The 288,358-nt window shown below is 40.6% G+C and overlaps 3 protein-coding genes across 12 annotated transcripts in view; 2 read left to right on the top strand and 1 right to left on the bottom strand.

Moving 5' to 3' along the window:
• The first annotated feature begins 64,608 nt into the window (after window positions 1–64,608).
• NRBF2 (nuclear receptor binding factor 2) lies at window positions 64,609–79,069 on the top strand. The gene is made up of 4 exons (XM_041475347.1): window positions 64,609–64,761; window positions 74,931–75,015; window positions 76,423–76,463; window positions 77,532–79,069. Exons 1-4 carry the CDS (start codon window positions 64,708–64,710, stop codon window positions 78,246–78,248), a joined length of 897 nt encoding a protein of 298 aa, XP_041331281.1. The 5' UTR covers window positions 64,609–64,707; the 3' UTR covers window positions 78,249–79,069.
• Window positions 79,070–85,384: 6,315 nt separating this feature from the next.
• On the bottom strand, window positions 85,385–245,285 carry JMJD1C (jumonji domain containing 1C). 10 transcript variants are annotated; one of them, XM_041473225.1, is made up of 27 exons: window positions 244,950–245,282; window positions 193,358–193,522; window positions 141,678–141,791; window positions 124,591–124,696; window positions 119,744–119,868; window positions 118,346–118,489; window positions 118,042–118,228; window positions 117,007–117,956; window positions 116,290–116,388; window positions 113,048–113,220; window positions 110,539–112,730; window positions 107,776–107,977; window positions 105,883–106,097; window positions 104,790–104,942; window positions 101,914–102,003; window positions 100,462–100,589; window positions 100,066–100,279; window positions 98,497–98,711; window positions 97,942–98,220; window positions 97,384–97,552; window positions 96,886–96,976; window positions 96,648–96,778; window positions 95,431–95,553; window positions 94,255–94,394; window positions 91,846–92,022; window positions 86,619–86,750; window positions 85,385–86,286 (listed from the first exon to the last, which is right to left on the bottom strand). In XM_041473225.1, exons 1-27 carry the CDS (start codon window positions 245,088–245,090, stop codon window positions 86,197–86,199), a joined length of 6,945 nt encoding a protein of 2,314 aa, XP_041329159.1. In that variant the 5' UTR covers window positions 245,091–245,282; the 3' UTR covers window positions 85,385–86,196. The 10 variants fall into 10 exon arrangements, with proteins under 10 accessions (XP_041329159.1, XP_041329123.1, XP_041329143.1 ...); XM_041473189.1 differs by having other exon boundaries at window positions 116,290–117,956; window positions 244,950–245,283; XM_041473209.1 differs by lacking the exons at window positions 193,358–193,522; window positions 244,950–245,282 and adding exons at window positions 142,692–142,753; window positions 146,828–146,873 and having other exon boundaries at window positions 116,290–117,956.
• Window positions 245,286–263,547: 18,262 nt separating this feature from the next.
• REEP3 (receptor accessory protein 3) overlaps window positions 263,548–288,358 on the top strand; it is a 36,862-nt gene continuing 12,051 nt past the window's right edge. The window contains exons 1-5 of the mRNA XM_041473705.1: window positions 263,548–263,660; window positions 280,027–280,099; window positions 283,699–283,775; window positions 284,274–284,394; window positions 285,697–285,810. Of these exons, the coding sequence (XP_041329639.1) occupies window positions 263,629–263,660; window positions 280,027–280,099; window positions 283,699–283,775; window positions 284,274–284,394; window positions 285,697–285,810 (417 nt within the window). The 5' untranslated portion in view covers window positions 263,548–263,628. The remainder of the gene's footprint in view (window positions 263,661–280,026; window positions 280,100–283,698; window positions 283,776–284,273; window positions 284,395–285,696; window positions 285,811–288,358) is intronic.

The raw sequence follows: 288,358 nt of genomic DNA, 5'->3' as shown, positions 1-288,358 counted from the left end.
ACAACATGTCTAAAAACACACACAATGTCAGAGGAGGAATGAAATGTTGCTTCCCCCTCCTTCCCCAATCTCATTACAGGCTAAGGAAAAATAATGTATGGAGAATAATACTTCACCATCTAAAGAGTTTTTCTGGTTTCTAAATCTAGTGAAGAGTCATTGTATATTTTGACAGAAAAATGGATCAAAATAATAAAGTGAATACAAAATTATATTGCTGTCAATAATTTAATTTACACAAAATAGCACTGTGACATGGTAATTGTTATATATGATGCAGCATTCAGTATAATATTTGGAGAATGCATTATAGAAAGTCAACATTTAACTACTAAAATCAACTTACATAATCAAAGCTGTCAGAGAATCTTTACAGTTTTATATTAATTTGAATGTAATTTACTGTAGAGGTGTCATTCTTAGAGGTGCTTACAATAGTTAATGATCTCTGCATTTCCATTATAAGATCCTATTTTCAAAGGTTCATCACTTGGTCTTAAGAACTCTGAACCCTCCGGCACATTTTCCTTTTCCTTACAAAAACTCTGTTAGACAGTTTAAACTTTTCTCCCAGAGCAGACACTGTGGTGGCTTTCTAAATTAATTTTGAGGATTTGCTAATTTGCTGCTTGCCACTCTGAGATCTCAGAAAAAGAAGGGTTCTTTACTGAATAAGTTATTACAGTTACATTTTCTTCTTCCATTTTCCTGAGCACCTTACTCCTCAGACCATTTTTCTTGCTGATATGTCTAAGTATCTTCCAATATTGCATCCAAGGCTTCTCCATCATTCCTTCACTCTTTCCTGTTTTGCTGCCTTTAAGCTTTCTTCCATGTCCTTCTCCTCATCTCAGACTTTGACTCCCAGCTCTGTTCTATGTCTTCTCAGAGGCATCCACATTTATTCTGGCATCTGCTACTTCCATGGCACCTGTCAGTCCATGGGCTCTCCAGGCTGCAGCCTGTCAGCCTCACAACTTTTTTCAAGCTGCAACCATAATTCACTTTTCCAACTCATTATAAGTCCAACAATTAGTTTTGCTCTAGCAAGTACATTTCTCTCCCTAATCCTTCAGGCTTGATTCCTATCAGACATTTGCCATCAACCCACCCAGACCTGCTCTGTTGGTCGGTTGGTGATTTCCAGTTTGCCAGCCACGGGAACTATGCAGCCCTGAGGTATTAAAGTTGTTTTCCCCTGCCCTAGGCTTTCTGCCCAGGGGGTAGGACATTGCAAATCAACTGCCCACAAATACCTTGTGCAGGTCAATTCCAAAACCAGAATTTGAAAGGCAGATTGTCAAAACAAACCTATTACCCATAGTGAAACTAAAACTAATCATTACCTTACTTTGGTAGACCTGCTCCAGTTCATGGCTCTAGTTTTCCCAAATCCTGCTCAAATTCACTGATTTTTCATCCATGTCACACAGCTGTCATAGATCCCCTAGCTTTCTGCAACTTCAGTGTTATTAGACCAGACCCAACATGCACAACTGCATCCAAAATGCAAATTTTATTACCATGTAAACATTTAGATGTACACAGACATAGTTTTGTCACTTATCCAGGATCTCTTTATTTTCTCTACAAGGAGAAGAGCTTTTTAAAATATTTGGGATGTTCCACTTTAGCCATTCAGTCTTTTTATGGCCACTTTTGTCCATTGCCCACACTTACCCAAAACACTTCCTTCCTTTTTTCCATCACTGTCATTTCAGTGTTTGAAAAAGATGAACATATTACTTTCTAATAATTCAGTGATGGAATAAGATGGAAATCTCCTTTCCCTTACATACACTGGAAGCAAGATTTGCAGTTTCAGATAAAAAAAAATATCTGTGGTTTACCTATCATGTTACTGGAGGTGGAAACTGTTCCATAGATGTCATGTTGTGATGATGGACTTGATTCAAAGGAAATGTGCTCATATTTTGACTGCATAGCACTGGTGACTGACTCAGCAAGACAGTTAACAATGGAAGTATTCTGTTTGTTCAGATTCATAATTTAGTGATACAAAGAAACTCTAGAAATTACTTTTATTTTTCCCAGTGGATATCCAGCTGGACACAAGAAGAATTAGTGTCTGAATAAATTATATTTTATAGAGGCATTTGACACACTTCAGATTTTTATTCTGGTTTTGGGCAAAAACCCTGGAAGACTGACGACAGCATGGACTACTGTCTGAAAACTCCGGATGTTATTTCATCATTCTTTGTGTTGAGGAAACAGAACTGGAAGATAAAACTTTAATACTGTCAGAAAAGTCAGCGACTGTACGGATCTCTTCTCTGCGGGATGAATGGGACCTGACAAACCCAGGAGCTTAGAGGATGATCTTCCAGACTGGATGATAATTCTTCCATTTTCACTGTCCCTCAGAAGAATCTACCAAACCCGTTTATCTTCATTCAGTATTTTTACTGCTTGAATCTCAATGAAGAGGTTTTCCTCTGATGTAGGTAGTCTGTTACCAAATGCCTGCTCTCCCGAGGTTGACGCCCACTTCATTCAAGTATTCCTGGTGCAGTGGGGATGTTAGTGGCTACTGGCTTGCAGCCAACATCCCACACGTTTCCTCCGCAGCAAAAATGCCTTAATTCTGACCCACTGCCTTTCAAGTAGATAGTGGAAAAAAAAAAAAAAAATCAGTCACAAAGAGCTTTGCTTTTATCTGTATTTCCCCTTCAGAAAGATCTGAAAAAAACTTCAGATATTGTTCTTTTCTTTTTGAAGGTCCACGGTCAGCAAGGGTGAGGCTTGGTGCTGCTGTTAGAGCTTGAGCCACAAAAGAAGCCAAAGGCACTCAGAGAGTGTGTTTGTAGATTTGGGTAGAGGAGTTTGAAGCAGGGTAACTGCCGAGGGGCCGCATCGGTGCCTGCCGTTGTGCCAGAGGCTGCATCCAGCACCTCTCCTGCTCAGCAGCTCTCCTGAACACCATTCCTCCTGAAACTGTCACCTACAGTAGGAGCTTGTTTATCTCAGGCAGGGCACTGACAAAAGATCAGAAGGGACAGTAGTTTTTGGCTCTCAGCTGAAGTTTTCCATCCTCATCACAGATAGGAAGAACACTGCTGACCTTACATGAAGCTGGGGCAGGGTGTGCTGAGCCCAGCGTGTGAATGAGCAAGAGGAACCTGTACTTGCTCACAAACCGGGCACGCTGCAGGCCTGAGGCTTTGAGATGTGACCAATTAAGCAACACACACCCATTCTTAGACCCACAAAAGCCAAACACATAAACGGTTTTAAGACCAGTGCATGGAAAATGGGATCTAGTGAAACAAAGCTGTCCATTTCCTATCTCCACTGCATATAATCCTAAGTGAAACAACACAAACACGTCTTATATTTGAAAATCTGGCCAAGCAGAGGTGAGCAGAGGTCCAGCAGGGCTCACAGGGGAATGTGGAACCCAAAGTTACAGCACGAGGAGCACTGGAATCAGAAAGCAGGGAGAAAAAGCTTTTGGCAAAGCAATGGCAAACCATTGAATTCATTTCCAATGGTGTTGTCAGGATGCAAGAAAGATAAACTACTCTCTGAGTTAATGTTATGTAGTGAGAAATATCTGAGGGAAGACATTAAGAAATAGATATAAATCAAAAAGATACCGGGAAAGAAAACCCCACAGACAACTACAATCTGGGAAAAATCACCAAGTGAAAGGCAGATGGCCAAATCTTGTGATACAGATAGAAAGATAATCTACTTGGTTCAAAAGAACAAGAAAATCTGGATGGCTAGAAAGAAGAGAGACAATTAAATGGAAAGAAAGGAATTAATTAAAGTAATCATTAATGCTGACCTCGCATAAACAAAGTTTCAAAGATTGTACACATGCTAATTTGAGGAGCAGGATGGCTAGAGGTATGGAGACAATTAAAAATATTCATTCCTCTATACCAGGGATAATGGTAGAATCTGAATGGAGATTAAAAGTATTTGGTACTGTTCCAGTGGATTATGATCTTGGAAAAATAACATGGAAACAGATGTGGCAATACACTGAATTTAAGGAGAATTGCAAAATGTACAGATGATCTCAAGGAACAAAACTAAAACAGTAAAATGAGCATAGGTTAAAACACAAGCTGCAGAAAAGTGACAGCAGGAATGATTTCAGGAAAAAAAACCTAGTATAGGTAAATTGGATAAAACAGAGGAAAGGCTGGCAGCCATCATCACCATGACACTTGCATTACATCTCACTTCCAAATGCAGGGTCCAATCTGGGAGAAGGCAAGAAGCAGAATATGCTCTTTATAGGGGGAAAAAAGGCTTCTTTCTTTTGTAAGTTCCTGTGTCAGTAGCCATTTTATAGGGCTGCCAATCATGGCATATCAACTGAAAAGCCAGATCATTTTCTAAAGCATATACCTTCCCAGAGAAAGATTTTCAAGTTGACTGTGTACAATCCAGCTGCTGCTTTTAATCTTTCCCTGACAACAGTAGTTGTTTTATTACTTTGACAGTCATTTTCAGCCCATGAATGGTACCACAGTCCTTGTAAGATAGGAAAACTCTTTTGATCTATAATTTCATAAGGTTTAGCAATAGACAAAGGATTTTTCTGGTATACTTGATCACACACTTGCTGAAGTTTAGGCCTAGAGCCAATAAAAATGCACTGAGCTACCCTTTTGGAGATACACAAAAATATTTCACAATTCACCACAATTTTTGATGAATAATGATGGCCAGAAAAAAAAAAAAAAAAAACCACAAAAAAACTTGTTACAAAATACCATCTATTAATAGAAAATTAAAAACCAGGTTACTCCTGAAATAACTTTGATACATTGCCACAATCATTTTTTACTGCCATACTGCTTTAATGTAGTATGATCTATAGGATAGAAAATATGGATGCAAGATAGGCTAAGTGCAAAGAAGGAAGGTATTTCAAGCTGTCTGTAATAGCTAAGAGAAACTGGGAGAAAACTCAGGCAGACAGAGTAGTTTTCCAGCATAATGACTTGTTCTCTGCTCTACAACTAAGAACTGCATATTTTGTGCAGTCTGAAATACTGTATAAGCTCTAAAAGAAAATGTATTTCCAAACAAGACTAGAAAGCCATTCAACAACCATTCAGAATGAAAAAGCAATTGAAAATTTAAAAATCTGTATTTTTTATTAGTACAGGCTGCAGTACTTTGAGCACTTACACATATGTTAAACTTCTCACACATGTGCATCCCATTTTCTTGTCCAATTCCTATTGGAACACATTCTGCTTTTCCTTATGTATAAGGAATTAAACCAGAAAACGTTTCTGATATTCTGAAGTATAAGGACAGTGTTTCCAGGAGAGGCAATAATTTAGCAGCAGTCAGCTGAATATGAAACTACCTGTGGGGAATATTTAGATAAGGTGCTGCATTGAAGTCAAACTTCTTTGAATTCCATCCTTCAAAAAATCTATGTCCATTGGCATAGCCAATTTCCATAAAGACATTCCTTTCTAAAAATCCACACTGGGCTTAAAATTTGAAGAGTGAAAAGAAACAAATCTCTTTTTTTGCTGGGTGCAGTTAGAAATCAGTCATCTTGATACTTAGATTGATCAGAAGGAAATTAAGGAGGATTAAAGGATAAACAGGAGTGACTCTTCCACTCCCTGCACTGTTCAATTGTTGACATCTATAGTATTCCTTAAATAAGTGTTTTTCAGTTGACAAAAACATTGGATTTCATGCCTTTTGCTAGTCAGCTTCTGTTTATAATCTCTTGAAATTTCCACAGAATTCCCAAAAATCACATTTTCTGGCAAAATACCAGCCTCACTCCTACAGTCTAACATTCAAAACACAAATACTTTGCCTCAGTATTTTCAGATAAACCATTTAATTTGGTGCCATTAAATTATTTTAACAAAATGTTGAGATGCCTCTGTGCAATTATTAAAAAAAAAAAAAAATCCTCACGATCAGCTAAACTGACCCCAATGTCACTGACCTCAAGAAATCAGCTCTCAATGCAAGCAGAGATCTTAACTTCCGTTTCTCTCATTTGTCAGATCTCTAAATGAAAGACTCTTTAAAGGGTTATCTTTCTCTAAACACTTAAAGTTGTATTTTTAGCCCCACTGTTTTGGAATAATGCACAGCTCTGAGCTTTGCGGATGCAAGATTCTTCTTTCCATTCTTTCCTTCAGATTAGGAAGACTCAGAGAAAAGAATTTGGCCACTGTTGTTTGCTAATTATGTTAAGAAGTGCCTACAGTACATCAACCTCTTGCATCAGACCATGCTTGGAATTACAAATTTCTCAGCATTTGCTCACTCAGTCCTAAGTAACTGAATTATTCCCAGCCATTAGCAATTCCTGGACTTTCCCTTTGAGACCTCAGTCCACTACAGTGGGAAAGACAGACTTACTTCAGGAAACACGGCCACATGTTTCTGCATCCTTCCTGCCACATCTTGCAAAATGCTTAAGACATTGTGCAACAAAAATGAATGAAAGTTTGAAAGCACAAGCAGAGCTGTGCTCTGATAATCCATGCAAACTGCAGTTCATGTAGGTGTCAGCTCTGGGTACTGTAAATAACTAAGAGGTCTGCCTGGCTCCAAGCCCTGCTGGAGGCAGGAGCAGTTCCTCCCTTCAACTCAAGGTGCAGGTGTTGACTGCTCCCAGCACAGCAATGCCTGGGGAGTTTCTGCTGCCCCAGACTGCCATGCTGCAGCAAATCATTGCAAGTCCAAGGCAGCAGCTCTACAAGCCTGCAAGAACTTTGTGCAAATAGGACTGGTTATGTTTCAGGAGGCACAGAATACCCCACCAGTACCATTTGTTGTCTGTAATCATGTTTATTTAACTGATGATCTACGTCTGCAAAAGCATCAACTTCACAACCAATTATTCATCAAAAACTTACCTCCATGCTTTCTGTTTCCAGCACAGACTTTCAGGATATTTCATCTAATAAATCTGATGCAGACATGTATAAATAAACATGGCATTACACTAAGCTTGTTAATTGTGCACCAAGATACACAATATTAGAAGTACACCCGGTACTGGAGCTCATGGAAGATGAGCAGGCAAAAAAGGAATTATTATTATCTACATGATCAGAAACTTCAATTTGTTTTAGATTCATCTGTTTTGGATGTTTTGACTGAAAATTGTATTAATAATTTCCAAGTTGTGACTAACTGATTTAAAATATGATGTCTCCATATGATATTTCAACATTCTGCACATTCTACCTAAGAGCAATCAGACTGAAGTCTTTCTAATGCAGTGTTGTGTCTCTGTTAATTTGTAAAATACAACTATTCCCTCATCATTCTGTGTGGGACAAGAGAAATACTAAAGAGCTTTTTGCCTTAGAAGAAGAAGAAAGAAAGAAAAAAGGGAAGTTTTCTCCTCAACAGCAAATAAAGGACCCAACCTCTTGGCATCAGTTCACTGACTCAAATCATCTCTTGGAGAAGGAGACAAATGCTGCCTTCTGAATTACAGTCCGAGTAGAAGCTTTTCTGCATAGTGAAGCAAATCAGAAACATAAGGCCCTCATTAGCAGAAACAGCTTTTCCAGGAACAGAATAGTGACTGGGAAATCATCTGATTCCTGGATATCCAGCATTTCAGCCATCAGCCCCAAAACAAAAGGAAGGGGGAGGCCAAGGGCCCTGGCACAAAGCTGTGCTCATAAGGACTCTGCTGCAAAACCTTTTCCAGGCACTTGTAGGACAGTATCTGCTTTCATTTGGGCTCAGCACCCTTGCAGCTCCTCACCTTCCTCCTTGATATGAGGGCAACTTCTGCAGCAATCACATTCCCACACCTCTTTCTGAGGAGGAAGGATACTTGTCTTCCCCTGGCTTCAATGTCTGAAGTATCTGCCAATATCAGTAGATGTTGGCACTGCTGTACCAAAAGGGCTGTTGCAAAATACAGGTCAGTGTTCTCTGATAATCCAAGAAATTGTACTGCTGAAAAGGAAAAGTTTAAACAACCAAATAATGACTTTCATAGCAAACAACACCCTTCTGCCTCAACTCTCTGGCATTCTTCCAGCAATCAGTCCTGGGCAGGGTGTTGCAGCATCATTCCAACTTTTGACATGAGCACTGTCAATAGCCCTTCCTTCCAGTTCCTATCTTTTCCCTCAAATCAGAAAATGCTTTGTGTTACTGGAGACAAGGAAGCATCCTCCTCTGGTTAGAGATGCACTAAGTATACAAGGAAAAGAATGAAGAATCAAAATTATGTCTACCATTTGTATCAGTTATACATATGTACACACACATATATATGTAATTTGTATGGATCTAGCTTCTTATCCAAAATTTCTTACATGTAAATAAGACCATTTGGATTGTAGTTTGGGGCAGGTGGTTTCTCATGCAAATACATGAGGCTGTATTACAGCTACAAATGTTTCTTTTGAGCACTTAACACTGTAATAGTAAGAAAGTATCTGTGCAAGCCTTTTACAGGTGATGTTCTTAAGCCTTGAGTTAGTTTATTAATGTTGCTAAACCAAATGGACTGAAAGAGTTAAACCTCATGCATTTTCTATGAGCAGTTTGTAAACAGAGAAAATTATTGTCCTTGATAAACTGAGCATCAATATGAAGCAAAACCACGTGTTCAGAAAAATTTCAGCAAATGAAGTAATATTGTGACACGTATTATGGCCTATCAGAAAGGAGAGTATATATATATATATATATATGTGTATATATATGTATTTATATGTATATATACATATATATTGGTAACAAGCTTCCAAAGCAAACTGGATACGTAGCACTGACAGTTTTGGGGGTTCATCAATAATTTGTGGAGGAAATTGCAGAATTGATATTAATCTTGCCCTTTGACACTTCTTGCTATGAGATTTCATTTCATAAATATTCCTTGAAAGAAGAGGTTTTAAAAACCAGAATGACCTGGATCCCCAGCGGTGAAAGGTGAAGTGGGCTGTATTTGGAATCACCGCTGCAGAAAGGGAACACCTCAATAAATGCTCTGTGTGACCAGTTCTGACAGAGGGTGGTGTATCTGCCAATGCAACCTACATTTTTTATGCTAGTACAAGTCAGAATAAATATTATCTCCCCTCATGTGACAGACCCTTGATAAAGCAGAATTGGCCTGGAAGATTAGGAGTATGTGTCAAACACAGATAATGGGGGAATCCCTTTCAGCTGCAGCACAGCACCTCAGCAACCATAACAAGGCCAATTTAACGAGCCTGCTGGTTTTCAAGAGATATTAATTGCAGTCCTGTCACATAAGATACAATTCCAGATAAAATACGTAAAAAGGGGGAGAAATTGGATTTCATTCCATTTTTGTCATGATTGTAAATTTTCTTGCAGGACCACGAATCTTACCACTTCTGATCTGAATACCCTAGATGGCTGGCACACTGCAGTAGAACAACATTTATTGTTACAAGTTATGTTGAACACCAGAAGAATGTCAGGTTTTCTGCAGAATCTTTCTACCACTATGATTTTTATTCTACCCCACACATTTTGTTTGCTTGTTTCTTTTCTAAAAACACAGAAAGCAGGCACCCAATCATGTGTCTCCACCAACAAGGATGCTCCCTCATCTCTCACCAGTCCTATCAAGATTTTATAAATGTTCTGCAAATGTCCCATTTGATACTTCCTTAGGTGCACTCTCAGGCTTACAGATGAATATCCATCCAAGGGTTGTGCTGGATTGATGTACAAATTATCTTCATGCAAGTAAATTGGAATTCCCAGTTCAGTGTTTCAATAGTTGTATCTCCATTCAATCAGTTGTCATAATTGAATAAATGTTCTCTGCTTGTGCATTATATAAACTTTGTACTGCCAATGCATGTGCTCTCAGGCCAGGCTCCTTCAGTCAAGGGAGAAGGTGGACCTGCCCTATGCTGGATGCTGCTGCATGGCAGCAAGGGTGCTCTGCCACATTGCATTTTCACTGGAGTCAGAGCAGCTGCAGGCTGACCCCCTGGATGTGGCACGTGCTGAACAGTGGGTGCTGCCTGCATGTGCATTGCGGCACTAAACAGGTCTCAGCCACCAAGCTGCTCATCTTCTTGTACTGAGGATTTTCCATTAAAATCAATCCTAACTAATACATTGTCACTTTTGTGGATGTAATGTGTTTCTGAATGAGATCTAAGTTGTCTTCTAACAGTGACTACGTTTGTGATGAAACACTGACTGCAAAGTTCCAATGGCAGTATATTCAACTCTAAATATTCCCAAATTATATCAAGATGGGAGAAAGTTAGAGAAATTTAATCCTTACTCTTAATGCTAACATGAGGCTAGAATAGTTCAATTTCTTTAAAGATACTGCAACAGCAGTTTTGCAGAGAATTTTTTTGCTAAATAGAGGAACCTTTAAAGCTGTTCATAATCCTAAACCTCTTGTCCTGGCAGCTCCAAAAACTCCCAAACCATAACATGTATCACCTGTAAACATACCTTGGTCATCAAAAGGTTAATTTTCTTCTCATGACTGAGAAGGAAATAGATGGGAAAAAAACCAAAGATGTGCTACCTTTTCTATAAAAAATATTAATGGCATTATTTTATTTTTCCAGCAAGGAACAAGGATGCCCACAAAGACAGACTTTTGGGAATATTTAGCATTTATATAGGTCTTTACATGAGAGATTACCTCAGACTGTTTAGGACGTGATAAAAACCCAGAGTCTAAAGCTGCTCACTTATGAAGTTCAGGGAAGCCAGGCTCACCAGCAGAGTGGTTACTTTAAGGGACTTTGGGTGACACATCAGGCAGCTTGCAATAAAACTTTCCTTTCATACATTGGTGCTAGCAGTAAGGTTCACCATTTTCTGCTCAGAGCCTTCATATTCAGGAAACACGGAACTGAAATTCAGCCAGGCACACACAACCCCCAGAACTGAAAGCATGGTCTGTCAGCCAAATGACACAAAACACTAAAACACAAGTTTTAAAGTCTGGTCTTACTCAGCAAAATATTTGCATGCTTTTGGACACATGTCCAAACTACAGCATTTCCTAAATGCTATCCTCAAGAAGTGAGGCCTCACTTGGCCTAAAGATGCAAATAATGTACTAACCTGAATTCTCAAAAGTATATGGGAGTCCCAATTCATATTTTGTTTAAAGTCCCAGCTAGAGATTATCTGCATTTCAGGAACCTCAATAACTTCACAAATTCTGTCCAAGGAGTTTAATTTGCTTCTGAAAAGAGGTGCTTTAATGATTATAAATATACAATTGACAGTAATAGAACCTCAGCATGTAATCCAGCACCTGCTGGGCCAGAAAGCAAGTCTAAAATGAGCAGCTCTTTGCTGTTTGTATGGAAATGTTCAGATCATTCCAGGTGACCCTGTGCAAAGATAAAAGGACCAACGGAGTTTTTGTACGCACTATTTTCTGATTGCAAGAAAAAACCCAAAATATCCAGATGTGAGAAAATTAACCAGCAAAATTATCAAATAATCATGATTTGGGGGATGTTGTTGCTGTTTTTTAAGATTTCCTTTAATAACAAATATTGATATTGTAGGATGGTGCAATATATCATTTTATATCTCAGGATATTTCAGGGTGTAGACGCCCTGAAATATCCTGAGATTATTCAGTTCATTTTTCTGAAAACTACGATATATAAGCTACATATAAGCTATATATAAGCTACTTAATTAAATACAGGAAGTTATCTTCTAGCAAGCCCCTTCCACATTCTGAACGTGAAAGAGTACACTAGAATATTGATAGCCCATGCAATATTTTAATGTTGGAAAACATATCAGTTTTCGGTAATGAGAGGGAGTCATCAAGAAAAAGAAAAAATAGAAGAATGAATACGTGAACTAATTTTGATTCTCTTTTGTACTGTCACATGGTGAGCAAATAAGAGCCTCACGTACGTGAAAGCAGCATTTGCTCTCTCTTGCAGGGAGATCACTTACCCCCGAGCTGGGATGGGCTCTTTGCTGTGACCTTTGTGAAGCCGCCCCCGCTGCCCCGCAGTTAACACGTTCTGAAGACCCTCCTTTGTCTCTGTGCCTCTGGTCACATACTAGCAGCGGCCTCTGCTACACTGGAATTAATTAAACAAACTGCTCCAAGCTTTAATCTTTTATACAGCAGCCAGTGCAACAGAAACTATCTCAGGAGTCACATATTTGTACACATCCACGATGAGATACGTGTATGAATGTGATCTACAAGCCAATTGATATTTTCACCCTGTTCCATGATAGCTGCTTCCTAAACCAATCAACCATGAGTAAAAAAATAATAGCAAGCACAGATTTGTTGTCTTATATTGAATTTCAATGATCCTGATAAAATCCACAACCACACAGAAAACAAGTCTCTCAGTACACAGAAAATTTCAAAATCACCAGCACAGAACTACCAGACAAACATCTAGACTTCACCAGATCAGGGTTAAAATGCCACAAAGTGGTGTTCCCCCACCCCACAACCCAGGCAGGGAATGTGAGATGGTATCAGATGAAACCTAGCATTTTTATATGGGTTTCCACGACATCTGAAACCCCTCAGGTGAGCACATAATTGACATCCTCTGGGCCCTTCAGTTTGCTCTTCCTCCATGGCACCAGCTCTTTGGGACTCTACAAACAGCAAAAACTCACAGCAGCACCTGATGCAAGGTGGCAGCTGCAACAGATAACATCTCGTTATTGGTTTATACACTCCAGCCTTCCAGCAAACATCTCCAGTTCTCAGATCAGGCCAAACCCTTCCTTCCTAAAGTAAGAGGTTAGTGTCCAGGTCAGCACTGAAGAGCAGCTCTGGTACCCTGGGGTATGAGATTTTACATGAGTTGGGGAGTGAGTGTGAAAAGCGTTGTTAGTGAGTCTCCTCTCGGCTACCTCAAGGAAGGTGCTTATTATCACCAGAAAAATTAGAATATTTAAGCCCACTATTTAAAATGCAACGACTTCAAAAAGATAAGCTACAACTGAAGTTTTCAGCAGCGGCTTTCAGAACCCCACCCTCAGCAAAGCAGAAAGAAAAGAAATGGGAGCTCAGCACTTCTCACAAAATAGGGCTGTGTAAAACCCCCAGGCCAAAAATACTCTTCAGAGATCCTCAGAGAACATAAAAGATCAAAACTTCAACCTCAGCCCTGTGTATCTGAATTGCTAATAGATGCTTAGTACTGACTCCATCTGCAGCATCACACAATGAGGATTAGAGGTAATCATGTTTTTAAGGAAAGGGAGTGTTTCACGTTGCCAGAAGCATCTTCAAGACTCAGATTCAGAATTATGATGTTGCATTTTCTGTCTTGCCCTGAACAAGGTTTTCAATGATCAGTTTATGAACAGCTGCACCAATACTGCACTCCTCTTATGTGCTAAAGAACACTGGGACATTGCAAAACTACAAAGGCTTGTCCTGTCCATTTAACCAGCATGTCACATGGAGACAAAGCATAATGCAGCTCTGTGAAAAGTCCACCCACAAACTTCATTTCACACTATAAGAATGAGGCACTTGAGTTCTCTGTCTTCTTTCTCTCACAGGAGTTCACATGACAGCAACTTAAATATTTTGGAGACTTAAGAATACAGCCTTTCAAAAAGTTACCTGCTTAAAAAAAGTAGTCATAAAAGGTATTTTGGTATTTCTTTCTTGTTCAAAACCTTTGTATTCAGTTTGTTTTAAAATGTAGATCAGTACTGAACAATAAAATGGAGTAGTTGTCATTGAAGAGAAAAGCTGTATTATCTTATTAAAACTTAACTCTATAGAATTAGAATCCACAGCACTTTGAAGGGAATTAAAATGCTATCACTAGAAATATATTTCTTTTCATTAATGAAACATAGTGTCTTAAATTGCAAGCTAAAGTTTAAAAAACACTGCAGTATTTGTTATCAAATAGGAGACCTTTATTTTATCAATTAAACCCATAACAAAACCCCCATTATACTGACCCAGCAGTACCAAAAAGGACAACCCCCCTTTCTGCATGCACACTCATGCACACATACAAACACACACTCCTTTTACCCAAACCTGGCAGAAAAATCACACAGCTCCAAAGGGAGAGGCCAAAGCAACAAACCCAAATATCAACTGTTAGAAAAAGATATCCCTCAGCAAAGCTGTATTTGGAAGACAGTGTCATGTTGTTAACATTCTGTGTTCATGGAACTACACAATCACGTAGTAAAAAGAAATTAAAAGTGAAGATTTAAAACTATTATTTTAGGACTCTATTTTCCCTAAGCAGAGATGTAGGAAATAGTGAGGACTGTAGTAAAGAGATCAAATATTCCTGGAAGAAAATCTTTATATAAACAAATGAATCGTTCCTATTTGGTTTTATACAGATTTTATAAGCCCCAAAATAACCCTTTTAAGCATTTAATTTCATAACTAATTAATTTTCTGCAGTGGGGAACTACAACAAACTTGGAAACATTTTCTTAAATGAAGAGACAGCTGTTGGCTCAGATTTCCCAACACTGCTCATCCTCAGCCTCAGGATTCACTGACAAACTTCGCCACTGATGTCCCCATGCAGCAGTCTCAGCGAGGCCAACCACCTGCATTTACCTTGAAAAAATGGAAAATATCCTTCTGCAAGGCAAAGGGGGGCCAGCGGCTTTATGGTAATACCAGCAATTAGTCCAGTCCTATAACACACACTTGCCATAAACTCAAGGTGCTGGCAGGGTGGATTCAAGGACACAGATTAGGAACTTTTGTCTAAATGCACTTCTTCTGGTTGTTACCCCAACAACAGTTACACCCAGAAATGTCTTTAGCTATGCAAAATTAGCACAAAATGTAGCATTTCCAGTAACAGTATGAAGAATACTGACATCAGTTGTGGTCCTGCTAAGTCAACTGTACAGATCCAAGGGCCCTGCTTTGGTCACTTAGTTTAAGCACAGGCACTGCTCCTTTGATTGTACAAGGATATTTGCCAGATGAAAAACTGCAGGAGTCAACGGACATGCATGTTGATCTGGTACATCTTGGTTTTTGGTAGTGGGGGCCTGCAGGGGTAGCTTCTGTGAGAAGCTGCTGGAAGGTCTCACCATGTCCGACAGAGCCAATCCATGATGGCTCTGCAGACAGATACACTGCTGGCCCAATTAGAGAGGTTGGTAATGGACCTGTGAGGACATATTTAAGAAAATCAAAACAGCACACATGCAGTTCCTTCCCCAGGGGTGGGGAGGCACTGTGGCCACCACCGCGGCCACCGCCTGCCAGCACGGCCCATGGCAATACGCCACATGGCAGCCACTGCCATCTCGGCACGGCCTGCAGCGAGCCTTGCCTGCCTGGCCAGCCCCAGCCGTGCCAGGGCAGCAGGGCAGGGCTGGCAGTGGCCTCTCCTTCCCGGCCCTGCCTGACGAGATGCGATGAACAGCCCCAGCCCCACTGCCCGCTCAGTGCTGCGGGGCCGCACGGCTGACAGCGGAATCACAGCCAGCGACTGTCCGCCATGAAACCTAGACAAGGTCAGCTTCTCAGCACTGTGGGATCCTGCAAGAATGTTTGAATTGGTCAATTTGTTGGCAATGGTACCTATAAGCAACAGTTTTTCTTCTAATCAGAGAAGTGGAGGAAGTGAGGACACAAGAGAGAAAACAACATAGAGGCACCAAAGTCAGTGGAAAAGAAACAAGAGGAGGAGGTGCTCCAAGCATTGCAGCTGTACCTGTTTTGCCCTTAGAATGCTTTTCTCCCAGTCCTTAACTCATAAGCCCTTCATTAATTTTTTTTCCCCTCTCCTCTGCTCAACTGTAGCAGGAGAGGCTAAGTGAACAATTTTCATGGGTGTCTGGCATTTGGTCAGTATCAAACCACAGCAGTATGCCAGTCCTCATAGTCAGGAGAAAGAACCACTTAAATGTCAGGACTAAATGAGGTCTTTAAGACCCATCTCTATGATATGCAGGTGAGCGCAATGAAGTTACGGTAACAAACCTTGCACAGATGCAGCTGGAGCAGGGTATGGCCATTGGAGCCAGCTGAAAGCTGCAGACAGCCAGATGGGAGATCCTCCAGGCAGGGTAATCCCACCCTCAAGGAAAAAAAAAATAAAAAAAACAGAAAACTTTGGCATTACCAGGTGCAGCTTTAAGCAGGTGCCAGCCTTCCTCAGCTGAAGTAATTGAACAGAACTTCAGGAATGAAAAACAGCTTACCCAGGTACTTCTGAAAAATTAAGCTAGAAGACTGATGGCAACAGGATAAATCACAGTTCTGCTGCCTTCTTAGGATATCTTTTGGAAAACAAACCAGTGTAAAAAATCAACAAACTGATCACCACTGAGCTATTTTCCTCATGACTACATGACCTACACAATTCAAGGAGGGATAGTGTTTCTCTGCAACCAGACTGTTGAGAAACTACCCTGCAAATAAGAACACTCTCTCTTCATTGCAACTGGTCTTGACATTGACTTTATCATGTTAATTAGCCAAATTCAATCCCAGTGTTTGCTTGAAAGCAGCAAAAACATATGAACATCAACTATCAGGTAAGTCCATGAAGCAAAAATGCTTTGATTGTCAGTGGTACTCCCTGTATCAGCTACCTTCTTGTTTTGGAAAAAAAAAAAAAAAAGGAACCTCTAGGGAAAGAAAAAACACCACTGAATCATTTGACAGAACATATTTCTCAAATACAGCAAGCTCTAGTAAAATCACAGCCAAAGAAAACTGGCAGAGGATTTGGCTGTAGCAAAGACACTTGTCTAAGTATGAAGTTTCCCATACTGTGAGTTCTGAGATACTGGGCATCACCTATTGTACCCCTATTTATGAAGGGTTTTGAAGCAGGGGAGCAGAAGAAATGAGAGCAGCATATAAATGGGAGCCAACATATTTACAAGGACTATATGCTGCATATTAGTGTCTGCAGAAGATGTATGGAAGCAGACTGAATGGGTACACAGGAACATCTGCCAAGCCAAGCACAGAAATAACAGAAAAATATAAAAATCCAATTTTGAATTCTGTGTGTTTTTTATAAGCACCTTGGTGATAGAGGCCCCAAAGACAGGAAGATCTTGTGTCACTTTGTAAACATGATTTTGATGCCTTTGGAAGACACTGGACTGGTCCAAAAAGCTTGGGGAGGGCTTTCACCTACCTTATTTTACCTCTATCTTTCTCACATACATAGTCAGTCTCATACTGCTTTACAGCCAGTTGCTTATGTGCCATGTTTGAGTAGCTATGTAATAGAACAGGACTGTTCCAAACAGAGAAGGAACACGCATGAAGATACAAAAGGGGATTGCAGGGAATGGGCATGAAATACTCTGTGCAGGCTTGCCTCATCTCCTGGGCTGCACTTTCCCTCAGAAGCTGGAGACCTGCTTTTTCCTCCTACAGCTCAGGGTGCTGAACTTCCAGCAGCAATATGGTGTTTTCCAGAACACCACTGCTGCCCCACCTCCTTTCCTGAGGCAAGATATGCCTTTGCTACTGACTAATTGATTCCTAAGAGCATGAGAGCTGAACAATATATACATTTACACAAACTATGCTATAAAGTGTGTGAAAGCAAAGCTTTGGTTCAAAGGCAGCAGCCTCTGAAGGAACCAGATGGGCCCACGAAGAGGTGGAAATTACCAGCTCACAGAATTCAGCATCATGGTGTGCATCTCTGACTAAGTTCACAAAAAACTATCTCAAGATAACAAGGGTTTATGAATGTAAAACCATCAACAGCACAGCAATAGGCAAGAAATTTGATTGTAACCTGCAAATCAAACATCAAAGGTCTTACAAGGCCACTGATGGCAGGTGGACACAACATGAATGTGATATTGTATGCCTAATATAAACAGATCTCTTAATCTCTTCTTTCACATGCATAAGTAACTCACACTGCATGTAAATGTCATATATCTAGTAAACAATTCATTTAAAATCATTTATGAGCAGCTTAAAATGTATTTTAATTGTATTTTTCTAAAGGTCAGATAATGCAAAGAAGAACAGATAAAAAGGATCCAAAAGCTTACCCAGGTGATAATTTGAGTATCCTATTGATAGCTTACATAACATAATGGTATTTATAAACACACAAAAAAAAAGCAGTATGTAAGTGAGAAAGAATAAGTAATGTGACAGAATCAAGATTAAAACTCAGGAAATTCCCATTAAGGCAGTTCATCCCAAGTTTACCATCGTATAAAACAGCATAAGAGAGTTTACTCTTGGGTATACAGTATACAACTATATCAAACAATTATAGCATAAAAGTATAATATTCTATTTCCAGTACAGATGTGTCAAGCCATTGGCTTTGGCTCCAGATCTGATTTTCACTCCCACCAGACTCTGGGAAAGGCCACATCCTATGTTTTGAACATGTCATTTCAGGACATAACATGAGAACTAGTTATGAAATTCACTTTCCAAAACCTGCAGTACTCAGCATAAGAGGAATTCTGAATTTACAACACTACCTCTATTGTATAGCTTGTCAGGCAAGCTTGACTTCAAAAGTTGAAGGTCAGGCCAGGACAAGCTGGTCCTTGTGATGTACCTGTGACAGTGTCTGGTGTCACATGTAGCCTTATGCCTTAGAGAGGTCACACTTTCAAAAACTGCTTGCATTTTCCCTCCATCCCTAGAGAGCACATTAAATGCACACACACCATGGCAAATTCAGCTTAGCAATAGAAGCTAACAAAACATGAAAAGTTATTACTGGTAAGCCCCTAACAGGAAAAATACCATCTTCCCCCCAGCCTTCTTAATGCCATGCTGGTGTACACACATGGACATATATCTAAGATAGTTTAGAACAGTTTCAAAGGAAATGTTTGCCTCTACTTTTTATTTGTTTTATTTGTTGTTGTTTATTTGTGTTTGTGACCTACATTACAGGACTGGTAATTTGAACAATCCAAGAGGTTCTCTCTTTGGGGAGGGAAGAGCAAGACATACTAAATGCAGTGTACATTTACTATCTGCATAGGGGCTTCTCACACCTTGTCAGATCTTCCTTCTCATTTGACATGTCTCTATGATCACAGGTTGTTGGAGTAGGTAAGAGCCACAGCAAACAACTCCTGTAATTATTGACATGTTTATGCATCCCAAGAAACTACTATTCCCCCAGATTTCCAAGAACATTCCTGAAAAGCTTAGTCTGAAAAACAGATAAAATATTTTAAACAAAAAGAAAAATGTTTGTTGCCTCCTTGCAGCCTGGGCAGGCTCTAAACACTTGGAGATTTTGTATTCCTGCCCAACAGCCTCCCTCAAGGGCAAATGGCTTTGACATGTATCTGACAGTTCTACCTTCTGCTCTGACACCTCAGCCTTGTGCAAGTGCAGGGTCAATGTCTCCTGGCAAATAGCTGTGCTTGGGCCTGCTGATGGAAAGTTGTTCCCTGGCTGGTGCTTGGTCCCTGGCAGCCTGAGGAATGACTCCATGATGCCATGTCCTGGTCCAAATGTCTTCAGAATTGGTGCAGATATGTGGCACAGCAAAACAACATTGTGCTTGTCCCATCTCACAAACTGTGAGTAACTGAACTATTCAAGTTACTCCTTCTAGCCTTCAGAGCAATCCATCAAATCAGAAAACTTATGGATGGAAAGGTTTTTGTCCAGGGAAGAGAACTGGAAAGAAACATTGGAGCCAGAAAGGTATTTTCCCCCAGGCCAAGCTTACTTTTCTCCTTTTTATTGCTAAATACTACCACTGCAGTGACCTAGCACGTTTCTGTGGCTCTAGTTTAGTGGCTTTTGATCTTTTACACTAATGGTCTCTATTTTATAAGATGGTGATAGAAAGTTTCATCCCTTTGGAAAAGAAGGAAGAAGCTAGATGGACATTTTGTGGACCAGTCAGAACTATGAGCACTTGGCAGATTTTGTGGCCTAAGATGACACATAATTATACAATTTTTAATTAATTTTAAAAATGTTACACTCAAGTAGAAAACATACTTTCAAAGAACAGTCTCAGATACTACAGGGAGAGAAAGACAAGTATACAAGCAAGGAGAAAGATATAGAACCTGAAAAGCCACTTGAGTAAATTTACTCACAGGATCAGTCACACAAACCAGTTCCTGAACTGCCTATTTGTGGATCACATGCATACTACTTGGGAAACACAGATAGCAGCTAAAATATTCTTCCCCAAAACTGGTCAAGATCGTCGTCTGCTGGATGAGGTTTAAGCTTGTGCTGAGCGCTTAAAAATTACAGTGATTATTTTCAACAAAAGAATTACATGAAGAACAAAAATTAAAGGCAGAAAGAAGCTCCTAGATACCTGTAATTCCAGATGTAAAATAATTGTCTTTTAGAAAGGATACACGTTACAAAACCAGCTTTATTTGCTTTGCTATTTCACAGTTTTATATTTCTTATTTTTTTCACTCACCTTGTGAAGAAAGAAAAAGTAAATGAAAACAAAAAGCTGATCGTGAAATACATTATGAAATATGAAGAATCATGGGACCAACTGACCACTCCAGTGATTAGGAAAACTGTAAACTATTTAAAGAGAGCAGTTTCCACTGCTCTTCATTAGAGTCTGATTACCTCAGCCATTAACATTTGGCTCTTATTATGATGATTGTGAAATACTGTTCACACTAATGGACAAAAGAAAGTTGACATGGCTATCTTGATTAACTCATCAATAATAATTTGGAATAATTTTTCTTCATTCACTGGATGAATCATTCACATGTGCTTTAATAATGCACATTGTTGTATAGTAAATTAGCCTGAAGATTACCCACCTCTGGGAGCTATACTGTACTTCAAAGCATTGCTCAAAAGATATTTCAAATTTGATTTTACTTTAAAAAAATTAAAAAAAAAAAAAGAAAGGAAAGATCAGAAACAATTACTTCTTTTTAACAGTTCAGTACATCAAGACATACAGTCCTTGAGTTATGTAACTGTGCTCAGTCTTTAAGCCACCAGATACTCAATATGTAAAAAACACACTCCCCACCTATTTGCATTCTTCTTCAGAGACTAAAGCAAAACTCTTGTTCTTCATAAGACAAATATAAATATTGAATAATGAACTGACTAAAATGAAGTAATCCTTACCTAAACAGATAAGAATATAACCAAAGTCCACCCGTCTCTTTGCGGATCCAGCTTTGCAAACCTCCACTCACATGAGGTTTCATAGGCAATGTGACTGTGAACTCAAACCCTGCTCCTGGAAGTCAGTCCTATCTCCATGCAAAAAGCCCTGAGAAGTCAGCCTTTTCCTGAGGATTATCTGTGCAGAACAGGAGGTGAGGCACTTCTGGCTCTAAGCCACGCCATGGCCCCCATAGCAGGTGATGCTATGCCACCTCAGCTCTTTGCAGCAGCAATTTTCACATGCCTCAAACAGGTAACTCTGTGAAAATGCAGTGACACACACCTCCTTGCAAAAGCCAACATCAATAGTCCAGATGATTCTCAACATTCTCAATTCTCAGTTCCCTTCTCACTGCATCTTATTCCATTTCTTCTCCCAGAATCAACACTTCATTTCTGAAGGCACATCAAGCAGTTGTGTTACCTCTTAGCTCTTTGCTACCTGTTGTAATTGGACCTCCAGAGCTCTGAGGAAAGGCAACTTGCTTCTTTCACCTTCTGGGCTGCACGCCCCACCTGCCAGCAGCAACCACCCTGAGTCAGGTATTAATAATCCTGTGCCCTTGCCACAGCCAGTGGCAGAGGGTCAGGAAGAAGCTAAGACAGTAGATGTATATATAGCAGCTTCCTAAGCCAGGCAGGGCACCTTTGCATTTACTAAACATATTTTCTTCCATTGATTTTTCTAATTGCTTCTAGAACATGTAAGCCTGTAACAATCTACAGCATCCCATGGTGGTGACTTCCAGAGTTTAACTGCACACTGTGAGAAAAAGTTACTTCTTTTGCTTGTTTTCAGTCCACATCCTGAGGGTGTTTTTTAATGGCTCCTGGGAGTTGTATAAGGGACAAGGAACAGTAATTCCCAATTCAATTTTTTCATGGATCTTACAGCTTTCTGTAATCCCTTCCTCAATTCCCTCTCTTCTGTGCAGAGAAGTGCTAGCCATTCAACTGAACTCACGGTTAACTGCAATGATCAAATTGTTTTTCTATCTTGTTTCCTGCTCCTTTCCTAATTTTATGTGGGTTTTGCCTGCTACTGAGCACTGATTAAATGTGTTCAAGAGCTGTGACAATGCCATCATGACAGTAAGCAGTTCAGAACCCATTACTGTGCATGCAGCATCAGGTGTTTTCCCCATGTACGTTAATTTAATTTAATCTGTACTGAATGTCATCCACCTTTTTAATTTCCTAGACATTCTATAGGATGAAACTGTTCTATGTATCTTTTAAAACCTTAATTCTTTCAATATCTTTAGTTAACTGCTCTAATAATGTCACATCAGTGAATACTCTCACTACACCACCACTCACCTTACAAGTGATTATGAAGATGTAGAACAGCCAAGGACTAGCACTCATTTCCAAAGGACTCTCCTGTGAGGTCTCTTCATTGAGCAACCTAATAATTTATTCTTACTCCTTGTTTTCTACCTTTAATTAACTCCTTTATCCACATAAAGTACTTCCATCTTTTACAGTTCAGCTTCTTTAGGAAGCTTTGGGGAGGGACTACACTAAAAGTCTAAAACTGGGGAAGAGAAGAAAGGAGCCATAACAAACCACTTTCATTTCTTTATCTCCCATTTTCTTTCTTTCAGACATGCATCTTGGTTATAATCTGCCACAAAACCAATCTTTTTGAAGACTGTTATATTTTCTCCTTTTGTAAATGGTCATTCTTAAATAGCAAGGTTCCCAGGGCCTGTTATACAAGATACATATTGGCAACAAAATCACCTAACATAATTTCATTAATTCACCAGTTGCAAAACTGTTTCACAGGATGGAAGTTGCTACTGGGAATGGAGAAGGAGAATAACATTTGTTTGACAGTAAAGATTAATTGGAAAATGAACTGCATAATGGATGCTTGCGGAGGAATAACTAACATAATGGAATATTTGGGGTATTTTCCTCTTTATGTACAGTAAATAATCTATATAAATCCCCCGCTCATAGAGATGAGCATAAATCCTACATAAATATTCAAATACTTTTTATAGTTACAATGGGAAACACATCTTCCTGCTGTTTCCAGCTGAAATAGCGCTTATGTGCTCTTTTCTCTGCGAGCTTTCTGTGGCAGCTATTTCAGCAGGCCGAATGTGCTGCGGAGCCAGGAGGGCAGCTGTTCATCTGGTGCACATTCCCAGCACAACGGCTCCAGCAGGAACATTCACACCTCCAGCCAACGCCATTGGCATCGAGGCTGCCAGCAGGATCTGGGAGATTTCCGCTCTTTCATACACCTATCGTATGACAACGCTTGGATCGTGTAGGTTTGTCATTTCAGGAGGCACAATTCAACGTCTCTGGAGTGTGTTCTCAAAGCTCAAAAAGAATATAAACAAAGGAAATGACATGTGGTTTTACGATCATGGCTATAAAACATTTTATCAGCTGAGGGACAGTATTTCAAGCTGCAATATATATTCATATAAATAATTCTTAGTTAGCTGGGTAATTCTCTCAATTTTATTAGATTTTATTTATTCTAGATGCTTAACTATTGCAGGCCAGTCCACTTTGGGTTGGGATCTTGCCTAAAAGCTGGACATTGAGCCTAGAGAGACAAAAATACTTTTTTTGCTACCATCAACCTCTAAGATTTGCAGAATGAGAAATAATTTCATTCTCTCTTTTTTCCTGAAGTCTGAGGAGACAGGTGCATTGAAAAGTCATTACAGAGGGAAGGGGAGAAAAAAATAGTGAAATTAAGACTTAGATGTGTAATTAGGGGTTCTGATTTTTAAAAAAACCAAACAACAACAAAAAAAAAAAAAAAAAAAAAAAAAAAAAAAAAAACAAAAAAAAAAAAAAAAAAAAAAAAAACAAAAAAAAAAAAAAAAAAAACCACCAAAATCACAAACCAAAGGCACTGAAATTCTTACACTTAATTAAAATTTCCCATCAAAATCTGTATCCTTTACACAAGAAAAATACAATTTTGAACAAAATTCTCTTTTCCCTTTGGATATCATTTTGACTGAAAAACTTTCATGAGTTTTACTGAGTCAGAAAGCAGACACCAGTCACGGTGTGTGTTTCCCTTTTCATCATTATAGGAAGAAATATTTATTGGACTGCATGAGGACTATTTCTATGTGATAGAATTATTTCTATTTCTACATTTCTACTTTAATATTCTAGTATTTTATTATATAGAAATAGTCCTCATGCAGTTCAAAGTCTTCTAGGGACTCAGCTAAATACACTTCCTTTTCTTCACAAATAAGCACATTTGCAAATCTTCTCTGGGACATATTTTTTGTACATACATTTATGTTGCATTGTTTTCTTGTTCCCAGAAAGTAACTGCCCATAATTAACAAGCCTAGTACTTTTTTATCCATATCATACTTCTATTAAAAATTCCAATATCATATAGTTAACAATGCTTAGTGAATCAATTGTTTTCTTTCATTATTTTATTTGAGAAACCAAAAGTTGTACTTGCCATCATCATGAAAGTCAAAATTGCTTGAACAGGGAGAACACGTAAGTATAAACTTTGTGAACAGTGAGACTGTAAGAATGAATAAAGACAACCAACATTATTTGCCTGCTCCAACCCACAGAAATGGTCTATTACATAGAGTAGAAGCTATTTATATACTGATGCACATGATACACATTAATGAGCTCTCTTGGGGGTTTATGATCATAAAAGATATTGCTAGAAACAATGAAAATAACTGGGGGGAAAATTATCCTTGAAGTAAAATATGAATAAATGATTTCTTTTTTTCAGTATATTGATTGAGATGTTCCCATTTGTGACAAATTCAGTGCTATTTACAACGTATAATTTGGTTGACAGTAAGAGGTGAGAGGATTAAGTACCCTCAGCTCTCCCATAATGTGGCTGCACTGTTGAACCACTGCCACAAAAAGTCAGCTCATGAAGTCTATCTGGACAAAACCAGTTAAACTCTCTTTCCAAAAAGATCTTATTTTCAAAAAGCACACCACTATAGGAAGGATAGGATATAATTTCGATGCTACTATTTGGCTCTCAATATCTAAAAAACCCTCACCAGGATGACAAACACACATGACAATATTCTTCTATATATTATAGATGCATATGTGTGTGTGTGTAAAATAATTTATTTTGATCATGTTTAAAAATTGAGGGGACTAGGATCCATGGCTTTTCTTTCATTTTGAAGCATGACACTCCTTTACTATTCCAGTATCCTTCAGATACAGATCACATGTGACCAGATCAGTTCAGATTTCATCTGAGTGAAGTCTTGGGCTCTGCATTATAGGAAATATCCAAACACCAAAAATAGCTGCTTGAACCAGAATTAATCACAGCACCAAACCCCACTCCCCAAATGGCTTCAGTGACAGGAGGTTTGAGGAAAAGCATCTAATAGATGGATCAGAGTGCATACTTGATTTGTGTAAAAAGAGGATGCCATGTCACCTGCAGCTATATGTTAATATATCACATTTAGAGGGCTGTGCTATTATCAACAGAGTAGAGCTCACTGTACAATACCAGGCATATTAACAGCATTAATCAATTAACAAAAACATCAAAAACAAAACCAAGAACTTTTGAAATTGCTCAGTATGTACAGGTTCTCTGACATAAGCCAGAGTATACTTAATTTTGTGTATTTAATGTAATAATAACATTTCTATTATTCTTTCTATTTTTAAGTTAGTATTTGCTGCCTCTACTCAGCTTGCTTTGTTGATCTCTTTTTCCCTGGTACTTTTTTTCTATGTTTTTAAGTGGTTTTCTTTTAAATCAGGCCTTTAAAATATTCCACAGTATCATCTTCAATCAGAAACATAACGTCATTTTTCAAATAAAACCTTGGCAAATTAGATACTCTTTATGGACAACACATCAACTTAATTGGCATGGTTTTAAAATTAACCTACCTTTCACTGAAAAATGTAAAACCTCTGCTTGCATACAAAGTCCAGCTGATTGTGCAGCTTGGTTAAAAGACAATAATCATTACAATAGTGTGAAGGCATATTCACATTGTTTTGTGATGAAATAAGTAGAATTTGAGTAAACAAAAATAATCATAAAAGGAAAATGTTAATGTTATAAAGTATCCAAGACAACAATATTACTCAGTCATTGTTTTTGTGTCAGCTCCTGAGGCTGCAGGGACCGTCTGGTCCCGGCGTGGAGGCACCACTCCTGGCCCTGGGGAGTCCCCGCTCCCCCACCAAGCACAGAACTGGGTGCAGTAGAAGTGGATGCACCCCGTGCTGACAGGCTGATGGAGACCCCAAGAGCCAGGATGACTTCTGGCTACACCTCCTGGAGGATCCTGCCTTGGGAAAGAAAGAGAAGATGCCTGCTGCTCCAAAGAGGGAAGGTCCCTTGCATCCCCAGTGTCCCTGGCTCCTGCCTTTTGCTGACTGCTCCTCTGTGCTGGCCCTGGGATGGCAAGGGAGGGGAAGCACCAGAAGGGTGAGAGGTCCTGTGATAGCTGCCCCATGCCACCATCTCTGTGACTTCCTTATGCTTCATGAAAACAAACTGCAGGCAACCTTGTCGACTTTATATGAAGGTTCCACATGAGCTCCAAAAGAGCAAGTCTTTTCTACAGCACTGTTCTGAGAAGTGTCTATGAAGTTTTGTTACTCTCTAAGCCTATTTATTGATTTTTATTAATTTGTGTCCTACAATAAACAATAGTTGCAAAAGACTAAAACTACTGGGGTATAGCACAAGTCAATTATTAACTGGCGAAACATGAATACTATGAGTGACAAGTGTATTATAGACACGTTATTCTGATAATGCAAAATACAAAGAAGGCCTAAGACTAGAACTGCCAAAGAAGGCTCCTTCTGCATGTGACTCAGGCAACTCCTGCAAGAACAGTCTTACTGATTGTCAAGACCTGACTCTCAAGACTTCCTCCTGCTTGACTTTTGGTCCAACGCCCCTGTTTTGGGCTGAACAGTTATGTGGGTTTGCAAAAGCCAAAGGGTTCCCGTTAGCATATGCACAATCCCCATCTGCGGAGGTGGGAGTGCTTCACAGACACAAACTCTAAGAGGGCTCTGCATATGCAGCCAGGTGGGTGAGCCCTTTCATAGCAACAGCCAATAGTATTATCAGGTCTTGTATTGATATTAAAAGCCGTGTGGATTTTGGTGTTTAACCACAAGATGCTGCTCCTTCTTAGAGACAAGTGGAAAAGTCCACTTTCATTTTTTTTATTCTGCTAGGTAGCAAATTTAGCCTTGCTGAGAAATATTACACACTTCTCAGAAGTATGAGCAAATAAACACTCAACTTGTTTAAAAAATCTTAATGATTTTTAAAATTGCTTTTTCCATTTTTCCCCCTTCATTTGATTCACTCTTTCAGCAGAATTGAAGAGCTGCTGGTGCAGCTTAGAGCAGCAGTTGTTGGCACATTACCTACCACCCATGCCCGCATACTTGGTGTGGACACGGGACCGTGGACAGACTTACACATGCGACTGCTGGCCCGTCTGATCCCTCCTCCCTCCCCCGAAATGTCCTAGCTTAGGCCTTGGGACAATAAAGGGCAGGCAGGCTGCTTTTTCACTCTTTGAAACACCCCCGGAGAATCATTCCCAGGCAGAGGAATGCTCACTATGGCCGTACCCAGTAGAGCTAGAATAGCAGGTCTGCATGACAAAACTCTTCTCAAAGCTATCCCATTCACCACTGCTATTTGCTTGCCTTGGATTTCTTGCCTCTCACTTCCTACATATGGAGAAGGGGTGGAGCAGAGCCCTTGCGAATCATATAGTGATTTGGCCAAACACACCAAAAGAAGGCCTTTTCTTTGCACAAAAATTGAGAATGTTTTTAGTTAAACATATAACCACCTAAGCTACTGACTGCATCTTCTTCAGGTTTCAGTAAGTCTAGCTGCACAGCCCTTCAAGCCTTTTCCACCCACAGCTACCCACCCTTTCTTAGGCATATAATAAAACAAACAGTAAACATGCAAACCCAGAATCCTTTCACCATGTCACTCAGAGCTCCCCCATCACATTCACAAGTCTGCCTGTCAGAATACAGCTGCTGCGTTTACCTGAATGTTCAGAGTTTGTCATTTCATAACTGGAGGCTGTAAATTACAAATAATGCAAGTACTAAAATCATAGCCCAGTGCCAGCTGCCTTGTGGGAGGGACTATAAACTCTGCAGCCAGAGTAAACAGCAGGATACTTTGAGTGACCACTGCTTCATCCTCCCACACGCATCTTATTCATCTTGTCTCCTTTTGATGACATTAAAAGCTGCTGCAGCATAAAAAGAAATATTAATCTGTAAGAGAAATATGAAGAGCAATTTAATACTCAGGCTAGCTAACAGATCTGGAACCATGGCATAGCTGTTACTGTCATCAACTATTCTAACTGAGCATAAGTTTCAGTAAGTTATGATTGTCAAGGAATACAGAAGTGGAGAAAATACATGGAATTTATATGATTTTTCATGTGACCCAAAGAGGTACAAAATTAACCATGCTTTATTAGATGGGGAAAGAGTTGCATTTAGGCCATGTCTTGTGCAGAAGACATAAGCAAAGTTTAAAAGAGCTCTCTTGTTTTCCACAGTTTTGAATATTATCATTCTCACTTCTCAAATGGTATTGAAAATTATTATTACTTGATTTCATCAAATAGTTGGTGCAAATACAAACCAGAAGTTGAATTGTCCTCATCTTCCAGGCAACATTTTATCCTTTATGCACAAAGCAGCCAGGCAGGTGTTTCTGAATGAATAGTGAAAAGCTCTGCTTTTAAGCCTGTAACAGGGCTAGTCTGGACATATAGCAAGGGACTCCTTACAAAAACCCTCCAGCAATCTCTGCAAAAGAGCTGATTCCTCTGTTGGAGTGACACAAATTCACTGAGCCTAATATGCCTACTTCTCAGCATTCACCAGTGGGACACCCAAGGCAGGCCCACAGTTACCAGCCCAGTTAGATCCTGGTAAGGAAAAACCCCATGCAATCTTCAGAAGAAGCCGAAACAAAGGCTCAGCAGCCAGCCATTGTAGCTTTAACTAATCAGAGAGAAACCACCTGCAGGAATACCCCCTTTTCTGTTTACTCCCAGCAGAACCTTCCAAATGATGATTAATCACTGAATAAACTGAACAACTGACAATGACATGATGACAAAGGGAAGGCAGAGAGGGGCAGCAGCACTGGTGGACGTGGCTCGAGCATGGGTGGGTGGAATGGCCAAAGAAGATGGATGGCCTGAAAACGCTTGACACTTGAGTATCTCCTGTGTAGCAGGAGGACGTCTATGCTAAAGTGAGCTGCCATCTTCAAGCAAATAATGCTCTGCACAACAAGCTGACACACTTCCTTCAGCTGTCAGCAGCAATGCAGAGGGGCAGCTTCCTCAAGAATGAACTAATGAAGCTTTTAATTGGGATATGAAGCCCTGATAATAGCAGAAAAAAAGAGATACTGTAAATGACAGGATAATCCATTACAGTGGAAAGCATTGTAAATGTTTTACTGATTATACCCACCTATTATCCTACCTATGTCCCTACTAATTTGAAAAATGATGAATCATAGGGCTCAAACAGGACTCAGATGAGTCAATTAGATTAACTAGTGATATCAAAAGCTCATATTTTCTGTACTTAGGAATCAAGCATGTTTTGCCTAACAACAAACTAAAATGAGCTGTGTTTCACACTCTCAGTTGACCAAGTCATTAGCAATGTGGAAGAATACTTCTTTAAATTTTCCGTATTTTTAGATGCTCTTGCCCCCACGGAGTCCTTTCTGGCAGATGTTTATTAGCTAGAAAAACATTTTCAGGAAATGAAATATTGTCTTGCAGCATTCTGCTGATTCCACTTCTAATTTTATCAGCCCAGGGTTACTTTAGGTGTTTCCACATAACGAGAGTATCCACATAACGAGAAAACTTTGACTGCTATTAGCCAAACTCTGCACATTCAGTATTCAGACCAAAACTGAGCTCCAGTGTACAACTGGGACATCACTTTTTCTTATAGCACTTGCATTACAAGTGCTTTAAGATTAAGCCTTAGGGACAAATTCTCTATTAATCATGGTTTGGCCAGTTATTTACAGTAATGCAGAATGATTAGGTAAATCTTCACACCTGCCAGGAGATAGAGGGGCATTAAGCACTTTACTGCCTTTGAAACCATGGCAGATACATCACCTGATTTGAAAGGTGCTTTTTCCTAAACAGAGATGGTCTGGCTCAGTCATCTGCCAGGTTTGTTTTGGAAGAATCAAGTAGCAAAGTTCAAATGTCAGTAGGAGTAAAACCTTTTCCACTTACTTTGAGAGTATTTTTAATTTTAGGAATCTAGCACAGGTACAAAAGAAAATTTGGTTTGTTTCAAATCTAAAAAATGTTTTGATGGTTTGGTTTTCTGCCTTTGGGATTCTCCTCTCCCCCCCCTCCCTACTCTTCCCAATAGTGAAAAAAGAGGAGAAGGGGAATTACTGGGGTAAGTCAAATCCCAGATGCTTTTATTTTAGCTTCAGATTCATTTAGAACATTTTCCATTTTGAATTACTGTACTGAAAGCGGGAATATCTCCATGTATCTGAAAACGGCTGTGAATATTTTCTATATCTCAAAAGGCATTTTTTTGTAGGGGAAAACATTCATAAAACACTTCAGCTACACAGAATATAAATTAACTCCGATTTCATGGCAATTTGCATTTTCTCTCTGATTTAACAGAAACAGACAATTAAGATGAAAGTTATTGCAAGGATACATCTGCACTTCCAGACTTCAGCCTATGTCAGTAATTTTATAGTGTATGTCCTTGGCCCATGGTTTAGTAAAATTTAGCTTTCCATTTTCCTAGCATTTTTTATAAAAGGTCTCAAATGTAGCTTTAGAAATATCTTCACTTTGGAAAAAAATAAATAGAAATAGACATTTGAGGACTAAGACATTTAAACAAATCCAAAGTAATTTTTTAGGGGCAGAAACATCCAGGAACTTCCATCATTATAGAACTGAGATCTTGTCCAAGTGCCCAGAGAATGACTTGCTCAGAGTGTCTTTCAGCAGCAAACAATGCAGAGACTATCCCTTCTGTACACTCCTTCTCAGCACCTGAGGTGCATTTGGTGATTTTGGTGTAATAATGTGCACATCTGTGTTGCAGTTGCCAAATGGTTGAAATGTGTCCAGCTGCATCTGAAAAGCCTCTATCACCCTACCCCCTCTGCAGTAAAGGCAATTTCCAGCTTTCTTATTTAAGCTGCTTTACAAAAGTGGCCAGAGAAAAGTGCACATCTGAGCTTACAGTACAATACTTAGAGCAAGGCTTGGAGCCCAGCCCCTGCTCAAGGACTAGTTGTGTACTCTGTATAGATATCCTGATTTCAGCTCAGACAACGCAGATCCTTCTGCGGCCTAAACCCTTTTTGAAGATAGAATTTGCTTCCTAGTCTCACTCACAAACTTTCATAACTTTTATCTGCCCAGACTGCTGGTATTTCCTATGAACACTGGTACAAAAGTGTGCACAGTTACAATTTTTATACTTCTATCCTGACATATTTGTTCCATTCCTCCACCACATCAGTTTTTTGTGTCAGCTACCTGTACACTCTCCCCAGCAAAAGTGTGCACAGTTACAATTTTTATACTTCTATCCTGACATATTTGTTCCATTCCTCCACCACATCAAACAGTTTTTTGTGTCAGCTACCTGTACAGTCTCCCCAAGTTTTATCCTAACTGGTTTTATCCCTTAAAATTCACATCATTCACAATAAGTGCTCAAAATCTTCTACTCAAAACCATTCCTACACTTTCACTGGTACAGTCAATACTAATTCTCAACAAAGTTTGCCCATATCAATTGGGTGCTCATCCCAAACCTTCCAAAATCTCCAGTTACTCTGAGGACTCCTAACTCTGAACAAGAATTGAGCTTCCTATCAAAATCATCCAAGAGTCTTGAGCCCCAGTATTGTATATTCCAATTGCTTTGCACAGTTCTTTGTCCAGGGTCAACACATACATTTAAGGAGATAATTTATTCTAAAGGTGCAACCTTTTCTAGAGAAAGGAAAATTTCATTTGCAGCTCTATTTCAGTAACTATTGCCAAATTTGCTAAATATTTTTTCTCTACACCGGCATCTTTCTGTTACAGCACAGACTTTTCCACAGATTTTTGGAACACCACTCTGTGATCTCTGCTGTCCTCACTCAGAGAAGATTGTTATTCACAAACCTCAGTAGCAGTAGCTCCCTGGTGCTGTTTTTCCTCACATTCCTGCTTCTACATCTGTATTGTTTCAACTGTATCAACTCTCCCCATACTTTTTAAATGTGTATTTCCAACAAATATTTTGCTTATTTCCTTTAGATTTTGCATATGTGTTTCTTTTGATCCAGACAGGATCAGGAGAAGAAGATAAAATGCTTTGAGAAAAAGCTTCCCTCCTGTACTTATTCCTGCTTTTATTTTGCATGACTCCCTTTATCGACTCTGGAAAGATGTCCTGGTGACCCCTGAAACACACAGACAAGATAATTTTAAAAGGCTCAGCATTGACAAGGTTACAAAATATGTGAACAGGCAGGGAAGAGCAGAGAACTTGCTTTGTCATTGCTCCTTCATTTTCTTTATGATACTCCTTTTCTGAATGCTTATAAAAACATACATCCCCAGTGAGCAAGGAAGTAGTAGAAGAGAAATAGGAAAGTACAGACAGTGCATTTTGCCTTCAAAATGTTTAAAACATCTTGTGCTCTTTCTTTGCAACAGTGAAGATTGATGTCTTTTTTCAGATAATGCTTCAAGGAGCTACTTTACAAAAAATACCAGCTTCCTTTCAGCAAGTTCTCTGCATGTGGCAGGATATTGGTGAAAATCAGCAAATCTGGGATGTTAATGTTCAACCAGGTACAGTGAAGGGTGCAAAGCACTTAAAGACAGATCAGTTTGACAGATTCTGTACTCCAGCCTATTTATTCAGGCATGTACTTTAGTTGTAGTTGCCTTGTTTAATTAGCTACTGAGGTGTTCCATCTTCATCCCTAGTGCCTCATGTCTCATAGGACGCAGAAGCAATCACTGCTTGGGACTATGACGGAGCAAGGCTTGATTGTTCTACAAGATGTCCCATGGATGGGGACCAGACACCATTGATTAACCATTAACTTTGCAGTTCTTAACATCAGGGTTTTTCCCTTTCAGTGATGCTAAGATAGACACTTTGGAAAGACCTGAAATGCCGTGTAGAAGATGACAGATTGCTTTGTGTATTTTAAAAAGGGCTGATTACACAGGCTCTACCTCCAGAGCAACTTAAGAATAAGAAAAGCATAGGAAGAGATGGTGGAATTCCTATGAGAATTTTAAAAAAATGCATACTCACACACAAAAGCACAGTTGAGATGTGCACAGAGATGTCTCTACTGAGTGTATTTCTAATAAAATACATACACAGGATTAAAGCAAACCTTGCTGAGAATTCATGCATAACAAATTTCTAGCAATAAACAAAATTCTTCAGTCCATAGGTTTATGTTGCTTTTGCAGAGGGAAGAAGAGACACTTGTGGAAGAAAAGGTGGACTAGATTGAACAGCAGAGAACCGTCTGCAGAAGCCACACTGAACTAAGTTTGCTGCTTAAAATACGTATTTTAAATGTTCTGTGTTCACTGCAGAACCACTTGAAATTTTCTTTACAATTGACTCTTTCCATCCTGAAATAGCATCACAATTTAATTTTCAGATAGTTCAGAAGGATTCATAGGTGTTCTGCTATATTTTTTTTGCATTTTATGCATAATATTTGCTCTGCTATATTTTATGCATTGAAGTTATTTTAGATTATTAGTTCATCAGCAGTCTAGACCTTTATACTTACTACTTGCTCCCAACTCCAAACAACTGTATAAGTAAGAAATTTTTATTAGTGTCCACGAAAACAAATCTCGTCTAGTACTGTTATTCACAGAATGCATCAGTTTAATTGTTCAAATTAATCTGCCAGTTCTTCTGACCTCTGAGCTTCCTTTTCCTATCCCTCCAAGAAAACAGTGCAGAGGAGGGCACAGCAATCAAGGCTTGATATTGCCTCAAAGCCTTCAAATTTCTTCAGCCATTTCAAATGGTGGTTGGACTACCCAAGATCAGAGAAGAGCACAGACCTTTTGTGGTGGTCTGCACTTAGTGCTAGGCAGAGGTGCCTAGCACTCTGCTCCATGATCCCAGTGGCATGGGTTTGCAGGATAGTGGAACTGACATCTTGATTTACAACAGCCCAAGTGAGATCAAGTCACATCAGAACTGACCAAGTGGCCAAGGTGACATTTTGACCAGGCCAGGTAGTGTGTCCAGGCATCCCAGAGAGCAGAGAAATAAAATGACAGTACTGAAAAAGCACTCATCTACCTAGAGGGAGTCAGTTGAACTTTCTGACTTCATATACTCCTCCACTTCTTTAGGAAGACGGGGATATTGCTCTAGTTCCTCTCAGACAAGTCAATAATTTGCCAGACAGCAGAGATAAGAACACCACCATCTCCAGCTTCCCACCACACACCTCTGGGAGTGGGCACAGCGCCAGCCCTGTGGCTGCCCAGCTCACACCCAAAGTGCAAACCTACCAAAGGGCACCTCACCTGCTCACTTTACCCCAAAGTCCAGCAGTTTCACAAGCTTAGCAGCAGCTGTAGGAGACTCAAGAAGCTCCCGTCTGGCCAAGACACATGGCCCCTGCCATGCAAGCACTGCCCAGCACTGCCCACGTGGCACACACAGCCAAGGATCTGAGGTCACAGACTCTGTCTGAGCGAGGAGACTCCGTTCCCCACACTCGTTTCTCATGCTTCCCTAGACAACAATGGCTCACATGTACTGAATTTCAGGACACACTGAAGAATCCTGCCATTTACCAAGTCCTCATACAGGCAAGTTTTAAGGAAGTTCTTGAAAGTTTTTGCTTTTTTGCCTTTTTGCCCCCCAGTCCTTTAACTGACACAGAGTAAAAGTTGTGTGATTTACATGTGCCTGGAAAGGGTGGAAACAGCTATTTTTAACTGTATCACTTGCTTTTAATTCCATCATTCAATTAGACATATATTTTTAGCTTCAGGAAACTTTCTTTCCAAGAGGTGAAATGCCAGCAGAGTACACTAGCAGAACCATTAGCTGTCAAAATAAAAAAGGCTTCATATTCACAGAACAACAAGATCAACTACATGCAACAGAAATAAGATGGCAGTGCATTTTTACTTTTCAGCAGCTAGAGCAGAGTTTTCTGTATTAAATTTAATAGGCATTTTACATGGGATGTCAGATATTTTTGTCTCTGCAAATAGGGTTCTTTCCTTTAAAAAAAAAAAAAAAAGAAAAGAAAAGAAAAAACCATCTAAGTTTCCTGCTGCTTATATAGGGAAAACAGCACAGAAATTGCAGTCTTACACTAGCAATGACTAGGTAGTCATCATTTTTAAAAACAATGTCACAAAAGCTATTTCGACGCTGTCACTCTTAAGAATAATTAGTTTCCATCAAAGCAACAGATTATCTGTTCATGTTGTCCACTGGGTCATTACAATGGGCAACCAATACAGATAAATGGTATCTAATCTTTTCTGCTCTTCTATTGGACTGATTGATGGTTATAACTTCTCCGATATTATAAGGCAGAAAAATTATGCTGACATTTAGAAGCAAAAGCACAGGAAGATAAAACTAAGCACAAAGCACATCCAACACCGTTAAAAAAAAAAAAAAAAAAAAAAAAGAAAAGAAAAAAAGCAAAAAAGCTGAAGACAAATAGAACAGAAAAACAAATTACAATTAGGCCAAAAGAGAATATAGAGGGGAACAACTATACATTGTGGGTGGCAAGGAGCTCAATTAATTATAGAACATGAAGGGAAATCCAGGCATTTCCATTAGATGTTATTAAAAGACATATTGACTGAGCTTTCTTTACATGTTATGCCTTAGAAGAAGACAAAAGGATTTCCCTGGTATTGATTTGTTCCTGGAATTGGTCGACTTTAGGACATGAAGAATAACATAATGAGAGGTGGCTGGGTAGCAAACAAGAAAGAACAAATTGCTGCCACTGACACTCACATTTGTGAGCTTCCATATATTATTGCCTTTTTCAATTTAGCATTTTTTCACACTGCTTGTCAGAAACCATTACACCATAAAATATGCTCTAAACTTAAAACAGCAAGCCTCTCAGTTATTCATTTACTGTACAAATAATCACCATTTTCAGCAGACCTGCTCAAAAATATTAGCAATATCAACTAGCTGGCTGGATTTGCAATGTTCCTGTGAAGGGCTAAATGCCCCGAATAGCTCCCAGGTATAAGGTAAATATTCAGCTTTTTGGAGGAGCAGCCTTTTTTCCTCTAGTAATAAAGATGCCCATCCACGTTCATCTGCTGTTTTACAGCTGCTGTAGGATGACCACAAGCCCAACCCTCCAGTCAGAGTAGAAGATGAGGATGAGGTTGACTGTCGGTATGACAGCCTGTGGGCCGAGGGGCTTTTAAACATCTTTTTGCTGGTGAAGATAAACAAAAGTCTCTGCTTCACTGAGATGGCCTAATCCTGTCCATGACAGACTCCTATATAACAGAGCTGTGTGGGGACCATCCATCTGGGGGTTGGAGGAAAGAGGGTTGGCATTGCTACCCACCATGTAGGCAAATCATCAAAAGAAATGAAAAGGCAGAGTATTTCTCATGGGTATTATTGATATTGATATGAGAAAAGTGAGCCATTCCATACTAATCATTAGCACTACACTACAGCTGGCTTCTCTCCATGAGAACAAAGGCTTGGGAACATAAGTATCTGCCCTCATGTATGTGCTTAGCAATTCTCCTCAGAGTTACGATTCTTCAAGCAGTTTCATATTGTGTTAACAGTTTGACTACAAAATAATTTTCTGCTACAATGAATGTATATCCACAGCAGGCAAAAACTCCTCAATCTATAGATCCACTCAGACAACTACCTTCAAAATTATACTATGAGTTACACTTCTCATACTCTGGTATTTACCTTTGGCTTATCAGCAACTGTGCTCAGTTTCACTTCAGAAATTTTGAGCAGGGGCTGATTTTGCCATTTCTCTTAGGCTCATATGATCACTTCAGGCAAGAGATTAGTTTTCTATGCAAGCATTATTTGGAAAAATAGCTTAAAAAACATGAAGAGCAACAGTGGATAAGTGGCAAGCCCCAAGCAGGTGTGAGCCACATAGCTTCTCCACTACACAGTTGTTCAGAGATGAATGTCCAGATAAAGAACTGTCTTTGTGTTTGTTGTCTCTAATATTTCTTAAGTTTTCACTCTTAGACTCATCCACTAAGTCAATGCCTCTGGGAAGGATAAATCACAGTGCTACCCTCACTACCTTTATAATTTCTACCTAGAATAAAATGTTTTCCCATTTTGTGAAAATATAAGACTTTAAAACAGTTTCTGAATCAAATGAAAGCAAAATGCCAAAATCTTGACATATTCTTTTGAATGAAAACAAATTCAATCATGAAATTTGCAATACCTAATTTCCAAAATGGATATCTTACATTTTTTACATCACATTTGGTTTTGAATAGAATATTTTTGTTTCGAACATTACAGTTTTTAAACTGTAAAACTATTGTCTCTAATATTGATTTATAAAAGGCAAGGATTAAAATTGGAATTTCTAGTGCATTTGTCAAAGTTAAATAAATATGATACTTCAAAATGGTGATCCTTAGCTACATTTTTTTTAACCTAGGCTATCACATAACTTTGGGGTTAGGCTAACTATGATTGGGATGGATAAAACAGATTTGTGTTTAATTTCACCAATAGGAAACAATAAAGCTTATCCCACTTCTTAAGAGCAAATCCAAATCTGCTAACCTGGGAAGCTAATGGAAGAACCTCTCAAAAATATAAAAATTTTGAGGTAGCACTGGCTGAAAGGGGCTTGTGACTAAACAAGGAAACTATCTTCTTATTACTTTCTCAGTCAAATTCCCTATATACATAACCTAAGATTTTTTTTTAACCAAGTACACCTATGAACTAGATAGAACTTGTGCAAAATCTTTTTTTTTTTTTTTTTGTTATCTGTTCAAGTAAATGGAGTAATATAATTTCAAGTCAGAGTATTAACTCTTCCTCTCAATGGCTCAAATTATAATACTCAAGTTTCTTCAATATGCCCTCTATTTTTAGAAAATAATGGAATCAGAATAAAAAGATGAAACTTTCCACAAACGGAGATCCAGATACAACACTGATTAAGTCAATCAAAATCCTTCAAGATTTTTTAAACATTTCACTTTGATTTTTTTTAAAATGAATTTAAATTTCTAAATGAAAAGTCACTTGGACTAAAAATTTAACTTAAAAAAATCCAGGGAAATATTTCCATAATTTAAAGGCTTTTATTCTGTATTTTTTTAAAAAAATATTGCGCTAAAAATCATCCTTAAAACAAAAATAAACCCAAAACCAAAAACCAAACAAACCATCTTTGACTTATACTCTCATTTCTGGGCATTATCTGAAATAATGTTGACTGCCTCTACTAACCTTTAAAGCTGTAATGGTTACTGGGCAGGATGCACTCTCTCCTCAGGCTCTGTGACGTTTGCACAATTATGTACATGAAGGGAGATCAACTTGTCACTCTTCTTGAGTGATAAGTAAGTTTCAGAAGACGAGAATGCTCTGATGTTACATGTGATATGGCTGAGTGAATGAATGTAAAGTAGGAGGATAAGAAACTGTTTTATCTAGTTTTTTCTTCCCTTCTGTTGTCTGTTTATGCTGTGACATTTTCTTGTTTTAGCTCTCTTCTGCTTCTTTGGAAATTAAATGAGATCCAGTATCTCAGAGACTACTGGCACTTATGGATTAGTGAGACTAACGTAAAAGCAATTAGTGAGGGGGAAAAAAAAGAAAGTAGTTGCATGAATTTGATTTAATGTGAATTTTTTTTAACTCCTGCAATAAAAAATTGCACCAAAGGTGAGGTTTGATAAAGAAAAGCACTCCTGGCAAACTCAAGTGAAGGTGCATGCAAAGCAAGTCTCTTGAATTACAGAAATCAGAAAAATTGATGAAGGAATTGTGGAGCTGCAATGACACTGCAAGAGCAGAAGCTTCATGTATTCAGCCTCACCAGCAATCTGCCAGCTGGCACCAACATTTTCTAAACATACCCAGGATACTCAGAACAAGATGTTAAAAGCAATGCATTGTACTTGGTTTCTACCAGGGAACCACAGACACAATTGCACCTGGATGACAGAACAGTTAAGTCTCGTGTGTTGTACATGGGAAGACTATATTTTGAAATCCTTTCTGACAGCTACATTTCTTTTAAGTTGTTGACTGCCTGAATTCAGCTTTTAATGGTTTGGACAAGAATGAGTCTCTCTAAACCTCATAAAAAGGAAAAGGGTATTTGTGCTGTGATGTCCCTTTGCCACCATCTATTCATGTTTATTACACAGGTAACACAGACTGTGAAAGTTGAGATCCTACCAGAGAAAATAACTACAAATATAGGTATGTACTTTCTTATGCAAGTAATTAAAATAATGTGAAAATCTAGCTCGTGACTTGCTTTCCAAAGAGTGCTATTTAAGTCTGTGATACACTGTGGACTTTGATTAAAGAATTTTAGTCTAACTTGTACTCAGAATGCACTGCTCCATATCCTACACTGTTTTGTTGAAGTTTAAAAGGTCTTTTTGCAGTTTTATCTTAAGGGGTACAAAGAAGCAACATTTAAAAATGCACCAAAAGCACAAAACACTTCTGTTCCTTTTATACAGAATTAGATACTCAAACCAAAGTCAGCACTAAGTCATACCAAACTCTCTAAGCTGATCAAAAAACTCCTAACTGCTAAGGAAAACGCTGTGTAAGTAATTAGAGGCAAATTTTTGCTTTTCTGCATCCTATAAGAGGCTAATCAAAACAGTCCTGTTTGGGCAGCAGTTCTGATGACTGCATACCTGGGAAAGACAGAGATGCAGGGACACCAAACTTCACAAGTCTCAGTCCTGCTGTTCCCTGGCAGAGCTGATGAAAGACAACACAGAGTATTGTTGTGTGAGTATCCATGCAGTGGATTATCTAGGCAGTCTTGCCCAGAGGCTTAGAAAGCATTAGATTCCTACCATCCAGGTTTTCAGATTAGTATACAAAATACAGACAGAGGATGCATACAGACTGTCTGATTTTAAGCATCTGACTTAAATGCCGTAAATTGTACTCTGAGGGCATCTTTCTCCAGCTGCATATGCAGAGAATTTGCCTGTCTGGGCTCAAATCTAAGATGGAAGTGGTGTGTGCATGTTCTCCCCAGTACCCCTAAAGAAAGACAAGGTCCCATCTAGAACTGTTAGCTGCTTGAATAGGCAAAAGCACATCTCTTCTTCCTTGAGACTCAGCTAGGACAATGGGCCACAGGCAGCACTGCCATGCCCAAGGAGGTGAGCAGTACTTCTTCCTCCTCAAAAGGACCAGCTCTGAGTCCTTTATATAGAGACCTTTAATGGTCCAGGTTTCTCTAACCCAAGTACTTCAAAAGCACACTGTTACCCAGACAGCCCGGGGAAACATGAGGCTGGCCTCATGTGGCTCCAATTGTAAGTGCTCTGAAAGACACATGAAGTGAATGTCTGCAGCAGATGACATGGACTGAATGTACTCACATGGACTCACAGCCTGCAATGATTTTGTCACCTGTCAGAACCATGCAAAACCTGCAAAGAGTATAACTTCATCAACTCCAGTTTACAGGGGAGGTGGTTCAAGCACAGAGCCCCAAGTATCTCATGGTTTCAGCTTTCTGTAGGCCATGGCTTGGCAGAGGGCATAAAGAGCCAGCTCTGATTTTTGTGAACAAATAGCTCTCTTAACAACATCATTCCTATCTTCACCTAGCACTGAAGGAACTGCCATTTGCAAACAGTCAAACTAGACTCACCTCTGATTAATACAATGGGTAGTTTGATTTTTATATTTACTGACATATTTCAAAGCAAGCACTAAGGACACTGTAAACATAACTCTTACCATCAAACTAATTCCATAACTTGTGGTTACAGAAAAAAAATAAAGTTCCTCTTTTGAGACCAGATGCATTTTCAAGAGCTCTGCTACCTGATGTTGTGCCCATAGACTTCAGAGGTATTTGTTATATGTGGAGAATAGCTTGCATGTTCCAGTCACAGGGGAAAGAGTGACTGGGCTCTGAACTAACAGACAGCAAGCAAAACTTGACTTTTCAGCTACGAAGGACATAAATATTTCTGAGATAGGAAACTAAGGGCTTGACTACAAGAACAACATGAGGCAAAGGCAGACTCATTAGTAATCTAAATTTACATTAACATGCCTAACCACATCTACAACTAGAAAATTTTGAAAAACATATCCATTTTGATTTAAATTGGCCCATTTGAAAAGAAAGATAGTTTTGACCAACCTCTTTAAGACAAAAACCTCCAACATGACTGCTAAACCAGAGAGAGTAGAGACTTGAACAGCTAAGGAACTTTGCCTGACCAACAAAATTCAAGGAAGCAAGTGCTCAAATCAGGATTGCCAGGAGAGGAAAAAAAAAAAAAACAAACCCTGAAAATATTTACTAATTTATCTTCTGCTACACTGTCACAACTTTCTTTACTGATGCAAACTGGTCTCTTTGCAATCAGAAGTATCAGTATGATGTCTTTCAGCCCAGCAATACTTTTGTGGGTGACAGGAATGCATCCCAGTTCCACAGTGATTTTAAGTGCAATTCACAAACCCCTTGGACTCTGGGAGGTTGAAAGTGCAGTGGAAGGATGAGAAAAATGGCAATACAAGACTGTAATGAGATTTTTTTTTTCAGGAAATAAGATCCAGGTCTAATATTTTAATACTGAATTAGTAGTCTTTAGACCTCTTGAAAAAGTTTTGTTGTTTTGTGATTGACAGAACACAGAGATCAAGTGGAACAACTTCATGTGCAGATGCAAAATGTTTCACAAATTGCCACTTAGGCACAGGCAGGGCATTAAACAGGTATTCCAAAGCAAAGTCTATATCCTTGCCTTTCAATAAGTAAAATCCTACCTATTTAAGTCTCTTAACACGACGGAAGTCATTAAGTTTCTTAGTAGTTCCTCAAGTAAATGCTGTAAGAGTTTTGTTAGTAATTATTTTTGCAGTGCTACCATTGGAATTTCACAGACACAAGACACAACCAACCTATGTAGCACATTAGTTAAAACAAGCTGTAACATGTTCCAGTGCAATCTACACAGAAAAGACAAAAGGCTATGTCAAAACATCTCATCATTGTTCCCCCAAGTAACAATATAATTCCATATGTCCCAGAGCATGTTTGCAACAATACATCTACACAGAGAGTTTAGCCCACGCTCAATCTCAAACTTTTCTTCACACACCCTGCATGAAAGCTTTAAGTCTTAATTCACAGAGCTCACTCTCTTGCCTGCTGGGAATACTGAACCAAAATTCAGCACTGGGGCTCTTTGGTGTTCCACATCACGGAAGGTGAATGCAAAAAGCAGCCAGACTTGAATCCCAAGCAGGAATTTCTGCTCATATTTGCCCATTTGAAAATCAGCTCTAAAAGCAAAACCTACTTAATGAACAATTTTACCTCCCATCCTCTTTCTCTATCTGAAACTAACAGCTAACAAACTCCATCTTCTTATTTGAGAAGTTCACCAGAGTCTAGTGGATTGCCTCCCTCTTTACATCCACTGACAGTTTCTTTTATTTCACTAACTTATTTCAAGTTGGCCAGAATGTCTTGTCAGACATCCATTTATTGCAAGAAAAATAAAAGCAGAACTACACAATGACACATAGCATGTTGCAGTTGAGAGAATATATGGAGAATCTCACAATTAAATATGAGAAACACCTAGGAAGGAGCAGAATTTGACAATTGTCTTTTTTGTCAATGCATCATATTTGAGAAGCCAGTGTCCTTGACAATGGGAAATCTGTCCTTCCAGCCAAGAAGGAATTGTAACTTTCCTATCCTACCACTGAAGTCCTACAGTTATCTCCTCACACCCATGCTGCTCTCTGCAAAAATTGGGGAATTATATATGACAGAAATGACATTGTTGGAATACACCTCAGATCTACCTAGCAGTGCCTGGGCTAAGTAACTAACCTTTAGGATGGAGAATATAGGGAAGTCTATCCTGGAAAGGCACAAGATCTTTCTCCTGTGGCAACTCTGTGCTGCCTTGGTACATTCTGTTATCTGGGTGCTGCTGTGACTACATGCAGCCTATTCTATAACAGGGTATCCTTAGAGCCCTGAGGAAAGACAGTTTGTAGCTCTGCAGTTGCTTCCCCTGTCCAGCAGCACTGACTTTCTCCTTTCTCCCTACCCTTGGAGGAGGAACAAGGTGTATGGATCGCAGCTTTTGAAGGGGCCTCAGTCTTGCAGAGAGGTAAGAGAAAAGGCAGGTCTATGGTATCTGCTATCTTCCTCTAGCACCAGATACATGTAAACACACAGACCATAGTGGCCCTTTGACCTCACTGTTTTCTGCAGAGACCACAGCCACATGTATCATATAGGCCAAAAAAAAGTGTGTGACTATACCTGAAGCTGACATCCAGCTTGAGTTTGGAACAAGGACTGAGTTTCATTCAGGAGACCCTGGTCTCTTGGTCTCACATGCACTTCAAAGGAATATTTGCTCTCAGCAGTCAAGCACATACACATTGAGCAACATCAGAACAGATCTGATGCTCACAAACTCATAGTAAGTTGAAAACCCTGCAGTTTTTCCAGATGGAAGCCTAGCATCATGTAACAGCTTGAACTGCTTTTAGGACAAAATATCTACTGTTTTATAGTAATTTCAGTTACAACGAAGGGTATTTTTCACTCTAGTCTCTTTAACTGTCACTATACAAAGTGCCACAGCTTGTCTTAAACCTGCTATTTACCAAAGTGAAAAGATTTCCATGTATGAGGAAAATGCAGTACTATCTGTTATAGATCAAAAAATAATGGTTGTGATAGGATATGAGTTTTTATTTTCGCATGTGTAAATCTATATATTGTCTAGTATTGTTTCACCATTGTCTCATCATCAAGACTAACGTTAAATCAAACAATGAATTATTCATGAGGTGTGAATAAATGGCATTAGCCTCTCTAGCATTCACTCTGTAAATCACATCTTCTGGATAAATGCCCCCTTTTTGCCTTTTTTTTTTTTTTTTATGTCTGAACACTAGAAATAATGACCCAGCTTGCAGCCTTGCTAGATTAGCTCTTGTTAGGGTGATATTTTTAGATGAACATAGGTCTCATCAACCAAGAGATGTCAGGCCTGGTATCATTCCTGTCAGCTTCCTAACTTCCAACAGTTTCCCTCTCCATCCTTAAACGCTGCCCTCACCCCTAGTAGCCATGGTACCTGGAGCTCAGAAGATTTGTTGAGCTTGACTCATTATCTACTGTGTTGTAACAGCAGTTAGAAACTGAATGACATTCAATTAAAATGATATTAGCAGCTCAGGAGTGATTTTGTTTAATTTACTCCTACTCAGATGTAAAAACATTAGTGACTTTTTTAATTGGACCTCATAATGTCTAACTCCTACTCAAATGCAATGAAATTAAAGACTTTGGTGGCTAAATACCGCTTAATTTACTCCTACCCATCTATAATGACATTAAAGATGCTTTAGGGTAGATATTGTTTCCAATCATTTATATTCAAAAGAAATCTGAGCTTATAGGTACTATTATTGAGCATATAATAAAATCATACAAGAAATTTATCTATACGGTAGGGGATAGTTGGCTACAAGTAATATTAAAAAGTAATCATTCATTTTTAATGCAAGGATATTAAAAAGTAATGCTAAACACAAGAATTTGTGAAGTTTTCTGTTCTTCACAGCCTCTTCAAGGACACAAACCTTTTCTTTTTTAATCCACTGTGTGGTTTTAGATAGAACATTTTTATTACAGCACACATAGTTTTCTTAAGCGGTATTTATATGATAAATGCAAGGCTGGCCTACGTCATTACTGAGACAGCCAAGACACTTTTCAGTAATGAAGTTCACTTTGCCCTGTAACTGTGTGTAATACAGTTTAATGCCGTCTGCTGAAGTTCCAACTAGAGAAACTTCTGAAGTTCAAACATTTGTGAGGAGTATGTGGTTCTCTGTCACATTTACACTACTTCATGTTCCCTTAAAAAATTACTTGATCTTTACTGAGTTAATGCTGTTTGCATCTTCTACAAGCACCTGCCCCAAGTTTTGTAACATTGATAAGGCTGAACCATCAAATCCTTCACGTCTCTTTTACTCACACAAAAATTCTATCCATTTGGTCTCTGGCACATTCCCTTCTTCCCCTTCTCAGCCTTAAAAAGCAAAGTTATTAAAAATGTCTTCCTTCACCTACATAAACTTTTAATTATTGAAATGACAAACATTTACAAAATTTCACTTATGCTTGTATTATGAAAACAAGCTGTGCAGATGGCAAATTGTCTCTTGAGATGGAAGAACAAGATTTCTGCTTTAATCTTGTGCTCTCATCTAGTGTGTGGCTATGGAGATGTTGAAATGGAAGAGCCTGTTCCAGATAAGCACCATAAACCACTGCCAAGGGAGAGAGAAGAGATTTCTCTTCTTCTATCTCGGCAGTACACAGCCAGGCATCCTTGTCCTGCTGAGTGGTGGGTCTTTTCAAGTGAAGGTACCGGATATCAGCTTCTTCCCAAATGGAACATGGTCCTTGAGCTTTAACAGCTAAGCCCTTCAGAAACCATGATCTCTGATTCATTATCTGATTCTGAAGCAAGAGCCAATGCATTATTTCTGTTTGCAAACTAGTTTAAAATAATGTATTACTTTATAGTAGTTACTTTATAATAATTGTAACGCTTCACTGTAAAAACCCATTTTAATCCAAAACATTTGCATGCAATTTTGTAATTCTTTCCACTCAAATGTGGAATTTGGACATGGGAGATTTAGAATAATTTTTCCCTGGGCATGGGTTTTCAAGGGGTTAGTTAAGCAATATGGGCTTGAAATACTAAGGAGTTTCAACACTATTTTGGAGTATTCATAGCGACATTAGTACCTCTATAAGCACTTAAAGTTAAGCACCAGCAAATGCAGACCCTCTGTTTTGACGTGCAGTGGGTCATTTGCCAGATCACACAATAACAGGGACTGCCCTGTTCCAGTGGAACACTGGGAAGTGTGTTCCCTCACACAGTTCCCCTGGACACTGTACCCTTCCACAGCATCATGCCATGCTGTCTCCTGCTCTATCTGCAGAGCTGCAAGGCAGAAACACTCCAGGCATTTATGCTCTATGAGCTACAGCCCTCCAGAAGAGGAGCTGGAGACACAAGTTCCCTGGGAGGTCTTGGCCTCGGAGTAAGACATACAGCAAGACTGGCACAGTCAATGCTTTATGCCCTGTATGTTTATGGCACACACATGCAAGTGTGGCACCATAACTCAACAATTTGGCAAGAGCTGGGAGAAACTCTCCAGGAGCCCTCTGGTGCCCTTCCTCACCTCCCAGCCCAGAGACTGCCAAGTCCTCCCAGTGAAACGGAGTTTTTGTGCCTTGGCCTGGCACAGGTGTGAGTATCTGGAGCTGGGTAGGGTCTGCCACTGTCCAGCTGGTTACCCAGCTGAGTATGCCATTTGCCCTTCCTCACCTCCCAGCCCAGAGACTGCCAAGTCCTCCCAGTGAAACGGAGTTTTTGTGCCTTGGCCTGGCACAGGTGTGAGTATCTGGAGCTGGGTAGGATCTGCTGGTTACCCAGCTGAGTATGCCATCGTGTCCTGTGTTACAGCTGCACTTCTGTGTGCACCTGCACATCTATTTCAGTACCACAGCTACCCTTATTTTACCTTTTGTCCAAAATCCTGTCTGGATTGACATTGGATGAACATTGTTAATGTTGTGGAGGGAAAAGGGACACCCTAGGTAAAAGAGACGCTTTCAGAATAACAAGGTTATTACTATACATTTGGACACAGCTCAGCTATCAACAGACAGGTATAGCAATTTTTCAATTTTATCCTACTATTGCTTTTTAGCATATTTACTATAGATATGATTATTCCAATTATCTCTATTAAAGTGGTCAAGAGCACTGATCACTGATCAGTGAGCACTGATCTTTCTCCCCCTTCTTTATTCTGGCATATCCTTCCCTAAAGCATTCTCCAATGGGTGCAAAACAAGTGTTAGGAAGCAACAACTATAGTATGGTGAGTAAACTGAATTTCAATGGATAATGTCTGCAATAGGGAACACTGTAACAACTGAGACATGGACTCAGACTGGCAGGGAATCTGAATTGCTTATCCAAAGAAACAAGCTGGTTCTATACTTCTTCAAAACACAGTATTTCCCTATATGGCAATTCTCACTAAGTGACCTGTCACACGTTGCCATGTCAGCAACAGCTTTTCTCATGTCCCTATAGGGGTGATCACCTGCTATTCAGGGGTCTGTCAGCTTCCACAGGCTCCTCTCCACAGGGCTCTGCCATGTGGCACCTCCTCCCCCCGAAGTCAGGTGGAGACAAACTTCCCTGTGCTGCCATGGAGTTCTGCAGGCATGTGCCACGGCCTGCAGCTCAATTCTATCCTATCTCTCCCCACAGAACACCAATAAAACACTATAAAAAAGAAGGAAGATATAAAGACAGTGATTAACTGACCAAATTGTGCCATTCCAGGATCAGTGATGTCTCAAACATACAAAAAACACACAAGGATTTCTAATTGGCTTCAATGTCGCAAATGTGAAAGTAATCACTAACAGTGATTAAAAGTAATACATTTCTAAATACTTTGCACCTATAGTGAAAATGACTCAATATCATCAATTCAGGTGTGAAATTACAAATTTCAAGATACATAGCCAAGTACAAATTTGTCTGCACAGGAAACATCTCAGGGTGCAGCACAGTAAAGCACAGACTCAGCTTTATTTGTAGTTTTTTGTGTACTTCCCCCAAAGCCAGAAGCATTTTTGAAGTCAAGGATACCATGACAGGATGAAGTTCTTCAAAGGATTGACACTTAGGTGCCTACACCATGCAGAAGTGCTTTATGTTAAGACATTTAATGTTAAAAAGAGCAAGAGAGAACATACATACTCATCAGGAGGAAAAAACCCCCAAACAACAAACCGTATCACTTCTTTTTCTAAGATGGGCACCTAAGATGGTCAAATCCCAAATGCCAGCTCGTGTCCATCTAGTTACCCTACTCCAGTAACACGGCCTACAAGCAGAGCACTTCCCATGGAATTCAGCCCTTAGCAACCACAGGAAAGCAAAGTTCAGAATGGGTTTAAGAACATCAATTCTCTGTTACCACCCTACTGATTGGGCAATTCCATTTAACCTTGATGCTGTGACTGCCACACATTTACAAGGCACCCTAATTCTCATTCTGGGTTCTTGACCCTTTATATAGAGCGCTTAAACAGCCTGTATCCTCTCCTGTCTAACCTCCTAAAGCCATTATTTAACAGATGCACTAACAAGCCTCATATATTTTCCAGTTTTCTGGGAAAAAAACCCCTGTCTCTAACATCTATTTCTGTCATCTCAGCTAAAAGAAATGTTTCTGCTGCAATTAGTTCAGAATTGTTTTGGGAAAGAGGAAGATACTGTCTAATTTCCATGGTGGAAATTTTAATAAACAGCACCCTCAAGAGGATTAGAACTCACTTCCTTCACTGTTTGGTTTAAAAAAAAAAAAAACAAAAAAAAAAAAAACACCAAAAAAACCCCACAGTTGCTAAGCTACCACTTTTTAATACAGAATAATTTCCAAGGGTTATTTAAGGTGTTTAACTACACAGCAGATACTGTACAGGAATGCAGGTATACACTAATATCCACTCATCACCCGTGCTTCTGTGGTGGCCCCTGAGGCATCTGTGTGGTTTAGGGTGAAACTGAGGCTCACCAAGATCAAACAGGCAATCAGTCCCCATTATGAGGTGATCCTTTAAGGAGATGGCTTTGGAAAGGGATGAGGAGACAGGCTGCTTCAGGGCTCCCTGTCGCTCTGCACATTTGGCAAAGTCGTTGTGAGAAAAGCTACTGTAAAGAGAGTTCTCATGTTTTGATCTGAGGGTGAGGAGTCCCACGGCCATCCTGTTTGTGGGCTGAAGACATGAGAGCACACCTGGATTATTTCCTTACACTACACTGGTATGAGACCAGACACACATTGTGGACATTTAGGAAGGAAGCATAACAGCTATACCTCACTTTGGGTAATGAAGGGCTGACTGGAAAGGCACATTGCTAGTGCCCTTCTTCCCCAGGACAGACAGGAGGTCACTAGCTGGGGGCAGCTGCCAGGAAGATTACAGCCCCCAGCTGATTTACCCCTGTAAATCTCAGCCTTCTTCAGAATCTTGAAGGGGAGCAACCTTGTGTGGAATGTCTGGATCTAGTAGTGAAGAGATCTTAAACATCATGTCTCAGAACAGAAATTGAATGTGCTGAGGACAACCACAATTTGCATGGCATCAGAAAGACACTCTGGTGCTTCATTCAGCCTTATGATGGAGGATATATATTTTCTTCACAGAAGTAACACCATCCAGATGTCTCTTCCCTCTTCCACTCATTCTTTCCAACTGAACACATATCATATCAACACCACTAAAACTGATTTGCTGGCATTTTAGTCCTAAATTCACTGAAAAGGAAGACTTCCATGAATACCAGAACACTCAATGTTAAATACAGCTGTAATTTACAGAGTGAATAAATTTGATTCCACTTTGGATATTTCTCTCCAATGTGTTGCCAATGCTCAGGTATCAGAAATTAGATCCTTGATTGTGGGTTTAAAAAAAATTTTGCAACAATAAACCAAAACCTTAAGAACTAAAAGACGATTAGATAACTAAGAATAGTTATTTTGCACTTAATTTAGTAAACTAACTTTCCAGAGGTATGTGTTGGGTTCTCACTCTGCTGCAAACATATTGGCAAATGCTCTTATTTAGCCTTTTTGTTTTAATAGTTAACATTTTCTATGTGCTTATCAATTTTTTAAGAGAATACTTATGTGTTTAAAAATATTCTTACTTTTTAAAAACCCCCTGATCTAAGGAGGCCTAAGCAAGGACAGCCTTCTGACAAGCAGCCAGATTCACACCTAATGCTGTTTTCGAACTGTAAATTCCTAGAGATGCAGTACCCAGCCAGATACAGATGTGACCAGGAGAGAGCACATTTAATCCATGTGCCAAAAGGAAGCTGCTTTTTCAATTCAGAAGTGTTTTCACAGTTGCACTTTAGTATGAAGAACTATTTTTAAATCACTTTCAAAAGGTATTTTTACTATTTCTTCATCTAGACATTTTCTAAAGCTAGACATGAGATGATAAGTATATACTGAAGAAAACTTGGGCAGAAATAAAACACATCTGATAATTTTTCCCTGGAACAACAATAAATAGCTACTTATCTGTAATTATCCTCTTTGGCTGTAGTATTAACGTAGAATAAAAACTTCCAAGCTCCACAAATTATCTGTTATACAGACATCAATGGTCCTGGTCCCATTATTCTGAGATAATTCATTTTCTCCTCTTCTCCCAAGTTTTACTGCCTTTCTTAGCATGTCTGGCCAATTTTCTCACATGAAAACCTTACTCAAACATACCGATTGTTTACTTTACTTACCACGCACAGCAATTTTGGTTAATTATTTTTAAATGCATATATATACACATCTCTATATATATAGGCTCCACATGAATAATACAGGCTAACATATAGAAATTAACTCTATCTTCTAATTGCTTTACCAATTCTATTTGATACAAGGTGGGGAGGGAATTTTTGCATAGCTATTAAGATTTCTTTTTCACCCTCCCTGTGTAGTACAATATACTGGGGTAGAAATAGCTTAACCTACATTCCACACTCAACGTATTCCTTTTTATGCTGTAGTTAACAAAGGTGTTCATGAATCAGCTGAAAATCTCAGTTTATAGTTGGATGACACTTTTCTACAACTAACAACAATCCTCAGTTACAAATGCCAAACAGGAAGAGCACATCTGTGAAAAACAAGCCTCTTAAACTGAACGAATGAGTAACAATGATGTGTGGGTTGTGCTTTCTATGCAGCAAACTCTGGGAAGACCTTTCTGTGAAGAGCTATCTGAGAACAATTGGAGACACTTTGGTGTTCCTACTCGCCTCCCACAGCCCTTTGTATCAGCAGCTCAGCAGAGGGAGTCTGACAGCAAGATTCTTTTGTCATTTGAAATCTCAGGTACTGTAACTCAGCTCAGTGCTGCACAAATGAATCTCTACTGAGTGGCTGTGTGTTTCTACAGAAGAGAGAAATTTCTCAATGGCTGGCTCTCAGTGTGCAGCATGAATTGTTATCTACCAGTTATCCCAACTAAATCCCACTCTGCTAAGACACCTTCCATCACCTTGGTCTCCCTGATTTACACAGAGCAGCACCCTCATTTCCACATAAACAATCTAAAGCTTTACAGCACCTACCTAAAGCCCTACCTATGCTGTGCACAAGGACCTACGATGCATGCAGTTCCTCTCCCAGTTAGTTGCAAGAATGAGGAGAACCTGTGCTTAAAGCACCACTAGGTTCTCCAATACCATGTTGAAAAAGTGCAAATCCATAAAAATAGAAATTCCAAACTCAGAGTTCATCTTCATATCCAAATCTTAGTGTAAGATTTTCCCATCATTCTCCTAAGCCCATCAGAGAGACATTGGATATGAATATAAAAATACAGAAGCGTGAAGACAAGCAAAAAATTTTCAACTTCCAAGATGCAGTCAGCTGCAAACAATCAAACAATCTCCCCTCCTTTTTTTGCAACCATAATATTAAAGAGTAACTTAAAGTATATACAATACTTCAGTCATCATATCAGAGACAGCAGCAGAAAGACAGGGCAAGGACATTAGCACTGCCAAATTCACAGTGCCCTTTCTCCTCAAGTCCCACATCAATATTTACATAATTCAGCAATATAAACTCAAGGAACTGTCAGAGTTCATTCTGAAAAAAACCTCCTTTAACTGCTAGAGGCAGACCTCCCTAGGCCAGAAGAGCAGATTGAAGTCATGCAAATCTTACATCAAGAACAGGGCTACACATTTTAGATAGATGTAACAAACACTTTTAATTTTGCAGGAAGCTCTCTCCCATCTCAGCAGAAGGCAAGTCCTCAAACACTTCAATGACATGAGAAACAGGCTCTGATCTGCTCACTTTCCTTCTTGCCAAAGCAGACTACAATTTTCCAAATATGTAAGACCATTTTTTCCCCAACCACATAAAATCCCAGTCACTGGAATCAGAGTCTGACAACAGTTAATTTATTTGGACTCCTTCTACCTCATCAACATGCTAGAGCTTCAGGCTGTAGCATAATCTCAGCATTTTTCTCTCCTGAAAAACAGATGCCACAAGGAGGAAATAACTTTGTGCACTGCAGCAATTGTCACATTCCCAAAGACAACTTCTTCTCATGCCTTTCATCAAAATGAGTTACCAAAATAGAATCTTTTTACAGACTCCTAGGAGTTCCCATCCATGGCTTTCGATACCTACACTTGACACCATTTGCCCTGCTACAACTAAAGATGAAAAGAGGAAATACAGTTTAAAATCACCAAATCTCTGATGTGTTTTCTCCTGTATGAAATCTGTGAATGTGTAGGAAAAAAACTTGCTTTACTGAAAAAATTGGGAATGCATGTTATATTCAATGTGCTGTTTCAGTGATGAACTGTAGTGTCTAAAAGTAAACCACAGGTCTCTGGGGTACAACCCCCTGTTCTATTACTGCTACCTGTACAAGGGACACTTGTATCCTATATTTCTGTACATTTCTGATTTTCCCATCTGTAAAAGAGTGAATAAATCACTGCTTAACATAGATGTTTCAACATCCATTGCCTTAGCACTTGCAAGCCTGGACAGGTCCTAGGCTAGAGAGCACTCAACAAAAGCTGAAAGTAATATTAGTTTAGATTGTATTTTCTGTAATTTTTTGTCCTACCGTTCTTAATTTTGAAGGACAACTGCAATTGCACTTCATCCATTTAGGCTTATCCTAAAGTCATTATTTGTTATGATGCTGTTCCTGCCTTCAACTACAAAGAAAATGACTATCCCTACCCCCTCACAAGCAGGATTAACAGCCACAGAAAATGAGTTATGGTTACTCTTGCTGACAGGAGCTCAAAAGCAAATTCATTTTCAAAAGTCCACCTAAGCCCAAGAAAGAATTCTGCACCCTGCGTCTTCTTAATTCTTCTTCACAGGTACATAATGAAAGTACACAATACATTTTTCTTCATCACCAGTCTGCACACTCAAGATATATGCTGAGACCTATTGGTGCCAAAGGCAGTATGTGAACTAGGTGGTGTAAAATAAGTAATGCAACATGATACAGAGCCTGTACACTTGCATCATTTTTTTTTTTAATAAAGCATGTATTAAGAATATTCCCAGCACAGGTGGATCATTTTATATTTAGGTGGAATAATAATTATTTTACTTATGTCTCTGTCAGTCTCCAAGTAAGCAGGCTCTGTACAGTGTCCAGTCAGACTGTTTACAAATACTAAATTGGTAGTAACCAGCCTCAATTTTTCCTTCAATTCATAGTTTCACATTTCTTAGCAGAACAGGTACCAGATGCAGCTGCATAGGCCTACTTTGGCTGAATTTAGTTTAGAAGAGCCATAGATCCTGGCCTGATTGTTTTTAATGCCCTTTATCAGTAGACTCATCTGCCTCACTCAGAACTAAGCTGTTACCCAAGTACCCAAACACTGCTATCAGCTTTTGCCCACTAGACACTACTGAAGAAAGCATCCTTAAATCAGCTGAAGACAAGACATTATGGGATAAAAATATAAACTGGATGCCAATATACTGCACAGTGCTTATACAGATCAACATCACACAACAGTGATCTCCAAGAAGCCTTCAAAAGAGGCAATATTTCAATTTAGAGATCACCATCCAGCTTCTAACCAAACATACTTCAAAATCACAGGCCATGTTAAAAGAAAAATGGCAGCACTGTTCTGAAACTATTCTGAAGAGATCTGTTTTCTGAAGTTGTTGTGGTGTAAACATGTACTTAGCTACCTGCAGCTGCAGTGAAAAAGAAATTATTGGGTTCTCTATGATTCACAGTAATCAATATATGAAAACTAAATAAATTGAATTCTCACCAAAAGTGCGAGAAGGTATGAGACAAATATCAAATGTATAACAGCTGCAGCTTTTCAACAGGTACCTCCAGGACACCCTGCAAGCGTGCTCCGTGTTGTATACAGTGAATACACTGCAAGCCATTGGGAACACTCAGCATTGTTACCAACAAGGCATGTGTGTTCTGATCTGTTCTGCGTCCTGCCCTGAGTGAAAGAACACGCATTCCTCAAGAGCCATGTGTGCACTCCTGCCACGACAAACAGCCCTGGAAAGATCCATCGCACTATAAAGAACTTCCTACATGGATCCAGGCTGTAGGATTATTGCTTTGTTTCCTTTCACAACTAGCAAGAAAACAATGACATGTTTCTCAAAGTTTACCTGGAGAACATGTAATAATCCCGCTTCATGAGCTGAAGCCTAAGGATTTCAGCTTTGGTTTGGATTTTGGTTTTTTTAATCTAGAAAGTCTTCATATGTTTAACAAAATACTTATGAGTATGAACTAAGGTGTTACTGTTATCAATATCTCCTCTACCAAACTGGAGTAGATGCATTGCTAGATTAGATCATAAATAACTTTGCATATTAAAAAAGTAGATGGAAATACCAACTTACATTTATTTTAATAAGATTGTGTAATTTGAGGTTTATAGAGCCATGCATAAAGCATTTGTTATTCCACCTTTAACAAAATTGATCCATTAACTCTGACCATATTTTTAGTACATAGTTTGCTACAAAAGCATTAGGACACATTATGAATCATTCTGGCATTATGAGAGTTAATAGAATACTATATATTTTTCAGGATTATTAATATTTAGTGTCATGCAGTAAATTAAAAAATCAAGTTTAACTAAGGTTAAAAATATCTGATGATACAGTACATAGATGGTTGTAAATGTATATTAATGAAGCTTTACACAATTGACTGGATATCTTTTCGTTAATCACTCACAAACCCATGCCAAACATATATCAAAGACTTCAGCTCCTTTTTCATCCAATCTTCCGACATTTCATTATTATGGTTACCTGATTAATGGATGCAATAATATATGTGGCATGATATGATATGTTCACATTAAATTTTAATCAAATATTACTAAATTCAGAAAACATTAAGTAAATCATGACTGATGAGGCAATATTGCTGTACTGTCGTATTGATGGTTAGAGAAACTCACTATGGAGTTACAGATTAAGGAGGAGAAGTAAATCTTATGAGGAAATAGAAGTATCTCAAGTTTAACTAGTTGGTTCTTTCAAAATTGCCTTCCAGCCAAAGGCTGAATATTAGATCCATCAAAAGTATTCCGGTGTCTGTAACTGATATGAATGCTTTGGGTTTTTATACTGCAAGTCATCTCATTCTTTAAAATGCATGGATTAACATATGCTCTGCACAAGGGCCTTTACTAAAAGATGATGGCCTGTGTAGGGAAAAGAAACATTATTCCCCATTACAGTTGGGAAAAATTAGCCCAGTTTATTTAAAACCTTGCTTGATTTGAGCAGCAGGGTGTCAGGCACATGGAATGCACTTGGTCTGTTCATTTTCACCTAAACACACACTTTTGGAGCTTTGCAGGAGGTGTGCAGGGAGACAAATGGAGGTTCATGTTCACAGCCTAGATCTACAAATGTAAGATGGCTTCACTCTGGAACACCAGAGAATGCGCCCCTACTGCTGCAGACAACAGCTTTCTTTTAAGCTTTATGCCAGTAGATAACATGTTCATATGAAAATTTGGTACTTGTATCTGGCCATAATTCTATATTGCACTTTTAACTGACAAACAGGAAATAAAACACTGAACTGTCTTTTCACTGCTGTGTTTGAAGCTGAGCAAGACCTAATTGTATCCATCTAACTAGATTTCCCATTCTAGTAAAATTTCAGATGGGATCTGCTTATGCTGTCCTATGCCTTGAACATCCATGTCCCCACTCCCTTAACTGAAAGATTCAACTCATAATTTTGAGCATTACTCTTTAGAAGTTAAAGGATGAATTCTAGAAACCAGTACTGGAGGGAGTACTAGCTAAAAGACTGCAACAAAACAATTCAAGTATTAACCTGTCCTTAAAAAAACTTATTCCAGAGAATTACTCCTATAAATAGATAGTCTGAGGTGCTAATTCAAAACTTTCAGTGAATTAATTTATGATTATTCTTGTGTAGAATTTCAGTCCCATGGTACAGACTAAACAGGTCTCTTCTTTCATTTGTTTGTACTTTATATATAAAAATAAAAGGGAGACAGTCTTGTCCTATTACCATCTTTTTGGTAGGCTCTTATGCCAAGATATCAGATCTTACAGGATCTAATTTTGATTATGTGAAGTAGCATACAAGTTCTGCTTAACTGAATAATTACTTGTATTCACAAATGAATGCATTGCATAGTACCTGCCACAAGACCTTTCCAAAATGCTATTGGCTTCTTCATGTCCTGGTCTCACTTTCAGTCCCTTTTCTTGTTTTGAAAGATTATGAGGGCTGTAAGATTGCCTTATATTGTTTACCAGCATGGGAAATCTCAGTGCTACTGCACTGCAAATAAATACTGCTCAATTCTGCAGCTATACTATGAATATTAAGAGCAATAAATATTTAACATGCTCAGCTGGATTTTCTTTTTTTGACAACTTGCCTTTTTGCTAGAAGTCATTCCATATAAAGGATTTCAAAGAAAACCATACAGATAATAAAGGCAGAAAAGGAAGTTACAAGGCTTAAATGGATACAATTAAATTAAGGACCAACTGGGAAGAAGCATGTAGTACTGATGTATCTTGGTAGCTCACTTGAGCTACTGGTTTTTTACTGGTTAGATGTATTGCACAAGGATTTCAGCTGAACATCTTCTTGCTATAAAAGTGGGTTTGGAATTTTTTAAGTGTGACTAGCTCATAAAACCTAATGTGACCAGTTATGAGAATAATTAAAGCAATTCACAAAGTTATCTTCCTTCATACCCAGATAAGTTCTGTACAGTTACAAGATTAAAAAGCACAAAATTCCTGTGAGTGTAAGGTTTAATAAAAATGGAAGAATACATCCAAACCCACAGCTCTTACCTCAGGCAAACTCCCACTGGTGTTGGCACCTCATGCGATACAGAGAAGAGTGTAGACACTTCAAACAAAATTGCCTGGAAAGGTTTGATTCCCTCTCACTTGGTTAATTGAATGAGTATATATAAGTCAGTCTTGCAGCTCTTGCTTTTCTCAGGAATGGAAACATACCAGGAAAAAAAAAAAAAAAAAAAAGGTAACTCAAGGTTCTCAGTAAATTTTAGATTAGAGCATGATGTTATGGCTCAGGCCTTCAAAATTCTGCAGGCTTCCACTAGAATACTAACAAGATCTAGCATTTAATGACCCAACATAGCTGGGCAGTCTACAGGGTTGTGTCAAATACCAGACCTTCTATGAGAAATTCAACTTGAAATGGGCCTATTTCTTTGCATTACAGTTTCAGAGAGGAAAAACAAAAGAATCCAAAAAATTTTTGACTGAGGACTCTGGATATGTGATGTTCACTGTATGTTGAAAATGTGTTGATTTCTAGGGGGAAGGAAAGCAATAATGTACTGTCCAGAGAAACACAGCTGTGGAGTAAGGATAAGAGCACAATCAGTGCTAGTGATGCAAGCACAGAACCTTCATATCCTTTAGCAAAGTAAAGCTGCAAAACAAACCTACGGTTGTCCAAGCTTTTTAAATCCCCAAAACCAAAGCTGAAAGGGTCTTTTAGGTTTGTGGACAGGGCCAGATGAGAGAAGCATTATTCAGCTGCCTGTGGCAGCGTTTAGGAAGGCAGTAACAGAAGCATGGATGCAGCACAGGCCCTTTCAAAGATGAGCATGAGTGGAGCAGCAGGTCTGAGCTGAGGAAATAGAGGCAGGCCTGTGGATTGTAGGTGAGAGGGGATTTGTGGCAAGAGTGGGAAAGTGATGAAAGGCAGGGTGGTGGCTTTACAATAGAGCAGTGTGAGAGAAAGTGCATTAAGAAATTTTAGGAAGAGAGTTGGGGCAATGAGCATACATGAAAAACACAGAAATGCTCACATTTTGACTTCTCATCACTTTTAGATGGCCAGCTCTTTTTGACCCTATTTTTATGCCAAAAATATATCAGCCCTACTCAATGGAAAAGAAAAAGTCAGTATATCAACTGCTCATCACTATGCTCTCACAAAATAGTGAAAACAGGAAAGTTGCTGCTCAGCTTAATACTGAGGGCTTATAAACACAAAGACAAACAGTTTTCCTGGTATCTTGCACCTGGACAAAGTAATGCAAAGGAATACTACTTAACCTTTCACCATTCCCACCAACTCCTTTAACTAAATTAGTTGTTCTGAGCAAAGAAATCACACTATAAATATAATTAGTTACTTGGAACCTGATCTAAAGCCTAATGAAATCAGCATAAGGCTTACAGAGAGAATGAGCTATAAAGAAAATATTAGTTTGATTGCTGTGGGCAAAACTACTTTCAGATCTAAGCAGAGGATTTAACTATTTTATTCGGCAAGCAATGAGAAAATATCTTCTTGATTCTAAAACTAAAATAAAAGACCTAATTAATTCTAGAATACCACAGCCATATACATTACTTCTTAGTATGCATGAATCCAATAGTTTCTTTTTTAAACAGGAATATTTAAGAGGCATTTAAGTGGTTGTGGATTCTCATTTCAGTAAACACATGTGAAGGCAATCATTGTGTTTAAATATAACAAATACAGCTAAAATCATGCATCTGGGTCAATCCTCTGCATGTAATCAGGATTATGAAAATTTAGTTTCTCTTATCTTTCTCAATAAATGGTCTATGTACAGACGACTGGAAATTTATTCAGACATGGTCTTGCTATGTTCTTGTTTTTTAACTCACCAGTTTTTCCCTCCCTGCAAATCTGACTGATTTCAAATTCTGTCAGTTGCTTTGGTAGCTAAGAAAAGTGCCAAACTGTGGTTGCTGATTTCTAAGCTGTGCTCAAGTTCTTTCAGAGACAAAATTCTCACGCCAAGGCATTGTAACTGCAAGTTTTCAGCACATTTTTATGACTTGTTCTTTTGGTTCTTATTGCTGACCACATGTCATTATAAAGGAAAACGTCACTGAAGTCCTTGAGAAGGCAAAATCCAAATAGACACAAAAGAGGTGAAGGTGACTGGAAAAGGTTTTGATTTAGTTTACACCTTCTCCAAGATCTCACCGTCCTGAATCTCCCAGTCCTCTGACTGAGGTTCCTTCAGCCCCAGTTGTCAAAGCCTTCCTTCACCCACTGCCTTGCCCACAGCTCAGAGGCAACCTAAAGAGACACAGCACATCCAGGGGGAAATCCTAAAATCTGGTTATTCTGAAAAATCTGACAAATGGAAGGAGGCCCATCAGTTTGATGGCTCTGTACATGTGTGGTGGGAAAAAAATTGTCAGAGGCATAGGGGAATCCCTTTTGTTTCAAAAGTGCTTCTTCAAAGAAACAGACATCCCTATCTCTCTTTGAGGAAGGCACTGTGTGGGAGGCTCTGTGGGCCCTCCTACAATGCCATGACTGAGAAGCCTGTCTTTAACTGGAGCTTCACTGAAAATGCACAGTCCAGATAAAATGCAAAGACACAAAGAGTAAATAAAGAAGTAGTCAATGCTAAGCAAAGTGTGGGCCGAGGAATTCTGCCTCCTAAGGAGGTGACAGTCAAATGAAGCTGGCTCATCATGTGTGTCAAAAGCAGCATCAGACAGGTAAATAGCAATTCTACACTTCCCTCCTACTCTAAAATTCCACCCTTAAAACACAGGGTATTTTAGGAAGCTTCCTGCTGACAGGCACATCCTGCCCAGGATTACATTTTAATAGTTCTTCTTTTACACAAACATTTAATTTATACTTATAGTCAACATGCTATTCCCATGCAGTCCCTCAGGAGGAGGAAAACATGCAAAACACAGAAAGGGTGGTAATGAAAAGGAATAACCAATCTGTATTCATTGATAAATATGCAGATAATGTAGCAGAGTACTTACTATGGTTCTGTTTTTTCCAGAGGGCAACTTTTTATCTTTTGGATCAACACTGTAGACTCTGGCAGAAAACAGTAGCCATTTTCAGTCCAGTGCAGCAGAGGTTGGCACACCATCTGGAATGAATATGTGACATTCAGCACCCCAGGATCTTGGTATTTTGGACAAAAATCCACAAAATGCCCCAAGACTATTTTTTAAGTAAAGAAAAACTTCCATATAAATTTAGATTTTTTGAAGTAGCAATAACATCATTATATCACATTAAAGCCAGTTTTACAAAGATGAGGTTACAGGTTTTACTCGCTTTCTGCAGCCACTTCAGGACATTGCAACATGATGCTTCTTGAAGGACCAGGGGACAATTATATTTTCATTTTGCTAAAGCCAAAAAGTACTACTTATCCACACCCTGGCTTGACTCAACATCACAGCCCCTAAAAACCTTTATTCTGTTGATACAATAGCCCTTAATCCTTTAGCTCCTATTCCACAAGTGGTAAATTGGCCCAGCATCTTACTCCTTTTTCCACTGAAGATAATGTGTCTTGAAATGAACATTGACTGCCTCTTAAAACGCAGTAAATTAAATTGTCCTTCCTCAGCCAGCAGCAGGAGTAATGGAAAACATTTCTCAGAACTAGTTTGTTTAATTTCTACAGAAGTGTTTGACCTAACAATCTGTTTTAGCAAATTGGTATGACTTACAGATAACTGATAAGCACACAGCAAAAACCAGCTATGCAATTACCTGTCACAAGTCATATATGTTATACAAAATTTAAAATTATACACAAACAGTTCAGGAATACAGTTTGAATAAATAAATAAATTAAAATCTCCAGTTCCATCACAATAGATGAAAAAAGGTAGTAAAGGTGCTAGAAATAACAGCTTGACAGTATGCAATTTAACTGCCAGGGTACTGAAAATCTCATCCTACCTAGTATTTAACAAGATCATCAACATCTGCCTCTGGATTAATGCACTATGGAAAAGGATAATCAGCTAGCTAAGTGTAAGATCTGATGTTTAGATGCAAGAAAATCAGTAAATTGTGACACATTAAATTCAGCATAACTTCATTAACAACTGAGCAAACAAGTTTTGTGCTCAAATATAAAGACCTTTGGCAATTTTTTTTCCTTTGTAGCACTACCAGAAGAAAAAGGAAAAGACCAGGCTGCAGAGGGCTAAGGATTAGAGAAGGGCTTGTCACTGTGAAGAGGTACGGTGAGAGAGTGGGATGGTCAAAATGGTTACTATACTCCCACAGATAACAGCTAAATATTGCTTTTTCACAAGTGTCAGTCCATGAGCTAAAAGGAAGGGAAACACAATGGTTCAGTACAATAAAACAATTCAATTTTATCAACTCCTGTCTGAGTGTCAGTGCTGACAGTGAAGTGCCAGCTACCCTTTCTCCCTCGCCCAGGCCAACCTATGACTTCAACAGCTGATACAGGACAACTTCACCTATCTCCTATTCAATCAATGGGCTCTAGATCAAAACCCCTCTGGACTACACGGGATCTGACTTGCTGATACATAATGAAACAAAGTGATAGATAAATTCTTGCAAATGAAAGTGGGAACTAGCAAGGCATCTTTGGGAAGCTCCTTGCCAGAAGAGACTATCTTGTCTAACCACACATGTTAGAAGGAAAACTGCCCCCAGCACTCCCATGTGGCAGGGCTAGTCCCTACAGCACAGGCATAGTCGAGAGCTATGGCACAAGGTGCCATGTGGGCTCCCTCAGAGACCCAGAGACGCCACTCACCTCTGAGGATCGCAGCTACAAGGGGCACACAGGGCACTCTGGACTTTCTTCACTTGCTGCTAATTAGCTTTTTCACTTCTTATCTTCTGGATGTCTCAGCTTCAGCCCTACCTTCTTTTATCTCTCCCTGTTTTTTCTTGCCTTCTTTCCCCTTTCAGACTATTACATGAACTCACACCACTCTTTGTTCCAGCTGACAAAGTTGCACACAATCCCTCTATCACACTTTTCTTCTCTGGTCTTCACAAAGTTGTGAGGACCACGACTCTCACCATGTTCAGTGCCCTGCTGCACTGGTCCCTCTCAAGACAGTGTATTTTGAATAATTAATCACAGAATCACTGGGGCTGGAAAAGGTCAAGTCCAAGCATTAACCCAAAACTGCCAGGTCCACCACTGAACCCTAAGTACCACATCTATGAGTTTTTTGAATATTTCCAGGGACTGCTATTCCATCAGTGCCCTGGGCAGCTTGTACCAAATGCCTGACGACCCTTTCAGTGAATAAATTTTTCCTATATATCAAATCTAAACCTCCCTGGGTGCAATTTGAGGCCATTTCATCTTATTCTATCACTTGCTATGTGGCAGAGTTGACACTACTTGGTGTCTGTCCCTTAAGCCTCTACCTAGAGCTTTTAAAGTGTATTTTGAGCTTCCATGGCATAGAAGCGTTTAGTAGCATAGCCTTTTTTGTTACCTCACGTTTTGCTCTGTATTCCCCTCAATAACCATTCTCTGCAAGAGAGAGCTATAACAGTAACTTGAAGTCACAGAAAAATAGTAGAGAATATAGCCAAAAGGTGAGCAAGATAGCTCTCTTTTTAAAGCATTTCAATTAAACTCACCCGGTGCTGGTCTTCATGCTAGTTTTAAAGCTTCTCTGTAGCAGTGACTGGGTGCAGAGCTTTAGAGGTCTCAGATTGACACTACAGCAGCTAGCTTCTGGTGTCCATGTACAACTATACACAAATTTTACATGCCAGTTCCAGCCTTATATTGACTTACAGCCATTATTTTGAATTATAGCCTCCTGACATTTATTAAACACCTAGGAATGCTGACTTGATACTGCCCAGAATATGTTGCAACTCGAACACAACGATTTCTTACTCTTTGAGAGCCACATCACTTATTCCTAGGCAGGGTTTTGACCAGACATTCATATTTTCATGCGTATTTCTATACATCCTCTCCACGCTGCACTTTAAAAGGCACTTATTTAACTGCTGTTGCACTAAGAACCTCTACGGGCCATGCTGGGGGCACTTTTCCCCACAGACACCCCTTCACCCCAGCAAGATCATTATCAGTATTCCATGCAGGAGGGTGGTGCAAGACATTAAGTAATACCAATAATGAAGGCACTAAATAATACTGGATCCAGTATTATTTATATAATAATATATCATAGCTTGGGGTATGTCACTAGCCACTGGACACCAGTGCAACTCTGCCACTGATCACAATGAGAACAAGCCCCCAGAGCCTGGCAGCTCAGCCAGTTTTCAGCCCATCTCTGTGTCTATCTAGATATACCTCATCACTTCCTGCACAGTGATGTCACAGGGGATTGTCAAAAGCCATACTAAAGTTGAGATAAATGGCCACAAACTTGGATTAGAAATCTCTCTGTGAGACTAATCATCCTTACAGAACATCCACTAGTGCTGAAATACTTTAAATCAAGATCGTAAGCAGCAATGCCCAAGGAGTGGCTGAGGCCGCCTGGTTTGTTTAGCCCGGAGGAGACTGAGGGAAGCCCTCACTGTGGTCTGCAACATCCTTAGGAGAGGAAAGAGACGAGCAGGCATCCTCTCTTCCTTCCCGTGACCACTGACAGGCCTCGAGAACACGGCATAAAGCGGAGTTAGGGGAAGTTTGGGTTGGATGTCAGGAAAAGGCTCTTCCCCAGAGGGTGCTGGAACAGCTCCCCAGGGCAGTGGTCACGGCCCCAGGGCTGACAGAGCTCAAGGAGCATTTGGACAACGCTCTTGGGCACAGGGTGTGATTCTTCGGGTGTCCTGTGCAAGGCCGGGAATTGGACTCCATGATCCTGATGGGTCCCTTCCAACTCAGCATATCCTACGATTCCAAGATTTCCTTTTATCTTCTTTTTTTCTTCACCATTGTAGAGCTTAACTTCTCCGAGAAGCAAGGAAGGCGACGCTTTTCTCTATTTTTCTTCACCCTCGCTGACTGGCACACCCTTATGGGAAGGGCGAACGAATCCCGCCCCATTCCCGACTTTCCCACAGGCGCCTCCCGTTGCCCTCAGGGCGGGCGGGAGGCGCGCGCGGCGCCCGTTGCCCCGGCGACGCGGCCCCCAAGTCTCGCGAGGCGGCGCCCGGCTCTCGCGGGCAGGGCGGAAGCGGCCGCCGTGTTTACAACCCGCGCTGGGGCCGGGACGCGCCGGGCCGGGCCGGGGGCACCGGCGAGCGCCCCTCGCCCATGTGCCCGCAGCCCCCGCCGTCCATGGAAGTGATGGAGGGGCCCCTCAACCTGGTGAGCGCGGGGAGTGGAGGGGAAGGGGGGCGCGTCGGGTCAGCCGGTGCCGCCGCTCAGACAGCGAGGAGAGGGTGACACCGCTCGGCTCCTACCCCCGGGTAACCAGGCGGAGAGGCGCACCTGAACAGAAAAGGGGCTCTTGCCGCCCTTCTTCCCCCCAGACACCTGTTCAGGTCTCGTGTCAGGCCCTGCCCGGACGGGAGCGGGGCCCAGCGGCCGTCCCGGGGAGGGAGGGGGAGCGCTCGGCCCGGTCCTGCCGGGAATTGCACGGCGCTGCCCGGTGCCCGGGAGCGCTCGGCCCGGTCCTGCCGGGAATTGCACGGCGCTGCCCGGTGCCCGGGAGCGCGGCGGGGGGAGCGCCCAGCGGTGCGCGGCCTGGCCTGTGTGGGTTGGAGGGGTGTGGGGACATCGCGTTGCAAAAGCGAGGGACAAGGGCAGTTCAGGAAGGAAGCGTCTGCAGGAAAGGTTTAGATGACACAGGCCATAACCATGAGTGTTTAAAGAGTTTGAGAGGCTTGTCAGGGCCTAGTATTGGCTAAGTGCTTCCTTTAACTTCAGAAGGTGAAATGCTTGAAAACCTTCAATCATTAATTGTTCTACTTAAACTAAATTTCTGAGGAACCTGAACTGAAACACAGATAGTCTAAAAAATACTTATTGACAAAAGCTAATCAGATGGCAAAGAGTCTGAATTGACTTAAAGAGTCTGTCCCAGAGACAAGATCTAGGTCAAGAAGAGTTAATTCTCTGCTGCCTTGTGGGTTTTACCAAGGCTGTGTCTTGGCTATGTGGTGATACACAGAGCATTCCCTTCGAAAACAAGTTTTGGTCCAGCAGCCCAGTTAGCCAGAGGCAGCACACTGAGAATACAGCTGTATTGCTTCCAGGAATGAGTTAGATCCAGGAACTGTTTAGACATTGCCATGCAAACCTCAGACTTGTGTCGGTTTAGGTTTTAACCAAAGCTTATTTATGCCAGGATGGTGTCAGCCCTGACAAATCATTGCCTACAGAGTCAATCAGGTGTTTCTAGGTTGCTCTCCCTAGTTTCAGAAAGACTTACACAACTGTCATTGCAGACCACCTATGGATTTAGGGCTGGCAGTGTAGTAGGAAGATGGTCTGTTTAGACCATCTGTGCAGAACCACTCTGGGTATGTCAGCATCATACTGTCCCGGTTTTTACTCTGTCTGCTGAAAGACTAATAAGGAACAGCAGGAAATAGGAAATCTCTTGTAACCTGTTGATGTCATAAGGTTAAAGTCAGGCAAACTTAAAGCATGGTAAAACAGGGGGGCTAAACTATAGCTAATTCACAGACACTGTAAAAACCTTTTTAAAAAGTAGATAGTAGTGCATAAGATTCTAAAGAGAAAATTATAATTGTATATTCACTAGTAGATGGCTGAAAGTAGCAACTTTTTTGGCAATATCACCAGTCAGTAATGTTTCTTACTGAAACCACTTAGAAATATTGTAGGAGTGACACAGCAGTGACTAAAGCCTGGTTTATGACCTTGCAAACACAACAGGAGTGTGCAGTTACCATGCCTGTCTAGCTCCAGGCTGACAAGGTCAAGACACTTCTGGATGGAATGGATGATTCAGGAAAGAGTTGCTTTACACACTTCCATACACAAAATTATGAATTTGCCTGTGAATACACTGTTTTTGTTTTTAATACTGAATTTGCCCGTTCCTGCTGCCTGGGAGTGTCCTGAAATACAAAAACTTTTTGTGAAACTGCTGTGCAATATAGTCATGGATCATCATATACAGGACAGTGACATGTCCATTGGGGTTGTGTCAAGCACCATGGAAACTCCTCATGATAAGAGGGTTGAATGGGTACAGTGCCATGGTTAGGACATGCCTACACTTTTAAAACACATGAAAAGGAAGGAGTAACTACAAATCTGCAAAGCTTTTCTGTTCACAACCCCTCTCTGCTGTGGAGCTTCAGATTGACAACGTCATTCAGGGAAGGTGCCAACCTCCAAAATAAGAATGTTCATTTGAGTTTTTGATACCATTCAGTGTTGCCTATTACACTCTCTTTTCCCATAAGTTTATTCTCTTACCTAAATCTAGTTCCAGTGAATTGGAAAAGCACATTTTTTCCAAATATGCCAATGAGGAAAATAAAGTTACTAAGAAAAAAAAAAAAAGGAAAACCAACCAAAGCCACCAAATCACCCAACATCTAAACTACAAAGTGATTTTGCATACAGTAATCATTAGTCTTATTTAACTTCTATCAATGGTTTAAATGCAAGATATTTTCCCTCTTCCAATATATCACAGCTTGACAACTTTCACAAAGCTGATTTTCCATCAGTTAAGGCTTTTCATTAGAATTTACCACAGTACTTGAATCTTGCTTTGTCTTGTAAAAATTGTCCATTAATAGTGGATCATTTAGTGGAGCATCTAAGTTACTGGAAAGCATGGATGCTGTCCTGATTTTCCTGGCCACTTGATCTGTCCAAAAAAAACCCCAACCAAACAAACACAACAACAACCAAACAAACAACCACAACTCACCCCTTACACTTTAATGCCATATCTTATATTCTCCTGGCTTCAATTATGCTCTTTTTCTGAAACTTCTGAAACATACATTTCCTAAAATAATATTTTATCTTTATGGAACTGAGTCTTCTTCAACCTCACAAAAAATTTTTTTTAGGTTATGCCATGGAACTTAAAACCAGCATGAAGTAAGTGAGGTCCCTGCACCAGCAGGCAGCTGTAAGCAGGTACCTAGCCCAGCTGATGACTTATTTCACACATAATCTAGACCAGAAACATCTCAACATTCTTTTTACAAATTAAAACTTTACAGTGTAAAAGCATGAAGATAAGTCTTCTATGAATAGTGCATGTTTTTACAGAGCGTCTTGACAGCTCTGTGCTGCTTGCTATAGGGGCACTTCCTGCTGCCTTCTGATTTAGGCAAAGAATTTTGATCCCACATCCAGCCATAATTTTACCCTTAGGTGTAGGAGCAAAAGTTACAAGTTAAGCACAACCACACACTGCTGACCGTCAGAAGCTTGGAAATAACAGTAAAAGTGGGGCAAATCATATTAATCTCAGGAAGAGACTAGAAATTGCTCTTTAAACAGAGTTTGACACCCAGGAGTTCACAATTCTGCAGATTCTGCTTTCACAGCTCAGTACTGTCCTGTGGCTAAGGAGCTATACCAACTCTACCTTGTATTCTTCCTGCAAGGTAGTGGTATTTGTATGGTTTATAATTAAATACAGTCCAAAATCTGGTTAATAACTACCACCTCTTAAGTTTCCTGAAGCATAAAGGACCCAGCTTGAGAGCTGCTGTTTTAGTGAAAACCAGAAAGCACAGAGCAATAGCTGGAGTGAGAACAGCACAAAATGTGTATTCCAAGAATCTCATATAATGAAAGCTTTTAATATTAATGCTGCTAGCCATCATCAGTAGCAGCCATTCCAGTGCAAGCCAATCAATGCTTTACTTTAATGAATTATTTCAAAGTGAGGTAATACTACATCCACACAAAGGCAAAATAACAAGCAGAATAAATATGCAATATGGAAGTGTAGGAGGCGAAAATAAAAACATCTACTGAAGTTCACTAGACACCAGAGAATTTAAACCACACATGTTAATGTGTTTGAGACTTAATGCCAGCCTGCACTTTTGGTATTTTCATTGGAAAACCAGGAATATTATGTTGATCTACAGAAATATCCATGGAACCCCATTTGTTTTCTTTGATTTTTTTTCCAGTCTTAACCTGACAGCTGCTATACTTCATCTTCCAGTGTAAAATGAAACCAAAAAAAGGCAGATGCACTCAATTCTAAAGTCCAATTGCAGAGAACAAGCTTGTAAGGTAACAAAAGGGGAAGTATCACTAGACAGACATGCTTAACACAAAGTCTGTTTTTACCACAGTGGTGGAAGAATTGAGAGGTGTGAATCCACAGAGGCAGCAGCATATCTGAGTGAAGTGGCTGGAGGTGCATCAGATACTCAGCTGAACAGCCAGATCAGTAACAGCCACCTTGGAAAAGCTGGACAATGTTTGGTGGAAGCATGTAACTGCTGAAAAGGCACAACACAAAACTGTTCCTTGTGGCACATAAAACAATTTGCAGCAGCTCCCAGTCAAGAACATAATTAGCTAAGCAGTGGGTGGTTGACAGGTGTTGTTTCCTCACTGTACCTGTGCTGTTTGGGTACCTACCAGCAGTGCCTTTCTGCTGTGTCACACTGGCCTTACATCCCTGTCATCAAGCCACAGAGCTGAGCTCTGAGTAAGCATGACCAGCAGTTTAAAGACCCAAATGAAGCCATCTTGGAGAAGCCTGGTGAGACAGACTGAAGGCACAGCTGAACCCTTTCTGCCCTGCTTGTTTTGAAATTGTTGCTCTTGGAAGCTTGTTTACTGGATAATTTGTTGTAGTGGTTCAGATGCTCCTGTTGAGAGGTAGCTCAGTTGCTGTAACAGCTTGAGCCTCGTGGTTTAGGGCTACATACAGAAGCCCAGACTGGTTTTGTTTTATCAGGGCAGTGGAATGGTTCTCACTTATCTTGTAACCTTCAGTTAGCAAGACTTGTGTAGTACCAGCTGCGACACATTATATATGGGGACAAGAAGGACATTGCCAAAGCAGCTGAGAACTGCAGGCACACAAAATGCCCTGGGAAGGTGGTGGAGTCACCATCCCTAGATAAGGAAAGACCAGACATGACACTCAGTGCTATGGTCTTGTTGACACAGTGGTGTTCAGTCGTAGGCTGAGCTCAGTCCCACTGTCTTTTCCAACCTAATTCATTCTGTGAGTCTGAAAATGGCTCTGAAAAACAAGTTGAAGCATTTAGTGCTTTTATCATACTAGATGGATGAAAAGGAACTGAATGAGGTTGATTTGACTATGCAGTAGGTAAAAGGATACCACACCTTAATGAAGGTGCAGGTGATCAGGGAAAGGGCTGCAGCTCTGCCTGGATGGGTTTTTGAAGACTCCACCTAACCTGAGCCGTATTAATGCAATTTGGGTTAATTCCAGATCTTTTAATTGCATTTGCATGTTGAGGAACTCAGAGTAACCATTTCATTTGAAACTTGGAATAGGTTGGGAACACAGGCGTAGTCAATTAGAGCTATCCAGTCAATTAATGGGGGTTGCCTAAACAACTGCTTGCTTGTCTGCCCATATATTTAAAGTCTAATACTATTGCTTACATGCAGGGTGAACTTGGACATCTTTACAATTCAATACAAAGTGACTCAGAGGTCTGTATTCTCAACATTAACAGTCTCATGATAGTGTCACTTACTTGTTTTGCTCTATAGGAACACTAACCTATAATTTACACAGTTGAGTCATTGTTCTGTCAACCTTGCTAAATACAGGCTTTCAAAAACAGAAAATTGAGCTAACATGTGACTAGTGGTCTTGGTTGAACAGCCACAATGGGTTCTGCCATTTTTTGGTTGATCTTTAGTCATCTTTCTCTACAGAATACAAGTATTTAAAAATGGGGGCTTGTTCCTGTTGGTAAAACTACACCATTCCCATTTCTTAAGTGTTACTGCAAATATAGTCTCATTATTTAGCATAAGTTACAGTACAACTCTTTATTATTTTTACTTTTAGTGCAACTGCCAGGAAATACAAGCATTTTCCATAGTCACCCTAATCCAGGTTGCACTTTTTTAGTAAATGAATGGCCATAGTTGATTCTTAGACCTCTCAGATCAAGTTTTGCACTTGTATTCTCTCTTCATTACATTTTTTCACTGCATATGAGGACATACACATTCAAACCTTTCTAAATTCACTGTTTCCTGGTAAGAATGGGTTTGAAAGAGGCTTCTGTAGAAGTAGCCTCTGACAGAGTGTGTAGGGAGAGCCATGGTGCACCACCTTGTCCCACCCTTTGTGGCCTGCTGCTGTAAACACCCACATGGAAAACACTTGGCACTCTTCTGGATAGTAGAGCAGCAATGCAGTGTGCACTTTGACTGTTCAAAATAGAAATCAGACCTATATCCTTAAGGAAACAAATCCTAAAATAGATCCCTCGTCTCTCAAAAAAACCCTTCCCCTTGTTTTCAGCAGTAGGAGACCACAGGTATTAATCTTTTCTGGCAAGTATAACTGGTATGCACAGTCCATAACATAAAATATATGATAGCAGCATCAAACAGTGGTTTCACTTAAAACATTTACAAACAGAAACTTCTTTGCAGTTAAACTTTCATCAGACCCCATCATTCTAGCAGCTGGGTTTTTGCTGCCTTTGTCATTTTAAGTAAAGTGCTGTAATCTGTGCTCCATAATCCATTAAAATACATCACTTACTGGTGAGTCCTTTGTAATATACTAAGAAGGCTGTAAGCTTAACATCTTGTGCAAGGCTCTGTCCAGTGAAGAGCTATTCCATTAGTGGAACAGAGAAAAACAAAGCATACCTGTCTCAGCCCCAGGAGCCCTTTGCAAATGACTGCTCTGAGGAGAGGGTAGTAGGCCTACTCTGTTTATGATGTGTACTACATCTGCCCTTTTTTTTAGAACATTATTTTTATACTGTTGAATCAAACAGTTTTTTTTCCTGTTATGCTCCTTTCCACTATACCTAGCCGTCAACTAGAATTGTATGGGAAGAGTAGCAGCTTTCTTTCCTTATCCCCACAACCTGAGCCAGGATCGTACTGTGGTAGTCCTTTAAGTTGTAAGAGTATGCTGTGTCTAGAAAGAAAACATTGCTATTTTTTCCTTTGAGGGAACAGTTATAGGTCTGGCAAGTGGGCCTTATGGCTTCATTTCTCACAGCCTGCCATCACATCATTATCTAGTCTGTAGCGGGAAACAAACAAACCAGCAAGGAAGTGGAGTTAAATTTGGGTTAAAGAAAGCTGTAGGTAAAGAGGAGACTCATTGCTATTTTAGAGGATTGTTTGATTGGGCTTTATTCTGCTGTTTAGAGATTATATAGGCAATGATTTGGGCTAGTCAGGTGGAAAGATCAAATAGGAGCACTTCCCTAGAATAACAGTACAAACTTAATAAAGCAAGTGTCATCCCTCAGCATCTTAACTACAGTTAAAAAAGGTGTGGAAAAACATCTCACTCACCTTCTGCAGTTAGTCCAGAGTGTTTCAAGTCACTCAGTAAGGCTTGCCCAAATCTCTTAAGAACCAATTATGTTGTAGCAAGGTGAGGAAGCTTTTCAGCTTAGCCATCCTTCACTCACACCTGCTTCCTATTACAAGAGTCAAGTTGTTACACCTGTCCATTTGCCTGCTGGGAATTCCTGCTCATCAGGATTGGGAGGGACATCTGAAAGTAGTTGTCAACCTGCTTCCCCTTTTCAATTCTGTAGTTTCTTAATAAATTATAATTATTCTACACCCCATCCTACATTAATTTCCAGCACTGCAAGTGGAAGAGGAAAGAGAAATCAGATCTACAAACCCACCACAGTCAAGCAGCAGGTGTTTCTGTAATCACAGCAGCAAGACCAAAGTCAAAGCAATGCTGCTGGAATCTGCTGGGAACCAGCATTGTAGCATCAGAGCTGTTGTGTAAATACCTTCCTCTAGCATGACATCAGACCAGGGATAAACTTGAGAGTAATCTTCTCTTTAGGAGAGAGGACCAGTTCTTCCCTTGCCAGTTTTATAATGGGATACAGGCCGCTCTGAGTTCAAAGTGGATGTGCTAACAGTGGTTGGAACTGCATGGCTGAGGGTAACTGAGCACTAAGAACAAACCATCAGAGCAGACAAGATGTAGAAGCTCATCCATGATCATGGCTAGTAAGCATGCAAATACTTCTGTTGCACCTTCATCACTTGCTGCCAGGAAACAGCACCACTAATTTCTTCAAATTGCTTGTTGATAAATAAGCTAACGTGAAAGTGGGAGAAATTCCTTGGTCTTTCCAGAATCAACTATTTGGAACAAACATGGTTTAGAATAAATGAATAAGTATTTTCTTGTCAACCTGTCAGGAAAAGATAGGAAAATAGGAATTCCTTGCCCATGACTGACTGCAAAACAGCTAGTTTTCTCACACAAGGCTGTGCTGACAACTGATTTTTTTTTTTTTCTGGTGTGGCTCCTGTTGTTTCCCTTGGGAATTCTGTTGCATCGGAGTAATATGCCCTGACATGTATATTTCGATGTAAGAGCAAGAATGGCATTGTGACCTTGTCATGAGAGGACCCTAGGTTTTGTTTTTGCCAACATCTATGGACTGTTGTTTTCTTAATTTTATTCACAGTTCAGCCCAACTTCTTCAGACTTCCTTCAGCTTCACTGGAAGTTAATTGAGAATGGAAATAATTTAATTGCTCAATCAAATAAGAACTGAATGTCCTCAGATGTTCTGCATGTGCTTAAGTGATTTGAGTAAGATCACACTCCAGCAGTTTAAAACATACATGAATAATGTTTGAAAACAATGGGACTCAAATTCTTGTATGTAAAAACTAGTAAATGGAACTTGTCCTCTGACTTGTTGAATTGCTTTCTTAGCTCTTCTGTCTCTGGCTATTCTATTTTCTCTTTCTCTGTTTGTTTAGACCTCCCCATGCAGTTTGCAGAAGCAGCTGCATCAATACTAATTTGCTGAAAAATTGTTTTGCAAAGAACTAGCTCAGGTGTTTTTATGTCCATGACATAGCTAATTTGTAATGGGACAAGCTGCCAGGAATAACCAAGGAGATGGCTCTATCTGTGCTGATACTGTTTGTTCATATCAAAGGGAAATAAGTTTATCTTTCTGGCATATGTCATTTGTAGAGGTCCATAGAAAAAGGCCATAAAACAGATGATTTTCCAATAGAAAAACACTTCCTCTTCTAAGATTATTTAACCTCAGGGTAGAAGAAGTGGAAAGGGCTAACAATGCTCTGAGGATTCAGTGAAGGTGAGGAAGAAGAATATAAAAGAGAATATTTCTTGTGAAGAATCAAGGAGTTGTGTTTTAGGCTTTTTAAGAATACACCATATTAGCATATGAAATCAGTTTTAGGAAAGCCAAATGTGTTCATGGAGTGATGTAACTGCCAGGGATTGCTCAAGAACAGCTGTTGCCCAAACAGTGTTTTCTCTACAAGTCATTCTCTTCTGTGGTGTTAGAGCTGCTAAGGTTCTGGTAGGACACTGAACTTACTGTAATACTGTAGGGCATAACTCCACTTGGCAGACAAAAAGGACAAACTGACCTGCATTTTGGGACTTGTATTTTAAATGGATGTTAATATCAGTACCATGTAAGTACCAGTACCTGATGTCTGTTTACTTCAAGCTCAACATGTAGTAAAGTAGTCCTGAACAGTGTGTGTAACTCACAGTCTTACCAGCTAGTGCTTGTACCTTTCACATGACACAGTCTTGGAGGAAGGGCTATAAAATCCATGTCTTGTGGTAATGACAGAAAAGACTTGCTTTCATGAATGTTGCAGTGCTGGTTATGCAATAGTTTCTCACGAAGTATATGCAAATACTTGCATCAAATGTTTGCTTTCAGCAACAACCTTAGTCTGTGTTGGTGATTTACATTAGTGGTTTACAAATACTGGTATAGATTTAACTGTTGTACAGCAACAACGTGACTTTGATACTTTTAACTATGGCTGTGCTGCAACCATTAATTGGTGTAAGCTGCAGACAGAAAAAATAAAGGAAGTTGTTCACCCAAGAGGCAAAATGTCTTGGGCATAGGGCAGCAGAAAATATCAAATCAGCTGTAACATGTAACACAATTCAAATATCTTGTATTCTGCCAGGTAAATTGGTCCAAAATACTCACAACTTACTGTAACTTCTTTTGGCCTAACGTTCTTTTTACACAGCTATGGTAAGTGCCTGCCTAGAAAGGGGAACATGTGTATTCTGAGGAACAGCTTCAAAAGTATTTTGTTGTGTACACACCAGTTTTGCTGCATTAACAAACTTCAGTTCTTACCAGTACTGACTCTTGTAAGGTAGTATTAAAGAAGAAGTCCAATTACAAAGCTTGGAAGGGAGTGGAAATCTGAACCTAAAAGCCTGAGAATTGGAATCAGTACAGGTTTTTCAGATGTATTGGTTACTTTAAAGATAGGTATGACTGTTTGCCTATTAACCCTCATTGATATAATGTTCTTTTTTTCCTTTTAAGGCTCACCAGCAAAGCAGAAAAGCAGACCGCTTGTTGGCAGCAGGGAAATATGAAGAAGCAATTTCTTGTCACAAAAAAGCTGCTGGTGAGTAGGTTATTTCTCACATTTCAGCTCTTAAAATCAGTTTCTAGATTTGCATGCACCAAGCCTGTCTTGAGTTCAAGAAGTATTTGAACAGTGTTCTCGGGCACATGGGACTCTTGAGGTGTCCTGCACAGGGCCAGGAGTTGGCCTCGATGGTCCTGCTGGGTCCCTTCCAGCTCAGCAGATTCCATGATTCTGTGTAAGCAGAATGTCTAGTTACTTGCAAAATTTTTATTCTTAAAATGTCAGTTTGTTTTTCAGTCCAGATCAAGAACCCTTTTGAAAACTTCTTTTCTCATGTGAGCAGCTAAAGTCAGACATTTCCAAAGTTGTTTAGGTTGGGGGTGGTTATCACTGTGAGGGCAGTTCTTGACTGAAGATGAAGCCAACACCTTGTGGTATGCACAGACTGAAGTTGTGTACCTGCTCTAAGCCAGTTTCACTTTATACTTTGCATTTTCTTTACTGCTTTCATAGGCGAGGTCACAGTGCTTTCTCTGTTGGTAAAGGACAAATGCTTGCTTACAAAACTTCCCTTTCCTAATGTCTGCATCAAGGCAGCTAAGAACAGGTGAGAGCTCCCCAGAACTCGAGCGAAACAGCAGATTGCATCACAGACCTTGAACTCTGCAGGGACAGCCTCTCCTCTGTGAGATCTTGTGCATTTATCTGTCCATTTAAATAGTCCTGCTTCATTTTTTGTGTTGGAGTCCCTCAGCTCTCTGACAACATGCAGCTACTTGGCAGAAGAAGAAAGGAGGTCTTAACTGGTGCAACAAGTAGGACATTTTCAGTGACAGGGCTTGTGCGGAGACAAAGTAAGTGGCTGCTCTGAACATGGTAACCTAGATACCAGGCATTCTGCCTCCATTCATACATACTAGAAAATCCCATAAAGTGAAAAACTAATAGTTTCTTTGGTATTTATGGATACTCAGAGTGATGAGGGATTGCACTTACATTCTAAAATGCATACTTCTTGTTTTCTTGCACTTCATATACCAAGATAAAAGCCAAAAATACATTGAATGTTTCTTGCTTTTGTCTTGCATCGTTCCAAATTTGTTTGAGAATTTCTCATATGTTGTCATTTTCAGCACTAGTAAGATATGCTCGAAGTCTTTCTGGAAATTACTGCAGCTCTAAAAACAAACTGGAGTGACCCAAGCCAACAGGATACCATGGCAAGGCTGTAGTGTGTATTACAAGGTCTTACACTAATTTTTTCAGACCTCTGAAAAACAGCAGCTGTTCGCAGCCACTGTAACTTGTAAATACTTTCCCTCTAGACTGCTGCCTTTATGTGGGATTGAGCACACAGGTCTGAGGGCTTTCCTTAGCTGTTGTGGCAGCTAAGTTCAGGTTTCCCAGCGTGCTGTAAGTGCTGATGGATGTTCTGTCCCGCAGGGTACCTTACCGACGCCATGAAGCTGACCCAGTCGGAGCAGGTGAGACCAGAGCGCGGCAGATGCCAGAACCAGCCACAGCCCCGTGCTGTGCCCGTGGGTCCCACTGCGTGTGGTCACACCAATCCTGGGCATTAGCCTCTGCAAAGTTTTCTGAACCCTTGGCAACTGCACCAGGAGTTTCACAAGTGTGGTAATACTAATCTTCCTAGAGAGTTTTTCCAAGGACAAGAGAAACCTTAACCCATCCAACGGGTCTCCAACTTTCTAGTCTGCCAGACATCTTCAAGCAGATGACAAAACTAGTGTCATGTTTAACTTTATCTGTGAGGCACTTAGTATTTTGCTGCGACAAAAAACCAAGCATCTCATCTACAGTGTGTCATTTTGGTTTAATGCATCCTGATTGGGGGATCTCTACAACAACAGCCCTGACACTTTTTCTTATTCATTGCACAAGTCCATCTGTGAATGTAGTAGTCTGCTCAGTAGTTTTGTACCAGCAGGCTTTGAATTTAGCCAATATTATGAAATCAAATAACCCTTGGAGATCAGACATCTGTCTTTGCTCCAGTGGGTCATTCTTGTAGAAAAATGGTCTTTCACCCAGGTGAGTTCATAACTGCTGTGCCACCTCCTTCATTAAATATGACTGAATCATTTGGGACCATACCTGGCCTTGGAGCAATTTGCTGCTTCATTTGGGTGTTATTGATGAGGCTACACAGATACCATCAGAGAAGCATACAAAGAGTTTGCATTGTTTAGCCAGTGTGGCCGTGCATGCCAAGTGAATCTCTTCCGTCTTGGTGTTGGTCATAGGTCAGTTAAACTCTGGGTGCCTCTGCCCAGAGGTGTTTAGTTTGGTCAGTGACTTACAAACAAAAAGACCAGTAGTTATGCTAAATTTGACATATCTGAATCTGTTGCACTGTACAAGCAGAGAGCACTTCCTGTTGGACTTAATGTCTGAGTAACAAAAGCTCCCCCCCTTGGGCATGCAGTGGTGCTGTTTATGTAAATATTTACACACATCTAATTCAATGTTTGTGAATATTTGGGTGGCATTAGGGATCACCAACTAAATTGTTTAATCTTGTTCTTACTCAGGCTCAGCTATCACTGGAATTACAAAGGGATAGTCATATGAAACAGTTACTGCTCATCCAGGAGAGGTGGAAAAGGGCAAAGAGGGAGGAAAAGCTGAAAGCCCAGCAGAGTGCTGACAAGGAAGCAGCTGCACATCTTCAGACTTCTTACAGGCCATCTGCTGAAGACTCTGATGATCAAAACATTCTGGTTCCTGTCGCTCAGAAATACAGCTCTTCCACAGAGAAACATTCACAGGATATTCGGGGTGTCTTTGACAGGGACCCAGATACACTTTTATTTCTGCTTCAGAAAAAGAAGGAGCCAGTGGAAGCATGTATTGGGAGTAAAGCGCCAAAAGATGACAAAACAATAATAGAAGAGCAGGCAACCAAAATTGCAGATTTGAAGCAGCTCATAGAATCTCTTGTAGCTGAAAACGAGAGATTAAGGAGAGAGAATAAGCAGTTAAAAGCAGAAAGAGCTAGACTCCAAAAATCTCCAGTAGACAAGGAGTTGGATGTAGACACTGACTTTGTTGAGAAGTCAGAGTTGTGGGGTCTGCAGCAGCACTCAGAATCTGCTTCTTCAGCTGCAACTTGGCAGAAGTTTGCAACAACTGCTGGGAAGGCAAAGGACATTCCAATACCCAACCTTCCCCCCCTGGACATCCCGTCCCCTGAACTCCCACTGCTGGAACTGTCTGATGATATACTGAAAGGACTGATGAATAGTTAAAAACCAGGAAAAGCGCTCAGTGTAGTTACCCAAACTTGAGAAAAGGGAAAGCCACCAGGACAATGGTGATCTGAGGGCAGAAACATTTACCACAATCCTACTGTTGGAGAAAAGGCATTAAGCAACTTTGTTACTGTGAAATACACATCATATCTGATTTACTTCATGGAAGTTAAAGGTACCATAGTTGGTATAAGATGGTGATCTCTTCAGTCTTTCTCCCAATGTTTCAAACCAAATGACTGCCTGGAGAATGTTTCAAGTAACACAATCCTTCAGGGTTTTTAAGTATGCTATATGTAATAGTTATCTATAATGCCATAAATGATGGTGCAGAACCTAACTGTTATGGTTGCCAGTTGGCTGCCACTTCATATTGAAAAATGCTTTCTAGCATGAATTTAAACTGTGCATTTCATTATGCATAACTTTGTTAATTCAGATACAGTGCAATTTATACACCTCCTAGATGGATTTATGTGCCACACTCTGTATTCCTGACCATGTTAACCTCAAGTCAGGAGAGATTTTAATTTCCATGCTATGAAGGAACCAACTTACTCGTTCTGTCGATGTGGGTTTTTTTGGGGGGTTATCTGTTTACATAACTAATCAGGGTGCATTGAATCTAGCTATTGGTTTCTGTATAAAGTGACATGGTTTAAAATGAAAAATCTATACTTAAGGTAAAATACCCTTTTTGTTTTCAGTGATGCATGAATGGAAGTAATTCTAGCTGGCAGTATTTGATTGAAAAAGAAATTGTTTACAGCTTAACCTGATTCAAAAAGGATAGGAAAATAAAAACCAAGGTGTTTTGACACTGTCTGTTACATCTGTACAAATGTTGCAGAGTATAAAGTACAAATTAGTACTTGTTCTAAGTGTTAGGATACACCTACAGCTGAGCTTCCACATTCATCATCCAGCAAATTCAAGAAAGCTGGGGTGAATTCAGAGGGTCTTGCCCACCTGTGGAGTGATCTGGCTGACAGCTGGGTTCCAGCCCAGCAGGAGCTGTAGGAACAGTGCTGAGGGTGCTGGGTCTGAGCAGGGCCATGCACACCCTGAGGGTGCTGGGTCTGAGCAGGGCCATGCACACCCTCAGGGTGCTGGGTCTGAGCAGGGCCATGCACACCGTGAGGGTGCTGGGTCTGAGCAGGGCCATGCACACCCCGAGGGTGCTGGGTCTGAGCAGGGCCGTGCCCACCCTGAGGGTGCTGGGTCTGAGCAGGGCTATATACACCCTGAGGGTGCTGGGTCTGAGCAGGGCCATGCACACCCTCAGGGTGCTGGGTCTGAGCAGGGCCATGCACACCCCGAGGGTGCTGGGTCTGAGCAGGGCTGTATACACCCTGAGGGTGCTGGGTCTGAGCAGGGCCGTGCAGCCTCCTCACACCCATCCCTTCCATCATGGCTCAGCCCCTGCCCTGGAGCCCAGCTGGGGCTTTCCCTAGGGGTGTTTCAGTGTGTAGTGGATGCATGAATTACCTTCAGCTGTTACTGATTAGTGAAGTGTTCAGTATTGGAAGCTATGGCATTTTAAGTTATTCCTGTGCTGTTAAAAGGTAAACTTGTTTTCTAAGAGTATATTTTTCTTCCAGAATAGACTTGGAAGTGCAGCAAGAACACCTTACTGCTGTGCAAATTCTCCCCTTACCTCTGTATACCTGGCATCTTCTGTGCTTGAAGGAGCGTAGGGACTGGAGGTTAGGAAAAGTCTATAGAAACAGAGGTAAGACAATTTCATAAGAGGAGGTGCCTTGTGCTGAATTGTAGCTGGAATTTTATCTTGCTGGCTGGGGAAATAAAAAAGTTATTTTTCACATGGAGCAGTTCAGCAAACAGCCCTATCCAGCTATGATGAGGTGACCTGTTCCAGGTCAGGCCCAGCTCTCTGCTCCCACCGAAGGGCAAGTCCCAGTCTCTGCTGGCCCCTGCCTGGCTGACTATTCCAGGTAACAAGGCAGAGGAGCATGCTGTTTCTATCATGTAAGTAAAGCAAGAAAATAGCATGTGCTCATAAGATGGAGATAAAATTATTTAAGCACCTACCTCATGCCACTGCTGGGGGGGTAGCTCAGGGTTGTTGACTACAAGACAGACATATCAGTGGTGTCTGCAAATGGCAGCTAGAGGAGAAGGAAGCAGTTTTTAGGTCTGTTGAAGTCACAGTTCTTCAGAGGTGGGAGCATGGGAATTGCAAGCTCTACTTTCTTCACTTTAACACTAAACTGTCCCTTCACGTATAGCTGCATAAACAAAACCCCAGATCTGAAAGAAGCTGTTTCTCCGTGGGAAGGATGGCCCAGTAGGGGCAAAACTCCATACTGCCACTTTTGGAAGTGGTGCTAAGACTTCTCTCTCTCCTGCAAAGCAAATGTTTGTTTGTTCTTGCAGTCTGCCTACTCAACACGACTGCTGCTGAATCCAGCTCCAGGCAGTAAGGCTGAGCACGGGCATGTTCCACTCTCGTGAGTGATGCTGAGTTTTTTAAAGTAAGGAATTCTTCCGTCCGAATCCAGAGCTAAGCAATTCCTCAGTGCATTGGAAGAAAGGTAGGTTGCACCGAGAATACTCACCACTAGAGGACAGGTTTTACAGATTCATAGCAATAAAGCTAGGGAAATTCTTCTTCCACGGCTGTCAGCAATTTGTGTCACAACAATTTAAAACTGTTTCAAGTTACTAAACTTGCGAGCGGGGTGTGGCCGGGCGGGTTGGGCGGTGCTCCAGCCGGTGTGCGGTGCGCGGATCCCGCTCCGCCGGCGCAGCCACCGGCCGCCACCTGCTGGGAGCCGCGGGGACCTCTCCCCTCTCTGGCCGTGCCCTCGCTTTTGTCACCGCCAGACTGATGGGCTCAGTGCCCGGGCCTGGAGAGAGTAAGGAAGAGGCGTGGTGCGGGAATGCAGAAGGTGACCGACGTTCAGAGAGCTGCAGCAGCAGCAACAACAAAGCGGAAAGTCACTGCTTGTCCCAGGGCACATCACCAAAGCCTGGCACGGCACACAGAAACATTCCCGGGGTGGTGCGTTGCATTGTTTTATAATGGACAGAATTAAAGAATCCTGTGGTCCGTTGTTTCAAAGTGTCTCACCAAGAACCAATTTTAAATACACATCCAGACACTGACTTCTATTCATAGACTTAGCTTTAACCACAGAAACCACCCTTGTCTTGGCACACAGAAATGCTGGCCCTGCTGAATATTGCCAACATATGCTATGCCGAAAGAAACTGTAATTATCCAATCTCTGGCTGTATCACCACAGAAAGAGAAACCGGGAAGCAGTGTGGAGCTTCCTGAGAATAAAATGTGCAGACTTCACCACTACCAGTTGCTACTTAAAATGATGGCTAAAACCAAAACACAGAAGTGTTGGGTTTTACATTTTGCTTTTATTAAAAGGGAAAAAAAGGATTTTGTGACTGCTTCCTCTGAGAGCATTTTCATCTTCAGGAACTCTGGTAGTGAACTCCTTCCTACTGTCCTCTCAGCAGCAGCTCTTCAGCCATCTGCAGTTCCTGATGTCCTGCTTTCAGTGACAGGAGCTACACCTCATCTAGACTCCCTTTCCCACAAAAGGTTGGATCTTTTGAGACCCCTTCCAGTCCAGCTCTGTGCATGGAGAAAAGCAAATACAGCCATAGCAGCTAATAACATCCTGTACTGAGCTGGGCTAAAATAGTAGAAAACAAAATCAAACTGTTCCACAGCAATCAGCAGTGGTGTGGCTGCCACAAGTCAGGTACAGGCTGGACACATTATTTGCCACACCTTCCTGCCTGAGTATGAGGACTGTGGAGTTCAATTGTATAAAAAGTTCATTGTTCCCTAGAGAATCAAGAGCTATGGCCATCTTTTCCTCCACCTTCTTTTTCTCTCATGTTTGTTTTACCAGAAGTAATTTCAGCTTACTCAGGGTTTTTGTCTTGTAATCATTTGAAGTGCTCCCTCAGGCCCATTTGCTGCAGGACTTAAGGTATTATTGAGATCAAACAATATGAAATCCTTAGAGCTGTGAAAATACAGGATTTCCTGCCTCAGAGGTACTAAACCCTACTCTGTTTTCACTAAGGTAGCACAGACCCAGGGACTGGACAAAGAAACAGGCACCTGGGACAAGAATGTATAGCCTTGGTATGGCTGGAAGGTACACGAAATGTTCCCTTTGAAACATAACAGCAAAAATCCCTCAGTCCACCACTTACCTTTAGAAAGGCCCACGTTTAAAATGCAGCTATTTGCACACAACACATCAGGTGAATCACATCTTCAGTTTGCTATGAGGCAAGATTTTCCTAGCAGCTATTTATAGATGGTGACTTCCTTTTCAAAACCGATTGAGAACAAACGAAAAAACTACAGAGGTTCGTTTGTGTGTGCTGCTGACGCCACAGGGCATTTGCTCCTTGGGCAGTTTCCTGAGCCACCCTGCTGAGATGGGAAGAAAAGAACGTGGTGGTGGCCACTGCATCCAAGGCCTGCCCCCAGCACTGCGTGCCCTGCTGCCTGCTGGGGCACACGGACCATGGCAACACCGCAGCGGGAAGGAGACACCGCGCCCCAGCCATCAAAGCACGGCTCCAAGCGTGGAAAGCAGGAGCACAGGGCAGAGCTGACACTGTTTGAAACAAAGCTGGGGGTTAGCAGGGGAAAGCACAGCAGAGGCCGACTCCAGGAATCTCAACAGGGTGAGGCAGCTCATCCAGCACGGATGTGGGGGAGAGCACAAACATCCTGCTCTGGAAAGCAGCAGAACAGGCAATGGTGGCTGTGGAAGGAGGAAGGAAGGGAAATTCCCAGTTTCAGGCACAGGGCAGGGAAGGCTGTCAGCTGTGAGAGCAGAAGAGGGCTTGACAGGATGTCACGGGAGAGGCTACAAACAAAATTACCACCTACCAGAAAGGTCAGAGAGCATGAGAACGTAGTGCTGATCAGATGGGGGTTGGCCTACACACACAGATCTGAGCAACTTGCATGAAGCTGGAGGAGTACAATAAATAGATTTGCAAATCAGACTGTTCTAAACCCCTACATCTGACCTCCCTAACAGGGACCACCATTTCCCTGCCAGCAATTCCAGCAATTTCTGTTTCTGCTAAACCATAAATGCAGCAGCCATCTGTGCTGAAATACTTCAGGTCATCAGAGCCCTGCTTTGTTCTGTGCTAAAAACTTGTTTCTTCATTAGGTACCTCTGCAGTTACAACAGGAAAGAAACTGCTGTGGCCATTTACTGTGCAGCAGTGCTGAGGATGGAGATGACAAGGAGCTGGAAGAGAGGGAAAGAGGGGGTGTGGGGAGCAGGGCTCACAGTTTTGCTGACTCTTGAGGTGTGATCTTTCAAATGACAGGAAAGGAGAAAGAAGGAGGAGTTTCATGGACAGCAAAGCAGACAAAGAGCTTGTGCTCAACAGGAAGGTAGCAAAAGATGACACACAGTATTTCATATCCATGTTCTAGCAGCTGACAGCATTCCTGCACAAACAGCTTCAGCTGATCTCAGTGAATACTTTTGGCTGTATTAAAATAGTTGAGATTGTACAGCAGAAAATCCCCCAAGAGTCTTTAGCAAAGGAAGATGGGAAAAACATACCCAGTAACACCTCACAGAACATGGGGAAATGGTCAAGAGGGAAAAACTAACCTGAAAACAAACCAGCTTCCCACAAACCCCTCTCTGGTGTCAGACATCAGCTGTGATCACCTCTGGTCATGCTCACAGCCACAAGCACAGCGCCAGCCCCGCTTCCTGCTCCCATTTCCTGCAGGGGAGCAGGGAGCTTGGCTGCATCGTGACAGAGCCAGAAACCTTAAGGTACTGAGTAAGCAGAACACCAGTACACCAAGTACTTACACAATTTTTCTGTGGTATGTAGAGTACCTGTGAACTTCAACAACTTCTGGCACTGTTTAGTCTCTCTTCCCGTTTCCCTTAAGGAGGAAGAACATCTTCAGCCTGACAGGCAGGTGCCAGGGATCCCTGCCCAGGCTCTCTGTGGATAGGGTGGTGCCAAAGCTCACACCTCGAGGCACAGCTGCCGTCAGCTGTACAGGCATTGGAGAAGAGGCAGAGAGAAAACCCATGGCTTTGGCCAGGGCAGGCATGGCAATGTGACACTTTGGGGCGCTAACTCAGGGGACAGCAAGCCCTGCCCTCCCACTCAGCTGCCAAGACACACCAGCACAGGGATGAGCAGGGATGGCAGCCATGGCCCAGGCCCAGCCACTGCCCTTGGCTGCAGGAAAAGAACCAAGGGGACTGGGACTCTGCAGCAGGGATGGTAATTTCATACTTGTAATGCATACAAAAAATTCCATTGAAGAAGGAAATACTTAAATATTTACATATCTTGAACTTAAAAAATAAAAGTATGTACAACTAGAGTCCACTTCTCATTAAGCAAAGGTACACTGGCAGATCCTCCACTTTCAGCCAATGCTGCAGAGAAGAATAAAGATGATACTGGATGGAACAGAGTACAAAGCTAAGAAGCAATTGCTAAGTGCAGCACCATTAACTCCCTGGTATTCCTCTGCAACTTGACAAATTCCAAGTTTTCAAGCCAACTAAATATTTTGACTTTTTGAATGAGGAATTGCTTTTTGTGCTTTATTATTTTGAAAGGTAACTTACAGGGGATTTGGGGATTTTGGTGACCCCAAACCCAGTCAGATGTGTCACACTGGAAGCAGTAACCAGGCTCGTTAATGTAACCAGGCTAATCACTATCCCCTTTTGGACACCTCATGTGCTGGCCACTGGCTCTGCCCAATATTTTATAATCAATCTAAGTATTTGAATAGTTTTAGTAAATTAAAGCACACTTCTTGTAAAGCTTTTCAAACTCACTCCAAAACCAAGAATTCTGCTCAACTGCTAACATTTATCATTATTCAATTAAAAAACCATAAAAATGCATTTAAAAAAGCATCCATTATTTTGTAGTATTACCTGAACTATCAAAGGCAAGTTGTTAGGAAATACCCATTCCAAAAAGGCCTTTGCCCTTCCCGTGGAGCAAGCGCCGATTCCTGCGGGAAGGGGCGGCCCGCAGTGCCGGCTGCGGCCCGCAGGGGGCAGCACTTGGCCGCCCCGGCAGCAGCGGAACAAACAAACCCACACCGCGACTCTGACAAAGTCATTTTAATGGAAAATGTAAAACCCCTTTCAACTTCAATGTACAAAGCATGTGTAACACTTGCACTTTTAACAAATTAAAGCAAGCCAATGTTTTAAAAAAATACATCATTGAATGTATATATGTATATATTTACATAGCATATTAAGTTTAATATTTAAGCTTTAAAAGTTCACATAAATTTTACCAAAATGAGACAATTTTTAAATAAATTACACCTTTTGAAAACGTTTAATTGTACACTGAATAGCTTCAATAAAATACTGAAGTGTCTGTATTTAATATCTACTTTATATACTTTATATTTTACAAAGTTTACAATTATTTGGCAGTAATTTTCAGAATATGACATGACTGCTGTGCGGACTCAGCAAGATCCCAAATGCAGGCAATAGCTGGTGTTTGTGTCCTACTCTCACAGTAACTGTCTCAATGTAGTGAAAAAGATCTGAATTATTTTAGCAAACTGTACAAGTCACATTTACATTTGATCAACAATATAGCATAGAATTTTGTTGTTTTTTCCAAAAATAAATACATCATCTTAAATCTTTGACATTTCACAAACTTCATGTACATTATAATACAGACAGCAAACGCTGCTCAACTGTTTGCAAGTGGAACATGGAATCACAGTGGCTGTGATATGAAGCTCTACCGTTGCAGTGTCATTAACAAGTAAATATGATGACTGTGTTTTCTTGGCACTGATGGTTTGTGAAGCTTAAATTAGTGTGTATACCCTTCACAGATCAGGTGAAATAACCTCTGGATGATGCTACCTCCAAAAAGCAGAGTGTGCTCAGTTCTCATCCATATCTTCCATTTCACCTTCGTGAATCTTCAAAGCTCTCACCATTTCTTTAACTGCGTGGTACAAGATATTTTTAACCTGCAAGAACATGAGACAGATTTTAGTAAGGCCCACGACCTAAGGAACTCTGCAAAATTTAGGACTGAGCACTAAGCTTAGTGGATGGAAAAAATGAAGGCTTCATCAAGCCCATGCAAAAGAAACAGCTTTTTACACAGTTTAAAATGTAATGTGAAATAAAGCCAGCAGCTCAAGGGAGAGTCATTTACAGTCCTGGCATTCATGCTGCTGCTCATTGTTATTCTGTGTGAACAGCAGCAAGGAAGTAGCTCCACGCACTGCTCGCATTCCAATGAGCCCGAGCACACCCTGCCTTCCCAGCCCCTTCCAGAGCAGCATTCATTTCCTACCTGCAGTTTATCATCGTAATTGATTTCTTCCTTTGACAGCCTCAGCTCCTGCGTTAGGTGAAATGACTGTACAAGATGTTCTGGAGACACAAAGTCTTCTGTTACTTGAACGCAGCTGTGAAAATTTTGCACCTATCCAAAATAACAAAAAGAGACTGATAATTAGTATTTGGGGTTATTCTTTGGCAGAGGTACCTGAGGAAAGAGCGGGTCTTGAGATGCCTTAACCACAGCCTTATCAGACTAGCGGGCATCTTCAGAGGTAGAGAGCAATTATGTGTCTGACTTATCTAAGCTGGCTGCTGCCAAAGGCACACAGAACGCTGCACAGCTGCCTGTGCTCCGGCATGAATTCCACACCGAGGCCTTGTTCCCCCCTCGGCAGCTGCGCTCAGCCTCCCCAGCACGGCACAGGCGCGGCCTGCCGACCCCGGGACCGCCCTGCCCTGCCGAGCCGGCTCCTCTGCCACGCTGCAAGGTGCCACGTTCATGGAAAAGGAACTGCCAGTGGAAATACTGGAGAGAAACAACCATCAACAGAGAAAAGGGGAGGCTGAGAAGCAGAGGGAAAAGAGTACTTCTTCCTCTGAACATTTCTTCTTACTGACAGGAGATAACGACTGAGGAACAGACACCATCTCCTACCACCCAGGTCGTACCCGGAGGACAGGGGAAAGGGAAATTGCTTCCTCACTGTGACCCAACCACCAACTCCAGTTCACTCCCTTCAGAAACATTTGTGTTTTCACCCCTAAACCCTTACAAATTACACGGTAATTTTTAATTCAGCATGTCAAAACCCTCTTTTCTCCAAACTCCAACAGCTCTTCACAGAAGCTGTGTAACAGTTTCAATTCCCAAAGCCTGGGGGCGGGGAGGCAGAGTCTCAGCCATTCCAGAAAACACTCCACCCCATCCCACCCTGCTCAGGACTGAGGGAGATCTGTGTATTTTAAAGTGAAACCTAGCAAAATCTAGAGTTTCTAAATGCATACTCTAAAAATTCCATTATGGTACATGACATTCAAATAAACCACTGGGGTCTACACAGTTGAGGACACGGGACTTAGTTTAAAAATGACTTTCTTCTTCAAAACCCCTTCCCAAGTCTGATTTTCCACAGCAGCTCCCCCCTACAGCTGAAATCCCAGCAGGTAACCCCCAGCTCAGCAGTCATGTTGCACACAGGGTTTCTGATGGTTCATCATCATCATCAAAGACAAAGCAGTGCTGGTCCCTCCTGAGAATTAATCAAAACAGAAGTAATTCTGGACACGAGGAGGGTTTGTTGATGCCACACAGTCTGCAAACGGCAGAAAGCCAGGAGAGAGCAGCAGCTGCAGAACCAGCACTCAGGGAATTTCCTCGAGCTCGGGGTGAGGCACCGCTGCGCTGCGCAGCCGGCAGCTCCAGCCCCCTCCCCTCCCTCACAGGCTTCCCACCTCTCTCAAGTCTCTACCTGCCCTTGGTCTCCTTGCCAGCCCATCAAATCCCACACCCCTCATTCACTTTCTGCTCGCTAAGACAAGGTTTTACTGACTCCCTATCCCTCCACGGCAGAATAGGGAACGTTTCCCTCAGACCTTTAATTCTGCTGTGCCTCAAGTCTTCTCTTCCCTCCCTTCCAGGGCCTGTCTTATCCGTGTGAAAGTTTGTGGGGACAGATTTTACCCGGCTGGTCTGGTACTTAGCATGGGAATGCCCCGCTGACAGCCCCAGGCAGTTCTATTTATAATATTTATAACACAAGCTGATGCAGTGACACACACATAGAAACGTTTAGCAACCATTCCCCTGAGGTTTGTGGGGCGAGGAGTGCAGCACTCCCACGGCTGTGCCACTTCCAGCTGAACTGAGAGCAGCTTCACACCCAGCCCACGCGGAGCAGACGTTTCCAGCAGGGCCGGGAGGCGGCTGCGGTGCTGGAAAAGCCTCGGACTCGGGCCAGGACAGGGAAAGGTGAGTGGGCAGGGAAGAAAGGGCCACCCACCCATCCTGATGGCCACAGGATCAGCCACTTCCTGCAAGGCTGAGCTCCAGAGCTCTGCATATGCAACGCCCAGACCTTTATCCTACAATCCTTATCGGAGCATTGCCAGGATGTCACATTACCTCCGAGCATGTTATTGTACAATACATAATCCTGCTGTTAAATCAAGATAATGCCTCTATAAAAAACAACATTATAATAACTTGTTCCACTTGTTCCAAGTTTTGCAGGGCTCCTGAACACCACATTTCAATTACTGACTCCAGTATTTCTAGCTTTTTATTTTTAGGTAAAATATTTTACTAATTTGGAGCTACCAAGTTAAAACCAGGGAGGCTATCCCTAGAGATGTCTGTGATAACATAACCCACAGTGAGCAGCAGAAGAGTGAATCTTTCAAAAGAACAGTATCAACACCCTTTTTTAGCTGGGGAAGTTCCAAGGAGAGCTCAGGGGCTCCCTGTCACAAGTGCCACAGAGGGAACAAGATGCAGCCATCAGCAAGGCAGGGACAATGCTGAGCTCCCACCCTGTACAGCCAAGAAGAAAGGAGATGTCCCTCACAGAGCACTCAGGGAAGCATCTGCAGAGGTGACCGGTCCAACACTGGATCTATTTCTGGATTCTCCTTCTGAGAGAGCAATTCCCTCTACAAGAGGAGCTGCCAAGGCTGCCCTGCCCATCACAGCTCACAGGAGAGGCTGTCCCTCCCATCCTACCAGGAACAGTCTGACTTTGCCTGCTGCAGTCATCACAAGAAGAATGTGACTGCTGTCTGCAAGTACACAGGGAGGGGGAGAAAGCTGGAAGCAAGTGGAATGCAATATGCTGCCATGAAATGTAAAGAATAAGTTACTTGAAAAGCCAGACGTGAATCCATAGAACCGGGGGGAAGGGGGAACCTCCTCCATGTTAGGGCAGTAAATTCTAGACCAGCACATCAGAAGCAGCAGTGTGCCAACAATCCTAAGTGGCTCCAGAACAGAAGAGTCAGAACTACACTTATGCAGCAACCACAGGCAGCCAGGCTCCCTAGCTCCAGCCCTCAGTCTGATTTCTTCTGCTCCACAACATTACTCATGAGCAAATAAAAATGTTAATTTACCACCTAATTTAGCATCAACTCTTACCCAGTTTTAATAATTAAAAGGTTCATAATGTGCATGTAAATCTGAAACACTTAATGTGTAAACTTAACATGGTATGTATTCTTGTGCAGACTTATTTTTCCGTTTTTAAATGTGCTTTGTATCTCTGAAGTGCTGGTGCTGATCCCTAAGGTCAGTATTTACGCATCTCTACAGAGAGCACTATGCACATACATGAAAGAACACGATGCTTTTATTTCCTCCTACGTGGCAGATTCACAGGAACTTCTTACTGAAGATGAAAAGGTTCTCAGCTTCACCCACTAAGGTTTAAAAACACCATGTTATTAACTCCTTGGTGCCAGAAGCTAGAACATTACCACTTCAAACACAATCTGCAGTTTAAAGCCAAGGAGATAAAGATAAGAGTGGTCTTATTTTTGGTCCTTAAATATATAAAGTACAGGGAAGACTGGAACAGTCCCACTACTTCATGCTTTATATTTTGTATGCCTCTATATAATGGCACATGCTATACAGAACAGATTTCCCAGTACATTTGTTATTTCCCCTGGGTTCCCTTCCACTCTTCTATCTGGGATATCTCTCTCCTGTTTCACGAGACAGAGTAAGGCTGCTGGAGCATGCGATACATTACTCTGGGAGTGCCAACTTCTATAGCCTAACATGAGCCAAGAACAGCAGCAATGTCAGATGTTCCTCCACATTTGTGAAACAACATCAAGCCCTGAGTCATTGTTTGGGGGAAGGCAAACTACACCTCCCTAGATTTGGGTCAGCAAGGTCTGTTTGGGGCTGTCTGCGTCTTTCCTTTCCTGTGCCAGAACACAAATCCACACAGACCCTCCAGAGCCATGTACCACCACGTCAAACCCAGGCAGAAAGTCAGTGGGACAAGGAGGAGCCTAGTCCAGGTAAGGTACCAGCTGCTTGCAATGCCCCACAACAGACACAGCCAGAGAGAGAGCAGGGACATGACCCCTGTCATCACTACACCCCTGTCAGTTTTTCACAGAGGAAACCCCACTGCCCTGGCCACAGGGACATAGTGAGCCATTGCTTCCCCTCTGCCACAGCTGGAAGCTGATCTGCAGATTGGAAACCAAACAGCACCTCCTTCAGAAAGGCTTGGCATCACTTGAACCCACAGGGAGATCAATGATAGGTCTTCAACATCACAATGGTTTACAACCAACTGCAGGGTGGGGATGTTCCTCACTCTTTGACAGTCAATGACCTCATTAGTGGTGCTTGACAGCTGGCAAGACAGCAAGCCAGCAGCCTCCACTTGCTGCTGAAGCAGGAAAGAAATCTAGAATGCCTAAAAATCTCACCTAAACAACTGAGCTTTCTTCCCATTTTCACCAAGGAGCAGCAGTTTACAGGCTGTGAGGGAAAAAAAAAGGCCTAAAGGCAGTAACAAACCCTTTATGCCAGGGGGCAACTGAGGCTGACTAACAGAAATTCGTCCTGCTTCTCCAGAACTGCCCCACTGGCAGTGCTTTTCTTACCCAACTACAGATTAGATCACTTAGCTGCTGCAAAGGTGGTATCACACTTTCTCAGAGTGAGAAAAGCTGCTGAAGAGACAATGATAACTTCTGGTGATTGATGCACCTTCTGTGCTAAAAGGAACTTAAATGTGGCATGGGAAAACAACCAAATATCTGTTACAGAAACACCAGAACACCCACTACAATTCTCCTACAGCTAAAGACAAAAACAACTACACTTGATAGCCAAGTGCTTACCATCCATACCTGCTCAAGTTGCTCTCCCTGCCCCTCCTCCATTTGGTTAACTTCTGGCTTAGAAGAAGAAAATTACTAACCTGACTCTGCCATAACTAGACTCAAGTTTGCTTAGACATTTGCTACAGAAATGGAAAGTGGAAAGCAATGGTTAATAATGGTCTGTTCATTTGTAATTGTGAAGCAAAAAATGAACTAATACTTAAGGCATTCAATTTGCTGTATGTTAGTGAGCTACACCAGCAGATGTACCTTATTTTACATTCCTACACGCTAACATATACTAATAATAAATAAAATGTAACTGAGCACAGATGTATCCACATCTTCGGAAAAGAGTTACTCATCTTGTATGTCTTCAACCTAAGGTACATTACCTGATGAAGTGCTCCTGCTGGCAGAATAATAGCATCACCAAGGAACTGAATAACTGTGCAGGTTTTTACTCCATATTCTTCAAAAAGTCTTTGGCGAAGTTTTTTGTTCACATACCAACTCTGGTCACGGATTGGATCGTGCTCTGGTAAAACTTCCAGGCCTTGCTCCTTTGCTATCTGTTAAGTACAGAAAAGATCCCAAATAACTTCCAAAAGAACCAAACCTTTTGCTGATAAATTTTAGGTATACCACCTCGCCAAGCAACTCCACTCAGTTCCCAATACCAAACAAGAACTCTGGCTATGGATTGAAAACAATCCCGAAGGATCTGGGAAGTCTCACTGAACTGAAGACATCTGCAACACTCCCACTTCAAAGTGCAGAGCCTTAAAGAACTCAGCACAATAATCTATTAATAAGCAACATGCTCTCTGTGTGACTTCTTTCATCCAGAAAATAAAATCTGAGCTCAGGAGTTCCTGTGCTGCCAATTCCTCAGGCTTACAACCTTCTTCAGTTTTGACAGGCATGCAACATCACTACCTTAGCTCAGGAAAAAAGCAGCCAACAAAGCCACAGGCTGTAGTTCTGGGAAACCTGCTCCAGGTGACTCAGCTTGAGCACAGGGCTGGACAGAAGGGACCTCAAGGGGCCCCTTCCAACCTCAGCCACGCTGGGATGAGAAGCTGCTTTCCTACCACCCTATGAAGGTATTCAGAAAAAATGATGAACACATAAAAATACTTCCTGACATCTGCAAATGGAATTGCACAACCATTTCTCATCAAGTGAACCACAGGGGAACAAATATTACTCCTAATCAACTGCTACAAAATCAATCCTAGTCACTAAAAAAGAAAAAAGTTATTACATATAAAGAACAGAGACCTAATCCACCTATCACAAGTCATGAAACAAGTATCTCATGATAAACATTTTTTTTGCTTTTATTTATTAAATAAATGGAATTATGTGATGCAGAACTTGAAACTCTCCTTGAGTATTATCACCCTTCTAACAAGACACTGACATTTTATATCTTATCAGCAGCAAAGCAGTCCCAAGGATTACCCATCAATTAATCTCCAAGCCAGTACTTCCCAAATACCACACTCCTGAAATACATGGTGGGACACAACACACTCGGGATACCAGCGCTACCTGTGGTAGCAAACGACAAACATCTTTACACAGCATCCTCAATGCTTCTGTTTCAAACCTGCTGCTCAAATAGTACAACAGCTATTCACAATAGTTTCAAAAGTGCTGAGGGAGTAGTCAGCATTTCCTCCCTATGTCCACCTATTCCTTTGCACTCATGACTTAATTCACAACTCTCTTTTTCAAACTGAAAAGCCACCATCTAATTTATGAGCACCTGCTTTTTGAATGAACAGTCTTGCTGAATAATTCATAATCTCCTGGAATTAGCTTTGTTTTACTTACCAGTGCTCATTTTTCCCCACAGTTCAGTCTGCCAAAGAGCAAATGTTTGAGTCACTGGAGGACAGCTGGCCTGGTGCAGAAACACTGCTTTATTGTCAAAGGGAATCTTCACTGCTGAATTTCTTAGGCTTTCCTGCTCACAGCAGAGCCCTTGGCCTCGAGTTTGTTTATGGACCCCTTTGCTGCAGCCAGTTATAACTCATCTGATCTCTCCTCACAGAAGAAGACAGTGAAGGCATCTCCTCGAGCAAAGCAATCACTTCAGTGATACTCTGGTATTTCTGTGTCTTCTATCAAGGCCACCTTCCAGAGCACAAAAACGTGCTAAGGACAGGGCACAGAAAACTGCTTCCAAGATGGAACCCCTACATTTAATGCACTGACAAATATTCATCCTAGGGAACAACCTGAAAGGTTCTGATGTGGCTCTAACTGACCACCACACGCCACTGAAGGATGATCTGCAACACAGCCAGGTTAGCTTGCTGCCCCTGGGGACATTCTGCCACTGCTTCCACCTTCACCAGAGCCCAGCCACGCTGCGGTGCTGACGGATGTGACAGTCCTGGCAAAGACTGGTGGCCACTGGGTGGTGAGGTCAGGGGATGTGGCACGGGAAAATTCACCAAAAATTCAGCAGCAATAATACAATAATGGATCAATGACAGAAAAACACCATCCCACGTATTATCTTTTGTATTAGAACAGGGCAAGAGTTCCATGCCCTCCCAAGCCTTCAGTTACAGGCCATCTGTCACTCTTACAAAGTCAGTATATGTGTGACATACTTTATTTGCTGGTGGTGCAGCAGGTGGAGTATAATTTATTTTATGTGCTATAAAGGAAATAATTTTGCCTTCCTGCCTTCTCTAACACTGAGGTAGGTTTGTGGTTTTTGCCAGCCCCCTTTGATTTACCAATTACTTCGGTTATATTTATGAATTATGTGTAATAAAGCTAACCTTTTGCAGAAACTCTCTTATCTTGTCAGCATCTTTGCCAGCATAAATGTGCCACAAAGCACCAGGTAATTCACTTGAATCTTTCAACCGCTTCCTTAAAAGGTCATCCAAATCTTCCTCTTCCAACTTCTTCAAAACCCCTACGGTTCAACAAAAATATTCTTTAAATGTGGGAAGGAGAAAAAACTGCAGAAACTAAACACCTTGTTTTCAAATTTCTTGTGTGAGACTGAGCAGATGGAAGTTTGCTGAATATAACAGAAGCCACCAGGTGATCTTTCTGTTGTCTGTAACTCATTACTAGAACATAAATGCTGTGGATACCTTAAAAATACGTTTAATTTTTGTACTTTTTTTCACATTTCCTGAATTCCACAGAACACAATCTCCTACCTGAAACAAACAAGCAAGGCTGGTACCAAAAAATGAAAAGATGAGAAAGGTGTTTTCCTGCAGTCAGCACAAGCAGTGTATAGCATGCTGTTGCTGCAGCCAGAGCTCTCCCAGGATGCTCAAGTTTGCTGCTGTTAACTCCATGCATACACAAGTGAAAACAAAGCAAATGAAAGACAAACCTTACTGCAGCTCTATTAGTCACACCCAAAATCTACATTTGCTGATTACGGAGTAAGAGGACAAAAGAAAAAGGGCAAAGAAACAAAACTATTTCAGTGATTTAAAGACTGTTCACGTAAGCAATAAACCTCATAGAGACGACTAACATACACCAATTTAAGCTCTCCAGTGTTGAAAAATTACATTACAGCCCAAATTCAATAGAGTAAGCACAATGCATCCAGAAGAAGCAGCATAAACAGAAGGTTTGGCAAATACATCATCCTGACATAATTGTTAGAACCAGCACAGCTTCCAGAGAAAATCCTTCACCCTGCACTTCCATTAGCTATGCCAGTCCCAGCACAGCAATGGTGCATCAATTACACGTAATGGCAAAAAGAGTGGAAAGAGTTTGAAATACCATTTCATAATTCATGAACTGCAGTGTATTTTATACAGAACTAATGTGTGTGCAAACCCTTGGAACAAAGAATCACCCAGCTGTAAGCACGTTCTCACAGATCTGTTTCACTGCCTTCCAAAGAAGGGTGTCAGTTTTAGAAGGGGCAGAACATTCAGTCCATCGACACCTCTTACAGTGAGTGAGATTCACATTACCTGATTTGGAAAGTACTCCATTTCCTTTGGCTATGCCAACATAAACAAGGATGTTCACGACATCAGAAACTTCAATATGGAGATTTGTGGTTCCTATGTCATGGTCTTTAGTAGCAGCCACACCTATGTTACAAGATAAAATTAAGATTTGTTTGTATTGCATATTCAAATCAGAACATGTAATAACAGCGAAGAAATTTCTGAAGTATACTTGGCAGCACTGAGATAGACAAATTAAAAACATGTTTTTGGTTCACCTGCTAAACAAGAAAACATTACTTTTTAACAGAGTCCCTGAGATTCTCTCTTAGCCCAGGTACCTGTCCCTACACAGCACTGGTGTCAGAACAAAACGTCTCAGCAGAATGGTCAGAGACATCTCCTGACCACGATGTTCCATTCCTCTTCAACCCTTCAGGCTGTTCAGGGCAGAATACAGGTACAATGAATACACAAGGTTATCAAATCTGTCGCTTTTGTGTCTGGCTGTAAGAGAGTTCTTAACCAAAATCATGCCCCAAGAGGAAAATTCATTTTAGTTTGAAGAAGTGGAAACAAACATACTTAAGCCAAAAGGACACTCTGGAACACAGCCTTAGAGCAGTATTACCTCAGAGAGGCATTAATGACTCAGTTCTCAGAGCCATTAACAATAGTTATCACTATTGTTAATATGCTTCTTTCACAGGCTATATTTGGAGAACTTTTAAAACCAAAGCCACTGTGTCACAAATTACTGCTCATTTCTTGTCCTATTACAACAATTTGTAAAACAGAATTGAACAAAATTCTTTGCAAAAGAAGCAGCATACAGAAAGTGTCTGAAGGAATCAACCTTTTCTGAACAGGTTTTTGAGTGTACAGCACACAAAATAAATTATGAAAAATATGAGATTAATTTATGACCATAATTATGAATACAATGATATTTCATGAAGGATTTTGTCACACAGCATTACTAAAGACAGGTTCTATCACTGTGTAGAAGCAGCTAACCATTTATAAGCTTCAGAATACTGTAACAGCATAAGAAAAGATAGAAAGAAATGGAGAAGCAAATCAGACTCCCATGTTAAATACCCAAGTCAGTCAGTGTTTCCCCTACATTCAGTGAACAATTATTCTTCAAGAAAGCTCAGCTTTCTGTCAAGCATGGTAATGTGATAGTCTCCAAGTTTAAGGAAGAGGTAACTGCTGCATTTACAGGGCAAACTCACCATATGCACTGCACAGTCTGGGTCCCAAATCTGGACGGACAAAAAATCCTGGCAGATGAGAAGCCAAGTTTAGTTTTCCTTCTGGACTACAATATTCAGGCAAGGGTAAACTTTTTAGTAAGTCCTCATATCTGGAGGAGAATGAAAAAAAAGAATATAATTGAATTTGCACCGTTATGTAGAGAGAGAAAATAGAGTAATACTAAGATTGACTGAAGAACATCTAATATTAACATACCTTGCTGGCATCATGGCCTTGAAATCTTCACCAGAAGGCCAATCCTTCAGTTTTAGCAGAGCTGTTTCTCCATTTTTTACTTTCTGCCGTTCTGTAAGTAACAGAAATAATTAAAAACTAATGTACTGTAGGTGTTTCACTGTATTCAACTAAAATATAAACATTAACTCTAAACCTGCCAAGAATCAAAATTTCATGCATAAACAGGAGATAGCTGATTTCAAGACTCAAGAATGATACAAACCAAACTCAGCTAGTTAAGTAAGAAGGACATTTGTCCAGTTTCTTAGTCAGACCTAGCTAGTATTATAGTGCATCCTTAATTCTGCAGAGATACAAAATGCAAGTTTCCACCACATTCTCTGGAAACAGATTACCTAGAGCATTCTTTTTAAAGTTTCTTCAAAGCCTCAAGATCCATAATGACAATTTTTAACTGCAGTGTCTAACACTAATCATGTTCAGAATCAATACCATAACACATTTTAAGGAACATACTTGAAACATCTTCAAAACCATCCCAGAACTCCTTGACATTGGTGTTTGAAATGATACTGTCCTTGCAATTCAAGATATCTGCTTGCTGGTTTCCAAAATCCAGACTGATTGACTCAGCTTTCCACAGGCTGAAGTTCATTTTCTTATGCATACCAGACACCAAAACAGGCTGTGAAGTGTAAAGTAAAATACCTTTTAAAAATCAGTACTTATCCTTTCACACGCAGACAAATTCTTTAACTCAACTGGAATACAAATGTGTCTGGAACACACATGGAAGACCTTGGCCTTACTGGGCTGTTAACACTACCTCCAACAGCACCCACATCCAAAGCTGTCAACCCTTTTTGGAATCTGAAACTCCACAACAGAAATACCTTATTTATTATAACTGGTTAACTCAAGTTTAACTACACAAGGCTCATCTGCGGGCTATACCTGACAACCTTTTTTTACCCCCGGTTTCAAACATGGAGTTAGGCATTTCTGTCCTTTCATATGCAACTCCCCAGAGCTCCTGCTGATGTCACTTTACTAACCAACCTGCTCAATACCTACCCTTCCTTGTTTCCAGCACTCCTTGAAGAGCTTCCAGTTGTTGGTGTTTTTATGATCTCTGAGCCACAGAACATGCTTGTCACAGATCCACGAATACTGGATATCACTGTACCGTTTACTGCAGTCATCCTGAATACTTTTTTTATCATCCTTTGGCTCTTCTTTTATTTCAGATTTTACATTTATCTTTGGTGTTTTATTTGGTGGAATCTTGTTTTCTACTACTGAAGCAATTATATCATCAAGAATGTTTGGCATAGTCCTTCCACTCTTGCCACTCTGTTAGAAAACAAATGCATGCTTAAACAATGTAAAAGCAACTTAATGCAACTCCTTTTTACAGAGAGTAACGTTTCTGATGTTGTATCAATTATCATCACATATAAAAACAAATCAAATGTTGATGTGCGTGTGTGTGTGCATATGAAGTTTTAATTATGAATGAGTATTTAAAGTAATATACCTATCAGACTGCTCTAACTGTAATGTGCCAGAACAGACTGATAGAGATTTTCAAATCCTAAGAGAAAAACTGTGCATCCTGTAAACACTTACTGCTGTTCCTGTAGAGTACACTGGAGCAAAAGCAATGCCAGCATCTGTAGAACCCAGACGCAGTTTGCCTGCTGTCGTAGTTAACAGATCTCGTAAGGTTGAGCCCTGCTCGTTGTTCTGGGATGCAGGAGGGGAACTTTTACAGTTTGGGGACTCCAAATTATCCTGGTCCTTCCCTTCCTTCGAATGTTTTCCAGAAGGACATTCTTTGTTCTCTGAAACAAAAATAATCATTGCAAGTTTACACTGTTGTATCATCATATGTGTGGTGAACACATAGGAACAGCACCAGTACCCTGCACTTCCTAGTGGTGGTAACAGACTGCAGCTCTAGTGCTTTATTCACCTGGAAACACACCAGAGGATGAACTACCTCCTTCAAAACACAGTCAAACAGTGTGACCAAGAAAAGGCCTTCCTCAGCATCTCAGACCTGCAGCTGACTGAGTGCCTGTCCCGAGTGAGACACGCTGTAGCTGGAAATACTTCCACAGCACACCGGCACTCCACCAGCCATCTCCTGCTGACGGATTCTGATGCCATCAGGGAAAGGCAATGCAGTTTCAAGCTTGGAATCAGCAGAGAAAAGAACAGTCTTTTCTTTTTGTCAACAGCAAATGGCATTATATGTTTTAATTAATTTAATTACAGAACCACATGGAATCCCTAGCTTGGAAGAGACCTTTAAGTCAAGTCCAACCCGTGCCCTAATACCACCTCAACTAAACCATGGCACTGAGTGCAACATCCAATCATTTTTAAACACATCCAGGGAAGGTGACTCTCTCTGAGGATCTCTGAGATCCAGTACTTTATCACCCCTTCAATAAAAAACTTTTTCCTAATACCCAACCTCTATTTACCTTGGCACAGCTTGAGGCTGTGTCCTCTGGTTCTGGGAGTTGCTGCCTGGAGAAGAGACCAACCCCAGCTGAGCACAGGCACCTTTCAGAGCTGTGCAGAGTGCTAACGTCACCCCTGAGTCTCCTTTTCCCCAGGCTGAGCACCCCCAGCTCCCTCAGTGCTTCCTCTCAGGGTTTGTGTTCCCAGCCCCTCTCCAGCCCCGTTGCCTCCTCTGGACACGCTCCAGCGTCTCAGCATCCTTCCCAAACTGAGGGGCCAGAGCTGGACACAGCACTCCAGGTGTGGCCTCACCAGTGCCAGGCACAGGGGCAGAATGAGCTCCCTGCTCCTGCTGGCCACACCATTCCTGATCCAGGCCAGGAGCCCTTGGCCTTCTTGGCCACCAGGGCACACAGCTGGCTCATGTTCAGTCAGATGTTGACCAGCACCCCCAGGTCCCTTTCTGCCTGGGCACTGTCCAGCCATTCTGTCCCCAGCCTGTAGCATTGCAGGAGATTATTATCGCCAAAATGCAGGACTCAGCACTTGGACTTAATAAACTTCATCCTACTGGACTCTGCCCATCCATTCAACCATTCCAGGTCTCTCTGCAGAGCCCTCCTACTTTCCAAAAAATCAACACACGTTCCCAGCTTGGTGTCATCTGAAAAGTACGAGCAGTGTCCCCAAAGTCAAGGACATGATATGGCAATTTCAAACATATACCTTTTTTTTCTTCTCTGGCTTTCTGCTCTGCAAGATCAGCCAGCCAGTGCAGTGGGGACTGGGATTCAGGTGGTGTTAACTTGCTGTCTGTGCTCACATCACTCCTTGGACTTGTGTTACCATTTGTCTCAGACTTTTGAGGAGTATTCTGCTGTTGAGACTCAGGCATACACAGAGAAATTTTATTACTGTGGTTAAGGACATTCTGCAAAACCTGTGAAGAACAAATTTATTTTTAACTACATAGCTTCACTTTAACGTATCTCAAAGACATGGCCAAGCATTTAACCCCCACATATGCAAACTAAAACGCAACTGGTACTTTTCAAATACGAAAATCCACCAGGATTAGAACACTTGAACAAGATGCAATACATACACACATTTTAGACTCACCTGAGACACACCATTCATTGCAGGGAGCTTGCCAGCTTGTGTGTTCTGCTTGATGGTGCACTGACAATGGGATTTAATTTCAAATTTTTCTCTAATATTGTGCATAGCATCTAAAAGATCTGTCAAAACTGAAGACAATTAAGAAGAAAAACATTACTAGCTGTCAATCATTATGACCCTCTTTACAACATACACAGGGTGATGTTTTAAACTATTAAAAATCCTGAGTTTACCACTCAAAACTACCCCAAAATGACTGCCCAGTTTATCTTTAAGCCTGTGCACAGAAACACTCAATTAAATAATTGCACACTACTCTTCTGAATAATCTGAGCTTTAGTCTGCATTCCCATTGCATGGCACACATCAAGCAAGCCAGTAATTATTTACTTCTCTTTGTTCAATGGGTATATCATTGCTTCATTCAACAAAACCATCAGCTACAGACTGAAGTGAGCCGTGTCTTGACAAAAAAATCAGTATGTGAGCATGTAAATGAAGGCTGTTTGGTAATGGGCACGCACAGAAGAACAAAACTGAGGTTAAGTAGGCAGTTTTCATTGTGCTGTTTCCAGATGAGTGGTTCACTTTCACAATTTAAAATTCAAACCAGTTTCAGTCTAGAACCTGTTCTGGGAAATGTCACAATTTGAATTTGTTATGGAATCTACTCAGCCTTCATTTCTACCTGAACTAACATGCAACAACCCATGGAATAACGACTTGGTTCTGTATTTTGAGCTTAAAATAACCTGGAAATTTACTTAGTACATTTAAGGACACATTTCAGTTTTCTATTTTCTGGTCTGTATCAATGCTGACAGAAATTTTGTGCTAACAACCACTACACCACACCTAAAGGCACTACTTCAGAGAATTTACTTAGTTGTAAGCAGAAATCTGAATCTAGCTGGGTTTAGGATTCCTGCTTAGTTTTTCAATTATCATGAAATTGCATTCATTGCATTTTGCTCAATCAAAATGCAGTGAATTTGGGCATGGAACACACAACAGTGAAATATAAATACCCAAAAATCCATTCCCTCAGTGGTACTATTTAAACATTTTCTTTTAACAGCTAAGGTCAGATTTATTAAATACATTCTGATTGTTTTATTCTGCTCTGCAAAGGCAGAAATCCATCCAAAAAAGGCCCTCAATTTCTTCCCTGCCTGTCCCCAAAACCCCTTTACACATCTGTCAGCACACTTCTCCTATTTTCATCATCATCTGTGCCCAGTGCTGGTAACTGCCCAGAGCCACTTGCCTTCTTGCAATGAATGCCTTCTTGCAATGAAAAACCCCCAGAGCCACTTGCCTTCTTGCAATGATTTAACACAATTCCCAGGTTTTTAAATGGAAAATGAGAAGTTTCAAGAAACAACTCTGGCCCTGCTTTCACAGGAAGACGTGGGGAAAAAGCAGCTTCTGCTTGTTTGCATATGGCCTTACCAGAGCCTGGAATAATCTGTGTTGGCATCAGGTGCTTGTGATCATGAGGCTGTCCCTTCACACACTTCATCCAGGCGTACAACTCCTTATCTGCAAAAGAGCATTGCCAATGTTTTACTTCCCTTATGTGGCACGCAGACAGAGCTAAGGCCTTTCAGACTGGTTTTGGTTAGAAGCATTTCTCTGCACATACAGGCCTTCTGTCCAGGTGTCCAGTGTGACAAGAACTTGCACACAACAGCTGCTTTTCACATTAATGAAAAGAGCTTTAACAATACTGAAATCTGAAATAGCAGCATCTGCAACACAGGCCCTTGCCAATTACCTCCAAATTTCAAAGTGTATTCCCTTTACAACATTTAGTGAGTTACAAATTTAACACAGGCTGAAATCCTGTACAGTTGCTATTAAGGCCATGAGCCTCCCTGGATGAATCCTGCCATGGAGAAGAGACATAATGAGGCTGTGATGGTATGGCTCATGTAATTTAACACAGTCCACACTCCAACTGGAAGTGTCTGTTTTCAACCAGAGTTCACCAGACAAGCCAAAAAGATGAACTTTAACCAAGTCATCTCTGATTCAGCCTAGGATGCAGGTACACCAGTGGCACAAAGGAGAGGGAAGTTGCATCACGGATTTGGGGCACATTAAAGCAACCATGAAAGCCTAAGTCTGTGTGTACTGGCTGAAAATCATTTGTGCCAGCAGAAAGGGCCTAACTGGTAGGAGACGTATTCTAAAATGTTTAAGGAAGACTCTCCTGCAATATGCAATGCAAAAAAAAAAAAAAAAAAAAAAAAAACCACAAGAAGAATGAGAGCAAAAAAAGTCTGGCCAAGCAACTGATCACCAAAGTGCTATATAATTTTGGGGCAGAAAGAACACAATTTCTCTCTCCATTTCCAGTCCTATTCACTGAACTGCTAACTTTAAGACATTTTTCCAAGCCTTTTACCAGTATGCTCACTCCAGCAATTTAAACTAAGGAACATAACATAGGAAGCATTTAACACATTTAAGGTATTTTTTTACACTGTAGTAGGTACACAATGTTTCAAATGTTCCTTTGAGGTAAGTATTAAATTTATAAGCTATTCAGTAATTTCTGTAGCACCTAAAACATCTGAATATCTGACTGGTCACAAACGTAAATAAATCAAGACAACAAAATAGTAGGCATCTACTTAATATATTTTCTCATGGAAATGTCATAAAATGGCATCCCAACTTGATGGTGCCATAAACTGTCTGAAGGTAACAATGGTTGCATACTCACTCACTCATGTAGAAAAGTGATAAGAGAAGTCATTGATAAGTATCTGAATCTGGAATATTTAAACCTCTAACATTCCTGCTGAAGCAGGGAAAAACCAGGGGATTCTCTGTTACATTCAGCAACTGTAAAAACAACTACTGGTTCCAGGAAAAATGGTGTAATATAAAGTCCTATTATACAGAGATGGGTGGGTGGTTCTGAACGTTTTTTAAGAGGGTACCAAAGAAGCAACACAGTTCACATGAATCCTCCAGCATCATTAGAAATTAAGCTACAGCAAGGGAAGCTGCCGTACTGCTGCTTTCACACGTAAAACTGCAATCAACAGAAAGCAGAGAAGTCCTCCCTGTAAGAAAACTGAAAAGAAGCCTCCTTCTTTATACTGCTTGTTCCAACTTCTAAGACATTTTGCTAAAACTTTCCTGGCTGGTTAACACATACTATAAAAAGCCTCTGACTGTGTGTTCCCACCAGGGTAAATAATGTTTGGCATCTATCCCAAGCCACGTCAGATGGATGCACACACATGCGCACACACAGGCTTCAGCCCGTGAAGAGCTGCTGAAGCAGCCTCCAGCACTAAAGCACAAACAACTGTTCTCAGTGCAGGAAAATACTGACATTAGCTCCCTAAAAACTTCAGTGTAGGAGGCCTGTCACTGCAAGCCAGGGACAAAGTGGGTGAGACTCTCCATTTGGCAAAGCTTTGCCACCTAACAGTTAAACTTTATTCTACTAACATTTCACATCTGTGACATTACATGGCTATGACAAACATGGAACTGCTTTTCAAAACAGCATTATCCTTGAATCGGTTCCTGGCACGGTGTCTTGACTGCAGAACTGTGCCAGGGCACAATGCCTGCCTCCCAGGGAAGGCAGCGCATTCCACCAAGCAGCCTGCACACCAGTGCCACAGCCGAGGGCTCCAAGCCCACATCAATCCTCCAAGTCATTCCTCCTTTCAACTGTAACCCAGCTGGGTCACCCAGAAATCAGAGGTTTGCAAGTCAGTCCTGTTATACTTCTCTCTCTCTCCAGACTAAAGCAGACATTTCCATCAGAGCACAGGATAAACCACATGTATGTGTAGGCTTACGGATTGTGAAACTTCCATTAGCACTCATTTGAAATACCATCCAAAGTATTTTTCTCCATCTCTTTCTTTTTTATGATAAAACTATAAAATAGGATGTTACATCAGTATGACAAGCCACTTCTGAAGGGAGGACTCCAGAAAGCATTTAAATCAAGGCAAGTCTTAACAGCAATGAGTTACCATAAACAGGGAGGTGTGACTGAGCACCAGTCTCGCAACCAAAGAACAAGATTTAACCTTGAGGGGCAAGGCACAAGCAATCCACACAAAAAGACTGAAATGTAGACAAAGAGCTAAAATAGCCCCAACAGCAGCTGCTTTCTGAATGACTGATTCTATACCTACTGACAAAAAAGGAGGCAAAAAAGATCTAAGAGAAACCAATACACACAAGAAGTATTTTAACACTTTACAGAAAGACAGTTCTAGTGAATTGGGAGCTCTGCAGCAAATGAGAATAAACAGCCTATACAATACTCTAGTTCATAAAAAACTGACCTCTAGAACTTTTCCTTTCCTTTGCTTTGTAACAATCTAGGCAGACCACAAATCCACATTTTTGGCAGACCCAATGAATGTTAAATAATGTGGCTTCACATGCATCACACATCTCACGGACTCCTCTCACTGCTCTCTTCCATGCAATTTTGGCTGAAATACAAAATAAGCAGAATAAAAGGACTGAAATTTAAATGCAAAGCACAGAATGAATAGTCTTTATAGATGAAGCATTCATAAGTATTCCCCAGACACAACTCGGTTTAGGGGGAGGAAAGTGATCCTTCATGAACAGGCCATCAAGAGCTGCCCTCTTAGTTCCATTACACAGCATCCCCTTCAATGCTACCTATTATCAACACATTATAAAGAAATAAGGCATTCAGAAAACACAGACTAAACTAATACAGAAAATATATTGCTGCAAGCATGAAGAACTTTTTTAGCATACACTTTTAACCCATGCACTCATGAGGGTTTTTCACCTGACTGCCCATGGGACATGTTTGATCTAAAGGGCAGCCAAACCAGTGAGCCGGACAGTTGAAGCTGGCAGAAGGGGAGGGAGGTGCCTGTTCAGGAGACCTGGCTAGTATGTGTTTTCTGCTCCACTTCCTCCTCATACAGCCTGGAATTAGCAGAGCCACCAGCCTGTGCCCATCTGCTGTGGGCCAGAAGGACGGAGGGTTGCTTTGCTGGGGAGGTGACAGTGTTAGCACATGCTCTGCGGGGCCTGTGCTGCTGCACTCTTCTCCTCTGTTCTGGGAAGGAGACACATCAGAAACACACCATTTGCTGGCAGCATCAGTACCTGGCTCACCACAGGCCTTGGCTGGGAGCTGGCTGCTCTGGCTGGAGGCCAAGCTGGCAATGGGGAGGCTACTCCAAACCCTAGAGGAGCCTGGCCCCAGCACAGCCACCAGCACAGGGAGGGGACAGGGCTGGCCCACTGAGGAAGGAACCCTCCCCAGCACGTCCTCCTACCAAACAGCCCAGGAAAATCCAACAGCCAGGGGAAGAGAGCTGCACAAAGGGAAGCAACGGGCATCCAACAAAAACTGCACAACACTTGAGAGCTTTGAGAGCTCCTTACCGTCTTTTTTCACCCAGGACATGGCTGTTTTCTCAGAGGTTACCAACTGACAAAATTTATCCCCTATGATATCTAGAATGTATTTAGAAGTTTCTAGGTCCAGTTCATCATCTTCATAGTTTTCATGTGTCCATAAACTCAGTGCTTCATCATCATATTGATCGGGAGAGGAGAAACCATCTATCCTAACCACTCCGTTCTTACTAAAAGACAACCTAAAAATGAAAACAGATAGTTTGACTGCATGTATCATTATACTCTGTGACTTCCAATTTACTGGCTGCTTTTATCTTACAACACAAAAGTTTTCTTTTCCCCTTATCTTACATACTTTTTAAATTTTAAAATAAATCCTATTGATGAAAATAGTTTTAAAATTATAAATAAGGAAGCATGAAAACTTAAACTAACTTTTTAGGAACTTTTTTCCATTCCATTCACTCATCATTCTCTCCCTCTAGCATTTATTACTCCTTTAAAATTGCAGACAGAAACATTTTCTTTTTCTATTTTATTTTGGTCAAAGTTTGGTTCCACCCACTTTCCCACCTCACTTTCAATTTTTGGAATGTCTGTGTCAGCAGTCCCTCACTCTGACTTTTATTTTATAGATTTTTGTATCCTACTGCTCTCATACTGAGAAAACAGGGGTTCAAATAGTACATTTAATTTTTTCTAGGCAGAATAAATCACCAATGGAAGCTAATGTTTTTGTATCCATTAAACTCTGACCTTTCAAAGGCTTTCCTGTTACCCTACCCAGGGCCATTCTACTAACCCTGGCTATACTCAGCCTATTTTTAAGTGGTAACAATTAATCAGTCCATCTTATCCAAAACAGGATGAGTCATTATACAGATGTGATTATAACAGTTAAGGAATTTATGCCAGCGAGACAGTCCTGAATTTAGACGTATCAATAATAACATTTAGATATGTATTCAAATGAACAAGATGAAATTATCAACTTTCAGCTTCCAAAACAACAATTTCCAGAAGAAGTGTAAACTTATTTTGCAATTCAAGCCCTACTATCTAAACACAATTAAAATAATTAAACTGCTGTGAAATTTACCACAATACGATAAAAACATTCCATACTGTTTTTTTTAAATGTTTGCAAACTTTTATGTTCTCTCCTTTATACCACGGGGAAAAAAAAAATCAACCAAAATTCCAACTTTGCCAAATGTGGAAGCAAACATTTTTACAGAGAAGGAATTCAGAGTCCAACCTTAAAATGATTCCTACAGATCTACCAAGTCTTGTAACTGAAGATTCATTATAAAAAATTAAACCCCATTTAGGGAACAGTTTCTTGTCAAATACAAGTCGGATTAATATTGACAGCACAATCCATACACAAACTGAAGCTGTTTTATCCTTTTTTGAAGCTTCCTGCACCCCCAGGAAAATTTTCTTCTTTGTGAGTTTTCCTTGATGGGCCATCAATTCCAAAAAAAAGGAGGTCACAACTCCTCTCTGTCCTCAGAAAACTCCCAGGAAACCCTGAGAAACATTCCCACCATATACTGGCATAACAACAATTACAAGTAAGCGCAACTCTGCGGTTGTACAACTTATCCAGAAAAACTGAAGCCTGCCTTTTGAAAATCCCACTTCAAATGTCAGACACCTGTGTAATGGTGATGTGCTGTATTTTCTACTTGCCTAAGGTACAGCAGGCAGATGTTCTGATGTCTTTGCTATAAAGCTTTTAAACAGCAATGAAGTCAATCCACAAAAGAAATGCAAATGTAAATACTGCTAAAATAGATGCTGTCTTTTATCGGGTAGACTGAGCCAGAAAAATCAGACATGCTTTCAAGTATGCCAGTCCTTTGTCAATATTATTTTTTAAAGCTGAAGCACCACATTACCAGGCATACTTACCGCCGAAAGTAGTAAAATCTACAAAATACTGGTGAGTGAGTTGGTTCTTCTCCTTTCTTACTTCTTATTAACCTACATTCTCTGCATTTTTGCAAATTTGGTCCTATTTCAGAACAAGAATCATCCTGCAAAAAGGACTCTCCCGTTTGCTTCAGCTTCTTTACTTTGCGCCAGTCTTTTAACACTGAGCGAGGGATACCAGCTGCAAAAGGAAGGACAGTTTCAATGAGGTCCTGGCACTGCTTCCTCACACGTCACAGTCAAGAGTTCAACATTTTTTTCTGGTACATTTGTTACCTGCATAACGGATTTCATTTTTATTTCCACCTGCCTGCCTGTCAGCACTGAAGTTTAAAAAGCAAAAGGTACCAATAAAACTTAGACAGCAACTGCAAAGCTCCCAAGACACTACATTTTCCCTTATATTAGGCATATCATTCTCCAGATATTCTCCTAAAACCAAACTCAGAATCTCATTCTTACAAAAAAAGCAAAGATATACAATACTGCAAGAAAGCTAGGTTTGAACTGTTTCTAAAGGTGTAGGCACAAAAGGCTACAGCTTAATGAATAAAAGCAGAGCTTAAAAAAAACCAACCTAAAACCAAATTCCAACGCCTTCAAAATTTTTTTTTTTTTTAAGTTACAGAATAGCAGCTATATTCACAGAATCCATTTACACTCTGTCTGGTTTGTTGGCTTTGCAAGGCCAAGCAATATAATTCTATTTTCGATACTGAAGTCAGCAGATCTGACACTGAGTAACATGAGGACCAAGACTATTGAGTAATAAGTGCAATTTTCACATACAGGTTTTGAAACTGAACCCTGCTGTCATTTAACCAAGCTTTCATTTTAAGGAGTCTTGAAAGTGGCACCACTCTTATCTACAGACAGAGAGAATTATCTGTCATTTCATCTACCACTACTCTTGAAAGTTCATGTCCTGTAAACAGGGATCTGATGTAGGATGATAAAAGGGTCAGGGTGTTAACTTTGGACTTGGTACCTGGGCACAGATTGGTATTTTGCCAGAGATGACTTGTACAAACTTTACAAGTGACAGACTGCCTATGCCTCAGTTCTTGGCCTAGAAACCACATTCCATTCTCACCCAAGGCATGACACTAACTGGATTAAAACCTGAAGAATAAAAGGGGCCCAAGCACAGGTTTACTAACCCAAAACAATGTTTTCTGCTTTGGAAGCAGAGACCCTGGGTGTCATCTGGTAGCTGCTAGACTTCAAGCTCTGTGGGTAGGCACTTGGAAGACCCCCAAGACTTTCAGGGCTGTGAAATGCCTTGCTTTGCAGGAGGGAGCCCCACAGCCCCGAGCTCTGAGCGCTCTGGCTAGTGCACGAGCTCCCAGGGGCTTTCCAAAACAGCATCAGGACAAAGCACTCTCCAAGCCTGGCAGAATCCACACACCACCCATGCTGCAAAACTGCCACTGAGCCCCAGACCCTGAAGCACAGTTACCTCCAGCCACCTACAGAGAACCCAGGCAGCTTTTCCAAGGGAACACCATCCTTCCTCAAACCTCCTCAAGGTTGACTATGATTTTGTGTAAAATCTTTGTGCAAAGTTCTTTTTGAAAGAAAAATCTCTGACCAGCTCTCTTGCAGAAATTTATCACAAAAAATCTTTTGCAACAGCAGAAAGGTCATAAACACGTAACACGTTAAATATATGTATTTACAATTTACTTTAAGAAGGGAAGCTGAAAAATATTCTACAGGCAAGTTTGCCTTGATCTTCCCTTTAGCTGGGAGCAGAAATAAAAAGTAGCACTATTACCATTGGACCAAATATTTAGAACATTTCAGATGGACTACAACACTTTCAGCACCCAACACAATTCAGGGATCAAGTACTCTCAGATACCAGAAGAGTAACTTTATACACCAGACACTGAAAAGCCACAGAATGTAATTACAGGCAGTATTGCTCACTTTCTGGCTACCTGTACTTAAAAAGTCTTGTAAGATGTAATTTAATGGTAGACTCTAATACTTAACAGACCAAAGACAAAGAAGAATCCTTGGAGAAGAATAAATTGGGATAAAAATAAGGCAAGTTTTTAAATAAAATCCCGTCTGTTGACAGACCAGTTTCTCTTTTCAGATTAATCTAGTTACAATCAGTTACACGTTACAGTATTCCATTTGAATGGAAATTTGTATTTCCCTAAATTTTTTTATTCCTTAAACAAGAGGGATGTTAACATCATGTACTACACATGCTAGTTAGGAGTGTGAAATTATTCTCCCTTAAACCTTTCACTAAATTAACCAAATCGTAACTGAGCAGCACTAGGCTCTCAAGGAACTGCCTCTGGCTTTCTGATCAAAGGATGAATTAGAGTTCAACAACAGAGAATCTTTCCCTCCAGCAGTGCTCTAAAAATAAATGCATTAGATCTTAAAAAACCCAACATAGATATACATATATATAGAGCTCAATACAAATGGCACAACTATATGCATCAGCCTGCTCAATTCTGGTGGACAGCATAAATGAGATGGTTTGTTTCTTATTTTTAGGCCAAGAACCAGTTTGTTAACACAGATGTAACAAAATGGTCTATTTCTTACACCAGGATATTTCAAATGGCCTCAAGACAGATAAATCAGGACCTACTCATTTACACAGGCATGTTTTTTAGCTCTTTTCCCAGCTATCGTGCATGACAAACCCTCTAGCATTAACAGTGTTGGACTTCACACACTTCTGAGTCTTCCAAATCAGATTAATATACTCACTGCTGTTACTGCCGCTCTGTAACTTCAGCTTGCTTTTTTCTTTGGCGCTCCTGCTAAGAACACCATTTGGTTTCACTTCTTCCTCGGTATCACCCTTTTTTTTCTGCAAATCATTTTGTTTCTTTTTGTAAGTTGGCTTGGGCTGCCGTTTAGTCCTTTGCTCTGACTTGCTCTCGCTTTCATCAGAGTCACCACTTTCAGAGCCAGACTCGTACGTTCGTTTTCCTTTTCTCCTTGGGTGCTTATCTTCCTTCACAAACTTATCTGCCAAGATTTTGCTATCTATGTTATTTTGCAAATCATTTGATGTAGAAGCTATTAAATTGACAGTACACGGCTTAATAATTTCTGAAACACTGTTCCCTGAATTATCTTTTTTATTAGTGTTTTTATCTTCCTCTGAATGCCTTGTTAGCCAAGCCTTTTTCAGTTTAGTGTGGTAGTTTGGCTGACTCGTCTGGGAAGTTTGCCCACTGCCTACAGAGTTCGCTTTGTTTATTGTATTACAGACGATAGCACTGTCTAGGGAGAGAGAGGTTGAAAATGTCTGATTTTTCACAGAGTTGGACTCGGTCTCAGCGGCGTTGCTACTTTTAAACTGAGCTGCAGCCAACGCCGCCTTGTGCTTTTTCAAATGGACAAAGTCGGTAGAGGTGGAGAATCCCGAGGCGGGCTGAGCGGCGCTGCCAGCAGCGGATGTAACCGGAGCTGCAGTGCTGACCTTGCACTCCTGGGGCTGCGCCGCCTGGCCGGCCGCCCTCGGCGCCGCGCTCTCCGGCGCGCAGGACACCGCGCTCGACACCGAGTCAGTCACTTCAGAGCTCCCCCGGCTCGACACGCTGGTCGTCATTGCTGCTGATGCAGTGACATCCGTTTTGGTGCTGCAGATGATAGTTGTGGTAGGGGTGACAGCACGAGGAATGCTGCCTTGCGAGACAGCTGCAAATTTCTTTTCGTACTGTGTGCGAGCACTGTCTGAGTTCACATTTGGCAGTATGACTCTTCCAGTCTCCCTGGCTTCCGCTGTTTTCAGGCAATCTGCTAGATTTGTCACAGCTGAAGATCTCTCACTAACTCGATCTTTGGAAGCAGACTGCATTACTGGTACGTTCTCATATTTTGTGCTAGAAGGAGGACGCACAATAACAGATGCTGTAGCGGACTGCGACTTTCCACTCATTCTTTCAGTGTGCCAATCCACTTTTTCATTATTTGGGGCATTATTAGACTTCCACATTTCTGATAAATTCTGTTCAGAAGTGCCCTTGTAAACAGTTTGGGCTTCCTTGGGCTCAGGTACTAAAGTTGGTGGTTTCTGCAACTCCTGTATTTTGCCACCCCCAGCATTAACGGGTTGAACAGGGGTCAGAGTTGGAGGTGAAAGGCTGCTGTAGCTGCTCTCCTTCTTCTCCAGGTTCTGGTGCACAGGAGGGTGAAACACAGGGGCCCTATGCAAGGCAGGCATACTCCGGAGTGTATTTGAAGATGACACTGACAACTGAGTAGGGCTCCTGCTGTCACTTCTGAAAGAATTTACAGAGTGAGACTGCACCGATTGTGAAAGCTGCTCGGGTATCTTGCTTGTAGAGCCTTCGCTTTCTGGTTGGTGCTTAATTAAAGGTGGCGGTTTTGAAAGGGAAGAAATGTAGGAGGGCAGAGCCTGGGGACTAGCTGCTGTTGAAGGACAACTACTTTGCTTATCAACATATACACCTGAAGCTTCCTTTGATGGGTACGATCTTGGTGGTTCATTTACTACACTGTTAGACAAGGTAGTGAAATAGTTACTCTGTGGCAAATTCTGTGTAACTGAATGTTTCATTTTATACAGTTCTGACACAGAGCGTTCAGCATCTTTCTCGTATTTTACTGAATGGCTTTTGGGACTTGAAGATAAGGATGTTACCCTGGAGTAGTTCTCTCTCTCTCCCTCCAGTGCCTTCATTTTAGCTGTAAAAGGAGCAACTTCAATACTTTCTTGGAGTATCCGTCTGTGTTCTTCTTTGTATTTGCTCAGTCGCTCCCCAGTCTCCTGTGGTGGCCTTGGCAGCTGGTTCAACATTGGATCTGCATAATGTCTGTGCATATGGCTCTCCTTTGCTGTCTGTGTTCTGCTCTGCTCTAGCTCACTCTTCACAGGCGCAGTGGTAACAGAACGCAAAGGTTCAGCAAAAGCTTTCCTCTCCAGTTCTCTGTTTGAAGAAAGGTTAAGCAAACACAGGTTAGCCTGAACGTAGTACCATGTGCTAGACGGAAGACCTTTCTTCCCATGCCCTGAACCAAGTTATCTATTAACACAAAATAAACTTTCCTCTATATTAAATACAATTTTCAGAAGTTTTCAAATGACTCACGAACTCAAGTACCACACAAAGTCAACAAGGCAACACAATGACAAGCCTGGGTCCCCCACAGGCATCCACCTCTACAAATAAACTAAAAAGAAGCTAAAAGGCAACATCACTTGCAGAAATGTACCCTCACACAGAGAGATCAATGGCAAGCTTACTCTTTTCGATGCTCTACAATACTTTTGGACAAAGGCGGGCTGGAATGCGTTGTCAGTTTGAGAGGCCGAAGGGGATCTGCGCTGGATGGTCGCACAGGAATGTGACTCCGTAAACCAAGGCTGTCAGCTGAGGTCACTGGGGTGGGCTGGTGTAACCAGGGGCTGGGAGTATTCTGTTGACACCAACCAAAACAAAAAATAAAATCAGATTTCAAAATAATCATGGGACCACAAGGGTAACCCTACAAGTGCTACCAATGATCAAAGTAAAGTAATATATTTCAGTATCAAATCACAGACAGTAAATAAAATTTAACATTTTAAGTCTTTTTTTTTTGACCAACTAAATAAAACATGATTGTACTTCCTCTGGACTTTCAGCATACAAAACAGTTTACACATTTCACAAGCATTCTTAGAACCATTTAATTTCCAAGTACACAGGATGAGCAGTTAATTCCAGAACAGCATTTCAAGCTCATCAAAATTAACAAACCAATGACAGCCTGACAACACTTATATTCAGTTACTAGTAAAATGACCATTACCTCTTCAAAGAATTGCAGGAAGTATTTCTTAAAAAACACAAATATGGCTTGATATTTCTAGAAGCAATTTTATCTCCAGCCTTATGACGAATCTCAATAAAAGGGATGTAAGTATCTCTTTCCTGGACTGTTCCTCTCCTGCCCCAACCAAGCGATTAAGTGTGATAATCCTAATTAATCTGCTTTATTTAGTCAGGCATTTTTGTTTGGCTTGATCATCACCATCACGCTATTAGAACCATAAATGTACACACTTGCCATACTGTGCAGCATGGCAAACACACAGCCCAATTTTATGCTGTGTACCTGAACACTCCAAAGGTGGGCCTCCTTGTTCAGACACAGTGCTAAATCTTGATCTACGAAACTACTTTTTAACCTATTACTTTGTTAAGTTTCTGTTTTCTTATCTTTACTGAAACTTGTGTAACAGCCTGCAGAAAAGACCAGGAGCAGCCCTCTTTCTCCTCTTGCCCTCTCTCTCCTCTGCTTAGGATACCTGCTTACAGGAAGTGCACACAGCAGAGTGGAAAAGCAGGACACCTGTTCAGCTGGGGCTCAAGTGCTGGGGACAAGCCAAGAAGGGACCAGGGACAAGAGTGAGCTTTTGTGCACACCCCAAAGCCTCGTGGTGCTTGTCCATCCCTATCTCATTACCAGACCATCCCTATCCTTCTCCTCAGACTTGGCAACTCCAGTTGGGAACAGCTGCAGAAGGGGAGCCCGAGCTCTCATCACATGCACACAGCACAGAATAGATCTGCAGGTGCTACAACTTTGAAGTTATGATTTCTGTGTTTTTGAATATTTAAAGCAGCCACTTGGGTTTGTGCTCACAGTTTTAGTGCGCACGTTTCCTCGGCCAGGAGTTCCCACGCTGTGGTGAGTTCCCACGAACAGCCTGTAAGCTGCATTAAAGTATTATGCAAAGAAGGCCCGTCACCTTCTCCCTAGAGGAGCTGGGGAACATCTGCCTGAGCACCAAGCATTGCTCAAACAGCCTCGTGACTCCACCTGCACCATCTACTGCCCAGCCCAAAGATGGGAGCTGCCACAGCCACCCAAGGACAGTAGGGAAAGGTGGGCTTGGGGCACAATTTTTTCCAGCTCAGAGACATGGCTCAGCCCTGAGCCAAGGGTGGATGCTGCTGCTGCTCTTACAGCTGAAACACAGATCCCTTTCTGTGATTGTGGCATCCATGCAAACCGACCTTGGAAACGCCCATTCTGGGTTTCTAAGATCTATTTTAAAAAGGCCTCCAGTGCGAGAGCCAGAAGACAAGTCACCACAAGACAATTGCCACATATCAACATAATTAAAAAGCTACGTGCCTCAGTATGCAGGGCTGCATTCTTCAGGCAGCCAAAGTGGAAACAACGTCTATCTTAAGTTCTTTTAAAATGGACTTCTCTATAGGGTGGAGCAGGCAGCAACACGAAAAAATAAATCCACCTATCTTTTTCTCTTAGGCTTTTCTTCGCTGCTACATTTTGATTTTATCACATTTTAGATCTAACTCACTCCATATTACAAGACTAACTCAAACTGACTGTTTTGGGAAAGACTTAGCCACAATGGTTTGGCTTTTTTTTAAGAATGAATCTGGGGAGGAACAGCCTTCTCCATGATGGAAAAAAAAAAAAAAACAAAAATCTTTCTAACCATTCAGAAGGCCAAGCTTTGACACAAAGGCTTACAATTTGGCAGAAGGACCACTGTCAGTGACATGTCTTTTGTGGTCCCTGTGAAAATCTGCCCAAATTAGGCCAAGTTGAAAGCCTCTAAAGATCAGTATGCACATGCTCAGTGGTGGTTTAATTGAAGCTGGCAGTAAAGCTCTCCAAAGTTTCTGTCTGCACTACACACGCTTCATCTTACACTATTCCTCTGAGGTGCCTGCAATGAGCATGTCATATCCCAAGCCTTCAGGAGCTAAGAAAACTTTTCCTGTAATTGCCACGTCTGCCTGCCAAACCCCACCACCGCACTGGGCACTAGGCTGAAAAACACAAACCACTTCTTCTGAGACTGCAGTGGTTACACTCAGCAAACAGACAGAGGAATCACCCCGACTTGAATACAGAGGAGGAGAAAGCAGATGGGAAGGCAGAGGTGCGTGTCAACAGAAACAGAAGGGGAGAAAATGACACTCCAAGAAAGGGCACACAGATAGATGTACGAACAAGAGAAATGGGTGTACAGAGTGCATGAAACAAAAATGCAAAAGTATTTCTCTCCAGAACTTCCTACTGGATTTAGTACTCTTTCCTTCTCCATCTTTCGCCATTATTGAGTGAGCATGCATTCAATTTCACTATGAAGACGACTGTCTCACCTCTCTTAATATTTCACTTACACAATGGTACACAGTTTGAGGTAGCAAATATTTACCCTGTGAACCTCAGTTCCCAAACATGCTGGCTGACCTCACCCTTAGTCATAAATTAAAATCAAACATTTCATCTTTCTTTAGAATTCTTAGGAAATCAAGGTCTGGAAAAACTCCCTACGCACATCCACCATGAGACAGTGGTTACTGCTGCAGTTTCATTCCTAGTTCTCTGCCTACTCAAAAACCTCACCATCACAATACACTCCGTGTGACACAAACTACCACATCTGTACCTAGGAAAACACTGCTGGGAGACACCAGGCCCAGCTAAATACATCATTAAGAAAGGATCTTAACTTACCCTTCTCAAGGAAGCCTCCGCGTTAACAGGAGTTTCTGGGTGGACCCATTTGGAGGAGGGCAGACCGAGTCCTGAGTAAGCATGTGTTCCATTTGGATACTGCCAAATAATTGGATAAAGCCCTAGCTGATTATAGGAAGCAGAAGGATGAGCTTGTCCGAGAAGATGTGGAGACTGGTGTTGTAACATCTGTTGCTGCTGCTGGTGTGCTAATGCCAAATGGCTTAAGCTGCTAGCATGAGCAGTCTCTAGTCGCGGGTGGGCACCCAGCAAGGAGGCAGCAGGCACTCCGGGCAACACTGCGGGAAGTAGATGAGGGTGATGAACAGAATGGTGGGATGCGCTACTAAGGGGGTGAGTGTTAATAGCGGACAAGGGAGCCTGAGCTGAAGACCCAGCGAGCAGATGGGATGAACCAGTTAATGCAGGATGATGTGCGTTTGGATTTAAACAGGTTCGGTGGGATGAGGAATGCAGAGGATAATTATGCTGATGCAAGTAAGGTGAAATGTGATTAGTTCCTGTTTCTTGTCCAATCAGAGTGGGGTCCCTGTATACTGTGAAATGTTCATTCTTGTCAATGATAAGAGGACTCTTAGTAGCTTCTAGAGCACTAACTCTAGCTGGAACTGGATGAAAACTAGACCTAGGCAAATCATGATCAGTTTTATTGGCTGACCTTGTTAATCCAGTAGCATGGCTGTTTTGGGAACTAACCTTCGACTTCACAGTATCAGAAGATTGGGTGAATTTAGGCTTAACATCAGGTGACTTTGTTTTAGGATGATCAACTGAAGCACTAGATTTTGACTTCACAGAATCGGGGACTGGACTTTGTTTACGCAGTTTACTCTCTTCTGCTAGAGAAGCTACATTTAACGAAGACATAAATGAGCCATACTGCACTTTTTCAGAATTTAAGTGTTCATTTACTGGTAATGTTTTTACAACCCCAGGTTGTATCAAATCCGTTTTACCAACACTGCTAACCCAACTTTGATCAGCTTCCTGTTTTCTTGCTTCAAGGAAATTTGCATTTGCAAACTGCTGCTTTAAATCACTGCTGTGAGATTCTATTTTCTGAACTGTTTGCAAACCAAAGGTACTTGCAGCATTATCCTGGTTCTCCTTTTCAGAGCTGTTTTTATTAGAAACATCAACAACACACTTAGGAGTAGGAGGTCTGGGTAAAAACTGCTCATTTTTTAACTCCACAGTATGATGTTTTTCTGAATTACAGTCTTGAACAGGTGGATCCTTGGCATTCTGCTCATAAAGTGTTGGCTGCTCCGCTGCATGGAGCGAAGATTTTTCCTGATGATCCAAGACCGATGACTTCAGTCTTTCTGTCTCTTCATGGTTTTTATCCTGCTGTACTTCATCCCATGGAGACTGTCTGTCTGTTAGTGTTTGTTCTACTCCCTCAGTAGTTTGGGATTTTCCTTCTTCTCCATTTATCTTTGAAGAGTTCTTGCTTTTTAACTCATTTTCTGAATTTTGCTCCGAGGATGAATCTGTTAATCTTTTACTTGAAATCTCTGAGTCACTGCTCTCAGAATAATCTGAGATGTTGTCTGTCCGCAGTCTCTTCACATTTAGTTTTTTTTCATCTTCTTCAGGTTTTCTTCTTTTACTAAGAAAGTGTTTATTTTTGGTTTTGGGGTTTTCTGCAAAAGATAAAAACACATCTATCAGATTTTCAGTCTAATAGTTTTAGGAAGCCCTCCCACCCTTTCCATTAACCACTTGTACCTCCTCGACCTATATAATCGTATCTTTCATCTTTCATCTTCTCTTCATCAGGCATGCTGCTATCAGAGCCTTTCCTCTTATTTGGCCGAGTATTCCTCTGTTGCTGGTGAGAATTCTGTCTTGGTGCTGCAGCTTGGGAATTCATTGCTGGTCTGGGACTATTTGCTTGTGCACGTGTATAATGACCCTAAAAATAATTTGTTATTAATTGACTTAAATGCAACGTTAATTAGTGTCTTTAAACATCTATTTTTAACATTTGCAATATATGAAAATACTTAGGTAAAAAGATAAATGTATCTACGTGAACTGTGTTGCTGTTCTGGTTGGAACGAGACCGTCGGCGTGAAGTGATGCCAATATTTTCACCTTTCAACAAAGAGTGAACAACATCATCTAGAAAGGTCATCTGAACCATAGAAGGATCAACATTCTGAGGTTCTAACACCTGGTTTATGAAAAAAAAAAAAAAAAGAAAAAAGAGAAGAGAGAAAATAACAATCCACAGATGTTCAGACAATGCCTAATCTGTATTTTCTGTACCAGTGTTCACCAGTCTATTTTGTGTGCTAAAGACTAATCAGAGAAAAGCCTACTTAATCCTGACATGCAGAACTGACATATGACACAACAAATGCTGGGAACAGTGTCAAACCAATGCAAATGTGTCTTTACATGCCATTGTAAAAAAAAAATTTTTTTTAAAGCGAAAAGTATCCCACCACCCATTCCTTCCCCTTCAATAACTGCAAATTTGAGATTTAACAAGCTATTCATAGAATAACCCTTAAGCAGTAATTACAATATACAGATATTTTATAAAATTAATTTAATATACTATAAATTATACTGCAGAAGCACATTACAGTACTGCTTTCAACCGAAGCAAAACTGCTACCAGAACCAAAATGACTGGAAAGAACTTTAGAACTGTTGAACGCTATTAGCGAGAAATACTTCATAAAGTACGAAATGCTACCTGTATCTTCAAAGGACCTGGCACAAAGCGAAAAAAGTAACCTTTGGGGAATACTAATTTGAGCAAATTAAGGGAAAGAACTTATCTGAGTTATAGACTAGTCTTAAATTTTTATTGCCACACATGGTTTTGTCAGTCATTTCAAGGCAGATGGGTCATTCACCCTATTACTGCTGAGTCATTACCTTACTCTCCTGAAATAGAATTCATTACTGCCATTAAAAATACCAGTATTAACTCTTCTTGCAACACCAAATTCCACAATAAAACTAAAACCCACCACAGCAAATATAAATTGGGGCAGCAGTAAATGCTTAATTCAATAAATTGCAAAAAGTGACTATTTCAATTGCTTGGAAAAGGTAACCATTACTGCAGTGCTGAAAGATTTCATTCTTGGGAAAAGAAATTCTCAACAGAGCAGACAGGGAAGACCAGTTCTTCAAACTGGATTGCTTTACTTCAAAGACTTCACTAGTCAAAGAGCAATAGCAGAACAAACCGTAGGACTGGTATTAATCATATCACTGCACAAATACTCAGCTTCAGGAGGATTTAACTGATAGCCCAACACATTGTGCTGTAGTTTCAGTGCAGTGATACCCTCAGCCTGCTGGAACTGAACCAACCTGGTGTGATTCTGAGTGCTACCAACAAAAATTAGAACCTCCCAAGGCACAGCTTACTTGCAGTTTTTTTTGTGAGTATCATCCATCAACTCACCTGGTCATTCATAACCACCATAGTGCGGGTGAAGAGATCATGGTGAGTGATGATGCCAGTGAACCACTGGGTGGCAGAATCCTGTCTGTACACTCTCACCCTATAACCATTTAAGGAGTACGGACCTTTAGAAGGGGAAGAAATAAAAAAGCCATTGAGGAATGTAGAAAAAAAAGAAAAAAGAAAAAAAAGCACACATGAATTTTCCTATTTTTTTTTAAGCTTCACAGCAAATATATAGTGCACATGGCGTGGACAGCTAACCACAGATTCAGGAAGACATTTTGAAATGCAAATGATCCATGTAAGTATGCTTTAAGGTTAATTCTGTTAACATTTTCAACATACAATTTTCTTATCTAACTAAATCTTTCTGCAACCATGATGACACATGATGGGAAAATTCCTGCCTACGAACAGCAACCACAGAAAAGTAATCTGAAAGGCTAGAAAGTGGCAGCAGCAGGTTATACAGAAGCCATCTAACAGGCTAGTCACATGCCCAGCTGCTTTGCTGGCTAAAAGATTTACATCTTGGTGGTTAGGCTCTGCATCTGCCAAGTCTTTCCCATAAGTGACCACAGAGTTTCTCTCCATTACAACAAGCAGAAAGGCAGTGGAATGATCCCGTGACTGCTATGGCCACACAAAACATTCAAGCACACACACTATGAACACTTCAGCTCCTGTTTTCAGACATACCAAATCCAAAGAAACCTCACGCATTTTGCAAAGCTCAGTTAAATTCACCTCCAAAAGCCCATGGGGATGGGGAGCTATTACGATACAGTACCTATTTTACAGTTTGTTTCAAGACCCAGAAAGCAAGACTTAACAGTTTTATTCATATTCAGTGTCTTACTTGATCCCAGGAACTCTGAAGTTTCATTGCACTTGGTGTTTATATGGCATTTTGTACAACCAACCAACACTGCCACCAAGTTCAGTTCCAACTGTGTGGGCTTTGCTACTTCTGCAATCAAACCCCAGGTCCCAGGTCAGGCAGACAGGAAGGGAGGAAAAACCAGTTAGTGACAACCTACAAACAGCCTAACCTAAATGATTTAAGACTGCTCAGTTGCTGAACCACACAGGCAAGGCAGAATTTCCCTGTCTTTCCTAAAGATCAGTTTTTCCAAGCCCTGCCCAGTATATTAAGCAAGCTCAAACATCTGCAGCAAACAGGCCAGGGACCTCACAGGTGACAGCTTTCTCTAGTAAAAAATATCTAGGATCACACAAATGGGTCTATTATACCCTCTGCATGTGACAGTGTGCTACTGCAAGGACTGTTTTTAATGTCAACATCTGACAGATCAAGAGAAGTGCAAAAGCAGTAATTATTTAGTAATTTCCAAGTGGTCTCTTGAAACACTTTTTGCGACTTTATGTGACTATATAATTTTTAAAACCACCTGGGAAGAGAAACACCACACCACAGCAGCCTTCTTACCCCCATCCACATCATTCATGGCACAAATGAAACACTGAGACCTCCTGAACCCCCTGAGCCACCTCAGCTGACGCCTGGAGTATGTTTCCAGCAGCACAGACAAGGGTCAGAGGTGTGCCAGCACAGGCACTGCCAACCACAGGTACATATGGGCAGAAAAGAAGGAAGAATCTACAAACGTATGTCTCACATTTCTGGTCTTGGACTAGACAGGGTTCCCATGGGGACACATTTCCTGATGGCTTCTCTCCAACCCTTACTCCATATGCCCCTGCAGAACACCTCCAGCTCAGCTCCCACACTTCTGACTGCCTGACCCATCCACATTCTCACATCTTGAACTTTTAAGGGCTGTCCCAAAGCTCTGCCTTATTCAGACAGTCTCAATAAAATTCTACATGTGTCTCTTTGTGCTACTTTGCCATTCCTACTTTCCTATCCAATCTCCTCTTCTCTTGCATCCTACTGCTAACTGCACAATGATTTTCAGTCTCTTGTATAAGCAGAATCAGCATCTCCCCACCTTCTTGTCTCATTTTAGCATTACTGTGACTCCAGGCCACTAGCTTTTAAGTCCTTTCCCCCAGTTTTCTCAGCTTACAAGCTGCATCCTTCCTTCTCCAACAGCTTCCAGCTTCTCCCATACTCCCCTACATTGACTCAGTGCCAATTTCTTTCTTTTTACTCCTTGTTCTAATCTGTGTCCATCCTTCATTCCAGCTGTTACCCTATCTATTTTTAAAAGAGAGTTTATCTACCTTTAAAAACAGTGGGTTAGGTTTTTTTCTTACATGCTGATGGGATGACAGGAAGAAGGAGAAAGATTGAACTGCAGTCACACAACACAGACCAGCTCAGCTCAGCTCCAGCCCAGCCCAGCCACAAGCAGCCATTACAGGAAAAGCCTGGCTTTGTCTCCAGTCCCTGGCTGAATCACGCCAGCTACACATTGTTGAAACAGTCTGTGCAGTACTATGGGAAAATATGTTCAGAGCTGAAACACACTTGGTGTTTCAAGAGGATTATTATACATGCAGCCTGAGATTGTAATGATAAAAAAACTAATCGGAAGAAAGAAATCAAGTATTTTAATTGTTAAAAATCAAAGACACTTCACTATGTTCCTTGAACCAGTTTTATTTGTCCCAAAAGCTTTCAACTTGGCCAAGTTTGGGAGGAGTTTAATTTTTTATTAAGCAAGGAACAAACTACTTCCCTGCCAAAGCTACAGTCTCTACTGCTGTGACTGCCGCCCAAAGGAGAAGTTAAACGGGCCAATTTTTTTCTTTAGTCTCATTCTTGTAAATAATTGGACTGGTTTTGACTAAAATTCTCCCTCCTCAAATTGGCATGGTCCTTTCCAAATATTTGGAACCAGATTTTAATGCTTCTATCCAACCCTCCTCTTTCTTCAGATAAACTGTGTTCTAACTGCAAAAGTCAAAGTAGAAAATACTAAGTTGTGATATGAAGGTTTCAGCATCACAGAAAACAAGGAAAAGGCTGGATACTAAAAATATTGTAGAGGATGAAGTACGAGAAAGTGGTAATAGCCTTAACAGATGCATCTAGACAAGGCAGAGCCGAAAATATAGCTTAAATTGCAGGGAACAAGAAAATGGAGGAGGTGAAGCTAACCAGAGAAGAGAGAGGAGGAGAAAAGGAAGCGAACATGACCAGATTACAGCAGCTAGCACTGTCAGAGGGCTGTCTGTAAGCCACTGGAAGGCTGGTGCCAACAAACTGCCAACAACTGCCAAAGTCTGCATGAGCAGGAGCAGCTTATGGGCAGGGAGAACGTGACAGCAGTCTCTGCTGGCTGACCACCATCCATGGGGCTGAGGCCAAGGCCCCCGTGAGGAAGCATGTGTCTCCTCAGGTCACACATCACACCAGGGGAGCAAGTGGATCTAAAGCTTCTCCTCAGATGAGGACAACTAGCCTTCAAGGACACTGGCATGAGATTCATTTATATTACTGTTCATTTGTGCACTTCTAAGCACAGAAACCTCTGCTCAACAACCTGTATCTATGAAGACAAAAATACAGATCCTGGAATGATGGGATGGAGTTGTGTGGGTGATGGGCTGGCATCTCATTTAGATGACTATTTCAATACTGCTGGAGCTTTGCTCAACTATTGATTCTGTACCAATGTACACAGAGACTTTTACAATAGTCCTACTGTTGTTACTCTAATGAAATACAAATAAACAAGCTCAATTTCAGTTTCCTTTTCATATAACCCTGATTTGATTTTGCATCACCTTTCAATAAATTTCATCAATAGACTATCAACTTGTATTGCATCTGATGATATCAAAAGTAAAATCTAAAATGACTAACACCAACATGCCAACTTACTATCTACACAATTCCACATGCTCATTTTTTCAGCATCCTTTTTCTGTGGCCCGTAAGAATCATGCCTAGTGAAATGAGAAACTCCACAGAAGGAAAGACAGAATTTTTTTACTCTAAGTTCAGTATTATACTTACCATATTCCTTTTGTCTTCTGATCTTGGTTTTAGCAAAGAGACTAGACAGCAAGGAAACCTCAGAGCCATCCTTAAAATATCTGATTATTTACAGCTTCCCTCCTAATCTTCATTTACAAAATGACTGCTTAAGCATTTTTGCTCTGAAACTTCTTTCCTGGGGATTTTAGCCCAGACCCATAGAGGTTGGTTTCTGCCTCCTAGTAACAGGAACTCCTCTGCAGAGCTTCCTCAAACTTAATGAATATGCTGCAAATGCATACAGTATTTTTACTATCAGCAAAATGGCACCAAAATAATTTCTTCAAATTCGTACTAGTTTTCTTGTAACTTGTATCTACAGCATAAATATTATTGTACACAGCTTTTTCTGCAACCTCCAGTAGTAGAATTGAGTTACAAATTGTTACTGATTTGAAGGCAACTTTTCACTCAGGGGTGAGAGCGTGGGGTGGGGATCTGAAAGTATTCTTCATCTGTGACAGAACTGTGAAGAACTACAAGCACAGACAGGTATCTGAGAAGTTATCACACGTAACAGTAACGCTAACAGAGCACAGAACAGTTTTAAACATGCCAAAATGTGTGTGGAGGCCATTCATACACACTTATTTTCACAACAAACTTTATAAAATATCTACATTCAGACTAATGATATTCAGCTTTTGCTGAAATCACTAAAACATCAAACAAGTTAAGAACAGTCTGAAGCAAACACCAACAGCTTCTTACAGTCTTGTTTCCTTGTATTAACAAGTACTTCCAAAAAATAACTTCCAAGTTAAAAAATATATTCTCCATTATATCACAAATGCTATGGGACGAGTCCCACACAAGTAATGGCCTTAAACTAGCTAACACAGAATATAAATAACACAATTTCCCACATAATTACCTTGCATAAAAATCTCCTGAACCTTTTGTTCCTTTACCCAGGCTTTTACCTCCTCATGTAACTGCGGGTTATCCCTGAGAACTGGGTTTAGACTGTCTACGTCGTCCTAAAGTAGAGATTAAAAAAAGAACCATATGTTATGTTTACTTGTAACATGTTTGTTTATTTTCCTAGATGTATTTTAAAATACAATATTAAGTCGTTAGATGCTAATTTTACTGATTGCCTACAAATCCCTGTACTATTTTTAGAAAAAACTTAAAAGCATAACATAGTGCTAGAAGTTATTTCATGGGAACACAGTATGTCAGATCCCACATGTGGCCAGACTTGTAAGCTATTAATAGGATCACACTTTCATACTGTCTTACTACAAGCTAAAAATGCCCTCTAAAGACTTAGGTGCTCACAGGTATGCACACAGAATTGTTTAAATAATTACTAAATTTTGTTTTTAAAAAATTCTGGTTTCCATATCTGTAAAATGTAATAATATGGACATGTTGAGCATAAACACAGATATCAAACCTACAAGTGTAACACACAAGCAATATTTCAGGAGAAACAAGCATTCTGAGATAAACACCACTGCTGATTTCCAAATATGTTGGTCTTTGTTAATTAGGCAGTTTCAAATAAGACACGTTTTAATTTTTATTACAATCAGTTCTCCTGGAAAATATTATTTTCCAGTATTTGGCAGGATATCATCTGGGAACTTAAGATATATTCAGTGGCTCCTTCTAACAGAAAAAAAAATTAGGCACAGAATCTGGTTCATATCCTTGCAAGCATGGCTTAAGAATCACCATTCACCTCTGGACTCCTAGAACAGCTATTTCTCTGTTTCAGAGCAAACTTGCTATTTCTGTCTTTGAGGCTGTGGCAGAGAAAAAAAATCCTCGTGACTCCTCACACCGAAGATGGGCTTGGAAACCCATGAGCAGCAGCAACATTCATTTACAGCAAGAGAATTTCAGATAGCTAAAATAATGAGTGCAATTCTCCACACACAAAATGTAGAATGTTTTATCAGTACTGCAGCTGAGATAAAGCAATTTCTTTCCTTGATCTCCAACAAGTTCCTTGATGTTTCACAATTTATTATGAAGAGCTCCAGCCACAGAACACAAAGATACAAGTAACACCCAGTGAATCGTGCACTGCTGCCAGGTCCTCCAGTGACACAAGCAATTTCTCTCTATTCATCTGGATGAGATTATTCCTGCTAACCCACTGATCACAGGATATCTATTTCCAATTCAAAATTCACTTCCTGACACTCGGAGATTTGCTGTGCTCCACTATGGAGAATGCATCAACACTTTGGTTATAAGAGAAAATTGCTCCATCCTTACGCCTTTACAACAGATATGGCCTTGGATTGAAGAAATGGTCAGGATGATCATTTTAATACATGTACATTGGAACAAAGTGAGAGTGAAGGAAGATCAACAGGACCTCTACCACAAGGTTCAAAATACCAACCAGCTAAGTATGCTGCTAGCACTACAAGAGGGTCATAACCAAAAAAGAGTATTAGCTATTCTGTCCACATCTGCAAATCCTTTTGTGCAATGATCCTACATACAGAAACAACAGCACCACCACTAGAAAGAGGGAATTATTTGCCAGGGGAACACAACAGATCCTGGAACTGGAGCTGTGTGATGATCAATCATCTGTCCTCCTTCCCATGCACTCACTTTCACAGCAGCTCCAAAAGTCTCCTGCACCAAAAATTTCAGATCCACATGCACTGGATCTAAGCAACAGACTGAGGACTGCAATACTGAGTTTGGCTGACCTACAAATGCAGTTAATGTGCAGATCTTGTACACTTTGAGTAATGTCTTCAGTCACATCTAAGAAAATTTATATCCTCATTTTGAGCTTATACACGCTGATTAAGTACCATGAAATCAAATCTGTTACTCTTTAACATTAGACTATTTTCATGAGTTCTTTACACAGTTTTTGAGTCTCTATGTCATCTTAAGCCACTTTTGATTTGTTTCCTGAAGGCAACACACACTGGTGCTTTTTTTCTTAAGATTTCACATCCTTCTTAAGCATCTTGGCCTTCTTTGAACTTGACACTGAAGATACTGCCGATCCTACATATAGTACATTTGAACCTCTACCTCCTGTTCAGATGCATTACAGCATCCTTGGCTGAGAGTGCTCCCTGTGAACATTCAGGAAAGGGGACTGCAAAGTCCATTTTGTATTTATCTCTTCACCCCTGGGGAAAGGCGAGCTCAAAGATAAGATACAAAAGGCACAAGAAGTTAGGTCAAAGACCTATTACACAAACTGCATGCAGGTGTGACTGGGATTATGTGGATGATATCAAAGAGAACCCAGAGTTTCTAAATATACACACAATACACATTTAACACATCAATCACAGGGTGGGAGAGAAGATACTAACAGAGCAAGTTTCTGTAATCTCAAAAACTCTGTTCTTTTGTGTACTTGCATCTATGAAAAAAATGTGTGTGCCATGACTTACCTTCTTCCATTTGCAGTCTTAAATCTGAATATCTAAAACCCAAGAAAATAATTGCGTAATGGGTTAAAACTATAAAGCAGTGGCATTAACCACACAATCTCAGCACACATCACAAACTCTGGCAAAAGCAGGGAGAGGACAACAGGCAAAGGTGATGACTTGCAGTCTCCTCCCCAGTTTAACAATGAAGACAAGAAGATGACACTGCAGTTCCCAGTTCTTTTCCTCACCCTGTGTTTATATTACTCAAGGAACAATTACTGTCTACAGATTTGAACCCTGGCAATTGTAACCCTCAGTTTTCCTCTTCTTAGCTGATGCAGCGTGATTGACAGACTAACCTCCAGAAGATTTAAATGCCCTGCAGGATTTTCCTCCAGACTTTTCCTCATTTGAAAGTAGTTTTACAAACAGAAGTTACATATCCTCTTCCTAAACTAGTTTTTCCACAAGTCCTGGAATATCTCCTCCAGAAGGATGTTAATACTGGTTTGAAATCCTTATGCAAATCAGGATGCAAATCAAATAAAGGGGACTGTTATATTCTTCTTCAAATCTGCTGGAAGAAGCTCTTTATGTACTTCAAGTGGCAGTGCCTCTTGCTACACAAATGACTATATGAAACTCTGGGAAGAAGACAAAGGACCTATGGGCTAGAAGAAGATGGTTGAGATAACCCCTCCTGCCCTTCTGGAAAACAGTCACATGAGGCAATGTGACTACCAGAAGCTTGCCAATCTATGACTAGTTTTTCACATCTTTGCTGATATTCTTCCTTCTTTCTAGATCAAAAGAGGGATTCACTTCTGGTGGACTGGACTCTACGCTTAATTATCCAAAGATCTGGGTCAGCTGCATGTCTCTCTAGGTGATCATTCTCACCTGCTGGGGATGTGTTTGACTCCAAGGAAGTCCTGAGAAGAATAGAGAATGAAATTTTCCCCAAGTATCAAAAAGATTATGTGCTTTTCTGAGTGCATCTGTTCTTCATCCTTGTGCAAAATGATACAAGCAGGTTGAAACCACAGACCACACCATCAGGTTAAGATATCATACTGGTCTAACCAGGAAGGAGAAATTTTTGTTCAGAGAAGCATTTTCAGAGAGTTTATTCAGACATAATAAAATAATTTAAAATAATTTATCATTCCGAATCACAGGTGAACAAGTGCTTAGATCACTTCCCATGCTTCAAAATTCCTTTAAGATCAAACAGGAATTTCAAGATAGTACCGACAGAAAAACAAGTCAAAATCCCAATGAGAATTCTTCTACTTGCTCTCCATCCACAAAAAAAATATTGCCCAAGACACTGAGAGCTATCCCCAGCTGCGCTGAACCTGCCCATTGCCCAAAGACCATCCAAAGTGTTCTGAAAGGCTCAAATGACCAGAAGCTCCTTTTGCATTTTGGGCAGCCAGGTATGACTGTGCTTGGAAGGCCTACGTATTTCCACAGCTACCTCCTCCACAAGACCTGAACTACTGAAGCAACACACTTCCTCAGCATTTTAAAATACTCTTCCAAGTCATCGTTCAGAAACTTGAGAGGCAGAAATGAGTTCGAGAGATGAAGCCCTGGAGCAAAGAGGAACAAAGAAGTGGATTCCAGTAGCTGCTCCAACCCCCAGTCAGAGCCTGCGTGCTGCTTATGGGACAGTGCACACACTCCAGTCAGCTGCCAACTCACCACTGTCAGTGAAGAAGAGAAGGAGAACTGACAATATGCATTCCAGATAAGCTAGTCCTAGAAAAACAGTGGCTTTTGGCATTAAAAAGGCTTAAATCAGAGCCCTGAAGACTACATCTCAACACCCATCACACATTAGGAACCTGCAAATGTTCATTTGGGAAACCTCATTCCTTGGTCATGGTGTCCCTGCATTTGGCTTCATGCATCAAGGACATGTTTCTAATATCAGTAGGAACTCATTTCAGCTAGTGTTTTTCAGAGAAAGACTAAGTAGATTTTGCAGTCCTCGCAAAGGTCAACACCACATTAGTCCTCACCATCTGTGGCTTAATTAACTATAGCTTCCTCTGGCTGCTTAGAGGTTTTCTGATAATTTAGGACACGAATTAGATGAAACTAGTACATAACCAACTTGACAGTCCTGTTTACAATGTTTACACAGTGTGCATTGCACATTGAAATAAGCATTTTGTCAGGACTTTAATGGTAGAGGGACCATTTAAATTCAAACAGTGCAAAAGAAAACCTCCAAGTGTCCTGTTTTGTTCTTGTTTCATAAGTGAATATTAGCTTCTATAAAATCAGACCCCAACCTTTTCTTTTTCCTTTTGCAGCAAGTCATTTGTACAACTGCACTGAACTTCAGCTGCATAGAAATTAGGTATGAGAACTGCAGTGTGAAAACAAGCCAACACTTCCCTACTGATTGCCACAAGTCTTCAGAGAGCAGAACAGTAGCAGCAAAAAGCACTTTTCAAAATCTAAACAGCTGAGAATTTATACTAGTCCCCTAATGCCAATTTCTGATTATTTTCTCCCATAAAAAGATGAAATGTTGTACCTGCACCCAGCCTCAAACACATTCATGTCAATTTTTACCTCATTTGAAAGCAGGCCTGTACAACTCTCTCCTTATTTTCATTTCTTGATAACCAGCAAAATCCTTTTCTTTCATCTTTCACTGATTATGTCACCTGACATATGTGATTATATCACTGATCTGTAATCTCTTTCACTGACAGTAATTTTTAACAAACCTTCAATCTTAACATTGTCCTGCTTGACATGAGAGTGAGAAAAACCACACAAAATGCAGACAGGCAGAATACCAAATATCATAACAAGAACATCACCCATGAACTGGTAGTATCCATCTGTCCTGCTACCAGACTTTTTTTTTTCAGTGGCAAAAGATAAGAATCCAACTAAAACACAGAAAAACTGGCATCAACTGACACCCCTGAGGGTATTACCAGGCAGGCACTGCGGCTGCCACACAGACCACACCAGAACTCAGGAGGGAAACGACCAAATTTAGATGAGTCTAAATACAGATCTCCTGCAGCTTCCTCCTAGACACACAGCATGCATAAACCACTGGTAAGGAGAATATTCCTGATTTCTCTGTGACAAGTGAAAGGCCACCCCAGCTGCCACGCCACTGCAGCTGCTGGGCAGGAGGTCAGCCCGGCACCGCGGGGCTGTGCTGCACAGCCACACAGGGGACGGCTCTGGGAACGCATCCACCCGACCCGGGCAACCTCCCTCCTGCTCCACGCTTCTCACCAGGGGCAACGCCACCCACAAACACCAAGGCTGGAAAGCTAGAAAGGCTAGAAAGTTTTTTGGGGAGATTGTAACTTCCCAGTTTACCTTAAACGGCTTTGTCTGAGCTGAGAGAAGAGGCTTAGGCTTACCAGGCGACGCTAGCGCTTTCTATGTAAACCCAACCCACACTTGACCTATTTTCTGCTGTTCTGAGCGCACAGTCACAATTTACCTCATTCAAACCCGGCAGCTGCTGGGCTACATCTGAACCAGTTAAGTCAAGCTTGAAGGCACAACCCTGACCCCTAAAGCAGAAACAAAGTCGAGCCGAGGTCAGCCCTGCTTACACGTGCGCAGAGGCACGGCCCCATGGGGAAAGCAGGGCTGGGCAGTGACGCTCGCCCTGCACGCAGGGCCAGCACAGACAACTGGGATAACTAATCCCCACCCAGCAAGGGGCTCTGAATGCTCTGTTCCAAGGACAAATGTTTATAGATAGTTCAGACCACAAACATTTAAAGATTAGGGGTTATTTTCAGTGTGTAACAGCAACGACTTTGTTTCTGTAAGTAGGAAGTTAAAATTACAAGGGGAAAAAAGATGAGGATACAAATTTAGTGATTTTCCAACTGTCAGTAAAATTAACGTTTCTCAGGAAAAGCTATCAACGATTTTTCTGCTGCTCTCCACTCTTCCCTATGCATAATACTCCTCCCCACACACTCCTACTCCCTTCCTCATTTTACCTCAGGAGTTGAAACTGATTTTAAAATTTCAATTATCAAGTTTGAGAACCAAGGGATCAGGGCTACATACACTTCTCCAAGTCCTGATTTCAGGCTTGAAGATGCATCATTACACTGATTTGTTCAGTTCTGGAAGCATAACTGGTATAGTAACATTAGGAACATAAATACACAGGGAGGGAAAAAAAATCTGACTTGTAGTCTAATATTCTCCACTATTTTAACTTACTAACACAAAAATCAACAGAGGTATTTGCCTTCCTATAAAACTATCAATACCTCGGGTGAAATGGGCATAGTGTAAAACTTGTATTTTACAAGTCAGTTTATTATTCTTCTATCTGTAGATGACAATCTGGTGTGGGAAGGCAGAGGGGAAATCAGAACAGCATGAACATGGACAGGATGAACATCCAGCAGGAAAGTAAGCAACAACCAATGGATAAGCAAAACTAAACCTGAGCTAGACAAATATTGTCAATAACCAACCTAAAAGCTGCTCTAGTGGCATCTACAATAGTCTTACACTTGAAAATAGAGATTTAAAAAATAGATGACCCTTATGCTCAGAAATTATGTTACTCTCTGAGCAGCCAGGACAATCTGGTTCAGAAAAGCTAACTCTTCCCCCAGTCAGGTATCTTTTAGCGTCTAAGACTCCCCCAAAAAAGTGGCTCCTCTCCACAAAACAGAGGGGCTTTCAGCTTCCACCTAGAACACTGTGGTGACCATTTGTACTACTTATATTCTCCACATACAGACAAATAAAGGTCAAATGAACTACACTACTCCATGTCCACCTTCCCTCTCATTTTGCTGACACAGCCACACATTTGCTTTTCTTTCATTTTCCACTGAATCACATTTCCTTCCACTTCCTCAGGGCAGGCTCCACTTTTTTATCACCACCATCTACCTCAGCAATATGCAACTTGTACTAATTTGGCATTTTGTTTTTTCTAATTGTAAGAGAAACAGGGAGGGAGTACTGGTCCTAAGCCACTCAGTCATGTGGCGATACTGGAACAGCCTTTGAGTCACTAAGCAACTCACTGCCACTATGGGAAAAGAAACCTCAAAGTGCAGACATTTCCCTGAAGCAAGCAATTAGCAGAGTGAAGTTGATGCTAACAAGGAGACCTGCTAAGTAAGTAGATTGAAGAAACCTCTTTTGTACATTGATATTACAATTTAAACTGAGAACCAGACACCCTGTGAATTGTGAACAGCTTTCAGAAGGTTCTCAACAAGAACCAAATCACATCAGCTGAATGACAAGCTGTATAGATGAAGGTGTCTTTAAACAAAAAAAGAAAGTACATTCTGTTGGTCACTAGCTGTCTGGACTATTGGGCAAGCAGAAATCAAGCCAAGCCAAGAGGGCTGCTCAGACACTGGCCACTTTACAACACACACATCCTCCTTGCACGAGGGACAGCAGAGGTTATCTGTGGCAGCTGGCAGTGGCAGCTGAAGGCTGTGCACCACCACCACAGAAAATGACTGACCAGACAGGTCCTCTCTTAGCTCACAGCAGTCACCTCCATCAAATCTTTTAGCAGTTGCACTACACAGCAATACCATATTCTTTGACAAGATTACTGGTTACTGAGAGCTTACTGAAGCGAAGAGCAAAGGCCTCTCAATTCAGTCTGCAGAAGAAAACTGCAGAAAACTGTCCAATATGTGCCAGTGTGATGACAGATCCTAGAATCAACACCACCTCCCAGAGATATCCACCAGTGTATCACTCTTGTGAATGACTCCCTGCTCTGGAATTTGAACTACCACCAGCTTAGATTACCAGCAGTAATCACACAGCTACCTAGTCTCTTCTGCACATCCTCAATCCTATTTACCAAACAGGAACTCTGGCAACATACAACTTTCCAACTATCCAGCTCCTTTTCTCTGTAAATCCTGAGGATTACGGGCAGAAGACTAATCCCTACAAACAATAAAAATATTTTAACTTTTTTTTTTAAGGCAGAAAGAATACATCAGATATCATCCAAATGTTCTTGAAACCCCAGTGTTTTAGTCCACTGAATTACATTAATGTTTTATTTTCAAGCAGCTTGCACAGATTTATCTGAAAATGTGTTTCTTAGAATACAAATACATACATGTTGGCCCACATGCTAGCATTATGAAAGTAGATTAAAATAAAACTAATTTTTCTCCCATTTTAAAATTACCACTGTATTTGCAGAGAACTTTTCAAAGTTAATTTCTAACAGGATTTAAACAGCGCTACCTTTTTTTCCTGTAGAGAGCTCCATTATGACCTGCTGGAGCCTTTTTAGGAATTTTCCCTATAAATAACAGATCTGACCAGCTGGGACATATATCATAGCTGGATTAACACCACAGTTCTCAGCAACTCTGGAGAAAGCAGTGGATATGCCTTTTATAGAACTGATGAATAGCGGTCTTGCAAAGAGGAAAGATTAAATTGCTAATCAGAAAACAGGGATGTTTCAGTTATTGCTGCAATAAATTCCCTGGGGTAAACTTAAGAAGTCATTCAGAGTTTAAAATTGATACAATGATCTTCTATTTCACCATATTTTTTCATAGACAAATCTCCTAGCATGTAGAACCAAAAAAATTCCTATGGAAGACATAATTCAAAAGTGAACTACATCACATGGGGAAGAAAAAAAGCTCAAGCCTGTCAAGCACCATAATTCAGCCACCAAGTCTTATGCGTTCTGAAACCTGCTTTAACCTGATTTTATCTCCCATATACCAAAATGGTGTGACATGGTGATAAGACAATGAAAGGGAAGAAAACATTCAAATGGGGTAAAACCCCTGCCTCTATGCTTGAAATATAATTTCTAAACTGCATGCTTAAAATTCACAACTAAAATCACAAAAAAATGTAATAATTAGTGAAATGCACAGAAATTACTACAATTCAAACTCACTTGCTCAGCAAAAACATTAAAATACTACCCTCAATAATACTAGCAGATACACTCAAGTAGAGGAGGTTACAGGGGAAGAAAGGGAATAGTTAACTTTCATTCCATTCAAAAGACAGGAAATGTTTGCTAGATTAAAGGGGGGGTTTCAGTATTTACAAACAATAGTAGTAAAAAGACTTTATAACTGTAATTACTAGTATACTGCTAAAAATAAATAATGCTCTGTACAACAAGCCCTCCACAAGCCCTTGGTAAAGTTATTCCAACATCTAAGAAAATAGCAATATTCATACTTGGTTTTAATTTTAAAAATTCAAGTTGGTATAAAATTACTTGAGTTTCTCCCCAGATGTCTGGCCTGGAAAAAGAATTAGGTACACAGACCTGGAACTGCTATAGCTCTCAATCTCTACTAACTGTGGCTTGCTGAAGGCTGTGGAGCAGTTCCTGTGAAGCAGTAACCCCTGACTACAAATTATTACTTCTATTAGTGTAATTTCAAAAAATACATTCTGTAAGAAAAAGGTGTAGAGTGGCAGCCAGAACAAAGGGACATTGTGTCCAAGGGAGGAACGAAAGCAAACAAACCCATGAGCACTTCACCAAATGAGCTATTTGTGTTATCATGTCAAGATAAGGCTTAATTTGGGTAAGAACACATTTTCATGAAACTCAAGTTTCCTCCTACCTGAAATGCAGGAATGCCTACTCTCTTCCTGCTCTGGGTACAAAGTCCCATTCGACACTGCATTCACACTAATCCCAATGCACTGAGGATTTCCAATCCCAACAAAGAGCAACTTGGGAAACCAAGAACACAGGGGCAAAGCAGCAACTGGTTATAATGTGAAACAGACTTCGCTGGGAGCTGACTCTGAGTCTGGATTATAGAAGCAGGGCTGGTCAGGACCACCACACAAGAAAAATACTCGAAATTTTCATTTTTAATAGATGAAATGGAAATTTTAAGGACTCAGAACCAAGAATAAGGCTTCCTTCACTTACTCCTGAGTGGTATTTTCCATGGATTTTTACTGGTGAAAAAGTAATCACTTGTGATCAAATACAGGAAATTTTTACTCAGAAACACCGGATGGATTTTTAAACTCAGTAATCCCAAGCATGGCTTTTCAGAAGTACCAAAACACTTCAGTAAAAGGACTTAATATTCACCTTCAAAGAAGAAGCATGCTTTGTTCTATCTCTTCTATTCTGAAATCCAGTCTTTTAATTACTTACTTAAATACTACCTCCTAGAGTAGGATTAATGAAATCAAATCATTGAACTGGTTTTTCAGAAATTATAGGAAGAATATGACCGAGGAAGGAAAACTGTTTTCCTATGGATCTGAGTGTCACCTGCATTGGGATAACCTCAGCTTATCCCAAGGACCTCCCAGCTCTTTCCCCATTCCTCCTTGTGTACCTTCCCACAGCTTCAGCAGTTCCACCTGAACTGGTGGAGCCACACTCTTCGTGGCAGCTGCGTCACCTCCTGTGACTGATGGCCTCCCCTCCACACTGCTCACTTCCCTAGGGCTTGGCAGATCTGAAGAACTCCACTCCTGTGCCAAACCTCGCTGAGAGACAAAAAAAGTGACTGAAGCTCTTATTTCTTACCAGATCAAGGTAAAACAGAAAGGTGCCATTTTATTCCACCTCTTTTGAGAAAACAGAGGAAGTTCTCAAACAAGAAGCTCTTCTTCAAAGAGGACCACAAATACAGGCTTAGGGCAGATGATGTACTTGTCCCTCTGACTCTACAAATCACGGGTGCCAATCCCTCCTCCCTCATTCCTCTCCTTTTGCGAGCACTGGGATGAAACTCTCCTGTCCTGCACGTGTTGCTGGGAGTGAGGACTGGGTGAGTCATCTGACCCACTTCTAGCTGGACCAGCTTTGTGCTTCCCCACATGTTGGAGCCGAACACAGCAACGTCGATGTGTCGGTAACGAGCTGTTTAGACCATCGCTCTTTACAAGGCTGCCAGGGAAGCCAGCTGGACTCCTTATGGGTGGTCCAGAGACATGGGAAAGAATCGAGACAGTTCTTCAGCACAACACTGAGAGGAGTTAAAGATGCACAAAGCTGCGTGTGCCTGGGCTGTCTGTGGAGGAACCGAAAGCAGGAGGGGAGCGCATAGGCTCTGTGCCCAGCACCCAAAGCTCCCGAGCTGCTTCTGGCAACCTCAGAGGGTGGGACCAACCCCAAAAGCTCCTGCCTGCCCATCAGTGGAGGTAAAAGTTTATGGGAAAAGCAATTTTCAGCTGCAGTAGTTATTTTTAAGCCTGAAGCCTAAAGTAAGAGAAGTCTGAAAGATGAGTGCACATATAATTATGGGGTGCTTAAAATACAGACAGAAAAATACTATTTTATCCCTGTTTCAAGATGTTTAAAGAATTTTTTATGTGCACATGTCATTACTATACAAGCCCAGCTTACTTGCTCCTACAAACAAACAAGTCACAGAACCCAAAGGCATCCAGGTCTCAAATATCCCATGTCTGCCCAGAATGAACAGAAAAGCAGAGCAGTGGTGTTGCCCATGGCCCTTCACTCAAGTCTTTCTTAATGGCACATATGTCTTGAATTTGTAATAAATCAAGGTAAGTGTATATTAGGTCCTGTATCTGATGTACCTACTTCATGATTAGTGAGAAAGTTGATTATTTCAACAATCTTTAAGGCGTGTTAGACATTTGACCTGCCAGCATTCAGACGTGCCACACACATTTAGAAAATGAGCAAAGTACAGGTGCCTATCACTGTTCATGCAACACCTCCCACGGGGGATTTCTCATTGCCCTATCTTTACATCTGCAACCTTCAGCACAGAGGTAGACAGGCAGACTGTACCATTTTGAAACACTCAAGCAAGCATGTTTGTCTTCCAGAAAAAAAAAAAGTTCTGAAGGAGAGTGTGAGGGCTGAAGAGAGATCTCACCATAAATATTCATTCTCAGCAAGATTTTTTTTCTTTAAATCAAATAAGCAAGAGGACTTTTTAAAGACTCTGCACCCTTCCACTTTCCTCCCTAAGTGGTAAAATACCCTTTGCAGGACATTTAATGATTGTGAAGGAACTTAATTTGAATTCTGCCCTGCCTCCACTGTGCACATTTGCTCCAGTGCTGTGTGCTCAGAAATCCTTTGGAAATACATTATCACACACAGTATGTACATATTTGGAAGTATATAATCAATCACGCACCCTTGCTCTGCCCGACCCAGACACAGCTGAAATGCACTCACTGCTTCAGGCAAAGCAGAGTCCTTCCAGATCTTTCCACAAGCCTATTTTACTATGAAAAAACCACGATATAAAACACTTTTTGTTATTCTTCATTTGCTTGTCCAAAGTATAATGCAGTTGACTCCAGCTGCTTCAGCCAGCAACAGCAGAATCACACACTTCAGTCCAACAGTGTCCGTGACGGGCACTGCCAAACACCACCCAGACAAAAACACCACTCTGATGAGGTCACACATACCATATGCTGGGCTTTAATGCTTCACATCCCCATCTATAGCCCTTCAAGTAAACGACAGTGCTTAAACAAATTAAGGCATGATTAGCTTTGCTGCTGCCTAACTTAATATGTGTATCACAAAACAGACACACATAGATGTCACAGAACAGTACAAATAACTTATTAAAGAAAACCACTTCAGTTCAAAGTATCTGATTTAGGTCAACTTGTATGTGTACACTTAACTGCTTTTTCCTAATTTTTCCTAAAACAGCTTTTTGGAAGAGGTGTTCATTTTCAGACTATACCAAGAGCCAATATTAAACCCACTACAGTAGTGAATTTTTAAACACAGAGCATACATGATATATTATAAATGCAAAGTGGAATTCACATTAAAGACCTAACCTACATGTCCATTTCAAGACTAAACTTCCTACAGATACTAATTTGATATAAAAAATGCATGTTGTAAACTTTATGTCTGTTTCCTGCAAAGGACAGAATTTTCATTCCACTGCTAAGCAAACTACCACAGCAAACCTTCACATCTGCTTTATCCTCAAGATCCCCTCATCACCACCATAAAAAGAACTACATGACTAAACGGTCTGACCATCCCAGATTAATGAATGAGTCACTCAGTCACACACAAGTTTCACATAGAGAATAATACCGTTTACATCCTCCATGAAACAACAGAGATAAAAGCCACCGGAAACAAGTTGTAGGTTGGTGTTTAAGACACCACACATACAGAATCCAAACAATTTCTAAAGAGAAGGACAGGATTCTAAGCAGTACACACAAAAGGCAAAAGAAGAACCACATGCACATTTAGCAGCAAAGAACAATTTCACTGGCAAGTGTTACAGTTGGTATAGCAAACCTTGTGAAGACATGGAAGTGGGCTCACATAATGCAGCAGCATACCCTACTTTTACTAACGATATTCATCTAGCCCTCAGCAAGGTCACTGAATCTCTTAACAATTGAAACATGTTTATTTATGCAAAGAGCAGACATGGCATGGGAATGCATGGGTCACAATTCCCCAGAAGTCCTGCCAAAGTCTCTTTAATCTTGTTCTGGAAGAACCACTTCTGGTAACGACAGTAATTTAGTTCTTTGCCTACTCAAACTTTGTTTTCCCTGCCAAGTCTGAAAGGATGCCAAGTGTGCTGTTTTCTCTGCTTTGAGCAGTTGTCACCTTTACACTGGACAGCAGCACCTTATTCATGAAGCCTTTTGGCCCAATAGTTATGTGAAACACCACTGTTTCTTGATGAGAACTGATGTGAGCAGAATTCATACCAAATACTCGTCTGCTGCCCATTACCAGTATTAGGAATCTATGCAATGATGGGAAAAATTAGTCAGTAGTTAAGAATTGTATCTGAAGTGAAATGGAGTCTTCCCACACAAATTCAAACTTTGTTTCTTTTGGCAGGAAGATACTGGAATTTTAGGCACTAACAGCAAAATGCAATAAAAAAGTGTTTAGGTCAACATGGTCTCTAAGGACTTCATATTGAAAATGTGCAGCCATGAGAGCTTAAACAAAAAACTAAACACGTTTCAGAAGACTCAAAGTTAACTCATCCCTGCAAAGAATTATTCCTCAGTTCTGTCTTCTGCTCACAAGCAGATCAATGCTTTTCCAGACTAAACAAGGGAGCAAAACCACCATTTTTTTGCAAAGGAGATAGTAACAGGAAGTTTGCCAAAGATTTCTCTAGGACCTGGTATTATGGCAAAGAAAAGGGAGGTCTTTCAAAAAAACATACAAGTACAAACTACCTTACATTAAGTGACTAATGGCTAGGAATGTGATTTCTAGCATTAACAGAAAACAGCAAGCAAAAAGAATAGAAACAATCCTCTCACTTCAGCTATCTTTGTGCAGAAAAGAATTCGTAGTAATAAAGCTAATATTTCTGTCTAACATACTGTTAGTATATATAGTTTCTATTCTCTTGAAGACATGATCATTCAGTAAAGTTCTTATCTGTACAATTAACTTGTAAAACTTGGCACTGAGATATTGCCAGCCCTGTGAAGAGATATTCCTATGAAAAATATTTCTCAAGCTTTTTATAACCATTCAAATAAAGAAATCTTTGCACTATTCATCAGTGAGCACAATGCTGTTTTATGCTACTACACTCAATATCTAAGCAATATCCAGTTAAAACGCAAATTCTGGGTGCCTTAGAACTTAGAGGCATCTCTGTCAGGAAACGTCTCGTAATGTTAAAATAAACAATTTAAGTATCTTGTCACCAAACTACTCATGATGGATACAGATCAACGGCCCCCATCTCAGGTTTCAATAGGTAACTATTTGCTCCATGAGAGGAGGAAACAGCCTGATCTAACACAGAATTGCCCTCTGTGTGTCAAAAATAGAGGCCAACAGTTAGGGAGAACAAGCCTATCCCTAGAACTATTTTCGACAAGCTACTGCTTTGTAGCAATTTTTGGTGAATATGTCTTTGAGAAGTGAAGTCGCCAACACTGCTAATTTCATATTACTGATCAAGATAGTATGACATATTTTGTCTGTTCAAATGACGTATTTTACAAAATGACACCTTCAATCTGAATGCACCTTCCCAAATTAAGGTGCTTCCAAGTCTAATGCCTTATCAGTTAATATTCTTTGGAGGGCCTAAAATGCATAGAACATCGCTGTGTCACTGCCTGGCAATGGCATTGTTTAACAAAAGGCAGTCCTCCTATGTTCCATTTGCTTTGTTCAGATCAGAAATGATCCAGTGCCAAAAGGAGATTGATTACTGTTACTGGAATGAGCATTACCAGACACATGATCTTGACAGATTTCAGGCAAAGGACAGACAGTAGCGCCAGTATTTGCTTTGTAAAATGAATCGGGAAGATTGCGGCTGGACTCCGAGGGTGAATTTACACTTCATGGCTCAGCTGATTTAAGAGGTCGCTGCTGCCAAAGGAGGATATCCCACTCTGTGTTGCGTCATCCTGACCCCCTCCGTGGAGGAAGCTGCAGCACTGGATGCACCCTGGGCTAATCCAGCTCAGCTCATCAACATCACAGGCTTTTCCCCCGCGCCGTGTCCCCCCCTCCCGTGCTCCAAAATCAAGGCTGTGCTGATTTACAGGACTGAAGGCGCTAGTGCAGGGTCTGAGAGTGGGAGCTGCTGTCTGCAGCAGAACCAAACTGTTCCAGCAGCTCGAGTCATAACATGTAACCTCACCCTGACGAGAAATGTTCAACTCGTTTGGCTTCCCTACCACAGAGACACAAAAGCACCAACCCTTCCATGAACTGAACCTCCCTCTCCCTTTCCCCAGGATTCTCTCTCAGCCACTCTCTTTTTCTAGCTCTGTATTTGGCATTGAGAGAAAAAAACATCTTGGTGAAGCAGGAGGGAAGAAGGGGTGTCAGGACAAAATTACATAGCATTTATTCAGGGCCATCTGTTATTCCAAGCCTCTAAGTACTATTTCTGTAATCCACAGTGTACCATCCAAGCCATAAGGAAGAATTTATGGCTATTGTAATTGCAATCAGTTCAGCACAAATTGAAGTATCAAGTATTTTTCTATTTGTCATGGAAGAGATTTTTAGACCTTCTTCTGAAGCAGCAAGGGGGGGAATCACTAATTCTCTTGTTCTTTAAATACACACACATTAATATATTAATGTGTTTCTAATTAATGGAGAGGCATTAAAATCAAGGATATGGGAAGTTTTAGCAGGCAACAGTAAGAAGAGTGTTTCTTTTTTAAGACATTAACATTTTCTGTTATTCATTTCCCAAGGGAACCAAAAATCACTAAGTGGAATAGCACTGTCATCACGCAAAGACCTGGAAATGAAAGCTTCAGAAGGAGGGATACTATCTTCTATCTGCTCTACAATTAATGGTACTGGTTAACCTTTAAAGGGGTCAGGTATTTTATCTGAAGGTGCTACCGTAATATTCATGGCACAGTACACCTTGACATGATCAGATTAACTAGAATAATAGAGTACCCAATATAATCTTCCACAGAACAAGGGGCAATCTCTGCTAATAACCAATAGGAAATTGTTCCTGTAACACAGAACTTTAACACAAAATGCACTTCAACAATAGTAAAATCACGGCTTTTAAATAAATTAAATGGATCGTATTTATACACTGTTCAAATTTCTTACCTGATAGGGCTGAAAGGCACTATCTTCAGTTATGAAATCCAGCTGTTTGTCCACAAGGAATTCTACTGCAGTAATTGAATTGTATACACTTTTTCCAACCAAGGGCTTGAATGTCTGTCAAGGAAAAAAGAGAAAATTAGGCAACTGAAAAAACCCCTCAGCATATCAAACCCCCAAAACTGTATAAATACTGACATGTTCTTCCATTAAAACAAGCTAAAACAGAATAACAGTCACTAATTATACAAGAAAGGATTTTGTGTTCTGTCGGTTTTTTCCTTTGAGCCGTTGGTGGAAAACCAGCTAGAAAAGAGAACTACACCATACATTCTTCCTCTCCTTCACTATGCTTGAGCAAGATTGTTTACCACAGAAGCTCCAAGTGCAGGAGCACCATTCCATCCTAAACACACAGCTCAGCCCGCAGAGCCGCTCTCCCTGCCTGCAGGACCAGCTAGCACAGCAGTGATTATACTAAGGACAGCTCAAGTGGAAGCAGACTGCAGAGAAATCCCTCCCCCCGCTTCCTGTTCTGAAATCGTTCACCTTGCCTCAAGTCAACCATCTCATTTCCCTGCCCATCTCTGAACTGCTCTGCCTCTGCTCCTGCCGCCCCCGCAGCCGCTCCTCCCTGCAGCAACCGGCTGCTCCAGCGCAGCGCCTCCGAGCCCACAGCGCCGGCACGGGCGTTCGCACAGGGCAGGAGCCTTCCTCATTCACCCCGCGGGCTGGCAAAGCAACAAGGTGCTGCGACCCTCGCTGCTGGAGGAAGCAAGAAATCTCCCAGCTCTGCTGCAAAAGGAGGCACAGAGAAAAGGGAGCAGGTCGACACCCTGGTACAGTCTTTGCCCAAAGCCACTGCCCTGATCCAGGCACAGCAGGATGCAGCAGGCGAGCAGGGAGGGCGCCATGCCTCCAGTGATCTCCCCTGAGAGGGGACAAGCAGGCAAAGCCTTCCCTGCTGGCTGGGTTTCCTGGAACAGAAGCACAAGGAGAGAGAGCCCAGGGATGTACCTACTGGGGATGAGTCAGGTGAAAAGGAAATCCCAGCGGATGAAGGGGAGAGAAATGCTGCTCTGAGGACAGACAGGAACAGCAAGAGGAAGACATCTGTGAACAAAAGAAATGACTGGCAGAAAGAACATGCAGGATGCTAGGGGAAAAAATATGGAGGGACAGAAAAAAATAAGAGGAAAGTTATTTTATAGGACAAAAAAATAATAACGAGGGAAAACAGGAAAAGAAAAAAGCCCTTTGAGACAGATTCTAAATTTAAAATGCAGGAGAAAAAGACAAAGAGGAGAAACAAGGGCAGGTCAAACCACAGGAGCACTGTGCAAATGTTGCCAACATTTGTAAAATGCTGCTATCACAGCTCACATGCAGCATCCTGCAGCAACAGACCCCAAGTACTTACAAGGGAAGGCAGGATCACCACGACCTATTTACAGATGGGGAAACTGAGGCACGAATCAATCCCATAACTTGACAAAAGCCACTAAGCAGGGCAGCAGCAGAGCCAGCGACCTGCCCTCAGCCAGTCTGCAGGCAGCTCGTAAGAGAGCACTCAAGGTTTTATCAGGCTTCATTACCTACTTTCAAAGGTGTTGCCTCGCGATTAGGCTAAATATAACCCAAGTGTCTCTGGAGCTTCAGCTCTGGCACTTACTAAACAAATGAGAGAATTCTTCATGGGAGATACATTATACTTTCTAATACATCTATCAAACTCCACAAATGCTCCAACAGAATGCACAGCATTCTTGTTTCCATTTTATTTAAGGTTTCACTTCAGCTGCTACTCTTTCTCAGACAAGGAAGGAAAAAAGCCAAACCTCTCCACCAGTCAGTCATCTCTCCAATAGGTAACTAGATGAAAGGGCTGGAGGAGCAAGAGTATATGATAATATTCCAGCTACAGAGTCCAAATAGTAAATAATTATTTAACCTCTATTAGCTAAGAAAGGGCCTTAGCTCTTGCATCACTTTCCTATAATGGATCTTGTATTGCTAATGGTTAAGAGAGGGTGGAGTTCACATCATGAAATTGCAAAGTGTTGAGTGTATAAACTCACAAGCAGATTTTTCTTAGGAAAAGCCAATATTGTAGTCCTTCAGCTCTTTAACTGCCCCCATGTCTTCCCTCACACTGTTCTACTTTTCCCACACTGCCTTCTTTCTAACTTTCTGAGCTATTATTCAGGTCAATAAATGAGTTTCCGACTACAAACAACAGGACATACCACATCATCAGCTAAAACGAAACTGTGTGGAATGTGGCTTGCAGTTATCATTCAGGATTCAGACAACACTACAGATTAAGGTACATGTGAGCCACTGGTTTATCTTCCTACTGGTATTAAAAGAACTAGTTCCAAATATAGATCTGTGAGTGTGATTATTCTGAGAAGAGAAACGTAATGCCTTCTCCCTTACTTTCACAGATCTATGCCTCTAGACAGGTCAACGCCCCCAAAATACTCATGTGGAGGATGCAGGCTATCCCACAAGCACAGAGGAAAAATATGTAAATAAATAAAGCAAAACCATGCCATGTCACAGACCTCCTCCTGTGCACATAGCCACTCAGCTGCACATGACTTGAGATTTTTAAAAAACATTCCCACTATCAACAACAAAACACCACCCTTAAGTAAACGCCTTCTTGGAAAAGCAAAGTCCAGACTCCATCAGTTCCATGAGATAGGCAGGCCACCAAGGAGACACCCAGCCTGGGATAGGTTAGGGATTTGAAAAACTTTAAATGAAAGACATAACTGAATTTCACACTACATATCACACATGGCCAAAGAAAAACAGACTGAGAGCACAGCAGGCAAGAGTCAGCTATTAGAGGTAAGCATATGAGGCATGTAATGACATGAAAATATACATAAGAAGGTCCAACAAGCTCCTTGCAGATTTTCAGAGGAAAAGCTCCTTGCAGATGCTCCCTCTTTCCGTTCCCAAAGTGGAGGACAACTTTAAGGACAACCAAGCATACTGGCAGAAATCAGGAAAAACTAAACCTCTGTAAATTAAAGTCTCCCTTTCAAACCTGTAGCTTGTAAAAGAAGTTTTATATGCTAACCCAATTCCCCAAAGACCACAACTGAGTAGAGGACTCAAGCACTCAATTTTAAGTGATATCTGGCTTTACCACTATTCTAACTGGATGCTTATACAAAAAAAAAAAAAAAAAATCCTACTTTCACCCCCCACCAGATTTCCCTGCTCAGCCAAAGGGAGCTCCATGAACACACACTCCCTTTGGCTGCTTTGCTAACAAGCCCCTGATGCTGAATAAAGGTGCTTCTTACTCTGCCCCCTCACCATGATTTTACCCCAGCTCATGCCAGAAATAACCTGCCTACAAGAGGCAGCTGGCACAGCACTGAGTCTGAGAATTGGATTCTGGACCTTCTGGAAATTCACATTTTTCAGAAGACATAAATTACCATCATTTCACAGCAAACAATCACAAAACCATTCAACAGCATTCACCAAATACCAGTAACAGCAAATTACTCAGTGACTGCCTTTTCTTATACCCAATAACACAAGTCAACCCTTTATTTATCTTTCCAAAACTCCCATAGCAATCACAGGACCCACTTTCCCATGGAAGCAGTAGCAAGCAAGCACACAGCGCATTTTTACCTCTGCCTAGTGCAATTAAGCAGCTGGAGTGGGGGTAATCTGCCTCCAGCATGCGAGCAGGCAGCTCCCTGGCACCGGCCAGGGCTCCAGAAGCCGCTGCACCTCGACTGCTGCAGCCTGGGCGCTGCCAGGCTGTGACACCCAGAAGGCTCAATGCAGCAAACGCTCGGGTTACAGCTGAGCTCGCAGCTGCTGCCCAGCGCATCCCGCACGTAGCACTGCCTCAGCTGCCTCGCTGGAGCTCACAGCCGGCTTAGCTGGGCACTCTGCGCCGCAAGCCTGCTCCCCACACATCCTACAATGCACACGTACCGCAGTGACCCTTTTTAAAAAAATCTTTCTAGAGGAATTTATACCGTAAACCAATCAGACTTTTAAAGAGTTAATAATGTAATTTAGAAAGCTACTCTTACACTAAAACATCTACATTTCATACTTCTTCCTCTTTAAAGCACAAAAATTGAAAATATTAATTAAACCTAATTTTTACTTGCTATTCAGTAAACTTTTCCACATATTGTTCTCTAGCCTTGCTGTTTAGTCTGCAATAGCGCAAACACCGGCACCTTTTCCTTATGACACTTAATCATTCGAAACAGCTGTAGCTCTCTTCCAACGCCTGTTTGTTGCCATGGTTTGTACTCAAAGGCAGAATTACCAAGTGGAAAAGAGCGGACAATCAGCAAAGCAGATCTGACGTTAAAATCGAGCACGGGGTTTCCTCATTCGCGGATTACCCTGCCTGCAATCCCTACGGAAGCGGCCGTTTCCAGCCAAGGCGTTATTCCGGGCGGAACTCTCGCAGCCCTTCGGCGGGGGGGGCAGAAGGAAGTACCCGTCGGGACGCGGGGAGAAGGCAGCGCCAGCCGGGCCCGCTGCCCGCCGGAGCTGCCGCATGGCAGGGCGCACCAACGGCGCCCACGGCTGTTCTAACGGCGGGGTCCGTGCCGTTAACGGCCGGCACCGAGTCCTGCCGCTCCCGCACCCCGCCTTAACGGCATAAACTTAACCGAAAAAGAAAAAAAAAAGCACAAAACCCTCCCCCCTTTTTTTTTCCCAGAACTCCGTTTCTCCTGTTTCCCAGGGGCGCAGGCCGCCCTGCGCGGCCCCGCGGGTGCAGGAGGTGCCCGGTACTCACGCTGTCCCGGGGTCGCCGCGCTCTCGTCCCCGCCGGGTCGCGCACAAAGCCGCCGTCGCCGGCCGCGTGCCGCGCCGCGCGCGCCCCCGCGGGAGCCCGTTCGTCACGTGCGCCGCTCCGCGCTCCGCAGGGATAGGACGGAGAGGGGTTGAGGGCCGCGACAGCCCCGCGGGCCGGGGGCGCGGCCCGTTCCGCCCCAGCAGCCTCGGAGGGCAAACAAAGGCGCCCGTCGCAAAGTAAAGTGTCCGCGCGGGTATGTATCCCGCGAGGGAAGGCGCGGAGGCGCCCCCCGCCCCCCCGAACCACAGCGGCGGATTGTCCCACTCCCCCCGCCCCGTCGGCCGGTACGCACCTCGCCCGGCGGCCCAGCCCGCGGGACCTCCGCGCCCGCCTCCGCCTTTGAACTCACAAGGAAAATGGTTCTCACCGCGCCGCTTCCGGGTCGGGCCGGGCGGCCGTGCCGGGGGCGGAGACTGCAGGGCCGGAGGAGGAGGCGGCGGGGAGGGAGAAGAGGAAGAGGAGGACGACGGCGACTTACCGCCCGCCCTTTGTGGGGCCGGCGCGGACTATCGCGCAGCTGTGCGCTCTGCGGAGGCCCCGGCGCGTCCCCGCTGCTGGGTCATGGCGCGCTGCCGATGCCGCCGCTTACATAAGGGCGGGCGCGCAGTGCGCGGTGCCGGGGCGGGAGGAGCCGGGCGGGGAAGCACCGAGTTGAGCGTCGGGCGAGGAGAGCACGCCGCGGGAAGAGGCGGCGCTCGGCAGGCGCGGCCCGCGGCCACGTCCCGCGGGGGCGGAGTCCCGGGACACGTGTGGCGGCGGCTCGGGAGCGCGGCCGAGGCACCCGGGGGCCTTGAGCCTCCTGCTGCCGCTGCTCCTCGCCACAACCTCGAACTTCGCTTACAGCCTCAGTGCTTCCTCCCCCCGCGAAGCTGAGCCTGGGCTTGGAAAGCTGTTCTCTATCCCTCCCGCGGGTGGGCTTTGGAAAGTTAGCAAGCCAGGGCTGCAGCTCGTCCGCATTCAGCCGAAGGAAAAAAAAAAAAAAAAAAAAAAAAAAGGCAATAAAAAGGAAGGGCGGGTCAGGCATGATCTCAGTGCCTGGTTTGGGTCCAGGAGCCGCCGGAGCAGAGGGCGGTGGGCGGCTCCGCTGCCCCCAGCGCCGGGGCTGCGCAGCCCAAAGCCTTCGCCAGCAGCACGCAGTGCTCGCTCTGCGGGGGCTCACGGCCCGGGAGCTCGCGGAAAACTCCTCAAGCACCATTTTCTCATTTTTAGTATATAACCTATTTTCTGCCTGACGACCCCCCCCCCCCCCAAAAAAAAAAAAAAAAAAAAAAAGAAAAGAAACCCCAAAAAACCCACATGTTTTCACACTTTCCAACACTAGCTAATGCCACTGACTAGTTGTTTACAGTTCACATGGAAACTTCAACTGAATAGTCCAGGGGGAAAAGGTTCAGGGGACACTTAACTAATGAGAAAATTATTTCCAGAGAGAAATTTAGCAAAAACACCTGTAATACACCCCTTGAGCTTAGCTCACATACATAAACATGGATAGTAAGAAAAAAAAGAAAAAAAAATAATCACAAGGGAGGTTGCAATAGAGTTGCAATAGAGACATTTGTTTTCCCCAGTCTCTTTAAACATAAACAGCTGTACATTTTTCACTTCACGGAAAAAATACAAGGCGTGTCATTTGCCAAGAAAGTATGAGAATAATGGGAAATCAATGCATGACTACATCTCTGTTCTCATCTTGAATTATTCCAAATGATGTAAGCTTAAAGGTGTACTGGAATGCTATAACATACTAAGCTCTGAAATAAAATACTTAGGTACAGCTAAATATTAAAGTTGAACTGGAAGGCTTTCTACCCACCACAGGCTTTTCTCCAGCAAGCTGGTTTTCTTCCATAACAGCACATGAGCAAGGGCAGGAACCAGGCTACCTGTACATGGTGTTTGTACACTACCCAGCCTATGCTCAAACCACATAACTGCAAGACTCCTGAATTTCGCTTGGAAAGGACACTAGCAGAGGCAGTTTATTGTATTGATTTTCCTTTTTAAGTGGTCTTCCATCCGAGCTGGCTCAAGGCAGCCGAGCAGCCTTATATGGCAGCAAGGCTGTGGAGAGGCAGCAGTGCCTTGAGCAGCCTCCATCTATTCCTGAACACCCAGACTGGACAGTTGCTCCTCTGGTTTCTGGCACCCCTGCCACAGCCCCTCAGCAGACCCACTCAGGGCTCACCACCAGCAGAACACAGCTCACTAAGCTTCTTGGTTCCCCCACAACACATCTCCTGCCCCAGCCATGCCACAGTAGGGCTGCACTGCCTTATCTCCAGAGAAAAAAATTAAACATCTTAGTGACACCATTCTGACCTGATTTCCTTTCACTTCCTTTTTCTCCAGACCACCTCTCACTGGGTAGGGGGGAATAACACCTCTGAGAGAGGTCATGCAGTAGCAAAGACTAAAATGCAGCCTTATTCCAGGTTTGGGGCTGCAGTTTGCACTGCTGTGCCCTTTAGAACAGAGGTGTGCCTTGTTATCCACTACTCAACAGCAACAGGGCCACTTGTTAAGTGAGCAAGACAGTCTTTCACAGATTTGGTCCTTCAGAGGCCTCAACACCACTAAGAAATAAAACTTGACCTATCAGTAATAGCTGACACAAGAAAATATCTTGGAACTCAGACTTTGCCAAGTAATCAAGAAACAAAGTATTTTTCCAAACTTAATTCTGTACTTGTATGATCTTCAATTTAACTTTTAAAGCACATTTTAGATTACCTCCAAGAAGTACTGAGCATCCCAAAGACATACTACTTCCACCACTAGATTCCCCCCTTTCTCATACACTTTTAGGTTTTGTTTTACCATTTCTCTTAAGAGCCCAGACACTTAATAGCTATTTCAGGAAGGGCAAACAAATGAAAAATGCCTAGTAGAGGGCACAACATACTTCACGCTACTCTTGAACTAATGGTGCTGTGATAGCTGGGTGGTATGTAGTGCAATTGTCAAAGCAGGCAATCCTTAATAATATCCAAGACAGACACTATTAAAATACAAATCACAAGATGGTCTGGAGGACAGGCAAGTTTGCCCGTTTGGACAAAGCTTTATTAATAGACGGCGACTTAGTAACAAAGAATATTAATACCCACCCCAGCACCACCAATTCATTACCACAGAGGGATTTTGCTAAAAATTCTCAAGTTGCACCAGCTATGCATGGAATACTAACTCAGCAACTCTTATTTCCAAGAGTTTCACTCAAAGACATCCTCAGGAAAAATCCACCAAGTGGTAAAACACCTTTTGGAAGTAAAAAAAAAAGAAAAAAAACAAGGACGTTGCTACTGGTATAATTGTTAATGTTAAGTAGACTAAGGCAACCTAAAGTGACATTTACATCATTACTACTTACAAAATTTACTACAATATATATGTGTATGTTATTAACAAAGCACAGATGTGCCACATAAAGGTAAAATGTTAAGTAAGAATTTCAAAAATTAGCATCTATCCAAGCCTGTTTTTGACATTTGCAAACTACTACACTTTAAAAGGGCTTCTTTAGTAGTCACATTATTTTAGCGCTGTTTTCCGCTACTGTTTGCTTCTTCTCACAATTGGGCCTGAGCTCTGTCAAACAAGCCATACTATAAGCTTGCAGAACAGAGCTGCCTTTGTTCTTTGGCACTGCCAGTCCCCTATGGAATCAGGCAGCACACTGAACTGCACTCGACAAACAATCCCTGACCTTCAATTACTGCCTTGGCTCACTGCCACAGGATACATGTATTACTGGTAACACAGCGTGCCCTATTTTGCAGATAATCACTAGAACTACAGATAATCATGAAAATCAACGGAAAAATGCAAACATTCCCTTCCTAAAATCGCAGTCGTAACTTCCCCGGTGTGCTTCCCCAGGCTCAGGCCACGCATGTGAGGACAGCAATACTGCAGGGTTTGTATTTTTAGTGACTGCATGAAAAATTCCAGGTGGTGGATGGCTTTGCCGTCCTCCGCTGGACGTTTTCAGTTTGTTTTTTGTTTGCTTTGAGGCGGAAGGCACGCCGGGTTGTGCTGGCACAGTTGTGCAAGAGCTGCTCTTTTTTTCCCCTGCTATTTTTCCCCTTCAGGGGCCTGGCAGGTTTTTCAGCGGAGCAGGCAGGGGCCGGTGGCAGCTGCAGCCCTTGCACTTGCGGGCTGGCCGGCAGCCAGCGCCCGGGCCCCGTGCCACCGCCCCGCTGCGAGCTGCGGCCACCGGGAACGCCACACCGGCACTAGGGAAGCGACAGCACACACGGCTCAGGCGTTCTGCTGTGACCCCCTTTGGTTTCTTGCAGGCAGAGAACCCCTTGAACTGCAAACCCTGCTCCTTCTTCACACCGAGCCAGAGAAAGCCACATGTGCACTGCTGCGGGCCAGGAAAGAGCACATGCAAATATTGCAAATGAGTAAATATTTAAACTTTAAAACAAATGAAGGTTAGTTAAATCGGTCTTCAGCATTTAAATTAGCATTTTTTTCTACTTATCTTCTTCCTGTCTGTGCTGCTCCACATTTGCTTAGCAAGCAGAATGGTTTCACAGTGATAGTCCTGCAGATATTTCCTGCAGAAGTAATGCAGGGTAAGGGCAGAGCTACGGTCAGCCTCATGTTAGTGGAGAAATTAACTTTCTCATTATGCATTTGTGCAACCCATCGAGTTCAGACCCTGTACTTAAGTGCAGAAGCCAAAGTCCAAAGGAGAATTAATGTGTGTGAAACAATCACTGCAACACGAGAAATGCAGTAACCAGCATTCAAGTGCCAGTTCATTTGGCAAATTCTTCATTTAACTCTCCTTTTTTGGTTATTGAGGTGGGCAAATCAGACATGCAAAAACTTCACCAGACTATCTTTAGTAATTTTTCAAAACTGAGAAGCTGAGGACAAGAGTGTACATGAAGGAACATATGCAACAGTACAGTTAATACACTCCAGATCAGTGCTAACTGATGTGACAGTATATTTCAAATTAATCCAATTTAAAATATGGTTTCTATATTTTTAATGTTTTCAATCTACTTTGAAAACCAATTTTGTCCTTCCCTGGGCAGGCATCATGGGGTTTAATGCTGCATGCATCAACATGACTGTGCAATTTTCCCCATTACTTCATCCCCATCTACTTCATCATAGCAGTACTGCTAAAACAACCCTGGGAATAAGCCCTGTTAGTGATCTGATGCTGTATCTGTGGCTGAATCAGTGTCCCTGCTGCAACAGGAGACCAATAATTGTGGTAAAAGAAAAACCAGATGCATGGCCTTAAAAAAAAAAAAAATCATCATCATTGTAGTCAATAGAATTGTAGGAGTTTTCTTATTTGCTGGACAGTGCTCTAACTCCAGATTTATGTTCAAATACGAAATATTGAGCAGTCTCTCAGGCATCACTTTGTGGATGTCTCATTTTAAGCCCTACATCACTGTAAAAGACTTGTGTTTTCCTAATCCCCCTTCCCTCATTAATTGATCCAAAATGCTGGGACCCTTGCCACTCACTCAAATTGAAGTAACATCAATGTCACCCTGTGTGTGACCTGCTCTCTCTCACTTCTGGGTGCAGGTCTTTCTAACAAAGCTTATAAAACATATTTTTCTACCCCTCCCCATAGTTCAGAGCACCAGCCTATATTGCCTATATTCTTTCTGCATTTCATTCTGGCTTTAATAAATGCACACATGTTCAGACTATGCAAAATGCTGTCACAAACCCTCCCAGCCCACTTTTTGCCTTCCTTCCCCCAGCAGCCCCATTACATCACACTGCACTTTCCGAGACAGCATCTTCCAATCCTGGTATCACTCATTTACCAATTGCAGGAACAATTTACTGGCAACACTAGCCAAGCTGATTCACTGACATCTTTCCATTTTCTCCTTAAAACTCTGCCTGCTGTATTGACCTCTAAAACCTTGACAGTGGCTTGGGCACTGCCTGATGGAAGCCTCATCTTCCCTCATAAGCAATGCTTTCTATTTCCCACCTCCTGTCTCTGTGTGTCATCTGCCCTTGACTCACTCTCAGATTTTAACTCTGTGCAGAAAGGAAGCCTTTTCATTCTGTGCTTGTTGTAGAACTCATTGGACAAGGGAATTCTGGACTTTCATGTGACTTTTTGATTGTCGTGGTAATGTGCCATAACATTCATTAACCTTGGGACAGATTCTGTCTTCTACAAAGCAAGCACAACAGCTTCAAGTTCATAAAGCACAACAGCTTCAAGTCCATAATGTTCTTACCCACACTCCGTCTGCAATATTCATCAAACCCTTTTTAACTTGGGTGCCATCCATGTTTTGCAGTATTCATGCTTTTTCAGCCTTCTTGCTTCCATCACAGTGCAGCCAAACTCCATCCAACTCATTTCTTGGCTTTTCTTTCTTCTTCCAACCCTATCAGCAACATTCACAATGTTCTTGCATCCTTTCCCTCTATAACTTACTGGATGTAACATTCATTTACCTGGTCTCCTTCCAGCCTCACCTCCAGAAAAACAGCCTTAATAAGAAAATCAGCTTCAGGCTTCTAAACATCCACTGCACTGCTGCTCTTCTGATTCAGCAGTAGTGTCATGTCCCTCTCATTTTAACCACTAATTGAAGTCCATTACAGAACAGGAGTCCACCTTTCACCCTCCTACTATTTCCTGTTCCTCTCAGACTACATTCCCAACTGCCTCTCAGAAGCTCATCTTCTTTCCTGAATCACCCAGACCTAGCTTGCATAAGGTCTCTTTCTGTTCTTATTACCCAGAACCTAATACCTGCCTCACCTTTTTCCATCTTATCTCCTACATATATGTTAACTTGAATTTCCAAAGCACTGGGTTTTTTTTCCCAATTCTGCTGTTTTTTCAGCTCCTCTGCCCTGCCACTCCCTGTCCTTTGTCTAGAGCATCTTATTCACCAGCTTAGTCATCTTCCTGTCTTTTAAATGGACTGTATTTTATTTTGCATTTTTCTGCTTGCTCTTCACCAAAACAACTTGGGAGCATCCTCACCACAGAAAGCTCAGCTTCCCACTCAAGTTGAGGCTCCTAGATTGCTCAGGCTGCTGGCAGGCTCTTTGGTCCAGGGACTCCTCCTGGAAACAAGCCACTGGCTCCATCGGAGGCGAGTCAGGGTGCGGTTCTGAGGGAGCCTCACTGCAGGCATCACTTCCTCTTGCAGCCATGGTGAGCATGCACCCGTGCTGGTATTTTCCATTCCTGTAGCCCCACAGGACTCTTGGAACATCAAATGCTCCCTATATGCCTGACACCACACCCAGGGCATGCAACGTATTCTTGACACCATGCTATAAAATGGTCGCTTGAGTAGTAGGCTGGGACAACTCAGTTAAGTCTCTATGGGGAGTGGAACTGGCTCTTGAAACAGAGCTGGATATGTTAAAGAGGAGCTCCTGTTTGGAGCTATTTGCAATAACAAAAGCCTTAAAAACATACAGAAGGTGAAGAAGAAAAATACTGAAAAAACATCAGGAACTGAGAGCAGTATTTTAAAATAACACGTCATAGAAGCTGAAAGAGGGCAATACCTACTTCATGTTATCATGTGAATAAAGAAAAAAATAATTGTGCATAAATTTGGATTCAGTTTCTGAGAAGGAAAAGTCTCCTCCAGGTCTACATTTACTCCCTTTTACTGACAGCAGTGCATTCCACTGTTTGTCAGACACAATAAGAGCTGTAGAATAAGCACATTCAATCTGCAACATAGTCTGAACTGGGGAGGAAGAGGGTGGTCCAGGGGTGTTGGTGAATACTCAAAAGGCTGCAACTTCTACTCCTTCCTCCTTTTCTACTTCCACTCTCTCCAGAAAAGCAGGAACCTCATTTGGTAGCTCTTTAGGCTTTCCATCTGGCTGTCTATGGATTCCCATAGGCCATTCATGGAGGAAGAGGATTACTCATTTTGGACTTAGTGCCTCTTTGCTCTTAGTCCCAGCTTGTTGGGAGTAAGGTCACACTGGAACATTGGTCTGTGTTTTGCAATACATCTTTTTTATATTCTAAACATTGTACACTTTACCCATAAGGGTATCTTAGAAGTAGTATTTTCATATTTCCAAACACTAAGACTTGAGTAACAGTGTGCATTATGCTTTAATTATCTTTATAAAAAGCTCCATTTTACTGAGACAACATGCTAAAATATACTCCTCAAATAAAAATACCAGACTGCTCACCTCACCTGTGTGAGGGAGGGAGAGAAACAATCAAGTGCCAGACTACACAGAAATGTATTTTAACCTTCTTGAGCAGTATTTTCTCCTGCTATGATTATTTTATAATCGTACTGTAACTCTGTCAGACCTCCTACACAGATACACTTGCTAATACACTGCTTTGATTCCTGAATCTGCAGCATTAAAGGCTTTGGAGAACTTTTCAAATAAAAAACTCTTACAGGCATAAGCCACTAAGAAGGTGAGGTTAAAAGTTTAAATTTGATAGTAAAAAGTCTGATGGAAAAGACAAGATTTTAGTCAATATATCCCAGCGTCAGGATAATGCTGAAATTATGTTGAAACACCATCAGTCTATCTAGTAAACAAATTAGAAAATAACCTAGATATCATAATGGATTCTCCCCCTCGCCCAATGCTATTTTTAGATTCTCACATCTGCCCTACATGCTTGTCCAGTAGCAACCTTGATGGACAAACACTTTTTTTTTCTGTTCAGGAAAACAGAGGACAGATGGTGTTCAAAGTATTTCTCTCCGAGATAACAAGTTTTCCGCTTTTTATAAATTCACTTATCTTCAAACTGTGACAGCTGTGAGTTTAAAGATAAAATCAAAATGATCCAGATCTTGTTCATCTCCTTTCTCTAGGGTCTCTGAAAGGTCACACAAACATGTCTCACTCAGAAGTTTTCTACAGAATGTAGAATGTTTTTCTAAGTTTAAACTTACTGGTATTTTAGAAAATTTTAATGTATTTTTTCCAAGTTATGTCTCAGGTCTGTATTGTGAATTTGGGATCTTCTGGATCCATTTGTATAGTATATCAGATAGTACTTCCCTCCAAGATGTATTCACAGAGGTGATTACATTCCCTCATTCCTCCCATTCTAGCATACATGGCAGTGTCACAACCTGCATTTTCTACTTCCACGTAGTCTCTTATGTTAGATTGTATTTTATGCTCTGGTTATCCTCACCCTCCTCCCCTGTATCCTCTTTGGCTCCAAATGATCTTTCTCCAGCATGGATGAGCAGAATAATGTCTGTGAGTGTGAAAGGGCTCTCAGGGCAGCTCCAGGGGGACAGAAGCATGCCTCTGTTCTCACACATCCCAGAGTCACACCTGCCATCAGCTCGACATCACACAGCCGGTTCTCAGTCCTCCTCTGACCAGCCAGAAGGCTCAAAGCTTCTCCTTGCCAGTGCTTCTGCTGGATAAGCTCTCCTCTATATTTGCCATCTGCTCCTAAATCCACCACTTTCTGTTTTATGCAGTGATGTTTCGTTCCATTTTTATTCCTTTTGTTTCTCATGGATATTCCATTTCAGTTGCATAAAAACCCCTCATGCTCTGTGTTATGGGCTTCTTGTATTCTGCACCATCTAGTGCTTTAATCAAATTTAATGAATTAGTCCAAACATTTTAGTAAAAACACGAAGCAAGTCATTCCCAAAATGTGCTAACAGCTATTGGCAGACAAAACTGTTTCACCACAACACTCCACCTGTTTCAATACCACATAGCCAACATCTTATAAACTCATTCCTACCTAATTTACTTTTCACTCTACTAATCCCAGTCTTCCTCTGATTGTTGACTGCTTGACATAATGTGGAATGCATTACAAAAGTCTAGATGAATGATATTCATTACATTTTCTTGCCTTACAGCAAAGCCAACTGAAGTTTTTATTCAGGTGGGATCATGATATAGCATTTCGAGGTGCTGATGGTAAGAGTAGACCAGGATTAAGGGCAGAGGGAAGAAACACACAGTAGCTATAATCAGTGTACTTGTGAAGACTTTAAAGAATACAAGACCATGAGTAAAAGGCAGCATTAAATCAAAAATGTCAAAGCAAATTTCCTTGCCAAATAAAAGAGCAAGCTAGAGAAGCAGATCTATATCCTGACACTTATATATACCTATAATACTCATGTGTGCAAGCTAAACACATTAGGCCAAAATTAAACTAATGGAGATGCATATCTGGAAAAAAGAAGGAATAAACAAAACAATTCAAAACAAAACAAACTCAAAAGAAATAAAAATAAAAACCACAAAAAAACCCCACCAGAAACAAAACAACTACCCAAAAAACCCCAAAAACTAAACACCTCCAAATATTCAGAAATCACTACTAACTATCTGTCAAAATATGCAAAACAGGTATGTAGAATGCAGTTCCCAAAGTCACCTACACTGGGTCTGATCATACTCACTATATTTATTAGTGACCCAGATCATGGAACAGAGACTACATTTATTAAATTGACAACCAACCAGCTTGATGGGACTGCAAATTATATTAGAGGACAAAAAGGAAAACTGGACAAGTGGTCTGAGAAAAAAGATGACATGCAAAACACTGCACGTAGGCAGAAGTCAACAGCAAAAATACTGAGTGGCTAAGGAAGAATTCCACAGAAAAAAAGAAGTTCAATTTATGGACTGAGTTAACAGTATCATGCTGTAAAAATATAAACACAATACTGGGATATACGAATATTTGTACAACCTGTGTTCAGCATTCATAAAGCCTCAGTTATAGTACTATAAAGTGAGCAGAGTTCTGGATATTGCTCTTCATGATAGGTATGAACAATAAAGTGAACACAGTTTTGGAAAATACCATAGATGAATACAGACTGAAGAGACTGGGAGGGGAAAACAGCTGGGTGTGTCTCCAGTTATGAAAACAGGATGCTGCAAGGAATAATTTCTTAATCTCTACAGCAGACACAACAAGTTTTAACTGCCTTAATTTAGATTAGATGATCTCAAAGTCTTTTTCAGTCATACAAATCTGCAGTATCTGCCGAGTCACTGACCTCTCCCAAATAAAACAGCATTTAGAAACACACAGCCAAATTAATAATATCTTTAAGTCTGCTTTTATTATGCCATGCACCTCTCTGCTCAACATCTCCTACTTCATGGCTCCTCTCAACAGCAACAAACCATTGTTCCTGGAGGGCTGCAATGCAAAAAGAGTCTCAAGACCTCGCTCCTGGCAGCAGTATTGCAGTGCTCTTGGGAGCTGGGAGGTACCAGCTTTCCCTGGCTGCTCTGATCCCAGCCTCCATATTCCCACCGCGGGAGCTGAACAGGAAGATTTACCTGCAGACCTTGGGAAAGATTCTGGCAGATCATGCCTGACCTCAGTGCCATAGAATGGCCTTCCTTGTCTTGAAGATTAATTCTCCCCAAAGACAAGTATAGGGTCAATAAAATTCACTCTCTGAAGTAGATATATTGTAGTTTACTTTCTTTTCTTTAATCTCCCAAATCCTTGACTGCCCCTCACCCACACGCTGCAGTGCCTTCCAAAATTTTACATATTGTGAGGATAGACTGACAGGCTTTTAATTGCTTGCCTCATTCTTCCTTTCTCCCTCTTCATGTTGGCACTGCTTTCTCCAATGATTGGTATCACCCTGAAGGAAAAATTAGCTAAAATAGTTACAATCAACACTAATTTTTTCCTAATTGTGAGATGAACATTTCTCTTGGTCTCTGAGTATTTTACGATCCTTAAGTTCCCTCCGGTTGCAGCAATTGCCATTCTCTTGTTCTCATACATCCAGTATGTTCCTCTATTTATCGTTATCCTTACTGAAAATTAGGCCAAAATATTTAATGTTTTATTTCTGCATTATGGTTATTCTTTATCCTTCTCACCACACAAAATCTTGTTTTTATTTGCTTTCACATAATTTGCAAGATCAAGTTTAATTTTTAAAAACAAACCTGAATTGAGTTGTCCTGTCCTCTTTCTCCCCCTCCATTGCTTGCAAGATTCCTGCATTAGTTGTACTGTATATTCTCAGGCTGACTATTGATCCATTTTGAACTACAGACCATGATAACTCTTTACTAAGGATTCCGTTTCCAGGCAAGCTTTACATATCTCTAAGTTCCAGAAATTTAGTCCTAAGGCTCATTACACCTGTGACCAATTTTGCTTATTTAAATTTGCCCCTAAGATTCAAAACCTAGATTTCCAAACCCAGTTCTCTATATTTTTTTTCACATATTTCAAACTGAATCAAGCCATGATTACTAAGGGTGCAATTTTCCATTCCAGTTCATCTGATGAACCATAAGCTGACTGCCCCAGCAGCCCCAAGCAGTGGCTGCAGCTCTCTGGAGGTCTGATCCATCAGAACTCCTCCCAATCTGACTGACTCATTCCCACTGGAGTCACCTTGCTGATGTAACTCATGCCTTGGCTGCGTGACTGCTCAGATGAGCTAGACAGGGGCACAGAGAGGGAAGCCAGCTCTTCAGCAGATGATAAAGCATAAAGGGAAACTGAATGCTCAATCCAAAATTATTTTCTAGAATATCCTCATTGCTTTTCAAAGTGAAAGGTAAAGTAGCATTTTCTTCCTGTTAGTTCAGTGACTAGTTTGAGGAAGAAACTTGCCAGCAATCAAATCCAGGAGTACCTTGGCCCTATCACTTCTCTTATCTCCACTGGGAAAGCAAACCACCTGATAATAAGGCAGTATTTATCTAACAACAGTACATACAGAGATCCCTACCCCTATTTGAGTCTAACCCTGGGGCTAACACAGATTCTTTGCTCCTTCTGTCATCTCTTTCCAAAGTGATTTTCAGCCAAACTGATTTCAGTCTGACCTTTTTACACCAAAGCCTTTTTTTCTAGTCCACTATATAATTACTACTGCACAACTTTTGCTTTTGTTTAGTTATTTCTGAACAGCACAAAGCCTTTTAAACACATCTAGTCCAGTTAGTAAGAGCATTCTGCCAACCTTCTGATACATGGATGTTTTATATCCTGACCTCTGTGAGAAGCTCAGATTTTCTCCATTTTGTTGTCCAAGCTCTCAACATTTCAGTTACTTCTTCGTAGTCACATACCATTCCATCCAGTGGAAATTTTTCCTTAGCTGCAATGCCTGACTGTCATTTTCCTTAATCTTGGAACTCTTTTCCTTCTCAGTCTTGTCTTCTACCCACTGGAACTTTTCCATATGTCAAGAAAGAAACATTTACCCAACAGCTCTCTCCTAAAAAGTGAGTTCTGAATGGAGGTTGCATTGCTGGTCAAAGCTTTTCCTTACGCTGAAGTTCCCAGCCATTGCAGTAGCCACCCTCTCCAGAGGCAGTTTTTCTAGGTACTTGGGATCAGAGCCTCTCTATGAGTTATCTCCTCAGCGCTCTCTCCACCAGGTACCATATTTCCACTCAGGATTGTCAGAGCATCTGCTCTGCCTTCTCCAGGATGGTATGCACGTCTGTAACCCACCACAGGAGAAAATGTACTGTCGTTTACCCTATCATGAAGGCTAATGATGGAGTCTCTCCTTCCCACTCCCACTCAAATCCCTTCAGGATCTTTCTCATTCCTCCTTATCTTCCCATTCAGCAACATCAAAAGTTCCACCAAGAAATCTGCAGTTTCTCAGCCTTCCCTTAATTCTTGGATCTGGTTTAAGTCTCAGCCTCATTGCCAATTGCATCTTGAGCCTCCCTGCTTTTCTGGCTTTTTTCCTTTCCACTTTTGAACAGTATCAGTAATTTCATGCATACTATATTTAGTCATCTTTATTAAATCTGCCATTTTTCAGGTTTCCTCCATGTTCCTTTGATTATTAACTCTTCTAACTTTCCAGTCCCTGCCTTTAGAAAGGACACACACTAAACTCCCTCAATATACTCACCAGTTACACAACAACTACTTATCAGCTGCTTGACTTTTGAAACCTCTTGTCTAAAGGAATTTCAGCCCTTCATTTAGATCAGCTGTGGGTAGCAACAGGAACCAGTCTCATATCTAAGTTCAAATGCTGTCCATAAATTACATTCAAATCAAACACTTGTCACTGGTCCTCAAGAAACAAGCTTTGCTTTCCAATGCCTCAGGAGGGGGTGCTGTGCTGGCTTTGCTGACCTCTGCTATAAGCTCAGTGCTCTATAACAAACTGGATGTGTCAAAGATGTCTGCTTTGGTTATTCCCATGGAAGTCTATCCAAATTTGGCACAGTTAGAGACCTTAAAAAATAAAAAAAGAGTTCACAGATGCCTGACTGAGAAATGCTTGCAAGCAAGGTGCTGTTTCCATTCCTGACAATCACTGTTCCTGATTACTGAGGGTTGTGGCCTTAGAGATCAGGACAAAGAGTGCTCCCCATTGCTGGCACCCAGCACTAAAGAAAAAGGGAGACAAAAGCAGAGGAGAAGGCACAGGGGCAGGGAAAGAACCACCAGGTGGGTGAGAAAGAATGAACACACAAAACAGCTGGCAATGGATTAACAAGAATAGAAAGCTCTGTGTACTAACACCACACATGCCCCTTGGAAGCTGGAAACACACCTAGAAACCCCAGGCAACATTCCTCTGGTTTTTTACAAAGACAATTTACTGCTTCTTTTGTACCTGGGCCACAAACCAGCCAGCCAACTGATGTGGAAAAAAGCATTTTGCTCTGTAAAATGCTTGTGTACTAACAGGGATTAAGCTTCTCTCTACCCCACTCCCTTCTCTCCATCATTTAAAACAGGCATCCTTCAGGGATCCCCCCACCCCAAACTGATAGGAAGGAGCACCATTTTATTTCTGCAATTGCTACCTGCTCACAGCAGTGTTGAAGCAGAAATCATCCAGGCACTCTCCTCATACACTGTTCTGCTCAATACCTTCCTCTCTTTCCTGGCATGGGTCACTTCTGAGTATTTTTGCCACTTGCAAGACACTTACATATGTGAGGATGAGAACATTGTCCTTTATTTTTGCCTTTCAACTTAGTGTAGTAATTAATTATTTGTAACAGTATTTCAATTTACTATTTAATTTAAATTACTCTTTTTTTTGGCCCAACTAGCCGGGCATAACTGACACAAAACTATCAATAAATCAGAGAACAGCTTCAAATCTAGAAGTATTCAAAAGTTGGGGAGGTTTAATCCTATTTAAGATATCCTCAAGTTGAGTTTAAAGCATAAACAAGGGATGGAAGTTTAAAAACAAAGCCTCCCTTTGGTCTTTATCATCTCATATCTGTAAAATGTTTTTAGGAACTTGACTTTCTTCCTCAACCCCCAAGTAACTAGACCAAGCTTTACATAAGCCAGGTACTGAGGGAACAGAAGAATAACTCTCACTGACAGGTTTTTATTTTTCTCTGGGAGAGAGCTGTATCAGACCAAGATTCACAAGCAGAGCTAGACAATAGAGCAAGCACTAAATCTCTCGGACATTTCCTCCCTCCCCCCCCGCAATTTCACAGTGCTACAATACTGCACATTGAATTGCTTCAGTAGAATCTATAAAATAAATGACCCATTTCTGGTCAAAAATCCCACCTGTGAATCACGTAGCCATTTGGCCTATAAAAAGCAAAAAACAACCTTTCCTGCTACCCACCACCCCACAACCTGTTCTGCAAAAAAAAGAAATAAGTGTGATGTTTTCCAATGAATATAAAAGCTAAGAACATTTTGAGAAAGAAGCACAGTTACTTGACTTTTAGAACTACCTTCCCATATGACAAAATCATTCTAGCATACCTGCAGATAATGCTTCATTTCTCTCTCTGAAATGAAAAAAAAAAGCCTCTGAAACTTTCTGGGTTTCTCTAAAACTGAGTTATACCTGACTTTCTCTGTAAGATTACTAGTCCTGAGAAGAAAGGGGATAAGGAAAAACACATCCACAGGTTTGAGGTCTATTTCAGCAGAAGCGAAGATGCTTTGCACTAAGTGGCTTTAATGGTAGTTTTAATAATAGAAGAAACCCTCATAGTGGCAACTTTTTCTCTGCCTACAATGACCTAAGTAACATTACCAATGGACTTCAGCAATAAATACCTCATCATTGTAATGAAAAAGAAATGGACCCCTAGTTGTCACAGCAGAATCTAAATTAGGTTTCTATATTTAGAAGTACCACCTTTCTTTTGAGGATAGTAATGTGCTTTAGTTGAAGGGCAAAAGAACTCATAGGAAGTTGGTGCAGAAGCTCCTGAACGTAAGTGGCAAAAGACTGCAATCAAAGAAATTTATATGTAATGATGATGCGTATCAAATGTAATTATAACATCAAAATTAAAACTAATTTGTAGAAGATGGGAGGTGTATGAAATTGGAAAGTGAAGTTTAACTAGCTGAGTTCTAGATCTCTAAAGAAATTAAAAAGACAAAGATATTCATTCCATTATGAGCTTTTTATTTATGACCTTTCCAAGAGAAATTTTCGATCGTTTTCAAGAAAAAGGGGAAGCCCTCTGTTTTGTTGTCTGCTCTGGTAATACCTCGCAGCCCTACTTCTCAGATGCAAAAAGTTACAATTTATTTTCAGAAGTGTTTTCTCTGTGATGCACAGACACACCCCACTGAACTCTAGATTATAACAGTCTTTATAATAGGAAATGTATACTTTATTGGAATTGATATTCTGCTGCACAATCTTACTTTTCCAATCAGAGAGCCCTTAACACTGGACTATAAACTACATTTTAAGGATCACAGTAGCTTGAAGGTTGATGAGGATAAGAAAAATATATGGAGAAAAAAAATTTGTTTGAAGTTTTTTTTTCCATGCAAACTTTGCTGGTGTAGGTATTGTGCCGCAGAAGGAAGACCATGACCTGACCTGTGGCAGGAAGCAGAGGCACACCCACTCTTCCAGGGGACTCTTTGTAGCAGTGTGGTGGAAAGCAGAAACCAGACCGCAGTAACTGTGGAGGGTCTGCACTCCTTTCACCAGTGCTCCTTACTGGAGCATGCCTTCCTGAATACTCACAGGATACCTCCACTGCAGTCAAAGTGCAATAAATTCACTTTTTTTTTGTTTCTCAGCAACATTTTTGAAACCAAATTCAAGAGGAGAATGCTGCAGGCAAAAGGTCGACACTTATGAATGCTTCCTAACGGATGAAGCTCAAATAAATATATTTGAATATATTCTGCCTATCACTAGGAATTAAAAAGCATGGGAAATAATGGAATTTCTGCTTGCTGAAGGAGAGTCCAATATAGGATTATTAAGAGAAATCAAACCAGGTTTTGCATTATGTGCCAAAGAGTCCTTTATGCATTTACTTCAGAGCTTTCCTCTATGGCCCTTGGGGTGGACTGGGGTGGAGTATTCCTGAACATTGACACAGAATTCATCGGAATTCCTTCAGGCTTTATGCATTGACAGAAAGAAATCAGCTACCATATTAAACTATTCCAGTCTGTTTCATGACAACTTCTGTGCCTCTGGTGTTTACTGAATTGCCTGTTAGTTTTTCTGCCTGTTGCCCGGCAGGCACAACATACTGACTTTTAGAGGGTATCAGCCATCAGCCCTGAAGTCTGAACAGTCTGCAGTGGAAGGCAGCATTTAATCTGAAGAAAACAGATATTTATACCAAGTTTTGCAGAAGGACTTCCCATGGGCAATCTGTTTTAACGACAGTTACCACACTGGGACATGTGAAATGACCATTGTTTTTCCCACTCTAAAAGTGGAGCCTGGATGACCATCAGTTTCAGAAGAATTCATGTGTGTTAACTGAATGCTCAAATTCTCGTATTTACAAAGAAAATAAGTGAAATGGGACCAATCAAAACTTACTAAATTAATAATTACATTTATTTTTAAAAATTAAACTATTCCATAATACATTTTCTTCTAGATTACACCAAGTTACAGTAAATACTGACTTTTCAGTGCTTAAAGTAAGAACTATGCAAAAGATTCATGCACTTTAATTTTTTTTTTCTATTTTAATAAAAGGCCTATTGTGTTACAGTGTCAATTTAGCTAGCTAAAACTCATGAATGTGTACGAGTGGCTCTTTTCTCTCCCTCATAATAGATAAGAATAAAAGGTTACACTGCAGAATATTTGCATGATTACATGCTTTTCAGAAAATTATATACTCCTATACTAAAAGATGGACTAACATAGGTCTGGAAAGAAGCAACCAGAATTTGATCCCCCACATACCCTACGCAACAAAGTTTACCATGTAAATATATTTGTATGAGAATAAATTGGAAAGAACTAACTTCTCTGTCAGATTTTCCTTACCTGTAGGTTATCTGCTTTCTTACTCAAAAGTGATTTGAACCAATGGTGATGTATTGGCAAGAGTCTGTCAATAAAATTCACCTCTTTGCATCAGAGTTGCTCATGATGCAAAGGCAGCAGCAGCTTCGTGTAGCCAACATATTTACAACCCCCTAAAGCCAGACTGGAGGAGCTGCAGTCAGGTCTGTGAGACCTTGCTGAGCATTGTCAGGAAGAAAACCCCACACTTCACCCTAAGGACAAAAGCCATGCACCCAGAGAATATCCACACCAAGCTCCAGAGGAGCTCCCACCTGGAAGCTGAGAGAACAGCAGTCCAGAGAAAATGCCCAGAGCCTGACTGAGACCGTGGCTGTGCTGCTCCACAGGGCTCTGCCTGTGTCACAGCTGGGCCCTGATGCTTTTGCTTATCCCCACAGGGTCACAAGCTGCTCCAGGTGCCTAAAACTGTCTTAGCAAGTGTGTTCCCCTCCTGCAGAAGCAGAGATGGCATCATGGGGAATTTGTGTTAAACACAGCAGCATCCCTCCTTTGCTTGCAGGTAGCAAAAATTCACAGCCTTTTTACCAGCACGCTTTTGATGTGAGGAAATCTTAACATTATGACAAGGCCAGAAGCCTTGGGCTAGACTGGTAAGCAACTACACCCTTCTTTTCCCTACAAGAAGTATTCTGTTGAACTGGTGCTGGCAAGCCTGCCTGAGAAGTCACATGTTTTGGCATTTACTCTTTTAAGACAGTATATGGTTCCTCTTATAGCTTCTCAGAAGCAGCAAGCAGATGTCCTCATATTTGTTACATTCACACCACATTTCAGGACTTCATTTCCAAACATGAGATTTGGGGTTTTTTTCCCCAGAATAATTAAAGAAAAAAAAATTCTGTCTTCCTCAAAACTGCAGGTGTGAGGTAGCAGGCCAAAGTGCTACCTGCACCAGCCCTTCACATTTCTCTAGATTCAGAGTAACCTCTTCCAATCACACAAGATAATCACCCCAGCTGAGAAACCTCAAACATGAGAAGTGCTCTGACTGACAAAAGCAACCCAGGTGGGGCTGATAAAAAGCAGCTTTAATCACAGGTCTCAACATGCAGAGTTGCAATCACAGCATTCACACTACTATGGGAAATCACAAAGCACCCCAGGTGGATGCTTACTTATTGTAGCTGTGAAATTCTAGGTGTCTGGTATAGTTTATCCAGTGCTGATCCCAGTGCAGATCCACACAGCAATTGTACAGCCCAGCTTCTGGCACAGGAGACAGCTTGGGGCTCACTTCTAGAGCTCCATATAAACATTTCTGGATTTGTACCTTGTACTGCCTGAAACTGAAAAACTCTGCCAAGTGTACATGGAGAGATCATGGGCTACCATTCCTTAAAAACAGCTTACAAAAGCATTGTGGCAGTACCCTTAATTTTGCTTTTTTTTTTTTTTTTTTGCAAAAGTAAAAATTGCTTACTCATATTCAATCTCTCAGCACTGAGATTTCAAACCTTCCTTTTGGGAAGGCTTTATTGCAGCTGCTGTGGTGATGAGGTTAGCTGGTACCTCCATCTGGAAGCTCCACTAATTTTTTTGCTTTTTCTGATGGTTGCAGAACAGATGATTGCACATGTCTATTAACTGATGGCAGGAACTTCAAGTAGCTCCATTTTTCTGTTCAAGGCACACAGAGCAGCACTGGATAATTGTATGTTCCAACCAAACACTTTCATAGGAAGCTCCCAGAGCTGACGAGGCTCTGTGTGTTCAAGGCCATCAGGGAGCTGCTGAAACACTGGGTTTACCTCTGTGTCTCACAACATGTGTTGGTAGCCCTCAGCACTGGCTGAGAATGACAACTTGGAAGCTGAACCTCAGTAACAGCTTTTAGTGTTTGTTGTGTGAGGGGTTTCTTGCATAGACTAATTCAGGCCAGAAAGTTACCACGCATTTCCAAAGCCCAAAATAAACCACATCCAAACATATGGATTACATGGATTTCCTGCAAAAACCATGGAAATCACAAACTGAATACTATAGATTATGTTGTCTTCTTGTACGGGTTTGTTATTTTTTCCTGGTAAAGTGTACTTCTAACTGGTCACAGAAGATTTGGATGAGACTTTTATTCATCAGAAAGTCACTCTCAGATACATGCCATGCTTTGAAGTCTTAGGTATGAAATAGTTTAGGCTGACAAATACCCATGGCCATCCATGGCAGCTAATGCTATGGAATTAAAGCTGGGCTGGTCCTGAGGGGGGTGGGAAGAGCAGTGGGAGTTTACAACCCAGACAGCTGCTGAAACAATGCTAATTGACTTTTCATGCTAGTAAGGGGAAGGAAGGACGACTGGGAAGGCAGAGAAATGTTACTTTACAGCTTCACTAATGTGTGCTGTTAGCATCATCTGTCCTGTCTTCCTTGAGGATGAAATCACTGCAGAGAGTTGTTCGCTTTAATGCAGGGGCACAAGAGGACATAAAGAGAAACTTCCAAGAGCAGAAAAGGGCAGAAAGAGACCTGGAAAAGGCATATCAAAATGGAACAGCATAATTCCCCCCCTGACCACACACAGAGCTCACTAGACCACATCAAAGGATGTTAAAAGGAAAAAGAAATCAAAAACCTAAGGAGGAAAAAAATATTTCCCAAAGAAACTGACTAAATCTTGTCCAAGTGGTGTATCATAGCAGACTGCTAACTGCTGTTATTCCCATCTCTTCTCTCACAAGACTATGAGCAGTGTTACTAGGTCATATCAGGTCACTATCTGGTCTCAGCAGTTCCCACACACACTTTCCCTCCTTGAAACTGGAAAAGGGCACCCAAAACGATCAAGCAGCTCCTGGCAAACAGCATTTTTTTCAGACTGACTGCCTGAGCCTGCATCCCATTTCATCATCCTCCCCCTGAGTCACCATAACCACTTACTGTATCCATGAACATTTTTTACCACTAGAGCACAGCACTCAGCAGCAAGGGCACCATGGCAGTCACTATCATTCCCTTTGCTGCTAAAGTACTTCCTTTTGCTTGCTGTGAACCTGCTGCTCCCATGTTTCACTCAGCATCCATTGGTACTTCAAGGCAGCAATTTCTGACATGCTCCCCTCACCAGCATCCATGGCCATACAAAAGGCTGCCCCCACCACCAGCCCTCTTCCAAGCCAGAGAACACAAGCCTCTTTAAGAGTCCTGACAAGAATATTTTCTTCTGGCCTTCTTTACTTTTACAATTCTACTATACAAGCCTTAAGATAAGCTGCATTTGCTATGCCAGGTAGACATGCACTGTTAGTTTCTACTGGAACATGATTTTAAGTTTTGCTTTGTCCTTACACTCAGTCTTTTTCCAATGTTTGCTGTTATTCAGCAGATCACTAGAGCTAAAAACAAGATGGAAAAGGCCAAGACATAGTTAAGGTCAACTGAGGACATGTAACCACTACCTGCTCTTTAGAATATACTTAAATGCTTGGTAAACTTCACTAAATTCTCACGTGAAGTGAGAATTTAGACACCTCTTTTAGAGGATTAGTCTATTATTCTATTAGTTATTCTATTGTCTGATTTTTTTTAAATGCCACCAATGCATTTCTGAATGAATGAGTGTCCAGTGGTGACTTTATAATGCTGAATTATATTCCCATTCGTCTGTTTAGAATTGAGTTCTGCACCTTTAAAACTAGATTCAGGAGTGAAGGGAGGGGGAGGTGATGGTGCACAGTCTGTGTGTGCAGAAGCTCCATTCTCACTCCCCCGGAATTCCTTTGCTCTCGGTGCAGAGCGTGTTGTCTGCAGCACGGACAGCAGCAGAAAGCTCTCCTTGGCTTTTGGTTAGGTTTTTTAGCTAGCTGAGACAGAGAAGTTCCCTGGACTGTGGCTTTTCTTTTCTTGGAACTGATCAGCCCTGCTCTGAACTGAAAACCCAGAAAACACCAGGAGCTCCCACCTGTGGCCCACCGCAGCCCGGGATACAGCAGTGCCAGCGCAGAAGGGACTGATAAGAGACTGAGCAAGCCGAGCTTACACCCCACGGAAATTCCTGGATTTGCCATCTCTTCAGAACAACGAGAGGTTCCATTGTTTAATATTATTCATTTTTTTCATGTTTGTGAATACTTTGCTTGTTTAATAAACAGTTTTTTCCACTTCTCTTGAAGGAGATGTATGTCTCTTGAACTGGTGGGGGGAGGAGCCTCTTGAATTTGCTTTCTAGAGGGACCTGTTTGGAGGTTTCTTCCCAAATTTGCCCTAAACCAGGACAAAGAGTTTCACAGAAAGACTTACGTAAAGATGGAGAGTTTGACAAAGAAATTTCTTCATTTCATGGAATTCCAAAATGATAGAAATTTAAAATTAGAAATAATGTTATTTTAGATTAATAGCTGATCTACCAGAATAGTGTATTTCCATTAATGCCTGACACTATCAACACCTGTACCAAATAAATGTCTGTCTCACTGGGAGGTGGGTATGAGCCAAAGTAACAAGACATTTTAAGTTGTCAGTGTTGCTCTGGGGTCCTGAAATGAGTCTGCATTTGTAAAAACCCGTACTTGAGAAAGAAGGCTATTATAATGAGTTTGATTCCTTTCTTACTGTCACGTTTGAAAAAGATGGCTGAGGTAAACACTTCTGATGCATGTATTTGATACATCTCAAAATGTGGTTAAACTCCACTATACTGGCATAAAAAAATACTAAAACTATTTTTGCCATACAAAAACTTGATTTAAATTTGCTGTAAAATTTTCACAGTCTTACAGACAAAATATTAAGAAAAAGCCCCCCAGCTTCAGCAAGACAAGGCTTGTAGGGAGCCTTTTCAAAAGGTGAAACTATAAAAAGACAGTAGACTAAACCTGATGACTTCGAACAAGGAAATGGCAAGAATACAGTACCTTTGCATCATCAGAAATCCATACCTCTTACCAGAGAAAAAGTAACAGAAATGGAAAAAAGTATGACTATTTTACAAAGTCTGTGTGAATTGATAAATCTCACCTTGGTGTCCTGCACAAACACCAAAACAGCATTTTGAATCATTGCCTTAGGCGAACTTCACTTGAAAATAATTCCTGAAGCTACTCAAAAGGATGTTTTTCAACAAAGCAGCTTGTAAAAATGCAGACTGAGCAGAAGAAAGATATACTGGAATTATTTTCAAGATCATACCAAGGATCCCTATAACACTTCAGCCAAGGAAGAGAAAGTTTTTCTTCATATTTCCTGAACATTTAAAGACAGCCATTTAGAAGGCTCTAGCAGTAAGAGTGCATTCTTAATGGCAGCCACATCCCATTGAGTATCTATCAACAAATCCCTTTTGGATGAGAAAGGGATCATACATACTTGTCCTGGGGTGCCTCTGTGGTCCTGTATCCCCTATCATTTGCTCTGAGCAGAGGCATGAGTCCTGTAGCTTTAAGATGGAACAAGGGGGAAGCAGTGGAATTCTTTCGGCGGCGGTGTTCAAAACTCAGATAACTCACTGTCTTTTCCAGCTCTCTTGGCTTTTTTCCTCCACAGAGAAACAGGGAGAGTTTCTCTTTGCTTTTTTAATCTGGATTTTAGTTAACTGAGGCAAGAAGTTTTTCCTGGGACTGTGGCTTCTTCTTCTTCTGGAACTGTTCAGCTTTTCTCTGGTCTGAAACACCAGGATGTTGCCAGGGATCCCCATGCCAGCCCAGAGGCCAGCTCCAGATCCCAGAAAGAGCTGAGCCACACCTACAGAAAGCACTCCCAACCTACAAGCTCTTCTCTGCAGTGAGAGGTTTTATTATTTAACATTATTAGTTTCTTCTTGTGCCTGTGAGCACCCTGTTTGTTAAATAAACAGGGTTTTTTTTCACTTTCCTCTAGAGATTCTTTTATGAATCTGGGTGGGGGAGCGTCACCAAGGGGTATCAGGGACAGCCAAAGGTGATGCAGAGACTCCATCATCAGAGGGTATGAACAGCACTTTATTATTAGAAATCCACAGTTCTTATAGAAACAATGGTGGACTTAAGACTTGATTGGCCTTTAGCAATCTTTTCTTTACTATTGGTTAAGAAGGGAAAACTCCTTGTAAACATCTTTGACAAACAGAGATTGCCTGCAGGTGCAGAGATTGAGATAATAATTGCTTTAATTTTTTCTCTGAGCTTTCTCACAGCTTCCCAGGAAAATCCTGGGAGAGCTATGTCTCTCTCTGTTCAGCAGATAAGTCATTACCAGAGGGGAGGGGTTGCTGAATTCTGCCTTCTATTAGAGGACACTTGCATTTCAGGACCTGTCCTCCCAATTTGTCATAAACCAAGACAATACTGTAGTTGATTCTCCAACTTTGGCTTTTATTATAAAAACATTTTTTCTTTTCAGAGTTTAATAATGTGCTTAAACTCTACTATACTGGCATAAAAAAATTCAATTAGCCTGATTTCAGTTTCACCTGAATACAGCATTATTGATATGAAATTTTATCAAGGATGACTACAAGTTATAGCCATCTTCATAATTAATGCCTTTTAACCAGAAAACTATTTTGGGCACTGGAAAGTAGAGCAGAAATTATATTTGAGGAGTACTAGGAATAAGTCTTATATAACTCTTGACCTAAAGTAAACATTAAAAAACTGATGCTTATATTAAAAAAGATAACTGACCACTTCTACTTTTTTAGCACCAGTGATGGAACAGAAGAATTCCATTCCTGAATAACATTTAATATATTATATATTACAATACTATCTGCTCAGCTACTTTTTTTTTTTAGTACAAAATATAGTCAAAATCTGTCCTCTGAATATTTTAACATACTTTTATGCAGAACAACTATGAGGCACTCTAAATTCTATGATGTGTGAAATACTTCAACCAACTATATCTCAGCTACAGTTATTAAATTACAATTCACATAATGCTCTCTGACATATTCCACCACAGTATTTTGTAGAACTTCAGCAAAATTAACTTTTTCATTTGTCTTCTCTCCAACCTAGCTATTCAGTACACTTTTCAATTTTTAGGAATAAGCATGTTCTGGGCAATTGCCATAACTGTGTGCAGGGTAATGAAAAGAAGGAAGAATACATCATCTGCATTATGTAAAATTTTAAAAATACTCATGAGTTTGAAAATGATGGAAAATGCATAGTGAATCAGTAGGCCTTGGGTAAGGACCATCTTACACCATTGACAGAAGAACTGGTGGGGATCTGTCCACTGACTGGTGGATTTTGAGATGACTGAGGAAGAATATTAGGCATAGACACTATCATCCTTTCATTACATATGCAGCTTTAGTTATAGTTTTATTCAGCTAAAATGAAACAAAATTCTGAAGTTCAGGAATGGAGGACTGAAAGTTTGCACAGACAATTTACACCTCCAGATTCATCCACACATAAGAAAACAGTGTCTTCCAGTTTTTCAATGGCTGACTCTGCAACCTGAGCAATGACTCTAAAAGTACAAGTCTTTTGGTCCGTGATCTCCTAAACTCAAAATGGAAACTGGTAGTACAGAAACTCCATCATGTGGGAGCACAGTGACCACACAGAGCTCACAATGCTAATTTGAACTTTGATATTTCATTTACTAGCCAAATTAAGTGAATGGAAGAACAGCAGGCATGGGGGCCCCTGTCTGGAACTACATGTATTCGCCTACTCTAAAACACTCTCTCTTCTAAAACAAAATGACAGCCTGAGATGAGGATCTTCTTCAGCTTTCACAATTTAATACCAAGTGTTGTTCCGCTCAGAGCTCTGTTCCTCCCTGTAACTGAGGCACCAGAAATCCCTGGCAGGGTGCCACACAACACAAACCCACAAGACCTTGCTTAAAACCAACCTACGTTGTCAGATGTCTTTTGAGCTAAGGAGCCTGAAAACCTGTGCTGCAAGGCAACCACAGAAGCTGGAAGAGTTTTTAAGAGAAGACTGTTCAGACCAGTCCCTAGAAGGAGATAAAAGACTATGTAAATGAGTGTCATAATTATCTGGTAGACAAGCTTTGGTACTCAGGATTCACAGGTTTTATTTTTAGTTCTGAAAGGAAGTATGCTTTTTATGGTCAATCCCAGTTGGCCTCTTTCTGCTTTCACGTTCTTACCACTTCAGCAAGAGAAATTACAGTACTTCTCGTTCAGCTGCTCACAGGTTTTCCCATAATGGTTATGTGAAATGGGGATGAACTGATACTTGCATTGTTTTTCACAGATTTGCACAGCAGAGGTGGCTACAAGCAGAATTAATTGAATAATTAATTTCATATTTATGCTTCCTACAAAACTGTGGGTTTATGTTTAACAAACTATCTAGGCAGCTCAAGCACGAAGTTCACATACAGATTAGGGATCTATCATCCAGATTTGTTTTCATATAAAGAAAATGCAAATTCTACAGAAATGGAGTGGCTAGACCTTGAGCACATTAAGGAAATCTTTCCACCTGCAGACCCTCAATGACTTACTTAGATTATAGGGGTTTTTTTCCCATCTGTATAACCAGAAATCTTTTTCTTTTCAAGTAACGACACTTCCTTTTTTATCTTTAAATCGCTTCCTTCCAATCACGCCGAGGTTTGCACTAGAGCTGTGTGTCACCCTGCAGCCTGGTGATGAGTGAAGAAGGCACTGCCATGACTCACTGTCCCCTCAAATAACCTCCAGACTGTTCCGACCAGAGCTGCAGCAGAACGCGCTGGCTGCTGACTCAAACAGATGCAACACGGCCTCGTTCCCTCCCGAGCACGGTGCCTTCCCTGTGCCATTAAATATGATTCATACACTGCACAGTGCCAAAATCAAAAGAACAGATCAACATTAGCAGACAGTAAATTCTAAGTCTGCTCTTCTTTGAATATTACATGCAAATAAGCCGGTATAATTCTGTGTATAGCAACCTGCCCTTCAACCACAGTAAGGATGTTACAAATTTACCACCTTTAGTACAAACACACAGTCAGTTTGACCATGGAAGCACACAAAAAAAAAAAATCAGAGATGCCTGACACCAAAGTAAGGTAAATATATGCCAGTGTTTTGCATCAACTGGTATTACAGAATAATAATAATTGTTGGTTGTTAATTAGGAGACTGTGATGAAAGCACTGACATTAAAAGTCATTAAAACCATGCCCAAAACACACATTCAGATTTGAGAGAATCTAACATTCATCTCTACCCCTCAGAAAAGGAGCCAGTGCCTTTGGAAGAAAGGAGAACATGTGACAGAAGAGCTTTTGAGCAATGCTGTCAGACAGCATGACATGAAGCAGTTCCTGTCTTGACAAAAAAGTCACAGAGAGACAGACTTGGCTAATAATTCCATCCTTTTCAACCAGACAGGATGTGGTTCTACAATAAAAGAGACACTATTGACTCCATTAACCTACAGTGCTGGAAATAAATCATGAAAAATGCATTAATTTCCACTGCTCATTACCACCCCCAAAATAGCTGCTACAGGCTTACCTATCACTTGCACTATTTTTCAAGAAAATACTGTAATCCAGGGAGAGCAGCATTTCCTAACTCAGTATTTTTTTCTTCAAGGAAGAACAAATCTGTGTGTTAAACCAAGTGTTTTCATCTGCTGATATTTTTATATATGATGAAATAGTCCCTTCCTATCGTATAATGCAGAATCTCAAACCAGAAGAATTGATCTTGCTGCCTATATTTAAAAGGTTTCACTAGCAAGGAGTTGAATTTGCAGTTTTCAGTGATGTAAGCTGGGGGAGGGAGTAGTAAAGCAATAAATAACTGGGTCAGGAAACAAATTTTGAAATTGTTCTTAATATGGAGATCAGCAAGTAATTGTGTGTACATTTTACATGGCTACAACAATTCTGTCCAGTGATACATGAAATCCATTACTATAAATTTAGATCTAATCTTTTTTCAGTCAGTCATTATTAAAGGATCATGCCACCTGTATGACCAAGACATATAGGTCTTTTGCACTCCATGACTTGATAAACAGAAATACCCATTTATTTACATACCTGTCTTCCTTCTAGCTTTTTGATCCCTTTCCCCAACTTGGGCTACATAAATTCAAGATGTGTTAAGTCATCATGTGGTTTTGGCATTTAGTCCTGATCCTTTTCATGACTCTGTTTTTACAATTAACGACAACTTTACAAATCAAGACAGCCTGCATACTGTAATAAATATCAATTCACAATGGTTTTGCCACTAAAAACACAAACTGCCAATATTTCACGTTGTGTCCAAGGATCTGTGAGAGTTGCTTATGCTCATCAAGTAATTTACTTCCCTCCCATCCAAATGATGATCCTTTGTCTCTCAAACTGAGATGAACAAGAGGCTCAAACATCGTGTTCAGTGTCCTAGGAGCATGGTAGGCTTTGTGGCAGCACTCAAGCTCTCAGAAGTTCCAGGGAATGCTCCTCTCAGAGATGTTATTAATTTCATTCCTGTGACATGTCAGCACAGCACATTGGGGATTGCACCACCAGCCCCAAATGGGATTTTGTGAGGAGTCAGCTCCCATCCTGGCAATACCCAAGAACAGCACAGCCACCTGTGACTCACAGCAAGTGAGACTCTCTGCCAGCCTCTCCAGCTGCATGGGGACAGGAGATCCACAGCAGAGTTGTTCAACCAGCCACAGCCTGCTTCCTTTCACTGAAGGCCCTGCAGCACCCTCCTTACCAGGCAGACAAAGCAGCAAAGGCACATGAGCAGACATGGGAAAAGCCTGCATTTTAGCCATAGTGACTGCACCCTTGTCAGGTGACTAAACACGAGTTGTCTCATGCAAATGTGCCCTTCATCACTCCAGAGAAGCATTTCCTGGAGGCAGCTGCATCCTGTGTGTCCTGTGAACTGCTGTGACTGACCATGTACCGACAGTACTGGAACATGGCATTCAGGATCCAAAAGGGAGCTGTGGAGAGGAACTGAACAAATCAAACATCCTGTCCACTGAGAAAAACAAAGACTACATAAAGCAGATTCTCATTAATAATCCTGTACTCCACAGAAAATGCAAAGCTCTCATTCCACTGTCCTTGGACTGACTTGTGGAAAGCAGAGCTAGAAGAGACATGCGCCCTTTATACGAGGCTCCATGAAAACACAGCTGAGAAGGACAAGAGGAATGGAGGATCCAGGACAGTGAAGAAATACCAAATGGTTCCCAGGCATTGTAAAAGGAGTTGTAAAAGAGAAAAGGAACAAATGGCACATTGACACGTGTCTGCATTTGTATGTCAACTTCTTTTTTTTTTCCTAGACTATTATAGTTTCAAGTTTCTTTACAAAGTTAAGGTTACTGAAGCTGAATTGTTAGCCAACTGCAGAACCAGATTCCACAAACAGAGCACTTTCAGAAGAGAAGTTTTGAAACGACTGAGAAATCTTTAAGGAGAAGAGTTGTAACAACTGTTTTTAAGACAAAGCTCTAGCAACCAGGACAGGCGTCTGCAACTTTGAGCCTTCGACCTGACCTCAAGGAGCATGTTCTGTACACTGCCCTGGGAAGCCAAACTATGGGCACAGGATTCAAAAGTGTGGTCCAGAGGGCCTTTTATCTGTTATGGCCACAGGAAGAAACTCGTCACAAGGCTGTTAAGTATGCATTTCCTCAGAAATCTGGTAAGCCTCTTCTAAAACCCTTCCACTTCAGGAGAAGTTGTGTGGCTGGGAATCAAAAGCTTTTTCTGTATTACATGGGGAATGATCTCCAGGCTGGCTGAGATGACATCCCTGCAGTTACCTGTCTTGTTAAACAGATCCTTGCGCAAGACCTGACAAAACGAGGAAGAAAACAGAGGATGAACAGGAGAATGGAGGCGATCCTGTATCTAAAGTGAGGAATTCGTAGGCATGACAGAAAAGGGATCAGTGATTCCTCAGACTTGGATTATATTGTAATGCATTTGTGAAATGGTAACATTGTTCTGCCTGTGACCATCACCCCAGTCTCTGTTATGCAGAAGTGGTGGGGGAGGTTTCCTGCTTTCAGTCTTTGCTCCCAGAGCTCTGATGAAAGCTGTACATCACTGGTAATCTGGGACTCTGCACAAACAAACATATGTACTTCCTTCAGTATCCACTCCTCTATTCAACCCACCAGCTGGAAGCAAGGCAAGGGATTCTCTCCCATTCTTCCCTCCAAAAATGGCAAAAAAGACAACATGAAAACGTCACTACAAGGAAGCAAAAGAGAAAAGCTACTGGACATCATCCTGTTCTGAAGTCTTCTGTGGCAGCAGTAATTCTCCTCTCAAAGGGACAATGGAGACAGCAGCTACTCTGGATATGGTAAGATGCTATTTATCTCAGCAAGTTGGCTCTATGTGTTCTAGTTAAAGAGCAGAATCATTTGAACCACCTTCAGAGAAAAGAACAGGGAGAACAAAGACTCCCCCTTTTGACACCAGAGAGCTCCTACAACAGTTCTCTGAATATGGGAGATGATGACCTTATATTCTGGCAGTCACTTACCTGAGAAACCTATTTTTTTAGTTTTAGTTTATACCTCATTCTGGCTACTTTGGGAAGAGAGCAAACCAGCAACAGATGGAGTCTTTTGTGTTAACAGGTTCGATATAGATAAAAGTTGATGCTGAAACAGAAGAAAAAAGTCAAAACAACCTGAAGAAGGCTAAAAAGACTGGATGTGGCACTTGGTGCCATGGTTTAGTTGAGGTGTCAGGGCACGGGTTGATCTTTAAGGGCTCTTCCAACCTAGTCATTCTGTGAAGAAGTGGTAAACAGCACAAGTACAGAGCATTCTTTCCCCAGTTCCCCTCACCCCAATGTTTTTTGGTTTTTTTTTGGTTTTTTTTTGTTTTTTTTTTTTTTGTTCTTTGATGATAAATTCCAAAATCCCTTTTTTCATCTGCTAGCACCCTCCATCCCAGTGCAAGCCCCTCAGACAGCTCCAGAAGAACCAGCTCTGCTTGCAGTGTTACCAAACAGCAGCAGAGAACTAAAACAGGCTCCAGTCATAGCTTGGAACCAAAGATGGGCAGTTCAAGTAGACAAATCCATTGCTTTCACACCTATCCTGTTACTGGTGTTATCTCCTTTCAAACAGTGAGATACAACCTCCTATCTCAAAACATGCAGTACATCCTGGAGGCAAAGAAAATAGTGAATCCTTTCTCAGCTGAGCAGCAATCCCAGCAGACAAATGAAGGAATTCTAGAGCAACATATAGCCAAATTTTTTGTATAACTGTGAAAATCTTAACCAAAATTGGAAATCAGACTAATTGTGGGAAAAAGAAGTCTTTTTTACTCTTTCTGTCCCTCTGAATCATAAGAAATCACAGTTGACATCATCTCTTCTCACAAAACTACTCAAGAGAATGATTTCTCAATAATAAAAGTATAATTCCAGACTTCATGGTTGAAAGCTAAGCCTAGAACTATGAACAGGCTGCAAACCATTGCTTCAGGAATCTGGAAAAATTAATCAGACCTGTAAACTGCATTGTTAATCTCAAAGCCAAGCACTACTGAGTCAATGTCCATGAGGCAGAACTCTGGCCTTTCTCAACATACAGTATGAAAAAGAAACTTTGGCTAATGAATTTCATCACTTGGTCTCAGACAGGAACTACATTATTTCCTCACTCCACAACCTCTCCTACTTGCAAACTCATTCCCTCAGAGGGTGGCTAATGTGCAGGACAGTTCAATGAGCAGTAAAATGTAAAGAACAAAGAGAGCACAGGTTTTGTCTGCAAGGCAGAAGAGACAGAAATACGGTCTGGTGAACTCATCAGAGTCAACGAGGATGGGGGAGGGCACTGGAAGATTCAGTGAAGGTGGATCCAAGCTACAGTCTCTGAACCAGGACACCCAAAACCCTGCATTAAGAAAAGCCAAACTACTCTGTGCACAACAAATTACTTGAAGAGCATGATAAAACCAATGGCCAAGAATTGCAACAGTTGAAAATATACGGGATTGGAAACCACTTCACATAAGGATTTTTTACTTCTTATTTTCACTACTCTAATGGGAAGGCTGTCTGAACACAACACTGCTTGAAAAAGAAACTCTGATCTTACTAGCCTTACTTATTACAGTTAATTTGTGGGTAATTCATGCACATCTTCTCATGCCTGTCTTGGAAATGGAAAATGAGGCTCAGTTTCTGATAAATAAAAAATTACTGTGTTTACATGCATACATGGTTACCAATATTCTTTGGCTTGTCACAATTTTGGATCACAGTTGAAAACAGAACTGCAAGGGAGAACCAAGTATCTGCTTTGGCCTAATGACTTATTTTCCATATGAAATTTGATATAAACAGTTACTGGGTTTTCTTCATTTACTTTTTATAGTCAAAATGTTATTGCTGGCCAACATAACAGTAGTCATGATTTATTGTGTTTTATAAATTTTGCAATGACTTTCCTATTACCTCCCATCTTCATCTCTCATTAAGATAAACAGATCTTTTAGTTCATTTCAAATACAGACTCTAAAGGCAACCAACAAAAACCTGGACTACATTAGTTGAAAAATGTGTACTGAAACTGCACCAAGAAAGCAAACTGCAGCTAGAGTTTCAAACTCACAACGGAGATGCTAAGACCCTGGTTAAGACCAGTGAAAAAAAGTACATATATGTTAAAGAGAACCAGTTCCCTGATAGAAAATTACTACCTTTCATGGTGTCACTGTGCCAAAACATCCACGGCCAAGTAACAGACCTGTACTTTCTTTATACAGTAAATTACATAGACTACAAAAACAAACCTGTCTGTGTCTCACTGTAAACACATATACTAAAACATATGTTACAATACCATTAACATATAAAAGGAATTGGTTAGAATGCTGTAAAACCAGATAAAAAGCCAGTTTGTCTTCCCTACTACCCAAAATTTGATTAAAATAGCACTAGCAGAAAGATGTGGTACATACACAGAACAGCTTACAGCTCTGTTCTGGGCAGGTGAGATGTCCTACACACTATCCCCAAAAGCAGGCAAATACAGGAGCAGTCCAATGACGTCCCATAGCACCAACATTCCCTGCCTGGATGTGTGGAATACTTGCCCTTCCTGCTTTCATTTGTACATTGTATGAGCATTTGTAGCATTTAAGGATATGACACTGGTCATTTTGTCACTGTGAGAGGAAGCTCAGGTTAGATATTCAGAGGAGGGTTTAAAAGGCACAATAAGAAGTGCACTGGTTATTCTAATAAATAATGCAGCATACAATCCTACACGTGCCAATAATGTCATTTGTATTGAAGGAACTCCAAGTACATCTGTCATTAAAAGATTGTGCAATTGCAGCAGCCAAAGATGTTGAAAACAGAATTCTAAAGCAGTGGCAGTAATTTCACAGCTGTGTGCAAAAATGTGATTAATTACAGTTCACTGGGTATTTTGATAGCAACACAGGAAAATAGCTTGGCATAGAAAGACCATATGATCAATTAAGAATGCCATCAAGCCCCCCTGAAGCATAATCTTCTAGCAGTATGTGTACACAGCACTTACATAGGTTGATTAACTTCCAAGATATAGGTTTCATATATGAAGGACAGAAAACCAAAACTATTAATAAGAGACCATATGAAAACTGTATAAATTCTTTCCTAACAAAAGCTCATCTGAGATTATCCAAGTTTAAAGGAAACACAAATTGCTGCATATTCAGGCACACATCAGAGCTGCATTTCTGCCTGACCACATTTTGGGAGAAAAAATAGCAGAGTCACAGCAAGTTCTCTATATATTGCATGTATTAGTCAGGCTTACAAAAACTATCCACGATCCCTCCACCTGCAACTCCAGGCATACACATTTGTGTGCTGCAAGTGCACCAGAGTCCTGACTGACCAGACACTGCTGCTGCCTGCAGCTACCTTCACCAGCAAAGCTGATGGCACTTGCTGGAGGTTCATTCAATTCTGCCTGTCTAGGTGATGGCCTGACATCAGTATGACAGGAAGTCCAATCAAAGTTCTGATGCAATTTCAAACCCCTAACTGCTTTCTTCCACAGGACAGCATCTTAACAGACAGTAGAAAAACATCAATAAATAAATGCACACAGTGATTCTATTTTAGTTTTATGCTATTTTCAAGATTAAAGAGATCTAAAAAACATCTCTGACTTAATGTTATTCCTCCACAGTTGTCCATAACTGCTTTGAGTACTGCTCCTGAATAAACTGCACCAGGAATCTTAGAAGATGACTGCACACAAATGCCTATCACTCTACTTGCCAATAAACAATCAATTCATTACCACCTCTCAAACTGCCTTGTAAATGTGTCCTACCCAGAAGTTGAACAGAATCGATTAGGTCTGTCCTAAGTAATCAAACAGAATGAGATAGTTCAAAAGGGGGAGATGGGGGTGATGCCCATTGTTCAGGATTAAAAGGATTAGCATCTTGCCTCAAACGTCAGTAAACTTCTGATTCCAGCAACAGTTTACAAGCAGTTTACATACAAGCAGTTTACAGAGGTGTTGGTGCTTCTTCATGTACAATTCATTACTAACAAGATTCCTGAAAGGAAATGTCTTATGGTGCATCTTCAAACTCTCCTTTCTGTAAGGCATGAAGATATAACCTGGCATTTCTGTAGCACTTTATGTAATAATGATGTGAAAAAACAGTTGATTTTAAATTTAGAAGCAATAAAAAAGTTTAATGAATAATCTGGACTAAAGTACTAAAATTACTGTAATTCAGAATAGTAAAAATGCTACTACAAGCAGATCATATGTGGACAAATAGAAATTCTTGAACCAAAACCAACAGGCTTTAGCTTGGTAACTGAGCCTTACAGAACATTGAATCATAGGATCAGAGAATATGCTGAGTTGGAAGGGACCTACAAAGATCATACTATTCCAGCAAATACATCAAAACACATGGGAACATAGTTCCATAAAAAGCTGGTTACACTCAAATGCAAAGAATTCTGTAGAACACATAAAGAGATTTTGGCTGTATTTATACTAATATAAAGTTTTATCATTCTACTTTCAAAATAAGTAAATGTATCAGCCGGTGATAAGAAGTACTATTCAGCTCATTTCAGGATGCAGCTAAATGTTTCAGTGATTCCAACAACATCTATCCAGTCACAATCAGCCCAACTCATCAGGAGTTTATTCCTATTGTGATGGTACTAATACAGTTTGCAGCAATTCAGTATATACATTTAAAATCTCAGTAAAACCCTTCAAATTAAATATGTAAGAATTTCTCAGAGCCATCTGAAACTAGAGCCATGAACAGAAATATAATTTTGCATCATTTATTAAAAGAAATGAGGTACTTACCCCATGTCCTAGACTCAAAATTGATGGGAAATTTCAAATTAAAATAGTCAGGATTTTTTCAGAATGATGCATTATATGTAAGAATAATTAATTTTTTTCTTATACAGATCTATTAAAAAATTGGCTAACTAATAGACCAAGACTTTTCCATAAAGTAGTCAAAATGAAATACAATAGCAGCTAATAAAAGACAAAAAAGCTGAACACAATACTTTTTTTTTTACCCATGACTAGTGGACCCTCTGAGAGTTGGTAGACAAAAAATAAACACTATATCATTAATTGTGTTAATAATTCACCTATCTGTAAATAAGAAGTCAGACTTACTCAAGGTTAGATAAGGTCTGCTGTATTTCTCTAGTAAAGTATTAATTACTGCAAAAGGATATTACTTGCAAACAAAGATCAACCCCCTAATTAATAGGAGTCTATTTTGATTGCTTAAAAAATCAGCTTAATGAATACTCTTCTGAAATGGTTTTGGTTTCTCAAGACTTTATATAGTCCTAAATTTATACTTCTTAACATTGATTCACCTTCTGGTATTAAAGATACTGTATGTAACAATGCTTTAAACATGCAATGCACATTAAATAAGATACAACACCTCAAAGAATTAACAGTAGTTATTGCTGAAGTAACCTCAGACTTCACTGCAAGGAAGTGCAGATAAGCTAGGGGGAAAAAAACCAATCCCAAACCAAAGTTTCACTGTCTGTCCTTCCCCATTTACATGAATATATCATGCAGCAGATGCTAGAAAACCAGAAGTGCCCTAAACCCACAGAGAACATGAAGTGGTTTGTTGATACCTGATGAATTTCAAAAGATTAAATGGTTTCAGTGTTGTTCCATCATTTGTTTAAGACTGACATCATCTTGACAGGACAGGCTTTGCAAAGAGAAACACAAGCATCTTCAGTTTAAGTTTTTGCTTTTTCTTTCAAGAAGTCACTGGATGTGTCTTTGCCATTTCTAGCCCTTGACTCAACTTCCTGATTTGGCCAGCAGCTGGAAGGATGTTAATCCAAGGGTACAAGAAAGGAAGTGGTAAAACAATATGCTCCCAGCCCTGGTCTCTGCATGTGCACAGCATATAAATAAAACCTGTGAGGACAAGAGTGAGGACAGACAAGGAAAATTGCTTAGCAGAAGAAACCAGCCTGTGCCTTCAGCAGCCTTCTCCTCTATCCTTCTCTCCCCATACTCCCTCCTATTCCAGATCATCTGTGATTAGGCACTAACTACATGTTCGTTGTCATCATGAGTGCTGTGACCTGCAGCCAACCAACATTTCCATTCCTCCTGCCCAGCTGGGGCAGAGCCAGCAAATCCAAGAAAGGCTTCAGGAACACTGATCATATGCATGCCAACATAAATGGTCAACATGAAGTGCAGAAAGTAACACGTGTTCCCACAAAAAATGCACCTGGAATGAACTGGCAAGTCCTTCAGGAGGCTGCTCTTGTGACAGTGAAGGCAGGAGTAGAGGGCATAGGGGGTTTACTACTTCAGGGTTTGTTTTTCAAAAAAATGCACACGATGGTCACTTTACTACAAAATGAAATTAGCAGAAAGTTTAGGATGCTAAAAATACAGAATACATATTCTACTCAGCTATTCTCCTCATGCAAGTTAAATACCTCAAGCTGGCAATCTGTTCCTGAACTTTCTTATGTTCAGTTTTCTCCTTAGCAGTTAAGATAAATTTAAAAAGCCAACATAGTAAAACATCAAATTGTTGCTAGAACAACTTCAGCAGTGTTTGAGGTTGCTATGGAAATTTGACTTTTCCTGTCCTCAAGAAACTGCTATGTATGAAAGATTGCTCATGATAAATATATCACAGACAGCTTTAGCACCTATGGCTTTTTTTCTCCAAATACTTGATTTAGCCTGTTTTAGTGTAACTGAAGGCCTGCAACATCTGCCAGGAAAAGACATTTCTGTTGATGGCAGGTAACTACCAACATCTCCTTTTAAAATCTTTTTTAAATGCAGAGCCTTGATAATGACAAAATGAAACAAACAAACAAAAAAAAAAAAAAAAACCAAACCAAAAGTGATCAATACAATTCAAGTACTGACAATGCATAATAGAAATAAACAATAGCACTTCATTCTCACATATATGTCTGCTTAGTTCACAAGTGCAAACTAAAAGAATAATTTCTGTAATGGAGGGGACAGAGATTCTGGATCTAACTGAGACTGAGGTGGGTTTAAGCCACAGTGCCAAAAAGGGGAGGTCGCAGCATGGCCCTTTCAGCATCAGTGAGAAACCTAAGCAGCAACAGCTGCCTTGTTTCTATGTCAATAACCAAAATTCAGGGGGAGTTGAAGGGCATGCTTTCTTAAGAATACCAAAAAAGCCTTCTTCATTTGAAAAATACAGAACTTTTACCCCAAACTTGGAAAACAGTGTCTGGTCCTGACTGCAACATGTTTTACTTTATTGAGACACGAATTGCACCTGAAGCTCCAATGTCTCAGCTGTATGAGAATGGGAGGAACAGGAATGCACCAGGCCCTAGGTATCCACACAGTCCTGTAACCTACTGAAGTACCTCTTACAGATAAAGTCCTTCATATTTTGGGTGGGTTTTCCACACTGCTATATCTAAGTTGGATATTGAGACTTCATACAACACATCATGGTATTCACTGTTAAGCACAGAAGAGACTGCTGGAATTCTGGGAGAGAAGAACACGAAGCTCATGAAATTCTAATTATGCTTCCCATAACTTATCTTACTCAAGTAAGCATGATGTGAGCAGTGCTTTAGTATTGCACAGCTGACAAGTTATTAATGCACAGAAACAGCAGTGGAGATTTGAAGAGTGGGTGGCTTTCAAACTTAGCTGCTAAATGGATTTGACAGGTGTAAAGCCCAGCTGCTCCTCCTGCCATCACAAGAGAAACACTGAGCAGTATCTGGGGATGGAGGTCTTCTGGCACAGCTTTCCTTCATCTGCACAGCCACTCTTGGGATGGAGGACAAGTACCATGCTGACATCTCTCTCTCAGTGTAGGGACTCTCAACAGGTATAGTTCAGAAGATAGGCTTTTTAAAATGTTTATATACATACAGAGAAAAATATTCCATTTGTGTGTATATCTGTAGACACAATCTATAAATACACACACACACATATATAATGTATAGATTTACATTATAAGTCATAATTGATATAAACAGCAACGAATAAGACAGAGTGATGAGTCTGATGGAAATACACCGTCATCTTCCACAGCTCAAGCTCTGCTAACTGAATTTCCACAATACTGTACTGAAATAACCACCTGCATTCACCAGCCTATATCCTGCTCACTGTGGTATTTCCAAAGTAGAGCTGATCTTTCTAATTCACTGAAAAAGTGCACATGATCTAGGTAGCTACAAAGCAATTTGTTTTCTTCAGCACAAGTGAAAATTTTGTTCTCATAAGTGCTGTTGAAAAGAAGAAAGAAATCAAATACTTAAGACTTCCAAGTGAATTCCAGAGAACCCAGCATACCTTGTAGCTCTTCTACACAAAGAGGCTGTGCAGTAGTCAACGCTGAAGCCAACGTGTGAACACAGTTCAGAAACATCAACACTAACTGCAGTCTAGCTGACTGGGCTAGCAGCAGGAGTATAACCATATCCCAAACCAGTCTAGGTTTCAGTTATAAATATCAATATGCAAGCAGTCACCCTGCTCTGAGCTCCCTGCAGCTGTGACTTCAACTGCTCTGCTTCAAGTGCAGAGCTTGAATATGGAACCTCAAGATACTTTCTGTCTTTGACAGAAAGACATGTAAATCACCAGCAGCATTTCACTGCTGTCTGACTTTGGAACAGGTGCAAGAGACAGAGGCACACTCAACTGGGAGCATTGCTGAGTTACAGCTGGAGGACACTAAACAGTATCTAAGGCTTTTTACCTGGCACAAGCCTTGGAGAACGGGAAGTGCTTTACTGGCAGGAAAGAACCTGAGGTACAAAGACATCTAGGGTGCTGTGACATAATAAAGAAGATTTCTCTAGATGAGCTGCCAAAATGGCAACTTCCAGGCCAGTATGATCTATGTGAGTTGCGGTTACTGTTGAAGTCTTGAAAATACTCCATTTTGTTTGGAATTCTGTAATTTCTATAAATTAAATTAACATTAAGAACTATTATTAGCACAGCATTAACTGAAAAAAAAAATCATTTATTTTATATATGTAAGCATGCTTTTACAAAACTAAACCCTTTCACACACAAAAAAAAAAAAAGCATCCCCATTGCTTACAAGAGCAAATTTAACAAGAAAGTAAAAAGGAAGCCTGCCATTAGCCAACATCTTAAGAGAAAAAACTTTGGAACAACCAATGCAGTAGTGTAAAGTGCACAGAAAGTACCAGGGCCATGTGGAAAACAGCACTGCAGTGAGGCTTTCCAGCCCATCACTTATTTGCAGAGTGGGAAGCCACAGGGCAACACCCATATTTCATAACAAAGCATCTGGGGAGGCAGATTCCAGTTTATTGCTCTTCATTTGGGGCATGTCCTGGGAAGGAAACAGCCTCTCCCTAGAAGGCTGCACGGAGAGCAGAGACTCCCAGTAAGCAGCAGTTCAAAAGGAGCAGGTGCCAAAGTACACAGGCGGGATGTGGTACTGCCTGAGACGTTTATTTCTGTGGGAATATTACAGTGATGTACTCTCCAACAAAGTAATCTTTGAACCATCTCCAAGTGCTGTTTCTGCATGTTACTGTCTTTCACAATGCAGCAAAAATCGGGTCATTTATGCTCTGCTGAGTCAGTTACTTGAATTTTCTCTTCCCCAAGCTCTAAAGTTTTCCAAGAAGCTGACAGCTTCCAAGCATTTTCTCCTCTATTGCATATATCTTATCTTTACCCCATATTACCAAGGGATACAAGCACTAGAATTTTGATGCAGGGAAAGGAGTACCTGAAAAAACCACTATTAGTTTTTGATTGTTTTCCCTGGAAGCTACAGCACTTCCTCCCCTCAAATTTGAAATATCCTCAAAGTTTTTACTTATTTTTAGGACTCTTCTCTCTGCCTTATTTTCCATAGACACAGTAATCCTCTGTGAATTAATTTCTTTTTACTGCTGGAGTATTTTGAGTGTCCGCTGAGGATTTAATCATAGTATCTGGCAGGGTATACCTCTATTTTTCACTGTGCAGAAAGAAAAGGCTGCAATGAAGTAACTGAATATGCAGGGGAAACATCAGCAATATCTATAGAAGCTCCTGATTTTGACAGGGATCAATCTGAGCCATGGGATCAACTTACAAAAGAGAAACTTACTCAGAAATGCTAAAATTAGATCATCAAGACAAAGAAGAAAACAAATCCTTGAGAGAGTGAAAAAGTGCTAGTGTGTCACAGTATAAACAGAAATGAAAAAGGAACCTGTTCTACTTTCCATTATCATGCCAAAGATAAAGAATTTGATTTGTCTCAAGAAGATCTGAAAGCCCTGTAGAAGCTCGTTGTACAAACTGTAGACTTTCTTCTTTAATCATGACACAAATGCCAATAAACTGGCACTTCAAAAATATTTGCTTCATAATCCAGCACAATCAAGGCAGCTGAAGCAGAATGCAGTCAAGCCAAGGGATTCTGCAATTGACAGCTGGGACAGAGGGGCACAGAGGGAGGAGGGAAAAGGCTCCATAAGGTCAGAGGGCAAGTCTTCTCTTCCATGTACCCAGGAATGCTTCTCCTCACTTTACCACCAAGTGCCCTAACGTGCAGTCAGCACATGAACATATTGGGCTCATTCACATCTAACCAGAACAAACACATCACTGCCACCAAAACAAACCTCATCTCATTCTTCTGCTGAAGATGATCTCCTCATTAGCATGACAGTCAGACTGAAGGCCCACAGTCCCACATGTGCCACTGGCCATTGTAAATCAGCTCCAGATTCTCACAATGGAAAAAGGTTCGTCATTGCCAGTGAAGATTCCCTCTTTGTCCCTGTTTTTGCTATAAGTCTGCTAAAGCTCTATATTCTTGCAGAGCCCTACAGAGAGACCCAGGAAATACTGTTCTCAAGCCACTGGTTTAGCAATGATTTCACTTGATCCAAGAGAGACAGGCGAACGGGCATGCTCCTTCTTTTACTGGGGCAGGTTGAGTTGTTCTTCCAGCCTCCCTACCTTAGGAGACATGCATATTCAGGATCTCCTCATGAAAATGTATTTTAGCTTTTATCTATATAGTCCTCAGAAACACAGAATTGCAGGAGAACCAGTTCTTGCTGTATACCAGCCCCAAAACTGGGAGTGATAGTTACTGCAGACCTTTGTATTAGATGAGACCAAAGGGCAAATCTGTTGGTCTGACAAGGTGAATACTGTAAAGCTAATGAAGCATTGTCTTCATATTCAGAGCAGCAAACTACTATGGTTTCTTCTGATTTATTACATATGGATTCATACTGAATTCCCACGCAGCACTGGTTGGTTTACAGGTATAAAAAAAGGCAACACATGCTTCACAAAACAAGGCATACCCAGAGGAACACATGAAACACTCTGACTCATCATCATCCCAGCACGCAGCTCTGCCCTGCCAGCTAAATGTACCATTCCCCAGTCCTGTTTTTCATCACTGTATACTGAACCTGTTTCCTCCTTTCTTGGATATCTACCCTGCACAAGACCACCAGTTTCTTCCAAAATGAAAAGGCAAAAATAAGACACTTTTCCTTTTCTGTTCTATAACATCCTCTTCCTTTCTTGTTGCAGAAGTTTCTCATGTGTGTTCTCATTCAATGCATTCACTTTCCTCTATATTCAATTCCAACCTCTTGTGTTCTCTCAGATCCTTTACCCAAAAGTACAGACTTGCCATAACCTATCAACCTCAAACTCATTTAATCATAACTGCATTTTCCATTATTCTTCTTCCCTTATATTCTTTCCAAGATGATGGAACATGATTCTTAAAATGCCTGTCTGAAACATCTTTCTTTCCTTCCTATCTGTAGACCTTCAATAATAAATTTTCATTTCAGTATCATTCATGTTTCCAAAACCCTCTTCCCAAACACAATTATTAAGAAAAAGACACTCAGCCCACACCTTCCTGTACTTAAAACACGCACAGTTGATGCTGTGAAAAAATGTGAATTGCTATCTATGTTTCTACCATAGTGCCCTCTGCTAGTAAGTCTGTGACCTTAAAACTTTTTTCCTGCACATTATTCTATTATTCTCTAAAATGTCTCTAGCTGCTTCTATCCTTTGTCATCTCATTTTCTCCCTCTACGCTTTATTTCTAGATATTTTAATGTGCAATTAGAGAGGCAGTAATTAAATTCAAACTGACAGCTCACAGAAGCATTCTGTTCAGTCCACATTAAAACCTTGGCTCCAATTTGTCACCCTGCCTGCACACGTACTTCCATCTCCCTCTTGGCTGCTGAGGGGATACCACCATACTCCTAAGACTTCAGACTGAATTATATCATATGCATGATTTTATCACTGATCTCTAACATCATAGTACCCAAACTAGTTCTACATAGGAAAATTAATTTACCCTCCCTAAAATACAACCATTCTTTGTCTACCTACAGGTCAAAAAATTTTATTCCATATGTCAATTGCTGCAAAGGTATTTCTGAGAAATTCAAAACCCAATTCTGCCTCAATTCTTTTGAAGTACTGGTGATTCCCCTAACCCATCACTTTAAGCCCACCACTCCTGTCTTTTTGTTTTCTCATGACATGCACTCCCCACTTATTTACCAAGCCAAACTGATACCTTCAATTTCAACACCTTATCTTGGCTACTTTTTTTAATCCCTTAATGTGAGAATGCACACCATTCATTTCCACTTACCTACAAGTTTTTTTCAGAATCCATACTTTCACTTTTTCCTATGCTAATACTTTGGCCAAGAAGTTTTCTTCAGCATTGACATCAGTACAGCATCTCTATTACTTTAAGGTAAAAAACAAGCACTGTTCACCAAACATCCTCCTCCCCAATATCCAGGCTACACATACACTACCATTGCTTATCACTACTGCCATTTCTTCAGGCTTCTTGACAGTCTTTTCTTCTGTGATTGCAAACACCTCACATGCAAGGTGATTTCTAATTACACCAGCTAGGCTGCCAAGTCCTCCAGTGCTCCCAGGAAATCATCTCACAGGAAGGAAAAGCATTTGATTAGAGCGTGCACAACCTGAGGCACTGCAGTTCCTCCCTCCTTCTCAGCCCTGCACAGTGGCAGAGGAATCCAGTCTAAGTCATCACAATGAAGCTTGTTACTGGCAGTGAGGCTCCAGGTTCATTTAGGGCCAACTCCTCACCTGAGGCAGGAATTTCACTTAAAAAAATACAATCTCATCATGAGAGTAACTGAATTCAGGTGATACTCTACCCCTCTCCTGTTACTGAGTTTCTAAACAAGGAGAAAGAGACAGTGCTTCCCATCTCCTCCCTTTCTCAGCCTGAATATAGAGCCTAAAATCTTAAAGCATCATTACACAAGGTCAATAGATGCTCTGCTTTCAGGAATAGCTACACCTCAGGCACTCAGACATTTTAAAATAGCAACATTTGTGAACAACTTACATTCTAGAAATTTCATCTATGAAGTGGAGATCACACTGTATCACACAACTGAGTGATGAAAGCAATCAGTAACTGAAGTACTCAGACACTAGACTGGTAACTACCCACAGAAAGCCCCACAGCAATTGCAGACCTTGTCTTCTGATCAGGCTTCAATACCATACAGTAAATACAGAGTACATCGATCAAAGAAGAGAAGGTGATAAGAACCATTGAAATAAACAAGCAGTTTTCATTCACTCCACTGAAGGCAAAGATCCTAGAGAAATACTACATAAAATTTTCTAAAATACTGCTTTGCTGCATTTACATTAGCATTCAAAATGGGGCTGTACCAAAAACTCTTATTTTGGGATGATTTTTTTTCAATATTGTTCACATCCATGAGAATGCTTGAGACTTTTCCTTTAAAGGCTATATCAAGACTCAGCTTTTTCACAATATGCCTATTACCACATCCACACTTGGGATTTCACATAAAAGTGCAAATATTCCTACTGCTGTTTGGCAAATCAATTTTATTTTTTTTTACCAGCTTTTTCATGTTTTCTTATTTTTAGTGAGTCTTGTTTTGGAAAATAAACAAAAAACAAGCACACACACCCCCCCACCAAAACACACCACACAAACCTTCACAGAGCTCATCCACCCCAGTGCACCACAGTGTTTTGATAGTCTGGTGACAAAACCCAAAAGTTCCATGGCAGTTTGAGCACTCTCACTGCTCCCCATGCCATGGTGTGCTCTGAGTTGCTATTGATACACAGCAAAACTTTGGGAGGTCTCTGTAGAAGCAACCTGCTCTAACTACAGCTAATATCCTGTATCTGCACTTGCCCTCAAATATGTTTTTTCTGGAATGGATGACTAGAGGGTTTGACTCAGGAAACAATTGCTAGAACATCTGTATGTAGGCCAAGTAAAAAGGAGAGAATTTCTGAGAATTTCTCATCCTTAACAACTGAAAACTGTGACCTGAAGCCATTTGAGCCTCACTTCAGCCTATATGATTTCAATTTTTTAACTGCAAAAGCAGGAGGCAGATCTTTTGAAAATCTTCATTCTCATGCCTATGAGTTGCCTCAAGAATGCAAACATTAAAAAAAAAAAAAAAGGAGGCATTTATAAGATAAACAGGGAAGAAAAAAATGTTTTGCCTTTTGATGGACCAGCACAAGTTTGATAAAAGTGTCTTCTAGAAGAAAGGTTTAACCAAAACTTTCAAACATTAGCAAATACATACTTTTAACCTGGGGACAGGATCAGCAGCCAGACTAGAATACTTTATAGAAATACACCCCCTCTAAACCCAAGAAGGCTCTCTATCCTAGAGGGTGAGATTAAAAGCATGTAAAATAGCTTAGTGTCTAAGTACTCTGCTAAGTTTTGAACAGATTTTAAAATACCCATCTCAATCAAGGAGACATGGGTGGCTTCAAAGAGCAAATAACATGGCTCCCTAAAACTAAAAATTCTTGCTCAAGGATATACTAACTTGCCTGTACAAGCAAATACATGACTCAGCCTGTACATCCAGAAAGGTACCTTGCTATACTAAAGTACATTAGCACAAACATACAAGCTGAGTCAAGTAGGAATATTAACTGAAGAGTAGTAAGTCAATCCAAAATCATCTATGACTTTTTTGACCAGACTGCTTCATGACCGTCAGCATGACTGTTCCCACCCCAGCTTCAAAAAAATTATCTCACAATAGCATTCCAAGAAATGCATCAGGTGTTCAGAGACAATAATATGAAGAGTATATTGAAAGGAAACAGATACAGCAAAAGCCAGAGGGAAAAAAATAATCATCTAAATTCATTATGACTGTAAATATCTAAAAACCAAGACTGAAGTTACAGATATTAAGCTTATTATAAAATATATCTAAGACTTCCCTTCATCATTCCTACCAATTTTTTGGAGGTCCCTTTCACCCACAAGTCTGTGAGGAATCTTCCCCAACTGTATACACAGCAAAACCATCCAATACAGTAGGTTCCCAAAATCTCACATCTATTTGGCTCTTCTGAAGACTTTGATAGCACTACTAGTTTCTTTGGAGAAAAAAGGCACACATGTTTATTGCTTTTTAGATTATCTCATCAGATATATCTAAAGGCATGTCACAAATGCACACAGCCTCCTAGCAGTTATCTCAACAGCTTTAAATGCTTGGGCACCAATCCAGAAAGAACAGAGTCACAAGTATCACCTCATAAACCAGGCAAACCATTACCATTTACTTGATTAATCTTTTCTCATCTTTCTGAACTCTGACCTGAATTTCAGATACCTTCTTTGTGGAAGCTGAGGGTATCACAAGGTTAAGGGTTTATTTTTCACCTTAACTTCAATCCTCCCCAGAGCAGTAAGATGTGCTACTGGTAAGTTTATATTTGGAAGATGCTTTGACTATGTAAAGTGACATTAATCCTATTATGTCACTCAGAGACCACTTTTGCAGTGCTTTAGGTTGATTCAAAAAGGAAGATGAGTGGCTATTATCACATCACTCCACCTCTCCAACACCAACATGCTTTACTAGTTTTTTCTTATCCTTTTCTTACCCTTCTCCCCCTCCATGCTCACCACTTCCCATCATCACTGGAGTAACATAGACAGTTTCTTAAGGACAGAATTAAAGAGAATTAAATGCTTTAGTAAATGCAATTGTTAAAGTATCTTACCAATGCAGGCCATTGAATTTGTTTGATCTTTGATCCCTGAGTCTGGCTTGGGTCCTTTCTTTTCGCCCAGACCAGCTGGTACTCCACCAAGAAGGCTGCAAAATCTTCATAAACCTTAACCCATTCTCGCTTTTCCCATTCAAGGTCATCAAATTCCACATATACCTGGGGAAATTGAAGAGAGAAAAGGACACACATTACTGGATATACACAGCATGTGTTCATCTACATGCACCTTTCAATGCATACATTGAAAAATTTAATGCAAGATCTTCTTTATTACCCATTTTAATGCTATGGTTTTGAAATTATATATTCAGTTCCTACACCACAGAAGACAGTTTTCTTGGCAGTGCATCTGTGGTGAAGAGAGGAGAGCTACTAAAACATTACCACTAACATTGGGTGTCTTATCTCATGAACAAAAAGCATTACACTAAGTATTTAATAGCAGCATTAAAGTAATATATACAGCTATCTACATAATCACTAAGTTTTATGAATACATCTCATTTTCAGTTCAAATACATGTCATGTAATACAAACCAACTAACCAATGATATGGTTTTAAGGGAAAAAGAAAAAGAAGTCAATTGGAACAGCACCAGAAAGGACATCCTGAGCCTGCAGACCTTGCTACTACAAGCCAGTCCAACACACAGCAGCTCACAGAAGCAGCTCAGTTTCCTCCTGCAATTCAGCTCAAAAAACCAAACCAAACAAGAAAAAATACCACCACCTTTTGTTTCCAGTTAGGTTAATGTGGAACCAGTTTGGAACTATTTGATCTGGTGCTATCCCTGGCCCTCCCCAATACAGAGCAGCTGTACCTTCTCCCCTTGGCTGCATTCATTAAACCACTAAGTTACATTCACCACACCTTTTGTCTCCTCTTGTGCAGAGCAGAGGGATCTCAAAGCTATCCAAAAGCTAGCTGCATTACCAAACACAACTCTAAACCCATTACTTTTCAAAATTACAGAATTCATTTTAAATTTAAAAATAACTCAAAGTACTAAGTTGTTCTTGTTTCCAAATTATGAGAAATGTCATAAGAAAAAGCAGCTGGCAAAATAAAAAAAATGCCACTGCTTGTTACACTAAGCAGAGAAGGGAAGATGCTTTCCTACCCTTCTGAACTTCAGCCCTCAGCCACACCCAAAGCAATTTCCAAAACTGGAGTTTCTTCCTCTATCTGCTTCTGAGAACTAAAAATCACTGTCACAGAAATATTCTTCTCTTTTAGATCTGGTTAATTTTAGGCCTACAACATACTTTCTTGTCTAGACTTTCTGTCTCACACTATCAAACGTGTACCACACAGTGTTCCTTCTCATCTTGCCCTTCTCCCTTCTGAGTACACAACTTCAATTTTCACCAAGCCACTTCTCACTCCTGTACCCAAGTTCATCATGCCAGTTTCCCCCCACAGATACTTGTAATCCATATTACTCCCACTTCATTCCCACACTTTCCTTTTCCCTTTCCTCTTTAAAGCATCAGATCAAGGAAATACTCTCACCACCACTGTTCATTACTACAGCAATTGCCTCTAATTCTAACAAAGCAAGTAGAAAACAGCAGCAAAAACTATTTTATCACTAAAAAAACCCGACTTGTCAATAATTTTATTTCTAGAAACTAATTCTAAAATATGTAATAAAGTTGCAGAATATTCATTTCTTAATCAAAAGAGTTAAGAGGAACAGTTAACAGTAAACAGAGTAAAACTTTAAAACACTGGCAGGAAAGCACATCAGATCCCAAATCATTCTAGCAGCATTCATTAGCTTGTATTTGCAGCTACTTTGAACCCTTCTGGAGAACCATTTATTTGTACATTTTATCAGTTGATCAAGTCTAAAGACAACCTTCAGTGACATAGTACAGCTAAAAATCACTCTCCAAAATTCACCTTCCTCCTACAAATTCCACTCAATTATTTCAGACTGGTCAAATAATTTTGTTTTAGTATCTGGAAAGACACTTCACCTGGGTAGTCTGTAGCAAGGTGTTAAGAGGTTAAGCACCAGACCTCACACAGCAGCAGATTAAAAAAAAAAAAAAAAAGAGGAGGCAAGGGGAATGAAATGAATAAATATTTTTGAAAAACACAGATAAGTCTAAAGCAGAGTTAACAGTTTAGAAACAGCCACACTAAAACATACTGTATCTTCTGGACACTGGCCAAAACTTGTGGATAGCTGTGATACAATCTAGTGTTTGTGTGCAAGTTTTGCACCCCAAATAAACCAAAATGCGGCACAGCGACAGTGGGAGTTACTGCTGAGCTATCTGCAGAGTCTCCTGGCACCATATAATTAGATCTTCAAAGGAGCAGTTCCAAGAAAAGTGGAGAATGGAGCATGGCACAGAGCCAGTCTGCCATGGCTCAGGGCACCATATTCCGCCTCTAGTTCCACACACACAATACTGGGGAATCACTTCTGCCAGCTTCCACCACTTTCAGGTTTCCATGCCAAGCCTATTAACTATCTGATGGCTTTTTAAAGTTTATTTTTGAAAAGCAGAAGCAAGAGACACAAAACGCAGCGCCCAGTCATTGCCCATTCTCTGTTTGGCTGGGAAATTAATTTTTCTAAGGCAACAGTGAAGCCTCTGAAGAATTGAGGCTTCCCCTTTCTCTGCACGCTGACCTCCCACACAGAGACGAGCACTATCTCAAACAGCACAATTTATGAAAGGGAGTAAAAAGGGAAAAAGATGAGGAAAGGAAGCAATCCAGCAACCTACGCCAACAAAATATAATATAGAGCCAAAGTTAGACCCTCTAAGGAGTGCAAAGCCTAAAAATATTTCATCTTTTTTGCTCTACTGACAGAACGCTATACAGCAAGAAACTCTATGACATTTGCCTCCCTAACAATGAATGTTGATTTTGAGATTTTTCAGCCAAATTTTGCTTCCTTGCCTTGTCAGCTATTTGTGAATAGATATTGTATGTTTGTGTTCCCAGAACAGCTGAAGTCTTCTCACCACGTATGCATTCTCTTGAATAAAAAGGAGAAAATCCCACTGGGATGATATTATAATTGGCATTAATGTGCTAATTTTGTAACTCGCTGCTATCTTCCAACAGGAAGCAGCATAAGCTTTAGTGTGCTTTTCCAAGTAGAGCAAGACAACAAATTTATTTCCAATGAAGTCAGCCAAGCAATTGCAACAAAATAGTTATTTCAAAGCCCAAACACAACAACCATGGTGAAAACCTCTACATGCAGCACTGTGATCGAGTTTTCCAGTAATTTCTGCTCCAAATAAATATGCCTGACCAAACAAATTCTGAAACCCTTTAGAACTGTCACGAAAGCACTGCTGACTTCCAAAAAATTTGACTTAAAATGTTAAAAAGCAAAGTCTGTGCATCATCCATTTTCTTGAAATTACTGGTGTGCCATGTTATCCAAGTTCTGTTTGCTCTCCTAAGGGAAGTGAGTTTCCCCTTTATCACCTAATGATGGTTAGCAAAATGTTTATTTCTAGGAAGAAAAAAAACCAAGCAACCTCTCTGAAGATGTTTTCAACAGGGCCAAGAAAACACTACTTTGTACAATATTAAATAGTCTTTCATCACCACCAGTTTGGCTGCTGACTTCAAGGTGAGCCTCAGAGTGTATACCCCTGGGTTTCACTTCCAACACTTTTATATTAAAAAAGACAGAATATTATACCATGTTCAATTATTATGCATATACACTTTATAAGCAAATTGTAAGTGTTGAGAACTGCAGACTCAGATGCTAAATATTACCTGTGCAATTCAAACTTCTTAGTTATGCAACTTAAGATAGATCTAGACCTCCTAGCATGTAATAAAGATTCAAAAACTAGCTGTCAGTTTTCCAGCCTTGTGATGTATTGCTCAGGTGAACACACAAATGTAAACCTTGTATGTAATTTAACAGAAATTTACTTAAAAACACACAAGTGTAGAAAAGCATAAATAACAAATAGAGTATTTTTACAATGGGAGGGGTGTTTTGCTTTTACAATCCATGGCACTATCATCAAAGGAAATCAAAAATTTTGTTTGACACCTCCAAGTTATACAAAATAACTAAAAGCACCAGAAACTACATTCCAAGATGTCACTGCAAAATTCAAAAGACGAGTCCAAATTAGTTCTTCCCCTTCCATATTCCCCAATGTTAAATGCAACCTGCAAATTTTCATTCTGGGGAACAAGCATTCTATGGGATGTTTAAGAAAGGCTTATTCTTGGCCGAGTAACAAGGGTTCTGGGAGTTTCTTGGTTTGAAAGAAAATCTACCTGCAGGAATGAAAACCCAGGCAGCCAAGGGAGCAGGCAGTACCTCCTGCTGCTGCCACAGAGGTGGAGGGAGGCAGCGAGTCCAGGGATACCACACTGAACCACCTATGGCAGTGATTGGGGCTTGAAATTGCCAGCAATGTTTCTGGAGTTCTGAACCCTGGACAACTCTTGACACCTTGCTCAGCTCTGGTGTGCTTCCTCAGCATAGTCCACAGCTGAAAATTAAAACAAAGTACACTAGAAACTGAAAAACTTGTTCATCTCCTGATGGAGATGGATGTGATTGCCAAACATCCAGCTGGTATAAAGTAAGGCTAGTTGTAAGTACATAGGGAATGGAGACAGTAAGGGTGCTTCTCTAAAACTTCATCTTCCCATCCTGTTCCCAATATCTTTGGCTTCTCAAGTTTTTACAAATTGTTTCTTTCATGGAGATGGCATTACCCAGCAGTCAAGGCTTTCTAAATATATCTTAACCTAATCAAATGCAATCAAAGCACGAGTTATTATAAAGCAAAACAGCTTAACACAAGAAAATTATTACTGTTATCCAAGTGCTACCCATTTCCACATGGAAAAGTGGTCAAATAGCAACCAAAGGCAGCAGTCAGGATTTTTCTTTAATAAAGGGCTTCAATGTTGCTTTTTGTTACCAAAATTTCCTCACTCTTTCACATTAGCATTTCACAGTCACTCTACAATAAAAAGAGCTCATAAAAAGCATTTTAAAACACATTGGCATTCTCCACATAGCCTAAAAGCAACTGAAACAGCTGAAATAATAGCAATAGATTGGTCTTTAACTACAAATATTTTAGTATTAGAAGATGGGGTTTACTGCCTCTATGTATTCTTAAAAATAGCCTGCAATTTTACTGCAGGTCAGACACGTTCATTCACTTATATTTGCAGTCAAGAAGTGCCTAGTTTTGACAAAAAGTACTAAATGTACGGTGTATTCAGCCAGGGTGAGTAGATACCCACAATACCACAGAAAATCTCTAGAAGACCTGAAAATGTTCTTGACAAAACTGGTATTCCACAATTTAAAGAACATAATAGCTTGCCTCTAAAATGCAAGAGCCCTGCCTTTAACTCTCAAGCACTAGAACAAAAAGCTGTAGAATCAGATGTTTTACAGCCATGAACACTGAAAGCTCCTTAAAAGATGGGACAAATTAGCAGTGTGAGTTATTTTATGCTATTTCAGCTCTTAAAACATGAAATTGTTTGAACAAATATTCAAATCTGCACATCTGTTTTGATTATTTGTGGAGTTTGCAAGAAGCAACAAATGTAAGGGCAGAAGATTTAATTTTCTATTAAATGAGAAGAGAAAGTCCTGCTACTTTCAGATGAGCTGTGGAAATCAAAGGGACAATTCCTCAAAGATTAAATCCTGTTTTGATATGCCCTTCTACCATGAAACAGCATACAGATAATTGTGAAGACTTAAATTCTCTGTTTATTCAAAAGAAAATGGAATAGGTGTAGTATCCCAGCAGCAGTGCTCAATCATAAGCTGGAAAGTTGAAGCGTAGAAAAAGAGAAGCTGGTTCATTATCTGCAGAGTATTAAGTCTCTGTTGCTTCAGGATTCACAACAGCCTGGAAATCCCCTCCTTTTTTTAGTATAAAATTATTCTAGGTCTGTCCAGCAGGAAAGCACCAAGATTTACTTCCTCCCACTGAAAGACCACACATAACAGCATCCAGCTACAGCTCCTCTGAAATGCAAGGAGACGATCCCTCCAAGAACACTGTTCTCATTACTGAGGGAAGAGTGAAATCTGCAGCCTCAGGATCATCTGCTCAAGATGCAAAAAACTACAGAGGAGTCTTTGTCATTGCTTGAGTCACACAGTGACAGACACACTCAAGCTGAGGCCACACTTGTTCTGCCAGCATTGCTCACCACACTTCAGAAATAGCAGAATAAGGAAGACAACCTGCTCTCTCAACAGGCTCCTCTGAGGTACACACTCACTGGAAGACATCTCAAATGTATGCCATGTGCAGAAGGGAACAGGGCCAGATGTAGCAAATACATGCTCCAATAAACATGGATTTTCCAGGTAACTTCCTTATATTAAGCTTTAAAACATAAATATCCTACAAATACAGAGAGGCCTTGAAACAAAACAATTATTTCTTTTCAGAAAACAGTAGTCTCAAGGTACATTACACAGTAACAAACAATCAACATGGACAGTTTATGGTTCATTTTCAAACCTTAACTCTGCATTCCCCAAAATGCATGCTTCAACAGTGACAGTAAAGTAGCCTCTGCAGAAGAAAAATGCAGCAAAAAAAAATGGTTGCAAAACTGAAGAAAAATACCAGTACTACTGCAACAGCCTGCTGCAGTCTGCAGCTTGGATTGCTAAGCAACCAGCACATCACGTAGAGCACGGAGGAGAGACTGCAGAGAGGATGACAGAATAAAAAAGCATCCTACTTGCAGGCCCCAATACCATGCTTGAAAATAAAGAAAACCATCTAACACAAGTATGTGACTTTCATCCCACAATTTAAAATGCATAGTCTGAACAGAAAGATGGAGAAAACATATGATCTACAATGAAATGAAAGGGAAAACAAGCTCATACTTTTCATATGTGAGTTTTAAATTAATTTCTCAAAAAAATACTTCCCTCTGATGAAAAGATAATCTACAGAAGTGCCAAGTTTTACTTTGCAAGCTATTTAAATCACTGTGTTTAAATTATTTGGTGTAATTATTTTGCAAATCTTTTTCCAAATTCAGATCTTAACAGCAAAGTGAAGTGACACACAAACCAGAAATTAAATCATTACTCTGCTGGACTTACAAATAAACCAATGGGGCACAACTAGCCCCATTTGAAAGATGTTTTACATTCCAGACATTTACTGAATTACTTATACCAAGTGAGAAATAGAAGTGACTTACTATTTTAAGGAACCACAGCCCATTGAATCATAACTAGGTAAAGTATGCACATCACACAAAAACCTTCTGGCCCTTCAGACTTGAAAAAATCTTTCAAATTCTTTTCACTATTGCACAAGATGGGAAACTTTTGCTATACCTAAATTTCTAAATGATCATGTCTAAAAGCAGTAGTTAAGAAGAACATATACTATAGAAAGCCTACACAATCCATTTAAAAATAGATTTTTGTTTTCAAATCAGATGTGATTTTAAATAAGGTAAACTAAAAGCCAATTAAAAAACTTTAGTGATTTAGATGACTTGTTAACTAACCTGTGCTAATACTAACATTTGTAATATCACATTAAAAAGACCAACACCTGTCATTTAATAAGGAACCATTATTGCCAAGTTTCAATTTTTAAAAGATTATGCTGACTTTAAATTGTATATATCTGTCATTTGAAGATGTGACTAAAACCAACAAAAAATAATTATCAGATTATTTAAGACACTAGATATTAATGGATTTAAGTCAATTTTTACAATGTAATGGCTTATTAATGAAGTCAAAGATGGTTCACCGGACCATCAGCAATCACAATGCACTATAGGAGGATAAATTAAAGTGATTGGTGAAAGGAATAGGTCACCTCCTAGTCAGAATTCATTAATTGCCATTGTTCCTCATCCCCAATCTGAGACAGAACCAGAAATCTGCCTCTCGTGAGGCAAGAAACTTAACCAAACAACCTGGCTGTAGCTGTGGCCAGCAAGGTATGGCTGCAAAGCCACTCACAGGGAAACAGCTCAGCTTCAGTCCTCCTGAGAGTCGAAATTCAGTCTAAATGCACTAAGCTGGCACTTTGGAGATAATCAGAACCTGAGCAGGGAGCTACAGTTCCTTGAGTTTTTCTCATGTCCCACTCCAGCTGAATAGCCCAACCCTGAAGCACTGCTAGAGGGAATCAAGGGAAGTGCTAAAAGCACAGACTTTCCCTATTTCTACCAACAAAATCCAATCAGCCATCCTCCACAGGTGAGGAGCCAGAACAGCCACCCTTCCAAGGCTCAAAGGACTGACCCTGACTAAGGACCTACAAGCACTTATCACTTTCTACCCAGACAGAGGTTCAACCTGATTTATATGCTGCTAGAACAAGTGGTGTCCTCCCAAATCCACAGTGCAGACACTGATTAAACACTGCACTTTGGAACAGCAAATCTTTATTTGAAGTGAAACAGAAGAGAGACTGTAAAAGAAAAGCAAGGTTTTGAGATGAACTTTTGATACTCATACTTGGAAATCCAGGCTAGGAAAAACCAAGTGCCTCTCAGCTGTTCTGCATGCCCACATCAGTCTCCAGACAGCAAGTCAAACAAACCAGGAGTGGGCTCACCAACAATTTCCTTTTTGTCAGATAAAGCCAGAGGTATCAAAAAGACACCAGCAAATCCTTAGCACAGTGACAAATCACCAGAGAAAGCTGGCTGGTAGATTTTGTTTGTACTGGAGACATTTTCTCAAGGCCTAGCTCATATCAACAGCAAAAATTCCAGCAGACAAACTCACTCAATTCATTGCTTTCTTTGGTCATCTTACAGGAATTAAGACAACTATGGAGGACTATTCCAAGAGTAACCACGAAACCAAGAGAAAAACTGAGCAACCAAAAAGAGACCTTATATTGGCATTTTTATAAATTATTGTCAATTACAAAATGGTAATTTTCTGTATTCTGACAACAACACAGTAATTGATTTTGTAACCAAGACTGTTAACCTCAGGCAACAAGCCAACCAAACAAATCTCAGAGAGCAGATGAGAAAATAGCAGTAATAGTAACAATAATCATAATCTTCTGAAGCAAGACAATGTTAGTGAAATATTTATCTACTTCGTTGATCATCTGCTAAAATCTTGGGAGATTTTTTCCAGGCCTTTTTTCCATTATAAGAGGACTAGAATATTTGAGTAGAGAAGTTAGTGTACCGTATCAATTACTTTAAAGCATTATCTCTTATTGGAGAAGAACATGTTACAGTTTTAACAGTAATTTGCTGTCCTCTTTCCTCCAATTCACATGCTACCTATAACCACACTGCAAACAAGTCCTGGTTTCTCCTGGTCCTGACAAAACCACCTCTAAGCAGAGCAATAAAGACAAACAGTTTCTAAGTTCTTCCTAGCTAAGATTCAGAGATATTTGACTTTGGCTGTTTTGTTCAAGTTCTAATTTTTTTTTTCAATTCTGAATTATTAAAGTCTTCTCTTGTAGTCTTGTGACCATACTCAGTGCTATCTCAAAAGCTGAATTACTGTTTTGTTGTTTAAGAGCCAACTTTATGTTACCACTGCAGCCCCTGAGTTTCAACCACCTCTACAAGCCATCTTCCAATACTATGTCTCTGTTTCCTTCATACCTGTCTAGTTCTTCACATTGGAGAGTCATCACTCACTCGAAAAGACTCCCATATAATTTTTCTGATGTAACTAAAAACTTGAAGACACCTGCTAACAAAAGATTCATAAGTAAAACTTACCCAGGTTTACTTCTTTCCAATAGGTTACGTGCAGCATAAAACAGAAAAGTGAGACCTGTACTCAAGAGGTTGAAGCTTCAAAGGATTAACATATAGACTGTTAAGGTCTATATGATCTTCCTTTATTTTTCTATCTGACAGCAAACTGCAAGGCTAGACTTTACAGAGAAGAATTGGGTCATTACAGTTCATAGTTCACCAGTGCATAAATGTCCACAAACTGGGATCAAAGTTCATTCAACTCTGAACTGAGATATCTCCAGCAATTACTAAAAGGCCTGTGAGCAAACATGACATCAGGAAACAGCCTACCAAAGGTAAGCAACATTCTGGGAGCAGGAGAGGAAATGTAACCACGGCTTCCTAGGGTTTCAGGCTGTCTTCTTCCATATCCTCTATCAGCTCTTTGCCATAATAGCCACTCCTGAGTCACAGATATCTAAATGTCTGAGCAAAAAAATTACACCTCTGTAAATAACAGGTAAACTATACAGAAATACAGTAGCATGCTAAGTAATTTAGGAAATCATCTTTTCCATTGCACAATCTTAAGGAAATGGTTTACATCAGAATGAAGACATTAGCAATGTGGACAGTCTGGTCCCAACTTAATAAAGCACTTAACTTTTGTCAACGTATTTCAAAAGTCTTTTAATAGTAATTTGCTTGTGTTTAACTTTCTTATAAAAAAAAAACAAAAAAAAACTTTTTTAAAAAAAAAAAAAAAAAAAAACAAAACTTCAGTCACTGCTGGTGAGTTGGGAGGTTCTGCCCTCACTCCATGACAGCAAGGAAGAAGTCACAATGTCTGTGCTTCATACTCATCCTCTAGACCAAGAGTACAGTCACTTCAGCCCAGTGGTGCCTCCTCTGACCACAAATTCCTTGGGAACTCAGATTATGTTTACATGACACTGAATGTGTTGCAGATTGAATGCCAGGGGGTTTTCAGGTGCAGCTGAGGTGTTACAAGAGAAATCGTGCTGGGTCATAGAACTACAAACACAACCAGCTCCTCTGAACAATTGCCCACTTTGTTGTTGCAGCTGCTAAGGCTACAGCACAGGAGGAATGGCTTCAAATAAACAGAATTACTGATGCAGAAAAGCTTCAGGAAAACAGGGGTGAAAAGCACTTAAGGTTACAGAAACCACGCACAATACATACATGAAAATTCTCTTTCAACGTGTTTGTCTACTACTGTTTTTCAGAAGAGAGACTTTTGCTCTGTCATCTAACATCACTTTTTGTCCTTCAATAAAATTTCTCAAAAATGTGAGGTCATCAAGCGTTTACATCTTGAGCATTAACTAACTTATTTCAGTATCACAATTGTCCAAACTACAGAGAAATGTTTGATTTTTAACTTACTTGCATGATCGTTTTAAAGCCTTCAGAATAACTTGTTAATTAGAAATTGTCCTAGAAATATTCAATGTACTTCAACACAAAAAAGTGAAGGCAACGAAATATTATGCATTTTCAGTTTTCCTAGTAATTCCTTTCAAAGATCTTTTCAAAGGAGGAACAATAGATCCATTGATAAGACCAACAGAACAACAGATCCCACAGATAACACAATCAAACCCTTAGTGCTTAAGGCCAGAAGAAACGACATAAGAACAAAATATTGGCAATGAGTATACATCAAAAGCTGCCTAATGAACCCAATTAATCACCTTAATTACCGCATTAGCCATCTCTGGGTAACTTAGTAGTGAAAAAGTCAGACACTCCTTGTCACAACAGCAAAGACAATATTTTCTAATAAATGGCATTTTAAAGATTGTGATGATAAATTTAAAAAAAAAAGTTTGTTTATGCACAATGGTTTTACAGACTGTAACTATAAGGGCTGTCACTGGGATTAAAAAAAAAGTCCTCCCTGCAATTGAAAATGCTGCAGAGAAGAGAATAAAAAAGCATTAATTCAGAACTGTACATAATTTTCTCACCATCTGTTCAAGTTTCTGGAACAAAACAAGGTTTACTGTATGTCCAAGACAGCTTTTAATGCTAGAAATTATACACACAATAAATGTACCACAAAATGAGGGCTGGTACCCTTTACTTCCTCTTTTCTCCCCTTTATTTCCTCACTATCATCTTGCTTATTTAAAATTAAGATTAGTTTTTTGTATCCCCTGAATCAACCATTTCTATACACAAAAAATGCAGGACAACTTCTCCCAAGTTTCAGCACCCATCTCTAGTTGGAAGGTTTTTTTTCCTGAGGAACTCCTTGAATTCCAACACTCACACTCAGAATCTTTAAAAAGAATGTATGAATGTAACTAAGTCCTTTTTTGTAACAAATGTTAGCACAACTTTATCTATTCCAAGCTCTCTGAGTCAGAAAACATCTTGCAAACAAACAAAACCATCCCACACGCTGCAATTGATTGTGTACCTACAGTTCCACAGAATACAAACAAGACTTTCGGAAAGACACCAGGAAATTAGGTAGGGCCTTCATGACCTCCTGAGGTAACTAAAGCAAGCCCAGCCTCCCTGCAGTGAGGAATTTGACAATTTTACTGTATTATGATAAATCAGTGCAAGAGAAGATAGAGCATAGTCACATCACACTTCTCCCATTCCCCTAGGGAATGAGCAGTAAAATTACTGTTCAAGTTAAGGGACTCGAGTGTTCCCTTCAGGAAAATGAAAATAATGTCTCACAGTGTGTTCTACTACAGTCATGAGCTGCAGAACTATTTGTGGTATCAGATAACTGCAGTTTTCATTGACAGAGATAAAGAAGTTAATCTGTTTTCAAAACATCAGGGAATGACAACTGAGGTTTCTACCTTGCTTTGCAAAACGCCTTCCACTTCTCTCTATAAACTGTTAAAAAGCTGGATGTTATTTCTAACAGCCAGTCTCATTTCCTTGTGAACTGTATGCAAAATATACCTTCTGCAGCAATCAACTTACTGTGCATAAGAAAGGAACAATTACTCATGTGAAAAATTCCATTTAGCATTCAAGACAAAAGCAAGACAGAGAGGTCTGTCTCCTAGAGTCAACAAATATTAATACTGCAATAAATTAAAGGAATATGCAATAAATACTTTTGAAAGTGATGTTCATTATTGGATTCCTTACAGCTTTTTGGTTCAGTTATGTCACTGTGATACAAATAACTCACGTATCACAATTATGAAGAGCTTTAAGCACAGCCAAGACCGGCAATCTTGCAATTTTGGTACACTTTGAGTAGACAACAGTTGCCAGCACTTCAGACAACCACATATAGCAGTATTTTTATTCAGTGCATGTACGAAAATTAACTGCGTGGAGATGGCCAAGGGGGGGGGAAAAGCCAGGTTTTTCTCCCATGCATTTCACTTCCCTCAAAACCAGTAAGAAGGATGGAATGTGACAGCTAAAACCTATTCTCTTAAGTCTCTCTCTCAGGGTGGGAAGGAGATCACCACTGATGAACCAGACAAACAAATATTTCACCCACTCAGGGAATCAGTTCAGTTCTACCATCTCCCACTACCTCATGTTTAGATGAGGAAATGAAAGCTGAATAAACAAGACTCAGAAGCAGCATTAAATGTGCTGCATATAAGCAAGGACAGCTTTGCTAGTTTTACTTATAAAAAGAATCAGAATATTAGTTATATCCCAAAAAAAACTTCATCTGATTTGGTACATAGATTATTAGATAACAAAATGAGCTGCCAAGGAATTTTGGCACAATTTCATGGGAATCATAAAATAAAGAGACATACCTGACAAGTTCCATAGCACTGGAAAAATTAAGTGTTCTTGAGCACTGAGAGCAAAGGGCAAAGATTTCCAGGCTTTGTAATGTATGTGTCTTCTCTTACCATCACATCCCTTCCCTCCTAATACTCATGTCAAAAAAAAAAAAAAAAAAAAACCCAAAAAACAAAACAAACCCACAAAAAAACCTCCACAACATATTTTCACAGGATACATTGGATACATTTTGCCCAAGAGTCCACAATAGCAGGACTGGTTGTCAAGACTACCCCTTGCTCTCAGTACAGTCTATTTCCTTTATATGTTTTCTGCACCCAAAATGATAATAAAAAAACTTAGAAACCTCACCCCGTCAAAATTTTTTTAAAAGCACACATGTATACAGGATACCTAATGCCAAGACAAGATCAGTCCTCTTGCAATTATTTTCTTTTTAAATTTAGAACCAGAAATAGACAACTTTGTAATTGTATTGTTCTCATTTCAAACCCCTAATCCTTTAAATAATTATTCTTTCCACATGCATCAGACTGAAAAACAATTGTAGAGGTCTGAGGAAAGCCAGCACCTGCAGGAAAGGGTTTAATCTGGCAACTTCTGGTGTTGTTGAGTTATTCAACACATAAATCTCTTACTAAGTCCCACCTCTTTCCTGTAGTTCTAACCGTTGGAGTTTGAGAAAACAGACCTCGTTTCATGCTGAACTCCCACCACTGAGCAGCTGAATCTCCTACATTGCTTAGGATACTGTTCGTGAGAGCAGACTTCACATGGAGTCATGCAACATCCTGTTCCAAGCCAAATGCTCCAGATGGGATATGTTTCACTGCTGCCTCCCCCTCCCCAGCCCATTTAAGCTTGTTCTTTTTTCTTTGAAAGCATTTATCCCAAACTAGTGCTGTAACAGCATGCTGAAACTGACCTTTTAAGAAAAATACAGACAAACTAAAATTTACTTAAAATCCAAATGTCTTATTACAAAAAGAAAAAACCCACACCACTTACATTATCAAAATATTTCCATTAGCTAACCAATTAGCAAAATGATGCATATAAGAAAATAAATTACTTATGCAGCTCTACACTGCAGGAAAATCTGCCTTGTTTCAAAAAGTTTTCTAATCATTTAAAAGCTCAACACTGTCACGCACGTTACTAATCTAATGGAAGTTCTCATCAACATAAGGAAAAAACTGTCTAGTCTGCTGATCACTCTGAATGCTGGCAATTTCTCAAACATCTGCTAAAGGTCAGATTTCCACTGCATGGAACCAATCAATGAAGCTACACAACAGTCCCAGCGCCATTGGAAGTGCCAAACAAAGACCACTGTTTTACATAAGCAAAGAAACTCAGCCTGAAATCTTCCAAAACACTACCAGCAAAGTCCTCGCTCCCGTCGCCACATAGTACTTGTCTACCTGGCAGCGGCTGCTAAGATTTATTCTGGTTTTGCTTTTTAAAACAGAACAGAGTTACTTAATGCCAGCCCATTTTTCCACATTGTTAAATAGTGGGCAGCTGATACCACATACAGAGAAACATTATGGAAGGGGGGAAAAAGGGGGATTTTACTTAAATGTTAATCAACATAAAAACAAAGTTTCAGAAAACTGAATATTGATATAATTGGTGCCTTTGTTTCAACTCAGTGACTTGAACAATACCCCCCAACCCAAGTTCTAAAAAACAGATCTCGAAGTTAAAAAACAGTCTGAAATCATTAAGTTCCCCCTAAAATCCTTACTAAGCAACCTCAGAAATATAACCCAAATATGCTAGAAGATTAGGAATTGTAGGCTCCTGCTAAAAACAACATGCTTTTTATTTCAACAGCTTATCACATGTCATAAAACCAGTGCTTTAGCAAGAGTCCACACAGAAGAAATAAGTGATCAATTCAAACACTGCTGAAAAGCTGAGCTTGTTCTATTTTTACACATAAAACGTTATTTTTATATAAGGATAATCTGGCACTGATTTACAAGTACAGCCTTCTGCACACAGAAGAGAAGGGCCAGTAACAAAGCCATCTGACTGAATTCAGGGCATTATTTTATATTAATTATGTGTTACTAAGTGATCTTCAAACTACAAATTTAGGATTCTTTTCTAAAATAAGCCCAGTGGTGCTCGGTTAGCTCCTGACTCCCAGTCCTCCTTGCCCCCACTGGGACAGACCTACCAAATGGTCCAAAGGCCAGCACCCCAGGGACACACACTCCTTACAGAGGGCAAAGCCTAACAGAAGCATCATGCCAGGAATCAGGACATGGTGGGTGGGAGTAGATGTGTTCCTGTGTGAAAGGAGAGGGCTGTGCAACAAACACATACAGTGGGACATGGGAAAAGGGAGCAGCACTCCCACAGCAAGACCAGGCTCACTGGAAAGGGCTGTTTAACAGCACAAACAGCAAAACAATGGAGGTACAGGCTGCTTCTACAGACACCTACCAGAAAGTTTAAGTGGTATGATAAAACTTAGTATTATCCAATGCACAAAAATGAAATTATTAAAATTGAATTTAAATACATTCTCTCAGATAACTGACTTTCTGTTAGTTGGTCTGGGTTTTTTTTTTTTTATTATGGCCTTATTAAAGCTGAACAGCAATAGGACATGAGAATATTTCAAGGAGACAGTTATTTCTCTGTATCATTTTCACTTACTCTTTGAAAAACACATTCAGCTCCTTTGAACAACCTTTTTTACTAAGTGTTTCCTGTCAGATCTAGCTGTTAGTGTCAGCCCTGATCCCATTTTTGTGGGACACTTAGGGGTACAGAGTTTTGTCACATTTCAAAAAATGGAAGGCAGCCCCAGAAAGGCCTATCAGTATCCAGCTGTCTCCTGACTTTCAACCATTCAACCAATACTCCATTCAAGAGAAGCCAAGAAAATAAACAAACATCTGTGTGAGATGCTTCAGGGAAGAGCACAAGGACCAATAATCTCTGTCATGCTCTGTGTTTCTTTCAGCAGATCTGGACAAGTCCCCATTATAAAGTGATTTCTTCAAATTATATTTAGCAGTGTTATCACCCACAAGGTGATAACACTGCTAAATATACAATATACATATCAACGGCAAATCTTTGTAAGGATCACAGATCAGTGAGAGCTTGCAGAATTTGGATGCTTTTATAGGTAAGCATTAGCAACTGCACTGATATACTTGAGAATAGATTTTATTTTTCAAAATACTGTACTGAAGAAGCAGCCTGGCCAGATAGGAACATAGAATATATACATATATGAACTCAAAGTACTTACATTAGTTCACATCTCCACACACGTGTGTGGAAGAATATTGGTCTGGCATTCCTATTACTGACACTTCTATAGAAGGCAGGGAAGGCATGCTTAACTCTCACTTCTGAAATTGATCTGATTAGTAACAGTCGGCAGAATTTACTTCTGGGAAAGACACTGAAGAGGGTTAATGTCTCCAGCTCTCCAGGACATGAATGTCCACCTCTACCTCAGAGAGGGTGCCAGTTTCCAGGGACTTTCTGCTGACACGGTATCACCCCACAAAGCAGTAAATTAAGTACCTGATAAACATAAACTGCAGATGCAGAGCGCACCTACACTACCTTTACTGATTGAGTGTACAGCTTGGACATGATCCAACAAAAGAGGAAGAGGGATGTTAGAGGAGAGCCAGAGGATCTGTAAAGACCAGTTTTATGAGTGCAGGCCAACTGCCAAAGCATTTACTTTGAACTCTGTTACCGTGGCTACGACAGCTTAAATCCAGCTCAAGTACATCTGCTCTGCACTGCAGCGCACACAGACTGTCAGCCTGCTCTGCTTTACTCTAATGCCACTCACTCATGCTGCTCCTACAGAATCCACTGAGAAGCAAATTATTTAAGCAGTCAGTAACAACCCTCAGTGACACACCTAAGTCACAATGTAACCTTGTACCTCAATTAAGTAGAGAGAAAAGAGGAGGGGAAAAGCTGCCTAAATGCTGCTTGCACAAGAGCTGTGTAGTCAGTGACTCATCCAGGGAAAGCTCAAGTAGGTCACCATTAGATATCCACTATTCTAGCATCAAATAGTTGGGAAGGAGGTTCAGTATTTAAATCTGAGATTTAAAGCTTCTAGTCATGCATAACTATGGCTATCCCCTACAGAATTACAGCACTTATTCATTCTGGACTGAATGGATTTTTTTGAAAAGACTTTGCAAAAGTTCACTAGTTCAAAGGATGTAAAAAGTTCTTTAAATATGTGGTACCAGAATTGCTCCACAAAATCATCTCCATGCATGTATATCTAAGATTAGTATCTTACCGCTTATTAAGTGAAATAGAGAAAACTTTAGATTTAGCAGTAATTTTCTCCCATGGCTTTTAAGAGAATGAAGAATAATGCTCTCCAGAGAACCTTTTAAAACAACTGCCTTTTTCCACAACAGCTGCCATTTACTTACATTCTCAAAAGGATGGATGCCATAGGCTGCCTCTCAGCAAAGAATAACTTACTTGGCTTTCATCCTTTCTCAAAGTCATCATCTATATCCCTACTGATAGGAAGCCACTTTCTCCCCTGGGGGCAATTGGCTTCATTCCCAGTAGCAAAAACAGAAGGCAAGTAGTGACCATCTTTGTTCAAGCAGTTGTGACTTCAGTCAAACTGAAAAATGAGAAGCTGCAGGCACAATGGAGGGAAATGCACTTCTAGGAGCCTTTTGCTAAAAATTAATCTCAGTCCTAAACATCCTCAGAGCTGCTCCATCTGAATTCTTCAACAAGATGGACACACAGAAAGGGGAAATGGACATGTATTTGAAGGGGGTGGGGGGAATAGGGAAGAGAATTCAGAAGTTCATAAGGTATCAAGAATGAAAATAAACTGCAGGTTGTTGCCCTGAGTGAGGCAAAGCAGCTGTAAATCTGTTAGAATCAGCTCTGCATTCTCCAGTTGCCTTGTAGCTCCAGAATGCACACAACAGCTATCACATGCCAGCCAATCTGACCCTCTGACCATTAGAAGTCTACTTTATTTAACACAGCTTCACTCATTAAAAATTTCCTTTTGTATGAACACCGGATAAGAACGCTGCCTACATGAAGTGTGAAAGATGGGTCAAACCAAAGAAATTGCCAGAAGAGAATGACAGAAAGACTGAAGTCAAGTCACTCTTTTAGAATCAAAGGGAGCATTTTACTGGTGGAAGACTGTAGAAGACTGGGGGTTGGGGAAACACTGACACGTGGACAAAACAACAAAGACTTACAAAACAACCTTTAGACGTTTAAAACATCATTAATTGTGCTTACCATAATTAGCTGCACAGACAGAAATGCAAACTATAAACAACAGACACAGGCAATTCCACTTCTCTCAAAATTTCTGTTCAAAATTGCTATGCAATTGTCTATGTAAAATACTATTAGGAAATTTATGGTTTTAGTATTCCAGTTGTTGGTGTGATTATTACATTCTTCCCCCATCCTAAAATAGCAATGACACTCTCTGCCCTAACTTAGTAGTCCTTAAGATTTCACTGCAATGCATAGAACTACAAAATGTGGCAAGGTGGTATTATTCTACTGAGTTGGAAGAGAATTACCACTTCCTGACATTCTAGTGGTACCGAAATTCTATTGGTACTGACATTCTATTTTGTAGTCTTGATCTTTAATTGCATTCATATTGTTTTATATCCTTTGTTATTCCAGTGCAAAATGAAATTAAAGCTAAAGACTGGTACATGATACTCTTAACTAGAGCTGTCAAGATGTTTTTATCTCAGAGATGCCTGCAGGTCTTTTGCACTTTCGTTTGATACCTTCTTGAAAATTTTGAGGAGCATAGTAGGCAGCCAGCTAATTTAATGGATTTTATTTCATTAACTATTCTTGCATGTAGCACTTGTGATACTCCCTCCTCTCCTCATTTGCAAGGACGTGAGTACTCAGTTATAAGAAACCTTAATTGAAGTATCAAAATTAAATCAATTTAGAAAGCATAACTACACTCTGATCTGTGAGCACACAAACACTTAGACTCCTAGTTAAACTGTCAGCAAAGGCAGCAGTCTGTAAAGTTAATCAAGCATGTCATATAAAGTAACAATTAGAGCAATTTATTCCTTCAGAAGACAAAAGAGCAGAATGGGAAAGAAAAAAGAAAAAGAAGCCAAAGTCCCCAAACTACCAAGGAAACTAAGAAAGTCCACACTGCATGTCCAACAGCTGGGCAGAATCCAGAAAGCAGAACACTTGCTTGCAACATGAACACCAACACATACAGCCAAACTGCCATCATACACATGGTGCCTCTTATTTCACTGGAGATAAAATGGGATTAGAGTAACATCATCTGCTTACACAGATCAGGAAATTAAATTATCACTCTGTACGGTGCACACAGTACAAAGAATATTTTTACAACAGATGCACACAAATGCAATAAATCCATGTTTATTGCAAGGAAAAAGTTTCACCGTACCCAAGCTTGCAAATGCCAGATCTCATCACTGCTCTGGCATCATCATGTGACCATAACTCACAGAGACTCTGCAGGACCAATTAATTATGCAAGTGACAAGTTAGCCAACATCCAAGAGGTTCACCACAGCTGACATATGCTCTAGCTATAGCACAACCTAAAAACATTAAAATCTTTTAAGACTTGTTATGAATGAGTACAATTTCTGCTTAATATACGCAGTTATACTCACAACCTATTAGTGATCAACTCCAAGAATTAGAGATCTATTCCCTACAACCCAATGGTTGAAGGATCTTCGAGGTCTCTTACCCAGAGCTGCTTACTTGTACAGCTGCATTGGTTTTCCACTTGAGTGCTTCATCCCCAGAAAACAAAGGGGAAGCACCCAAACAGCCCCAAGAAACCCTGTCTGTATCTTTTCAATTCAGTGCTGTTCATCCTGTATGTGTGCAGTACTTCAGCATTTCTGGTATGGTAACAATTCCCTTGTTCTAGAAATGCAAGCATATTTAGGATTATTTGACAGACAGGCAAAAGTATTGTAATTATCAATTCTGACAAGAAGGCTTCTTTTATTCTTGACTCCCAGAACTAGCATCTTTCCATATTTCTTTAAATACCCAGGCAGCATTTAGTAAGTTCTCAGAACAGCATCACATAAACCTACCAACTGTAATCATCAATTTCTTATTTAACCCACTTGTCAGCTGGCCTGCCAGTACAATCACACTGAAGAAATGAGCTGACACAAAGGAACATTGTATGGTCAGCTACATTTCAATGTGTGGAAGGGAAGAAAGGAAAAAAGAAACAAGTCCCAGTAATTAGCACTTCAAGGCTTTTTCTAGAGAATTTTACTGTTTCAAGTCTACCTTCCCAACAGCATTCAACATTTGACAGAAATAAAGGCACAAATGCAAATACGAAGGTATACCAGTGGCAACAATGAATGCTGCACTGGAAGGTTTGTCTGGCTTGTGTTTGTGCATAGCTCAAGCCTGACAAGTAGTATGGACAAATTCCAAGTCTTTAATGCTTACAGAAATCCAATTAAATATTTAAATTTCCCTTCCACCTGCAAGAGAAAACACTGAAGATCTAACAAAAACAATGCTCTATACAGAAGGGACTGTGCTCATTTAATTTTGTTTAGTCCTCAGTTTATACTACCATACATTGAAAAATGATTTTGTCATCACCGGACAGCAAAGGCTTCAGGAAGCATGAACAAATTTAATGAAGTCTTCAATTGTGATTTGTTCGTACATATCCTGAAGGCTTTCATGATGTTTCAATCGTAAAACTTGAACTTCTACAATGTTTTCACATGGGAAATTATCATGAAAATTTGTGGCAGTGCAATCTTGAACCACATTACCTGGGTACACATACGTAAAAAAAGAAAAATCTCAGTTACATTCTACACATCATATACATAAACTGCTTCAGGAATTTGATCTTGCTTCATTGTTTGTATTGAATAACTTATCAGGGACACATATTTTATACCACTCACTGCCTTCATATACATAAACTGCTTCAGGAATTTTATCTTGCTTCATTGTTTGTATTGAATAACAGTAGCTTATAAGGGACACATATTTTATACCACTCAATGCCTTTGTACCATTTTGGTTTTGTTTTTTAGAACTTTTTTTTCCCCCAGAAGCAGAAAACAACTGTGTGGTGTTTTACGTTCCCAAATATACTTTCATCAATCGTAAAACTTGAACTTCTACAACGTTTTCACATGGGAAATGATCATGAAAATTTGTGGCAGTGCAATTTTGAACCACATTACCTGGGTACACATATGTAAAAAAAGAAAAATCTCAGTTACATTCTACACATCATATACATAAACTGCTTCAGGAATTTGATCTTGCTTCATTGTTTGTATTGAATAACTTATCAGGGACACATATTTTATACCACTCACTGCCTTCATATAATTTTGGTTTTGTTTTTTAGAACTTTTTTTTCCCCCAGAAGCAGAAAACAACTGTGTGGTGTCTTATATTCCCAAATATACTTTTCACTGTAGTACTCTGAATTCCCCAGGAGTTGCAAAATTGAGTTTCCTCCTATACATATTCCAATACCTTACTACATCTTCCTCTATTACACTGTGGTCTTACCTCCACACCACTGTCTTGCAGCTTTATCTGGCCTGGACCTTGGGGATGTGACAGCACACGCTGGGGCTTAAGAACATACACGACTGCACAACAGGTTTGTGACCAAATTAAATCAACACCTGCTGAGCTCCCTCTGCCTCTGTATGCAAAGTGTCCATTTGGACTCTCATTCACTTACCAAACATCATTTTTCTTTGAATTCTCTATGTCTTTAGTTACCATAGTTCCATGCACCATATATGGCACTGTAAATGATTAAGGGACTCAAACATCAGCAAGAAAGGGCAGAAAAAGAAGGTGAAATTATGGAAATGCTTAAGCTTCTACACCCCTGTCACAATTTTCTTTGCATCTGTCCTAATATCAGTTTAGACGGAAAAAAACACCCAAACAACGAATACCTGAAATAAACTTACTAAAGCAAACTGCTGGAGACCTTTGCCCTTGAAGGACATGGGCAGGTGTGCCCACCAACACAGTCCTCCAAAAGTACCAGTAAGAGAAGCTGCTAGAGCTGGGGGAGAAGGGGCAGGGATAGTGAATCTGAGTGTTACAGAAAGGAGGAAATTCTTGTCTATCAAGGCAGACGTGCACAGAAAACCAGATTCTTCAAGCACAGATGGTTTTTTCCCAATGAAGTCTAGAAACTTTTCCAATTTTCTACTTTGATCATGGAGAGATGGAATGGTTCTTATTATACATTACACTCTTAAAGCAGCAACACCAGACTACGTACACACTCTTACATCCAGTATCTACTACACTGAGCAGTCCTTACTTCAAACTGTGCTACTACAAATTGAAATGCCTGTAAAAATGGATAAAGAAAAGTGAAAAATCCTTTCTTTTACTATAAAACCATTTCTCAGGACTGTATATCTACCACCTAGTAACTGCCTCCCATCTACCCATATTAACATTTATAAAGCAGGAAAGAACAGGGTTTCTCTGCATTCTGAACAAACTCTTGGCCAGACACCCATATACTTTTAGAAAGCAGACCTTGAAAATTATATTTCTGCCAACTGAAGGTCAAAAAAACCCCTTTTCTTCTCCTCAAATATATCACTATGGTACATATAATTAATCATTTTAAGGGGGACGTCTAAGCAGCAATAGCACATAAAAATACACTAGGAAAAGAAGCTCCTGGGTGGATGGATGACTGTACCCGGCAGGGAAGGCACAAACTCACTTCAAATGCCCTTCTTTGAGAATAATCCAACTACTGTAAAACAGCAAAAATCTTTCCAAAGTCACACACATAAGCAGTACCTTGAACATCTTCCCCCATCTCTCACAGGCTCCTCTACCCAATAAAATTCAAGTCTGACTTTTCAAGCAGGCAAGAAGTCTTGCCAACCAACAGCAACACTGATCCCACAAGGAATCTGAGCAATATCACATTCATCAGTGCTGTGGCACGTTGAGCTGACAGCTGCTGGGGGTCAGCTGGAACCAGGAGCCCCCATGTGCTGCACCAACACTGGTGACAGAGGCATTTCCGAAGTGATCACGGTCAGTTGGTTTTTTTTTCTTGACATACTGCCAAGAAAATTTCCTTTATTGTGGTCAGCTTTATTTAAACACTTTCTCAAGGAAGAAAAAACCTCAACAATAAGCCCCAAAACTCCAACTCCCACAAATAAGAGTGGGGTTTTTAAGTATTTCAGGAAAAAAAAAATAAAAGATCTTGTAGAAGCTAAAACATCAAACAGCTAGCTGCTGCCAGGTCACCTCCATGTGTACATATATACACACAAAACAAGTCACTTCCTTCCCCCCTCAGACGTAGCATCCTAAAACATTTTGAGATGGGTCAGCATGTTTTCTGGGAGAGCCAGAAACTCAAAAAGTAAGGAGGAACAGCAAACCTGGTAACCTGGCAAGCTTTCCTTCTGCAAAAGGAAACATGACATGGGAACATTGTACCTGCCCAGCAGTACTAGGTACAAAAATACTACAGAGCTGTTGATTTATCTGTGCACAAAGATATTTTCATACAACTGTCAAGTCAGGACCTGCAGTGTAATTTAGCCCTTCTGTGAGACTGCCAAAATGGCAAGAGCCAGGCATCAGATTTCTTCCAACAATTAAATGGGCCAAACAGAAACTACCAATCAACTTTCTCCCAGAGAAAAATACACAATAACAATAGGTTTATGATGAAGAAATGGCATGTACTATTAGAAGACAGCATTTTAAAGGCAGAACATCATTGCATTAGTCTGCAAACTACCTAACCGTACCTAACAGCTGAAAGCAAAGTCTAAAAAGAGACTCCTGATTAATTTCATTTTCCTGCTGCTAAGAATCAACTGGCATGCAAGGCAGTCAAAAGGAACAAAATTGATGCCTTAATTCTTTTTTTTAAGTGGAAGGAGATAAACACAGTTTGGAAAGCTCATGCTGGAAGATGGCGTAATCAAGCAGTAAAGAGGAATAAGTTTTGCATGTGAAAGGCAAGGATTCTTTAAGTCAGGAAAGCAAGTTAAACCTACCACGCTTGAATTACTATTTCTGTAAAATCCCATATCCAAATGGAACTGGAAAGAACTGGATCATGTAGACATCATAAAAAAGGACTCTATATAGTAACACTATTTTCTTTTGAAAATGCTTGCCAACATTGAGAAGGTGAGAAAACACAGATCTACAAGTGGAGAACAATAAAAACAACTATAGTTTAAGGTTCATTAGGTTTTTGTACCTCCCTGCCAGGAGAACTTTGAAGATGTTTGCCACCAAATTTGTGAACAAAGCTGTCTACCACATCTACTAGATGACCTCCAGGGAGCAGATCATAATTCCTTGTTAAAGTGAGTTTAAACTTCTTGAGTAACACAACAAAGGAGGCAACAACGTTATTTTATTGCAGTAAAGAATATCCGTTGCAGGAGGCTTTTTTCAGGTATACTTATACTGAATTCACATTCTAGAATTATCTTTTTTCAAGTACATTAAATCATAAGGGTGATTCTGCAGTTTCAGTAAATCTACTTAAATACTGAAATAAAAATTTGTATCTGCATCTCTGCCAAAAGCATTTACACCACACTATAATCACCCCAAAGTTATGCTAAAGTAGCAACTACAATTGCAGTTATTTTGTAGCTATGGATCCTACACATAACACATGTATGCATTCAGTGTGAGCTCAGGAATTCTCCTCAGCAGCCTCCGTTAGGGGTCACACAAGCACTCTCCCTGCCCTCAGCTCCCAGGCTCAAGCACAGAAGGGTCAAGGCAACCCACATGGGCCCCACTGCAAATAAAACTGAGCTGCATGAGCAGAGGGCAAATTGCCGGATCGACAAATACAGAACATTTCTAAGCACAATTGTTATATTAAGTAACAGCTTTTTGCTCAAGTATCCATGCGACTCTTGCTTAGCAGCTTGGTCGTGTAGGAGATGGAAGCTAAAAATTCATCTGAAAGATCACAGAGGCAACTCTCACTGCATCTGTTCTCAGCGCTTCCATCAGCACATTGTTTGGTTAGCACATACACGAAGACCACGTAGCCTCTCTCCAACCCCTCACCACAGGGAACTCACCAAAATAAGCTATGAAGACAGTCTGAGACCGAGCTGAATTACTTCCAATATACAGTGGAGTATTTGTTGATATGGTTCTTTGTTATGCCTCAATCTGTAATCCACTTGAGCACTGTCTGCCAAAAACTACTCCTTCTACAACCAAAAGAAACAAAACTATTTAGGCTTTAAGCAAACAGATTCTGCTGCACACAAACCCAGCATTAAAAAAAAAAAATCAGACTAAATCACTGCTTCATCCTGACAGGCAAAAGGCAGGCACTTTGGACTGAAGAAAGAGAGGTTCAAAGACAACTTAAGAAATCTTAAGTGTGATTGCTACTCATCAAAAAATAATGCTGTAACCACAAACATCTTTCTGTACAAGGTCTGATAAATAAACCAGTGAGGCTGTGCCAGAACCAGTGAGATTACCTGGGCATTTAACAGACATATAAGAGAAGTACACAATAGTTAAGCCAAGATCCACAACCAACACTGGGCTTTTCTCCTGCCAAAATACAGGCCTCTCTAGAAGCAGCTGACCTACTCAAGGAATTACTCATTTGAGGGCCAGCAGACTCAGAACACTTCTATTTTATGAACCAGAGGATCTGCCACAAAGAAGATTGGCTAGTTTTTCAATCGCTCCACAGCCATAAAATGTTGCAGATTTACAACTAACCATTCCCACACCTGGACTGCTTTGGACAAGGTGTTTGTCTCCCTGTTCATGTAACACTGACCTAACCCAGCTGTTTCTCAGAACATCTGTTTTCCACGTACAATCAGGTAGAAGGATCATGATGTTTACAAGTGGTTGTTTTCAAAACAGCCCATGTGAAAGTTACTAATCACTGATAGAATGAGTGTCAGGCAATGCAAAAGTGAATATATTTCAGAGACAAATGTCTTCTCACTTTGCTCACCACTGAAAGACCACCTGTCTTACATTTGCTTTTTTTAAAAAAGGCTGATACACCAATGCAATCCTTGTGAGCAGTGTCACATGCACTTAACTGAATGCAGGCAATGATGTCTATTTAGCCCTAGCTGTGAGTGGCTTTGTAAGCTTAACAACAAATAGATTTGCATTTGAAACGTGTCCTGATGGAAATCTTTCACTTCCTGGAACCCCACAAGTGCTGCAGAAAATTATGGACTGAGACAGCCTGATTTAACCTTGTAACACTGACCTACAAGTCTCTACTGAAAACAAATCACAAATTACTCTGTTTTCTGACTAAGGATGTTTCAGACATGTCAATGGATAACTACACCTACAGACTTTGCTACCAAAAGACAGCTCATAAAATTTTGTGAGCTGCTTAACCACAAAGACATGCAATAAGTGAAGTATTTGAGTCTGTAAACCATACCACAGTTTTCCCTGGTTTTGCACTAAGTGAAAATTTGTTCAAAGGAGAGTTATTGCATTATCACCTAGTATCCCCTGAGGAACAGCAAAGTACTGCAAATGGGAAATCTGTCATTGTAGTGATACCAGTATCTGCAACACCAAGAGATTGAAGCATTGCTCTGGCCATTAACTGATACTCAGAACAATCTAGCAAAGTTTGCTATCAAGCTCCCTGTGGGTTTGACAAAAGAACTGGTGAATCTTTCCCCAGTGAATTTTGACAGTACAACTTAATATTGAACTGTTCTGCCTAGAAAATAAGAGGGGGAAGGAAAAGAGAAAAAAGAATTATTGACATCCATCTGCGCATGAGATCAGACTTCTTATGCACTGTTGTTTTAATTTTCAATTGCCATGACTGCTAGAGAGAACTGGAGAGTACTGTAAAGATACTCAACCCTCTTGGAAGGTATCCAATTTATGTGGTTAGCATGGTGTGATGATGTGGAAACAGAAGATAATGTGGCCCACAGATCTTTGGCAGGCTTTAAAATATCATCTTTCATCGTAAAATTACTCTATTTTAAGTGGGTGATTGAAAGGTACTAATAAGGCATTTGGGTTGACTCTACTGCTGTGGAGAGAACTGCTGCATTTCTAGAAGAATTTGAAGAGTTCTGGCTCTTTTAAATAGTTTTTCAAAGTCCTCTATTTAACATTAGCTAGCACAGCAGTTATCAGCACGTTGAGATCTGTCAGGGTAAGGCTAAAAAACAACTTGGATTAACCACCTGTTTTACTTCACCGATACCACTCCTCATACTGGGGCCATAGCAGAGAACAAATGAACAAACTCTTGGTTACAAGACTTGGTTACAAGGTTACCTTAAAGGAACCATAAAAACACCTGCTTTAGAATCTACATGCAGAAATCTGGTTTAAAACTTGTAAAAACAAGAAGCATTTAAAGATCCTCCTCTCCTGAAAGACTATCAAGGAAAATAAAGATCTTGAGCAAAGTATATTCTAACTTGAGTCACTTATCTGCACAGTTATTGCTCAAGACAGCACTGCAAACTTGAAAATCAGCAGGCATTTCCTTCCCTTTCTTTTTTATTAACCTATCTTCAGCTTCTTTCCCATCTCATCCCTATTACATCCAAAATGCATGAATCTGTGTTTTCCAGACTTTTTACCACCACAGGTTCCCTCAAGCCACAACCCCTAAGTGAGGGAATACCATCAGCCTCACACTGCCTCGCCTGAAAGCTCACAAAAGCACTGATACAGGTAGAGGACTGCTATAGGTAAAGGTAAAGCTAGAAAAGCAGATTACTTTTTTGCTACACATTAAAATCTGAGGTATGGAGAGCTGTTGTTCCAATTAAAGCTGCTCAAAGTAAAAAAGCAGCTGCATGCCCTGTTACTGAATGAAGTCAGTTCGGATTAGGACACAAGTTAATGCCCTGCAAATCAGTAGTAAAGACTTGCTTGCTAGACATCATTCAGCAAATAACAATTTCTGCCCTCTCTGCTCTTATCCACAAGGGAAGCCTACAAAACTTATTTGAAAAAATGAGCCTAGGGACAAACTTCAATTCCAAATCACAGCCACTGTAACACTGATGTCTGCAACATCAAAGCACATACAACAGCACATGAGAGAATCATGTCTTAGCCAATGCAAGATGCAACCTGCAATTAAGAGGTCTTTTACTTCTTTGTCCTTGGGACAGAATTCATAATATATTGAAGGCTGATTGTCTGCCCTTAAAGCAAAGAGAATCCCTGATGGCAAAAAACTGATAATGAATTGTGTCCATTAAAGCCATCAAGTCACTGGTCACAACCCCCTTTCTACAGAACATCTTGATGTTTCTGAAAGTTCCACTGATCTGCAATGGATAAGCTGCTTATAAATATTTGGGTTCAAGTTAAATATGCTTTCTGGGACAATCTGAATTCTTTCATTGTATTCCCCTTTGAGGTATCTTACCACAGCCTTCTGCAAATGTTCCCTTAGAAATCTGCCTCTGAACTTTGAGCATCCTAATAAAAAGATGGAGTTCTCCTCAGCAAGAGGAACAGTCTATAAAATCTCACTAAGGGAAGTGGTTAGACCTTATTAGTTTTTATCTATCTTAAGTGGCTCCCAAATGTTCTGACCACTGACAGCATTCAGTGTATTGTCCACACAACGCCTTAATAAAATTTAAGTATTTTCAAATAGAGAGGCAATGACGTTTCAGACATTTTGCTGCTTTCTTGGGGCCCACCAGTGATACAGAAATCTCTTCTGAAGAGAAAATGCCAAACCAGCACACTGCCACACACTAGGCAGCTGTTTCTAGCTGTTCACATAAAACACCACTTGCTGTAGCCACAGTTTATTGGAACAAACCTTCCCAATATAAGACACAATGAGTTCACTCCAACTCTCTGCCCAAGCACTGCAGGACATACAGACAGCTTAAAGTGCCCTTTATGCCCTTGTGAACAGCACAAGGACATAAAGACTCCACACACAGTCCTTCATGGCTACTCTTAATGAAAACTTGCCAAACCTCTCACTACAGGGTGTCAATCACTATCTTGCATTGCTTCTGGGTATAAGAAAGAAAATATTTTGGAAATGAAAAACCAAACGTCTTTCCACTTGAATTAGTTTTCAAAATGCAAATAAGCAACTCCATCAGTCACCTGAACACTAACATGAAAGTTATGACCAACCAGTTCCGAAGTTTTGGAAAGTCTTCTCACAAGTTGTTTTTAACATGCTCACTAGGAAAAGCTTCTAACTGAAATTACAGCCTAAGCTTGCAGAACTGTTGCTTGCTGTCACTGTAAACACAATGTCTTTTTTCTTTAATGTCTGTTTGCAGGACAAGCTATGAATAGTCACTTCCAAAGTCTCACTGAGGGCTCAATTATAGTTTATGCTGTCATCAATTTGGCACAACAATATCTCCCATTCACTGCTATGTGAAGAGTTCACGCCTTCTCTGTCCCCAGGTCTTGAAAGAGATTGCTTACCAGTAAAAGCAGTAGGAAAGATGAAGCTAATCGAAACTGAAGAGATAACAGGCAAGCAGAGAGGTAATGAAAAAGAATGTACTAGCCAAGCAGTTTTGGTGACACTATTCAATCTGCAAAAAAGAAAAAAACGTGGCAAAATAAAACATTTTCCAAGATCCAGTTCAGAGTTCATTGCTGTCTTACTTGTTTCCAAAGTACAAGACAAGAAAATTGTGGTTTTTTCAGCAATGTAATATCTCCTCAAATTATCCTTAAAACAAAACCAGGTCACTTTAGTAGATTTTCTTTCGTGAAGGAAAAAAAACAAAACAAAAAAAAAATAACCCAAGAGGTAGTCTCAAATTTTGAATTTGTGTTTGTGATTTACAAGTCTGAGATGAGGATTACACTGGAAATTCAGATTTCTTCCCTGAAACAGTCTTTTCTAAGTTACAGAAATGATTTCTCTTCTTCCTGCCCTCTCCTCCCCCCACCATCTCTTGAGAACCGCCTAAAGGCAAATATAATTGGAACCTTGCACTCGCTGCAGACATGTCATGAACAAGAACATAATCCAGGGTCATCACCAGGCTAAAGCCAGCGCACCGCACTGCCCTGCGAGGCGATCAGTGTCTGCGTGATAAGCGTGCCTCCAGCCAAGGCAAGCCCAGCAGAGCTGAGACGGGGCAGCTCGCATTGTTCTCCAGGAAAATGTGTCCAGACCGCCTACAAAACATCCCTGATAGCTCTGAAAGCAATTGTACCCGTTCCCCCACTCCCAGTTAAGAGGAAAAACGTAATGTCCTAAGGATTGAGGGGGGAGGGAAGGCTGAAAGCAAGGATCTGCTTACAGACAGAGAGTATCATTAACTATTAATAACAAAAAGGCTGCAATGCAGACAGCTTGAAATCTGGTACAGCTTACTAAATCACAACTGCATTTGAGACCATTATACTACAGTACACCAGTAATAGCTCCACAGCTCCCTTTTAGTGAGAAATTCAGACGTTTATATCAAGACCACACAGCACATGTTTCCAGCAATACTGTACTTCTAATGCTGATAGCTGTTTGAAAATTCAAAAGGAATTCTTCTAGTTAAACATTCCATTTTAAAAGTAGGTCTTTCTAAAACAGAATGTTTTATGCCAAACAATTTACAGATGCTATTTAATAAAGCATAAGATCTGAGTGTGCAATATCACTGGGGAGGGAAATGAAATGCACATCATGCATACCTAACAAAGTTCCTTCACTAGGAAGAAATTATGATTAAGTTTCCTCTGGGAAAAGCCCTGTGAAAGCCAGCCTCTTATGCCAAGACAGTGCAATTTCTTTGCACCTCACTTCAGAGAACTGGCAATCATAAGCAGTTCTTACCATAACTAATAAGCAAGGTAAAGCAGAGATAGTGAGTGCCAGGTGAGGCTGGGGATGGTTTGCTTTGGTGTTTTTTTTTTTACTTTCAGTACACTGGTGGTTTAGGTGGAACCCTCTATTCCCATCTAAACAAATCAATTTAGCTAATCCTACTTTTTTCCCATCCAGGCATTTCAAAGAGTATTGATGTGACCTTTCAGGTGCACTCTTCCTTGGTGAAATACAGAGTAACTGCTGTTTCCAGACTGACAGGAGGACAAAGGGCTAGAGGAAAACAGGGAAGACCATCTGCAGGACAAAAGGTTGGATCCCACTAGTGCTATTGTCAGAGTATAGGATAGGCAATATAGGGTCTCAGAGCTGTGAGATGAGGAAAGAGCAAATTGGGATAAAAATGTCTGTGCTGAAGCAAAGTGAGGACGCTCCAGGAAGGGGAGATGCAGCCATTTTAGTGCTCAAATTCCCCTGTTTTCATCACCATGTCCTTCCTGCAGTTGGTTCACAGCACTGGAGTTGTGCAACCCTGTGCCCCTGCTGTCACCCCACTCAGGCTCCACAGAGCAAGAAGGAGATTAAGAGTAAAGCCCTGGTGCTGGACCTCACCAGTTACATGCTCTCCTTTCTCAACCAAGGTGGGTATCATAGTTTGGAATGTATTGTAGAAAAAGGCTCTATTTGATCACAGCTGGTCCTGGTCTGTCAAGCCTCTCAAAGTGGAAAACGTTGCCCACACAAATTGTTGTTTGTGTAAAGATGGAAAATAACAAGGTAAGTGACCACTAATAGAAGATTTTTTGTGATGCTATTAAATTCACAAATTATTCAGAAATTTACAACATGGTTTCAAAGTAACCCATATAAGAAATATGTTGAAGACACAGAAATAAAACACATGTAGAGAATCCATTATAAGAGCCACACCAAGAAAAGTCAGGATGGACAGCCAGTCAGGTGAGTTCTACGACAAAAACTGCAGCTAGTAAGAGGGTGGTCCACTTTCTAGAAGAGAAGTAGATCAAGAAAGATAATAAATTTGGAGTCACAACCACATCAAAAAGATACTAACAAGTGCTAGCTTGCTTCTTTCTGGTATTTAATTTTTTTGTGGATTTGAATGTAGAAATTCACTCTCAGAATAGAACTAAAAACCATAGGAAAAAATTAAATATTAAAAATTAAATTAAATTATTAAATATATATTAAAAACAAACAAAATCCCAAACAAACTCCCACAAAAAAAAACCTTTCTCAGGCTGAGAAACCAGCACAGCTTACTATCATTTCTTTTTCCAGAAGAAAAACTAGCAACTTCTCCAAGTGCTTAAGATAGTATTGTTTTTTCCCTTACACTTGGAGTTAAGCATGCTGTTAACATTCCCACCGAGTTTGGAACCCAGCAGGAGCCCAAGGCCCAACTTTCAGAGACACAGGAGACCAGAAGACATCAATGATTTATAGCACCTTGCCATAGTGAGAGACAGTGAATACCTACTCCTTCAAAGTAACTCTGAAGAACATCAGAGACCAAAAACAACAAAATCATTTTACCCAACATTTTCTGAGATTGGAGATAAAGTACTGCATCTATCTCAGAGGCTGACATTTTTAGAAGTATGCTAAAAAAAATGGAGGATGCAGAAGAGTGCTGAAAATAGGCAAGAAAACCCATTCAGTCCCATATAATCAAATTATTAACAAAGACAGAAAAACCTGACTCTAACTTGCAAATATTACCAGGAAATATTTCACAGAAAAACACTATGACAAAGTCACAACTAGGGCTCCTTCAAATTTTTTTTTTCTTTTTTTCTTTTTAATCTCTGCCTAAAATAATGAACAAATACTTCTTATCATCATTAAAATGTCTGCACAGCCAGCAGCTCCCAAGTTATTTTACATAGATAGGTACTGAAGTTTCATAGAAACTTCTTTGGTATGTGATTCTCTTCTACTCTGCTGTTTGTGAAGGCAAAGTATATTTGCATAACCCAAACAAATCATCTGCTGGGAAGACAGTGATAATGCTGTCTGTGCTGCCAGGATCTGAGACGTTCTCGCATGACAAAAACCTAATGCTACACCAGACAGCTTTTCATTAGCAGAATGCTAATACATTTATATCCCCAAGTAATTAATTACGCAGACTGGGCAACAGGAAGTTTCACAGCAAACATGTGTTTGAGCTCCAGTTTGGGGAAGACAGTGCCCAGATGAACTGGGGAACTGAGTTTCTTTCTAACAGGCTGCAAATCTCTTCCATCAGTTCTCAGCTATGCTAAGCACAGCTGACTGAAAACCAGGCCAAGCAATACTAGCAATGATCACTGATCATCTGTATCTTTCAAAAAGCTTCAAACTTAAACATACCACATTATTCACTTGAAAATTCAGCTGTTTTGAATTCAAAGCTTGCCTCTGGAAAGCACTGGAGGATTCCAAGATCTCATGGACTTTTCAATCTGTTAAGGCTTCTGCTCAAGAACTAAATGCGAGAATCACAAAAACATTAGACAATTTTGGTGTCAGGTGGCAGAGCAGTGAGAGGGGAATCACAGGACTTGAAATTCACCCTGATGTGCTTCTCAACAGGAAATTCAATAGTATTTTAACAGCAATGATTAACCACTAACCAAGGACAATGGACTCACTACTCGGAACCTTCAAATCAAGCCTAAATGCCCTTTCTGGAAAATATGCTTGCATTAAATGTGCTTTGAAAACCCAGCTAGACAACCTACAATAAAGCTTCATAGCCTCAATTATTCAAGAGATGATTATTAATAGGTTATCTAAATGGATGACTTTCATTGCCAAGAGTCCTGAACACTTGGGCTCAGAATTTTGCTCTGCTATATACTGAACTGACAATAAATAGCCATTTCTAATGTAAGAAACCTAGATTTTCCTTTCTGTGATTAGGTTCATCAATAAACCACAACAGGATTTACCAGCAATTGCCGGGATCTGCAGCTGCCTTGCATCTGGAGTGCAGCAATTCATTTGCCTAAGTAAACTCAAGAGTTTTGGTACTTAACTGGCAGCAGATTTATTAGCCCAGAGTGTCACATTAGCAAAACCAACTCTGGAAGAAAGGTGGGCAAAGACTAGCTAAGAAAACATTAGACACAAGTTGATCAGAGTGATCTGTGAATGCAAACACAAGCAATACCTGAGCATTCAAACCTACAAGTTAGGGCAACCTAGGGTTTGTCAGGATTCTCAGGTTAAACTCTGAGAAGGACTGATGGCGAATAAACACATTATTATTTAGCACAGAAGATCATGAATCAGTTCACAGTTTTGTTTTAGAGGGTTCTCTTTCACACAAAATACTAAGCTGGCTTCTGTCCCAATGCTTAGCAGCTACATTAGTGCCAGACAATGACTTGCCAGCACATCTAATGCCACCACAGTAAACACATTCTGCAACACAGACATCAAAATCCTTGCACCTGCACTTTCCAGAATGTAACATTCCTCATCCAATGCACTATGTGCCTAATGGAAGCTAAAAAGCTGCAGTAATAGTGGAGCCCATTAAAGAGACATTCACAAAAGACAGAAATATCCAGCTGCCAGAGCAAGACATCATTCAGCAAATAACAATTTCTGCCCTCTCTGCTCTTATTCACAAGGGAGCCTAGGGACAAACTTCAATGAACACCAAACACCATAAACTCAGTAAAGTGCCATAAACCCAGTAATTTTACTCCCCTCTTCATGTTCCAAACAAACAACTTTTTTTATTTTTTTTTTCTGGAGAATAAACTTATTTTAGCAGTTCTTTCACTCCCTCCTCCCATCCCCTCAACCCCACTGCTTTTATTTCAAAGACTCAGACGACGAAAAGCACACCTAGCTTTCTACCAACCACCCACAGCAAAACATTTAATGGTTTCTCTACCTCTGAAGCTTGGTGTGCCTATACTCTAATACAGTCCCACAATAATGCCCATCTTTCAAGAGCTCCTATTTTTTCTTAAGACATTTGCTAAATCTAGATGACCTCCCTTCTCTGTAGCCCTTTACTATATATACACATACCATAAGCACAGCATACAAAAGCTGCAGGTTCACCAAGGTTTTACCTTAAAAAAAAGCATATTTTATGCCTCCCATCATAAGGCATAAAAACTTTACCAATTCTCTGAGCCTGGAATTGAAGAAAAGTAAAAACTGGGTTTAGTTACAGAACTAAGTTTTGGTATCACTCATAGTTCAGCAAATCTCCCTCCAGAGACAAGATGCTGTAACAGAACTTATTCATACATGATTTTGCTCTTGGACAAAACCCTGTCACCCATCATAAGTACTGCTCATCACCTACTGGCTCTACCTTGTTTACTGACTGGTACTTAAGATTATTCTTTTTGAAACCTTGATTTCTTATTTTTCTTTAAGCACAATGAAAGTTAGAGAAAAAAGTCTAAAGAATGTCTATTTTAACATCTTGTGGTGATAGTTAAGGCTATGTTGATTTTTTCAGGCACACCCATTTTCAGGACTCCTACATCTCAGTCCAAATGCTTGAATTATTACAACCCACACTTGTGAGTGGGAGCTGAAAATGTGGGGAAAAAAATTTTTAAAAATCTTCTTTTACAACGGCAGTCCTGTAGGCTTAATTAAAAACAAAGAAGCCAAAAAAAGCAAAGAAAAAAACCCCAAAACACAAGGGATAACACAGTCACTGGCTTAAGAGCACTCAAATTCTTTGCCAAGACACAAAATTCTTTCTGTTCCTGCCTATTTTCCCTAGATACCTCCACCTCCTCCTTCCCATTAAACTAAACCAATATGTTCACACAGTTAAGCGTTCCAATAACTTGGTCAATATAAAATATTCATAGTAGTTCCAAATCTATCAAATTAGGATAAATACTCCCTCCCAATTCAAAAAGCATAAGAGTCTCAGAGAACTGCAAGCATACCAATGCTGCTTCTTCCCCTAGCAACTCCCTTAGGTTGTCCTCTTGTGGAAGAATTAAAAACTTAATCCTGAGGGCATTTAATAACAGCACAGTCCAGATTTCACCATGTTTTACCACTTTTACAGGTTGGAAATGTTAAAACAAGGGGGTGTCACAAACCCTACTTAACACTTAAAATTTTGTTAGGCAAAACTGAATGAATACAGATCAGAACATATGGAGCACTTCTTCTGCTTTTCTTGATGCAACCCACAGAAGTGATAAGCTTGGCTTATGACCAATTTGACATCTTGACAAATCAAGTCAGCTCCTCACAGAAAAAGGATCTCAACTGTTACATGTTTGGGCAATCCAGGTTAATTTGATTATTACTCAACTCTTCTGTCACTCACAATTATTAAAACCTCTACAATAAAGTCAAAACCAAGGGGTCTTTGCTACATCTATAACATAAAACACAACTAGCATCACAAGTAATATATGAAAAAGTCTGCTGGCAACTCAAGTTGCCACCAACCTCTGTCATCAAGATGTCAATGACTAAATCATCAAGAAAACATCTAAAGCCTTTAGGATTGAAAAGGTAGCACTCAAACTTTGAGATCAGTATTCACTTAAACTTTCATTAGAAACACCTCATTCCACTTACCACTTAGTTTCCTAGACCACAAATTATATGCACAGAGTTCAAAAGCCAGGAGTTTAATCCATTTTAGAAGCTATTTCCTGAGTTGACACCACAGAAACAAAATAAGTGTGATAGAAATGAAGAATACATTCTCTGTGCTGAGGGGAAATAAATTCAGAATATACTTATAATAGGAGCTGAATCAGACTGCTGAGCACAATCCTATGGTGAGGGTCACAAAACCCATTAAAACTCCCTCAGTGATACTAACACGCAGAGTTTGCACCTCAAGCATACCATGCTTAAGACAGAACTTTCAGTGTTCATCCCAATACTATTTGTTTCTATCATCTCCTTCTAGGTCCTTACCCTTATGTATCTTTAAGTCCTCCCCTAGGTTTGCAATTCAGTTATTACATCATTTTTTCCTTTGGACTTCACAAAACTTTCCTCATACACAGCACCTCACAATGTGTTATGCAATAATCATATAATCGTTCATAATGACAGGATCTGTCTTTTCTACATCATTCCTTTACTTATGTAACTTACTGGGATTTTGGTTTGAAAGACTTCAGACTCAGCTACAAAATGCCAAATCCCACTTCTGATGCATACTTAGAACCTGTCACTGGCTACGTTAAAAAAAAAAAAAAAAAAATTCAAGGGGGAAAAAAAAAGGGAAATTCCATTTCAACCTGCCACCTTGGAATTTTATCCCTGGCTATCCTTCATGTTTGACAGACAACTGAGAAACTCCAGTAGAGCTACTTTGCTATACACCTCAAAAATGTCTCCTACTCTCCGCTGTCAAAAGATTTCCCAAAGGTTGGGCTGCAGGACACGAACAATACATCATTATAACCTCATTTCAGCTCCTTGTCATCTGGATTTCAGAAACTCCGTAGCAGTGACAATTTTAGCTCTGCGTTTGCACAGCACCTACCACAGTGAGGTCTTGGTCAAAGAGTGTCCTACAAAGTAAACAGAGTTGCATGGATACAGAAACCATAATCTCAGCAATTCCAAAACAGACCTGGCCAAAGTTTATCATGCAATACACACTCTGTTTACCCTGGAATATCTCAGTCTTACCTTCAGACAAACAAAATCACATATGGACGAGTCCATTTTTGAAGTTAACTACCCCCAACCCGTCAGATCATCTTCAAAAAAATATACCACTACTCAATCAATTTATTGCCCACAGAAGCAAAGAGCCAGCAGACCTGTGTAACCATCTACCATTACCATAAGGAGCATTTATATCTTTTATTTTTAAATGAGACATCAGTAGTTTCAGTAGGTTTGATCTTCACAATAAAATAAAAGTTATAGAACTGTATCTTATTTCCTGAGGAAAAGGAGGCTTACTGGAGTCTTCCAACTGTGAGGCCAGGACTAGATGATTATGCGAATCCTGAAGTACTCTAACCATAAAAAAATGCAATAAAGAGATTTGGTCTAAGGAGAAATTAAAATATAGCTCACACAGGGTAGGTAGGGTACAAGAAACACTAAACAGGACTTGGTGCTTTGATGCGAAACAGACTTGGGGCTTTGGTGCTAAACAGGATTGAGTGCTTTGCACAGGATGAGAGAAGATTAAAAGCAGTGTCAATTTTCACTCATATTCAGAAAGATCTCAGTCTAATATGCTATTTTAAGACACCTTCTCCCTGCATAACACTTTCCATTGCCAGTTTTCTCATGCTGGCTACCTTGGTTTGATATTTCTAAAATTAGAAGGTAAGAAAAAACATAGAACACAGCAAGATGCATGGGGATATTATTTAACAGCACGCATTTCAAAGCACATCAACAATGCCTTCTAGCTGCAATGACTGTGACAATAAGCTTTCTATGAAATTGTTTAAAGATTTCTTTGCAAATTACTTTTAAACATTGCAACCTGTAGAAAAATTTTAATTGTATTCTTTTCCCCAGGAGTGTATTTCCCATAAGGCACATACACTTGAAGTTAAAGACCTCAAACCAGCGCCACAGGCTAACCACCCTTCAAAGTGTTAACCTGTTTGGCATGACTGCTAAAACAGGACTTCATTTTCTTCCAGATACCCCACCCCTCAGCTCTCCTCTCCCAATCAACAATGCCAATAAAACACAGCAGAGGAAAGGCCTGCACAGTCCATGGCACAAGTACTACAGCAGCATTTTTCAACTTCTGTTGCAAAGCAGAATATCAATTTTCTTATTAAATATCTCTAGTTTTTATCCCATAAATGCCAATACTAGTAGGCAATGTATCGTTACCACACAAATTTATTACTTTCTACTATTGTTTCTAGGTGTGCATGTGTATATATACACACACATATAATTTTCTAAGCATGTTTTCCAGTCAAGATTTCCTTATTAACTTTCAGCTACTGACAAATTTCAGAGGATCTGGATGTCTCTGCCCACAAATGAATTTCTTATGAGGCTTGCAAAACAAATGACTTGCAAATCCGTACACTGTACTGATGGTGAGCTGGCTGCTTGCCTAATAGGCAGGCCTGCAGTTCCAAACCTCATGCTGCCACTGCCCAGCTGACAGGCCCAATAAAGAAAGGTATGGAATACTGATGTGGTGAAAAAAACACCTGGTATTAATTAAAAGTAGCTTTGAGCAAAACACATATTTAAGTTAGACATCACTGTCTTCTAAGGCCCAAAGGGAAAAAAAACACCAACTTCCCCACACTAAAGAAAAAGGTTAATTCTGTAGCCTCACTGGTTCAGACATTAAGATTGATATTCCACTTGAATAGCCTGAAGGTGGATAAAGCTGAAGAAAGAGTTTGCACTTTACCAGACATCTGATAAACTAATCCCCTTCAAGGCTACCCATCTGTTTGAGTTCTCATAACCAAAAGAATTCAACAGCAGCTTTATTTAAAATCTGAGACTAAAAAAGTCAGCTGAAAGGGAAGCCAATCAAGCAGCACATATTCAGAGAAAATGTGTGTGCATTAGCACAGACACACTCAAAACCACTTTTCTGTATGCCACAACTAGTCCAAACCTACCACAGTATCAGGCACCATGTCCCTCCACCGCAATGTGTTTTAAGGAAGCAGTTTCCACGACCTAACTTTCCAGAAACTTTCCTAACTCCCAGAATTATGCTGCTGTGTCATTATCCATGGTACTCAGACCACCAGACTATAGTTCTCTATCCCAGAAACCCTGCAATTCTAAGTGAGGTTTGAGCTCAGGCTCTGTCCTATACATGCAGCCCCAAAAGAGAAGCACATGCCTGCTATGTTATGAGTGAGTCTCCCTTTGCAGCCAAGAGCTGACAAATAACAAGCAGATACAGCTAAGTCCTGGAAAGAGAAGTAAACAAAGCAATTAAGAACAGCCACAAAATCCCCCTCAGTTCTACAACTGACATAAGAAATACCAAACTGACAGCTTTAGGAACAAGAACTGCACATGGCCCAAGCTGTAATTAATTACACAGCAATACCAGCCTCACATCTCTGCTCTGACCTGAAGTAATCAATGCTTTTGAGATCTCCTTGTTTCCTGAGCTTAAGAAACCACCAGGTTTGAGTAAAGCTGTCAATTCAGGCACTGAACTTCAACACTTAGACTTTCCTTGTTTACAAATTTCTTAATATTTCTTTGTGCTAGAGAATGGACCCAGAGCAGCTAGAAGCCTCCCAGGAAAGGATGCTGCCTTTTATGCAGACAGGAGGAGTCTTCCTATTGTCAATTTACATCAAACTACATATGGGTTTCTGCATTCAAACCGTCAGAGTCCTCTCTTCATTCCTTGCCTCCTCTGTTGACTGACCCATACCTTCTAGTTTGTGTATGTGTCGCAGCACACACCACAGCTGAGACAGCCACAAAACACAGACTGTCACCATACAATTTCAGAAAGCTTCAACCCATACACAGTAACACCCCACCACATCAGAAAGCTTCAGCTGTCTGCTCATCTTGCTCTTTAGCCCAGCCTTTTACAGCCTCATTGTTGATGCACTGCACCTGTGTGCCCTCTGTTCCCTTTGGTGGTTGGTCAGCACACCTCAGCACTCCATGGCTCATTACCCTCAGTGCTGCTCACCTGCTTCTCACAGCTGTGCCCCATTGGGGATGAGGCTCAGCCCAGCCCCACTCCAATTACCACAAACTCTGTGCCTACATGTATGTGTCTGCCTGGTCTTTTCATAGGGAGTCCTGATTAAAGAGCTCAAGAACTGATAAAAAAGTTATCAGGGAAAAAGATTTTAAAAAAGGAAGAAAAAAAGAAAAGCTCTTTTCCATTCTTTCCCGCCTTCAAACACTAGCTAACTCAATCCTAAGACTCCTGAGAGCCATTCTGCATGTCCTTATATTGTCCTCTTCTTAACTGAAGACATACTTCCTAAAGTGCAGACCAAGACCAAAACCAGACTTCTGTAAAAAAGGAAGGAAAAACATAGACATAGAACTAATTGGTTATGTCAGCTAAAGCCTTAAACTCTTACAAATGCACCAGTAAGCATTCCTGGAACACAGGTTCCAGATACCTGGAAATGGGCAGTTACCATAATACAAAACACATCTTAGAACAGAACCTAACAGGATATTGAATGCAGTCCTTTTACTTCAGCCAACAAACCTAAGAACCCTCTGGAGATACAAACTTCCTCCATTTAAGAGGAACCAACTGAAGAGCCCTATTAAGTTCTACCATTACTCTAGCAGAAGAGTAATATATGGGCAAACTTAACACTTGTATCCTGTGTATCACATTTGAAACTAAGCCACTGAGCAGCAATCAATTTTGCCATGTTATTGAAACATGAGCAAAACACATCTCACTTTACCTGAAAAGGCAATATTACAGGACTCAAAAAAAAAACCACAAAACCAAAACTAATTAAGCAGTATCAGCAAGCCATTTTTCTAAACATCAACAGAAAATCAAATATTTTAACTTTAAATACAAAAATCTTTACAATCATTTACTAAATTACTACATTCAGTTTTAAAAGAAACCATCTGATGGAATCATAAAGTTAGTCAATGAATAATTTATTAAACAAGATTTTTCATTTTCTATAGTCTTAGGCCTGACTCACTAAATTGAAATCTTGTAAAAAGCAATCAGTAACAAAAGAAATGGATTTATTTAGACTGCATACTTTTAAAGGAAAAAATACTACAAAGTAACAAAGCACTTGAAACATTTTCTATTTATAATAACAAATTGAACTTTCTTTAAAATGAGTCAAAATGTATTATCTCTTCTAAAAGATCACACAGAAGGAGGCAAGCACCCTGTTACACAGAAAAGCTACCTATTTAATTGAGAAGTGATCATGACATTATCCAAAAATATTCACATATCACATTCTGACCTACATAAAAAAATTTAAAATATGGCAATATATAGGAGGTTCAGGTGTATTTAGGACAGCACACCTGAATTAACAGTTAGCAAGCCAGAAATATTTCATTATCTCCTCCACATTCTTTTTTAAACCTTACTCACTGCTTAACTATTAAATAGATTACCACCAAGGTCTGACCAACAGCTGGGTATACTAAATATAAATGTACCTGCAATAGACAATTTTGTTACCAAAACTGAACAGAAAAATCAACTACATACTTCAGTGAAGAAATAAATAATACTTTTTTAAAATTTAAAACTCATTTATAATATTACCTCATTTTCCCCCCCAAAAAAAAAATTTAACTTGACAGTATTAAATTAAATCTGTTCAGAACAACCTGCAGAAAGGGAATCATGTGAAGATACACATCTTGGTGGAGAGCCATTTAAGATAAGCAAACAAACTGCACTCTTTGCAATAATCTAGTTCAAAGAGACATTTATTTGGAAAGAGTTGGTAGGGACTGACAGAAGAGATACCTCCTTTTCTCTTGGGTTAAGAAACAGTGAAGGAAAATTGCCACATTTAAAAGCTCCAGGAGACAAATATGAAGTCACAGAGCAGAGCTAATAAAATCCTGAGTGCCATGCAAAAATAATGAAAAAATCATGAATGGCAAACAAGGGGTGACTGTGGACTTGTACCTCACAATGCAGGGACCAAAGCATGTTTGAAACAACAGAAGGGAATCCTGAGTATGATGCACAGGTAAAGCCTAACCCTTCTTTGTCACGCAGTTTTGAGAATTTCACAGAGATTCAAAAAGATTTCCCACTAATTCATTTATGAGAAACCCAGGAAGGGCTACAAACCTCAAAGACCTCTGCTGGAAGAAGTCCCTGAGCTCCAAATCCCTGTAACAAAACACTGAGGAAGTGCAGCCATAGGGCAGAATTGCAGAGGTGTGACAGCAAATCATCACAACAGCTCTGAAGGCCACAGTACCTCATTCCCTTCAGTCTTCAACTATATCAGCTTTTGTACTTTTGACTAAAATGTTGGCAACTAGACCACTGCTAGTTCCTAACTCTAAATCTCACCAAGAGTCTCCAGCCTAAAACTCATTAACCTGCCCTCTAAAAGTTGCTTGCACCATGTCTTGATTGGATCCTCTTGCTCCCATCTTTGATGAAGACCAAGGCTGAAAACTTGAAGACTTCAATTTACGTTGTAGGAAGAATTAGGGTACAAGAAAAAGAACAGATTAATGAGAAACTCCAGCCTAAGACTTCAATATCATTTTCTGGTTTTCCTTCCCCAGAATTTTCTATACTGGCTGAACAGTTTAGATCACGTATTTTCTGTCATTACCCCAACAGGTTTCTTTGTGTGCTCGACTTTGGCTTTTGGGCTGCTTTGTTTGTTTTTGAAAGGTACTAAATTTACATTCCATGTTTCAGGAAAAAAGAGAAGCCAAGAAAAACAAAAAAATAAGGAAATCAGCTGGAGGAATGTTTCAAAATGAACTGTCCTTGCCAACACTCCTCCAAAATACAGCTTTTCCAGTCCCTCCTCACTAGACATGCAGAAGTGAAGAGATTTCACTTGGACCACCTGGCAATGACTCAGCAAGTGCTCTCTTTTCCACAGAGCAATCAAAATTCAGATTTTAAACCATCATTTGATTGAAGAGCCCTGGTGTCTTAGCCAAAAACTAAAACCATGGTGAGCCAACCCAAATAATAAGTGAGCAGTGTCTACTTGAGTTACCTGCAGTGAAGCCTCGCTGCAATCATTTCAACATCTGCATCAGCTGTAGTGCTAACACTCAGAAAGATCTTCCTTGATGCAGAAGTATTATAGGCAACACTTTACTGAGTCATCAGAGGTTTATGCATTTTAACATGGATCTAGATGCCTAGGTTTCCCTGAGAGCATTTAGTTTCACATCTATTCTTCCAAAACGTGCGTTTGTAAGTTTTGCATCAGCTGACATCAAATGATCATGTCATGCGCTATTGTGAACATTTATTTCTTTATTCAGCTGAAAGAAGAAATTACTCATACTATGTGAATAGTTATCATTAATACAACTGAACACATCTACTAGTTACTGCATACAACCCTCAAAGGTATTTAAGTCAGTTTTGAACTTCATTCAGGCCATGGTCCAGAGACATTTCTCCTGGACACAATTCCACCTTAGGTAGCTGCTCCTACCCTCGGACCGACCCCATACCACCTCATCCAACCTCAGTACAACTGCTTGAAGTGCCACATGGTGATGGATCAGGAAACTGTTCAGGGTTGAAAAAAAAATTAAGCCAGCAGTGCCACCAAGAGAAATGTCTGTGGAACCACAGTCTTCAAAACTTCTAAAAACATTGCCACTGGAGGATCAAGCTAGACATTTTTAATGCTCATCCTGCATGTTCTGTGCCCCTGAAGCTCCAAACAGGGTACATGAATTAGCTCAAAGCCCGTTGCTGTATGTACATGAAACTAACTTCCTCAGGAGCAAATCAAGTCGCTTCATTCCTTAATTCTGAAACACTGCAACAGCTGTTTTAAGTAAAATAATGTTTTAAAGAAAATTACTAGAAAGCAAAACACAGCAAAATCCTTGATGCACATCTGGATCCCCTGTTCTCATTCTGTCTTATAACATTGAAAATTAGTGGTGCACAGGTATAACATCAACTAACAATAGTAACTTTCTGGAGGAATCAATATAATGAAGCAATACAGCATGAGTACACAGAAGAGTAGGTCTACAAGCAGAGTAGGTGCCAGTCCCTGCCTAGCAGGGTGAGGAGGGAAACCCTCCCTGAAGCAACATGGGATGTCAAAGCCCAGAGCACAGCAGCGGGTAGTAACAGCACATCACGGAGGTGTCTCCTCGCTGCCAACTTCAGCTGAACTTCTCTGATGATCTGCGCTTACTTTTTTTCAGCAAAAGCAGCAGCAGTTTACCAAGTCCAACTGAATGGGAAAGTCAAGCCTAATCCCAGTAAAGTTTCAACATCCCTGATGGAACTAAGCATCTCTACAGTTCACTGATAGTAGGATTAGAAGAAGGCTGAGCTGATTTTTGGCCAAATTTCACAAGGATCACTTTTATAATTCATTCTACTTGATATTAAATAACAGTTCTGCTGTTCTCAAGCAGGTTCAGAGATCCTGGAAGGTGCACAAGAAGAATGGCTTCTTATAAAATAGTTGCTCATTTTTTACAACTCTTTATGATGGCTAGGCCATGCTTTCAGACAGCTCTGAAGATTCACACAAAGTTCCAGAAGAGGAAAAATCTGAGGTAACGCAAATGTGGAATAATACAGTATTTATATGCAAAACATATAAAAGGTAAAAGCAATTTTTTTTACTAAGAAAATATCTGATCTCTTCCTAAGAGCCTCCTGAAAGTTTTACCAACAGGATAAAGCCTTTCTTTTTCCATACTTCGTTCACTGTTGCTTACTTTGCACCTAGGCAACAAATTAAATTGTTTGTCCCTAGCTCAGGACACCAAAACTCTCTTTGCAGTCTTGACATTCAAACAAACTTTACTCAAAATCCACCAGTGCAGGTACATTTACTTATTGATCGACAACATACTCAGGTTTCTTTTAGAAAGAGAAGCGAAGAGGGAAGGGCAGAGTACAAAGCACTGAATCCTTGCAGTCAATTTCATAGGACTACTCCTCTGTTTGATCTTTTTGTCAAATTACTATGAAAGAGAAACTCCTTCCTGAACTATCTCTGGAATACAGATGAGGCGACATTCACAGACACAGGATGACAAGCTCAACCTTACTAGAAACTCAAAAGGAAATAGGAAGTTTTCTTTACAGCTTAGCCAAGAAAAGACTGCCCAGCTGACACACACCAAACTTACAAGACTCTTGTTGGCATCAACACTGATACAGAATAGCAGAAACAACTGAAAATGGCCTAAATCCCTGTCGCACTTTGAGCTTCTCCCACTCCTTTCAAACCAGATTCAAAACACATCCTACAACAACATTCCTTCATTCAGAGGCGGCAGTGATGTGATAAACTCTGGCATGTCTTTAGTGTCATTTCCAATAGCTGAAGGAAATAACGTGACAGGATCCTCACTAACAACTTACTCTTCATCTTTAACCCAGATGCTAGTACAGAAACATACAGAATTTTTAAATTCCATTAACCACCATCAAGCTGTACGCAATGAGTGTGACACATATTTATTTCTTTACTTTCTACAATAATTTCACTGAAGATTTTTCTGTGTCTTCCAGTTTACGTCAAGGCTAACAAGTCAAAGCTGCAGAGCACAAGCTGCAGAGCACGTACTTCAATAGTAAGGAATGAAAAAAGAAATGTCATTTTCAACAGACCACTTCAAATGTGTTCAAAAAATTAACACATGCACTTTCTCCTTATACTATCTTAGCAAAAGGAGAACAGAGGACAACATGCAACACACTGCACTAAAAATCAGTATATGGCAGAAACCAAGTGTAACCTGCAGAAGTGTGATTGTGTGCCTCTATGACAAAGACAGATCTCATTCAGAAACCTGGGGAACGCAGAAGCAGGAAGATGAAAACAATTACAGTTTGTAAAAAGACTAGGTAAGAGCAGCTCCACACACAGTGAAGGCAAATTCAACGTCATCATTTAGTGAGAAACTAATCAGGGTATGGAGTACATGTCCAAAATATATTTTATTTTCCAATTACTCTAAATTATTTTAAATTATTTTCCTATTAACTGTAACACAGTAGTGGTAAATTTTCATTACATTTTGCAAACTTCCATTTTACTTTTAAGCGGAGGCAAATTCAGTAAAACAGATACACAATCTGCTGATATTCCCTTCAAGTGGTTTTATCAGACTTATTGAATTTTTAACAATTGCCTGTTTGTAAATTACCAAATATGAGATACCAAAAAACTACAATTCACCAAAAGTATTAGTGTATTCTTTACACCATTGTATCTTACTGACTTCATTGTAAATGAAAATCACACAGCTGCTTCAAACTATCATTAATATTTAGGCTTTTATGAAGAGTACCTGATATGGTGATTTATTGCCACAATATATTCCCCTATGCACAATTATTAGATGTTAGTCTGCCTATCATAATGCATTAAAGACTACCAACTCAATTTTTATGCTGTCTTCCAAACCATGTGCATCATGGCAGAAAAATTCAGGCATCAATAAACACGAACTTACAAATTACTGAGATTTCAGAGTTTTAAAATTAATGAGAGATTTCTTTATTAAGAGTTGCACAGTGTATGTTTAAAAGTTTACTTCTATTTTCTCTTTCATCACTACATCAAAGCTTTGCAACCTATGGCCCAGAAAGGAATTCTTATGGGACAGTAAAGACCAGGGAGATCATATGGCATTGACTCCACCTCTTTCCTCCTGGCCATTTCTTTATTTGCCCAGAGTTATCACTGTAATCAGAGCAGCACACAAGCTTTTCCAGGCAGTTAGAAGGAAGGAAAAACAGAGCTCCCAGTTTCCTCTAGCAACACTTGGTGTGAAGCTGAAAAATAGTTATGAGTTCTCTCAATGGCTATGAAACACACACACAGATACACACACAAACACATATATCAAACTTCTGTCCTTGCTTTGATTTTTAAACAAATGCTTTGCATGCAACAACAATGTCCAAGAAAGAAAGATCAACAGGTCTAACTTATAAAACTCAGACCATGAAAACCAGCAAGAAAACTCCTGGATTAGATTCTCTACATTGCACACATTATACCTGTATGGCAGGTGTTTACAACAGCTCTAAACATTACAGGATGTCTAAGAAAGAGGCACAGCTTCCAAATCCTGGCATGGAGGGTCTCATGTAATGGCAAGAGCATTCATATTCCAGGAGACCAACAGCCCTCACACCCAGTGCCAGCTGTTCTCACCATATTCCCCACTAGTGGTGAATTAATAGGAAAACTGAGGAAGGCAAAATTTTTAGAAAGCAGTGGGAGAAAAGATACTTGACAGTGTTCTCTCTCTTGATAGAGAAATACATTATAAAAAAGACCTTACATATCAGCTATGTTGCAGTCATGAAAAGTATAAGGAAAGAGTTATTTAATATACTTTTTACTTTATTTAGTACGCTAATGGAGTAGGGGAGACCCAGCAAGAGGAAAATACTAGACAATTGAGTTCTTTCCTATGTTTTCCTACCAGGACAATAATTTCAACTATGAAATAATAATTTATTATAAAAATACAATCATGAAACAAATTTAGCAGCATACGAAAGCTGGCCTCTTGATTTCCCTGCTCAAAGGTGGAGAGCAGCTAGTCCAGACTTCGGGTCTGGAGTTCCTGATTTAATGAGTAGTTCTGTTTACAGCAGAACTAATGAAGCTCAGTTTCCTATGGATTTGCTCCTATAAGCCCTGTGGCCACTTAACATTAATTACATCAGTTGCCTCTAAACTTGCCCATGTCTCCTTGAGCTCCTGCACCCCATAAAAGTCCCCATTTGTCCATATATTCCCACAAGCACACACTGAGGCTTGCTCTCACACCTTCATTAACGCTCAGCTCTTTGTCATGCCCTTAAACCCACCTTCTCATTCCATCAGTTCCATCACCTGTCTCTGAATGGTGCTAAGACAGACAGCATATGCTGCAGCTGCTTTGAGGCTGGGTGCACGCTGGCTGGCCAGCTGGAGATCGTCTCTTCACTTCCAGGAGAACACCAAATGCCATGACCTCCTTGCTTTTATGGTTTTTTGGGGAGACGGTTCTCAGATGTCAGCTTTCACAGACTAGGGGAAGGCACTCTTTCTCAAACATCTCCCTGTTCTTAAAGTGGTTGGAATTGGCTGGGGGGTTCACACTCACTCAGGAAGAAAAGACACAAAGTCAATGCAAATGGCACTTCCTTCCAAAGCCAGGATTAGGGGGTAACTCAGTTCCAGCCAGTTGCAATTCACATTGAAAACGCCCACTGCTGCCCTCCTCCTGTCTTGTGGTTCAGGGTAGCTTCTGCATTTCTCATCCATCCACCCCACTCTGGAGGGACCAGGAAAACACGAAATTGACAAAAAGTCTGTTTCAACATTTTTATACTGCACCCTGTGGGCAGCAATGAAACTGTCAACAAGAATTACTGCTTCACTCGAGAGACGGGGAGCAGAAGGGTCTGGAGCTATTTACAGGGATGGCCACCTCAAAACAAAAGCCATGGAAGAATAAGAGCAGTAGTTACTCCAGCTAGGATAGCACACATAGAACAGGGCTAACAGAAAAACATCCCTGTCCTTTGCTGGGGGCAGGGGAAGAGGATCATCACATTAGCAAATAGTGACTAACAAGAAGTTAATGTTCATTATAAATGCAGAAAGAGAGTCCAACCTGCAGAAACTACCTGTTGCTTAAAGAAACCTTATCATTTTTTCCTCTATCCACTTCTTTGTGCTTTGGGGCCAGAGAACACATAACACAAATCCCAAATGCTGCCCTTTAAAGAGGGCAATGGTGTTAAGTAAGTAGTTAAGTACTACTGCATGTCTCTTTAGACCTAGAAATTATTTTCAAGACCTTCCCAGGCTTGCAGCACTCACAGGTGGCTAGGAGTTTATCTACCTAGCATAATGCAGTGCTGTGCAGCTATCTTGAACACCAGAAAGAATATGGCCACGTTAGCACTGCACTGCACCCAGGCTGAAATGCTGGAGCATCCATCCTGCTTCTCAGGTAGATGGGATCTATGCAAATGGTGCCTCACTACAACACATAAGCATACCCTTAGTCATCCTGCCTCAAAAACCAGCTGTAACGCGACAGTTCTTCCTTAAATTACCAAGAATTGTAACGAAAGAGCATCTGAAGAGAAAAACAGACACCAAAGTCAAGAAGAGGAACAAGTTTTTACAATCGGCAGCATGCATTTAACAAAACAGACACAGCCCCTGAAATGCCTTTCTCTCTTTATGTCAGCTCTGCCCCTAGAGTTTACAAATTATGGCTCTGACTTGTAAATGTTAGTAAATACCTCCTTAAACCTTACTCAGTGTTTCCATAACTGTATATAGATTCTAGAGACTACCCTGCAAGAATAACATCCAAAATAGGTTCTAAAAATAAAGTGTTCTAGACGATTCTCAGATATAGCCAAAGGCTGAAAACACAAACCATTTCATAAAGAAGGGCATGAACTTGAATTATGAGCTCGAATTCACGGGCTCCTTGAATTATAGCTGGAGAATGGGAAAAAATCCAGAACAGCATGCCAAAAAAAAAAAAAAAAAAAAAAAAAAAAAAAAAAAACAACCAAACAAAACAACCAAGAAAACTAACCCAGAATATAGCAAAAAAGAAAAAGTAGCATCTCAAGTCCACTTTCTGTTTTTGAAACAAAGCTTGAAGTCTGGAACGAACAACAACAAGAGTTCTTAATTCTGTGATTCACACTTCCCGAACTAAGCAATCGATAATCTCTAATGCCAGGCAATTGTTTGGCTGATGAGTTTGTAAAAAAGGCAACATTCCACCCCGATCAGTGTCGGGCTGTGAACGCCTCCCCCTTGCCAGCAGCAATATGGATTGCCCAGCGCAGTCCGGTGATTCCTTTTTTCAGCCTACGTAATGCCCATTTACATAGTCGTGATATTTTTAAATGTGCTTCCAGAAGCGCTAAATGACACAAAAACATGGCAGGAGACAAGCACGGAGGTAACACAGCACTCCTGTGACTGCGGAATTCACGAACAATATAACGACGAAGTCCGGGGAGCACAATAAAACTCCATTTTACAGATTATGCATTCAGAACACCAACCCAAGGAAATCCTGGCCGTGTTTCCCCCCCACAGCGAGAGTGTGTCTGAGCACAACAGAGCACATATCCTGGCTCCTTCGCTAACCTACACGCACATTCCTACACCCCTTAGGAAAACACTGACAGCGGGCATGAAAGGAAGGGAAACAATGACATTCTTTTAATAACAACGTTCACCAGCGCGATGGACGCGGCCGGACAGTGCTACGCGGCGGCAGTTCCTGCATTCCCCTGGATCAGCCGCATTCTCCCCTGCTGCTCCCGGGCAGCCCGATTGTCCCCCGGTGGCCAGGCCGGCCACCGGCCCTCTCCCACCGCGGCGGCACGGCCGGGGCACGGAGCGGCGGCGCACGCCGCGCGGAGCCGCACCTGGCGCCAGCCGTGACCCTCGGCTCCACGTCACTGTGCCCGGCCGGGCGCGGGGCCGTGTCACGCCGGGCCCGCCGCCCCCCGCCGCAGCCCCCGGCCCGGCCCGAGCCGCGGCTCTTACCGCCAGGTCGGGGCTGTGCGAGTCCCGCTGGGACACGGCGCGGATGACCCCAGCCCGCCAGCGCCCGCTCTCCGGCGGTTCCTCGCCGCCGAGGCACAGGAACCGCTTCCCCACCAGCTCCGGCCGCGTCTCCACCGCCATGGCCGCCGCCGCGCAGGCACCGCACCAGCCGCCGAGCCCGCTGCTCTAGGGGCCGCGCATGGCGGGCGTGGGGCGGGGACGGGCGCGGGGCTCTCGGGCTCACAGCGGCGGGAGGGTCGGAGCCCCTCGGCCGCGCCGCCGCCGCCACAGCCCGACACAAACACCGAGCGAGGGGCGGGGGCGGGCCGGGGGTGCGCGCTCCCTCCCTCACCTCCTCCCTCCCTCTCTCCCGCGCGCGCCCGCCCGCCGCGCTGCGGCCCCGACCACTCCGCCCACGCAGCCCCACTGCCATGGAGACCGACGCCGCGCGACGTCTCCCTCCGCCAGGCAGCGCGGGGCAGCGGCCGCAGCGCGGCAAAGAGTCCGCGGCCGCTGGGGTGGCACCGGGACCCCGCGGGGGCTCGTCCCGTTGCCCCCTGCTCAGCCCCGGCCGGGGCAGCACGGCCCTCACCTGCCGCCCCGGCTGCCCCCGAGAGCAGCCCCGCGGTGATCTGACACTGGCGGGGTACCCGCTGCCTGCCTCCGGTGCCACGGCGGGAGCTCGGGCACGGCCTCTCCGGGGTACTTCCCCTCGGTGGAAGAAGGGGCTGTCCGTCCTCCGCGGGCTCGCCCACACCCTGCTTAAGGCGCACCACTCCGAGAGCTCAGTAATGTACATAAATGTGCGAAGGCGGGGTACCGAGAAGATGGAAGCAGGCTCTTCCCGGTGGCACCGGGCAATGGGACACGGAGCAACAGGCAAGGTGTTGCTGTGATGTACTGGAAGTTCCACCAGAAGAAGAGAAAGAACTTCTTCACTGTGCCAATGACACTGGAACAGATTGTCCAGAGAGGGTGCAGTCTGCCTCGCTGGAGATACTCTAGAGCTGTCGGGACACAACCCTGTGCCATGTCGTCTAGGACAGCCCTGCTAAGCAGGGAGGCTGGACCAGGTGCTCCCCTGTGGTCCCTTCGAGCCTGACCCATTCTGTGATTCTGTGAGAGCCCAGGCTGGCAAGGGTATCCCAAGAGCCAGGCATCAGCATGCTGATGTCTCAGCCCTCCAGGGTTTGGGAGGGCCAGGACCAGGTCTGTCCTCTGCAGCACCTTCTCCCTAAAGTCAGTTTGCTGGAGAGATCAACAGACACCCATCCAATCCATCACCTTTCCCTACTGCAAAGAATTATTACTGGAATGTAGTGTCAGTTTAATCTCTCAGAGACTTTTAGAGACAGGACACTTCAGCCCTAGAAGACACTTGAATTCTGCTGGCTGCCAGCAAACAGAAGTCAGCTCAGAGGCTCACAGGGCTTCAGCTGAGATCTTGGGCTGCAGCACCCGCGGAGCCAGGCAGCCACGTTCTGTAGCAGTTGCTATCGGTTTGTTGTTCTTTCCATGGCTCCCGTAGTCATGCTGTGCTAATGCCATGTTTGCATTTGAAGAGTTTTTCCTTCACGTTATCTGGAGGTGTAGCTTTCCTGAACTTCTGCCTGCCTTTACTGGTATGCTTGCCCTCGAGAGAGCAGGTTAATGATCTCTCATCTAGCACTAAAAGCAAATTTGAATAGTGCATTTTTGAAAAATAGATTATGAGGCGAAAGCCATAAATCAAGATTGCCAACTTCTCGCGTTCCTGTATATTTTAGTGGAAGAAATAACTTCTGGTACAAGAGAAGTTAATTAACAGAAAACAAGCAAAAAAAAAGAGAAATCATCATTCACCATGACAAGTTTGTTCACAGAATTAGAATATTTTACAAGACATCAGATTTACACTGGAACCTATAGATGCCTGGCATCCTGGGCTGAATGGATGGAGGTGTGCTCTTTAGAAGCTGCAGAAGCACAACCATAGTGCATTTGAGCTAAATGAGATCTTCATTCATGTTCCAAAGTAACGCTACAACTAACAAAAGTGTACTGCAGTCTTGCAGAAAGAACAAAAATTATGTAAGTACTGGGCAGTTATCCATAAAGGGTATAAGGAAATGTTACAAAACTGATTAAATAAATATGAATCATATCAATGTTCTTGTATTCATTCCCTCTTGTTTAATCAAAGAGGAATTTGAGATATTATTGAACTCTACAATTAAATGACATTACTGTGCAATAAAACATAAAATATACTCCAAAAAGCCAATTTACATGATTCTAATAGACTGAACTTGTGAATTTATCACAGAATAACAAACTATTAAGAATCAAATATTTTTAATTTGTTCCAAAAATTCATTTCAAGGCACTGACACTAGAATTATGTTTTAGTATAGATTAGAATTCATTGAATGCTATTGTTCAATGTGGAACCATTTTATAGTTGTTAATCACCTGAAAATATCAGTAAGATCAAGTAACATCGATATTTAGGTGGCAACTCCCATGGTTAGCTGTCAGTTCCCAGCTGCCAGGTGAGATGGGCAGGACTTTGCCCTGCTCCGCACAACACCACTGAGCTGGACCAGGAGGAGACAAGCCTTGACATATCACAGGGCAGCTTCACTCCCCAGCAACCCACACCTCAGCTCTTCTATCTTCCACTTATTCATCTTGGAGCAGTTTTTTTAACCTGTAGGTGCTTTAGGAAGGTCAAAATTACTATGTTCAGGTGGATCAGCATATGAAAGCCACAGGTTGCTGGACATTTTCCACCTCCAGCAACTTATTTTCTTGGTCTCTCTTTACTTATCCATTTCTTCTTTGCTGCTTCCTTTTCTCCTTGTTTCTCTGTGAAGAAATTGTGAGAGGACTAAATGCTCAGGATAAATCAACTATAAATCAACTCAGAACCTCTGTCTTCAACAAAACAAAGTCATGGTGCTGTGGTCCAAGGCCTGAAAATAGCTTATACACTAACTTTTTAAACACTCTGTACCCTATCACCCTGTAGGATTTCTTCCTTTTTCAGAAGCCTTTGCAAGCATCAAACCAATACATTAACTCCCCTTGCAAAGCAACACCTCCCTTATTTATTAGATAAATATTAAGGAATATTTGAACTGAAGAGTCAAAGCACCAAAATTCACAGGATTTAAAGGATTAGGGATGTTAGGAATTGATGTATCTACTGAAAAAGCGGCATAAGGAAGCCTCTTCTTGTAGATTACTCTGAAAAGACCAGAGGAATCATCCTCTTGGAGCTCAGGAGAAACACCCAGAGCCAGATGCCCATAGGCAACAGCAAGATAGAGCTGACACCTTCAGCCTGGTAGAAGTCCACAAAAAAAAAAAAAAAAAAAAAAAAAAGCAAAAAAGCCCTAGGCTGAGCCCCAGGGAAGGAGAGCTTCTCTTGGGCAATTGTCTGTGGACAAACTCACCTCTCACTCCCTGAAGGTATATACATTGGTTAGGTGCAAAATCAAGATATTTACTGAGAGCTTTTTCTAACTTCCAGATTGAAATGCAGCACAGCCTGTACTAGTAGTAATTGCACCTTCTCCATGCAGATAAATGCCATATTTAGAAATTATTATTTCCATTTTACAGGAAGGAAAATTGAGAGAGAAAGACAAAATGACTTGTCAGTGTCACAACTCTTAAGCAGAATTAATACTGAACTAATTCTTTCTAAAATATGTACTATGTACTTCTGGTCTATCTTAATTTTCGTTAGGATATAGCATCAGTTTCATCTGAATTCGTAATTCCTTGGGAATTGGGAAAGCCACATTTAATGTTTTCCAGTGTACAGTAGCAGAAAATTAAGAATCTACATTTAACAGGTTGGTTTAAGAGTTTTGTGACTTTAGAATTCATAGCCAAAAGAAAACAAATTTTTCATCAAACATCAGTTATTTCTGATACAAAGCCAACTTTTGATTTCCAAGTGTCTTATCTTCTACAGAGAGTCCATGGGCTTTTCTTAACGCATCCTCCTCAAAAGCACAATTATTTGAGCGGTGAGGCAGCTCTTGAGCACTGAATGGGACATAGAATCAGTGGGAAAGTACGATTCTTTAAAGACAGCTATTTCATGTAGATGCAAAGGTTGCATTGAACACCTGGAGGTGCAAAAGTGCAAGAGAGTGTGGTTTGTGGCATTACCTCCCCAGCTCTCCCACTAACATCCTGAGTGGTGATCTATTGCATCTCCAGCTGTCTACAGTCACTCTCCACCTGGGTCTGTCAACTGACCACTCCTAACATTTTCCTGAGTCTTGGCTTTCACAGTTGTAAAAAAGCTGCACATTTACTGCTATATTTGCATTGCAGGTGAATAGAGCACCCCACTGTGTCCAGGTATCATCCTCAGCTATTCTTTAATACCATAGTGGCTGTTGCTACAGCCTACACAGAAAGAAGATTTAGGTTTACTGCATTTGTGAATCACTCCAACCATATCTGCACAAGAAAACATTGTCTTTCACAGGGTGCCACTCCATCAATGCTGACAACAGCAAGGAGCACTACTGAGCCTCCAAGTGATGTTTCACAGTCAATTTATAGCCTAGAACAGATGAATACAACATATTCCAATTCCAGCATTTCCTTCTGTTCCAACTAATGAGATAGCACCAAAAAAGGTTGAACATTCTGAATAAACATAGCCTTCAATACATTCGCTTCCTCAGAAATTTGGAGACATCTTAAGATATCAACCTATCCCCATACAACCCCTGGCCCCCCGCTTAACCACTGCCTTACACTTAAGTCAGCAAACAGAACTCCTGGGCACCCCACACCTGCTTTAAATGCACAGCTGGCCAGCTCAGCCCGATGAGGAGGCAGGGGTGGGTTCTACCGAGATGTGCTCACCCCTTGACCCTGCCCCGGGGTTGGCCGACTCCCTCCTGCTGGGGATGGCATCACCTTCAACCGCTGCCACAGTTTTCTGCGGTGTTTAAATGCAGCCTGAGGGTAAAGCATCGTTAGACCGGCACTACCTTGGTACCAAACAGTCCCTCCCCCTACTGATGGGTTTACACCCCGCAGAGGTAAAATGCAGAGGGTGGGGGAATAGATAACAAGGCACTCAATCTCCACCTTTCCTTGAATACTTAAGGACTTAATTCCTAAGGTGAAACTGCATGGCCCTGCTTTGGCCTTATCAGATAAGGTCTCCATCTAAAACAACTTATTTGAATTTGTTTGGAGGAAAATGCTCTCAGTTTCTTCAAGGCACAGATGGAAGATGCCATTTCCACCGGTCACTCAGCCCAGGTGCAAGCATTAAGAGCAAAGATGATGCACAGCAGCAGTGCTGTAACATTTTTGTGGCCATTCCAGCAATGTTAGATTTCCACTCAAGTTTCTTTCCTGCTTTTAATCTTGCTGCTGATGCCAGCTTGAGGCTTGGTACTTCTCAGGAATCAGACTGAGCTTTAGGCATATCTGTCAGCCCGTAACAGCTCTCCCACAACATACACTGTAATGCCCAGAAGACAGAACAAGAACTGAGAACAATTTTTTATTTAGTTGAGGGGATCCACCTACAGAACAAAACACCAGAAGAGGTCAAGCTTACTCAGAGCCTGAGCAGCCTCAGCACTGCTGATGATCCTCCTGAAAGGGCCTACCTTACTATAGGCTGCTCCCAACTACAATGCTCCTTTCTCCTGTCAATCACTCACACATAAAACCTGAAACCAATCACCCTTAAAATTAATTAATCACCTTCCCCGTGAACCTTTACTTCCAGTGGTGCTTCTTCCCCACTCACACCTAAGCTGTATAAAGGTGAGTCAATAAGGCTTCTGCTGCTGGGGCAGCATTAACTAGAAAGGTAGATGAGTGTAGGCTTCTCTCACATGGACTCCTGAAGCTCCAGCTTTGTGGATTATCTTGGGTGTATTTTTACCTAATATTAAGTGCTTGGCTGTTATCTCTGTGATTTTATAATTAGTGGCTTTTGAAGGTTACCAGATGGGTAACACTAAAAAGAAAATCCCTGAAATCACAAACAGCCATGTGAAGGCAGTTACTGCTTCTATGTCAGACTTCTATCTCAGTTTTAAGATGTACTAAAGTTTCCCAGAATATTGTCAAGGAATATCTGTGCTGGATAAAAGGTGTTTAAGTAGATCATTTTATGAGTAGATACTGTTACTGATAAAAAGAGCAGGATATAGTCAACACTGAAATAAACTTACAGATCTTCTTTGAATTAAATGGGAGGTGGGTTGAGTTCTTATCCTCACTGGAGATCACTAGGCTACTGTGTAGCAAAGATAAAAGAAGGGAAAATGTACAACTATAGAGTTTTCTGCCTCCTGAGTTGTTAAAGGTCTTCCTAGCACTGCACACATACTGCATTGAAGTACTAGGAACAGAAGTTGTATAATCTTATCACTCTTCTGTACATAGATTTCTTAATGTTTATCTTAAAACTTATAATGTATTAAAAAAAACCCCAAACTATTAAGAGCTGTACTGGTGCTGTGGTGCAGGCAGCTTCCTCCCTTCTGAACCTCTAGCTTCTCTATGATTTGTGTTGGGGTGGAGCCCTCTTCAAAAGCAGGGCTCCTGTTAACATCAGTTTTGCACTGAATTTACGTGGATGTCGGTATTGCTTATCCTGGCATAACTAAAAGAGGTGATGGTTATGGTAAGGAAGTGGTTTATAATGCTGCTCTACAACATGCACAATAAAAAGCAAACAGGAGGCTTTGGGCTTTAGGAAAGGTCTAAAGCTGTGGTAAGAAACAGCTGATTTCAGCTACCATTAAAGTGCACTAGATGGGGAATGTGACAATATTCCTTATGCTTGCCTGGGGAAGAAAAAATATTAACAGGAAGATGGTTGTGCCTTTCTGAAACCGGGGTGGAAAGAAAAGCTCTTAATGGCTTAGAAAAAAAAAAATAGTTACTTTCTGGTTTTGAAATTTCTGTAAAATCTTTTCTCAGCCTCATTCACTACTCTGCTATCCAAATTCCTTTGCATTTTCTTAATGCAATCGCAGTAGTTCCGCTATATCTTTATCTCACCAAGTATAATTGCTTGCCAGTTTTGTCTAAAACAGTAACAGTGCTTATCACATGGTAAGCACACTTTAACGAACTTGTCTGATGAATATTTTTATGTGATGCTAGTTCTTTCTTCCTGCCAGCAAATTGTCTGCCAATTGGCTTACAACTGGCACACAGGTTTCTTTCCTGTATTCCAGCTGTCTGTCTTGTTGAGTTTCTGTATCAGGAAAGGATAACAAATTAGTGTCAGCTGTGTTCTGCTATTCAGTAATAGCTATTATTTAACAATATTTATCTCTTTAGTAAGGGTTAGGTCTTTATATTTCATAGTGTTGTCTGGCACAGGGTATAAACAAATTATGTTACTGATTCTGTGCTGATCAAGCAGTGGTACTTTTGTATTTTTCCTGGCACTGTTATCCCAATTAAAACTATCACATATTTTCTACTCAGCCAGTAACTTCTTTGATTAATTTCCTGTTCTCATTAGAAGTGTTCCAGGGTCTGTCTGTGACACTTGTTCAGGCAACATTCAAAATTGACCCTATAAAGGGAATTGATTGAAGTCTGCCCTTACTGCCAGAACTGTAATGAAACATTACATCTTATAATGACAATCTGAAAAGGCACAAACCTCCATAAGCATAGAGATGAGAAGAGACTTGCATGTCTTGGATTTAAGAGCAGTAGATTGTGTTTGGCTGTTGCTGAGTCATTTAATTGAATGAGAAGGTTGTCTTGGAGTCATGAACTAGCTGAGGGTGGAAGGAACCTCTGGACATTGTCTAGTCTGACCCCTCCCTGCTCAGAGCAGGGCTACCTACAGCAGGCTCCTCGGGGCCATGTCCAGCCAAGCTTTAAATATTTCTTCAAGGCTGGAGACTTGAGTCTCTCTATGCAATCTATCATAGTGGAAAAAGTATTTTCTTAAGTTCAAATGGAATTTCCTGTATTTCAGCCTGTGCTCATTGCCTCTTGCCCTTTCCCTGGGCGCCACTGTGAAAAGGTGGCTCCTCTATTTTGTCTTTGAAAAAAGATTCCAGCAGCCATTTGTATAAATGGTAGTATTTGTATAAATAATACCCTGGTACACCAAGCATCTATTACGCATTCATTGCTGATTTTGTGGCACCAAAGGAATCAAATTCTCCATCCTTCTCCCTAAGTTACTTTCCACAGATTCCCAACCCAGCAGTGCTGGGACTTGCTTCCTACATTTGTATCCTTGCTGCTGCTCCTGTGGTGCCTACTGGAAAAGGTGGAAGCAGAAATTGGTTCTCCTTGCCCAGCTGGCTGAAGTTCAGCCAACAGAAAATGTTTGTCTTCAGTAAATAAACTCTCTGAAAGCAAGCATCAGCACTCCAGTGTACAAACCAGGGAGATGTTTTTCTCACTGAGGTAAGTCCCAATTGCAGGTAAAACTTAGAAAAGCACGTGCTCTGTAGCTGAAGCACCATTGACAGTAAACACGACTGAATTGGGAAAACAATTTTGGAAAAGATTAGTGGAGAAACTTAGTCCTCAGTAGGTGCAAGTATCTGCATTGCTCCTGTTCCCAGGGTAACTGATGCTCAATCACATTTTGTATCATTATTTTCCTGTTGCATATGACTTTTGAACCTGAAGCTTCTACTCTGAGAAATTAGTATTTTTGATTTTTTACCTATACAGGAACTTATCTAGTCCTGTCCCATACTATTTTGTAGGATGATATGCAGGAATTCAAAGGAACAATCTACTGTAGCATCTGCAGATTTTTAGTATTAAAAAATGCTCATAATATAAGACCTGCTGAAGAAATTTTAGTGAGGTATGTGCAGGTGGTTCCATGCACTATGAACACACTGTACAGGCCTGCAGAAGACCTGCATCCTTTCAGTGAGTGGTCTGAAGATGGGCTTGCTCTTGTTGTTGAGTCCTAAACCAAGAACCTACTGGGTCCCAGCAGGAATACCGTGCCACCCTTTCTGTGTTTAGATACTCTGATCCTACTTTCAGAGTATGAGACCAAAATACCTCTTATCTTAAATATTAGAAGTAGCTTAAGTGAGACAAAATTAAAGATGAAATTAAAGTAACTGAAGATACATCTCTTGATGCTCTCCTATTACGCCCCTCCCTTTCATCTTTTCACTTTTAATCAAAATTATGTTCCCAGAACTTTGTTCTGATTTTACTAAGTTGCAGCAGCAGCTACCTGTAAATATTAATTATTTGACCATATCTTAAAAAGATGACCCCAAATTACAAAACATCAGGTTGCAATTGCAATCATAATGAGAATATATTATGTAGAATATTCCCCAGCATGGTCTGGCCTGTATTTGAAAGCACTGCATTAACATGGACTTCAGGAAAGGCCATCAAGCAATGTCTGATGGCTCTGTAATCCCAGTGGTTATTTACCTGAAGCAGACTTGACTGCACACAACATTGACATGATTCAGAAAGGTCAAGGTCCAAGGCAGGTGGTGAGCCAGCCTGCGTGGCTGGGCTGGGGAGAGATGTTCCCTTTCCAGGAGGAGGCCTTAAATGACTCTTATTAAATCTGTAATTTGTGACTCTCATATGCCCAAATGTAATGCAAATCCACTGTCTTTCTTGCTTGCAATTAATATCAATGGAAAGATGAAATGGAAGTTCAAGGAAATGGTTGCAATAAGCACCACCTCAGAGCCTTGTGTTGACTCCAATTTTCTTACATCATAAACTGCTTTGAGCCCTCTAAGTTATAACCCAGCAATTTAACACTTGTGTTTCATGTTGGTTAAATTAACTTTAGACAAGAAAGGGGTCTGGCAGCACATGTTTGATAACTGCTGAACCAATTGATGACTGAACTAATTGATACAAGAGAAATTTCGTGGTGCTCACAGTTGTGAGGCTGCTCATCTGCAGGGAAATAAAGTGAGGGAAGGTATTCATGTCTTCCTTCTAGCATTTGCATAAGCTACAAGACTTATTCCATACTAAGGCTGGCGAAACCTGAGTACTTGTTTTATGCTTATGAACCCAGTGGGTCAACCATAAACATTAAAGCCGTTCAAAATCATAAAGGTGACTTTGTTTTTTAATTCAGCAATCAACAATTGCTGCTCATTTAACTGAGCAGCATCCATAATTTGTGTAATTCATGGTCCTAAGTACTCCAGAGATCAGCTGCTGAAGTTCCTGAATTTTAGGTTGCACTTTAGTTTAGTCAGGGGTTTTTAATTCAGGTTTCATGTATCTTGATAGATTATTTTCCAAAATGTGTGAGAGAGAATGAAAAAAAGAGTATGTAAAAGAACTGTGTCTGTATATTAATATTGTGTGAAAGGAAGCCAAAATAAACCAGCTACTGATTCTCATTTTTGAGTTGCTGGAGAGTGCCTTTTGTGTAAATTTTGATGTCTAACAGTTATTTCTAGCAAATTCTGGGAGACAAAGGGTATGCAAAAAAGGTGAAGCTCTGATTTGTCTAGACAGAGTGTGTTTGACATAAAGAGGATGATTTTTTCCTACCCTCCTGGAGGCTACCAGCTCAGAGCAGCTACAGACACAGTGCATTTACGCCTGTTAAACCAGAAGTTCTGCCTATTGTTTTTCCTGCCTTCATCACTTTCTGCTGCTATAGTCCAACTATGCTATACCAGGCTATTAAACATTCAGCATCCAGAATGTCTAGACAGGCTGAAATACTGTCTGTGCTCCTTTTCTCAGAGTCAACTTTCCTCAGAACTAAAAGGCTAGTTGGAAAGCCAAGGTGGCAGAGTTTTGAGTATGAGAGACAATTCTTCAGGCTGCCTTCTGAGTGGGTAGTAATACACACTGATAGGCATTTCTGGCAGTGCACAAAATTTGTGTGCAAACCTCTTGCTGCTCCCCAGAGAGGCTTCAAGCCTTTGACAATTACTGCTAATGTATTAAACAGCTTGCACTCATATTCTAAGGATACCAGACTACATAGAAATGTATTCTGCTAGCTGGCAATTTCTACTCAAATAACAGAGGGGAAAACTCAAGGGTGACTTCCTTGCCACAGAAGATGGGAAAAATCTTTTTGAGGCAGAAACAAATGGTTTCTGTGTAGGGGCCTGTGGACTAAGAGAGACATTTTGCTGTGTATATCTGCTGGTTTTGGCAATGTTGAACAAGAAAGCAAACAGAAGTGCCACCTTTTTTTTTCTATGTAATCTTTATTTTTTTCAGTGCTGACTTGAGTCACTCTGTATAGCAAGAAGCAAGTACTAGTTTTTTGCAGGGTGGAAATGAATGTTGCCTCTAGAAGCTTTGCAAATTGAAAGTTAGATAACATATAAGGGCTGTTGATCCTGTTTTGCTGTTCATGTACTGCACACTCTGTGTGATTGTGATATATATTATAGAAACATGCTTTGATTTTGCACCTCAGGACAAGCCTGGGAGGCTTTTTCAGGTGAGGAGGAAGGGAAGGCAGTCAGGTGGCACAGCAGGAGTTGTCCTTGTTGTGCTTGAAGGAGTGAAGAGACGTGGGTGCTCCTATCCAGCCATGTCTTTGGGGTCCATCCCACTTCCCCTTTGCCTGAAGAATCTTGAGAAACCTTGTGCTAACTCTCTTAACTTCCAGCAAGGGAGAGCAACATCTTAGTGGAAGTGTTTAATAGCCTGGGCTCTGAAAGGAAGGTATTTTTTTCCTGTGTTAGGTGAGCCCTCCACCAACAGACAACAAAACATTCAGACTGCTAGCCAGGAGTTTGAGAAGCAGCATGCAAGGCAGGTGCCTGGATCAGAGGACAAACAACTGAATATGAGCACCTAAGAACATTCTGTTTCCTCTGTTAATGAGAACAAAAGAAAAAAGAGGGTGGCAGATTTATTATCTTATGCCACTCTAAAAGAAAGTTCATAAAGTTAACAGAAATGTGGTTACAAAGTTCAGCATATGAAAATGCTGGACAAATTTTGGGGTTAGAGCTAGAAATCTACCATAAAGCACTTAGGGACTAAAAAAAAAACATTCAAAGAAACTTGCAGTTTAATTTATCAAGAGACTGAAATACGACTTATGCATGCATTAATCTTTGTGGAGACTAATGAGTGAGAAGGACATCTGTAATCTATCACTTAAAGCATAGCAGGAACCTAAACTGGAAAAGTAAATTCAAAGTTTAAAAACATGGGCCTAGTTTTCTGAAGAGAAAAAAATTACTGATGAAAATTAAAAAAAAAAAATTGATGTTCTGATGCCTTCAAATCAATATCCTTTGTTGGCAGCACTGCTTCTAGGAAACAAAGGTTATCTGACACAACACATGAATTAATGATTCTGTGTCTTGGGTTTAAGTTGGATGAAATGATTTGATATTCCCTTCCAGTTTTAAAATCTAGAGAACTTTTCCCAGTTCAGGGGAGAATGCAGAGAGATGACACATCTTGGGGGAAAAAGGAACCCAAGTAATGAGAAGACAGAAAGCATAGCTCCAAAGGAAAACCAAATCAGGATATTGTTTAATAAAACAGCTTCCTTAAATGCATTTGTTGGTCAGCAGTTTTGACTAGACCTGTGTTGGAATGAGAAAGCAAGGCATAGTGGGGTCAGCTGGGTAAAGGCTAACAAAGGGTTGTACATAGGAATTCTCCTCCTGCCCCACAGCAGAGGTTCCCCTGAGTATCTGTCCTACCTAATCATGCTGTGCTGCCCTGAGTGTGGGAAAGAAGAAAAGGGAAACCTGATAGCCCAGTGTCCTTTGCTGGCAGCCTTTTGAGTTGCTGGATAATGTATGAGGTAGTCCTTCAGCTCTTGGTGCTGATTATTCTCCTCTCAAACTCTGTGTATGGGTTTGGGCTTTGCATTTCAAGAAAGCTGGGTTAGAAAGGAATCAAAAAGACTAGAAAATATCCCATAAGGAATTCTTTATTCAGAGGAAGATTTGATACATAAGTATGTGGTTTAGTATTTTAAGTTGCTGCAAAGGAAATTGTTTTTCCTTCCATACTTGGGGGAGGCAGGATAAAAACTGCTGAATGCTCCTTGACTCAGCTTAACTTTGATACAAGGAAAAGCTTTCCAGTAGGATAATGAAGGACTAGTAAACATAGTTAAAAAAGGTGTGTAATTGTTGATGAAAGCTTCAGGAACAGGTAGGACAAGACATCTTTCCAAATGACATTGGGTGATCCTTGTTTCCTTATGCAGCAGAAAAACTTGGGGTCTTTTCTCTTTCTAAGATAGGTTTTTTCCACCTCTTTTGGGCTGGTGGCAATGTTGAACAAGCACTGTTTAGCTGGAGACTATGACATTCTGCAAATAGATATTGTGCTGAACAACATTCTAAGTGTTGCCAAAGAAGGTATATCTCCTCTTCATTTTAAGTAAAATCCGTCAGCCGGTTCAAAAGGCAATCATTGTTCCCTGATAAAATGCAGCTGGTGTGCACATGAGCTTAGTCAGCAGACTATAAAATAACATAAGCCTTCCACAGGGATCAGAAACATCAAAAGCAGAAGGTGTATTTAGAAACAATCTCCAACAGATTGCTATAATTATTAAATGTGATGCATCATAAGTAGTGATGGAATATAGCTGATGATACTACCCAGACAGGAAGGAATAGTGTGGCTTTGGTGTCTGTCTCTATACAGATTTCAAATCCCAAAGACTGGATCATCAGATGCCAGATTATGTGCAGCTCATCATTTAAAATGGGTCTGCTCTCATGAGGGAGGTGTGTATTTACTGAAACAATCAGGGACAGCTTTTGAACAAGTTAACATCTTTAATGTCACTCTACTTGGGAACATGGGAGAAATAACCCTACAAACCTCTCCACTGGACAGCCCTCGTGGGATGTACTGGTGTGGTTACACTTACCTACAGGGCAATGTTTGAAGGCCCACATGCAAGACATGTCAGACATTTCTGTCGATAGCTTATCAACACAGAAGCAGGGAAGTGACAGGTACAGCAGAGTGGCTTTGTGAGAGCCTCTTGGGCTGGAAATGAGCTGCTCTGTCGCCTCAGCTTGCCCTTGTGGGGGCCACATTTTATATGCTTTCAACTCCAAATGGAAGCAATAAGGTAGGATGGACATATGACTGCTGCCAGGAGAAAGTCTCAGATGGAGCTGTTCTGAACTTTCCCCTTCCGCTTTAGATCACATTTCCCTTCAGAAAAAAAGAAAAATCCTAATGGGTTGCTTTTATGTTTTTGGTAAGAAAGAACTGGAGGCACTTAACCCACTGCAACCCATTAAAAATTGATAAAACCAATCAGCAGTTGCATGATAAACCTTTTTGCAGCATTGGTGAATTTTCTTTAAAATATTAACTAGAGTACCATTTTAATAATTGTACTTATAAGATTAATTGGATTCTGTCTGAATTGACTGCTGCAGTCAAAACAGGCTGGTGCTGGAGTGATCAAAATGCTTTGGCTTTATATCGATAGGGCTGTTCTGAATTGCTTTCAGTTCTGTCTCAGCCTTATCTGTTTTTCCTGACCTACAACTCAGGGAATTAACAGTGCTAGACATCATTCTTTCATAGTCTCAAAAAAAAAGTCTCTGGGCCTGCTGCTTTTGCTAACTCCTCTGCTTGCAAGGATTCCCCTCTACTACAACAGTGCAGTCATCCTACAACTCTAGCTAGATGCCTTTTTAATTCCAAATTCTATTTTCCTTAAAATTCAGTACTAACTGGAATTGTCAGGGCCCTGAAAGTCAGAAAACTGCCATCAAGAAACACCTTAAACCATGAATTTTACATCATGTTGCAGTTTGTGCATTTTCAGGTTTTGTACTTGCAGGTATATCTGTGAACATGAGGGAAAGAAATTATTCAAAACCTAAGGTTTCTACTTATTCACATTGAAGCAAGAGTTTTAAAGGGAATGTCAGAATGTAACAAAATTGAGAACAATAGTGGTTAAACCTACCAAATGGAAAAAAAAAAGGTAGAAACATCCATTTGAAACTTTGTTTTTTCATTAAGTTGGGTGGTCTACATTCCTAATTTGGAATGTTAATAAATTTCACCCAAACATTTCTGAAAGAAATAAACTTATGGCCTGTTAGCATTCTGTCTGCATGCTGGAATAAAAAAAATAAGACACCAATATTAGACACCAACTGGCTCTGCCATGTTCCTCAGCAAGATGCTGTGCTGGGAGGCTGAAATACGTGTGAGCAAGAAGTGGCATGTTCAGAATTCCGAGCAAAAGTTTCAGCTGCTTTGATTTCCTAAAACATCCATAGCATTGCCCAACACTCTCTTTCAAATTAAAGCCCATTAGGGCAGGAGGGCTTTTTATCTAGAGATCAGAGCCTACCTTTGTTGTTGATTCATGCATAGGAAAGGCAGATGAAGAGTTAAATACTTGAAGGTAGCATAAACTATACATTTCAACCATATTAATTAATAATCAGTTATGGTAATAACATCAGTTTAGGGTGGTGTGAGAAATAGCCATCTTCACCCATTCTGTATTGCTGTTTTAACAGATAAACTGGCATAATCTGTTCTGTGTTCTGATCCCAAAATTACAAACATATGTGATATGATTCAGGACTGAAAGAAATCTCTGTTTTTTTCAAATTGTTCTAGATTTGACACTCATTTAGGATAGATAAATACAAAACAGTGAATCTATGAAAAACCCATCCCTGTGATCAACCTATGTGTGTTTTTGACCTGTGTGATGCAAGTGGTGCTGTCCTTGGGGAGCACATCCTTGTAATGCAGGGAACTGAATCCCTCTGTCACAGACTAGCCTGTGTCTTCCTAGATGTTGTTCATTCACTGATTGCACAGCTGCAATGTAATTAAAATGTTTGTTTACCTGTAAAAGAGGTGAAAGCTCAACATTGATGTTTGTATACATGCATTGTATTATATCAAAGAAGTCAGGTGGCCTTTACAAATGATTTTCCAAGCACTGTTAAAACTCTTTAAAGCAACTTTTAACTACATTAAGTGGCTTTTGGAAGGGGTGTTAAAAATATCCCATAATGAGATACCTGCAAGTCTCCTCCTTACACAGAAATAGACAGACATATGAGTAAGACATGCCAAGTTTGACTAAGTACATGGCATGGATTTAATTGCTGTGCTGCTCCCTGTGTTTCTGCCATGCAGGAGCAGGGATTAGCATTATGTGTGAACTGGAATACAGGGAAGTTCATGGGGCATCCCTGTGCCTGTCTGCTGAGGGCCCAGCAACCACCACCCAGCTTGTTGCACTGAATTAAGTCTCGAAACATTCTGTGAAATAAATTGTAATCTTCTGAGAAAGATAAATTACTCTTAGGAGCCCTCTGCCTTTACCCTTTAAAAAAAGTGTCTCTTTAAATGTAAATTCAGCTTTCCAACAGAGACAGTATCACCATGGTAACAAACGCAAGAAAAATAAATGTCTCTTAGAGGAAAACGACTTTTTATTTTGTGTAAACATATTCCATATAAAATAAATTATGCTAAGGAATTATTGTATATACAAGCTCAGTAAAAAAGAGTATAAGTCTTTTCCTGGAATGGTTCTCTGAGCTAGTACCAAACATAATTGCTTGCAGTAAAGAAATGTGTTGTATACTTAATTTCACATGCTGTGAATTAGAGCTCTCATCTTTCAGTTTGCTCTAAATGGACTGGAATGCTACAAACTTCAGTGGAGCGTCAGGCAGGCAGCAGGAGTTTACAGAACTGGAGCCTAAAATGTAATCTCTGCCAGGTAATTTATATTACAAGTGCTCTGCTCTGCGAATTTCCTCTGCCCAGTCTACCACTGGAGAGGTTTGTTATTCAAAGAGCACAGAAGCAGTGGTTCGGTTTTCTCCTTTCATTGAATGAAAGGAAGAATGCTTTCAGGTTAGGCCTGTTTCAAAAATAAGATTGATGAGTGGTGTACTTTAAATTGTTCACAAACAAATTCCTCTCTACCTCTTCCTGCATCAGTAACCCCCTACAAAGGTCAGTGTGAGGAGACACCCAAGATGGGTGGTATCACTCTTTGCAAGAACTTTTGCATGGTTAAAAATAATTTCTTTTTATGTTGTCTGCTTTCTCATTTCAGGCTTCAAATTTCACAGTATACAACTATAACAACTATTTTCAAACACTGTCTTCGTTGAAAGGTCCCACAATTATTTATTCGCCCTCTTTCTTTCCCTCCTTTTGGCTGTGTGTGGTGTGTTTGAAGGCTGCAAGGGAGTGAAGATGCTCATGGCTGGGTTTTAGTGGTGGGAGGAGGTGAGGAATTCTGGTGCTTGCCTGTGGAACAGAAACCATTCTGCATTTACCTGACACCTCTCATCTGAATAAGACAGTAGCTTACACAGATTAAGCTCTTTCCTCTTTCTGTATGGCAGGCAGGGAAACTGTAGTATCTGCACTTAAAGATATGTTAAAGAACTGATTTCTTCTAGAGATTGTGACACTGACTTTGGCATGTCATTTGCTATGAGAGGCAGCAGGAATGGTGCTGAAACTGTAATCTGCTCTTTTCCTACCTTAGCTGAGTGGCATGTTCAGAAGAATCAACATCTATCACTTTGAATATTGCTCTGTTACACTTCTTGAAATCAAAAGAGTAAAATGGAATGTTTTCAGTGTTGGCTTGGGCAGAACTTCATACAATCTAGTCTTCTGAGAAAAGATAAAGCAGTCAGTTTCAGGAAAATATTGCTCTTTTATGTGTGCAAACAGTTCTGCAGGAAGTGTAAAGCTAATATGCAGAGATGGATTGCAATGGATTGGCTAAGGTATCAGGGGGCAATCAGCTTCTCCTGCATGTCTCAGACCATGACCTTGGCAAGAGAACCTGGACGGCATTACACTGTGCATGGTGTTCCTTGCTGTGGGGCATTGGGGAGCAGCTGGTAAAGAGATGTACGGGAAGAAACAAAAGTAACAAGGCAGACAAGTACTAATCCTTCATGTGTATATTTCTGGTCATCTGCAGTTTTGGATTAACAGCACGTAGCAATCTGTGTGGCCACCTAAGGACATGACCTTAAACAGTCTTCGGGACTGAGTGCTTGTCAGCAAGCACCGAGGAGCGGCACCTTCTCGTAGCGCTCCGGGGGTGCAGGAGCCCGGCCGCGCACCGCGCTCGGCGGGCAGGGTTCCAGCGGCTGTCCCCGGGTGACACAGCAGCCTCCCCAGCCCCTCCGCCACGCTCCGGGCCAGCCCGAGGTGACTTCAGAATACCACACGGACGTTTTGGCTTACCAAACAGCCTACAGCATTGCGAACACACGGGCAAAGACCTAGGAAGGGGTGAGCATCCCACCCCTCCTATTGCTAGAGTTGGTCACTGTGTTTCAAATAGAGGCGGTCAGAAGGGGAGAAAGGTGCCTTACTGCAATCTTAACGACTTCTATCTGTTCCTCTCTCTTCAAGGTGCTCTGCAAAGGCTGTATCCGTGTGGGGGGCTAGGATGGACGCCACTGCTGCTCAGACAGGTTCTGGATGAAGAGGCAGGAGCAGACAGACACCTTCCCCAGGCTGCCGGCCCCGATCCCCTCACGCCGCGCCGACCTCTCCACACAGGCTCCGCTCCCGCCCCGCCGCGCGCGGCCCCAGGGCGCAGGCGCGCAGCCCCCGAGCCAATGGGGCGGGCGGGGCGGGGCGGGGCGCGGCAGGGTTGCGGCCATTGCGGCCCGGCCGGGTGCGGGGACGCGTCGCTGCCGCCGCCGCGATGGTGTCCTGGATGATCTCCCGAGCGGTCGTGTGAGTGCCGGGCTGGGGCTGCAGCTTATTTCCCGAGGCGGGGATGGTCCCGATGAGCGGCGGGCGAGGGGCGGCGTCCCTTTTCTCCTTCCCGCAGCCTCCTGAGCCGGGTGGTCTGTGCTCCGCGCTCCCCTTGGGGGTCTGTGTGCCTCAGAGTCCTTGTGCTCCCAGAACTCCCGCCAGACCGGCACCGGGGCTGTGGCTACCCCGTGTCTCCTGCTCTTGGTGCACCTTTCCCGGGGCTGCGGAGCCTGCCGACTCGCGCTGCTTGTGCCCGTCACGCACAGATTGCAACCGTTGCTTGTACTTGATCCAAAGTAACCTATAAAATCTCGTAGCTTTTCCTTTTTAACTTATAGCAGAGTTGAGAGGACTAGAAGAATGCTTGCGAGTGTGAGATGGCGGTCTGTGCTGAGTGTAGCTTATCAGCTGAAGAGATAGATTGGCAGTGTTGTTGTGTACTGCACCTCATAAACTCGAGTTTTTGGAAGCCAAAGAGGCAAACTTTCTTAGGCGAGAAGCTTTATGTTATATCTTGTGTCAGTTCTGTTTGAGAAAGAGTAAACTGCAGTGGCACCTCTGATTTTTTTCATCGGCATTGTACTGTTCATTCCTGAAACTGATGAGTTATTGTGTTTATTTGAATTATAGTCCCTCATAAAGGTTGAGTAATATTTGGGTAGCAGAGTCTTCCTCATGCTCCTTGCTGGATAGGACTCTGGGGTCCTCAGTGTTTATTGGGTCGTTTGAGCTGAGATTTGCTGTGTGTGAGTTTTTGCCAAGCACATGAAGTGAATCTGCTCACAAAGCAGTCCAACAAACATCAGAATTAGCATAAAGTATGTAGCAGGAGTGTGTGACCCACAGCAGGACATAATGGGATTGTCCTGTTTTGTTGGTGACAGATAACCCCCTTAAGCTGCCTGGTGGAATTTCATCTGCAAGCTTTGCCAAGTTTTCTCACACTTTCTCATACTGCCACGTACATTTTCCTGCTGCAGTCCAACCACCTAGATAAGCAGCAGTCCTTCTCCCTCTTCCTGCCCTCCCTGAGACTTGTCACATAATTGCAACTTGCAAAGTAGAACATCACGTTCCAGAATTGGCAAAGGACGAGAGAGGTTTGGAAGAGAGTCTGTGGGAGGAATTGCTGTTGGTGCACTTTGCCAGTGTGGTCTTCCCAGAGGCTTTGCACGGTGCTATAGGCAAGAGGCATATTCTTGCTTTCTGTACATCAGATGGAGCTGCTTAACCTGTTTCTGCTTTGTTACATAAGAACATCAACCAGAGAATTCTTATTTTAACTGTTTAGACTGTGTTGGTTTCAAGGGAAATAGCAGCAATGCTGAGTACCTTAATTTCTGATGACCAAATTCTTGTGTAGTTAGTTGGGTTTTTCCCCCCTTGAATTTCTATGGGTTGTATTTGCATAAATTAAAATCCTCTACGAACTTAACCCAATAGCACAGGGAATGAAGAGAACAGCTACTGTTCTCCTTAGGTTTATTGCAAAAGGCAATAAAGGATAATGTACTGTGCAATTCTGTGGAGTTTGGTTTCCTTGTTGCCATTGGTCACTCATCTAATGTGTGCCCTAATTATTTTTGCTAAAAAGGGAGTCCTAAATATTATTTATAAATCCTTTCCACCTTCTTTTGTCCTTGTTTCCTAGATGTGGGATTTAAATAGTTTGCCAGTGTTCAATTTCTCAGGAAGGTGAGTGTGTTCAATGAGAACTTGGACAGCATTGAGATTTGTTTGACTTTACTAATAAAGCAAAATTCTTGTGAAAACAGAAGATGAGAAGTAGCACAGAAGTAGATGTGGTGTGACATGAGAGGTCTTAATTTCAATGGTCTTGAGAATGTCCTTCTTGTCCTCTTTTCTCAGTGTCCATTATCTTCCTTTTTTGATCTGTTTTCCCCTGGTCTCTTCCCAGATGTATCTATTTCAGTGACTTTGAGTCTCTGAATTGTGTGTTTGGAGTTTGGAAGGTGTGTCCTTTCCCTCAGAATCCCTAAGAAACAGATTTTTAAATACTATGTAGCTGTGAAGACCTGAGGCTCTTTCTTATGTAGCATTTGGATTCTGGTGTGGTGACTTCCTGGGGCATGAGTCCATAGCAGCCTGTCATCTTGACTGTGATGGAAAGGAGCAGCAGTTTTCTGTCTGTGGCAGAGTTCTCCACTCCTGACTGACCTCCTATGTTTCAGGGCCAAAAGAGCAGCAAAATATTAATTTCTAGGTGAGTCGCAGTGCCCTCTGCTGACTTCTCATGTGGTGGGCTTGTCCTGACATGTGTGTCCCAAGCAAACTGCCTTCTAATTCAATTTGAGAGTTTGCAATTTGGAATTCATTAACTCCACTAAAATACTTTGGTTAACGCTTTAAGGAACTAGGGAATGGAACTAGTAGGGAATTTGAATTCTTAATTGCATGTGAATTGTCTTGAGGAGTCATGCACAGGAAACGGGGAGTGGTTCAAATTCACTGTTCCACATAATAATCTCCAGCAGAACTTTGTTTTAATGAAATCTTTTCCCTTTGCTCTATCAATGCTACTATTCTTAAGTATTTAAACTTTTGAAATACTTTGTAATAATTGCATGTCTTTATGTCGAGAAGCAGAAGACTTGAAGTACACAATTAAAACATCTTTCCATTTTCAAATTCTATGCCAATTGGGTGCTGTTGTAGTAAGTATAGCTCATTATTATTTCTAAAACACACTGGCTGTTGCAACCATTTTTTGAATGTTTACTGCAGAGTTTTTCCTTTTTTCATGTAACAAAACCAACAAAAAGATAAATTATTTCATTCAGAGTCTCAGAAAACTTCTCGGAGTGGCACATCTTGTTCTTAGTCTTTAATGGTGGAAATAATTTTTTTAATTTGTGACTGCCCATCTTGTTAACTTCAAATAGAGCTTGTGCCTGACTTTTCATCTGCTTGGATTGCTCATTCTTCTCATTTGTAAGGTCTGAGTGATTGTGTACACATCAGTTGCTGAGACAGTATTTAATAGTAAACACACTGAATACTTGTCAGTCACAGCCTGGTATGGATGAGATCAGACCATCCTCTTGTGCCAAGCAAAGATGTGAAAGCATCCTAAATACAAAGTAGATGGCCATTTTGTTCTTGCAATCTGTTAAAGCAGACTGTCTGCTGTAATCTGTTAACTTTTTTCCCTCCTCACTTAAAAATGAAAGTTCCCCCATCTGTGTTGCTTTGCATCACACTCTCTCCCTTCATGTTTAAGTACGTGGTTTGTTTCCAGTTAAGTAGGTCAGCATCCATGGATGTTGGAAGGAAAAGTTGCAGTTCTCCACAGAAGGATGTATTTGTCTTGGGTACTAGTAGTTAGCTTTCTCTTTGCTTGTGTTTATAATGTCTGTCTTCCCCACCCCAGTTTTAACGCCTTGCAAATATTCCTTGAATCTGATATTAGATTATAACTAGATGCTTTAAGCTGGACAAAGACTGGGGGACACAGGAGGTGACCTGGAGCTAGGTAGTAGTATTAGTCTCTTTCAGCCTTTGCTGCTTTACAGATTGGAGCTGTTTCTTTAATGGTAGTTTCCAAGACATTATCTTACTCTACTTTTGTTGCTTCTGTTGTTCTACATTTCCAGATGTCCAGCTGCCCCTAGAATTACTTTATATCTGAGAATGGGTGGCTGAAGCCATAGCTTGTGTGTTGATCTGTGTTGTCAGGAATACCTGGCTTAGCATGTAGATCGTGTTTCGTGTAGCTGTGTATGCTTTGACTGTAAACCTCAATCGTGTCTTGTTCTTGGAATACACTTTTTTAAAATTAAAAGCATAAACGGAAAAATATTTACCCTCTTGTTTGCTAATCAACATGCTGTCAAACATGTCTTGAAGTGAACACAGCTCGTGGGATGGCATCGAGTAACAATAACACCGTGTGTGGAAGGCATAGCTACAGCTTAACAGCCTGCTCTTCAAACAAGCCATTTGTGGGAGAGGTTCTTTGACTGTTTGTAGCCTGCTCTCTGGCACAATGGTTGCAACTGAAGTGTGAAGGATGTTGACTGCTGTTGGATGCTGAATTTCTGATGGTATTCTTCGGTTTAAAGGCCTATAAATTGCTGCTGCACCTGTGGGGAAAAAGGAGTTGCTGTCATAGCGTGAGTGCTGCAATGTCTGTCTCATCACAGAACTGGCATGAATCAGTAACTGTGTATCAGTTATCCTTGGCATTTCATGCTAAATAAATCTCACCACCCTTTTGCTGGGAGGGGCTATCCTGTCCTTCATCCTCTCCTCATTCACTTTCCACATGATCCAAACTCTGTGACCACTGTGTGAGTCTGATTGTTTTGTCAACTAGAATGAAAATTAGTATTGATAGAAGTTAATCTTTTGTTAGTTGCAATGAAGTGCATCAGCTCACGCTGCTGTTGTGTAGTTGCTAGGCAAATGCTGTGTTGAGAATGAAAGGTTGCAGGACAAAACCAGCATTATTTTAGGCTTTAAAGCATGCTCTGAAACTACATTCTTTGCTTTCACATTGCTGCTTATTCTTTCTTCTTCTGAATCTAGTTCCAGTAATAACAGTGCAGCTGTTCTAATCAAACAAGGTGTCAGATTTTTTAAAGGGTTTTCAGTTTCATGGGTTGAAATCTGTAAGCATATGTAAGTCTAGGTATTAAGTGTATTGTCCTGACTGTGTGAAAGTTTAAAATCATTTACATAATTAAGCAGTGAAATCATCAGAACTCTTCTCTCCAATAGTTCAGCTTCTCAGTGAGGTAATCCTAATATATACAACGAGAAGTCTCTGCTCACTTGTATATGACTTGTAACACCCCTGGAGTTGGTACAATGCAAAATTTCTGTCTTTGACAACTTGTAAGAAAGAAGTGTCCCTACTGCTTGTGTGGCACACCTTGCCTTAAATCAACATTTGCTCTGCATCCTGGCTGCTCTGTTCTCTGCCATGTTTACGGGATGGTGAGAGAGCAGAGCGTGCGTGCTCAGTGTGCCCAGCCTGTGGCGGGCGGCTGGACTGAAGCTTGCTCAAAACAGATGGAGCACGTCTGGAGGTGTCCTGGGGAGTCTGGCATTCTTACTTCATGGTCTTGGCATGTGCTGTGTTACAAAATGTGCTGAACTCCACATGTGTGTCCTGTGCCTTATAGATAAAGAAATACCAAGAACTGCACGATCTGGCACAAAAGGATGTTTCTAATTAAAACAAACAACCTCCTCTCTTGCAGTGTTCCACAAACCAGTGTCTGCTTTGGGCTAGCACGTTGTAGGCTATTGAGCAGCTATGCAGCCTGGACAGAATGGCTTGTCTTTCCTGGGTTTGTACATAGAGGCAGCTCCCTATATGCTTCTGTAAGGCTAAGGAAGATCCTAAGCCAAATTCTGATTTTTTTTTTTTTTTTTTAAAGTCGCTTTGGCTCAATAATTTTACTATTTGACAGAAATCATCTTCAAAATATGTGTAAAAACATGTCTGGCAAAGTCCTCTGTTCCGGTGTTCCATGTGCAAAGGAGCTTTCTCTGAGCTTTTTGGTCCTTTTTATTCTGCTTTTGAAATTCCAAAATTTTGAAACCTGTGAAAGTACTAGAAAAAACTTTTGTATAGAAGAAAACATTACATCTGCCAGCAGTACAATCCCTCTGTTGTCAAGACCTGCCAGACTAGATCGTAACAATTTACTCCAGGACAAATGAGATGAGGTGTGTAGGGTCTAGGCAGGAAAGGTGATTGCAAGTTTTTTGCTGACCAGTATGACTTCAAACACGACTGGCCTCAGTGGCACAGAACAGCCAATCTGACAAGATACTTTTTTATATGAGGGATATAAAACACCCCACAGAGGCGATCTCTGCACTGAGCTTCTTGTCAGCCATCTGTGTTGCTTTGCTGTTCAGTTTATCACTGACAAAATGATAGGGCGTTACTTCTATTTCTCTTGTGTTTCCTAGCAGTCTGCAAGCATCAACATGGAGGTGGGTTTAACTAGATTAATGTTTGCCCTGTGTTTATCATCTTTGGAACATTACTCATGCATCCCGAAGACGGTTGGAACTTGTGTTTGATGTTGAAAACTAGGTGCAGTTTATTTCAAAAGCCTGCAACCTGGCTTTAAGTGCAAGGATTTCCCAAGAATTTTTCCTGATGTGAGAAGCTTGACATGATGCTGTACTTTTTTGTGTTAAAGCTGTTGGAACTTCCAGTGCTCAAACGGGAAAATCAGAAAACAGTTTGTGCTTGTGCCTTCCTATCACTGTCTGGTTTTGTTATTTCCTCCCCCCACCCTGTTTTGTAACTCATTGATCAAAACTATGGAAAGGAGAGTCAGGAAGATGGTCACTAGATTAAAGATATCCTGATTAGTTTTTACAGTATGGTAACGTTACCTTAACTAATATAAAAACCCCAAAGAATTATTATTTGGCTTTGTGCTGTCATTATTCACTTCTGTCTGCTAATCTTTTTTTTTTTTCCCTCAGATTAGGATTTTGTTCTAGAATGCATCATTGCCTTTATAGAAGTCTAAAGGCACATCTAGGATTACTCAGTTGCAGTGTATTTAATATCAGAATGTTTTAGGAGCTGACCTATTCAAAATTTTCAGCAGTGAACAGATTATGGTTCACTTGGAAGACACTATATCCACAGAAACATAAAATAGATGTTTTATGTGGCTGCTTTGGCAGTCATTAATTTGCTGTAGTTGCAATGTAAGCAATGTTGGTTTTACTGTTCTACTTATAGAACTTTGAGGAGTAGTTTTTCTTGTCTAAAAGTTACCCTTGAATGGTTGAGACAAAATGAAATTTACATTTGTATAAAGAGGATAATGTGAATTGGGCAAATTACTTTACATTTGCATTTGGAAAATAACATTTCTGAAAAGGCACACATTTCTTTTGTGTCTTCTGGTTTCTTAGTCCATTTACATATAAACAGTGAAACACGATTGTGTTAACAGAATTCTTCTCTCAGAAAAATTTTTTTGTTAATCAGCATAGTGTGCTTTATTTGTTTCTGAGAGCAAAACCTAACCCTCAAACTAATTAATGCGTGAGTCTACAAACCCCCATAAATTATTTGGGTTCAAAAGGGACGAAATTAGTTATCTTTTAGCATTGTATTTTTGTTACTAATAGAACTGCATGAATAAGACTGGTGGAGATTCTGCTTGTCAGCCTGAACTTGGTGTCTAAGAGAATCTTCAGAGTTCTCTATGTACCAGGTATAATTGAGGAAACACGTTACTTGGGAATGACAAGTCCAGATGCTGCCTCAAGCATCTGCCAAATACAAAGTTCATAGAAACCTTTTCCTGTGTACAATGGAAAGGTTTGTTCTTTGAATGCTCTAAGAGGCTTCAGAAGTACATTTCTGGGTTATAAGATTAACAGAATTGTTTGAAAATCAAGGACTTTATGGCAAAAAATTAAAATGTCTGTAGCTTTGGATGATTAAAAACAAAACCACCAGCTGTCTGAGGTAGAGATAAGACATGCTTACTTTTACTTCAGGAGTTGGTGTTACATGGTTCCACTTACAACCTTGCTCAGATTGTGGTATTTTTGTAGCATTTTTTGGGAGAGGCAGGACATTGAGGCTGGTCTCTGATGACGCCCTTGGGTTCAAGAATGTGTAATGATTAAGCATCATTCCAACAATTAAGTAGGACCTTTCTGAGCCTTTGGGTTATGAACTTCATTTTTCTCTCTGGAGCCACCCAGACAGATTAATATTCCACACAGTGTGACCTATAGGAGCGTGGGCACTTTTATTTTTTAGTGCAGCCCATATGAATGGCTGGTTACGTGCAGTGTGGTTTGCCTTACAGTAACAGACAGCTCAAAAATAAAATGTGGTTTCCCTTGGAATAAGCAGAAGTAATTTTTATTTGGGACCACTCCTATTTTAAATACTAGTTCCCTATAGCCAGTTATTTTGATGTTGATTAATATTTCCAAAAATAAAGATACTCTTAGAGCAGCAAACAATGACTTTGGATTTTAGCTTGTGAAATTAGCTCAAGTCTCTAACAGACCTGATGTAGGGTGAAAACCATAGTTGAAAAGGTAAGTATCCAAGTGGAAATCCATTTTTTGATTATGGCATTTGGAGGTGGTAGAGGGAATGAGCCTGGGCCATAAGTGATGGCCAAGCCTGGAAGAGGAACTCCAGTGGAGTAGCTAGCTTTAAAGCCACTTGTCAAAGCTGAATAAAGCTCTAGATTTGAAAAATAGTTGGGAATGGGCATGACTTCAGAGTCTTGAGAGAATCTAAACTGGGTTTTCTCTAATATTGAAAGTAATATTAAAGTACTGGATTCCTGAACCTACAGTTCAAGCACTGGGTACATCAGGAAACTTTCTCCTTAGGCAGCTGCTGAGACAATAGAGGAAATATGCTTAAACACTTTTATTGCAAAGAATTTGTCCCCATCTCCTGCAGTTGAGACTTATGTCTATACTGAGTGATTATACATGGGCTTCCCATTGTGACTTCTATAGCTTGATTGAAGGTAATATAACTCAGGGTAAATATGCCCAAATCTACTTTAATAAATAAAAAACTAGCCATAGATATTTTTGGGCAACCATTGTTTTTTCCCCCACAGCAGTGAAAGAGATTACTGCCACTTAGAGCACTGAGTTATCTTGTCTTGGGACTTGCATACATTAAATGAGTGAGGCTGCTTTAAAAATTTAAGTACAGTTGCTGTAATGAGAATGTATTCTGCTGGGCTTTTTTGACTTTTATTCTAGGGATGTGATGTTCTTGTATTTTTGGCAGAGTTTTTTTTAGTTTTCTGTCACCTGCAGAACTTCTGTCACTTAATTAGTATTGCTGCTCTTCAGCTGTGCTGCATTACTGCTTCTCTTCCAACTTTGTGCTGGATATAATCCTATCTTTGTATGCAAATCTGATTGTTTCCTGGTCATGTCACCAGGACTGAGACCTCTGGGCTTTCAAGAGCTGAAGCTTTAAGACTGTTAAACATGTTTGAAAATGTGCAGGACTTGGCAGTACCAAGATGAGTCTTTGCTTTGTTTTCTTTATGCTAGCTTTGGTTCTCCAAACATCCATCTAACTTCCCTTGTTTCAAAATTTGCCGTGGCACAGAGCAGAGGAGCCTTTGAGAAGGAGTGGCTACTGGCTTGACACAAGTTACTGAAGTTAGTGTAATGAACAATTTTCCAATATTCCATATAGATTTCAATGGAAGGTGTTTTAAGGTGTCTTCTGGATTCTTCTTGATATGGAGGACATCATGTTCTTACATAGAAATAAAGACATAAAAATTTGTAGAGGCTTTCAACATAATTTTGAAGACACTAGGCACAAAAATAAGAGAGCTGGTAGTTTTAAAAATTGAATTTATGGAAGCCAAGAAACTACCAAGTGTATTTGTAACTTTAAACCTCATAACAAAATGAAACACCTAATTCTAGATCTGTAATGTTCCTGTTAATCTTGTTCAGCACATCATCTGCATTAAATTACCCATGTCTTTTAGGAGCTCTCAGAAGCATCCTAAATGGAGAGGATCATGTTGCTCATGAAAAGTGCATGTGTAGCTTGTAATACCTCCAAGAGCAGTAAGTGTAAAGGACTTTTTCCAAAGCAGTGAAGCTCATAAGTGTGTTTCTCTGTCATCTGTCAATTACCTTTATTATGTAAACTCTTAATGTGACAGTTTCTTTGAACATGCATATAGGTATCAGCTTTCATCTTTAAACTTTAAAAAAATTGTAGTCTTAATTGTATCTTGTTCACCTACTTTATGAAATAAGCTTATTCATGCACATACAAAATGAAAATAGAAAATATCTCCTGAAAACTAGGCTTGGTTTGATGTTTTTTAAAAAATGAAAAATAGCAAATTAGTCAGTTTATTTCTTCTGACATCCTTTATCCAGCTGTCAGTCCTTGCTGATCATTAGAAGTTCAGTACAAGGACACATCTTTTTCTTTGATCAAAGTTATGTGCAAGGTTGTCTTAAGAACTCTCTGAGAAGTCCCTGCAATGTTCCTAATTGTTGGCTATTTCTCAGTGTTCAGTTGTGCTCCTGCCTGATACCACAGCTGGCTGACATGGGGCCACAAATACTTTGCTTCCAGTGGCAAGAAGTCTTAGCAACAGAGAAATCAGAGATAATTTCATTTATTTGAAGAAATTAAATTACTTGAGATTTAAGTAAGCCTGAGCAGCTTTAAAAATGAATACTTCTCCAGCAGGGATGAAATTTTGCTATTGAGTTTGAGCTAAGAGCTAGGTGAGAGATGTAAGTTCTTTTGTAAGGGTTGTTCTGTGTTTGAAGGTTTTCAATGTCTGCTCTTTATCTCGAGGAAGTGCTGCAGATGGTGTGGATGCAGTTCCTCGGTGTGAGTGCTTGCAAGGTGTGAGCTCACCTGAGTGCCCTGCCCGTGCTGAGCCTGTGAGGCTGTAAACAGGAAGGAGTGCTGGGATGGGCAGGACGCTGTTACAGCACGAGTCAAACATGTCTCATAAAAGCAAGAGGTGAATAGGTGGTTATGCAGAGACATGACTAAGGGTTTTATAACAATTTCTATTTGCCTTCCAGTACTAGCTTTTTGGAATTTTCTGTGCAGCTGGGTTTGTTGGGCCTGTTGACTGTGTTTTGAGCAGGATTTGTTATCTGTTTCAGATTTTTTGGTGTTTTTTTATGACATGGTGTTGATAACTCCAGACTTATGCTCTTCTGTTAAAGCATGCCTAGGCTATCCAGCAGTACAAGCAAAACTGCTCAGTTGTGGATGCAAGTTTTGGGCACTATCTCCAGGCACAGGTGCAGATTCTTTGAGTTGAAATGATATGCAAATAGCTTCTCCCCAAGTACTTCTGCACTGTACAGGATCTATATGTGAACAGGAGGTGAGCTGATTCACAGATTTTGTGTACCAGTGATGCCCTTTCAACTCGTGAGAAGGGTGACTGGGAGAACTATGTTAAAACACTGATGCAACTTGACCATGTGAAAGAGTTTCCAGGCTGACTCATTAGAGAGGGTAGCCTGGATTTTGCTTCAGGAGTTGTTTTTTAGCTGTCCCTTGTTCCACACTGCCATGGGAATAGTCTGGAGGGGGCTGTTGGAGCCCATAAGTACATCAGCATTTGCACACACACTCCAGTGGAGAACATCCCTTACAGAAGAGAATTTTTTATAATTTTTTTGTTGTGCTCTTTTTAGACTTCTCTCAAGGTTCAGACAGGGATATATCTCCATGTTGAGACAACTTCAAGAGTTATCTGGCAAAAAGTGCCAGATTATTTGGGGTAGATCAATAATTAGTCCATAAACATGAGTAGATAGGGTACTTGTTGTAGAGCCTAGAGGTCTGCATTGGAAAAAAGGGTTAATTGTCTCCTATCGGACTGCTTGCAATTGTTATACTTGGGACCCATTAAATAAGAGTTCCTGGCATAGGCAAGTCCCACGTTTTGGAGGAATCAGTAGGGATGTCACTTTTCCTGTTAAAATTCTAGGGTGGTTTCTGACTGCTTGAGTAATTGCCTTGCCATTGGTTATGCTGTGCTTTGGAAGAATCTGGCAGTTGCTTTGGAGAATTCCAGCTTTCTAAGTTGGAAAGTTAATAGCTGCATTGCTCAGTTCAAGAATGTGCTTTATTCAGATCTGTCAGTGCTTCTGGGTATATTCTTTAACTGTTAAGACATTTTTGTTCTCTGGCTTTTGTATTCTGGTCATAAGAATGATGTGAAGATTTTAACAGACCTGTTTCTGATTGCATTCCTGCATTTTGGTAACTGTAATCTGCTAAAGGAGTTGCTGAATTTAAAGTTCACTACTACTGGCAGACATGTTCTTTCAATAGGATTTACATGATTTTCCCTGCCCCTTGCTCAAGGAAGGGGGGGTGGAAAAAAAGTAAGATACAATTTCTTGAGGGGTTCAGGAGCTGATCCTCATGCTCCCCTGTCCCTGTAGCAGCGTAGCATTTTGGTCAAAGTGTAGTTTTTGTAGTTACTTGAATATGTAGTGTTTTACTGTAGATTGTTTGGTTACTATTGTGTATCTGAATAGCAAAATAGAACAAAATTCTGTCAGGTGCTGGACAGAATGACTTTGTTTAGGGTAGTGCTTTTCAAAAACATTCAGGACAAAAATGCCAGGGCAAACTTTTGTTTGTCTGGACATGTGAACCATGTGTGGTAGCTGGCTTAGTCTAGAAGTCACTACCTAGCTGTATCACTCAGGGGGAGGGGTAAGGCATGATTTGAGAGTCTTGCTTTTTTTGGCAGTGTATTAGGTTTGTGTGTCAAGGTTTTACTCTTTATTTCTCATTTTCCTACTCTGATTTGATTGGTAATAGATTAACAATCAAATTACCCAAACAGGGTTGGCAATTGCCCATGACAGTAACTGGTGACTGATCTCTGTCCTTATCTCTCCCCACAGCCTTTGACCTTTTTGTTCTATTTTCTCTCCCCTGCCCAGCTGAGGTGGGGAGTGACAAAATGGCTTTGGTGGGCACCTGGTGTCCACCTGGTGTTGGGTCAACCCAACACATGCAGGGTTTTTGGCTTTTCCCTGTGAATAGGATTCTTCCATGTACTCCTTGTGCCTTATTTCAATCTTGAGAGCGCCACGGAGGTGCACAGCAGGCAAAACTTAATCCATAACTGTAGCCTCATCACTTGGGAGCCAAAACAAAAGGAGAGCAAAGTCCGAACTGCTGATCTTTGATGGGAGTGGCTTGGAAGCATATGGGCAGTATACAGTCTAAGCAAAAATGCTTCTGCTTTTCCAGTGTGTGTGACTGAAATCCCATTGGTAAGGCATATGGCTCTATTTGCCTTTTTTACAGCCAAGAACAGCCAGCCAAAGATTCAAGCATTGTTCTTTAGGTTTTTATTCTGCTATTTCTTTTTCATTAGCAGACTTCCTTACAAATGAAATCTTGGTTAGGCTAAGCTTGCTAACCATATGTGGAATAGTAATTATAGTTCATCCAGAAGTAAAATTGTATTACCACCACCAGACCTAGTTTCTGCATACACAGTACAGTGTAATCTACATTACTTCTGGTATTTCCATGTTGTCTGACCAGCTCTTAGAAAAAACTTGTATATGTTTATGGCAGGGATGGAAGCCACTCCTAATGTAACTGGGAAACACTTGATATTGAGAAGGGGAGCTGGGCATGGTCAGCAAAGCAAGGCAGTTTATCAGGCCTTTACATTCAGGTCCATGGTTTTGTGGAGGCATGGAGGATTCTTTTATTCTCCAGCCTGCCACTCAAGGGTGTAGGTACATATTCCTACTTTAGGTGCACACAGTGTCTGAATCAGTCTGTGGAGATCCTCAGCTTATGAGTGGACGAATGGGTGTCATCTCTACTACAAAATTTTTAGGGAAAGGGAATTTAGTGAATGGTGCTGTCTCCAAAGCATCTCATACTAAAAGAGTTTCCTGTATTGCTTTAACTGTTAGGTAAGGAGCAGTGTTCTCTTTTTGCATTTTGGAGGAACAAAAGAATAAAGGGCCAAACACTATTCCATGCTTTGGGCAATACTTTGGCAACGTGAACAGACTGAACCCTTAAATGCATTGTTGTTAATGCTAATGGGTTAGTGTTTGAGGAGTCTGGATGCAAGTAGTACTTTTGAGTACTTTTATTTGTCTCTTAGTTTCTTTTATTTTTAATAATTTTTAAGAACTGGGACTTTAGAGTTGTTTACTATCCAGGTGAAATATGTTCAGTGCCAGAGCAACATGTGTACAGATGACTGATACTTCAGTTATCAGTCAGATGCAAACTTGGTTGCTTTGCTTCATAAATGAGCCTTTCAAGCAATTATTCACTTTGAAGCTATTAAAACTGTAAGACCAGAGATTATGTGGTAATGCAGGCAGTGAGCTGGGTTTTTAAAAAAATACAGCTCTATGGATATGCAAATTCATTGTTTTATTCAGATTTAAAGGCCCTTTGATACTTTTTTCTTCGTATTTTTATTTAAAACTCCTAATATATTTGAGAAACATTTCTCTTTACATGAACAAAATGTCTGTAAAGGAGGTGGCTGTACCAAAAATGGAATGCTATGGTAGCTACTGAGTCCAGCTAAAAACCTGAAATAGCTGGGCTTACAACTGGCAGTGAAATTACATTGGTAAGCAGGATTATCCATGTATCTACTAATAATATAAAGTAAATGACGTCACACTCAGCTGAAATCTGTTTCCATCTGTGGAAACTGCCTTTGTTTTTGTCTGCTCCATTCGTGCAGTGTGCTGATGCTCAGTGTGAAACACAAACCACACTTTGAAAAATAACACTCAAGCTTTTAAATTTGAAAAGCCACAGAATAATTGGGAACATCCTTAAAGTAGTTGTACAGTTTCTGTAGAAATATCAGAGGATGGATGTGCTTCTAATGTGTAGCAGTAGGTGTTGCTGACAGCTTTGAGCTTTTTGGAGGTGTGGATTCAAAGAGGAAAAGGACTCGAACGTGTGGGGCTTTTGTAGCCATCTGTGTGCCCAGGCTCCCTGCTGTTCCTCTGCTAGCTGTTTGTGCCTCAGTCAGCTGCACTGATCTCTTTAGCCAGTGTACCGATCCATCGTGCAGAGATGGAAGGTAAAAGGGAGTTTGCTGGCCTTCAGCTACGCTCACTGGTGACAAGTTGGCTTTTGGCCTGTGAAACTGCCTGGTAGGTTTAACTAAAGTCAGAGGAGTTTGCCTGTGTGGAGAAGACACTGGTGCCAGAGCTGGCAGCAGCATTATGCCGCACTTTCAGAGTCAGCTCTGGCTGTAAGGAGATAAAAACTTTATGGTACTGGTCCCTGTTATTACTGACTAAATGTGCTGATGTTTTGTTTTAATCCCATCTACCCAGTTCTAGTAAACAAATAGAAGTTTTTCTAACACTTCCATTTTACAGCAGTATTGAAAACACTAGTACATTATTATATATCGGTGTATATATAATAAAATAATGATATAATAATATAATAATGATATATTGTGGTGTTAACCACTGCACTCTGTAGTTTTAAATGATTTCCAGAAAAATTCTTTAAAAGAAAAAGTGGTTACTAAAATAGGTATTTTTTTAACTCCTGATTTGACTAGTATTGAGTAACAGATCTTTCTAGATGGGAAAAACTAGCTGCCTTTATTGTGTTTCTTATGCTAGTGTTCTTTCTTAACTTGAGGTCATTTTAGTTTTATGATTGTCTTTCTCTTTCTGTAATAAGCTTTCTGCTTAAGATCAGTTGTTTCTGAAGAAGTGTTCTTAAAATCCTGTTTTGTCCCAGTTCATGTTTATAGCAGTTCCAGAGTGATATGTTCAGGTGATAAATTGCTATTTAAATTTAAAAATACTTTGGGTTTTTTTCTTTATAGAAGTGATGCTACCTGACAGTAAAGTGAGTGGAAAAGTGTAGCTGAAAAATCTGTAAAGTGAAAGACTCAAGATGTTTCCCTTTCACATGCTTCATTGCAAGACACTTATATGAGCAGGCTACTAATAGTTATTTAAATAACTTCGGAGTGCTGTTTTTAGAATTAGGGAGAGGTGCATAGATGACCAGTAACTGGTGGGGTTATTATGCATGTCAAAAAGTTGGTAGTGGTTATGGTGTTCAGGAACCTCTTTTGTATCTTTGAACAAATAATTTCCACCCTTATAAAGTCTATTTTATGGGTTAAAGGATGAACAAGGGCTTTTCTTATCTCTGATACTTAATAGTTATAATTTCAGCCAGAACAAGGGAAGGTGAGACATTAGTGCTGGTGTGTTACTGAACGCGGTTTTCCACAGGAACAAAAATCAATTCAATTAATTCCCACTTTTCCTCCGTTTCTAAATGTTGCTATTGCAGAGTTCTAGCAAAAGGAGATGAAATGTTCTAAGTCAGTGTTGTCTCAAAATTCTTTTGGAAATAAACTTCTGATATTCTGATAAAAGCAGATGATTGTGATTAACTACTGATAGGTTCAGAGGTTCTTCAAGTGTGATAGCACTGCCAGCACTATCTTTTGGTGTGGACAGGCTGCAGGACTGGTTTTACTTGTAAAAGAACCTGAACAACTGGTTTTACATTATCTACTAGAAACAGTCTTACAAAACAGTTTGTTGTCTTTAGGGCATACACCCTTTTCTGTTCAAGTTGTTCTAGTTTTGCCTATCATGAAACTTCCTCCAAGGAACATATAACACTGATTTTTTTTTTTTTAATGTTAGAGAACAGGATTTTTTATATTAAGTTGGCTGCATTGTTGTAATGAATTGTCACTGTATTGTCACTGTTTTCACTGTTTTGTCATCTACTGTGTAACAGATCCTGAAGGCTCTTTCTCTTTTCCCATAGGCTGGTGTTTGGGATGCTGTATCCTGCATACTACTCATACAAAGCTGTGAAGACAAAAAATGTGAAGGAATATGTAAGTCTCATTCCTTTTAATTGTTTAATTACGCACCTCTGCTGATATAGATCTGTGACATTTTCATTGTGTAATAAATCATGTGAAATCTTGAACTGACTGTCTTACTGTTAGATACAGCATTTGTGTGAACCCAGGGGTAATGCTCTGATTTTGTTTGGAGGGCTAAAGTTAAGGTATCTCATACTTGATGTAGTTTTATGCTGAAACGTGTTCAACACACTATGCTGTATGTAGATTTTTTTAAAGAGTATTTTTAATGTAAACCTGAAAGTCTTGGTTTCTATTTCACAAAGTACAAGTAATAATGCACTTTTAGGCAGGGGGTAGAATGAAAGTTTCCTAATTCTGCCAACATCTCAAGTATAAGTATTGACAAACTGATTCATAGTGCCCACTAGAAGAGCAGCAGCAGCTTAATATAATTGTATGGAGCTCAATAGGGGACTCAAAATCTACCTAAAAAAAGGTTAGTTCTTGTTAATCTATTTTTCCTAAAAGAGGAGAAAAAATGTAACCAGGAAAGGAAAAAACTTGGTTAAGGTGGTGTGGAGAAAAGAAGCAGAACAGACAGAAGAGAAAGATGGAGGAAAACACAATTATAGTTACTTCAGTTTTTAATTAAGCTATTAAATTATTTACTTGTCAGTGTGAGCAATGATGATAATCATGAGAATGTTAACCAGTTGCAGTCACAAGGAGCTTTAGTCACTGTGCTGCTTCCCTGTTTTAAGAGACAGCCTGGCTTGATTTCAGCAAATAACCTGTCCTAAATCTTGGCCTTAACTTGGCTGCCCGACTCAGGGTGGGGTCAGGGCCATCAGTCACTCTTAACTTGGCAGTGTAGCTGTGACCTAGGGCTGTTGTCTGATGTGTGATGTCTCCACTTTGTACCTGGTTATAGTTGTAGACTGTGGTAGCTGTTGTTCCTCCCCTTGAATGTCTTAATTTAGTCTGATCGCCCTAGCAAGGCCTCAAAGGACATCATATTTGTACTACTTCTGATTTCTGTGTACAAGCTGATTGGAGCTTATTTGTGAGATAGAGCAGGTGCCTGCCAGAGTTAAACTCATGGGAGAAAAAAATCACCAAAGAGGAGAATTTTCTCTGTCTCATGCTCGTATTACTCTGTCAGGAAAGTCTATAATGCAAGGAATTTATAATCTGCTTTCCCTCCCTGCTCCTTCAAAACTGATCCACAGGCTAAGTAGGGCATAGCAGTTTCCAGCCAAAACAAAGGAAATCACTTTCAGAGGCTATCATTGCCTCTTGCAATATGTTTTCTAGAAAAAGAGAAGTAATATTTTAGAATGCTGAGATATATTTTTCACCTCAGTTGTCCAGTTAGCTATGACTTGGGCATCCTTACACAGAACCCCTGCTAGTATGGCCTGGAATTATATTTTTTCAGTTCTTTTAGTGTGAACCTGTGGTCTTTGAACAGTCACATGCAAAATATCCGTGGACCAAGATGAATAAGAGCCATCTCAGTGACTTTTTCATTAGCAGGGCATGACAATGATTCATCAGTGAATTACCACTCCATTGCTGGTTGGGTTGACTGTCCAGATTAGGTTTTAGAGATGATCCATGGCTGTCATTTTTCCAGCTGGGTCATTTTCTTTCCCAGGAAAGGGTTTAGGTTTAAATGCAGCTTTTCCTTTAAAGGCACAGGTCTGCTGTCACTCACATAATGGCCCAAGCACAACTTTCCAGGGTTTTGTGTGGCTCAGGAGCCATCTGTGTTGCTGAATTGTTACGAGCTTTGTAACAGTAATATATTTTACTCAGCTACTACTTCCACCACTAAAAACCAACCAAACAAAAAGAATTGACACTTGACTTCTTGTGTAGGTCATGATGCAGCAAATTGGTCAAAGATCATTTCTGGGGGAAAAAGTGTTGGGCTGACTATGGTAATTTAAAAGACTTACAGAATTCAGTGCTAAAAATTAGAATCTGTGCCTTTGAGGAGGTTTGTTTGTTCTTGTAATTACCCTGGTTTAATAGCGTTTACTAAGATATTTGAGATGTTTTTTTCACTGTATTGCACCAAAGTACTTGAAATAAGCATCTGAAATGTAGTTTATAAGTCTGAACAGACCAGCCTTTTTAAATCCTGGGCTCAAAATCCTGACCTGAAAGAATGTGCTTCAGACAGAGCCAACAAAGATGAGCTTAACACTTGGATGCTAGGAAAAAAACCCTTCAATGAAATAAATGTGTAATCACTCTTTTGACATGAAAAATAAAACCCAGTTGAAGCTTCTGTTCCTTGAAGTAGATGACAGTGTTCTGGGTAGTGTGAAATCTGACCTTCAATTTCTCATGTCCTTTTTTTCTTTTTTCGTGGTGTGAAAACCCCTCTAAGTCACTCAGGTTCATTTGTCAAGGATACTTGTGGTGCCTACTGCATTAGTTGTACTGGAATATGATTTGTGTTTTATAGACTCTTTGCCCAGTCCTCAGCAGGACTCCTGGCACATCTCATGTGCTCTTCTGCAGGGCTTTTTTTATTGTTCCTAGCAGCCCAGGAGAAATTCCACTTCCACTGTTGTTCTTTATTGGTTAAATAGGTGTTGATTAAAGAAGGAACAGCCTGGATAAATAATTTTGGTGACAAATACAGTCTTGCATGGCATCTTAAAAATTGCATTGCATTGTGCTTAAGTTGATGGGGTAAGGTTGGATTTAATTTTGTTTTCATTCAGGTGTTGACTCAGGTTCATGGAAGGGTCACCAGTCTAAATGTCACATGGCCTGTCGGCAATGACTACAGCTGTTGTGTACATTTGTCTTCGTTTATTCAAGCCTAAAATATCTAAATCCTCTCAGAGATTGAAGTGAAGAATGTTATCACATGACTGAGTTTCTTTTCAAACTGAAACACAGAAAAGCATTTAAGATAAATGGGTCTCAGGTTCTGACAGAGGAAGTGGTTTTAAACTATAATGCATGTCCATGAAACAGGCAGCAGTGTATCATTAGGTTTTCAGTAGTTATTTAAATCCACTTCAAAAAAGATTGGTTTAAAAGTGAAGATTAAATCTGAGCCACATCCTCTGTGGGAAGGTGTGTGTGTATAAATATCCTCCCTTCGAAAGAGAGTACCATGAATTTAGGGCTCAAACTAGTCTCTAACAGTTGTGGTGGTTTTGTTTTATTCTTTGCTGGTTTGGTTTTTTTTTTGTGTTTTTTTTTTTTTTTTTTTTGTTTTTTGTTTTTAAATGGTTTTGTGTTGCAGGTTGTTTTTTTCCTAGGAATTTAAAGGACACGTGGATGTTCACTTTGTACAAATAACCAGTGGTGGTTTGCAGTGACCCATTTTGGAAATACATTGCATTTGGCATCTGATAGCTTAGGGAAGACAAATGCATGGGAACTATTTCTGTAGTATTTATTTTGAAAGATGTAATCAGCTTAGGCAACCAAATTTGAACAAATGCTCAAGAAAAATGAGTTAGTCTCTTAACTGTTATAAAACAAAGTACTGTTGAATGTCTTTCTTTGACAACTCTGAACAAACTGTACAGTGTATAGTATATTATGTGTAAAGGTGAAATCAAAGCTCTTAGTGAAGATGGTATTTTAATTTCCAGGTTCGCTGGATGATGTACTGGATTGTGTTTGCTCTTTATACAGTGACTGAAACAATAACTGACCTAACAGTCTCCTGGTAAGACCCTGCTTTTTATGAACTCCAGCAGAAACGATGTTTGTTTCTGATGTTTTTTGATTTGTACTGATTTATTTTGAGTAAAGAAGTTGTGCTTGTTGAATAGCCCTTATTACAGGAAAATATCTTGGTATATAGATGTACAGCATCTGTTTCAAGTTTGCTGTACACTGTCACTTGAATTAGGGACTATAACATTTCTAGCTTCACTGTAGAAACTGAATGGGGGAGTGGAACTCTTAAAAGGATGGCCTAGAATTTCTCTGTGCAGGAATGTATAATGAAAAGCAAGTATATTAACTGTTGTCATTTCTTAAATGACGGTTGCCCATAAATCCATAACTCATTTAATTTTTGTCTGGTGTAACTTCTTGTTTATGAAGAATCCTATATACTAATATAATTGTAGTTTTTTAAAGAATCTCTTAATAGTAATTAATTACTGTGCATTTTCTTACTGCAGTTGTTGATTTTGTGCAACCTTTAACTTGTCTGTAGGTTTCCACTGTACTATGAACTGAAGATAGCTTTTGTTATCTGGCTCCTTTCCCCATATACTAGAGGGGCAAGTTTAATCTACAGAAAATTCCTCCACCCACTGCTTTCTTCTAAAGAAAGGGTAAGAAATTACTTCTCAGATTTTTAATGCCTAATATGGAAACACCATATGCCGAAATAAAAGCTGTTGCTAGATACACTATAAAAGCAGAGCAGCTTGTCACTGTCTTGCCTGGCAGCATGAATTTGGGCTAGCAGAGGCAAGTGCACATGGCTGTCCGTGTCTGTGCTCCTGTTTGACTTGCCTGAGCAGTCCATGTCCTGCTTCCCATTGCCATGAGAGCTTGGTGTTCCCTGCTCTGCTTGATGCACTCTGAGGAGCCCAGTGGAGTGGAAGTGATGCAGCTTGACTTTCTACTGCAAGCATGTGTGCAGTACTCTCTGCACAGAAGCATGAACACAGCTTTACTAAAAGCTGTTAATGTTACCATTTTTTTCTAGCATAAACTTCTCAGGATGATTGACATCGATGACTTTTTTTGGTTTCCAAACTGACAAGATAAGAGGAGAGACTTGTTACTGAGTTTTAAGGGTAGACCAGTCTGCAACAGTAAATAGCCAAAGATAAAATAGCTAGAAGATGGTTAGCTTTAGTCGAAGTATGACAGGGACACAGCTCTGCTTAGCTCTTTTTCAGCATCCTGTTTGGATGTGTGGAAAGAGCAATTAGCAAAGGTGTGAAGACAAGCGCTGAGAAACCTCACACTACAGAAAATAGCATTTCTAAAGGTCAGTTCATAAGGCTAGACTTGGCCTTTATTAGGCAAAGCAAGTAGCTGACAAGATTGCCACTGATAGGAACTGTAAGGTCATCTTGACCTTCTGAAAGTTCTGCTAGATACAATTTGCAACTTTGTAAGGTGAGGGGATATTTCCCTGTAGTCTGCAAGCTGTTGGGAAGTGCCTTGCAGACTTTTATCTTCAACTCCAGGCATTTACCAGAGCTGGAGATAAATGTCATGACTGTATTGTCCTTGGTACTTAACTGTTTCGAAGCTGCGCCTTTGGAAGTTCTTTGTAAATCGGCTCTACCTTTCCAGGGAGCTCCTGACTTCTTCATGTTAGATGATGTTATTTCTAGAAAAGCTGTTTAACAAGTTAAGCTTACTCTCCGTAAGGAACTTGTTGCAGTTTCTGAGCTGTACAAAAGTGATCTACTTTACCTTCTTGTTTGACCACATATAATAATTGTTTTAAATGAGAGAATTGTAATGAATGAAACATCTGAATGCAAAGATATATCCTATTAAATATTTTCTTAAATATTTCTTCTGTCATCCTTTACTGATGGAAAAATAATACTGTGGAGTAATTTTGCTCTCTTATTAACAGCCTTCTAAAATTTAAAATGTTTTTCTTTCAGGAGATTGATGAGTACATAGTCCAAGCCAAAGAAAGAGGCTATGAGACCATGGTGAATTTTGGAAGGCAAGGGTTGAATTTGGCAGCAACTGCTGCAGTGACAGCAGCTGTAAAGGTAGGTTTCTGCTTGCATTAATTGGTTTTGAGTTTGATGTAGAACAGTGTAATTGTACTGAGGATTTACCACTCTTATATAAAAAAGATAAATTCTGCAAGTGTACTGAAAACCTGGGACACAAAGGCTTGCAGCCCTCTCCTCCTCATACTGTGTTTGTTGGTTTGTTTGTTTAAGATGGCTTGTAGTTATTTCTTGGATGATCAGATCTGTTTACTCTAATTCAAAAGGTACCATTCAGTTTTCTGTGCAGGCTTTTAATAAAGATGACCACTGTTTCTTTTCTGTCTCTGTTGTGCTTTCTTGTTGATAAACAAATTTTTAAAGGATTTCTGGCTTTTCTGCTGTTTTTCTCCAATCAACCTGAGGTAATGCCACATATGAAAGGCATGAAAGACTACTACCATGGTTAAAAATTCTCTTGACACAATTAACCTGTTTGCAACTTGTTGGGTGAATTATTAAATTAATATACTAAGCATAAGCCTGCCTGTTGGTGTTTAGCATACACTTGCTTTGTCATGTGTTTTCCATTAAATTATGGAGTAATCTGTTGTTTTTCCCAGATGACCTTCCTGCAGAAACTCATCACCCTCAGTACTTCAGAGAGCTCTGGGTGTAGGAAGACAAAATACAAGCTTATATTATATAAGATTGTAAGCAGTTTGTGCACTGAAAGGAGTATACTTCAGACAATGTTTATCCTACCTAATAGTAATTGAAACCAAAGCAAAACAAAGAAAAAACACCAAAAAAAAAAGGACCAAAAAAAAAAGGTGCATGTCCAAGTGAAATCACAGGTTTAAGGCAATCAGGATTAATTTCTTCCTGGGAATAAATGGAACCATTGTGCTCATAGTTACTATGAGCACTGAAGTTATCTACTGACAGTGTTCAGCACTGAAAACCTGAACACTGTCAGCAGATAACAGAAAACTGTAGAGATCCCTGGCTGTCAAAGTTGAGTATGTACAGCTGGCATTTAGCTGAAATGTCTGGGCTTCTATGTGAACTTCCTGCACTATAAATAAAAGACATTCCTAAAAACTACATTTTCACATGCTACCTCAAAAAGCTTTGGAAAAGTAGTCATGCATATCTTGTTTGTTCATTTTCTCTTTTTAAAGATATGTGTGGGTGGTAGCATTATAACTTTTTGGTTTTAAATATGGTCATAATAAGCCTAAAATACCGAGAAAGTGATTAAATTTGCACACTGTAGGGGGTTTTGTTATTCAAATTCTTAATATTGCCTTGAGACATGAAATAATTTAGAATGCAGTAGAGTGCACCTCCAAAGGAATGAAAGTATCCAGAGTGAAAATAGGTTATTTAAATAAACCAAATAAACCCAACAAACAAACACCCAAAATGCTCTACTGGGAGAAAAAGTTTAATTGCTAAGTGCTAAAATGCAAATTCTGTGTATTACAAATTTATTACAATAAGTACCTGGTAAGGATTCTTATGCTTTGTGTGTGCTTCTTATGTTTGGCTGTGGTTGGATATTTCCTTGTTAATTTTTAGGGTTAAGAGAAATATTGTAAAATAAGTAATACCAGTAACTCCTCCCACTTTCTTCTGAAATAATGAATAACTTTTTCTGAAATGTCTGTGTTTAGATTTCATTGCTATTCAGCTGTGACTGGCAAGATGCCTGCTCCATTTGTTCAAACTTGTTAAACATGCTCATGAATATTTGTACAGAATTAGTTCAGTGCAGATCAGATGCTTGGGAAAAACAACCACCACAATACCATAGACCTAAAATAGGCATGATTTTGAAACAGTATGAAAGAAGAGACTCACTGAAAAAAATCTTTATTCTGGCACGTTAAGCCTCTTGGGTTTGTCATTCCAAAATGCTGAGTGTGCCTGCTTCATGCAAGCAAATGGACACAATGCATGTGTTCTTGATTTTGTTCCTTGTTTTTCAAGAGTTGACTGCTGCCTCCAGCAGGTGAAAAGATTATCCCTTCACCAGGAACTGGTGGAGCATGCTATAGGATTTCAGGAACAGAATTGTAGTAGTGGGATCAGTCTTGATGGGAAAGAGGACATGCCTTCATCACTATTTTTTTTTTACCCTTTTTTTTAATAGAGCACACATGCTTATTCTGACATAGCAGATCTCACATTAGGAGAGGGGGAGAGGCTAAACATGTGTGCAGGGTTAAACCTGTGTCAAAAGACACTCAAGTGCCCAAGAAAACTGCTTATGCTGGTGTTAGGAGGGTGTTAAAAGTGGCTTGGAAACTTGCTGAAATAATTTGAATATCAAATGTGGGAGAGAGTGATTTTCTTCAAGGCTTGTCAAAGGAATAGGGGATTACCATTAAAAGGCTTGTTGGCTCTGTTAGGGAGGTTGGAGCAGCCAGCCAGGTCAGTCTACTGAAATTTGACATAGATTTAAACCTGTTCTCCTATAGTTAAATTTAAATGTATTTGGCAGGAGTAGTGCCTTATAGCTTACATTCTCATACTCATATTTTTAGCTGGTAGTAGTTAGCCACTGTTCATATAAAATGTAGTGTTTGCAAAACCTGCT

The sequence above is a fragment of the Pyrgilauda ruficollis genome, unplaced genomic scaffold (assembly GCF_017590135.1).
Source record: "Pyrgilauda ruficollis isolate IOZ18807 unplaced genomic scaffold, ASM1759013v1 scaffold11, whole genome shotgun sequence".
In the NCBI taxonomy this organism is placed as follows: domain Eukaryota; kingdom Metazoa; phylum Chordata; class Aves; order Passeriformes; family Passeridae; genus Pyrgilauda; species Pyrgilauda ruficollis.
Note: the sequence above shows the minus strand (reverse complement) of the source record. Positions and strands in the feature narration are given on the sequence as shown.

Coding starts and splice junctions, on each gene's coding strand:
- NRBF2 (XM_041475347.1), top strand. CDS start 64,708: ATGTGCCCGCAGCCCCCGCCGTCCATGGAAGTGATGGAGGGGCCCCTC. Junction 75,016..76,422: donor TTGTCACAAAAAAGCTGCTG/GTGAGTAGGTTA, acceptor TCTGTCCCGCAG/GGTACCTTACCGACGCCATG. Junction 76,464..77,531: donor AGCTGACCCAGTCGGAGCAG/GTGAGACCAGAG, acceptor GTTCTTACTCAG/GCTCAGCTATCACTGGAATT.
- JMJD1C (XM_041473189.1), bottom strand. CDS start 245,090: ATGGCGGTGGAGACGCGGCCGGAGCTGGTGGGGAAGCGGTTCCTGTGC. Junction 113,221..116,289: donor CGGAGGCTTCCTTGAGAAGG/GTAAGTTAAGAT, acceptor TGGTGTCAACAG/AATACTCCCAGCCCCTGGTT. Junction 98,712..100,065: donor AGCCAGAGAAGAAAAAAAAG/GTATATGTTTGA, acceptor TTTTTGTTTCAG/AGAACAAAGAATGTCCTTCT.